The following is a 229,300-nucleotide window of genomic DNA, read 5'->3' on the forward strand; positions in this document are numbered from 1 at the left end:
TCCTCTGCTGCTGTATGCACAGAGGGATGTTCTGTTTGTCTACTGGATTTCTTACCTGGTGACTAACAGTGATGAAAAGTTTTTTTTTTTTTTTTTTTTTTTAAGATTTATTTATTTATTATATGTAAGTACACTGTAGCTGTCTTCAGACACACCAGAAGAGGGCGCCAGATCTCGTTGCGGATGGTTGTGAGCCACCATGTGGTTGCTGGGATTTGAACTCTGGACCTTCAGAAGAGCATTCGGGTGCCCTTACCCACTGAGCCATCTCACCAGCCCGAAAAGTTTAACCTAAAGTCATGTTCACAGCGGATCTTATTTTGAGAAATACATGTTGAATTGAAATAAGAAACAGTATTTTCCATTATTCATTTTAAAAAGTGAGTTTGGATTTTGACACTTAGGGACATCCTGTGATCTTGTGGATGCGGTATACACTGAAGGATATGAGCTGTCAGACAGTGGTCCCTGCAGGTCTGTTAACAGCACTGCTGTGTATCACTGTGCCCATCCTGACATGCTGATGCTGACGGCTGACTCGTAGTCACATCTGTGCTTATGTTCCACAGTTCATCACATCTGGGACACACTTTTTCTCTGTTCCCTTCCATTTTCCCTTAAGGAGGAATCCTTAAAGGGATCTGTGTTTCCATGTTAGTAAGCCATTTAGAGACGAGGGGCCGGTTAGTTTAAAATAACTCAGAATGGCTAAAGTTACTCTAGATCTTACTTAGATAGGTTTTTCAAGCATCATATTAAAAATGTATTTATAGTAGAACAATACAGTGTAAAATATTGGAGCTGTTTTTAATTTTTTAAAATAATTTTTAGGTAAACATACATTTTTTTACATATATTGTTTTTTACACTAGTAAGTTGTACTTTAATGATTAGGAAAATGAAATAGTTATATAAGAAGTTTTAGGTACATTTTATAAAATGATACGCGTGTTGCATTGATGGGTTTTTAAAACCTCATTTCAGATTCTTTCCCAGACTCGGGAGCTAGAGGCCCTCTGTGCTGCCACCACTCGCGTGTGCGTGCGTGCGCACGCGCGCACGCACACACACACACACACACACACACACACACACGCAAACGTGCACATGCCACCACTGACTCCGCCTACTGCTAAGACAGGATGATTCACTAATCCAAAGACTCCTGGAAACGTTTTCTCCCCTTCCCTGTGGATTCTGCATATACCACTTAGCTTTGTGATTTGCGTAGGACAAAGTCTCCATCCTCAGCATCCTCCCTAGCATGGTTGATGTTTTTGGAGGGAAAGTGGGAGCTGCCAGGGGGTGAGCGATGCAAGGAGTGCCGCACTGTGTTCCTCCCAGCTCGTCTTTCCTTTTTAGCTCGGTGTTTCTGGGCTTAATGTGACTTCCTGGTTTAGTGAAACATTCCTTATGCTAAAACCTATGTCGTCCCTCCCCCCTGGAGATTAGAAAAGAGCTCATTTTCTTATAGTGCTAGGATTATGCATTTCTATAAGGTCATTATAATATTACCTTCTCTTCATTAAAACAGTGCCCTCTGTACACACACACACACACACACGTCCTACCATGAAGATTTTATTTTTGAGTCCTAGTTATTTCAATACTTGCATTCCTCTTTGTTATTTATTTTTTATGGGCAGTGATTCTCAAAATAAGTGATGGCTGAAATAATTGTTCTGTTGGTGTGAGTAGGATCCAGGTGTTTGGGTCTAGGAGAAACGCAAAAGCACTGCCCTGATCTGGTCACAGGACTTCCAGCAGCATCCTTCCCTCCTATGTAGAAACTGGACCTCACGGGTGCACACACCCTTAAACATTTTACCCTAGGAGCTGGAGGGATAGCTGAGCTGTTCAGAGCACCAACTGTTCTTCCAGAGGTCCTGAGTTCAACTCCCAGCACCCAATGGTGGCTCCCAACCATCTGATCCACGAGACTGATGCCCTCTTCTGGTGTGCAAATGTACATACAGACAAAACACCCGTAGATGTAAAGTACATAAATAAATAAATAAATCTTTTTTTAAAGTTGCTTCTCTAGTACAAGAGCCATACATGCATCCTGGCTTTAGAGCATTTGAAAAAAATGAAGAAAGTGACAAATGGGGAAACAGAACAAGCCCTTCCTCCCCTCCCCTGGGGACACCACTGCTAGTGTTTTGCTGTGCCCGCTTCCTTCCATTCTTTTTGTATATGTTTCATGGAGTTAAGCAGTATTATGAACACACCTTCTCAAAATTCTATTTCCCCTCAAATCATACTGACCTGGTAGTTATAAAAGTTTATTACACATTTCAGTGTTACAGACAATACAAGCAAAAGAAGACAATACAAATTTCTCAGGTTTACCTTTTATCTTTTTTATTAAGGCCTGGCTTGTATTTTTCTAGAAAAACACACTTCTTCCTCTAAAACTGGGCAGGGGGATTGCTCCACACACGCTGCAGCTCTGCTCTACACAACCCTCCGTGGCTGTTTCCCTTGCTGTAACAAGCCCCACTTCTTTGGGCTTCTGAAGTATCCTGGAACTGGATGCCATCAAGCTAGAGTGGATGCACACTGCTGTGGTGAGCCCGCCTTACGTCTTTATTCTCAGTGCAGATGTGTTCAGAAGGACTCTACCACCACTGAATGTATGGGCAGCCATATTGTGCAATGGCGAAGGAACCACCAGCCAATGCTGGTTATATTTATATAAATATAAAAACGCTGGCTATATTTATATTTCTGACTATATGCAGCTATCATCAAATCTTATGTTCTTAGATTCTGATTTTCAAGTTTTTTTTTTTTTAATTAGAAATGATTTGCCAGCAAATAATATTGTTGCTAAATCTTGGGGTTCAAGGTTTTTGTTAGGAAAAATGTGCTGATTTGAAAGTTATGTGTGTGCTAAAAATAAAATAAAATGTTAACTTTTGGCTCTCTAGAAAGAATTTATCAATTTATAAATTCATCCGGAGTCCTAGCCAGCACTAGGAGTTCCCTTTTCCAAATTCTTACATTCCCGTAAGACTGGATAAGTAAGCAAGAGGTTTGGTGTGTAAGCATTCTGGTCTCCCTGTCTGTGGATTTGCTCAACTGAACCTCCCACCACCAGCGAGCTGTAAGGTAAAGACGTTTAACTGGATGATCTGTGATAATGAGATGCAAAGAAATGGTGGCCTCAAGGAGCCAGGTTGCTAATTTTATAGTAAGTAAAATTTGATCACTTTTGACAACAGGTTGTATTATCCATCACAAAGTGTGGCTTCTAAAATCTCAGTACTGAGGAGTCAGAGGCAGGTGGATCTCTGTGAGTTCAGTGCTAGCTTGGTCTACATAGCAAGTTCCAGAACAGCCAGGGCTACCTAGAGACCCCATCCAAAAAAAAAGTATAAAATAAAAGAAACTCGTATTTACTTGGAAAGACAGGATTCTGTTTTCTTGCTGTTGAGGACCTAGAAGAGATTACACTTAAGACTTTCTATTCACTCCTTAGTCCTTGTATCAAATCTATGACGTACTTGCTAATTGTCGCCATTTCTGTTGAAGATTAGGAAATTACAACAAGGTACCTGTGAGTAAGGGTGGTGAAGGTCTGAGGACGAGCAGGATCCAGATCCTCTGGCTTCTGTCCAGCCAGGGTGGCTTCTCTCCAGTTCTGAATTCCCTCTTAACCCTTCCGCCCTTCTGGTAACTTGTGCCCATCTTTAAAGACAGTGGACCTTAGGCAAAGGATCATTACTCAACAAAAAATTGCATTGTTTTTCCATTTCCCATTTCTTTTTGTTTGGTTGGTTTTTGTTTTTTTTTTTTTTCGAGACAGGGTTTCTCTGTGTAGCCCTGGCTGTCCTGGAACTCACTTTGTAGAGCAGGCTGGCCTCGAACTCAAAAATCCACCTGCCTCTGCCTCCCCAGTGCTGGGATTAAAGGTGTGTGCCACCACGCCCGGCTGTTTTTCCATTTCTTTTTTTTTTTTTCCATTTGGTAATCCTTTTTTTTTTTTATATTTTTTTATTACGTATTTTCCTCAATTACATTTCCAATGCTATCCCAAAAGTCTCCCATACTCCCCCCCCCCCCAATTCCCTACCCACCCATTCCCATTCTTTTGGCCCTGGCATTCCCCTGTATTGGGGCATATAAAGTTTGCAAGTCCAATGGGCCTCTCTTTCCAGTGATGGCCAACTAGGCCATCTTTCGATACATATGCAGCTAGAGACAAGAGCTCCGGGGTACTGGTTAGTTCATCATGTTGTTCCAACTATAGGGTTGTAGATCCCTTTAGCTCCTTGGGTACTTTCTCTAGCTTCTCCATTGGGAGCCCTGTGATCCATCCAATAGCTGACTGTGAGCATCCACTTCTGTGTTTGCTAGGCCCCAGCATAGTCTCACAAGAGACAGCTATATCTGGGTCCTTTCAGCAAAATCTTGCTAGTGTATGCAATGGTGTCAGCATTTGGAAGCTGATTATGGGATGGATCCCTGGATATGGCAGTCTCTAGATGGTCCATCCTTTCATCACAGCTCCAAACTTTGTCTCTGTAACTCCTTCCATGGGTGTTTTGTTCCCAATTCTAAGAAGGGGCATAGTGTCCACACTTTGGTCTTCATTCTTCCTGAGTTTCATGCGTTTAGCAAATTGTATCTTATATCTTGGGTATCCTAAGTTTTGGGCTAATATCCACTTATCAGTGAATACATATTGTGTGAGTTTCTTTGTGATTGTGTTACCTCACTCAAGATGATGCCCTCCAGGTCCATCCATTTGGCTAGGAATTTCATAAATTCATTCTTTTTAATAGCTGAGTAGTACTCCATTGTGTAGAGATGGCTCAGCAGTTAAGAGCACCAATTGCTCTTCCGGAGGTCCCGAGTTCAATTCCCGGCAACCACATGGTGGCTCACAACCATCTGTAATGGGATCCCATGCACTCTTCTGGTGTGTCTGAAGACAGCTATAGTGTTTTTCCATTTCTTAACCAAAGCTGTTTCAAATGGCAGGCACATTGCTGCTTCCTGTAGTGTGTGGGGTAAGTGGTCTTTGGCGTTTGTGTTTAGAGAAAGTTGAGGGCAAATTCTTAGTATTTACCAGGTTATTTATGCCCCTGTGAGGCTAACAGCTGCTTTCCCCTGGTGTGAGATAACCCATGACTTAGGTTTCCATCCTAAGACCTGAGGAGGCCGTCCAAGCTGCTGTCATGGATCTGATGAATTGAAGTCTGTTTTCAGGATCGAGCTGAACTTTGTGATTACTAAGTAAAAAATATAAGGTGCCACCTTCAAATGTGAAAAATGGCTAGGTTCCTGAGAGGGAGTGGGAATATGACCCTTGTGGAGATATGGCTGATGTCACACAAGTGTTTGCCGCAGCGAGGTAGAGCACGCTTCCCTCATTCCTCCCATCAGGAAGGGATTTGGTTTCAAACCTGTACCTGATGCTAGGTTTTGCCACTTCCTAGCTCCTATGCGAGGCAAAGAACTTCACCAAAGTTCTATCAGTGGCAGGTACGTATCTGTAGAAAGGTACCTACCTTATAGGCCATGATGAGTTATGTGAAGCACTGACCATAGAATGTGCACATTATCAAAGCCATCTCTCCTCTCCATTGGTACTTATGGCTCCCAATCTCTGCCTCTGACCTCTCCTTCTGTTGGGTCTATTCCAAGCTACATACAAGCAGCCATTTAGTGTGCACCCTGGGTGGGAATCGATGAAGCCACCAAAGTAGAGAGGTCAGAGAGTCTGGGACAAAGGCTGCCACTGGCAGCTAATTGTATGTAGTTTGGAACAAATAAAAGGGGAGGTCAGAGGCAGGGGATGGCCATACCCATGGCTAAGCTGCCGAGATGAGGTTCTTGCGCTTGTTGCTCTCTGGAGTTGTCCTGTTTGCTGCAGTGCCCTTACCACTCATGCTGAGAATCCCAAAGGAGCTGACTTATCTGAAACCGTCCACAGATAAGGGATATCCAGGGTAACTAAGATTTTTATGGGGCTCTCACAGGAAGCTGAGTATGTTTTCCAGGAGATCTAGTGGGAGAGTTTCCCTGTGAGAACTTCGGATTTGGGCTGGTGAGATGGCTCAGTGGTCAGAGTGCTTGCTGTGTAGACAGGGAAGACCTACATTTGAATCTCCTAGAAAAACTGGACTCGACTGCATGGGCCTGTGTCAGGGAATAGGGACAGGCAGATTCTTGGTGCTCCTATCCAGCCAGCCTACCTGAAATGTCAATAAATACGATAGAAAGTGCTAGAAGGTGACACCTGATGTCCTCCTCTGGCCTCTGCGTATTAGCTCCTGCACCCATCCCAGAGAGACAACCTGAGGCTGGCCCACACACACAAGTACTCTGTCCTTGAAGTAATGAGATGATTTGTTTCAAAAACTCTCCTTGTGATGAGGTGCTAACGTTTAACTTGGATTTCAGTTAGAAACCTGGTCATTTATGCTCAGAAACCAAAACGTGTGTGCCTTCCATCTATCAGAAGCTAGATCAGGGAAATGGCCACTCTCCTCTTGTTTATTCTGACAGTTCGTGTTCCTGGGCCTGTGCAGAGTTGAATGAATTCATGGGAATTGTATTTGGCATCTTCCTTGAGTTGATAGGTTAAAAGCCTAGGTGGCGGTCCCCCCAGGGACTGTGGATACAGAAGGTCCTATTGATTGGCTTTTGAGTATTTTTTGCGAGGGAAGGAGAATGTACCTGTGCTTCGTGAATGCTCTAAGGCACTTTGTCTCACAGCACTACTTGAAAATCAAGATGCTCCTAGTTATGTTGATAAATTCTCCAAGGAAGAAAACCTTACCTGCAAATTAAAGAAATTAAAGAGCCAACAGTAGAAAATGCCAAGATTTTTTTTTGTGCTATAGAGTAAGTTAACTTTTAAGTTTTGCATTTTTGATCAAATTATGTACATTATGTACACTGTATTGAAGCCAACAAACTTGAAAGAATGCGTTTGCAAAATTGGATTTAATTCAGATCTCAAGAGGGGAAGGGAGGACATTATGAATCCTTAAGTACAGAATCCTAATCAATGCTAGACAAACAATTGTATTAGTTTACATATAATAGGATAACCACACATCTGAAGGCTCCAAATGAGTCCATCAGCAATAAGTATAATTTTATATTTGGCTCAAGTGGCTATTGGACATCAAGTGGTGCCCAAGTTCCTTCCCAGCACCTAAGACCCTTCTGGCTATGGAAGAAGTCTCCCGCAGTCTCAGAAGCCCCCATTCATCCCTTGAGAGTCTTTGTTCCCCGAAACACAAATCCAGGCCTGGGATTGCCGGCAGCCACATGTTATTGCACGGAATGGTCTGTCCTAAGCCAGACGCTTACGGCTAAGAAGGTATAAGGCCAGCCCTTAGAGATAGTGGTCTAGCAGGAACACGGTCTATAAAAGCAGAGTAAAGAATAGCTGCTCACTCTGCAGCAGCTTCTAGTGTTCAGGCTGACAGAAGAGGCAACACACAGCTTCACATTTCACACGGAAGACCAGCACTGACTGGGCCTGGCTTGCTGGATCGACCCTCCCATAGACATAGTGATTGTTCTAGCTTAGACCCAGGAGAAAATTACTTCATACCAGTCTTTTCTTCACATAAGGTTTGTGTAGCACTAAAATTGTTACACTAATATGACTAGCCATGAAGGCAAAAATGTTTTTTAACTCTCCTTTGCCCCAAAAGAAACATCCCTGTTTTGATTCTTGTCCAGTTTCCCCAAAGAGAACATACATACACCTTGGTTATTGCACATCTATTAGACAAACTTGTATATGTGTAATATATATACTTAAATATGCTACACATAACAAAAAAGACTATGGCACTTTACAGAATACATGTTTGACAAAGGCCATTCGTTACACCACAGATACTTCAAAGACACAGTTACAATGTAACGTTGAATTAGCCCACAGGTTGAAAGAAGCCACAGACCCCCCAAGTGTTTGTGCTGTATATCAATGAGAAGCTGAGCACAGGTGCAGGCAGAATACTTTTCTGATCCTAGTGACAGTCCTATGTCAGAGAAACGGGTATCGGCCCAGGAAGTGGTCGTGAAGAGCCAGGAGAGAAGTCCCATTCTACGTTAGCACAATTGCAGATGGTCCATTCATTCCCTGGAAAGGTCTCTCTGCTATAAAATGCAATCTCGTCCTATCAAGTCAGGATGTAGGCAGTTTTCATGGTGCCCTTTGTGGTGGGGCCGTCTTCTCCAACATTTAATTTAATGAGAAACAGTTAAATTACAGTGTGGCAGAGAGGTCACGTCTTCATTTGTGACTGTTACCAGGTTGCTAGGAGTGCACTGCCCCTTGACCCCCCCAAAGAGCATGCGCACAGGATCTGCGGCTTAGGACTAGTCTGTGCAGAAGGGGCTAAGATTGTAAAGATGGAAAAGTTAATCTGGTAAATTCAAGGAAAACGAAGTGGTTTTGTCACAGTTTTCCTAATGAATAAAACTGTGTTTCGTGCAAAGTACTTAGCCCAGGTTGGCAACAGTGACTGTGCTGCCAGAGGACTTGCTTAGGGCAGCATCAGTACCCAGGGAAGATGAGAGCTTTCTCCACATGCTCTGTGGCACATGGACTTAGTGATCTGTTCCTGTGTCCTGAGTGTTCTTCGGGGTGTCGGGGTGCTTAGGGCGCCTCCCCCTTCTCCTCTAAAGAAGCCACAGGGTCTCTACTTGCTTATTTTGAATACTGGCTCAAAACTGAACTTAAGATCTGATTCATAACCTTCATCTGCACGAGAGAGAGGATGGTTTCTGATATTGGTCAAAGGGCAAATATACTATAATTAAACCCCAGTGGGCCTAGCCCATCTATATATAAGGGAGTTGTTCTGAACCAAGGCTTGGCTCTAAACCAACATAGCTTTTAAGTGATTCACTGGGACAAGGGTGTAAACTCTGAATCAGGGTTGTAAACCTGATGACCAAACACCTGCCAGTAGAAGGTGCATCACTATTTAAGACAAAGCCCTCAGCTGAACATCTCTCTAAAACCAAATCGGTCCACTCCACTTGCACCACTATGGAGGGTCTCTGTCTCTGCAAGGTACTTATGATGCCAGACTCAGGTGTTGCTTTGGTCAAATGGGTAACTTATGGAAACTGGATTAAAAGCCCTGAGTCCTCTTTAGTAGGCAAAAGTGGTTCTGTGCCCTGCGTAGGCAGGTGCAGTGAGCTTAGCCCCTGCTTTCACTCTAACCTGGGGATGGGATTCTTGATGCAGGGCAGTGAGCCAGCGTCAGCAAGCCTGCTCTGTGGACCAACACCAAAAGCTGGAGACGCTTCCAGGCCTAGCTCCTGCTTTCTCTGCGAGCAGTGCCAATGGGGCTGGAAAGTAGAGACAGGAAAATTCAGTCTGCAAACGCTGAGGTTCTGCTCACCCCTCCCTGTGAACATCTGCATGAACCACAGCTGGTCTGGAGGCTGAAGTCCTTGAAGGCAGGGAACACTGGTTTCCCTGAGCAGCCAAGCACAACCCCAACCCTAGAAAAACCGCCAGAGGAGACAGGGCTATCATAGGCACTAGGCCGGCTGCAGGGAGCAGGCAGCTATCTGCCTTACTGCCAGGGGCCTGTACTTTTATTCTTAAGTGATTGTCTGTCTTTACTCAAATCCTGAGGAGAGCTCCACTGATCCTCTCACCCTGGCACTCAAACTGGAGTAGGTCCACTGTGGGGTTCTGCACTGCCCCTGTTAAGCTCTTTGTGCAGTTAAGCAAAACCTGGTTACCTTGCTGTGACCTTCAGCATAGAACCTGTCATCAGTAAGTCTGTAATTTTCCTTTTAGTCTCCAAGTGAGACAACATGAGAGAACTAGGAAGAAGAGAAAGACCCCTCCTCCAGCTACCATTCTGAGATGCTCATAAGCACAAAGCTATGGACCAAATCCTGCCTCCAACTACCCCGAGGCTGGGTAAACCTCTTCTCTGCTGCCAGAGAGATCACCGCCTGCCTTGGTGAGTCAGGTCATCACTATCCTTCATTGAGCCCTGGGGACATGGAGTCTCCGACAGGACTCCCCAGGGGGCTATTCCATGTCCTTGTCTGGTCTCAATATCTGCACTGCAGCCAGCATGTCCAAGAGCGCTGCTTGGTGGGTGATGCCCCTCACTGGTCCCAGGAAGGCCCGGCTGGGGCTGTGGAAGATAGCTCCAGGAGGTCACGACTGGTTCTTCACTTGGTTCAAATGATGAAGACTGTGTCACTAGGCCATAAAGAAAGGTAACGGTGGCAGGAATGGCTTCCAGACTAAAGGAGGCAGACGAGGTTTTTCCCCTCTTCAATTTCTTCCTGGACTTTGTCACTGGAGGTTGCAATTTCTGCTTGTGCAGAGAAGACAGCACAGATAAAGGTGAGGACCGTGCCCCCGGTGGCAGTATAGAAGGCCCAGCCCAGGGAGCAGTCTCCAGGTTTGTAGGGGGACGCATGCCGTCCACAGTCTATGGCTTTCTGGCAGCCCCAGCCTGCAGGGTAGAGGATCAGGCCGAGGATGAGGAACAGACCTGAGGGACAGAAGAGGAAACAGGTGAAGCCTTTGGTGCCTAGGCAACCTGCAGCATCTGCAGTGCCCCGCTGGCTTTAGGCGGGGCCATCCACTCTACAATAGAAAAGTGTTGGTGTCTTGGATAGAAGCCTGACTTGAATAGCCAAGGTTACTTTACCAGGTACACTTTTAAGTATGGAGTCTAGATGAGGGGGAAGAGAACTTACCTAGTATTTCCAGCCAGTTTGTATATGGTGGAATGTGACTCCACCAGTGAGTTTGCTCCTGTTTCTTTGTGTTAAGGGGCTTACAAAGGCCAAATCTGGCTTTACAAAGGGTCTGAAGAGATGGCTCAGCAGGAAGAGTGCATAGTGCTCTTGTACAGCACATGGTTTGGTTCTAGCACCCAATGGTAGCTCACTACCGGTCCAGAGGACCTGACAGCCAGCCTCTTCTGACCTCCATAGGTACCAAGCATGCATATGGTATACATACATGTCAAACCCAATAATAACACATAATAAAGTTTTATTAGAACAGAGACATGCTTGCTTCTGAACACCTGTTCTGCAAAACACAAAATATGATCTAACTTTTGACAGAGCTTGCCAATCACTGGTATAAAGTAATTCACTCAGAACCTTGTGGCCTCAGCCTAGTTGTAGACAAAAGCCAGGAGCCTTAAAGAAGACTATATCTTAACCTACACCCACGGAAAGCATTGTTTGACCTGCATGCCAAGGGGAGAGGTGTATGTCTCTGCCTCTATAGAAACAAACTGCCTGTGTCATGGCACTTTGCTCTCTGAATGGCTTTCAGTGAGCTCCGCCCTGCACACACACCAGCGCACACGTGCCCCACTCGGCCAGCACCGTTCTGGCCCTCACTGCTGCATGTTCACAAGTCACAGGGTTTCAACAACTGAGAGGTAGTTTCCTGCCTGGTCTAACCTAGGTGAGGACTAGAGAAACAACTTTAGGTAGTGGCCTTACCCTAGGCCTGGCCACTCACCAGTACAAGCAGCTCTCGCAGAAGGGGAGGAAACGATGACTCCCTGTAGAATGTCAGCTGACAGCCCTGTGCTGTAAAAGAGGGTGGGCTTTAGTCTATGGCCAGACTAAGCTCTAGTGTGGTAGCTAAGGATATGGCAGCAGCAGCAGCAGCAGCAGCAGCAGCAGCAGCAACAATGACCGGGGATTGGGGCCTTTGTAAGTGAAAGGCTAACAGGGACAATGCAGTGTGTGTGGACGGCTGGGGACAGCAGTCTCATGCAGGGGCTGGAGTCAGTTCCAGAGCTCACAAGTGGATGGGTCATTTGTCATTCCAAGCCTTGCCTGAATCAAGACCTGCCTGATTCATCATTATAAAAGTGTACCAATCTTAAACCTAAAGGGTGGGTGTGGTTTGTAAAGTCTGTAAATAGTATTTCTGTAATAAAACAAGACCTACAAACTCTTAAACCAAACCAAAAGAAAAAAAAATAACAGCTGCAAGTGAAATTTAAGGGTCACTAGGAGATTGGAAAATCTAGAAGAGAAAAATAGCTCTCTTATGTCCAGTGAGACTTGACAGTCTCCCGACAAAAGGAGCCCATCACTGGGCCACTGTAGGGGTGAACTAACACTGCGCCCCTCAAACTATTGCACAAAGCATAGTGGGGACAACCACTACAGTTACAGTTTTAAAAGCCAGGAATGCTAACCCTAACCCTGATACCAAAACCAGATATGAGAACATGCCCAAGAACAAAAGCCACAGACCCACAGTTCTCAACACAGTCATACATCCAAGTCATTAACACCACGGCCATCTTGGTTTTAATTCCAGGGCTGCCAGGACAGTTCAACAAATGTAAACTACAACAGAGAAATAAGATGTAGGGACAAAAATCTACACTATCTCAGCCGATATGGAAAAGACCTTTGACAAACTTTAACATCCTTTCATGTTAAACTTCAAAGAACAACGCATCTGGGGCTGGAGAGATGGCTGAGAGGTTAAGAGCACTGACTGTTCTTCTAGAGGTCCTGAGTTCAATTCCCAGCAACCACATGGTGGCTCACAACCATCTGTAATGAGATCTGATGCCCTCTTGTGGTGTGTCTGAAGGCAGCTACAGTGTACTCATATAAAATAAATAAATCTTAAAAAAACCCAACAACAACGCATCTCTAAGGGTTTTTCCCTTAGAGGGAAATGGTATAAGGGGATGGTTTAAGTTGTTATGGTTTAAGGGTTATGAAAAACCTCTAGCGTGCACAGTAAATGGGGGAAAATTGCATCCAGAGTTAGGGGCTAGAGATAAAGGTCTACTACAATTTTAGTCAATATTGTATTTGAAGTCTTACCACAATAAGGCAATGGAAAGAAATGGTACAAACAGAAAATGGCTGAGAAGATAGGTGGACCCCAGAGCCTGCATCCCAGGATTGCTCTTGCTGCTGACGAGCCTTCTTATGCTTGCCATTGCTGTACTCATTGTTCTGACAGGGTGTGATTGGGCAAAGAAAGACCCTTTCTGCCTGTAGTCGGTTATGATTGATTCCTGGGTATTAGCCCACCCCATTGGGCAAATTTCCTGCAGATCCACTCTCATGGATTAATGCTGTTTAGATGAATTAATGATTTTATAGAATTCCTGATTTGATTCAGATAATTTTAGGAACTTATTAGAATAACTGATAGAAAGTATAAGGGGATGGTTTAAGTTGTTTTGCCAAAAAGATATAATAAAGTTAGAATCCAGACTAAAAAGTGTCCCCTCCTCATAGAATGTAAGTAAAGGCTGCTGAGGAGGAGACCAGTGAGCTTCCGTACGGTACAGGCACACACTGCATGAGGAAGAAAAATAAGCTGGGAACAAATTAATGACCAAAGACAGCATTCGCTCCAGGTCAGGCCCAAGGACCAGGCCACAGGTGGGCACCATGACAAAGCAAGGCATATATAACGGTCGCTTTGAACTTCTATGAGGTCATTTTTTTCTTACATAAGAGAACTTTTGTCTGAGAAGGTATAAAAGCTGGGAGCAAAAGTAAAGGCGCGTTGGGGCCCCTTTGTTTCATCCACTGATGTGTGGGGTTTTTCTTTTTCTTTCTCCATGGCCCACGTAATTAAGTTTTTCTAATCCCCTGCTGCTATCAGCAGGAGTCAATTGCTATCAGCTCTGGCCCAGAAGAGTAAAAGAGATTTAACTGCCAGAAGCCATTAGCTCTGGCCCCAAAGAGCCAAAGAGAGCCAGACTGGCAGGAGCTACCAGCTTCCCAAAAGCAGACTCTCCATCCACTAAACCCTGGTATCAAAGCTGGCTTAACAAAACCCCTAAGCCCTCTACCAGAAAATGCTCAGAACTGATGCTTGAGTCTCATCCACATTACAGTGGCATTCTTCATAGACTGAACAAAGAAATCCTAAAATCCAAATGAATGCACAACCGACCCCAACTAGCCCAGAACACCAGAAGGGAGAGCAGTGCTGGAGGGAGGCATCACAGCCCCGCCCCCACCTCCAGTCCTGCCTAGACCTGGATGGACAAAGACTAAGTAGGAGATGCAGGGACAGACCCCCACTGTAACACACACAGGAAACCGGGACACCCACATGTAAAAGAATGAAATACACCTCTACCGCTCATCTCCCCCTGTACAAGTTACTTCAGGGTGGACCAGAGACCTCAGCTTAAGACCTGAAACCGGAAGGGAAGAACACTTCAAGATACAGGCCCAAGTACAGACTTTTCTGAGCACTGGAGCAGCAAGAATTAATTAATTGGATTATCTGCAATTAAAAAGCTTTTGTGCAGCAAAAGAAAGCCTACAGAAGGGGGAGAATGTCTGCCTGTTATCGGTTAGAGAGAGGATCAATCCCACATCATAAGATTAAAAACTCAAAACTACCAAATAATGTCATTATTAAATGAGCAAATATTTCTCAAAAAAACAGGGGCTGGCCAGACAGCTCAGGGGCTAAAAGTGCTTGCTGCTTAAGCAGGAAGACCCAAGTCTGGATCCCAGCAACCACGCACGGAAAAAGCTAGGGCTGCTGCTGTGCCCTTGGAATTGCTTGCTGGCTGCCAGCCTCGCTCCAGGTTCCATGAGGAACCCTGAGCTAGAAAGTGACAGAGCAGGACACCCAAGGTCCTACCTCATACTTCTGCAAGTGTTCACTGTTGGCATTCCTTCTAGGCTCCGCCCCACAGTTACCTGGCAACAGCCAGGTGTGCCTGACTCACTATAAAGGGCTGCTCGCCCCCTCCTCCCTCTCTAGTTCTGTTCTCTTGTTCGCGCCCCTTACCCCCTTACCCCTTTACCCCCTCTCCCCATTCTCTCTCCACATGCTCATGGCAGCCTCTACCCGTCTACACACACACACACACACACACACACTCCCCACCCCCTACCCCGAAGCCCCGTCCCTCAACTCCCCTTCCCATGCCCTAAATAAACTCTATTCTGTACTATACCTTCCTGTAGCTGGTACTTCAGGGGAAAGGGATGCCTCAGCATGGGCCCACAGAGGCACCCCCTTCCCCCACACCATACCGCACCTTCAAACATATCCCTGGCTTCTCTTTCGTTCTTATAAAATAACGTGCACCTACACCACAGACAAAACACAAGGTCCAACATTCCAGATACCAAGGAAGCTCAATTCAAAGCTACTTTTCTCTCAATTCAGTCACATGGCTATCATTAAAAAACAAATGCTGGTTAGGACTGGGGGGAGGGGGGAGACTTTGGGTGAGAACTAAAGGACTGCAGACACCAAATCAGGATGCAAGTCTCCCAGAAGAACTGAAAACAGCTACATAAGACCCAGTTCCACTGCTGCAGTCAGCGGACAGCAGATACCTGTTGCCTCCATGTTTGCAGTGACATCGTATGACTGGATAAGAAAAGTGATGTGTATATAACAAGCAATGAAACGTGTCACTGTAGGGAAAGGGCTTGTACTGAGGATCAGATAAAGGGAAATACAAAGACCCCATTTTTTTCCACGTGGAATCTAGACTGTACTGGGGCAGACCTACACATGTCAGGAAAGGAGAAGGTGGGGGTAGGCCAAGAAAAGAAGGCAGGGTGTGGTGGCATGCGCCTTTAATCCTGGCACTCTGGAGGTGTCTGCATGAGTTCCAAGGCGACCAGGAATACACTGTGGGGTGGACAAGGTGGTGTGTGTGGGTGGGACGTGACTGAAGTATGATGTATATGCACGAAATGTTACAGTGAAGCCATGATTTAAGAAGAAAATGTCTATGTGACAAAATGGAGCCAAGACCAACAGGTGGCTGCCAGGGTAAAGCCATAAGCACAGCAGGGCCACCACCCGTCACAAAGGGTCACTTCCACAAGGTACAATAATGCCAAAAGGTACCAACCAAGAGGCTGGGATTTAGACCTTTAAAAGGATATGCTCCATCTGAGTAGACCTTTGCTTGTCACGGAGATCTAAAATGACTCACTTCGTTCTTAGACACACCTAAGGCCCCCCGAGAAACCCAGTCGTCCTGAAGAAACCCACCGTGTTCTTCACGAGCCTTCCACAGAGCACCTAAGTGGGCTTGATAGTTTCAAGACCTCCCTCCGGATCCCAAGTGGCGGCCATGAGAAACACTGCTGAACCTCTGATGGTCCACCAGCCAGATCACAGCACCGCCTCCTATGAGCCTACAAGGGCTCTGCTCTTCCCCTGGGAAGGCTGACGCGCTTCAACTAAACATCACTAGCGTGTCACTTAGCACCCAGCTCAAGGCTCAGACTCACGGAAAGCATCTAAGACACCTTAATGTGCCCGAGGGGGGTCCTGTTAGGAAAAGTTTAAAAAGATAGCCTTCCTTCAGTAGTGTAGCATCAAAGAAGAATATGTTCCCGTTCTTAGTGCAGGTCTGGTTCCTGGCACCACAGGCCACTTGAAAGCCCCGTGGTGCCTTCTGACTTAATTTACAAATAAAGTCCGCAGGGAATCTTATCACAGAAGGGTGTCTAAGCTTGACTCTATCAAAGCCTCAGCTAGGGTATAGGGTCAGAGAAAAGTCTACATGGAAAAGTGATAAACCGTTGCACTGTGGTATATCCACCCAGAGGATACAAAGTGCGCAGAGGCAACAGCTGCCCCTAATGACCTGAGCCTGGCAGCCAGTGAGTGGCATGGAAGTGCAAGACTTAGGTCTGCTTGAGGGACCCATGGTCCCTCACGTGACTCAACACACACACTTTCTCCCGTCTCTTCGCTCTCTCTCTCTCACACACACTCTTAAAATCTCAATTGTCCTTTATACCAAAAAATTCCAGAGTGTGTGTTGCTTCTGGTGGCCCGAGAGAGAGAGAGAGAGAGAGAGAGAGAGAGAGAGAGAGAGAGAGAGAGAGCATGCCCATGTGCTTGTAGCAGATGTCACTGAGTTTAATAGACTTTCAGCGCCTCCAAGTCAGAGACATTTCAAGAATTGGATCAGAATTTGAGGTTGCCAGCTCTGGATGCATATCCACCTAGAGATGTCCCTACCCTAGTCCTGTTAGAGTAACTTCTCCATTCTCCATTGCCTGAAGACCTTGTCTGGCCCGTTGTCACACTGCTATTTTTATCTAGTCAGCTGCTATATACAGCTACCAACTGTTCTTCATTTCTCTCAGCTCTGGGGAGAAGGTAGTCTCTTATGTGGGCCTCTAAGCTGCTTGGGCATATAAAAGTTTTATCCACTGTACAATCTTCCATATTGCACACATGTGACACATGCTCTTAAGTATCTGTTGGCTGACTCAATGTCCTAAGAAGGCATCATAATCTGGTTTTGATCATAAACACGTTGGACATGGCATCGTCAGCACTGAATAACCACTGTCGAGAGTTCATGATATTCCTGAGACCAAGGCAAGCACCAACTTGGAACACAGCAGACCATCTACCACCATCAGGCAGCCAGGCCCTTCCCAGGTACAGAAGCAGCACGGGAGTGTGGAGGGAAATCCACTCTGTGTGGTATTCTTGTAGTTAGTCTGTGACTCAAGAGATCTGGACTCGAGCCCTAACTTAAGCTTCAGGCCTGGTCTGTGTTGATTCAGCTCAGACCACTCTGGGTTCCTGCCCCAAATGACAATGCATTCCAGAACACAGCTCAGAGACTATCCTAAGCCTATGATAAGTGTTCGCACCAACCAGCAAGTTCAACAGACGCTGTCAGTGCCAATTAAAAGAACAAACCAAGACGGGGCTGGAATTTCCCACATGGAGCCTGAGCCATGTGCTGGTGTGTGCCAGGCCAGAGGTACCCAGGCTGTCCCTTTTCAGGACCCTGTGTTTCTACCCAGGCCTTGCTAGAACTCCTGTGCTGAAGGCCCAGGCTCCATCTTCTTCCTGATCGGATGTGGTCCTGCAGTTTTCAATACATCCGGTACTCCTGCCTCCAAACTGGGCTTACAGCTTTGCACACCCAGCTGTAGGTATGGGTGGATGTCTGACAGGAAACCTGGAACTCATGTCTGACCCTAAATTCTCATTCAGCTTAGCAACTGTGCAGGCTCAAGTTCGATTCTTATACCTGTTTGGCTCGGAAGCTTCCTGTCTTCATTTCTTTGTCACTCTTACCTCAGTGTCAGGAACACCTAATGACCTTTGTTTGGTTGACTGGAGTGCTCTGTTTCTGAATAGCCTCCTGGTCAATTTCTCTTTTCCTTCATCAAGGCATCAGAGAGTCTTCTCTCCTCAGTATTCCACCCGACGACCTAATAGGACCTATGCAGTTTTCCCATACTGCTCCAGGATACCTGGGCTAAATTATCCAAGCCACTTCTGTTTCCCCATGAGAGTCACCTCTGTTAGCATTCCACACAATTTACTTACAGCTTGAGTTCCAATCCCATGTGGGTAAAAGAATTGTCTGCAACCTTTGTGTCCCCGTTTTCCAGAACAATGTCTGACATATTGTCTGTGCTCGGTGAGTGTTTGCTCAATGGATGAATGAAAACTAGAGTCCCAAGATTTCACTGCATTGTTACATGAAGCCATCCTGAAAAGTTCTTGCTGAGTTCTTGAAATAGCTGGAGGAGGACCTTCAGTCGATAGCACTAACCTCAGAGGTTGGCGGTTTGTGCCAACAGGAAGCCTCTGTCAGGGCCAAACCACTGGCTGGCCTCTTCCTTGTGTACTGAAATCCTTTCCCTGACTACAGGAAAAGGCTCTCTGTTGAGAGGCATACACACACACTCACACACAAAAGCAGTTAACTAAATGTAATTGATTTTCAGGTATCCAGAGGCCAGTCTTATTTTAACCACAAAACTCAAACTTTCCAGCTGTGCCCAGCTGCCTGCAGAGGGAGGGAGGGGTGGGCAGCTACAGAGATGGCCTGGCTGCTCACAGGAGGGCCAGGGCACTTTAAGAGGAAGAAAGCTGTGGGGGGAAATGACAAGGCAGAAAGATGGTGGGGTCCCTAGGAATAGCATAAACTTGGAGTCAGAAAGTCCTCCTAGAGGAGCCAGACAATTGCAGAGAGTCACTTCTGCTCTGCTGCTGGAAAACAGTGCAATTCACAGGTGTGTGTGTGTGTGTGTGTGTGTATGTGTGTGTGTGTGTGTGTGTGTATACTCTCGTACAGTAGAGGAAGATCATGCTTAGTGACTGAACTCTTAGTTCAGCTGACTTAAGTTCACTGACTAAGAGTTCAATTCCTAAGCATAAGGGACCATATCTTGTTCATGTTGGTGTGAAGAGCATCCCTGAGCTGGGATTTACCTGTCTGCTTCCCTCTTTTAAATTTTCTCTTTCTCAAGTTCTCTTGTATGCCAGAAGCCACAAGTCATTTAGCAGTCCCCAAGAGCTATCTTTGGGTCAAGACCTATTGTCAGGAGGACCATTTTCTTGCATTAGTTCAAGGGTTGACATTACAAAGACTGACAAGGACACACCATAACTGGTCACCGCTGGCTCCCAAGCCACTCTTGGCCACCTAGATTGTTCATCCCACAGTCATGGGAACGGCCACGGAACATCCTTCAGTAAAGATGGAAGACAAGGCTGCAAGTAGGCTGTCACTGTTCTGCCTTGGAAAGAAGAGACAGACATGGAAGAATTTTTAAAGAAACTCAGAGGCAAAGGCTTTGAATACAAGTTATGAGCAAATGGTTAGCCAACAAGTAGGAGAACAATGTGTTTATTTTGCTAAAACGAGGACACTAGAAACACCACAGAAGGATGAAGGATATAATCTGAGACTAAAGGATTAGTCTTTTAGAATGAACAGATTCGAGTCCATGAAATCTCACCACACTGGCCTCAGCTTTCTGGGTTTGCTGGCAGGGATCTTTGCAGAGTACACTACACCTGTTCCCAGGCAGCAACTATGGGTTCACAGTCCTTTAGAGGATGTGCTAAGAAACCTGTGTAAGGTAGGGATGCCTGACGAGCCTGCGGATTTATGAGATAAGAGGGAAGGAGGCTGCTTTTGGGCTTTCTGTCTTCTTGCTGTCTAGCCACACACTCTCTATAGATGGGTCACTTCTGAAAACTGAGTTTATGGATAAAGCAGATGTTCCCAGACCAAACCAGGAGTCAGAGGTCATCTAAGGAAAAGGGTTGTCAGCTGATGGTTGGCATGTCTTTGTGGAACAATATTGTCTGCCTGTCAACTTGGTATATGATTAATAGTAATAACAGGAGGAGAGGAACTGGGTGGCACTTCAGATGTTAATAATTAAAAACAATACTAAAAGGGCTTGGCAGTAATGCGGACACCATCTCACCAGGTGTCCACAGGCTAGCTCTTTCTACTAACAGCACCGCCATGGCAGAGGAACTGGCAAGGAGACTGTGCTTCGGTGTCAGGCGTGGGGGTGGGAGGCTCGGCAGCCTAAATGGAATGAGTCCTTTGGATGACAATCAGATCTTAGTTAGGATAAAAGAACCTTACAGCCAAGGCCCTGAGAGAAGCTGCTGTTGTAGTTATTGAAAACTAATGGCTACCAATTAAGAATCCTCTGATGCCCAGAGAAGGGTGTCTTAGTCAGGGCTTCTATTCCTATATAAACATCATGACAAGAAGCAAGTAGGGAAGGAAATGATTTATGCAGCTTATACTTCCACACTTTTGTTCATCACCAAAGGAAATCAGGACTGGAACTCAAGCAGGTCAGGAAGCCAGAGCAGATGCAGAGGCTATGGAGGGATGTTACTTATTGGCTTGCTTTCTTATAAAACCCAGGACTACCAGCCCAGGGATGGTACCACCCACAGTGGGCCATCCCCACTTCATCACTAATTGAGAAAATGCCTTACAGCTGGATCTCATGGAGGTATTTCCTCAACTGAAGCTCCTTTCTCTGTGATAACTCCAGCTTGTGTCAAGTTGACACAACACCAGCCAATCCAGAAGGCATGGAGATACAGTCTGTAAGGGAGATGGGGTCTCTCCATTGTCCAAGCCTTTCTAGACACAGAACCAGCCAGCAGAGGGCATGGAGATACAGTCTGTAAGGAAGAGGGGTCTCTCCATTGTCCAAGCCTTTCTAGGTCTTTCCCAGCACAGACACAGACACAGCAGCAGCAGCAGCTTCCACTCCGTGCATCCCACACATGGTTTTGTTTATACCTTCCCAGTTATGGGAAATTATTTCCCATTCAGAGTGAGAACCTGCATATTAACTGTGGGTGGGTTACTAGGGGAACTTAATAAAGTACTTAATAAAGTACTCATCCGTCATGAAAGATAGTTCCTGTTTGGCAATTCAAGATAAGCTTGCACGGGACTGAAGAAGCCATTACAGCATGTGCTAAATTTGCTGAGGACTAAGTTTGCTTCCTAGCACCCACATCTGGCAGCTCACTGCAGCCTATAACTCCAGTCCCAGGGCAGCCAATTCCTCTTCTGACCTCTACATGCACATGGTCCACATATGTACATCCAGGCACATACACATACACATTAAAGGTCCTGCTAGAAAGATCTTTTCTTTTTAGTGCTGGGAATCAAACCTAAGACTTCATACATACTAAGCATGTACTTCCAGGAGTTACACCCCCAAGTGAGTGAAAAATAAAACAAAACAAACAAAACCCAAACCCTGAAGTGACGGGGAGTGAAATCTTCCAGAAATAAGTCAACTACTTGCCAGTGGATGTCCAAGTGCAAATGTTAAGTAATTCCTGCAGCACACCAGATGTCACTGCTCCATACTGGGCCACTGGGATTGTCCTCTGTGACTGAACATAGCCACTCAGATCTGAAACTAGAGTTGTGGGCACTGGCTTGCACTGTTTGTTTATAAAGCAAGCAGTGTTGAGGATGGAACCTTAATATACTAAACCAGCTTATTACCGCTGAGTCCTAGGCCCTGCCCTAGTTTTTTTTTAAGACATGATCAGACCTCATCACCTTTATTGATTGGCCTGGAACCTGTCATTCTCCGGCCTGAGTCCTAGGGTTACAAGTATGTGCAGTATTTTAATACTGGCTTTAAATTCTCAGTATGTGTATTTTTAGGGTGTGTATGTGTGTGTCTATTTACTAAAGTTACTTGAAAGAACATTATTAAATAACAAACTCATATTTGTACTATAACACAGAGATATAGTTTGGTTTTTTTAAAGTGACTTTACAGCTTTGGAAAATACTACTATTGCCTTAGCTCTTAAAACAGAGTGCCTACACCACTCAGGTAAATAAACATTCAGAGCCACGTCTAAGCCATTATCCCATGACTTGCTAATGTAGGTTGAACACAGAGCATCAGCCGCTTCACCATGGTTTATGTCTACAATCAAGTAGGTCTACAATCAAGTAGGTGCCGCGGCAGGCTGTTTTCACATTCTGTTTGCAAATCAGACACTGTATCTGAATTTTAAGAGCGTTTGCAATTTTCTTCAGGCCCTTACAACAGATTCTTCTTAAAAAATGCATCCCAGTCTCTGGATTCTTCACATTAATGGCTGCTTGGTCTATCTGTGGTTAAACACTAGTCTTTATTTCATGGTATGACTGGGCTCTTTATATATATATTTGGTTCCCTTTATACATACATGTGTGTGTATGTATGTATATATATATATATATATATATATATATATATATATATATACAGTTCCCTTTGAAGAGGCCGGAGGTATTGTATTCCCCTTGTAGCTGGAGTCACAGGTGATCGTGAACCACCCACTATGGGTTCTGGTGATGGAATTTGCATTTTCTAAGAGAGTGGCACGTGCCTCTTTACCATCTCTGCAGGCCCAACCTGTGACACTGTAAAACTGATTCAAACAGGAAACTGTTAACAGAGGTATTGTCTGTATAGAGAAACCAAGAGCCCCCCATCCTGGAAGCCAGAAGTCTCCTGTGCCTGGCTTTCACCAAAAGGGAGAGCTGGCTTGTCCTCACAATTCTCCTTAAGTCCCCTTTCCCTGGGGAGATCTAAAGTTGCTCACCAAGGTCACTCTGCCTTCTCAGGATAAGGCAGGTGACTTTCTCAGAGGTAAAATTATGCCTAGGCTCCTCTCCATCCTCAGACCCTGGTTTTGTTCCTCTCCCCTTTCTTAGTGAGTTCATCCTTCTGGTCTTGAATGAACGAACAGGGAGAGGAAAAGCATACAAGTAGGCTGAGACCCAGCTGGGCTATGCATGCCACTGGCTGCAGCTGCTGCTGCTGCTGCTGCTGCTTTCACACGATGGGAGAAGAGCAATGAACCCAGTTCCAGATGTCAGTCATGGTGGGCCTGCCCACTTGCCACTCAGACACCAGTTCAGGAAGGTCAGTTCTAGATGGAATGAGGGGTGTCTGACGTGCCCTCTATATCTTCACTCACACTCTGGTTCATGAGGGAAGACCAAGCCTGGCTGGCAATGGTGGTGTTTACGTGCCCACTCACCCCTCCGCACACTCACCTTCATGAACACAATGGCAGCTGGTGCCACACACAGCTGCTCACACTTAGATGCGGTGTCATGGTCATCAAAGCCCCCCAACGTCCTCTCACATTCTCTTACCACTTTTCCTTTGCACAAGTCTCTCCCACTTTCTCCCACTCTGCTCACTTCTAAGGAAACAGGATCATACACACCAGGCCCTTCATGCCAAGGCTGGGGTTCCCATGGCGACACCCTCCACTGCAGCAGACCTGCAGACCTGAGTGACAGCTGGCTGAGAATGCCCTGTGAGGCTGATCACACAGACAGAGGGCAGACTGGAGTAGAGAGTATGAGATCCAACAGACAGAAAGAAGCTTGTGAGGCAGGACTGCAGGCAGCCAGGCTCAGCAACCCGAATGGCAAAGCCCAGCAGAACCCATCCCTGCCAACACCACTGAGCCAAGTCCTGAGCTCATTTGAATGGCTTCTGTCCCAAACCTGAGTCACTGGGGATTCCGTGGACGTCTGTGTTCACACTGTATGCATTTCAAAAAACAAACTGCTTGATGCTGTCATGGAAAACCTGGATCTTTGCATTCTATAGTTTCAGTATGGATTACATCCAGGTCACAACCTACGGAAGACAGCTGGCAAAAGCCAGCCCTGCTGGCCAGCTACCCAGCTTTTGTAACGAGTCCCAGAGGGATTGGAACCCATGTGTGCTGCTGGCTCTGCCAAGTCCCAGACTTGCTCTCCTCTAGTGCACACCAGTCTGAGGTTTCTGCGGCCGGGGGAGTCTGAGCAGCCACCTGCAGTCAGACTCAAGTGTGGAAGCTGCCTCCAGGAAGAAAAAGTATAAGGACGTGTACGTGTGGGAAAGAGGAAGAGTATCTGCTCTTTTGTGCTTCTTGGAACCGTGATGGAAGACCCAACGGTCCAAGGCCTCAGGACGGCTCTGCACCTGTGCTGGACAGCCTCATCCCAGGCAGGCAGTCAAGGAACCAGAGAGCAGTACCAGGCAGAAAATACAGGACTTGAAGATAATACGGCCAACTACAATGGCTTATAAAAGGTATCCTACTCCTTAGAATGCAAAAACACCCTAAAGTTTAGCAAGAAAGCAGCAACATTTTCATGATCACCACAGAGCTAACACCATCTCCCAGACGCCAAACACCATGTTTGTCATGCTAATAAACTAACGTAACCCTCAAACACCTTTACCATGACTAGATTCCTTTACAAGTGGGCAGACTTGGAGCTTAGAGAAATGGGCCTAACTCATTAGTGTTTCTCAGGCCTTCTGAGGTAAGGCCTAACTAACTCCAGTGATGGCCAGAGGTGACTGCTTAACACCAAAGCTTCTGAGGGTAGAGATGTCCAGTTTCCTGGCTGCTGATAGGTCAGTCCTTGAAACAAATCCTGCTATTTCAGTTATCTGGACTTGATGCTTTAAAAGTTAACAGGTAAGAAATTTCTACTGAGGCGATAGTATCTTTCACATGTAACTCTAACGCCAAAATACCACTATTTAAAATGTTTTGTTTTGAGTGAGGGTCTTGATACATAGCCCAGGTTGGACGTGAACTTAAGATCCTTCTGCCTCCCTCTCCCAAATGCTCAGGTTACATACAGTTCAGTTTGTATTTCTATATAAGCCTGTGGGATGTTTATTTTTTTTAAATTAGGTATGCCTCAGGAATATGCTTATGTCATCTTGTAATTTTACATCCTGTCACTTTTTAAAGTGTCATTTTTCCATGGAGCAAGAAGCAATACTAACTACCCCAGTGTTAGTATTATACAGCTCTAGGAAGAGCGTCTTTGCATCCAGGTAAACAGACCACAGGGGGCGTAGTAGAGGAACACTCCAGGCAGCCACTCATGTGTTGAGGGTGGGACAGCCTCTAGCAAAGAAAAGGCCAGTCACCATCTCCACATTTTGTAGCCAAATGTTCCAGGCCTAGGCCTACAGGGGCTGAGGGCCTGGTGTGGACCTCCATCCTGGGAGAAGGAACTTAGTAGCCCTTTTAGCAGACATGGGCACATGGGAAGAGTAATGCCCTGATGTTTATCATCACCTCACTGAGGTGTGCTATGAGCCCAGCTGTGGACAAAGCAGCCAGCCTTTTCTGTATTGCAGAGCTTCACCTTAAACCCACAGCCTCTAGAGAGCGGACTTGGAGGCTGGAGGGCCGTCTGCCTCTTGCCAATTGAAAACTGAGTAACCTCAGAATTTCTGAAATGTGCCCAAGTCATAGGGATGGACAGAAAACTCAAATTTATTCCAATTTCTTTAGGAAGATCAGACTTTTGTAACTATCCTCTCTAGCAGGCTGCCCATGAGGTAGGTGTGTGTGTGTGTGTGTGTGTGTCCCCTCTTCAACTCTTCTCAAATGATCTATGAAGAGAGATAAGTCAGAAAAATTCACGGTCATGGATACACAATGAACTCTGCAAAAAAAAAAAAAAAAAAAAGTTTACTTGCCAGTTAGGAGAAGCAGCAAACAAAAGCATGACAAGATTCGTTGGGCTAACATCCTCAGGGATAGGGTTTGCTGGAATGGTCCTTGTTAAAAACCCATACACAAGCTGGATGTGACAGCCGAGTGCCTGTAATGCCAGCAACCTGGAAGCTGAGGCAGGAGGGTTCCCATGTGTCCATGGAAGAAAAAGAAACATAAAAACAAAAGAAGCTGCACCCCAACAGTCTTCAAAAATATAAAGACCAAAAGATAAAGGACGTCTCTACTTTGTATCCAAAGACTAGAAAAGATGTGCTGGAGCCAGACTGCTCCCCCCACTCCCCCCAACTGTTTTGTGTTTGCAAGAAGGTAGATGTTTCTGAGAACTTCTCCAGGAAGGAAGAGCTCCTAGAAAGACACACCAGGAGTCTCTGGCAGAGCAGCTTTCAAACAGGCTATTTAAAACACTTGGGTAACACTTGACAAATGTGTTAAGAAAGGCACTGGAGGCAATGTGTCAGAGGAGAAGAAAGCTGACCAAAAAAAAAAAAAAAAAAAAAAAAAAACCACAAAACAAAACAAAAAACCAACAACCCTCTGCCTTTAAGGATTCTGGGAGGTGAAACACCAAGGATCTAGGCTTCAGATTTCACAAGTGAATCTAAAGGACCAAGAGCTGCGCAGAATTAGAAGCCTAAGATGAAAACACACACAGAGGTGACATTACATTCCAGCCTCCCCATTCTGCACAGAGTGGTGGGATGGCACTCTGTCCCAAAGTGAACCTGCTAGTGTGCAGCAAAGCTAAAAGATGGACGCCTGGTCTAGCAGATTCTGTGAGTGTCTACATCTCCCTGGCCACTCTTGGCGCAGCTGATCCTCCCTGATAAATGAGTGCCCAAAGATTGTCACGTGGAGAATAACCCCATGGAGGCTGCAGGGCAGGGCGTGTCATTCATTCTCTCTCTCTCTCTCTCTCTCTCTCTCTCTCTCTCTCTCTCTCTCTCTCTCTCTCTCTCTCTCTCTCTCTCTCTCTCTCTCTCTGCCTTACCCCATCCTCAGTCACAGCATACAGTGCCCCCTAAGGTTGGAGGAACAGAAAAAAACAAAACAAAACAAAAAAGCTGATAGCTTATCAGCTGTTTGAGAAAAGCCTGTCATTTGATCTGTTTATTTGGAAGCAGCCCCCTCTGAGCTCACAACTTTGCTGGGAGGCTGTGCAGAGTCAGTTCACTTAAGCTCAGTGGCTTCCCACCTCCTGATAAGGGGGCTCAGCGGGTCTCCACTGAAGGGCCCAGGCCCTGCTTCTGCAGTGCTGAGAGGGAACCACCTGGGCTCTTCAGCAGGGCTGTGGGAGATTCCTGCTCCTCCCACTGTAGCAGAAACTAAGAGTGCCCTGTTTAGAATAGGAGTGCTCCCCCTGTTCAGTCTATCCCTGGGGGATGTGTTCTAACTCAACTGCACAGAGGCAGTCCCTTCAGCCTGGGCTAACTGCTGTTGTCTTGGGTCAGGGTCCACCTTTCAACCCTGTGGGGGAACCTAGGTAGTGAGGGTCCACAGACCTTTCCTTCAAGCCTTCCCTCCAGGATCACTGTAAAGCACTCAAGACTTTCCACTCACTTCCAACAAGCTCATTCGTGAGAAATACCCAAAGTGGTAGTTAGCTCTCATCTTCTGATCTGACTGCACAGAACATTCTGTCAGGCTCCAGGAGACAGTAAGTGGAGCATTATTAAACACAGGGCAGCTGATGCTAATCCCTTCCCGGGAGGCTGGAGCCCTCCCAGCCCAAAGCTGAACTCACCAAGGTGGGAGGGCAACCTCTCTGGCTCTAACCAAACACAAGCTCGAGGACAATGTCTTCCCGTGTTAACAGAGTTCTTGCTGCTCTAAGCAAACTCCTCAGATATATGTCCTAACCACACGCGCATGGGCGCTTGGTTGAAAGCACAGTTTTAAGGAGAAAAGCAAAAAGTAGTACAGTTACTCAAACAACTCAAACCCAGAGAAAAACGAGCAAGGAGGAGTGGTTTGCAATGCCAGATCTCAAGCCTGGGTCTTACTGTTGAGAACTTGCGGCCAGAGGAAAGGGATCTTGGCCAGCCCTCTTCAACAGATGCAAGCGTTAAGTGCCAGGAGTCCCGAGCTTCGGCTCCTCCGGCTCCTCCGGCTCCTCCGGCTCCTCGGCATACCCCAGCACTCACCTGCGATTCCCTGCAGGAGTCCGCAGACGTTGAAAATGCTTTTCCTCATGATGCTTTGCACGCACATGGTGAAGACGGACACCAAGGCCACTACGCAGAGAATGAAGATCCCCACGGCCAGGAAAATAGCGGTAGCCTGCCAGAAGCCGCTGGCTATCTCCCCGAAGCTCTTGGCGTAGGTCCCGCACAGTGTGTCCCGAGAGACTTGCTGCATGGCAGGGGTACGGATGCAGAGGATGCCCAGGTAGTGGGGCTCCGAGTCCATGCCTGCCTGCTCGTCGCCGCTGCGGGTCTTGGCTTTCCCAATCAGCCAGTCGGCGCTCATGAAGGCAACGAGCTCAGCAAAGGCCACCACGATACTCAGGAGGGTCCAGAGCATCGAGCGGCAGGTGACAATGACATGACACATATTGATGTTCACGGTGGGAAAGCGAGGCTGGAGTCCACGGGGTCAATCCAGAAAGACAGCTGTAAGTAGCGAGGAGGTCCGGGAAGGAAGTCTCGGCGAGGGTCGCTCAGTCTGGTCCGAGGCAGCAGAAGCAGTGAGGTCTGGATCCCGGGCTGACGGCATTCAGACGGAGTGCTGAGTCCCAGCGGCCAGCAGCCTCACCTAAGTCCAGAGAGGAGGAGGGTGAGCGGCTGGCCAGGCCACGCCCCGCCCCGCGCCACCCCCACCCGGGACGCCCGCCACCTTCCCGCCCACCTTCCCGCGCTCAGCTCCTAGCCAGATGGCCCCGGGCGCTTTCTGGATGCCATTGTTCCTCATTTTTTTGCGGCAGCACTGAGTGGCGGCCGGTGGGGAACCTTATCAGGCTCCCGCCAGCCCTCTGCTGAGACATTCGCTACCTGGGACACTACCCCAGCAGCCAACCGTTACGGAGAGATGCAGGCACGGCCCGCAGAGAACTTTGTCAATGCCCTGACTGCCTGCCCCCTGGAGAGTTTGTGAGGCAGTGGACACTGCTGTGCTTGCACATACGCCAAGTTGCTCTAAAACACCGACAGTTCTGGCTATTGAACAGGAGAGAGTAAAAAAAAAAATCTTGAACTGCCTGGAAATCAAATTACCAGCAAAGTATTTGGTTCCTAGCTGAGTAAAGGATGAGAGGGGAAATGATCTCGGGAGAAAGAATAAACAAGACATTGCTGTCCAAACGCATTTCCCATGTGCGCCTCACATTATTTTAGAGAAGTTAATTTATGTGAGTTAAAAACTTTTTAAAAAGCCTTAAGGAGGTCACGACTTGAGAGTATTATTCAAAATGGTACACTGAGGACCATTAACTAGGTGTCATTACAGCTGGGTCCACTTGTTGACAACATAAAGTTGTCCTTGAATGCATCTCTTGAATTGTCCCGATTCATCTCCAGTCCCTTGGCCCAAGCCTTCATTCACCCCAGGTCTGGGACTCAACATGCTCATTGTTTCCTAGTTCACAGAGAACTCTTTCTGCTCCTGAGGACACATGACTTCATGACCAGAGGACTCTGCCCCAGTGGCTCACCCCTCCTTCTTAGCCTGAACCCTTCTCCTCCCTCCATCAGGGGTTGGCACTGCGGGTCTGCGGCCTCAGCTCTCTGTCCCCTCTCCAAGGTCATTCAGGATCATGCAGCTCCTATCTGACATCTGGGCATATGGCCCTGCTCTGAATGATTCCATCTCATTAACCGAGGTCATGTCAATGCCATGGGAACTACAAAGAGCCCCTTGAAATGCTAGGCTTGGGTGAGGCAGGCGGGCAACTGTGGAAGAGGGAGGCAAATATGAAAATAGCAAAGTCCAGTATCAAAGCTTAAAATGGCGGTCGGTGTACCACACACCAGCACTCTGTCTGCTGGCTGACACTGCAGTGAGCGGTGACTGTACTCATCACATGAAACATGTATCTCAATTGCATCACAATAGTCACATGGGTTGTGATTGAGACACAGTCTGTATAATACTAATACCACATGTGTGTAGGCTGCCAGGCTGTGTTACACTTGGTTAAGGGGGTAAGCCATGTGTTCAGATTCCCTCAGATCTGGGTTCTAGAGCCAGGCAAGTCCACCACTGCCTGGATAAATAACTTCTCAGTGTATCTCCATCTACAACCTACAGAGACTGTCCCTCACGAGACAGTTGTTAAGAGAGAAACACAAGCCTGCTAAAGCACTGTGTACAGCACTGGTTTCAGCAGGTATAGTCGCATGTGGACCTCATTCTGCACTGTCTACACTCTACTTCCAAATCCAACTGGAGAGAAAAGATTAGCACTAAGCACAAACACAGGTGTCACTACCAAGCACCTCACAGCCAACAACTGCGAAACAGAAAAGCCTTCTGAGAAACAATCATTTCACAGGCATTGTTTATAATGTAATGGATCTGCTGGAAGAACCTGGGACGGAGGCAGGAGGGCTCCCTGGAGGCGGCAGCAGCCCTTTCTGATACAAGTAGAGAGACCTCTGGAGAGCCCTCCCCCAGCTGATTAAAAAACCAACTTGCTGTCCCTTCCAGCCCATGCCCTCCCTTGTCTCTCTTCTATTTAAAGTGGCTTTTCAGACTATATCTATTTGTCCCCTTGCTGATCTGCAGGGCTCTGTCATGCTCTTTCCCAGTGGCAATGCAGAGTGTCAGCTCTGCTCTCAGTGAGGAGTGTGATGAGGTTGTGGTCTCTGAAGAGAAAGAAAGGCTGTGAGAAACTTCAGGCCTTGGGGTTGGTAAATGCTCCACACCAAAAGCAAGGCAAGGTTATTTAGGGATCCGCATGCTTGATCTTACAAAATACGGCACTTTTCCCGTCTGGACCCAAAGAACACTTCCCTCCCCACAAACAAAGCCCTGTGTTCATAACAGAATGGTGAAACTGCCATAGTTTTGAACCGGGAGATAAGGCGCATGGTTTCCCAGCAAGTTCCTGCTACATCAGGGGACTGTCATGTTATTCTAGGCTGACTAACTAACAAGGCAGCTTCCCCAGATGGGAGCAAAGTCAGGGTAGCTGGACAAGGGAAAATCCTGGGGACGCAGCAGGGGGCTTGACTAGGCTGTGTTCTGAGAAGTGTCCCCATTTGGCTAAAGGCACTGAAAGGCAGGCACCTGCTGAGACAGCCTCCCAGTGTCAAAGGGGAAAGAGATCTTCATTATAGATCTGTTAACCACAGGGGCCCCGGGCTCAGCACTCCTCAGCAGGGACTCTCTCCTCTGTTAACTGCCATTTCAGCCCCCACACCCCCTCATAAACCACCTGGAAAAAAAAGCCAATAAATTCATCTCCAGTCAGGACACCTGACCTTACTGTCACAGGCACAGTGACTGTGGGTCACCTGGAGAGCCTGTTACAGAAAATGCTACAAAATTGTCATGAAGGCCCACATGAAAAGTTGCTGGGGAGAGGAAGGGAGACATAAAAAGAGAATGACACCAGATCACGGCCCCATCATCCAGACAGGGAGCAAGGAGGAGGTCACCCTTCACAATACCCTTCACAAGCTCTAACTGTGCAAGAGAGCTGTGCAGAGCTGGGGGTGTGTGTGCCTTAGAACAGAAGGCCTCCATCGTCTCCAAGTTCCTATTGTCAGAAGGGCACGAAGTGTACACAAAACCAGAATCAGGTGGGGCCTGCTGGCTGGATTTCTTAGATTACTGGAACTGATACCAGGAACAAAGTTCATCTCTACTCTGAAGGTAGAGCTGGAGGTGTCAATCAACACTGCCTCCCACCCTACCCTCCCAGCTTGGCAAAGAGGCTGACGAAAATGAGGCGAGGTCAGGGTCCTTACTCACCTTGCACCTTATTATTATATTACAATAATGTCAGACACGGATGTAAATAGTCAAGAATAGGCAAGGAACAGCTAGCTGTAAACCCAACACCAGATTCAACATTTTTTTTGCTAACATTCTCCCTTATTTTTTTCCTATCCTATGTATGTAAAGCATGCATACACTTATTTTTGAGCCATCTGCAAATGATGTGTCTAATAATTTATCCTTAAATGCTTTAGCACAGACCTCCTAAAATAAGGGCATTTCCTCGCATAGCTACAAGACAATCAATCCACTCAAGAAAACAGCCTACTCATATCCAACGCCTCGTCCATGCTTTGCCAAGCCTGCTCCATTTTTAGTTTGTTTTCCCTTCTTAAAGTTGTGACGCGATTGAGGCTCATGAATTGCATTTGGTTATTTTCTAGATAAGGTCTGTCTGTCTTTCCTCCCTAACTACCCACCCACTCCCATGTTCCCTGAAGCCGCTAGGACAGTCATCTTACTGAGTACCCAACCACCTGGGGTTTCTGACTCTTTCTTCTTGTCACTTACGTTTGTTTTCCATTGTCTGTGTCACAAAGATGGATGCTCACTGCAAGTTCAGTGTGAGCATTTCCCATGAGCATCTTTTGGAGGTGATGCGTTTAATCCCCGTTGCTTATCTGGGAGGGCATTACTCAGACCTCAGGACCAGCACAACTTTATGCATATCCATTTCACATAAACTCAGACACACACAAGCACACTGTGCCCAGGGTTCTCTCTAGCTGATATGGAACTCCAATCCATAAAAAGATGTGGGAGACGGCTCCCCGGGTTTGAGAGAGCCCTCACTTGGCGAGTCCTGTGCCTGAGGTTGGGAAGTTCTAGTCTAAGAGATGCCACTTTGAAGCTAGGAGGGAGGTGTCTTCTCAGCAATGAGTTCTGACTCTCCTTGTAACACAATCGTGTTTTGTTGATAACCTATACAAATTTAAAAAGATCAGCAGACTGAAGAAGGGAGATAAACTCCAAGTGGGGAATTTACTTGAATGGAGAAGACACGTGCTATACAGAGAAAGGCTTTCCTGCAACCAGGAAGGTCACAGTTTAACAGCAGCCTGGAGACCCCAGGCCATCCAGAGAATCTACCTGAAAAGGACAAACTTGGTGTCCTCTGACATTGCTCTCTGGCCCTCAGCAAGCAATACCACACCGGGAGAAGGGCATACATACCACATGACAGGGTGGTGCAGTGCTTTTCAAAGCTTCATACACAGACCTCAGACCAGCTCAGTTCTGCCAATCAAAAGCTGTGGTCTCAGACAGGCTGTTTGTATTTAGCCTCTGCATGTCTGGCTTCCTCATCCCCCAGAATAGAACAGTGCCCTGCTCCCCACGGCTGCAGGGAGGAATAAGATGTGGGCATCTGGACAATGACCAGCACGTCATCCAAGCCACAGAGCCAGCTATTACTCACTGCTACCATGGGATTAGCATAACGCTTGGGGCACAGGGAGTACTCACAAATAGCAGCTTGGGTGGGTAGCGATCCCTTTGTTCCACATCCTACTGAGGCTACAGGATTCCCCAGGATCCAGTTCTGTGATATGACCAGAGGATGATGAAAAGAAAAAACTCTAGAAAGTGTCAAAGGAAGGCGAGGACTGACAGATCACTGGGGCAAAAGGAAGTGGCCCCAGGTCAGAGCTCTGGTAAAATGGATGGCCCAGTCTTAGCTGAGGAACCTGCTTAGCCCAAACTCTGTAAGGATGCTCCCGGCTCCAGCTTTGGTCTTTGGACTGAAGATGGAAGGGTCCTATGACCTTTCGAGAGCTTTATAGAAAAGAAATACCATGTAGGTTTCAAAGCACAAAACTTAGGTCATTTACACTGAAAATACCAAAGCAGGGATGCTTTTCTGCTGGTGAACTCTAAGTATGGAAAAATAAAATATTAAATTAACAATATAAGCTCCAAATATCAGTAAATTTACTACCTTGATCTAGGGGGAGCACATCTAATGTACTTCGGACAAACTATTTGTTTCTTGGCCCATTTCTTCATTATTGCCATCTCCCCTAGACACAGGAACCCCCAAAAGGCTTAGCAAAATGGCCTTTATCCTCCAGGTCTTCTGTAAGCATGAGACAGTTGGATAAAACCAACTGCATGTGATTTTGCTTCTGAAAGTGAAGAAAGCTCTCCTCTACCTTGAAGGACAGTCCCTGGCTCCCTCTCCTAGTAGGGGACAAGAGCCTGTGCTCCTGCAGGGAGGTACTGGGGGGACCTGCATCTCTAACCAGCTCCCACATTCTGTCTTAGTTTATGAAGACAAAGGGGTGTGACCCAGTGTGATCAGGACACAGCCACCTGTTCTCTGTCCAACTCAGGATAGCTCCCAAGTTAATGGGAACAAGGGATTCCATCCGCAGAGCAGCTGTTCTCCAGCAAATCCTGGGACAGCGAGGGAGTTCCCTGATCCCTGGGGACCTTTCCCCACAAGCACAAGCACAGCCTTCAGCTCTAAGGCCAATGGCTGCTGTTGTCTGTAGATCTTAAAAGATACGACCAGAGGTGGCTTCTCAAGTTCTTGCTCTGATGGCCCCATAAAACATACAAGTTACAGAAAAACGGGTGTCCTGACTGTTAAAGGGTCAAATGCCCCAGCAAGTGCTGTGTTCTTTGAGCTGAGGGTGCTTAGCACCTACCTCCTTTGGGCCAATGAAGTTTTTCAGCCCCTAGGACAAGCATCTCTTCCTCAATCTCTGATCCTCTGGGAAGAAGCTGGGGTTCTCATCTTGCCTGGAGTGACTGTGCCCCACCCACCTACCGAAAGCAGTGATGTGTGCCAATGTCTAGATGCACTACTGCCTGTCACATCTTTTGTGAGAGAGGTGTATAGGCTACATGTTCTCAAGAACCACAGATGCTATTAGGTGTCTTACAAGGACAATAAAGAGTTGTCCTGTTCAGATGCCAGAGGTCTAGACCTAGAGAAGCCTCGCTTTAATAGCTTCCTACAATTTGACATGTATGGGTGCATTTAAAATAGATTTCTACCATCGCCATACTGCATGCCAGTGGTATCCCCTGTTCTACAACCTGGATAGACACAATGTGTTTTTAGTTGGGTTTCTGAGTTTTTTTAAAAGTCCCTGCTAGTCGGGCAGTGGTGGCACACGCCTTTAATCCCAGCACTTGGGAGGCAGAGGCAGGCGGATTTCTGAGTTCGAGGCCAGCCTGGTCTACAGAGTGAGTTCCAGGACAGCCAGGGCTACACAGAGAAACCCTGTCTCGAAAAAACAAAAACAACAACAACAAAAAAAAGTCCCTGCTAGTCTGTATGTTGTTTGAGAAACGGGTTTGCAAGAGGGTAGAAACCAGGCAGGACTGTCAAGGACCAGGGCTATGCACCCTGCTTCTGCTTTCCTTGGGTCACACACTAGAGTTAGCTTTTGTTTTCAGTAATCACTATTCTGCGAATGGAAAAAAATGGAGCTTCCCCCATGCCAAGCATGGGTCATTCTCCAATAATCCCAGCACTCAGGAGACTGAGACAGAAGATAATGAACCTGAGACCACTCCAGACATGGACAGACAGACAGACAGACAGACACACACACACAGAGAGAGAGAGAGAGAGAGAGAGAGAGAGAGAGAGAGAGAGGTGTTCCTAGATCTATCATGGAAGATCACCTGCATATTTTAAACTTCCTCTTCTCTTTTCTACATCTGCCCATTTAAACTCTTAAGACGGTAGCTCTTCCTCAGGGGTTTGGCTGCTGTGTCTGTCAGAGAGCAGAACTGACTTGAGCAAACCAGCCTTCCTGGCAGATATTTGGGCATGACTGAGCTAGGGGCCTCTGCGCTGCCTCTGTGGGTCCAAAGCTACTTTTGGTTTGTTAATGAAGTGAAAAGTTATTTCCCAGAGTTGCCTTTCGAATGCCCTCATTTTATATCATTTTAAACCATAGGTAGTTTTCTAACATAATGCATTCTGTGTCAGGTCTGGGTCCTAATGAGGGCCCAGGTGTCATTCCAGGATCAATAGGAAAGAAACCGGAAAAAAAAAAAAAAAAAAGGTCACAAGGACAGTGTACTGGCTATTTTTGTGTCAACTTGACACCGCTGGAGTTATCACAGAGAAAGGAGCTTCAGTTGAGGAAATGCCTCCATGAGATTCAACTGTAAGGCATTTTCTCAATTAGTGATCAAGGGGGAAAGGCCCCTTGTGGGTGGGACCATCCCTGGGCTGGTAGTCTTGGGGTCTATAAGAGAGTAGGCTGAGCAAGCCAGGAGAGGCAAGCCAGTAAAGAATATCCCTCCGTGGCCTCTGCTCAGCTCCTGCTTCCTGACCTGCTTGAGTTCCAGTCCTGACTTCCTTTGGTGATGAACAGCAATGTAGAAGAGTAAGCTGAATAAACCCTTTCCTCCCCAACTTGCTTCTTGGTCATCATGTTTGTGCAGGAATAGAAACCCTGACTAAGACAAATTGGTACCAGGAGTGGGGTATTCCTGTGACAACCTGACCATGTTTTGGGGAGGACTGTGGAAGGACTTTGGAACTTTGGGCTTGAAGATCTATTCATTAAGAGCTCTGTCAGATGTTGTGTAGGAGCTTGGAAGATAATGTTGAGAACAGTGCAGAAGATGGAGGTCTGGTTTGTGAAATTTCAGAGGGAAAATTAAAGACTCTTTTCAGGGCCATTGCTGTTTTGATTGTGAAGATTTTGTAGTTCTGGTTAGCTGGGGCTGAAGAATCAGCTGTGATTAACAAGATACCAGAACTACTAAAGCAAAAACTTTGCATTACTGGGACTATTGATGCTGGTTAGCTGGAGCTAAGAAATTAGCGGTGATTAAGAAGAGACCAGCATCGTTGAGGTGACATCTTCTGGGAAGTGTTTTCTGAAAGCACAAAGAGGCTGTGTTCCAGAGATAGGCAAGGTTGTACTCCTTCTGCAGCGGGACTTGGTAATGTGTAAGAGTCACCCAGGTGGTACTGGTTTTGAAGGCATGAAGGGGTCATGCAGAGCAGCTGAGGCTCGGCACTGTGAGAAGCCATGGAAGGCCATTGGTGAAGGTGCAGCCTCAGTTGTAATTGAAGGCCCAGGACTGACGGGGTCATGCAGTGTTTTGAAGATGCCAGTACCATGAGATGACCACCAAGAACAGCAGCAGCAGTGGAGTACAGGCATCTGGAGCCCAGAGGACGACGTGTGTGCTACAAAGGGCATGGCTGGAGAAGTGACCCAAGCCCTTGGAGGAGCCCAGAAGATCGTGAGTTGGATCCCAGACGATGGACGGTTGGAGATTGATTTTTGCTTTGATTGTGACTGTGCCCTGATATTTTCCCTCTTGAAGGAAGAAACTGTTTTAGTGGAGCCCACAGTTAAGAGACTTTTAATTGTAAAAAGACTTTGGATTTTAAAAGAGATGGATAGTTTAAAGAGACTGAAATTTTAAGAATATGTAAAGATTGTGGGACTTTTAAAGTTATTTAGATCTTGGGGATGAATAAGAATGTAAGGGTTGAGGCTTACTAGTGATGTGTTTGTGTGTCAAGTTGACAAGGGGTCAATTGTACTGGCTATTTTTGTGTCAACTTGACACCGCTGGAGTTATCACAGAGAAAGGAGCTTCAGTTGAGGAAATGCCTCCATGAGATTCAACTGTAAGGCATTTTCTCAATTAGTGATCAAGGGGGAAAGGCCCCTTGTGGGTGGGATCATCCCTGGGCTGGTAGTCTTGGGGTCTATAAGAGAGTAGGCTGAGCAAGCCAGGAGAGGCAAGCCAGTAAAGAATATCCCTCCGTGGCCTCTGCTCAGCTCCTGCTTCCTGACCTGCTTGAGTTCCAGTCCTGACTTCCTTTGGTGATGAACAGCAATGTAGAAGAGTAAGCTGAATAAACCCTTTCCTCCCCAACTTGCTTCTTGGTCATCATGTTTGTGCAGGAATAGAAACCCTGACTAAGACAGACAGGGAGAGCGAGAACTCAGGGATCAACTCTGGGGCACAGCAGAGGGGATGCTCCATGCACCCCATTCGAGCTGCTGCAGTCCAGAGCACATGATCCCAAGAGAGCAGACCAGTGGCTCATCTAAGGGACAGCGGGGCAGCTCTGTGCCCAGGGAACCCTGACATCATCTGCACAGCAACTGTAGGCTCTTCTGACCCCTGCTGTGTACAGGCAGAAAGAAATCCCACTTGCTCAGCCACAGTGCCATCAGCCAGGGCCCGCCCAGTCACTTCATAAGCCCCAAACCAGGTAAGCAGAGAGGACTGTGCCATCTGTTGTTGCCAAGACGCTCACACAATTGCCGAGACGCTCACACAACTCCAGCGAACAGCAGAAAATCTAAGGATCAACTAGAACAAGAGCCGTTCCCACAGAAGATGACATTGTTGTCTCATGAAGTCCCAAATCTCCTGGGCACTGCATTTTCCCACCCCACAGAATGACTGCAGGGCTTTGCCCTTCTAACTTGAGGCACCAATCACTCCCAGCTCTAGAGCTTACCAGCTTTCCCTTCCCTTTGCTGTGTCATCAGAGAGCCCTCCACTGCTGTGTCCCTTACAACTCAAGTCAAGGGAACAGCCACTCTCTATGAACTCTTGATGGTCACAAAACCAAACCTTGGCTGTACCCAGTGCTGAGATCTCAGGACCACAGCAAATGCCTTGACAGTCTGCCTGTCCTCCCATTCACCGTTCTTCTGAGAGCTATTATCATCAGTGGATCACAGTTATGGGTACCTCCTGGCCCTGTAGTCAGGGCTATGACTAAGAAGCTGGCTTCTCGAACTCACAGGTAGGGGGCGGTGTGCTGGTCTCAAGGGCAAGAACCCCTCCCCTAGAGCAGCTCCAAAGACATCTCGGGGACCCATCTGGTACCAGGTGTCAGCATGGAACAAAACTGTAGGGCGTCCCAGAGGCTAGTCTCCAACATGAGCAGGCCAAGTCTTTCTAAGTATTGGGGACAACTGGGACAACTAACCGGGGGAGGTAAGAAGCTATCAAGGGAAGCAGCAAAGACAACTTAGATTACACAATGGGGAGACAGCCATAGGGCAGCATTTGAGAGTGACAAGCTGAGCCTGGGTAGGGATTAACTATGGCCACATGCCCCACTTCTCTACCTCCATCATAAAATCCTATCACTCCCTCTGAGAGGACAGCATCTGAGAGGTGTCTTCCATAAGCTGACTTTCATCAGCTTACAAGGTTACTACACTGCCAACAACTTTAGTCTGGCCATTGTCTCCCCTTATACAGTCCTCTGTTTGCTTACGACAGTAATCTGATATAACTTTATCATCTTAACACGACTAATAGAGAAAATGTTAGTTTGGACGCAAGCACAGATCCTTAAAAATTCTTCTCTTCCATCATCACTGCCCGACACAGGACAAAAGCCAGCTGAAGTAGTTAATGTGCGGCACAGCGTTAGGGCCCAGGTCCCTGGTAGCCATGCAAGGGGTCACAGGCATGAAAGAAATAGGCAGAAGTCTCTCTCTAAAGTAGTAAAGAAGGCCAGTGGTTGAGGTACTCACCAGCCAGCACTTGGGAGACAGAGGCAGGTGGATCAAGGCCAGCCTGGTCTACAGAGCAAGTTCTAGAACAGCCAGGGCTACACAAAGAAACTCTGTCTTGAAAAACCAAAAGCAGAGTAAGGGGAAGGGAGAGTGGTAAAGAGGACAAACCCACAGCCATGACCCACAACTTCCAGTGGAAAGACCAGTTCACCCCAGCAGTTTCCTGGAAGGCAGAGGCAGCAGCAGCCTTCAACACAGCAGAGTCCTCAACCTGGACCCCAGTAAAGTGAACATGCCAAATGTACGCCAGTGCCACCAGCCTCACTGACTGAGGTCACTTACAAACCTGTGGGGGAGCACGTTTCTAATCATCAGCAAATAGGACCGGATGATGTAAGACACCTATATCCTTAAGGCCCCAGAGCTTAACAGATTTACTTAGGGACAATGCTAGCGGGCATTTACTTTTTCTTTAAAAAAAAAAAAAAAAAAAAACCAACCAACTTTTGATTCTCTGTCTGAGGTCACTTCTGTTTCTCACCAGAAGGACAGAGCAGTAGTATGACAAAGCCACAGGCTAACGTCTAGTCTCAGCTCAGTTCCTGCTTCTGAGCATATAGCTGAAATGTTGTCTCTCCTTTACTTCTCATTAATATGGGCACCAGCTTTTTATCTCCAACAACACAAACTCCAGCCTCAGATCTGAGAGTCCTGCCTCGTAAGTCTCCACTGCCAAGGTCCAGCAAGCTCTGCGAAGTTTTGAAAAGAGCCCGCATCTTATGTGCTGAACACACGTGCAATAAAGAACACCACACATAGGGAGGTGTTTACATCTAAGGCCCAGTGCTCTTAGTTATGTACTGAAAGTCTCCTCTCTGCTAGTTCATTTCTGTCAGAGATTTAACACCAATTAAAAAAAAATTCAGTGATCAGGTATAATGATATGGATGGAGATGCCATATTGGAATCTACGAGACATGCTCATTAAAATATATAGAAATATTCTAGGATGACAACTACATATATACAAATATTTGTGATGTACAGATGTATAAATATCATCCACACCTAGCTTATTAAACATGATATGTTTCAGTAGTGATCCAACCTATCTAGCACTGAGAGCTACTAATCAAGTCACCAACAAAGAAAGTTTAAATTTTCTTTATCAACTAAAACAGAATCCCAGGATGGCTAGGATTCAATGAATCTTTTAAGAACAGATGATCTTTAAGAACCCTGAAAGGAGACCCTCTTTTTGAGAGAACACTACATTACATTGGAAACATGGCTCAGAAGTCTCAGGTACTTGCTGACCCAGAGCAATCCTTAAGCTCACACATTATCCTTGGCCTCTAACACTGGCTGGCCTAAGGGGCAGCCTAGGTGAAGTCACTGGAGGCTTGGAGTTCAAGAGTATTGTGGGACAGTCAGCCCTCCCAGGCCCTCTTTGGAAACCTGCAATCCATGCACTTGTTCAGATGGCTCAGTATCCTCTTTGTGGGAATAGGGGCTTCTTATCACAGCCCCTAAGAACAATGAAGCATAGCAGGGGAAAGGTTTGCTGGGGAAGACGTGGGCAAAAGGGCCTTAGGCACAGTTCTCTAGGAGAGACACCTCCTGGTCCTGTCTCTTGGACACTGAACACTGGAAGGTCTGCAGAACAGGTAGGCAAAGAGGAAGTTAATCCCTTTGAAGTCACAGAGGTGGTACTGTGGACTCACGGGGTTCTAGCGGCCTCAACCATCCGCTTTCTAGCACAATCCAGGGCAGAATCGAGAGTACCCCAAGAAGTCATCTGCTTCCTATTCTGGTTAAAGTGCCTGCGTGTGTATGTGTGTGTGTATTCGTGCGTGTATGTGTGTGTTTTCTCATGCATGTGTGATCTTTTCACCAGCCAGGATCACCTGGGAAGAACAGATCAATGGAGAAAATGCCTCATCTGTTTAGGCAGGAGGTAAGTCAGTGGGGGTATTTTCTTGGCTGATGATTGATGGGGGGGAACCCAGCCAACTGTGGGCAGTACCACTGCTGGCCAGGTGGTCCTAAATTAAGTATTAAAAGGCAGTCTGAGCCGGGCAGTAGTGGCACACAGCTTTAATCCCAGCACTTGGGAGGCAGAGGCAGGAGGATTTCTGAGTCCGAGGCCAGCCTGGTCTACAGAGTGAGTTCCAGGACAGCCAGGGCTACCCTGTCTCGAAAAAACCAAACCAAACCAACCAATCAACCAACCAACCAACCAACCAAACAAACAAACAAGGCCGTCTGAGCAAGCCTTGGGGTTGAGCAAGCCTTCGCCTCTGCTTCAGTTCCTGTTCCTACTTCCCTCCATGATGGAGGGTGACCTAAGCATTGTGAGCTAAAGGAAACCTTTTCCCACCCAAGTGGCTTTTGGTCATGGTGTTTATCACAGCAATAGAAACCAAACCAAGACACTACACAGAGAGAAAGCTATAAGGAAAGGGAGCGCGGCGACAAGTTACACCCCATAAGAATCATTTCCTCATCCCCAAGGAAATAAGGATGAAGGGAGTAACCAGCTCACGTGGCCTGCAAACCCTGGGCAGGCCGAGCCTGGGATAACTGTCAGCAGTGCTCCACAGGAGGCATCAGCAAAGAAATGGGACTGTGTTCTAGTTACATGATGAGAAGGAACACAGGCTGGATGCTGTGCCCACCCATCACTGCAGCATCAGGACCAGACTCAGTCAGGAGTCAGACTGGACTCTCTAAGTGGTGTCCTTGGCCATGGTCATGCCCCTTTCCCTACTTCCGTGTTATAAAGTGTGGCAATGCTAGAACCTTTTAAACAGGGATGTTGTGAGGACTAACTATGGAACGAGTAACAAGCTTAGGACAGAACCCAGAACCCAGAGGCAAGTCCTCCTTATGGGAATCCTACCTTCTAGAATAAGAACCAGAAGCCTTGCCTCCACCTAGTATCTTGAAGTCTACTTCTGAATCGTGCCTAGGCATCCTTCTGTGGTGGGGCCGTTGGTCTGACGGTGCCTAACTTCATATTAAAAAACTAATTTCCCGGGTAAACAGAGTCATAGGACTCAAAGGGAATAGCATGGCGTCTAGCCCACACCCTATTAACTAGCTTGGTGTTTCCCAGCAATAAGCTTTACCTCAATAAGAATTATTTCCTCATCCCCAAGGAAATGAGGATGAAGGAAGTAACCAGCTCACATGACTTACAAATACTGGGCAGACCGAGACAGGGATAACTGTCAGCAGTGCTCCACAGGAGGAGTTAGCATTACATATTGGCCAACATTTATCTTCCAATGACTTATCTCCATGAGTCAAAAACCATCTTCTCTTATGAGCAATTGACGGAAGTTTGCCTTATGGCAAAATAGTTGGAGGAGAGGAATAGGCAGGACTACAGGGAGACGAGAGTCCAGTCCTAGGCTCCTAACTAACTGGCATGTGACCTTGTACTACTCCCTCAAGGAAGGGGATGATTTGACGGGACCCCACCCCCTACTTTCAACTTATGTCAAACTCATGACTACCTCTGACCACTTTTTCCAAGGGACACAGGCTCTCCTGGAGCAAAGGGCTCATAAAGGCAGGTTATGAGACATGCTAAGGTTGAAAAGAGCAGTACAGGTCACACCCAGACAGACAGGAGCCGAGCTGATAAAGTGCAGGGTGCTACACAGAAACTGCCCAAGAGCCGTGGCCTAATTCTAACTTTCACTCTTTCGAATAACAGTAGAACAGCCCATAGCCCAACCTCTGGGCTAATAGCTAAAGACAAGGTCCCTTTTGCACTAAGCATCAAAGACAAATTTGGCAGTTTCTCAGATCTGAAAAGCCTTGGTCCTAAAGGAGACCCTTCCTTCTTGATGTATCTTTGCTTACTAGTCCAGAAAACGAAATGCATGGAATTATGAAGAAGCTAAACAGTGCAGGGCAGGCAGGGCGGCATACAAAGGTCCCACCTTTTTTCCTTAAGTGTATTTTATCTCATCTTATGTCATAAAAGATACAGACTGATAAGTAAATACATATTAATAAGAGTCTCCATAAGAGAAATCAACAGCTAAGTGGGACTTCTCTTAGGCCCTGTAGTTCCCAGCAAGAGTCAAAGGTCATCTCTTTCTTATGTCACAGCAGTAACCATATGAAACTGTTAATGCTTACTGTTTGTTTCCGTTCCTTGGTGAATTATTAATATCAAGCAGCGTGATTCTCTCATAGGTTATGAATACTGAGGAAGGCTCATTTACATCCATCCAGTAGCAGACACTTTTAATTCTTTCTTACTGGTCATCTAATGGGACATCTTACTTTGTTATAACCAGGCAAATGACTCAAATGACTCTTACAGCCCGGCTGCCTGGTGATGGGAATATGGGTAGACTTGAAATTTTTGTTTTTAAACTTTTGGTCAAAGGCAGTATTTTACAAGCTTTGATAACATGGATCCTGTTAACATGTTGATCATGAATAGCAAAGGCCAAGAGATAAGAGGCTCTGGCAGGATCAGTTATTATGATCAGCTACATACACCGGCGGGGGCAGGGGACACATGCTTGGGCTGGGGAAATGAAGCTCTGTTCCCATCCCGTTGACTTTCACATCCCCGATCTTCCTGATCTTTGGTGTGGGTGGCACTTATAATGCCAAGAGCTGAGCCCTATTAGGGTTTATGACATCATGGGGTGGGGACGTGGAAATGGAGGCCTCTGGGGCTGCTAAGTATAGGGAGATGTAACTGATTCCACTTCTGCCTGAAGAATTGAGGTGCTAAGACTCCTTCAGGCAGGGCAGGCAGTGGGTGTCTGAGGCAAGGGACGAGACCACATTTACAGTGCAGAAGAACTCACCACGTCCCTTGTACTTGATCGTTTCCTCTCCTCATTACGTCCTGCCCTTCCTGAGAATCACACGCAATAAGCATCTCCTAGAACAAACTCATTTTAAAGGGAGACTCTTGGTGCAGTTCTCCCAAAGGGAGACTTCACAGTGCAGAGCCTTTGCTGATCTTTGTACTGTGATAGCCACAGCTTACTGAGCCACACCCTGAGGTTCTACAGAGGTGAAGCCTGGCAGGAGCCTAGACAACCTGAAATCCCGTGCATACTGGGATTGTTCAAAGTACGAAGAAGTGAGTGTGGGCAATGGGGCAAAGGGCAAGTGGGAGACAGACCTATTCTCCTTCTGCCCTGGAGGAAGCTGGCAGCCATCATGAGAGCCGCAATCAAGAATGTACCCAGGGTCTGAGCAGGCCATGGGGAACTCTGGGTGGTATGGAGAGAATCCCACGGAAAGCATGGGGAGGTTTAGCTAGGAACATGCTTGACTGGAAGTCAAGAGATGGCCAATTACAGAAAGGAAGTTACAGTTGGAGAAAGGGAGGGCGTTTTCCAACTCCTATTAAGCAACCCCGGAAGGCTGTGCAAACCCTTCCAAGGGGAAGCATAAGGGAAGTGTGGTGTATTCTGAAAGGAGGAGGCAGACTGGAATGAGGCAGGTGTGCTGCCATGGGTAGCAGAGACCAGAGGCCATCCCAACATCTGTGTCCTATAAAACAAAGCACTTTACCCTAAGAAGTGGTCAGTGGTGATGAGCAAGAATAGAAGCCAGCCTCACAGGGGCCTGGGACAGGCTTCAAAATGTCTTGTGCAGCATTTTAGCTTGACCCTCAATCTTTCACCTCCAAGTATTTAGCTAAAAAAGTCCCAAGGAGTGCTTTATCTGAGGTGCCATTCCAGTAAACAGGCATCGCAAGGTCAAAATGAGGAAGAATGTGAACGGACACAATGGTGCAGATACTGCTGGGGCTCAGAGGGCTGCGGGGAAGGAAGCCAGCAGCAGGACAATGCACAGGAGTTCAGACAAACAGGAAGACCTTCAACTTCTCCAACTGGGAAAGTTCAGTTTTGCCTGATGAGCAGAGGGGCCGAGCACATGACTGGAGCTCACAAACAGCAGGTTGTGATTAAAGCTGCTGAGAAATACTCACACACAACCTACATCCAGCCTCCTCTGCAGAAACCCATAAGCCCAGCTCCCCAGGGGCCAGGCCCTGCTCCTCATTATGCTCCTAAGCCTGGAGGCCTCACCCAGACTGTTCCTGGGGGCTGGGGAGAGCACACAGTCTGTAGAGCCCTAACAGTGACATCCACTCACAGGACGCAAACAAAGCCAAGACATCAAATTTCACAATTCTAAAATTTCCTGCTGACATCTAACAAGGACTTATGCATATGCAGCCTCTCTGTGGAAACTAAGAAATCACAGCTGGTGTAATTACCCAAATGGCATGCCCTTCCCAATACCTCTAACACAGCCAGAGGCAGCAGGACGGTTTGGACTTTTCAAAAACTAAGGGTTGCATCAAAGGTTTTCTAATTTCATACTTACATGTCTTTCCCCTGATAAGTAAATTTTCAAATATTTTTATGAGTATGCAAATATGGAGTATTTTTTGAGGTAATTAAAATTTCAGAGCATTGTGTGGATGGTGTGTCCCTTGACTATTAAGCGTTAATGCTCTGCTGAATTCTGTAGAACACTCTTCTCAACACTGCTTCTTTTACTACATGTGGCTGGGTAATCTCTGGCTGTGGAGCCTGGCCTGAACATGAACAGTGTTTAGCAGTATAACCTCCAGCTTTTTGCTACTAGTGCCCTCCCAGATGTGTAAAAAGAAAAAAAAAGTAAAAGTCTTTATAGACATTGCACTAAGCCCCTGGAAAACAGATCTGCTACAGAAGGCTCCACTTGAGATTAAGAAAGACGCAGACTCTGGGGTGAGCGGAGAGTCAAGACTCAGCGCTGTTTCTCACTAATGCGACAAAGGGGGCAAGTGCCTAACAGTTTCATGCCTGCATCTTTCTGGCTGTAAAATGGAGATGATACAGCTAACCTCATAGGGTGATCTGAAGATAAATATAAGGCACAGGCAAAGGCTTTGTAGTCAGCCTGGCACATAGTACATGGGAGTGATGAAATGGATTCAAGAAGAGAGTCCTAGATCTGTGTCCCTGGAAGAGCCTTTATCTAGTCAACCACAGTGCAAACAGCTTACCCAGTTCCTATCTCTAGAGTCTGCACCAGGGCTCATGCTTTAGATACATACACTTGCTATATTAAGTTTGATAGAAATCAAGTTGTTTTAATTCTTTGAAGGGGAAACGGGGGTAAAAGAAAAATAATACAGTGGAAAAAGTAGATATCTTGATGCAAAACAGAAAAGGTCCAATTTTACACTCTATAAAAAGTCCTTTCAGTTACTAGCTAAAATAACCAGGCTGAATCTGGAGAGCATCAAAAGGCAGTGAGCATCTGAAGAGCCAGAGGAGGATATTGTAAAGCCAGAAACTGCTCCTGAATTAGCATATACTAGATACAGTTAAGAGGGAAAACAAAGTAACCAAACATCAGAGGAGGAGGGGAATGGAGATTCTGGCCAACAGCTGCCTCTCTAGCTTCCTCTTGTCAACACAGCAGAATCTGCAGAAGTGGCAGATACCCAGAGTCCATCCCCCTTTAAGAATAAGGCTGAAAGCCTTTTTAGGCGCTCAATCTCCCTCCTTCCTCCCCTGCCATTCTCCCCTATTGCCTAGTTGGGAACTTAAAAGTCCCACCTCCTTGTCCCTCAGCAGCCCTAGGCCTCCACAGGACACCAGACAGTCCCCTCCTCAGCTCTGTTTCATCTGTAGGCCGGATGCAGACAGAATCATCAGAACATAGGAGCTGGGAATATTGGCACCCAAACATCAAGCTTGAAAGACATTCTGAGACTTTATCAACAACTTCAGCCAGCATCTAGAACTGTCCAACAACAACAACAACAACAACAACAACAACAACATCCATCTTGAATTTCTACCTTAATGCAATACTAAAGGAAATGATCACCCAAATAAACCTTTACAAAATATATCCAAACCTATAATTCAGTGGTTCTCAATCTATGAGTCTCAACCCTTTTTTTTGGGGGGGTCACATATCAGATATTTATATTTTGATTCTTAACAGTAAAAAATACAGAGTTATGAAGAGGCAATCAATAATATTATGGTTGGGGTCACCACAACATGAGGAACTGTATTAAAGGGTCTCAGTATTAGGAAGGTTGGGAACCACTGCTCTTAAATAGTTAGTGAAATATTATTCTCTTTACTGTTGTTTTTAAATAAGCTCTTATTATACACTTATGCATCACTAAATATGTTAAGGTATTTAGATGGCCCAAGTTTCTCTTTTCACATTAAGGTAAAATTAGTAACCCAGAATGACAGTGCCCAGGTTAAGACTCTACGTAGTACACGCAACCTATTTAGCTTTTATCTCCTGAGCCCAGGTTGTGCTTGCACAAAGTCCCACTGGAGGTGAGTGACTTTTTGCCCTAATTAACACTCATGTGATGTTGATTGTGTTCTAAAAACCAGAGGAGGAGAACAAGACAACCCTGTATTCTTTCCTCTCTGGGACCCCAACACTGAATCAAGGCTATCACTACCACGTGGACGCTCTGAGATAGTTTTCACGCTGAAACCCTCCCAGCACAACTTAAGAAAGTAAAGCATTTGGTGTAAAGAAATAGATAAATGTAAAAGCAACAAATTTAACAGGCGAAGAAGTTAGAAATCTGAAAAGCAAGACAGCATAGATGTCGCTAACTAGAAAGATCTCTTTAGCTGCTCTGAGAAACTCCAGAAGGCTGAATGTTAAACTCACTTTGTCAGAATCAATTTGGGATACACCAGCAGCCTTCTACACAGTGCATTCCCCAGACCTCTGCCAAGTCCTTGTTACCGTGGAGTTCACACCAGTGCTCAGTGTGAGTAACCAGTGCCTTCTCCCCCACCCTGGCTGGGAGGACTACCAGGGGCCCAGCCACCTCAGAGAGCAAAGCAAACAACAACAAACGGACCCAGTTACTCTGGGTTTTAACTCAGTTCTGCAGGTTTTGCTCTTCCTGCACTGCCCCCCCCCCAGCCCCCACCCCCCTCATCTCAGACATTCAAATGATAAGTCCCAGAGAGCCTAGGGAGAAAGGAGAATGGCAACATGACAGAATAGCCTGGTCTACACGTCCTGCTTGGGACCGTATTTAACTCAGAATGGTCAGAAATGGGGAGCACCTTCAGTCTCGCTTGGTCATGGCTCTTTTGTATTTAAACTTTTTGGGTTTTTTGGTAGGCCATGTCCTCTGCCTAGAAATGAGCAAACTAGGCAAGGTTCCTTGTTCATCTCCTGGGGCCCAGCCAGGAATGACGGCTTTTAGCTGTTACTTCATTCATACCAAAACAGTGAATGATTGCCAATTTTTCAAATTTTAACATTATGAGCCTCTAGTCTATCAAAAGGGAGACCACACTACCTCTGTTCCCCGCCCCCTAACCCAGCTTGGACATCAGTTACTCAGTAGCTCACTGAACTGCCCAGAGAACACAGCCCAAGGGATAGGCTCTGCAATGGTGGCCCATGGCATCCAAGACCATCCATCTCTGCCTTCTCAGCCCTGACAAGCCTCTCTTCTTTCTCGAACCTGAAGCTGCCAGAAGTTTCCATCTCTGAACCATATGGTTAGTCCAAAAGTGGGCAGCTCCTCGAGGTAACTGCACCCTTAGACACAGAGAACATTACTAAAATGTTTTTAAACCAATGTGTTTGCTATGAGCAATTAGCTATGAAACTCTACCCGCAGTGGGCTTCCCCTTTCCAAGGTAGAGTCCATTGGTTCAGCCCTCTTCCCACACTTCCAGTTTTCCAGACTGTCCTAAGTGCTAAACCCCTCACAGCCTCCAGCACCTGCTGTTATCATGTGTCAAAAATGGGGAGGCAAAGTGCCAGGCATATGAGTATATCAATAAATACTGGTCATTCTCTCCCAAGGCCCAAGATACAGCATCCCTTTCATAGATGCTGATAAATACTGACAACCAAGATACTCACATTTCAGTCAGTTCAGTGCTAACCAATGATGACACACTTCTCAAAAACTCATTCTCTGTCTGGTAGCAACCAAGCTCCCATTGGCTGGCAGAGGCCTGCATAGAGGCAAGCACCTCTGTTCTTTAAAATTAAGTGTTTGCCAGTATCAACACCTGGAATTCTGCAGCAGGTGTCTTCATAAAACTGAGAGAGGCCTTTACTGGTGACCTCATCCTATGGCACGGCACGCCTGTGACAGGCCGGAATAAATGTGAACTGCAGTACTGTTCCCTGAAGCAGAGAGCCACAGGCTGTCTCTGGAGGGCTCTCCCATCTCTGTGGCAATGGAGGTTAGGTCAGCATGAAGCTAGGCCATGCAGGAAAAGCTCTTGGAAAGAGAAGGCCCTAATGTGAAGACTCAGGTGGAAGAACTTGTGAGACAAATGGCTGAACTTTTGCAATGCTAGAGTCCCAGGAAGAGAGATCATCTGACAACATGAATCATGAATTTGCAAAACGCAAGGGTTTATAAAAGCATCGCGGTGTGAGTCATAGCCACAAAATATTGATCTCTGGACGTCTTTGCAAAACCCAACCTCGAGAATGTAGCAGCTCTTTCAAAACCTCTAGTCATTCATTTCAATGCTAGCTCACTGAACAATTTGATTTAAGACATTACAAAAGTTAGGCCAGACGAGGTGGGGGCACATCTTGAATCCCAGCACTCTAGAGGCAGAGGCAGAAGCAGGCAAGTTTCAGTGAGTTTCAGGCCAACTGGGACCACATAGTGATCTCCTTCCCAAAGTTAAAGAAAGTGTCAAAAATAAAAACAGACAAACAAAACACACAAAATTTACTAGTGAAGAAAAGAAAACACGTATAACTGATTCAAGTGAGAGTCACTTCCCCCAGATCAGCTTAAGTCATCGCACATACTATTTTTAATATACTATTTTAATATACTATTCAAGGGCAATCCAGCATAAAACTAAACACCATAGAGTACAAGGTTGCCTGCCAGGACTAGAAACAATTTTAGCAATAATTTCGAAATGTTTTAGAATTGTAAAACGTATGCTTCTCTGAATTAAAGGTTATGAAAAAAAATCCACACCCAGTCTCTAATAATCCTATTGGAGGCTGTTTTTGGAGTCTTTTGGTAGCTATTTTGGGTCTTCAAGTCAAGGCTGCCCATGACTGCCCATTCTAAGGAGTCCATGTGTGTGTGGCACCTCCCTGCCTACTCCATTTTCATGTTTATTCATTTCCTAACACGGCTCTCTGGAGTAGTTAGATTACCTGCTCTCAGTTCTACCACAACTAAGCAGGTGTCCTGAGGCAGGGTCCCCCTACAAGTTTCCTACTCCATGGCTACTGACCCTGAAGCTCCTATATCAGACTTCACTGTTACTTTTATAGCATGAACCTCAAACTGACCACAGGACTTAGACCACACAAACTCGCCCTTGGTCGCCGACAGCGCAGCATCTGCCTAGAATCCCATGGGCAAACATAGTCCTTTCCTTAGCATGGAGTTTGCTTTCAGTTAACTGTGGTCAATCATGGTCTGAAAGTCTTACGTGGAAAGTTCCAGAAAATAATCCCAAGTAGACGGAATGGTGTACCACTTTACTCTGCACCCACCAGGAAGTGGGTCTTCCTTTGTTTGGCATATATACACTGTATGTGGGGCCTTTCTGATATGTATACAATGTAATATTGAGAGAAAAAGAGACCGAACGCACACTCACGTGATTTTTCATTACAATGTCCCTCTAACTGTTCTATTTGATTATTCATCATTATTAGTAACTTTTCCCTGTACCTGATATGTAAAGTAAATACATCATATGTCTGTACACAGAAGAAAATACAGAGTTCATGTAGGTTTTGGTTCGATCTGAGCCTTCAGACATTCGTTTGGAACCTTGGGATATATTCCTCGTAGCTTTTGACGAGGGCCGTGTAAGAATGAAGTCTACTCTTGGAGGGCCGTGATTGTGTCTGACTGGTTCTTAAAAACAATGTCCTAAAGTTGGCAGCCTGCCAATGGTGTTCTCTCAGCCTTATGGTCACCCGTTTTACAACCAGCCATGAGTAAGGACTTGGTGACTCAAGGTGACACTTCTTGGCATAGACTTGTGGATTCTCATCTGATTATTCTCCCCTTCTTTGCCACAAGAACCTACGGCTAAGACTGCTAAGTGAATTAACTTAGTGGAGGTACAAATGTCAGGGGGTACAAAAAAATCATGAAAAACATCTCAAAATGCATTATTCCTAAAAATTAAAATTTCAACAATGAACAAAATGTCAACATTTTAAATCAAGACAGGGTTTCTCGCTCTCAATGTTTGCTTTTACCTCGGCCTCCAACATTTGTCCTGAAGACAACAAATGCTGGGGATTTCTGGTGCCCTTTGGATTTGAGGCCTTACTTTGTCTTGGCTTTCGTTTTAGGGAGATGTGGGGACAGGCCGACAGGCCCCGCTGAGCTCTCTGAAGTTGCTCTGCAGGTGGGCAGTCCATGGGACTTCAATGGAAGAGCTGAGAAAGGGCCTCTGGGAGATCTCAATGACATGAGTCAGTGCTGACACTGGCCTGTTCTTCCAGGGACCACAATGGCCCCACTGCCCATCTCAGACTCAGAAAATGAAAACCCTGTGCTTGCTATGGTGGGTATTTTAGAGATACAAGGCCTTGGTGACATTACAGAACTAAGGTCTTGGTCCAGATAATCAGGATTTCTGGTTAACTGAAAACAATACAACCTTAAATTGCTTAAAGCACTACATCCGGGTTTTAGTTAATAATTGATAAAGGCAGTTCTTAATGGATACGTAATTATCAAAAAGCAAAACACAATGATCAAACCCACCCCGTTAGTTAAATGGACTGTTCTAGAGCTAGTACTGTCTGTAATGCTTCTCTTACAATTTTACTGATGGAAACCAAGTCAATGTGTTACCACCAAGTTCATCTCATCTCCTTCCCAAACAGTGACAGGGACAAAACTCAAGGCAGGCCAGTGATTAGAAATGTCCCCTGGCCAGTGACAAGGAACACTAATGCCTGCTACATACAGACAGGTGGGCACATCACTTCTTGTCAAGGTACCAGCCATCCATCCTGGTGCAGACTGGATAGTGTGTCAGCTGATCACGGGGGCTTGCCTCTTGCATCTTCTTCAAGGCCCCTCAGAGCTGTACCCATGAGCAAAGTTGACTGAAGCCCTTTGCCTCCTCAGCACCTTAAGGCCCACATCTCTACCAGAGCAAGCACTTAGGTCTAAGTTGAGATAATGAAGCTAGGCGACATCTTTCCTATTCCTGATACTTTCCTGTACCAGAGGAACGGCTCAAGAGTAGGATCTTCATGGCAGTGAACACTGCCCTTTGCTGTGAAGCTCTGTTCTATTCCTTACCAGAGTAACTCAAACCATGGGTACCAAGTGCTGCCTGGTGCGCTTCCTGAGAACGCCTGTGACAAACACACATGAGACAAAATCATAAGCAACAAGCAGCAGGGTTTGCTCTGGGCTGAGGACTCTGGGGCTAAGGGGTGGGGCACAGGGTGTGAGGGAAAAGGTGAGCAAGCCAGGAGTCCCTGACATCTGTACACAGAAGGAGAGGGGCCCCTCTGTGACCAGGACAATGGCAGTGCTTTAACAGAGCCTCTGGAATCAAGGGCAGAGTCCCTTCTCCAGCAGAATGAAAGCAAGCATTGCCTGTCATTCTCTCTCTCTCACACGCAGGCTAAGTAGTAAACCACGGGGCCCAAACCGTAATCTGCAGGATCGTCTTTGAAAAGAGAGGAAGGACTCTGCCAAGCCCTTACTCCTGAAAATGTTTCTTTTCACTCCCAGAGCGCGAGCAGCCTTCTTGGAAGCTTAAGGCCTCGGGTCCATCACTTCTCCCCAGACCTTCTGATTTTAAAACACGGCTTTAAAAGAAAGAGCAAATGAAAGAGACTGAATCCATGTAGCTATCTGTCCCCTGGCCAGTGGAGATGGGTCAAGAAACACTCTAGCGGGGAGCCACAATGGCCTTCTGGGGAAGTCAGGAGAGTGGGGATCATTCTAAGGATGACAAGCTGGGAACTGTGGTCAACCCACTCATGGGATGAAGAACTGGGGTACAGGGACACATGCACATGGGTCCTTGGCCTAAAATGTATGAGTGGAGACAGATGCGTGACTCAAAGCACTCTGGGATCTATCACAGTCACCAAGGGCTGTCCGGTCAAAGGTTGTAGGGGCTAGTTTCCTCAGGGCTCAGCAGGAACTCCCTGGCTACCAATGGAAGCCAGAAGCATCCCGGAGAATAGCTATATATGGAGGAGGGAGGGCCAGACTAGAAACCCAGAGACTAGCGGGAGGTCCCCAGTCAGACTGCTCAGGGAGTTCCCCCATGGACCAGGAGGCCATCCATCAGAAAGGGCATTGTTGGGGCCTAACAGCTCTAACGGCCATGACTCTGTGATTCCATGCTCTGGAACCTCACCCCTCCACGGTGGTGACTCGCCCCACCTCTCGGTGACTGCTACTGTTTTCCTTTCCCGAGCACCCTTACCATTCAAGGCAAGCTAGAAATGGAAAGGCAGAACTCTAGATGAGGCCCTGTCTTCCCTATATTTTATGTCATTAAAATGGATTCAGATGTTCAGGGCAATCAATGGCCTAAGCGTTAGCCTCCAGATAGCTATCTGAGGCCTAGGGCCTCCTCTGCCCAGGCTGTGGGAGACTTCATGAGCAGTAAATGGTGCCATGAAGTACTTCCACTATCCACAAGGCAGAGCTGGGAACTCTCTCTATTCCTGTCACACAAGGGCAAGAGAAGAGTAGGGTAAGGCCCAAGGACAAACACTGTCAAAATCACAGAGGCCACACAGGTGACAATCTCCTGAGGCATCTATGTCACTGCAAGCTGAGCGAGTCTGTGAGACTATTAGAGTCCCCAGGGGGAGAACAGCCCACTGTGTCACGTCCCAGAGCAGTTACCATTCTCTTTCTATGGTTTGGATCTCACAAAAGGAAGTGAGGTTTCATCTGAACTCCAGGGACACAGCCCAGGGTTCAGACACAGGGGAGACACAGTAGGGAACGGCGGCCTGCCAAGATGCCATGGAGGCAGTCCCACACTGATATGCTGCCACATGTCACATTTGGCATGAGCCGCCGAGCCCCACCCTTCCACCTACTCATACCCCACACCGCTAACCATCGGAGAAAAAGACATGGCTGACTCTGGGAAACCCATTTGAACCTCCTTTCCCATCCCACTCCCTCCATCCTGTTTCTTCTTCACAGTGCCTCCCACAGGGAGCAGGGCACTGTCCCTGGTGGTCAAATGTAGGGGAAGGGGAAGAGGATGACCCTATAAGCCCTTTCCCAACTGCTGCCACACAGAACCAGCACAGCCAAGGCTGAGGAGAGGCACCAGACTGAATGGCAAGCCCACGATAGCAACTCCAGTTCTCACCCCCCCCCCCAGCTCTGCTCACCGGCTTTGAACCATAGTCTCCCTATTCTGCTGACACCTCCCAGGCCCCAGACCTTCCTTTCAAGTTTTGGAGGCTGTAGCCTTGCTCCTGTGCCAAGCTAGGAGCTTTAGTTGCGTCTGGATCTCTTGAGAACCAACTAGACTTATTGTTACTCTTGTGTTGATCGCGAGGCTGCATCTCTGCAGGAGCCCACACTTCAGGGCCAGGTTGTCTGCAAGTCCCTCCACATTCCCGATACTACATGTGCACATCCAAGTCTGACATAGTATGATAAATATCTCTGGTACAATTAGAATCACAGGCGGGAACCGTCTGGTGTCAGAGTGGTAAAATCAGGCTGGCTACTCACACCCTCAGAGACCTAAGCATTTCTCCCCAGAGGTGCAAGAGTCCTTTCAGGATGTCATAGATCTGCAAAAATGTAGCTGGCTGGGCTTCCTCTATGAGATCATCCAGACAGGGCGTCCACTCAAACTCAAGTTCATCAGAAACCCTTTCAGGCTTTGAAAACAGTCTGGAGACCATAGCTGACGACATGGAGGACAGAAAGAATCAAAATGTGCACGTGGGTTGGGGGTGGGGGTTGGGGGAAGGGGGAGAACTCAGTGGGAGAGGGGTGGCACGTCACAGTGGCGCTTTGCCAGGACACAGTGGCCAGCGGTCGCTATTACCATTCACACCGAGTCCTTCACTCAAAGGATAAAACATTTTCCTACCCCCACCACTGCCAGAGAAGCATCTTTCAGAGACGCTTTATCCCTGTAACCCTTGCCCCAGAATAACTTGCAAACATTTAAGCAGCACAAGAGCCAGAATCTCTGTCAACCAAGGGATCTTAGAACCCGACATGAACTCTAGCCTCCGGGGCGGGGCTTTGTCAATTCCCCAAGTAGCAAACTTTCTATATCCCCAAGAAAGCCTTAAAAACCATCAAAGGAAATTTCAATCTCATTGTTTTAATGTCTGGTCTGAGCGAATCCTTTGTTCTTAGAATTTTGGTAATGTCTACTCCATAATGTTACAAGATGTTACAAGAATGTCAGCTAGCCCAGGGCTGTGTTTTCTTTAGTTGGTTATTATACTTACAACGTTCAGATTCTGTCCAACTGAACAGTTTTGCCAATAATATATAGTATACAATACTCAACGTTATGAAAGTGTCATTACTGCCACACAGCGAAAACATCCTCAGAATGTTTCATAGAAGCAGAGAGCACTAACTCACAGATGTGGGCCCCTGGCCATTGCCTTGGACCAGACCTCAGCCAAGAACGGCTGAATCAGGATCTGGCCTTCACATTCACTGGACCATACTGTCCATGTCCCAATCATCTCCTACACATAGACCTTGGCCAGACTTGAGGTCACCCTCCGTTGGAGGTCATGTAGCTTTCTCATTCTGACTGCCATTACACCCACCTGGCTTTGCCTGGACCACTCGGCCTCCTTCCTTAACTTTCAAGGCCACGTTGGTCCAGGAGGGTTTAAAATGAGGAAGGATTTTTTAAAAACCCCACCCAAAATGTGTATTCATAAGAAAAATGACCTATTTTCGGGCATCAATTGCCAGCCCATCCTGGCTCCCAGGGTCCTTCTCCTCCTGCTTGCCCAGTTAGGAAGATCATATTGTTTCCTGGCACACGACGCCACGGGCTTCTGAGAGCGAGCAGGGGATGAGGAGCAGGGCTCTTAGGGAATGGAAACAAGATGATTTCTGCCCAAAGCATTGCCTCAGCACCCACCCTTCCCTCCACCACAGACCCCACGCTGAAGGGACGCCAAGGCTACGTGCAAGTAACAGAGCGCCAACATTTGCAACACACATTCTCAGCCCACAATACAGCTGAAAAAGGGACAGCCAATCAGTGAGCCGTCCCTTGATCCCACCCAAGTGGAAGGCCTAACAGTATAGACTCCATTTCCCAGGTGATGAGAGACTTTATATATCTGTGTTTGTCTTGTTTTGTTTTGTTTGTTTGTTTGTTTTTAAAATGTGAACACAGTGGAGGTAAAGTTTAAAGACTTGTCACCTTGCATTCTTGAATTCTGTGTGTTAAGGGGATCTCACCTCACCAACAGAGATGGTGGCACTAGAGGCTGTTTCTTTCCTTACGGTAGAGAGCACTACTCCATCACAGTACTTCCTCGCTGAGCTTCCAAGCTGCTGTAAGAATCCTGCAGTACACCAAACCCACCCCAAACTCCGGACTCAGGGTCCACATTTTCAAGCTATTGAGGCAATTCATTTGCACTGTGGACTGATGGGCCAGAGACATAAGCAGTCTATAAAGTACTCACTGGGTAAGCGTGAGGACCAGGCTTGATCCCTAGAACCCACCTGAAGTTAGCTGGCTAACCCACCTAACCTTACCTGTGAACACCTAGCCAATGAGAACCTACCTCAAAAACTCAACATGGATAGCACCTATGCATGAATAACTGGGGTTAATATCTTCTGCCGTCTGCATGCATATGGAGGCAAGTCCATGGTATACACACACACACACACACACACACACACACACACACACACGGGCTGCTGTAAAGGATGTGGCTCCATAAAGCAACATGCACCTGCTATCCTGGGCTACTGCTTGGAACTATCCAACCTTTATATCCCAGTGTCTACTTCAACTTCTCCAGAAGTTCTAGGTCAGAGGCTCCTACATCAGTGACCCACTAAAACAGCTTAAATTTGTAGCAAACATTCAAAACCAGGAGGCAATATGAAAATTCAGACTTCAGGGTGAAAAATAGCCTTCCACTTGCCATACCAAACCCACATTTGCATGGGACACTAGTGGCTCCATTGTGGACAGGGAATAGGCTCTCCAGTTTATTCCAGCTGCCCCCCAAACTTGTCTGCCTTATACAGCCTGTTCAACCTGGTTTGCCTGTGTATGGCTGCCTCACAGGAGACTATAGCTGCTCACCAAGCCACCATCACCTCCTCTCTCAGCAGCCATACCTGCCCTGGCAGAGTGACCCTTGCCTGCTTGAGGGGACACATTTGGGAAGAGGACGGCCTGTGGAGAAGCCATCTATTCTCCATACAGCCCCAACCTGAGACTTAGGATCTTCCCAAGCACACCTCAGCGAACATACTCCTTCAAAGTAGGAGCCACGCGCCCTAAGCCTGCTTCAGGTCTGTCTTCCTGCCACTCAGCCCCTTCCATGGTTTGAGTGATGACATCCCCTCCTAATTAATGGTGCAACCATCCCCAAGGCAACAGAAGCAAGAAGTAGGGCTGGTGCCTGCCTCAGCAGCACATGCACTAAGGCTGTCAGCATTCACTAAGACAATTAGCATGGCCCCTACACAGGGGTGACAGGCAGGTCTGTGAAGTGTTCCACAATGGAGAGAAAAACAGAACTGGTAGCTGGGGGGTGGGGGTGACCACACAGGACTCTGCCTTCAGATATGGATTAGTCCTGTTGTAAAATGGATCCAGGCAGACCTGAAGGGGACAGGGACTCCCCAGGAATACCAACAGAGTCAACTAACCTGGACCCTTGGGGGCTCCCAGAGGCTGAATCACCAACCAAAAAGTGAGCATGGGCTGGACCTACCTAGGCCCTCTGTGCATATGTAGCAGATGTGCAACTTGGTCTTTATAACGGTCCCCCAACAGCTGGAGTGGGGGCTGTCTCTGAATCTGTGGCCTGCCTGTGCCCCCCATTCCCCTAACTGAGCTGACTTGTCTGGCCTTGATGGGAGAGGATGGGCCTAGTCCTGCAGTGACCTGATGTGCCAGGGTGGGGTAATATCCAGGAGGGGGCCTCCCCTTTTCAGAGGAGAAAGGGAGGAGGGGGTGGGGGAGGGCCTCTGGAAGGATGGGGGAGGGGGGCTGTGATTAGGATGTAAGGGGAATAAATTAATGAAAAGAAAAAGAAAAAAGTAAAGGGCTCCAAGTGGGAAGGAGCTCTCTTCACCTCCATCTTCCACCAAACAAGGATACAACTGCAAGGCCCCATCTTGGAAGCAAGAAGCAGCCACAGGCAGGTATCCATGCTACCACCTAGCATGAACTTGCCAGCCTTCAGAGCTATGGAAACATTTTTATCGTTATGCAGACTAGCAACTTCGTTTATTTGTTCATTTGATTTATCTATCTTATTTTCTTCATTTGTTTGTTTGTTTCTTTCTTTCTTTTCAATGCTAGGGATTGAATCCAGAGCCTTGAAGTATGTTAGGTAAGTACCTGACCACTGAGCTACATCACCAGTCCTAGAGCACATTTTTATAGTAACAACAACAAAAGAGAGATGCCGCTGGGGAAAGGGCTCAGTGGGTAAAAGCACTAACGGCTCTTCCAAAGGTCCTGAGTTCAAATCCCAGCAACCCCATGGTGGCTCACAACCACCCATAATGAGGTCTGATGCCCTCTTCTGGTGTGTCTGAAGACAGCTACAGTGTACTTATTTATAATAATAAATCAATCTTTTTCAAGAGAGAGAGAGAGAGAGAGAGAGAGAGAGAGAGAGAGAGAGAGAGACCCCTGAAGCAGTTACTATTTCTTCACTGCCGTATGGTAGGAAATAGAAGGTAAGGGCTTAACACATGGCGAGTATGCAGAATGCCTCAGTGACGGTGAGGTACTCATTAACACAGTTGGCACTCGGAATATATTCGTTATCTGAGACACTTTTTTATCTCTTCTGACTACCACCCTCAACCTCTCTGGAAAAGGCCTGTCATATGTTCAACACTGGGTCAGATAATAAGGTACTTTAGCCGGTGGTGGGCTCGGGCCAGGCCATGAGCATCAGCACCTGAGATGGAGGCTGGAATAAGGTGTAAAACCACACAGCTGTCACATCTGTGCTCGGGGTTCTCTCCCACCCTCCACAGCCTCACCCCACTCACCAAGCTTCTGTAAGAACCGGCCAAACACATCACTGTTGTTATTTTTTTTTTTAAAGTTTTCGTCTGTCTCTCTTCAAAGTTAGTAAGTACTTTTCATTCTGTGTCAGCCCACGCAAACCTCCCCTTTCTCTGATTTCACAGGGCACTCGGTCGGGACCACACAGCTCAGTAGTGAATGATCTCCTAGTATGTCACACAGACTGTGTGACTCTCCAGAAAAGCTGAGTGGCTCAAAGCTGATTAAGACAGGTGGTCTTCAAAATGCACAGATAGCCCCCCCACACACACACAAAAACACTTTCTTTCCTTCTTTACCCTCCCTTCCCCATTTTGCATTCATTTTATACCAGCAAATGCTAAGCAACTGACAAGCATGACCCCCACTGCCTGTGTGCTAAGAGGCATGTTTTTACGTTAACTAAGCCATGGTATGGAAAGCTTCCAGTCATCTCTGGTACTATTTGGTCCATGCACAGTGTTATAAATGAAGAGGGACTAAACTGGGTCACTGTCTTGTTTGTTTCCTTAAAAAGGATCTAACTGGTGATCCTGAGGCTGCAGAATTTTATCTGCCAACACTGCAAAACGGACAGAAGAAACATGATGTGCCTTCCCGAGCTCGACAGCTTCCAACCAAGTTCCTCCTCTCCGCTCCAAAATATCAGTCACTGATTTCAACAAGCGACAGCTCTGGACTCAGTTGTCCCTCTCAAACTGCAGAGGGCCTGGTGGTCAGCAGCAGGAGCTGTTCAGAACTATGTCGTGTCTGGCATCTCTGAGCCGGGAGGTCTCTGGGAATGTTTTTATCTGTGGCATCTCTTTAAGCATTCACTCACTACTGTCACTTTGAAGTTTCAAAACTATTCCTAGTTAGCACACAGGCTCATGCCCCCAACCCCGCCTTCAGGGTTGTGCCAATGTGGAAACTCTCAGCTACTGCTCCAGTGCCCTGCCTGCCTGCCGCCCCTCTCCTGCCATAATGGACATGAATTCACCCTCTGAAACTGTGAGCAAGCCCTCATTTAAATGATTTCTTTTGTAAGTTACCTTGGTCATGGTCTCTAATCACAGCATTTAAAAAGTAAGCTACACCCCAAACAAGCTCTTCCTCTGTGGGCTGGACACGGCCTTATTAAAGGGGTTCTGCAGGGCTGACTCCCATGATGCACGGCAGGCCTGCCAGGCAGACTCCACCCTTTTACTCTGCATCTTTACCCCTTGGCAACAAGAAAGCTCCCACTGCCTATGATGCTCCCGCAGCCTTGGTAAGGAAGGAACAATGCTGACCTCTAGCAGTGGCAGACAGAGCTATCGAGGGATGCGTCTAGGCAGAGCCCGAGGTCCCCATGAAGGAAAACAGCACCAATCTTGGCAGGAAGAACAAAGGGACAGAAGACTCTTTGCCTCCCACTTAGAGGAAGCTGGGAGCCTGTCCCTTAATGACCTGCTTGATAAATCACCCTGAGTCTGCAATCTTGCCTCTCAGCCACCCCTGCATCCCCACTTCCATCTTATGTGTGCCAGTTCCCAGGACCTGCCTTGAAAAGGAGCAATCAGCAGAGTCTCTGGGTGGGAGTGGTGGGAAGCCTGAGGAAGAGCGCCTGGTGTGTGGCGGTGGGGGGAGTGGAGGGTGGGGGCTTGGGGGAGTGTATGGGGGAGGTAGCATTTTCCAAGTATTCCTTGATTACCGAACCAGAGCTAGGGCCAGGGCCCAATGGAGCCTCCATGGCCTCCCATTTCCAATGAAAGTCGCATTTGAGAAGCCATACCTTGTGCACTCTGCTGTGGCCTGTCAACTCTTTCTGAGGCTCCTTGCCACTCTAGGGACAAAGCTCTGGGAAGGAGGGGGAGTCCCTTAAGATACTCTTACAGTGAGGTTTGAAAGACCTGGTCCCTGATAAAGTTACTAAAACTAAAACGGGTCCCAAGCTGTCCAAGAGTGGGTGATCCAGTGACACAGGGAAGGGGAAATAGGAAATAAACACATGAATGACTAAGCAAAAAACCCATTAAAAACAAAACCAACACCTTTCATTGGCCGGGAACATGGCTCTCAGTAGTGCAGGGCTTGCCTTCCGTGCATGGAACCCTGGATTTGATCCTAGCACCCCTGCCCCCCAACAAAGAAAAGAAACCTTGGGAAGCAGGACCCAGGGCCATAGTCCCTCATACCTCCTGCCTGCCTAGCACACATGTGGGAAAAAAAATCAGACTACTGTGTGTGTGTGTGTGTGTTTTAAAGCACTTTTCTTTTTAAAAAATATATTCCTGTGTTGGAAAAAGAGGGGGGCCACCATGTAATCCCAGAATCTTGAAGTTGCAGAAAGTTAGTAACTCGGCCACTTTTGGAGTGTTTTAAACAACTACGTCATTAAGCTTGTGTCCAATTACTTGCAGTCCCTTCTGAAATAAATTCTGCTCTAAGGCGATGGCTCCAATGCAGCCTTAAGGGAGAAGGCAGCAGAGTCTAACAGGCTTCCCATTACCACCCCACCTCGGGGGGGGGGGTGAGGGGGGTTTTGCTTTCTCCAGGAGGCTCCTTGGGAGGCTTCCGTTTCTGAGTGGGAAATATGCTGTGGCTCTCAGGAACTGGGTCAGATACGTCCACTCCATTGCTACTTACAGACGTCCTGGTCTTCTCACCAAGCCACGGGCATTTCTGAGTTAGTTGCCGGGATGTACAGCGAGCCCTACGTGGCTCCTCTTGGCCATGCTACTCTGTGTGAGTCCTGCCCATACCAGATCCTACTTGCTGCTGCCCAGCAAAGCTCCAGGAGGCTGGGTCCATCCTCTGCTCATACGGGCACCTCTTCCAGCTCCATTTCCCCTGTTGAATTCCCTAACTGCCCTTTGAGATCTAGCTCACAGCCATGTCCATCAATATTACTGCTCTTCTGAAGAGGACCTGGTCTTTATCTAATACCACGGCTCCTTTACACAGTCCAGGGCACTTCAGAGCAGGCCTCTTCTCCCTCACCTCACAGCAGTGTACACACCCCTCAATGGTCAGTCCTCTGGTCTCTCTGGTCTCACCTACTATTTTCATGAGACCTATGAGCATCCAGTCTCCCTAGAGCTCTGAGCAGCCTGCACTGGGGGCGGGGGCGGGGGTGGGGGTGGGGAGTGGTGGAGCACTCTGAGGGTGTTCCTCTTTGAGGATGGAATTCGGTGGAAGAGATCTGCCCCAGCCCCACCCAGAGAACCAATCCTCAGACTCAGGAAGCAAAGGCCCCTGGGTGCAGGCACAGAGCTGGGATGTCCCCTGCAGCTACTGTGGGGGGACACGAGTTCCAGGAAACAGCGAGACCCAGGCAGTCTTCAATTAGTCGGGTCATCTTCAGGTACATACACCTGGAAGGTCAGGGTCACAATGAGAGGTGGCCATGGTGATAAAGACAAAAAGGCCAGGTCAAATGTACGGCCACCATCACATTACAACTGAAGGTGGCTGACAGCCTGGGAAGGAGCTGGAAGCAAGGGGGGCTGTGTGTGGCGGTCAGCACCTTTGTTTCTTACAATTCCAGGCTGAGATGGAAGAGGCTCAGAATGCTAGTTCTAGAGGACCAGGTGGGAGAAGCAGGCAGGGTGGACGAGTGGATGGGTAGACAGGTGGGCAGGTGGGCAGGTTGGCAGGCAGGCTCTTCTCTGCTTCTTGGGAAAAATGTTGAGGAGGGCACCAGACAACTGCTGACTGCTCTCTAGCACCTAGATAGGATAAAGAGGCCTGACTCACCAGCTCAGCCTCCCAGAGGCAGTGGATTCCTTTATTTTGGGTTCCAAGCTGTTGGCCCTCCACTGCTCAGGCAGCTATGGGCACTAAACTCACAAGGACAGCGATGGCATGGTCCTATTCTATACACCATATCCTTGTACAGCCATGAATGTGGCTGAATGGTAGGTGGGAGGGAAAAGAGTTCAGAGTTTTTATCTTGAAATATCACAAGCAGCCTATTTTAAACAGGATAGCACCAGCCTTACCCATTCCCGGGCTTACATAGTAGGGAACAGGGGAAAGTATATAAAGTTGGCGATTGTTTTAACAGGGACATGTGACACCACACACATCTGTTGCAGTTGCTATCGGGAGAAAAGCTTGGTGCCTTTGCTTGAGACCTCACGTGAGGGATCCACACAGACACAGCAGAAGTCCACAGCTCTGCTGACCACAGCAGTTTGGAAGCAGCCTGACAGCCAGTCTGATCACCTTAGCAGGAAAGCCAAGCCAGAGACAGAGAGGTACCCCAGTAAGTTCTGGGCTGTTTTCTTAAACACACATGTGCATGCGCTTTGCATGCACACACATACCAGAACTAAAAACAAAAAGCCACTAACTGACCATCTCAACAGACTGTGTGTCAGCCTGCTTTCCAGAAACTAGGTCAGTCACTTAGCCGCTCTTTCCTCTTGAAGAAAAAAAAATTCCCTAACGAAAATATGGAATTCATCTGCATTGCAATCCCAAGTGGAGAGAGGACTCATTTCCTCTCTGTGCATGGCTGCTCCCTCCCACTAACTCTCGTTTCTCAGGGACAATGAGTCAAACGTTCCCTGCTAGGAATTCCAAGTCTCTAGGAGAAAGAACTGACAGGCTGTTTGTCCTGGCGATGTGGGAGAAACATACAAACTCTCAGGCCTCTGGGTTTGTGACTGCCTGGAGGGAGGGAGGAAGAAAGAGAGAGGAAGGGAAGGAGTGAAAGGGAAATGGAGACAGAGACAGAGACAGGCAGACAGACAGACAGAGAACACACACGTGTTCACACATCCACGTGTGTACATCCATGTGCGTGTGTGATTTCCCTTCTATGAATCCAACGTAAATCCTTAGGCAGCTCTTGCCTAGCAACACTTCACAATGACTCCTTACCTACCACCCCAGCCAGCAGCTGCCCCGTCTACTACAGAATCAACAATGGCATTTCCTGTGCATGGGTTTCTCTGTGAACGTCCATATTGAAACGACTGACAAATCTTTCAATGAAAAGATCACTTGCAGGAGGTAAGACAGGCACTCGGGAAGGAAGAAGAACACTTTCAAGCCTCCAGGGCCCCGTTCATGACATTTCTGCCTGGCAAATAAGGTCCTTGTGGCTTAAAGAGTTGGTTATTAATACCACTTCCCAAGTACCCACGTTAGTTCACATTTCCCCAGGGCCTTCTCTCTCCCAAGAGAAATTCACTACATTACACATTTCCATCTTGTTTAAAAAATGGGGCCTGGTGTATGCTGGCTGATCACTGCAGCCACCTGGGTGTTCTGTGAAATAGTTTCTCAAACAGCCCCAACGTTTCCAAACACACCTATAAAAACAAACCCGACACCTGTTGAATTCACGACTTAGGAGACCTGCTTTGCTCCAGCAGAGGCAACGGACCAAGGAAATACAACTGCAGAAGGGAAGGGCCTCAAGTCGGTCAAGAGCAGACTCTGAAACACACATCAGTGCCTCCTGAGATCCGTGTGAGAGAATGAACCGGAGAAGCTGAAGTAGAGGTGGGAGAAAGGACACCCATGTTTCAAAACTTAAAACCTCTATTCAGGTTATGTTTATCTATCTTGACAATATCTGCTGCGGAGGCATCAAAAGGCCTCACTTCTACTGTGCCAGTGAAGGCGCCAGGAGGCTGAGGTCCCTCATGTCAGACACAGGCACGCACTCTCAGAGCTGCACACTGGTTGTTAGTCTATACTGCAATGCTAGCTGGCTGCCTCTCTCTCTCTCGTTCGCCCTTCTATCTGTGAAGACCATTTACACACAGAAGGGCATCTCAGCTCCTTATGAACAATCTCCGTGTGTATGGGGTATGGCAAGAAGGATACTTGTTTCAGACTTGATATTCTTAGGGGCTTATCAAAATCATAAGAGAAGGGGTGTATGTGTGTGTCCACGCTAAGAATGAGAGGTTAGAACAAATGTCAACATGGATAAGCAGCTATCTCTGCAGTAAGATGGCCTCCTTCTGGGTGCATGTACAGAAGTGGTAGAGCAAGATCTCGAGACTCCTGAAAGACTCCCCATGCCTCCAGCAGTGCATGGATGTCCCCATTCCTGCACCCTCCCTAGCCATGCTGCCACGTGTTTTGTTAATCTCTGCCATTTTGACTAAAGTGACACCTCAGAGAACTTTAAATTGCACTTCCCTGATGACTAAGGTTGTTGAACATTTTCTTAAAGTGTTTCTCGGCCATTTTCGTTTTACCTTTTGAGAACTCACTCACTGGGTTATTTTCTTGATGTTTCAGGTTTTTTTTAAATGCTTTCTATATTCTTGAGCAGTGGCTCTCAACCTCCCTAAAGCTGCAACCCTTCAATACAGTTCATGTTGTGATGACCTCTCACCATAAAGTTATTTCGTTGCTACTTCGTAACTATGATTTTGCTACCATTATGAATTCCAATGTAAATATCTGATAAGCAGGATATCTGCTACGTGACCCCCCCCTAAAGAATCATGGTCCACAGGTTGAGAACTGCTGTTCTAGCTGGTAACCCTCTCTACTTGGTAAAGATTGGCTATCAGCTGCTTTGCATGAATGATGGTGCCTTTTTCTGTACAAAGTTTTTCAACTTTATGAAATCCCATTTATTAATTGTTTATCTTACTGAGGATGCTACCAGTTCATGAAATCTTTCTCTCTGCTAATGGGTACTTAGTGTATAGCTCGGCCTTCACCCAAGGAGCTTCCTGCAGTAGAGAGTAATTACAGAGATCCAGAGCTGCACAGGAGAGACTTGGGTGCACTCAGTCCTACACGGGATATCTGTTATCAAACTCTCCCCGCAAGGCTCAGGGTCTGTGCAGAAGAACCAGAAATACCGTAAGGGCCACAGGTGGGAAGTAACTCCAGGGAAACGGTGTCGCCCAAGCACGGCAGGGCTGCTGCACATATGAATTCAGAGACCATGAATGCATGTGTAATGGCTCACAAGTTCAAGCCAGACAAAATCCCAACCCAGGAAAGGAGAAGTGGGCACAAAGGCCTACGCCTGGCCAAGAAGCCATCTGTAATTGATACCGCCTGGGAGAGGGAAAGTCAGTTTTCTCCAATGGGATAACACTGCGCATACCCACTCCACTCTAAGGCAGGCTGCCTCACGCTCTGGAGTAGTCGGCTAACTCAAAAGACTCCATGGTTTTGTTGTTGTTGTTGTTGTTGTTGTTGTTGTTGTTGTTGTTGTTTTGTGTTTTCTATGTTGTTTTGTTTTCTTGTTTCTTTTTACTTTTTGAGAGAGAAAGACATGAAGTTGGGTAAGTAAGGAGTTTGGGGAGGACGGAGAATATGATAAAAATATACTGTATGAAAAAATTTAAAAGTAATTAAAAAGCTAACATACAATGAATACATATGTATGTAGTGTTCAGTCACAAGTGCAGTGTTTCTAGCATGCCCCTCCCTCTCAAGGCTCCGGGACTACTGAGGAGGAAGGGAGGGGAAAATTTAAGAGCCAAAGCTTGGGGAGGACTGCAGTGCCTTCTGGGCACTGAGGGAGCACTCTACTTGAGACCCCGGAGTCCTGGCTGGCTACACAAGACCTGAGTAAGATCAAGTTGGTCAACACTCCAAGATGGAGCCGGGCGTGGGGGTGGGGTGTCTCACAAGCCCTACCTCCTAGCTGAGGACATACTAAGAAGAGTCAGTTTTCTCTAAGGGTATGGCACTTAGGTTGACCTTGTTCCAGTGGATGCCCACCCCCCCCCCCACCGCGGTCATATTATACTTAGTGAATTATTAAGAGAAAAAAAGAGAATACGAACTTGGGAGTGGGTGGGGCAGAAGGGGCAGACTGAGAGCATTTAGGGAGAAGGGTAAGATGGTGATGATATCAAAACACACGGTATACACATTATGAAATCATCAAAGGATGAATGGAAATGTTTTCTTAACATGAGAGCTAACAGATGCAATACAGTAGACCGTTTAAGGGGGAAAAGTCAAGCCAGAGAAACCCACGGTGAGCACTGTCGCTCTGTCATCTGCACAACCTCGGGAAAATCATTCAACCTGCCCGCCTGTCACAGAACCGTCATTTCCCAAGATACGCACGGCATCCAAGGCACAGCGCCCAGCACACAGACAGCTCAGCAAAGGGCACTGTCCATTACAAGACTTTCACACACCTCACACCACTGGGGTTTGCATAGGAACACAAGAGTCACCTGCACACACGGCCAGAACAGCCACCTCCTTTCTCCTGGCACTTAGAGGTGGCAGTCTGCATGTCCTGTTTACACTGGCTGAGAGGTTCCCAGTGACAGAGCCATTACACAGGAACATGTATTTGTTTAGTCCTTTGCATTCGCTGCTCCCAAATGTCTGCAGATTGATCTATGTGGATCTCAGGAACGCAATCGTTAGCTGCCGGGCTGAAGAGGTCTCTCTCTCTCTGTTTGTTTTTACTAGAAGTCAGGCCTCTGAACCTGTGGTTTGCTAACTTCCCTTCTAAGCACGGAACACTATTTATAAAACAGAATCTGACGAGCAAGTCTTGTTCTGTACATAAAAAGATGAAAGCAGAGCCGGACCGATTTAAAAGCAGGGGGGTTGCAAAGGGGCCTCTTTCCCCAAACTCATTTGCATGCACCCCTTAAACATGCCCCTGTGACCTGGAACATTCTGTAGAGCATGCTCAGAAAAACAGAGATTTCCATCTGTTATCCAACTTGAATCCCAGGGCCTAAAACTCCACCCAGCTTGCAATGGGAAGAGTCCCTGCTTCACTGGTCACACAGAGCCAGAGACCCACAAACCACAACACTCTACTTCCTAAACATTGTCAACATGGCTGAGCTGGGCAGATACACCAGTCTTCTCACTGACTACACACGGAGTTCTATCAAGGCCCAGCAAGTACCCTAGGATCCTAGGACCAGTATTTAATGGCTCTGCCACCTGTGTGTATGACGTAAAATGTCATGACTATTAGCTTCTTGAGGAGCCCAATTCTACTGGCTGTCCCTTGTCATCCTAAGTAATGGCATATAAGCCAGGGTCAACCCAATCTATCAAAAACTCACACTCACACACATACACACACACACACATACAAATGATATTCAATAAAAATGCATTTCCTGGTAGAATAGTCCCCCCTGTTATGATGCTGGTGATGTGTCTGCACAGCTTGGCCTCCACACATATAACGGAGACTGAAAATGAGACAGCAGTTCAGACCAGGGGACAGAGAGCTGCAGCAGCTGGAGAAAGTCATTGCTCCAGAAAACACCAGGCCAGGAAGCAGGCCCCCTGCTCCTCGCTTAATTGCGGCTCAGCGGAAGCATGACAGAGGTTTAAGTGTGGGAACCTAAGAGGTAGAGAGGGCTTGTTCAGGGTGGTCTGAGGGAGACCAGCCAGGAATGATGGGGCTGGAGCCAACAGACAAAATCTCCCAACCAATCCCGAGGCAAAGATTTCCTTCTCAGAAAGGGCTGCTCTTCCTCCCCAGGGACAGCTGGAAGCCTCCCAGCCTGAGTCACTTGGAAGCAGATTTTTACAAAGCGCTACAGGGGGGTCCCAGGAGAGATGGTCTGGCCATGACAGAAGACGTCGGTCCAAGACCAAGTGGGTCTTTTCCAGTTCCAACTGCCATGATTCCTGGATCTTGCTTGCTTCTTCCCAACTCACTCTAGACAAGCTTGGTCTGAGAACAACTCCTGTGGCCTGACTGCCTGGATGTAACTGTTATGGATCTCTGGCTGAGGAGACTCAGCTACAGCCTGACTTCCAAATTAGCCAGCTCCACCTGGCCCCAGAAAAACATCGAGAGGTCCTGACTGAGGACCTAGTGCTGCCGGCCCAGACCATCATTAGCCAGGCCTGCCTGCCCATCCTCGCCCTCTCTTACCTCTCCATCTCATTGGGTGCTTACTGGAAACAGCCCTCCTGGAGACATCTGCTAATCAGCTGTGCTCCTTAGGAGTCAGGACCAATGAAGCCTGCTCTCGATGGGAAACACTGGGAAAGTCTCATAGCCTACAGTTGGACAGCGGGTGGGTGGATGTCAGTGGGTCGGATGTCCATTGAAATCTGATTATTGAACTGTAGGATCAGCCGTAAGTGAGACTCGTCACCCTCACAGGTAGCTGTCAGTCTTGGGAAGTCCCCTCCTGCCTGCCCCAGGCAGTGTGAGCTCAGCATTGTCGGGTCACTCACTCTGAGTTTAAGCATCTTTTTTTTTTTTTTTTTTTTTTTTTTTTTGCACATGCCAAACATATTATGTTCTGGTTAACTATTCACTAGACTTAGATTTCTGGAAAACCCCTTGTCTAGAAATCTACTTTAAAACCAGAGAAGTCTAGAAAGTATCACATAAGATTTTTGAATTGTATTCTTTTTCCCTCCTGTCTGGTTTCAGAGCTGCTGGTGGGTGTTATTGCTTATGGTAGGGTATCCATTAACTACTGTGGTGTACCAAGGTACTTCCAGCCTCAGTGGCTTTAGATAGCAATGATTTATCATGATTCTCTGGGTTGGCTGCTGGTCTTATCTGGACTTGCTTGGCGTCTACCATCAGGTAGGCTCACCGTGCTAGCTTGGTCACAGAAGCCTCAATCCTGTATTCATGGGTGTTCTGTTCGTAGATATACCTCATTCTGAGGCTAGGCCAGCTTCTTTTTCAAGAGAAATGTAGGTCTCAGCTGCAGTTCAAGAGGGCAGAAGCAGAGGTCACCACTGCCATTAAGAGTGAGACTCTGGAGCCGGCCGTGGTGGCGCACACCTTTAATCCCAGCACTTGGGAGGCAGAGGCAGGCCGATTTCTGAGTTTGAGGCCAGCCTGGTCTACAAAGTGAGTGCCAGGACAGCCAGGGCTACACAGAAAAACCATGTCTTGAAAAAAAAAAAAAAAACAAAGAAAGAAAGAAAGAAAGAAACAACAACAAAAAAGAGTGAGAGTCTGAAATTCATACAACACTTGTGTCACATCGCATCCATGAAGTCACAAGGAGGACCCAGACTCAAGTGTGGGAGACGTAAGACGAACTAGTGGGAGGCAGCAAGAGCTGGAAAAGACTCTGTGGCCATTTTAAATCAATCCATGGCAGCATTCCCCAACTGTGTCCAAATGACATGAGTTACGGGGATGTGGTCAATGTCCCTCTGAGACCAAAGGGATCTCAGGACAAAAACTGAGTCCTGTATATTACCTTTAAAGAGCCACCACATACATGCTGAATTCTCTGCACAGTCCTGCAATTAAAAAAAAAAAAAAAAGCCTGCCACTCTGTTCAGTCATTAACAGATATGCTTATAGAAGCAGAGAAAACATCTCCCTGGAACACCATTTTGAAAAGCTTGGTCAGGAATTCTAGACTTTTAGAGCCGTTCTAATTTAGCTGACTTGGTCTTGCTCTCTTATGAAACATCTTCAAAATCACTCATGTATCTAAAGTACTTCTAGCTCAAGGAGGAGACCCAGAATCTGGCAATTCTTCAACTGGAATTCTCCACCCAGATCACCACGCAGCTCTCTTGGATACTCAGATAATGAAGAAAAATATTCCTAAATTTGAATCCACAAAGATTCAAGGCCTTTTCTTTTAGGTATAATATGTCAGAATACAGAGAGAAGTATTGGTTCTTAGGTAATGGATATTAAAATTCACTGTGGTTAAATTTCTAAGTTTAAAAATCCAGTGACAATCATACAACCAACAGCAGAACAGGAACCCAATGACAAAGTGGCTCGTCAGCCACTAGAGACCACTGGATTTCTTACCAGCCTGTTTTCTGCCAGCCTGGATCTTCCATACATTTTGCCTCCTAATATAAAAAAACAAAATTCTTGCCCATCCTCAGAACCAGGTTTCTCTACTGGTTCTTTTCAATAACCAACATGCTGTTGGAAGAAATAATGACCATGGTAGAGGACTACATCAAACCAAGATCTGGGGTCGTTATTACAAGAGCACTCAAGACCAGAACACTGAAGGGCAGTTACCTCAAATTCAAGGGCCATGTCCCTGTGCACGGAGGAGGCTGTCTGTACTCAGCCAAAAAGCACACTGAATTATTGGGTGCCAAACCCAAGGCTGAGGAAGTACCCTGTTTACCTTGGCGCTCACTCTTACATTGGAGAGAATGACTGAGAATGGTCCAGAGGAGGGACCTCGTCTCATCTGGCTGCTAGAGCAATTTATTACAATGAACTATTCTCATTCATTCAGTAACTGACAGTGATTCATTGAAGGACACAGGAGTCAGTGGTCACGTTACTCAACTGCTCAAGGCATTTTCTCATGTATTTATTCTTGGTGTAAAATATTAAGTCTTTTTATGTTGTGCAATCATTGTGGAAACATATCCCAAATTGCAATTTCAAAATCTGGAATAAAAGTGAATCTAGAGAGGAACGGGGAATTCCAGGGGGCGGGGTGGGGGGAAGGTGGTGCACTCTACAAATGCTACAAGGGGAAGCAGGGACTCCCGAGAGGGGAAGCCCTGAGTGTACTGGCCGGCCGGGGCTAGGAAATGAGCAAGGTGTCTCCTTGTTCCAGAGCAGCCTCTTGAGAGCCTTTGTGAGACTGGACAAAGGCAAAATCTTGTGTGCAGTGTTTTGTTTGTTGTGGTTCTCGGACAGAGCCTGGGGAGTAGCGTATGCTAAGCAAGCCCTCTGCCACTGGGCGAATTCCGCAGACTTTATGGGTGGTTTCAGCTGTGCGGCAGGAGTTCCATCAGCCCAAGTGTGGGATGATGGGACTTGATCTACCATCCTCAGAGGATCTGAAAAGAGATTGGGAAGTCCAACTCCTGCTCCTCATCATTCTGAGCAATGGCCCCACAGCCTGGACACCACACATCGAGTTTCTAACCCTAGCTATTTTGTCAGATATGGAAGGATGTGACGCTTGACGAAAGGGGCTCAGCTGTGCAGTGAAGTATGAGGAAGCTTGGATGTTGGTGTATGCTTCTGTTACTTCCCTCAGTCCATGCCTATGAGATTCTAAGAGCAGGCATGACCCACAAGCATGGCCAATGGCCCGACATCCAGCGTGAGTGAGAGGCAGCTACTGTCAAGGAATTAAGAAAAATCAGCAGTTAATCCTATGTGCTATTAAACATAGCTAAATGTGGGGCTGGAGAGATGGCTCTGCCATTAAAAGTACACAGTGCACTGCTCTTGCAGAGGACTCCAGTTCGGTTCCTAGCACCTGTATCAGGTGGTTCACGGCAGCTTGTAATTCCAGTCTCATGGGACCTAACAGCTTCCTCCATACCTTTATGCTTTGGTATGTATAAACTCATGCAAGGAGATATACATACACATGAATTTAAAAAAAAAAAGTAGATCTTTAAATATAGATGAATACTAACAAAATACCAAACAGCTGAGACTTGGAGAGACAGAAATCACACGGAAAATGGACACTATGATATTGACCACCTTCATGATCATGCCTTCAAGGAAGCACCCACAGCCACACAGATCACTCACCAACCCCCAGCTACAAAGCCTGAGTCTCACACCCAAAGCTTCCCCAGAAAGCCCACACGAACATGCTAAGCACCATCACCACCATGGACCTAAGCTGTCCCAACAGTAGTGGAATGTCTGCCAGAGACTTGTGCTATCAGTCAACATAAGCAGTTCAGGCATAAGCAGTACACATATTTACACAGACATGTGCACAGGGGAGAGGGTGGAGCAGGCACATGATACTCAGGACAGTCACAACTGACTTCACCTGCCTCACTACACCTCCTGTCCAAGTCTCTCCAAACCACTGCTTTCTGATCACACTCAGAGCTCCCACCCCTCTTCATCTGCCTATGCGTATCTCTGCCTGCCATCCTCTGGCAAAATCTCCACAGCCCAATTTGTCTGTCACAGGTCTGGGATGCCTTCCTCAGCTAGTGGGAGTTCATTCTCCCCTCCTACGTCTCCATGGTGATCGGTTTGCCACAGTGACACCCCAACTCACCAGCCCCGGGCTCAACCAGGAGGTCTTTAAGGACAAGGACATAGCCCCAGGGTCACACATCAGGCTAAAATGACTAGATATCTCTCTCCACCCTCAGTCTTACCTTTATCCTCTAAATGACAGGAAGGAATCAGCCAGACAGGCTACTGGGAGACACCGTCTACATTAAGATGCATCTGAAAAGCCTTCACATTAGTGTAACAGCAAGGAACAGGAAAAAATATGGCACAGAGGATCTCTTTGGAGTCTCGCTCACAGCACTGGACTCTACCTTCTCTGCTTCCCTAGGAAAGCCCCCAACTAATCAGGTCTGTGTTCAGACTTGGCCGGCCACACATTTCCGACAGATCTTTGTTTTCTTCCTGATCTGGGTACTTGGGAAAATGTTGTAATTTCCGTGTGGGTCTCATTAGATCTCTGAAGGCTGATTAGGACTGAGGAAACACCCAACCCCCAATGAACCTTGTCCCTCCAGAGGTTCTCTCTGTTCGTCTCTGCTGCGTCCCTTGTGCTACTGAGGCACAATCATTTGGGAATGGCTGAGTCTCCCTGCAGCGTCCTTCCTCACTTCAGGACAAGTAGACTTTGAATTAAGGAATTCAAGAAGGCACCCTAAAGGATGCCCACCCACTTTGAGGCACAGAAAATAGTCCCATTCATGGAAACTGCCATGCCATGTCCCCACACAGGGACCTTTCTGTGTCACTGTTACAATGATTCTGACAGCCTTGGGAAGAGAGCGGAGACGTCTCAAATCTCTGCGAATGAACTTGTTATGTGTGTTCTAAAACAGACTGAATTTCAGGGGCTGTTTCCAACTTCATGGTATTAAATTCCCGCTTACTCTTTCCATATTTCCATTAAGCCCTTTGAAAAAAATACAAAAAACCTTTACCCTGGGGAAGAATATCTTGCTATCTTAATAAAGTCTTCCAATCCTTAGGAGACAAGTCACCATATTTTCATTCTCAAAACAATTTTACTCCCTCAAAGAATCTTATGAAAATATTTGTATTTCTTGCCTGAGATCCCTGGGAGGTAAATTGAAAAAAACTAGCTAATAAGGGATAATTCCAATATGACCAAAACAATACATACTGGAATATGGAAATAATTAAGGCCCAAAGAAAAAATGTTAAGGCCTCAAGGCAAAAGCCCTAATCAGAAAATGCTGTGAGGGACTCTTTCCTCACTAATGTACACCAGATAGAATTCAGGGTGTTTTCTGTTTTAAACTAAGCAAGTTGCTTAAAAAAAAAATCAAGTTTCTATAAATGGTAAATTAGTGATTGAGGATTTGTTTTATATAAAGATTTTGTAAATTGGGCCCGGGGCAGGGTGATTCAGTCTCTGAAGTACTTGCCACTCAGCATGAAGACCTGAGTCTGAGCTGATCTGATTCCCAGGGCGCAAATATAAAGCTGGCTGTGTCATAGTGTGCCTATAAGCCTAGCAATGAGGAAACATAGACAGAGAACCCGTGAAGAGTATCAGTCATTACATGTACCCAAATCAGTGAGCTTAATGAGAAACCCTGTCTCAAAAAAAAAAAAAAAGTAGAAAAAGATTGGGGAGATACCCAACATCAAACTGTCTTCCATGTGCACATACACACACACGACAAATTCATAGATTCCACTGAAACAGCACACCTTGCAAATTTCCAACTTTGATGTGTTTTGACATCTGATTTACCCGTTTTGTTAGAATGCATTTAGTTAGGAAAACATACTTTCACACATTCACAGTGAAATGGAAATGAAGCAGGCTGGAGTAATGGGATTACAGGTAGAAAGGAGAAAGTGCATTTGAGGGCATGGGCATTAGAAGGGGCAGTGGGACACTGGGAGCACAGACAGACAGTTGGCTTTCTAGGTTTGGAGTCCAGAAGAGAGATTTGGTGTGGGAAGAGCCAGTCTGTAGGTGGCAGCCACAGGGTGGGCTACATCAGAGAGTGGAAGGGACCACAGAAAGAAGGGGACATAACTACCTAGAAACAATGAGTAAGGAAGGAGTAAGGGAATTAATTATCCAAGCAGACTGAAGATAGACATCCAGGGGAAAGCAGGTAAGTGCTTAGAGCGTCTATGAACACTTCCTTATAGAGAGATAACATGTTATATTTGTTCAGTTACATCCCATCTGCCCCAGAAACATAAGAAGCTATAAATATAGAGCAGATGACAGGGGGGTTGGGGTCTGTGAGATGGGACAGGACAAGGGTGCTTCCTGGGTCGGGCTGACCTTCCAAATGCTAGCAGCTACAACCAAGAACTTCTACTCTGGTCTCTTTATCCTGTCCACACAAGTGCTCCAAATATAGGATAATTTTTATATGCAATTAACAATTACTGAGCAGGTAACACAAGCCAAGCTATACGTTCTAGGAAAATGTGATGAGGTCATGTCACAGTTGTCACTATCATACATGACAACGGCACATGGCTGAAAAAACACCATTTACAAAAGAGAAGTTGTTAATCGTTCATGAAAAACAAACAAAACATCAACTTCATTAAAAATAATCGTTCATGAAAAACAATCAAAACATCAACTTCATAAAAAAAAGTTTGCAATAGGATGGAAACTGTAACCCAGGAAGCCAGGTGCAGGAAGGGAGCCACATTAATGGTGGCCACCATCTCTACTCTCCACCATCCCCCACCTCCCTTCCATCCGTTACCCAATGGGAGGTTGCTAAGTATGGCTTATGGGCCAGACCTAGCTGCTGCCTATTTAGAACACGGTTTATTGAAAACAGACACGTGCAAAAATTAAAACAAAATAACAGTCTCTCCTTCTATCCGATGTCTTATTGATTAGTGTATCCTAAAACAAACCCTATTTTATACTACTAAGGCCTAGCTTTCCTGGAAACATCTTTATAACTGAACAATTCTATTTTAAAAAGGATATTCAAAGTTTATAATTAAGGCTTATACAGGCAGAAGTGTTACACATGTCAAAATGAAGTTCAAATGATTTAAATCTATAGGATGGAATAGTAAACAAATATATTTTTTTAATTTTTTGTGTTTGTTTTGTTTTGCTTTGTTTTTTAATGAAGACCTTTTGTGATGGGAAGAAACAATGTAAAGAAAAAAGAAGTAACCAATTATATAGTTGTAGCAGACCAAAGGCTCAACGGTGTGGCTGCCTTAGTTAGGGTTATTATTGCTGTGATGAAACACTATGGCCAACAGCAACGTGGGGAGAAACAGGCTTGATTTGGCTTATTCTTCCACACTGTCGTCCATCACTGATGGGAGTCAGGACAGAAACTCCAACAGGGTAGGACCCTGGAGGCAGGATCTGAGACAGAGACTCTAGAGGAGCACTGCTTACTGGCTTGCTGTTCATGGCTTGCTCAGTCTGCTTTATATAGAACCCAGGACCACTAGCCCAGGGATAGCCCCACCCAGAGTGGGGGATCACCAATTAAGAGCATGCCCTCCAGCCTTGCCTACATCCTATGGAAGCGCTTTAACTGAGGTTCTCTCCTTCTCTGATGACTTGTGTCAGGCTGACAAAAAATTATCCAACACAGTTACAGAGAGACTGTTGAAAAAGAGACATCAGGAATGGAGAGGTGGCTTGGTAGTTAGGCGAGCTCTCTGCTCATCAGAGGACCTGAGTTTGGTCCCCTCACCCTCATACAAGTGCATGCAGCTGCAGCTCCAGGGACTCTGACATCCTCTTCTGTGGATCCCAGTGGGCACTGCCCTCGTGTGTACACTCCCACACACGTGTACACACAACTAAAAATCAAAACAAAACATTAAAAAGAAGAGACATGCTTAGGAACTCGGCTCTTGCTTTACCGCACGAGCACGGGTTATCTAGAAAGCCAGGAAGGGACACACACAAATATCTCCTGCCAGCCCCACAGCAATAGTAACAGTGTAAGGTTGCTGTTTGGCTTTAAGAGTGTACCTCAGTGTTCTGTGGCACCAAAGGACACTGACAGGTGACCCTCAGGCAAGTTAAGTCTATCTTTACCTTGAGATGTAGAAATGGTATAAAAAAAAATGCCACCACCCTACACAGAAAAATCACAGTAGCTAGAGAACAGTGCATGTGGGGGGGGGGGGGGCGGGGGGGAGGGTTGGCCATGTGATTTTCTCTGCAATACACCCTCCGCAAATGCTTGCTAATGTCCAAATGGAGCCTTCAAAATACCTCACAGAGGAGGTGAAGGACCCCAAACTGGTGAGTCTGATGCATTAGTGAGGAGCCTGTGAAACCATGGGAGCACCACCGCACAGCTTTTTTTAATCCACTGGCGCTCCGTAAATAAGACGGGGAAATGGACCGGACTTCACCCGAGTGGGCCAGCAACACAGGGTGAGGATAGACCATATCGATGAGTTCCACAAGCAGCAAGGGATCCAGCCCTTTCAGAGGAATCCTGCTGGATTCCTAACACGGAGAGCTGAGACAGCCTGAGCAGGGTTAATGTTAGACTGCAAGTGTTGGATGCCGGGCAGCCTTTGGCAGCAAGTAGAGTAACGTGCATTAAGATCAGATAAAACTAACAATGCACCCAAGACTGCCAATTGGCCTGAAGAGCTTTTCCTAGAGTGTCTGACACATGGTGAGTGGCTGGCCTGTGGCTTGGGGGACACTAGTGCTGGACATACCACTGAATGACTAGTGGTTTATCCAGCATAGAGCCCTAGGGAGCGAAAGATTATAAAAATGTTACCATGGTGATGGAACTGGCTCAAATGGAGATGCAGGTGAGATCAATACTTAATTCAGAAGAAGTCAATTTTACTTAGGAAATCATGACAAAATTTCAAAGAGCAGAGAGGGGAATCTATGGAGTGGGATCTGGGAACTTCAGACGCACGCTATTGCCCTCTGTAGTGGTGAGTGGGATTACTGTGGTTTGGTATAAAAAGATGATTTCTTTAAAGAAAAAGGAATAGAAGTGTATGCAGATCCTCCATCCTACACTGTGTCTTTCTAGTCCGTGGCCACAACATAAGAATCTGGCCACACAAATTCGTTTCCTATAAAGTATTCCTATGTTTTACAGTCACTATGAGGATGCTTCTAGACTGCCCCTGTGCATATTCATTCAGCTCAGTCTGGTTATTTCCTTCTGTTATGGTTTGGATCTGAAGTGCCCCTAACAGGCTCATGTGTGAGTGCCTGGTCCTCAACGGACAGCACCACCTGGACAGCCACAGGGTCATTAGGAGGTGGGACCGGGTGAAAGGACCTCACTAAGGCAGTCCTCTGAAGGACATGGCTGACCTGGGCTCCAGCCTGCCCTCTGTCTTGTTTTCTATGCTGTGGACCAGCTTCTGGGACATGAACACTGTCGAGTCCCCCACCCCCCCACCCCTGGCATACTGGACTGACATCAGGAGCCTTTGCTCCTGTAGGTTGGTCCTGTCCGTGGTTTGGTTAGAATGATGGGGAGTAACTAACATGGTTTCCCTTCACAGAGCAACTGGAAAAGCCCATCATCTACGACTGGATGTGCTAGTGCGTGATTGTAATTCTAGCACCTTGGGAGGCAGATGTGTGGCGGCAAAAGTATCATCTAAAGCCAAATTTGCATTTGCATACTGCAATACCTGCAGACAGTGATATGTATGTATACATATATATAAAATATATGAATCAATTCAGTATGTAACCGCAGTGAAACCATGCTTTGATGCCCTTTGTTAACATCCACAGCATCTCTGTAAATAAACCCATCGGGGGAGGCTAAAATTGCCTCAAGAACACTTTATCAGATGGAGACCCAGAGCACAGAGGATGGCTCAATAATGTCTGCAACTCCAGCTCTAGGGGAGCTGAGGCCCACTTCCACTCTCTCTGGGTACCAGGCACATGTACAATGTAGAGACCTACCCACAGGAAAAAAGAAAAGAAAAGAAAAGAAAGGATAAAATAAAAAATAAATTAAAAAAACATACATAAAAAATAATCAAAAGAAATAGAAATCAGAACTCTAAAACTTCCATGTATTTCATGATTTTGATGGTCTTCCTCAAACCATGAAGATGACTATAGTTATCATAAAAAATGATATATATATTTGGTTCAATTCACACTTAGTAAAGGAAGGAAGCTGTCACACTCAGCAAATAAACCCTTCTCTACTCCCTTTAACTCCTTCCAGATTGGTCATGGAAATGAGTCCTGCACTGAGAAGCTGAAAGTTTAGAACGCTGAGCATAGAACAGCAAAGGTACCCAAGGAGAAACCACCTTTCCAGCTAAGGAAACGTTCGTCATGAAGTTCACAGTTGAGAAGCCAGACCCACTCACCCAAGTTGTTCTAAAGGCACTGAAAGGTTTCCCAGTACGTGAACTCTCTGTGTTAGCTTTTTATTATTTATTTATTTATTTATTATTTATTTTTAAAGATTTATTTATTATTATATGTAAGTACACTGTAGCTGTCTTCAGACACCCCAGAAGAAGGCGTCAGATCTCATTATGGATGGTTGTGAACCACCATGTGGTTGCTGGGATTTGAACTCAGGACCCTCGGAAGAGCAGTCAGTGCTCTTACCCACTGAGTCATCTCTCCAGCCCCTGTGTTAGCTTTTTAAATGATGGAAATGGAATAGTTAAAAATTCAGTGCCTTTGTGGCACTGGCCATTTAAGAGCTCAGCCGCTGTGTCGGGGGTATGGCTACCACGCCAGCCAGCACCAGACTGAGCGCTTTCACTCAGCTGGTCCACTCTGTTCTAACCTAGAAGAAAACCCAGGAAGACCAAGCCTCCCTCTACCATCTCCAGGGACAGCGGTCCATGTGATTATTCTCCACCAATCCAGATTAACTTCCCTGGAGCAGGGGAGCACATCCTGGTACCACAGGCAGCACAGGAAGTCAGATTCATACTCAAGGGACTTTAAACTGTGGGCACTTTTCAGTAACGACACCTCTCCTTCCTGTGCTGTGTGGCAGTTATGAGCATAGCTCTTAAGAGTCACTACGTGTTAGTTCCCTATACCCCACGAGGCACACATACAGTTGTTCCACACTGCCTTCCTAGCAGCCTGAGACAACAGGGAAAGCCAGACAAGGTGTCAAAAACCTGGCCAAAGTTACACACCGAATTATAAGAAGGGATTCAAGCCCAAAAAGTCTTTTTTTTTTTTTTTTACTTTTTTCCTCAAGGGCTGCCAATCGAAGTCCGCTGAATGTTAACCACATACTTGAACTTGCCCTCTTTAAAGCCTTCCCACAATTCCCACAGGGCAGCAAAGCCGAGCAGGAACACCTTGCCTCTCTACCAAGGAGGTATGAGAGGTGAGACATTTGTTCAAAGAGTGTCTGTGAACGCCTGAGAGAATTGGTTCTCAGCCTGCACACCCAAGCAACCCTACACAGGACCTGGTGTCAGAGAGCCAGAAAGGGGTCAACCAGTGGCTGACTGTTTTGATACACATGACTCTGTCTTTATTTCCCTCAACTACCTAAACCAGAGAAGGAAGAAGCCATCCCCAGGAACAGAGGAGGTTCCAAAACCTGCCTCAGGCACGAAGCCGCATGGCCCCCAGCCCATGTGTGTCCCAATGCAGGAGACTTACGCTGAGGACAGTTGATGCCCAGAGTTGCCTCAAACTACAACTGTTCCTCCTTCTCAAGAGAAGCCTGCTACCGGGTAGAGAGAATGTAGGTAACAGGAAGTGGGACCACGCTCAATTCAGACATCCGTAGTTCCGTCTGACCTGATTGAGATGGCACTGCTGGTCTCAGATGAATCCATAACTAAAACTACCATGAAGGACCCAGAGAGAGCTGGCTTTATGGGGCTTTTCTAGGAGACCAATCACAAGGCCAAACATGACTTGGCTCTTCAAGGCACTGCAAAATGGAACTGGCTTCTCCCCAGAGCAGGCTTAAACAAGCCAGCCCGGCAGTGGTCCAGGGTGACATCCCACCACGGGGAAACTGAACCGTCAACAGAACACATGGAAAATGTGGGGCCCTTAGCCTGGGTTCTCACATGACTCCCTGCATGGTCGGCAGTGTGGTCTGGCTCCGGGTCCTGGGAACTTAAACAGATGGTTCCTCTGAAGAGAGTGAAAACCCTGGTTACTCACGGCACAGGGCTGAGTGTATCTTCCTGTTGAGTCTATCTTCCCCGGATGATATGAGCAAACACAGACCTCACTGTCAACCCCCACCAGACCCCATCACCTGGTTCACAGGCACCTGGCATCCCAGGTCTAAAATGGTATCACTAGCCAAATTCTAAGCAAGGTTTATAAACACGCAATTCAAAACATTCTGTGCCATAAGTCTCTTTTAACACACAGGAAAGGGTGCCAGACAAGGCGTCAAGAACTCAAAGTTACATGTTTAATTAAAAGCAGAGATTTAAGCCCAGAACATGTATACATGCATACATACATACATACACACACACATACATACATACACACACATGTGTGTATATGTATTTCATATGTATGCATATGTAACATTCATATGTACCTATGTCTGTATACTATACATATATGCACATACATATTTTTGAGACAGGCTCTTAAGTAGCCCAGGCTAACCTCTAACTCTGTAGTCAAGGATGACCTTGATCTTGTTATTTTTCCTGCCTCTACCTATGACTACAGGGATCTACTGTGTCTGGTTAAATATTTTTTATGAATAGAAAACTCAGCTTCACTAAATAAATATGGAACAAATACTTAAAGATTAGCAGTGTGATAAGGTGCAAACATATACCCTGCCCAGAACACCATCTGTTTCAAACCAGCCCTTGCCTTCCCATGAGAAGGTTGCTGCTCTAATCATTCATTTTATGACTCCCAAGTGTTTGTGATTCTCATTTAAAAAAGTTCAAGCCTCCCAACAGCGCTGTTGCTAGAGCCTAGTAATGCTCGAGTAGTCAGTAGCGCAAGACAGATCACAGGAAAAATACGTCCTTTCTCAAAACCTGTAAACCAAAACCATGGCTTTTCTATAGAGAGGATGGTATTTGTAGGAATGCCCTGCATAAACCCTCTGCATGCAGCAGGCCCTACTGGACAGTCTGGGCTGGACTAGAACCTACACTGGACCCTGGCTCACTGCCAGGGTGATCTAACACTCACAGGACCCTGAGAGGACAGAGGTGAACAGGCCTCTCTCTTTTGAGAAACAGAACGATCGATTTTTAGTGACATATTCAACTACCTATTGCCTTGCTTTTCCTAATGCATGCTGCAAGGGGCTATCCAACCCCTGCTGCTACTATTTTCCAAAGGTGACCTTTGTAAATTAAAATCGACTCAATCATTAATCACCTGTGACTGAATCGTTTCCAACTTTCTTTCTGGCAACCCCTCTGCAAGAGTGATCATCAAGCAATAAATCTGGGTTATTTAAATTGGCCACGTCTACTTCCCCATTCTGAGAGAAATGATATAGGACTTAAGATGGTCTACAGAGAGGCTAAAAGGGGGAGACTATTCTACAATGCAGAGCTCTGAAATTTTTCCTGAGCAGCAACAGAACAAAGTAGATCAGAACTGAAGAAAAACATTAGAGTAGTAAACTCAATGCCATTTATCCGACACTAGTATGAACTCTTTGCGGTAATAATTGATGTGACCCAATTGGTGGTACACTGAGTCTTGCAAACTATGGCTTACCACTGGCGTGGTGGTTTGAATGAAAATGGCCTCCATAAGTTCATATGTTTGAATGCTTGGTCCCCAGTTGGTGGAACTGTTTGGGAAGGATGAGGAGGGGTAGCCTTGTGTGTCACTATGGGCCAGCTTTGAGTTGTTAAAGCTCACACCAGGCCCAGTGTATCTATCTGCTTCCTACTTGTAGATGAGGATGTGAGCTCTCGGTTGCTGCTGCAGCTGTATCTTTACTGCACCATCATGGGCGCTAACTCTCTGAAACTGTAAACCAATTAAAATCTTTCTTTCATAAGTCACCTTGGTCGTGGTATTTTATCACAGCAATAGAACTGAAACTGAGATACAAGGCAAGGTCCCAAAATGTAAAAAGCTATCCTTTCTCAAAAATGTTCCCCACAATAACAACATCAAGCTGGACACAATGATCCCCACCTGTCATCCCCACATACAGAGAGCTGGGGCAAGAGAATTGCTGTGAGTTTCAAGCCTACACAGGCTATATAACAAGACCCTGCTTTGAAAAACTAAACAATCAAGACAAAGAGAGGCAAACAATGAGGACCTGTGATTGCTCTTACCTATTTATCTTGGCAGCAATGCTTAGAAGTTTCAATGAACAACTTCAGAAAAGCACCACCTAAAGGGAAAAACAGAATCAATTGAGCAAAACATTAGATATTTGCTTACAGGACCATGAAAACCATCACGTAAGTGTGTATCTCATTGAAGTGTGTGATGCTTCTTCAAATACTGATTTCCACATCAATGGTGCAATAGATCACAGATACTTACTTCATCCTAAGAAGAGTAAAGCATTAACCCAAGGTCCACCCCACATGTGGGGAGAGGGCAGTGCGGAACGAACGTGCGTCCACCGTGCACCGATTCACATCCCCCTTCCCTTCTCCTCACAAAGGGACCAACTTCAATATGCGTGTGCACAGAGGACCACTTTATAGATTAAGACAAGGAAATCCAGAAATAAACTGAGGATTATGAAATTGTGAGGTGCCTATCTTAACCAGCAAGCTAAATTCAAAAGTATATGTTTTAAAAATTAGAAAAATGGAAACATGAACACTAAAGCCATAACAACAAAAACCTTGGGAGGAATTATTCAGATTCAGAAACCAAGTATTTCTTCATTTCAATATCTTTTATGGAACCTTTGAAAAACGATGTGCTTAGAAATACACTCAGAACACACAGATCATCAGATAACTGTTTAGCAAGGATTGGAAACACTAAACATAAATGGAACAATTTTTTGAAATAAAGTATCATAGACCATATGCCTTGAAAGTGTATTATACCTCTTATACTGTTACCATATTACAACTTCCCAGCCTACTACGCCCATTAACAAATGAGGAGTCAGTTAAAGCAGAGAGCTTTCTTGCATCACACAGGCCCAGGGTTAAGGAATTTTGTCCTGGCATGTATGGTTTTATTCTTGAAAGTTTCCTTTTTACTTTGCAGAACACATGCATCCCTCGATAGAAACCTGACGTTTTTTCAATGCAAAATCCGGGAAAACCAAATGGCTAGCATATAACAGTAACCTCTTCTCTTTGCATATTTAAAAGTTATTTCTTCACGGAGAATTAAAAAAAGCTACGAAGGACTATAATATAGCATACAAATAAATATTTAAATATTTAAGAATTTAGAGTTCAAGAAGTATTTAATATATAGCTACTAGTGAAGAGATATACTAAATTCCATGTAAGATTCAAACAAAATAGTCAACAACCTCAATTGTATCGCTAAACAGGGAAAGAGGAAGTTCATATGCCCATATTCTATTATCAAACTTTCAAGTGGTGTTGACAATGAATATCTATACTAGTGAGCTATAAATACCCATGCTTATATCCTGACATAGACTGATAGCAGCAGAGCCCATGCTCACCCAAACTGTTCCTGAGACTGCAGAGCCAGCAGTAACTCAAAGGCCTTTTGCTCTTAAAAAGATAAAATCACTTTAGCAGGCTGGAAAACTGATTCAGTTGTGAAGTGCACTGGTTGCTCTTCTAGAGGATCACAGTTTGGTTCCCAGCACCCACAAGGCAGCTCACAGCTGGCTGTAACTCCTGTTCCAAAGGGTGCAGTGCCTTTGGAAGAGGCACCTACAGGCTTGCGGTGCACATCCATATGAGCCAAACAGTCACATGCACAAATTACAAACAAATCTTGTTTAACATGGAGATAAGCTAATTTTGGCTAAGAAATGAATTTGAAAATACAGAATAATCTCGGTTTCACATATTAAAACAATAAACACATAAAAGAATTTTGTATCGATAAAGACCTTAGCTGTAATAGGTTTATAGCTTTTTTTCTTTACTCAATGGCTCTTTGTAAGCTAATTGGCAGCTACATTCTAAGCATTCCCCGCCACTTTAATAGGGGAAGTCATGGTAAGCCATCGCTAGCACGTTTATCTGAATATGCCGTCTGTGAAATGAGCCACGAGGATTATTATGAATGGGCCTTTGATAAGTAGAGGTCTTCATCAACATTTTATACTCTTTAAAGTCTAAATGAGACACGGAGGTACGGCTATCTTAGAACCACTGAAAGTCAAATACATTGCTTGAATTCCTTCTTATATATATGAAACTAGCCAAGCTCTGGACAAAGTTTCAAGGCTACAACAGTACTAGAGAAGGCAAGCTAGAACCCTGATCCCACCCAGGGCTTGCTGAACTCACGGGGCTGCTAAAGACCATTTCTAGAATAAGTCCATTTGTCCCAAAGCTCAAGTCTTCAGAGTCATAACTAAACCTTCTTGATAAAGTCATATTGGTCTTTAAGACAGTCGGGAGGCTCAGAGGGATTAGTCAAGAGAATTAATTCTCTAGGTTTGCTTGGTAACTAAGATGCTGATCTTATTTAAAGAGTATGTGTAGTGTGCGTGTGTCTGTGAGTGTATGCCAAGTGATTATTTAATGGCTACATTTCTAAGTGAAGCTCTCCCTTTTAAAATTATTTTAAGCTATATGTATGTGTAAGTTTCTGTGCATTGAATGCACTGCGCCATGAAGCCAGAAGATGGCACTAGATCCCCTGAAGCTGGAGTTACAGGAGGCTGTGAGCCTGATGTGGGTGCTGGGAGCTAAACTCAGTTCCTCTGTGAGAGCAGCAGTACTTCTCACTGACAAGTCATTGCGTTAACCCCTTAAGGTACTATTTTTATATTTGAACAATATGTTCTTTAAAAAACTAAAAACAGAAAAACACACAGAACACTAAAAACAGACTGTCACATAGCCTTCAAAAAAATCACAAAAGGTAATGAGTAACTAGGCATTAACTGCCCGGCTGTTCTATGTCCTCCATGGGAATTCACTCCTGTGCTTCCCATAAGTGCCCAGCAAGAGGCACTAGTACAACCTCTATCTTCACGACCGGGAGTGGAATGGCAATGCTTCCAGAACCTTCCGAAAGCCACACGGCTCTGACGCAGCAGCATTAAGACTGAGCTCCAAACGTCTTAAGATATTTAATCCTAAGAATCTGCACAGGCAAGAGGAGGAAAGTTTAGCCTCCTTTTAAAGTGAAGGGAAATGCCATTCTGAGTAGTGCCGCCCAGTCCTCCAAGTCACACTGTGGACTGGCAACAAGTCAGGCAGCTGGCGGTGGCCGGGGCTGGCTCTCCAGAGGCTGACCTTTGGTACAGATTCTATGAATGAAGATGTAACTCCGTGTGGTGATTATTTGATACCTTTGCTCAGTGGGAAGACCCCCCTGAAGCCCTCACACCAATGAACACTCTGCTATGTCACCAAGTTTTTCACTGTCCCATATGCAACTGTCTTACACTTAATGGCTGTTAAACACACAGGTGCATTAAAAAAAAAAAAAAAGTGAAAATATCCGTCTTCATTAGTGACCATTCTTTCACCTACATTTTTACATGTTATTGGTCTGGTTGACCATTTAAACTATTTATAGCCCAATAAATGTAGGCACTGTTTATCCCAGAAGGCATCCTAAGTGCCATGAAAACCATGGCAGCTATTCTCATTAAGCAGTAAAAGGTTGGTCCTTCCATTCATCTCCATCCATGGCTCCCTGTTCTACTTCTGGGCATCAGGAGGGAGAAACAACAGCTGTCCTTTGTACCCATGCACAGCATTCCTGTGACAGGCACCGGTCTCACTGGCCGTAGTGAATAGTGAGAAACAGGAAACAGCCGTAAGACCCCTTTCTCAGTTACAGATTGCTAAAACTTGAAATGCCCCAATCTGAACTGTTTCACATTACTCTGTAAAGTAGAAGCAAAGAGTGAAAGCAGCCTGGGCAGTTAGTTACAAAGATACATTTCAGCCTAGTGAAAAAGGAACTCAGTAAGAAACAGAGCTGCCCACAGCAGTCTGGTGGTTTGTCTGGGAGGCGGTTAGGACCCAGCTGTTCATGATCACAAAAGCCACAGAGAGGGAGAGTCTGAGGAATTGTCCTTGAACAGGGAGCCTTTTCCTGAAACCTGAGCAAGTGTGGGCGGGTGCTCCCCAGGCGATCTTCAGAGCTAAGTCCAGTGCAGTTTCTCTTGGGTGGAGTCATACCTCATTTATTATTCTCACTTCTCGGGATAGGAAACTGAGCAGTTTAAACTGAGTCACATAATCATTACACACAACAATCTGTGCTTTGAAATAGTATATCCTCCTTACATTTAAATCTGTGTGTGTATGAGCATGTCTGTGTGTGTGTACATGTGTGACTCTGTGTGTACATGTGTGACTGTGTATGTGTACATTGTGTACATGTGTGCCTCTGTGTGTGTGTGTGTACATGTGTGACTGTATGTGTGTACATTATGTACATGTGTGCCTGTATGTGTTTGTATTTGTGTGTGCCTATTGTGTGTGCTTCTGCATGTGCCACAAGACCTGTGTGGAAGACCCAAAACAACTTCAGAGGTTGGTCCCCATCTTCCACTCTGACACAGCTCATGTCCACTAGCTGACCTGTACAATGTCTCCACCACCCATGTCCCAAAGGGATGCAGGATTATAGATGTGCACTGCCATGCCTGGCTTTCCATGGGTTCTAGGGGCATGAAGTCAGGTTCTCACACTGGCATGGCATGAGCTTTGCCCACTGACCCACCCCACTACCCGCCACCTCCCTCCCCCCTCATCTCCTTAACCCTCAATCTAGAACTTTAAGCCTAGACAATTTTAAGTCAGCTGATTCTTCAACACTCAGGATGTGATAACTTTGAACCCCCACACATGGTGGACCTAAAGCTGGAGGTGAATCTTAAATGAGTAGTTAACATGAACAGTGCTGCAGCACTCTAGGGACCTCCCTTCCTCCCTTACAAAGAAGGGCTCATTTTATTCCCAGTGGGACTGTTCTTTAAGGTTCTGTTTATACCAGTCAACTCCAGGGATAATTATCCAAGTCTACTTTACTGGGTTTTGTTGGTAAAACAAAGGCTTGGAGAGGTTTCTCCACGTTTTAAGGGCAACTCAGCAAAACAAACACAGAGAGCAGTGCCCCAGTTCTGCGTCCAAAGCATAAACTGTGGCTCACAGATCAGCCTGGTCGTTAGGAGAGTAGCAGGAGTCACCGGAGTCTGTTCTCTGCCTGTCTACAACAACCTGGCACTTGTGTTGGTAAGAAGCATTCAAAAACAGAAGAAGTGGGCCAGTCACTGGAGGGAGGGATGCTGAAACCTGCAGGATTTTCATGAAAAGACATCAAAGTGTCAAGTGTCAGGGACCTGTCCACCAAACCCAGCAGGTGGCAGGCTGCTGAGGGCTGGCTGTGCTCACTCAAGTGAGGTGAAATGCAGGAACTGGGAACCTCCACAGGGCTGGCTGCCCTGCTACTCAGGCTCAGCGCTGTGTGACTCAGTTTCTAGACCTCGTGGACTCCGGGTCAAATCTGAACATCAGAAACACTTCCTTTTATTCTTAGGGACTGGAAAACTCCTAGCTCCAACATGAAAATGTCAGCATGGAGTATGTCCGCCATTCCGTATCTGGATACCCCAGAACAGCCTGCCCCTGTGCCAGCACCGAGGGAGACTCAATTAAACTGTGGTGTACACATTAGGTTTGGGCATCACACCACAGTTGCTGTCATTTACCCATAGGTAAATCATGTGTATACACATGGCTGTGACTCCTTTCCTGGTATTTAGTTATAAATTCCTGAGAATAAAATAATTCTAACTCACATCTCTCTATCTCCCAAATACAAGACAGCACATGCAGGCAGAGCATTAAATTAAAACATTAATAAAAATATTTAAATTTGTGAACAAGAAACATGAATTTAAAAAAATTGACGACTACAGGAAGAATCCCTCGAGGCTTTCCACAGAGGAGCCAGCAGGGCAGGAGAAACAGCGGGTTATGAGGAGTGGAGAAAATGAGGAGGCCGAGATTGTAGAATGAAGAGAAAAAAAAAGGCGGAGGCAGTGGGAGTAGGGGTGAGGTTATATTGCATAATTCAAGGACAACCTTAAAATGGGTATGTTTCCAAAACACCAGTGTCCACCTGGACCAGCCTCCCTGAACTCCATCCTACAACAATTTTTAGTTTGGGTCAGGGCGGTAAGGGACAGGCAACTGTGTGGTGAGTAACGGGCCAGTGTGCACAGTAATTCTGAGAGCCTTCATCTAGAGATACTGACATGATAGTCTTGGCTCCTTTGTATCCTTGATATAAATATATAACTGTTTCACAAATGCAAAGTGTTGTGATTACTCTCCACCAACAACCAACAACAACAACTCAGACATCTCACCCAACACTCCCACTACTTGCTCCAAACAGGTGATTTCAACTGGACAGACACAAGTTGCAACAGGCTGACAGGTGACTGCTACACACCTGGAGAACAGACCAAGGCAGGCAGGTGGCCACAGTGAGTAACTCGGACTGTGAGTGCTCACAGGCTCACAGAGCTGAGTAGTAACAAGGCCTATGAGTGCTCACAGGCTAAAGAGTGCTCTCTCGGTTTAACATTCCCCCGGCAGGGCAGTCTGCATTCCAAACCTAGGCATAAGCTTTAAGTAAGTAATAACAAACCAGTGTTCCCTAAAACAGATGCCAAGAGTAAAAGTGGAAATAAGAGAATATTTACCCATTAAAACGATTTCCAAAACAAGGTACTTATGGACACACACACAGGCCAAGGCGTAGATTCCACAAGTAGAGATGCCGTGGGAGTCCAGGAAAAACCTATGTAATCTATGAACTGCATTACAGAGACCCTTGCACATCTGCAGGGCTCCTCCTGGAAGTCTGGTCAAGATCTTTCCCCAGGGGGAGCTCACTGCAGGGTATCACCACTGTGAGGAACCAAGAGACACACCAGCAGCTCACATTTGGGAAATGTCTTATACTTCATCTTCTAAAAATAAGGGAAAGAAACCAAAGAGGGATGGAGAGGTAGCCCAGTTGGTAAAGTACTTGCGATGCAAACATGAGGACCAGAGTTTGATTCACAGCACCCGTATAGAGTGGATGCCAAGCAAGCCTGTAATTCCAAAACTTCTAGGGCCTGCTGGCCAGCCAGTTAGAACGATCTGCCAAGCTCCCCATTCAAGGAGAGACTCTGTCTCAGAAATAAAGAAGACAACTGATGAAGACACTGAACATCAACCACCCACAGACACACAAAATAAAACAAGAGAAACACAAAGAACCAAAGAAAAGAAAAAACCCTAGGTGGTGTCTGTGGGGGGTGTTGGGGGTGGGATCACTACCCACTGGCCAGACTGGCTGTAATGGTGAAAAGGGTAGGCGTGTTTGTAAAGGACGGGTGCCTTTGGATTACCAGCCTTTATGGGGCTAAAGTTTTCATTATCTATTCCATTGTTTCATGTGTGTATCCTCCATATGCACACACGGATTCATCTGCCCATTAGTCTAAAAGTACCAACTGGGGAACACATTCCCTGCCAAACTCAAAGACATCGAGACAAGGCATTTTGCTCTACCCATGAAATGGCTTCTCTCTTAGTGCTCAGACCAACCATCCTCTATACTCTGTGGCCTTCTGTCCTGTCCTCTCTGAGGACCTCGTGGGGACAGAGAGGTGGTGGCTGCTCCTGCAGGGCACTGTCCAGAGGTCAATGCTGTCTCTTCCAGGTATATTTAGATGCTAAGTAGCCTACCCAACCCACAACTTCAAGCTTTTCTAAAACATTGACATAGATAAGCCGGTGATGGATGTGACATCACACTGGGGTGACTGCACTCTCTGAGAGGAGCAGCCTTCGCACGACCCTGCAGAGGAATGGACCCTGCAGAGGAACTGACCCCGCAGAGGAACGGACCCCTTGGCCCTCCACTTGCTCTTGAGCTCTAGGCAAATGCTTTCACCACTTTCAGAAGCAGGCGGCTCAGGAAATACACTCAGGTAGGGGCTCAGGGTCTGGCGCAAGGGCAGAGGACTTGCCTAGCACACACAAAGCCCTAGGTTTGGTCCCCAGCACCACATAAACAGTGCATGGCAACACAGAACTATAATCCCAGCACTCTGGAGGTCGAGGCGCAAGCATTAGGAGTTCAAGGTCATCCTTGCCTACAAAGAGAACAGAAGACTGCCCTATGATTCGTGAACCACTGTTGCCAACAAAAACCCTGCATCGTAACAGAAAAAAAAAAGGGCCTCTGAACCATTAAATAGTTGATAAAGCCTATGACGGTGCCTTTTATCCATAATGTTCAATAAGTATACTTTATTAATAAATCCTAAAAAAAAAGTCTCAGCCATGGAGCCCTTTCACTGGGGTCACTTCATGTAAAGGTACACCAGGGGCAACCAAGGCAGGGCCGTCACCCGTTAAAAAGACACAATGCAATGAGAACTTACTCGGAAAATCTCCTGGAACAACTTTGCCAGTCTAACCGAGAGTATCATGCCATAGAGTCAGATTTGTTATTTAAAACTAAAAACAACAACACATAACAGAATTGTCACCCATAAACCACTGTAATTATAGACTTCTATGGAAAAGTGGGTAGGATCATGTGTCAAATCAGAAAAAAAACGTAAGAATCAGGCTACAATCAAAACTATACCCAAGGGGCACATGGAAGTTGCCAGAACTTCTTGGAGAGTCAACTGTTGTGTGATAAAACTTTTCCTCGAAACATACACATCTCCTCACCCCAGATAAGTACCCCGTGAGAGACCAAAGTCTAGATGCCACCAAAGTCCAAACTGGTGAACCATGAGTTTTACTGGGGTTTCATATGGGTGAGGCGTTACTTACAGGAGCAGAAATGACTCTAACAATACACATGCATCACCAAGGCCCACCCTAGCCTGGGTGACAGCTCACAAAGCTGGGGAGCTGGACTGTACTGCCTTGCCTGAAGGCAGGTCACAGGTTGGAGACTGTCCTTTCTAGGTGCCTCAGCTGGTTTCTGCTTCTTCCAGGAAGTGGTTCTGGTCTGAGTCCTCTACAGCTTTTCCCCTCTGTGCTCTGAAGCTCAGCTCTTGGTCTCAGAAAGACTTCAGCTCATATTGTTTACTCTGTCAGGGAGGGGCCCAGTGAATCTGGTCAGCTTCAGGAACTTCCTGAAGTTATTTTGAATTATTTACCATCCTGCTTAAGGAACTTCCTGCAGGATGGAATGTCTCAATCTCGGAGGAAACTGTTACAAAACACCAATGTCTTCCCAATTGTAGTGACAAGCTCACCCTTAAGTCCCTAACCCTTCATTTAATGGAGGTGTAGCATGTCCTCCCACCCATTCTTCAAGGTTCCCCCATCTTTGTCTTAGGTCAGGAGCATAGGCTAAAAGTCAACTTCTCCCCTTCAAATGTTTAGGCCCCCTGGTCCCATCCCTTCCTGACAGTATAACAGGAGTCATGAGTAAGGGTGCGGTAAGTATGGGCAGAGTTGCCTAGCAACAACAACAGCATCAACCTTGCAGAATGTGGTCATTAAATGGGTGGGCACAGGTCAAGAATCTGCTCTGCTCTCATCTCTTCAAAGCTTAGCCAAATAACTCTACATATCCGGTATTCACAAACTGCTTCAGGACATACGAACACATCTCACTAGTGAGAAAGACCACTCTTAGTGCCACAGGATGAGTATTCAGGGACATTCATACATCCAAGGCTGTGGTCTTTTTTTGTAGAGCTCTGGGTTACTCTCATCCGTTCAAAACTTAAGAAATGCTTCAAGATTATTGACAGTATAAAAATCATCCAGTATTACTTTTAATTGCTTTGCGGAGAAATGAAAATAGGCAGAATTTGGTTTTTAAAATGGGCTTTTATAAAAACCAAAGTGCTCATTACTACAAGGTCCATGAACATGAATGTCTACCATTGACAGGAGCAGAAACTATCATTAGCAATTACAAATCAAGTCTGTGAGATGAAATGCTGAGACTGACAGGGGTTGACAGGTGTGGTCCTGGAACTAAAGTCAGAGGCTGAGCTGAACATACAGGTCAAAAGATGCAAGACAGAAAAGGCACTGGTTGACTGGGGTGGTCAGTGTTTAAATTTGCAACGAGCTATGTAGCTTGAAACATCAACACTGACCAAAACAGTCAACCTCAGTGATGAGAAACAGAAAACACAAGAGAAATCCCACTTACCATAGCCAAGCTGCTCAATGCCACTGCCAGAGCCCCTCCACCACCCCAGGCGCCCCACAGAGAGGGTCCTCCGTGGACAGCCGGAGTCTGAGAGGGAAGCAGAGCTGTTTCCAAGTGACAGCCAGGGCAGTTTTGCTTTTCTCTCTCCCACTCCCGGTATCAGTCTTCCATTTATAATTTTGAAGAAAATATTCACAGTTCAACACTTTGGAAGCCACTGCCTAGAACTCATTAATGCAATGAAATCCTGATTTTTGTGGTCAGTCTTACAATTGGCTGAGGTTGGTCTAGGAGATGGTTGGGGCAGGGGGAGGGGGTGGGAGGAAGGCTCAGGGGTGGGCAAGCTTTAGTTCTGTAACATTTGCGTTTTGTATAAAAGAAACCAATACTTTCCTCATTTAAAAAAAAAGTGCCTGAGATGGCTCATTTCAGGCTCCTTGTCTTTCTTATTTCTCACAGAAGAAAACATAATATAATACAATATAAATAACTGAATCCAGGTGACTCCTGTCCAGGGATGGAGCCCTGCTGAGGCCCCAGACAGTAATTACAGTTTCTGCTCAGAAGCAGGGAACTGCCCCGTGGTCAGCAGGAAAGTCTTGCTCACACCAAACCATTGTGTAAGGGATGTTTGGGCACTGCAATCTCACTTTTTGTGCTCCCTACAAAAAAAACCTTCATACAATTCCTGTGTGCTAGAGCTAGAGAGATGGCTCAGTGGTTAAACACACTGGCTGTCTTTCCAGAGGACCAGGGTTCATCTCCTACCACACACGTGGCAGCCCATAATTGTCTGTAACTCTAGTTCCAGGGGCTCAGATACCTATCTCTTCTGGCCTCCACAGACACCAGGAATGTATGGGACACAGACATATAGGCAGGCAAAACATTCATATGTATATAATAAGATAATTAATTAAAATATTTTTAAAAATTAAATATTGTATGCTGCTATCGGAAAAAAAAAAACCAGATGTTTCAAATTTTAATTATATAATGACATTTAACCATTGAGAAACTAGCTGGGCAGTGGTGGTGAACGCCTTTAATCCTAGCACTTGGGAGGCAGAGGCAGGCAGATTTCTGAGTTCAAGGCCAGCCTGGTCTACAGAGTGAGTTCCAGGACAGCCAGGGCTACACAGAGAAACCCTGTCTCAAAGAAAACAAAAACAAAAAAAACCAACCAAACAAACAAACAAAAAAAACAGTTGAGAAACTAGAACAACAAAACACAATGGAGTAAAATCAGAAGCAGGGTTTTCTTATTCTCTGCTCTCTCCTAATTCCCCACAGTGGGGGAGAGCTATGGAGACCTATGAAGTGCTAGTCACTGAAACTGTCGGCTCTGTTCAACTCAGAGGGTAAAGTTTCGCCTTCAAACTAAGGAGACCCAGTAACAGTGAGTATATTGGTGTCTAAGAGGTAGGTAGGGTTTCCCCTACACCAAGAGGAGAGGGCCACGCCCTCCTCCATTAGGAAAAAGGCCCTCCGTGGTCCCAGGAAGGAAAGCTAAGTCGGCCTAGTCTTCCATGCTCTCTCTAAGCACTCCCGAGACCAACCCATGGCACAGTAAGAAGTCATCAGTCAGGATTATGAGTACAGTCTGGCCACAGAGCTCCACCCAGCTGACTGGCCCACACACTGGCTGACCTCTGAGCTTGGCCTGATCATCTCCATTCTCAAATGCATTAGCGAGCTCCAAAGTCTTGAACGAGGGCTTAGATGCATTCCTCATCCAACAGTAATAACAAGATGGAATGATAGAAAGCAACTTTTAGTTTACTAATTAATAGCTAATGTCTTTGAGTAAATCCAGCTATAGTCAATGGTAGACAACAACCTACAACGGGTTTAGGCCTCTTTCTCTACAAGCTTCTTCAAGGCCAGAGGGCTGCAGATGCCTTGCTGAGGTCTCTGAACAATCTTTCCTCAAAGACCGTTCTGCTCACCTCAGTTTTTGCTCCGGAGCATTTGTTAAGGTGAAGCAAGGCCATTCACACTAGAACGGAACAATTCTTCCTACCACTGTCCTCAGCGACTACGTCACCTTGACACGGCTCAAACCTCAGCACGTTCTGTGTAACTCAAAACAACAACGCACTCAGCGAGCTGCTGCTGTGGACAGCATCCCTCAGAGAGCCAATTCCAGTCCAGGGAGAGGAGGTGACAAAAAAGCCTTCTGTGTGGGCCAGGTGTGATAGCATACATGCGCTATCCCAATATTAGAACAACTAAGGCAGAAACATCATGAATTCAAATCCAGCCTGGCCTCCTCAGTACAACTCTAGCTTAACAACCACCACATAATCTTGGCTGAGGCAGACAATAACCAAGTCCCTCGTAATTCTGTGTTTCTGGCATCATATTACAAAACAGGTTCCTCAAGGCCTGGGGGGCTCTGATGTGTCTTGGGAACTCTGGGGCATAAGGGACCTGATGACAAACCAACCAATGGTGCCACATCATTTGTGTCCTGTATTAGGATTACACATGAGATCAAGGGACTGTCATAAGTAAACAGACATCCTGAGAAGCCTTACTCCTGGCGGAACTAACTCCAAACAAAGGAAAGTTTCAAGGGGGAAGAACTAAACTCAAGGCTTCATTTTAATGAGTATGCTCCTTAAAGAGCTAAAAAGAAAGAAATCAGCACTAAAGCCAAATGGTGAAGCTTAAGAGTTCTCACAATGATGTCTACCTGCCCAAGTAAAAAGAAAAAGGCAAAGAACATGGGGTTCAGAGACACAGGCCCAAAGCCCCAGATACTCAAAGGCTGAACAGGAATGCTAAGACCAGAAGTTCAAGACCAGCCTTGGCAACATGCACAGGGAAAAAAAAAAAACCCAAGGAAAAAGGATTTGCGGATCCCTGAGGAAGTCCTACACGCACAGCGCCGATCAGGAGAGAGTGGCAGTAGACATTTAACCTAAGTTAAGTTCCTAAAATTCTGAGTGGACCTGTATACACCTGCAATCTCACCTCTGAAGAGCCTGAGGCAGGAGGACAGAAAGCCTCAGGCCAGCTTCAAGTACAAGAGAGCTAGTCTCAAAAATAATAAACAAGACTCAGGAGAGGTGGCTCAGTGGTTAAAGGCACTTGCTGCTCCTGCAGAGGACCAGAGTTCCACTCTCAGCACCCACACAGCAGCTCACAACCACCCATAGCATAGCTCCAATTCCAGGGGATCCAACACTCTCTTTTGATGTCTGTGGGCCTCAGACATATGTATGGTAGCATACATACCTTCACGCAAAACACTCGTGCACATAAAATAATTTTTTGAAAGAATTAAAAATAAACAAATAAAATTCCAAACCTTTACCCTAAAAATGGAATGTGGAAAAACTCATGAAGTTCTCAAAATTACCAACACACATAAAAATAAAAACTGGGGCTTCCACTGCTTGAATTCCTCTCTGCTAAGCACCTTCCACAGCTTTCTGTTTCCACGGCTAAGAAAACCTCCACGTTCTTTGGTGCGAGTGTTCACTAGCCCTGGAAGTTTGTCTCTTTTAAGGTCAGTGGAAGGCAGGCAGATGGGCCAGCCACTATGTGGTAGGAGGAAGATCTGGATGTAATTTGCAGAAGGAGAAGCCAATGGCTCCAGGCACAGGGGGAATTCAGCAAGTCACCAAAAACTATGTTCATTGTGGTTTGGCATTCCACAAAGAACCTTTTCTTTGACTTTTCAATTTTTATCATTCTAGGCTCATACTGGAGCCAGATGATTTTACTGGCTTCTTCCAGATAATCTGCTTAACTCTTTAGAGTCAAGAGTGTCCAGTAGCCCAGATCTAAATACCCTCGCGGTACAACAGTTGCGTGTGGATTGTGTTTCTACACCGAATCATGGCCATTTGGTGGCTTCTCTGGGCTTTAGCCAGCCAATTGCCTTCTTCACGCCATCCTCTGAAGAAAGCACATGCTGTTTTCTACAAGGAGAACTTCTCTGATTGTATCCCTCCCATTTACCCCTCAACCTGCAAACGCAGTACTACCACACAAGGCAGGAGTCACCACAGAGCTCAGCATTTAACATCAATGGCCGCAAACAAAGGACTGACTATTCTTCTGATCTCGTGAGATATGAGTACTAACCTAAGTGGTTAATAAATCTGGAACACTGCAAAAGACCATTTTGGTCACCCTCCAAGCAGACTTACTTAAGTGACCTAATTTTTATGTTCCACTTTGAAGATCTCCTTGACAGAAATTCCACAATTTCCACGAGTTGCTTAACTCATGGTTTCATTTCTTTTGGCGTCAGTGGGGACTGTTTCAGCTTCTTTTTAAAGTGAATGAGAAAGAGATTTCCAGATGGAGTTAGGTGGAATGGTGTCAGAAGCCACGCACCCGAAAGTCCCCTGGAAGGCGCTTTCCAGAGAAACAGGGCATCGCCTTAACCCCGGCTCTCTTGATAGACAGTCAGGAGGTAGCCTATGCCCTCAACAGCAGGTCCACAGAAGGTGCCTGGATTCCCAAGAGCACACATGCTGCTGGCTCCAAGACAGGTCTGCAGTGTATCTGCACTGAAAATCTAAGTTTAAAAACTCAATGACACCACAGCTGCTGGGGAGCAAGTGGCGAGTGTGCAATAATGACGTGTGTTCTGGTCACTAGAGACGATCTTCTCTGGGTCTTCCAAATTTCTTAAATAAAGAAAGAAACCTGGGGGTGGGGGGGGTGGGTTATATCCTTTTCTACTTTAATAGTTCCTGTTCCCTAAGAGGTATTATATTGCGTTTTCTGACATTCTTTTAAAGAAGAACTTCCCACCATGCTACAACCCTTCCGGAGACTTTGCCCTCGGCTTTCTGGAATTCTTCAATGAAACTCGAAAGCCATGTTTACCTGACCCCCAAATGCTACCCTAATGAAATCTCTGTTTTTCGTTCTTTGAACTCTTCTCCCCCCTCTTTCCTTGTCATGCCCTCTGGGAAGGAAAGACAAGTACAGGGGTTGGCTGGACCTCAACTGGTGAATACCAGCAAAACTGAGTTTGAACAGTTTCTCAGAACTTGAACAGAGTCACAGAGATATGAATTATGCTCCCTTCTCCGGCACGGCTGCTGCATTTCACCTGCAGAAAGAATCAATTAAAGATAGGACATGCCAGCACATTGATTTTATTTCTCTCTCACAAGCAAAACCAAGATATCAATCACAAGAAGAATAAGAACAAACAGATTCTGATTTTTTTTTTTTAATTTTTAAAGACAGAGCAGAAAGAACCATAACCTTAGGCTGCAGAGATAGCCCACTGGGTAAATACTTGGCTCATAAGCGTGAAGGACAGTGTTCAGATCCCTGGTATACACAGAAAGCCAGATGGGGCTTTCTCACACACACATACACACACATACACACACACACACACACACAGAAATATACTAGGGGTGGGGGTGTGTTCTAAGAAGCAAGGAGAAGCAAGGCTGGTTTTCTGCCAAGAGTCTGAGAGAGACTGGTTTAGGATTTTGCTGCCTGGGATCCTTGAGGAAGTTTAGTTGAAAATTTCCTTTCCTTGCCAGAGAGAATATTCTGTTGTGCGGAGTTTTAATTTGTTTTTCAGTTTCACTTAAAATGGTTGAATTGAACCACGTTTAGGAAGATCTGAGAGGGAGGAGTTGTGCAATAAGCATAGTTAAAAAAAATAAAAATCCCTTTTAGGCATGTAAAAATAGCTTAGTCTAGAATCCCACTACACCCAAGGCTGTACCTGATAATCAGAGCCTAGTGACATGAGCACTCAGGATAACCAGACAGAGTCTTAGAACCCCACTGGACAGTATATAAGCTGAGACCAAGAGCATCGCTCTGCTCTGCACATCTGGAGAGACACCACCTTGACCTGCCCTGCGGCTGGACAGTCTCCCCAGGATCCCGACTCTTGAACCAGAGACTTCTCTTACAGACTGGATCTGACCTTCAGCTAAGCTATGCCACATGGGTGAACAGCTTTGAGGAGATGGGCTTAGGATCGAGGTGAGGAATTTAGAGTGTGAAGCTTGTGTGCTGACCCTCCCCGTAATAAAATATAACCTTTCTTATACCATCTATATCTACCTTCTTGTTCCAGACAAGGTGTGAATGGGAGAAAGGGGGTGGGGCAGGGGAGACAGAGAGACAAACACACCAGTCTTATCTCAGTATCTCAAAAGGGCTTCTGACTGGGGACATGTGCTTGCCTCTGGCAAAAGATCAAGGAGAGAATCGTCCTGGAAGTGTCTGCCTAGAGTCTGAAAGTGTCTCCAGTTCCATTCCTCTCTATTTGAAAGTCTGGGTGCCCAGCAGCGGGCTTGCTCCCAAAAACCTGTCCTGTCACGCATGATCTACCAACACATGTGTGCACGTTGGGGGGGGGGGTGGCTCATGCCCCCAGCCCCTCTCCTTGCTCCTAGAAGCTATGGGGGGGGGCACATATTCATCAAGAAGATACTTCTGAGAAAGTATATTCTTACGGTTTTCAAATCTCATATAATTTCTTCCCCCTTTTGGAATCTGATTCTGCAAAAGAGACAGATGAAAACTGTCTTCCACCAAAGCAAGACGCCCTTCCACCCGTGGCCTAGAAAGTGAGACAAGTTTGGTAGTTTTGCTGTTTGCCATAGCTTTGTGCTTTTCCTGCGGTACGGCCTCTGGCTATGGTCAGGAACAATCAGAAAGTGATACACCTACTGTAGTGCCCACTACCAAATCCTGACTGAAAACCAACGTGGCATTAATCACCATACCAACCCCTTCCCTGCCCTCCTTGTCACCATCAAAGCCTTCTTGGTGATTACGTCGTGGCTGTTAGAAGCAGAGGTGGTACATGCTTTTAATCTCAGCACTTGGGAGTCAGAAGGAAGGGGATCTCTGAGCTCAAGGCCAGCCCTTCTTGAAAAACCTTATCTTAAAAACCAAAAAGACAACCAATTCAAAAAAGGAGTGACTTTGAAAATGTTGTCTTCATTGTGTGTTCATGCCCACATGATGAAAAGGACGTTTGGCACCATACACCATCAGAGGTCTTCATTGTGTGTTCATGCCCACATGATGAAAAGGACGTTTGGCACCGTACACCATCAGAGGTCAGAGCACCACACTGTGGAGCTGGTTTCTCTCCGTCCATCTTTATATGCATTCTAAAGACTGAACTCAGGTTGTCGCGGTCACACAGCAACATCATTTGCTGGGCAAAGGGTAATGATCTGTAAACAGGGTTTTGCTCCTAGATGATAAATATGTCTTTAATCTTAGTCCAGGATGAAATCATCTCGTATCAGTGTAGATATATTTCTAAATAATACTTCCAAACTCCAAACTCCAAATAGCAGTTGGGGAGAAGGGTTTGTGCTTTTCACAAATTCTCAATTAAAATGAAAAGAACAGAGGCCTCCTGTGGCTTCTGTCCAGCTTCCCATAGAAGGTACTGGAGAAAGAAAGTCAGCTACAAGGGAGTAACTTCTCAAGGGAGACCAAGGGGAACCGAGCACCAGCTTCGCTGGGAAGTCTATCCTACCCATGATCAAGTGAAGGATGAGCCTTCAGCACTGAGTACCCCGTGTGCCTTCCTCTCTCTCCCTGTTACAGGAAACACAGACAGATGCATCTGGCCAAGTGATACAGAGGGACCTAGGTACGTGGTTCCAGTACAGTTCAGTTGGCAGAGCACTTGCTTAGCATGGATGAAATCTGAGTTTCAATCGCTAGTATCATATAAATGGTCATGGCAAATACCTACAGTCCTAGCACTTGGGAGGTAGAGACAGGATGATCAGAAGTTCAAGGTCACCCCCTGCTATGTAATAAGTTTAAGCCATGAGATACAGGAGAGTTCCCCATCCCCACCCATCCACCACCGCCCCAAAAAAAGGAAAAAAAAAAGAAAAGAAAAAGTATTTGAGGTCAGTAAGATGGATTTGGTGGGTAAAGCGCTTGCCGCCTAACTTAACAACCTGAGTTGGCTTTCCAGGACTCATGCGGTAGAAAGAGAACTCCCACAAGTTGTCATCTGGTCTCCACAGGCTTGGCATGATACGTGCATCTACACACACACACACACACACACACACAATTTTAACACGTTGAAGTACTTGATTCTGCTGGGGATCTGCATATTTACATATCTTCAGATGCTGATTCACAGGGCTGTGGGATACGCTGACCTTCAGAAGCCACGGAGTCAGCGTGAGCCATAGGTCCAGCTGCTTCCAGTCTTGGAGGGGGTGGAATGACCTTGAAAGTTTAAACTGGAGTATGTGGAGCAAATAGGAAACAGATGATGAGCGAGGCCCAAAAGTTGCTGCTCTTCCTGGAAACTACTGCTCAGGAAGCTACAGAGCATGTGTGTAGCAGAAGAGGCTGTGTCCATTTGGGATGTCACTCACCCTTCCCAAGAGTTCAGGTGGACAGAAAATTCCATGTTTGAAAACTTCAAGGCCACTGAAAACCAACGTAGCATTAATCACCATACCAAGCCCTTCCCTGCCCTCCTTGTCACCATCACTGAGCACTGACAGAGCCCTTACTAGGTACCAGGCGCTGCACTAAGCACCTACAGCATTCTTTCTGTGGACCACGCACAGAAGTATTACAAGCAGGGCTATTTTATAGGTGGAGGCACTGTGGGCTGGAGAGTATTTTGGCCAAAGGCATACAGACAAGAAGCTTTATAGCTCACTCTCATGCTTAGACCTGGTGGTCTGAGGCCATGGAACCTCAGGGCTTAATGAGGAAGGAGAAATAAAGCCATGTTTTACCTTTTAAAAAGATTTGGGACTGAAGAACAGCATCAGTCCTGTAGTTCATATTCTTGGGTTTAAGCAACAAATTTTTCACTTTAATGTGTGAATATAATCACATGACCCTACTTAGATCAGCACCCAGGTCCCACACTGGATCAACAACCCCCCCCCACACACATACTTTCTTCCCTTGGGCAGGATTATTTTTGTCTTGTATAATAAGGGGATGGTCACTGGGCCACCTCACGGGGCAGCTCTAACATGTGATTTCACAGTGACACAGCAGTCTACACACGCTGATGACAGCTGCCACTTGACGCTATCCCACCAGAGTTGCGAGCTCTCTCGCCTTCGGAGAGCTGCCATCCAGAAGCACACAGACACAGTGAGGAGTGCTCAAGTCGAGGGGGACATGGTCACACACAGCTCACACTTCACAGACTTGTCCCTCCCTCTGCCCTTTGTTGCAGCTGTCAGTAAGTCTTGCCAACTCACAGCTGTGTCTGTGATGATGTGAGTGACCACTGGACATAGCACGAGTGTCCTACCGGTGCTTCTGGGGAAGGCTGGAACAAAGCCCTATTACATTTGGCCACACAGCATCAGCATCAGAAACTTTCATGTTTTATGGGGTGATCTCCCCCACTATTCAATTTAGGGTCTTCCTGCTTATTCACCTGGCATACATGGTACTTCCTAAACAAAGCTCTGGAAAAGGGTATCTCAATACAACAAGAACAGGAATGCTCTTTTTCTACAATACTAACACTTAGAATATTCTTTTAAATTCTTTTTTGCTGCCTAATGGGGGGCTGAATGGCTTTTAAACTCAATAAGGTCATTTCTATGTGGTGGGAAGGAAGCCACCAGCTGTCACTTCCGTAACAAGCAACGCTGGATGATCTCGACCACTCCGTTCAACTTTGACCTTCCTTATTAGCAATCAAAGGATCTCTAATAGTCATCGAAAGTTCTTGACATAGGAATTTTAAGAAGCACATATAAAACAAGACCAGCCTGAAAACCTTGAACTTTGTGAGCAATATACCAAATTAAAATAAATGGTCTTCTTCATGGTCGGTTAAAGTCGTCCACAAAGTCTTGCTTTCTTTCTTCTGCTGGTATGGTAATCCTTGTTGGCAAGGAAGTCAGTCAAATCCCTCTTAGTAAGTAGGTCAAACGATGCCAGCAAGCCCTTGGGAAATAATCCCATCATATTAAAGGGCCTATTGGCCAAGAATAAATGAAACAGAAAAATAGCAACAGAATAGACCAATACCTCTAAATATTTACTTCTGTCTGTGTGTCCCTTATCCCTAGTACTAAATGAGATCCACTCAGGCCCTCGTGAGTCCAAAACATCTCTCGCCCACAGGTAAGCCACCCTGCAGGTGACTGTGGGTATTTACCTCCACAGCTGCTCTGGAGCCTTCGGGGATTTCATTAATTCCTCTGACAGCTGTTTGCCAAGGGCATGGTCACAGGCATCCCCAGAGGCAGAACCACATTATCCCAGGAGGCCACTGGGCAATACTTTGCCTCTCATCTTGCTCAAACTCTAAAACTGTGCTGCTTCCAATGTCCAGGGAGCCAACTAGTGCTGGAAGAAGGTCTCTGACATTCCATCACAGGGGGCGGGACGGAATCCATTAATTTCCTCCCAGGTGTGACCTCCATGAACGCCTTGGCACCTCATGTTTTGCCTGGTGCTTCTAGACTCTCAGGGGAACTGCAACTCAAACCCCAGTTCCAAGGGGCCCAGAAAACAGACACCTCACTACATTTCCAGCTTGTGTGAAGCTCTCTGAAGTGAGCTATGTGGCTCCGGGCTAGATCTGCCCTTCTGACCAGAGTTCCTCTGGCAACGTGACTAACTTCCTTGTGTCTGTCCCACACTAACAAATTTTAGCAGAAACCATTTTTCAAAGGATTCTCGATCAGTGTAAACACAAAAGTCAAAGGGAGAAAAGTTTGAGTCCCAATCCGGCTACACACGAGTTAGTAACCCTGGGCAGGTATTGCTGTTCTGTGCTCACGTGACCTTTCTTCTCCAGTCTCAGCCATCTCCCGCCTTTTCTCCTGAGGACTGGGTTCTTCCAGAGATGGAGGCCTGCAGAGATCTGAGGTGCCATTGCTGACATCCTAGTATATAATAAGAGCTGTGGAGCCAGGTGAATGAGACTACAGCCTCAGAGCGCCCAACTCTCAGGTGAGGATGAAATACTAACCCAGTTTGTATGAGCGACCAAATGGCAAGAAAGCACTTAAAATAACGCTGGCTCTATTAACAAACGGTGCCTTCATGTCATCCCGACTAACCCCGTCTTCCTGCTTTATCAAGCATCTTTCATTCCTTGACATTCACCTTTGGAGGGCGGGGTGGAAAAATGTGGTTACATATCTCACTTATTCCTGTCAGCCACATGTGGAAGAGCTTATTATCTTTTTGATGTAATGGCTCGGGAAGGTCAAGTGGATGTTAGGTGGCCCCCAGGACTCAAAGTCAGTCTGAGTGACCCAGATCTGGCTTTCCACCGCACCCAGCTCCTAGTTAGAAAGCGGAGGATTTAAAGCTTCATTATAAAGTTAGAAAGTCACATATAGGGACATGGATCCAAACAGACATGGACTGAATCAATCCTGGCTCAGCTCAGATGCTGCCCAACTCTTGACCTCTCTGCCCTGCCTCGTCCCAACCTGGCGTGAACAGATGGGTAGGCTCTTCTCTGTCCCCAGCCCTGCAGTCTCTGAGCAGCTCTGGCCTACTTCCACCAACACACCATGCGCTGTGCCCCTGGCAGGACACACAAAACTGTGAGCACAACTGCCTCACGATAGCTGCTGGCAGAGCCTTCCTGTTGCTCCTAGGGCTGGCTCATCTGATGATTACCACAAGTTAAAGGCGCCCAGAATGCCATCAGGATACTGAAGAGTGTGGCAGAGTATGATCTACAGCATAGGCAAGATCACAGCTTAGAAAAAGCACTTCATTACCGGGTGTCATTAGAAAGCTATTTAACTAGAATATACTGGGATCACTGTGAGACCGCTTGTCACATCCACAACGATGACGTGCTCTTGCATCACACCCACTATGGGCTCTTGCATCATTATGCAAATGCTCACAGTTTCACTCACGTGGCTTCAGGACAGCTAACTGGCTCATTCTGACTCTTTGTGCTTTCTCTATCTTCCCCTAGTCCAGCAAGACCCAGCCAGTAACCAGAAGAAGGGGGGCGGGGAGAGTTATGTCGCAATGAAAGTGACTTTTGGATCTTTGTGTTTCCTGTTTGACAAGCATTCTAACAAAGTCTGGAAGCAGTGGCATCAAACACACTGGCACATTTAGCCTTAGCAAAATGATGTAGAGCAACATAAAATCCTACTAGTGCTAAGAGGCTTTGTGCAGGTGGATGATACAGGTTCTGCCTATGTAACTACGGCTAGACAGTTCCGACGGGCAGGAGCCTCTGATTCTATTTAGCCACCACTGACCCTTTACATCTGATAAAAGCAAGCTGCACTCGTTGCCAACCTCGGGATACTTGGAGGAGGAAAGGGAAAGCTGCCAGTTATTTTTGGGAAATCTCATCCAAGGCTTCTGCCTATGCAGAAAGAAACTCAGGAAATGAAGCATCCATGAATGGTACATTAGTTTAGAAGAGAAAGACAGAGATCACCCCTGAGACCAATCTGTCTGTTCCCATGAGCAAACACTAAATGAGATTGAAAGAACAGGGGTGAGCAGTTGACCTCAAATGCCCCAACATTTTTTCCTCTGCAGCTTTTAAAACCAGTTACAGTTTCTTTATCTTTATTAGGACATTTTCCTCATCAAACTAATGAGTCACCAAACTGAAGGTTTCCTAAGATGTTTACATTTGGGAATAAACTGTCTATTAAGGTCCTAGTAGAGACTCAACCACAATTTGCCATTGCCTTTCAATAAAATCATCTGCCAAGGCAAGGCAAGGCAGTGTGGCTGGGGTAGAAATAGGGTGACAAAGGAAAAGGCAATGCAGTTGTGGACCCTAAGGCCAGGCAAGGCAAGTATTCGAAATCCTATCTGCACCACGCCCCAAACATTGCCACTGCTGCCTTCCTGGTTTCTCGGAGGAACGGTTTTCTGGTGATTATTAAATAAGATGTGCCTTTGAAATAATTAAGCTTATTCAAACCAAGTATTGGGCAAGATAAGAAGCCAATGGAAGCCTTGCATCCAGGGACATGGAATGAAAAGGAAAGTGGTTCGTTGAGGCTGCATAGGCAGAACAGTTAAGTTAGGAGGCAGCATGCAGGCATTGCATCTTCCGACAGTTCTGTTGGGCACACACAACTGGCATGAAGTATGGCTGGTGGGTCAAGAGCTGACTCCTAAGTGAACCCAAGACTGAGAGCCCAAACAAGACAGCTGTGAAGGGCACACCAGCACAGCATCTGGAAAATATCTGAGAAGGAAGGCAAGCTTCCCTTCAGATCACTGCCATCTGCTGATCTTTTCCCAGTGGTCAAGCAGCCTTAGTATTAAATTAGCCAGTAATACAGTATTCTTTTCAACAAGCAACACCAACCTGCAGCAATAGACCAAAGGAAGGAAGAGTCTAGACATGGCAAGGCATCCTGCCACTACAGCTCAGGTAGAGCAGACTGGACCTCCCTCGGAGACACAGAAGGAGGATGCTCTGTAGATCCACACACAGAGCTGCTGAGGAATCTCTCCCTCATGAAGACACACTGGGCATGCCACAAGTCAGTGCCAACCCAGGCTGGCCTCTTGTGTGATGACTGTGGCTTAGCATAAACTGCTTAAAGTCTCCATCTCATGGGGGAAGCAGAAGATCCCCGATGGTGTACTCAGGAGCTCTTTCTAAGCACTGCCTGATTTCTTCACTTGACTTTAACTTACAATGAGTTCAAATGTTAGAATGCTCCATTGAGTGTCATGAGGAGAGGAGAGGAGAGGAGAGGAGAGGAGAGGAGAGGAGAGGAGAGGAGAGGAGAGGGGAGGGGAGGGGAGGGGAGGGGAGGGGAGGGGAGGGGAGGGGAGGGGAGAAAGAAGAAGAAGAAGAAGAAGAAGAAGAAGAAGAAGAAGAAGAAGAAGAAGAAGAAGAAGAAGAAGAAGAAGAAGAAGAAGCAGCAGCAGCAGCAGCAGCAGCAGCAGCCGCCGCCGCCGCCATGGTCGCCGCCACCACCACAGGGTAGGTGAATGGTGAGCACATGACCATGAGGGCCAGCCTGCTGGAGTAAGAGGAACAGGTGGAACTCGGCAAGTTCTATCTCAGGGTTACTGACAGGGAAGTAGACAGATAGCATAGAGTTGACATCTGCCCAGCTCAAGTGTTGCTAAGACTTATTATAAACATACAGGTTTTGTCTTTTACCTGGGAGCTAAATGATCCAAGGAGAGGTAGAAACCCCCAATTAATTTTAACTACAACAGTTGTCAGTTGGGAAGCATCATTCTACAGCCATCCTGGGCCACTGCCAGGCTGACACAGTCACATGGGCACTGATGGGGGTGGGGTGGGGTGCTGTTCCTCACAACAAGTCCTCTGAGGGGAGTGTGGTGATTCTCAAGGAGGCTGAATTTGCTTGTCTTCCTCATGGCAATTAAACAAACAAACTAACAAACACTAATAACAAAACCACCAAACCAAGCAAACAAACAAAAAACAAAAAGCAAAAACCAAAACCAAAACCAAAACAAAACAAAACACCCCAATCTACTAGCTTGAAGTATAACAAGGAGCCAGACTTCCAGGGCCCCAGAATTCATGGAAGAAAAGCATGATGGGTAAGCCAAGCCCCTCAAGATCCTCGGGCCTGTTTTTCTACCCATACTTTTAAGACTGAGGCTGAGGCATGAAAGGCACCAGCTATTTTCCTCAGGCACCCTTAATGCACACAACCTAACGTTCATGATTAAAAGTGCCTTGAAAACAATACTCTACAGGCTTGGTCCATTATGATTCATAATGTGCCAGGGTGCTCACACCCGTTCAGACGGATGGATAACAAACAGTCTTGGATAGTAAGTTAATGTTTGTATGAGCAGTGTGGTCTTTATGGCATGCGTGGTAGAGGTGAAGACATCAGAGGGAGGGTCAACCTGCAGAAGCACAAGGACCAGAGATGAGCACACAAGTGTGTGGGGTAGAAACCAGGAGGTCCATGCACAGCTCAAAGTAGAAGGACTAGGCCAGGGTTCACCCTCGCATACTGGAAACAGCCGGGTCCTGGTCCTTCTCTTTCCACAGGCAGAATGAGTGCATCTGGCTGGCCCAAGGAAGCAAGACAATAAGAGTGATCTCATTCCTATTGCTTTCCAAAAAACAGTATACAAAAGCAGCAGACTCTTGCAAATAGTTTTTCACGAGCCACCTAATAACATGGCAGAGCTAGGAACTCACCCAATCACGGGCACGTTTCTACCCACTGAGGAGATGACCAGACATAAAATGGTTAAATAAAGTTGCCCAGCATTTCAGAGTGAGTCAGCATGAAAGCCAGACACTTGTCCTGCTCCTAGCAATTGTGCAACCCTAGTTCTCTGAGAGAAAGGATATTTATATATCACCAGACATGTACAGGGCTATTACCCTATACATGTAAAGGCTATACCTTTAGCACTACAGAGAAGTTTAACCTGCTCCCCTAAGGAGGGGCAGTCTATGGAGATATCCTTCAAGTCTTAACTCAGGTTAAACTGGCCACTTAATAACTACAAGGCCATTAGATTAAGTATTAGCTCTCCACTGTATCGTGTGTGTCTGTGTGTGTGTCCTGTGTTTAGTGTGTTTGTGAAAATGAAATACAACCAGAGGATGCAGAATGGCTGGGTAAAGTGTGACATTGTGAGGACCCAAATCAATCCCCAGCACCCACAGAAGGGGCGGCTGCTGTGGAGTGCACTTCAAGCCAGCTTGTCGGAAGGCAGGAATTGGAGGACCACTGCGATTCATGTGCCAGCCAGTCTTGCTGGATCAGTAACCTCCAGGTTTAGAGAGAGACCCTGCCTCACAAAATAAGGTAAAAGACCGAGGAAGAACTCTGATGTCTACACATGCACGCATGCACATAGAGACATACACATACACACAAATATGTGCATATACACAAGTGCATACACACACACAAATGCACACAGGAGCACATATGCATATACTACGTGTGTGTGTGTGTGTGTGTGTGTGTACAGGAACACAACAAACCCCTTCCTGCCACCTGCCACATGCACATAAATAGACACTATTATTCACCCAGGAATCTGGTGCATAATCACCATCTAACAAATTAGCCAAACTTCTATAACAACACAGTAAAAGCGATAGGTTGAAACACGATGTCGGAGTTCAGAGAGACCCAGCAAATCCTGAAGTCTTTCTCTTCACTCTTTGGGAAGGGATTCCATAGTCTACGTGTTCTCCTAGTATATGTAAGAACGAGACCCCCAAAAGACAAAGGGGGGCATATTTACAAGTTAGTAGAATATTTCACCTAAAATACAGTATAAAAGTCAAAGACAATTTTAAAAAGCCTGACATTTACAAGAGTCCATTTGATTCGAAAGCCAAACATTCCAAAATTACTAAATCACATATAGAATGGGCAGCCTCCAAAGAAAGAATATAAATTGCATGTCACATCTCAACTGCAGAGAAAAGCCAGCCGATGACGTCAGCCTGCTGAGCAGGGTCTAGCTCTGGGCTTTTTCCTGTCCCTCAGCATGGAGTGGGGTGGAAGGCCCTCTTAGCCTCTCCCCCTCGCCAACCATTCTCTCTCAAACACCAGAGAACAAACTTTCTACCAGGTTTCTTATGAATTCACATTCAACATATACAAATAATCAGCAAAGCCATCTCAATACAGATGGTGGACATTTTCCAGATGCACTTCAAACAGGTTCTCAGGCAGAAGGAAGAAAAGGAAAAGCCATGAACAGACACCCAGCCTCTCGTCAAGCCTCAGGGATTCTCCTTCCTGGCATGGACTGTATGTTTACCACAGACTTTTCTATTTTCCTCACAGAACGCTTCAACTCCAACATGAACCAAGCATCTGAAACAGTGAGCCACCTATGACTTGCCCCCAAAGCACCCGGTCAAATGCAGCAGACACCACATCAGCATGTGAAGCAACTCCCACAGGATGAGTGGGCAGGTTTCTGCCACCAGGAACCTGCTAGCCCTCGTCATCTTGGAGGAAGAGGTCCCCAAGACAGGCAACAAGACAAACACACATTCCCAGCTGCCCAGGATGGCACCAGAGGAAATCTATGTCATTCTTTCTTTGCTAGCCTCTCTATGGAGGAAATGCTGGAGAAGGAAAGGCCAAGAAGAAGGCAAACTGTGAGCACTTCTGGCAAAGAAGGGTCTGGGAGGAAGGGGTTCGAGGCGACAGTAGTGACAGTGAGCAATATTTCTTTTATTTTTAGATTTAAAGTAAATGTGTTCCGGATTGTATCAGACACACAAGTCAAAGCATTCTTTCATCAGTTACAAACACAGAAAAAGCCATCTGCTGTGGCTGTTTCAAACTGAAGAAATGGATTGTGGGAATTACAATAAATGACCAATGACATCGAACCATGTGCCTCTCCTTCCAAAACATCATTAGGACTCCAGTAAAAGCCAGTCAGGAGTCATCTGAAACTGAATTTGGAATCCATGCAGCTATAGATTACTTCTCAAGAAAGATGCAGAAGGCTCTGATTCTGAAAGACAGGGCTTGCAGGAAACATGAGCTCATCTAACACGGGCCATCTCAGGAGGGAAAGAAATCACTCACAAATACTTAGGATGTCAACCAAGTGAGACCTGAATTCCCCAAATTATAACTCCAGCTCTATGTAAAAGTATCACATACCAGTGAAAAACTTTCCAAAGAGCCCCACTCCCTCCCATAATTCCTGGACCTATGTAGCAATTCAGCAGCTGAAACTCTTAGAGGATAAATGTGGGTGGGGCAGGGGCCAGCACCCCCATTCTGATGCTGGGTGGGCATCATCTGTAAGACCCAAGGCCCAACAACTGAGTCCTTCCTCTTATGACAATGCTGACGGTTCTGCCCTCCAAGTTGGTTGTCCTCTTGTTAAACTACAAGAATTACATGAGCCTAACCGTGGTCCACAGCCTGTCACCTCATACGAAGCAAATTTAAACATGTACAAGAATTTAATTCGTACCCATTAGCTAAATAAACCACAAATGAATTTTTTGACCAACCATAATTTTGGGAATAAGCTGCCAACCTGAGTTCTCAGCCACTGTTTGCATGTGGCAATCACCACAGAATTTGGGAAACTCACAGATGATCCGGTGCCCACCCCAGAGATCAAAGATAAATGGGACCAAGGTGACAGCAGGCAGGGAGAATTAACCCTGACCCCAGTGTGGCCTCACACTACCCAGACAATCTCAGGATGCCATATCTCTTCCCTGTTTCCTTCCTGGGAACTTGAGAATGGCAGTATGATATTGGATAAAAGTTGGATTCTTGTCTTTTTCTTTCAGTCCCCAGTCCCCCCCCCCCACCCGGAAATTCAATCTCTCTCTCTCTAGTACTGAAGCAGAAAAGGAAGAAAGAAAAAAGAACCCCCCCCAAACCAGACACAATGGATCCAAGTGTGTTGTCAAGTGGAATGACTTCACAGTACTCAAGGTTTGCAATGGGTCAGGGGAGGCAGGGGCAAGCAGCTTTGGAAAGAAGAGGCCTCTAGAAACGTTTCCTCCTCCTTCACCTCTCCTGTCCTAAAAGCAGAGAACAAAGGAGAAGTTGGGAAGGGGACAGGAGAGCAAGGGCCACGCATACACTGGCCGTTTGGCAAATGTGCATTATGGTATGTCAGATGGGAAGGGTTTTATGTAAACAGTAGCATGGGCCCTGAACTCTAGAGATATGTGAAGGAATTAATTCACTGGCTCTATGTTTTAGAGGTATCTGTATCACCAGACCCCTATATCCCACCCCCCTCATCCCAAACACAATGAATCAACTTCCAGGATGCCCGGCTTACTGCTGAGTTAGTCACTAGAACTTGCCAACTAAACAAGCTAAACAATGGAAGCCACCGTCTGAATGACACAGACAAATATATGGGTCCCTTGAGGTAATCCTGACTTAGTTATACAAACAAGTATCATCTGAGACCAGGGATCTTATACCATGTGCCCAGAGATTATAGTAATACACATGCGCATGTAATCTCAGCTATTCAAGAAGCTGAGGCAGGAGGATTACTGGAGACTCAAGAGTTTGGGACCAGCTTCTGCAACATAGTGAAATACCATCTCAAAAAGAAAATAAAAGCCAGGGAAAACTTTATCATAAAAAGACTACCAGGTCTCTTAATGTGCCCTCCCTGCAAGTTCAAAGACTGAATGAAGAGCAAGCATGGAGCTACCCAGGCCAGCCTTGGGACTTTGCCTGGTGGTGGCCTGGCACAGGAAATGACATATAAGACAAAAGTGGCCTCAATGGAACACAACTGTGTGCACATGTAACTACTTCAGCCATTACAAAAGTTTCCTGTCCCCTAAGATCTATGGCTTTTCAAACTGTCTACTAATTATTGGTGACTTCAAGAGTTCTCTTTTGACAACGAGAAGAGACAAGCTGAAGTAATAATTGTCTTGAGAGGAACTTTTGTCTGAAAGAAATCTTTCAGTGACCCTGGAAACCATAAGCTGTGGCCTTTGCCCCTCCACCCTTCTCATAGATGAATAAGATGCAAACTTACTCAATCTCTTCCAAGTGCCACCCCAGGGCACCAGTGACAGCACCCACTTCCTTGGGAAAGTTCCGTGAATGACTCAAGTTGACAGTGTGGTACCGGAGAAACTCCTAAACCATCTTCCACCTTGAATCTTTTAAATACAGACAAAAAACAAAAACAAAAACAAAACAAAACAAAACGAAAAAACCTACCACACATTCTTGTTAACCGATCTAACTGGCCGTCCCTTGTAACAGCTCTGGCAATCCTTCCAGTGCACAGCCAAGGCACAGCTTTGGAGGAAGGGACCGTCACAAGCTCTCCATGAGGCTGAGGCAGGGAATAACCTGGGTCAAAATATAATTCCTGCACTTTCCGTTTTCAGGCTTCAGATGCTAAGGTTCTCAAGGAGACAAACAACTACCCCTTGCTCCCAGTGCTCCCACCCTGCCCTCAGGGAGGATCCTAGTGTAGGGAGCTGCTAACTAACGCACGCACGGGCTCTGACTGAGAAAAAACGCTTTCCACAATGGAACAAAAATAGCAGATGAGCAGGCCAAGGTTTTATTTTGGTCTGTATTAAAAAAAAAAAAAAAAAAAAGCCAACTCTGAAAACACTAGAAAGTAAAAGAATCACACTTAAACCGGCCCCACACTCAGAGCCATTTGCTCCGAGCTGACCCTGCGGGCCAAGAGGGCACGAGAGTTGAGAGGTCAGCAGCTGGGAAGCCTCAGAGGAGAAAGTGTGAAAACACAGTTAAATGAAGCAACCCCACCATTTGGCCCATGGAAGAGAGGGGAAATGAGTGTCTTGGAGAATGACTAAAACCTGGAACCCCGACTTCTCGGGATGGGAAGGAGACAGAACCAACACCTTTGCTTCGGGAGGTGATCTGGCTTGTCTCGAGATGTACTGAGCCGAGTGACTCTACCATGTTCACAAAAATCACAGATGAACAGGCAGGTCTCAGGGCAGATGGGAGACCAGGGTAGGTCTTCACTAACAATGTCATCTCATGATGCTGAAAGGTTCCTACATATATTAAGCTTCACGGTAAACAAGCACAGACTAAATCCAGTACGACCACCAAACACATTTACACGGCAAATCTGCACAACGCCCGGGGTTCAAGAGCAGCAGAAGAGGAGAAGCCCCTTCCACCCCTCCATGCACATCAGCAGGGCAGGATTCATCACAAGAAATTTCATGTTGGCCACACTGGAATCAAGCCAACAGCTAACAGGCTGGGATGGGCCAGAAACTTGAGGAGCTGGGGCGGTGGGGGTGGGGGCACGGAGGATTCGAAGGGGCGCTCACTCCAGCCTTTCCATCTTCTCACAGGAAAGTCATTTCCTTCGGATCACAAGTTCACCCATCATCAGGAACTCAGCTATCGTCTCAAACATCATTCAACAATCAACACCATGTACCGAAAAAGGGACATGGAGAAACTTTCCTTAAAGCCAAAACGTTAATGTTACTATCGAGGCTTGATCAATGGATGGGCAGCTAGAACATCGGTTACCCTTGCAGATGACTGGGAACCCCCATGATGGCTCAACACCTGCACCTCCAGCTCCAGGAGTTCCCACGCCCTCTTCTGGCCAAATAGACTCAGGGAATACATGTGGTGCACTTTCACATAGGCAGGCAAACATCACACATGAAATAAAAATAAATATTATATTCATGAACACAGGAAAAACCAAGACATAACTTTAGGCTTTTCACTCCCAGATGCTTATGAAATAGGACACTATTGGGCTGGAGAGATGGCTCAGCGGTTAAGAGCAATAACTGCTCTTCCAGGGGTCCTGAGTTCGATTCCAAGCAACCACATGGTGGTGCACAACCACCTGTAATGAGATCTGATGTCCTTTTCTGATATGTCAGAAGATAGCTACAGTGTACTTATATACAATAAATAAATCTTAAAAAAAAAAAAAAAAAGAAAGAAATAGGATGCTACGTTTAAGAAGGCCCAATGAAGTTTCCAGAAGAGGACAGGACATCTGACATCTATTCAGGAGTGACAGAGCCCTGACGTAGGCACACACCTACAGTTAAACAGGAGAACACAGGCACTGAGGAAAGGAGAGGACTCACCGAACTATCCGGTCCTTAGATTTCTGCTCCTGTTACAGGGCAAGCAAAAGCTGCAAGCATTTGCAAAGCCCATGCCACCGAAGAGCCACGCCCCCTCCTACTGTAGAAACCTCTTTTAGATTTTTTTTTTATTTCATGTTTTTATTTCATGTATCTGTGTGAGCATAAAACCACATGCATGTAGGTACTCCCTGGAGGCCAGAAGAGGTTTCAGATCTGCCTGGAATTACAGGCAGTTATAGGGCCACCTAACTGGGTGTGGGAACCGACCTCGGGTCCTCTGGAAGCCTCTGAAACCCTGAGACAGCTTCCCAGCTCCTCCAGAAACATTTTCTTCAGGCTAAGGGGGGAATAAGGTTGAAATAATCACAAGTCTCTCAAGCCTCTTTTTTGTTTTTACCCAAATAAAACAACCTAGTGTCAGGGGAATGTGCCTAATGTTTGCTCCATGAACCTGGTTGACACTTCCTAGATGAAGCCATCCTTGTTTCTTTGTCCTTAAAGGAAAAGTGCTTCTCTGTAGGGGAGTCTGCCTAGCTCACAAAGTCCCTTCACCACCAGTATTAATTCACACACAAGCCTGAGAACTTGTCCTGGGCAGAGCAACTCAGACCCCAAATTCAGTAGACATACAGGGAAGACTCAAAGAGGCCAGCATTATGAAGAATGGCCACAAGGAACTGATATGCCAATCCTATATGAAGCCAAATTCTGAGGTCTAATGCCATGGGCTCCGAGCCAGAACAAATCTCTTAGCTCCAATTTATGAGCTCTGCTTATGAGCTGGGCTCTGTGCCAATCAATCGATTCCTTTAGAGTTCATTGTCTTATTTAAACCTCAGCACCACCCGCAGAACAAGGCAGCACATGTATCTAACCACGGCGGCAACCAAGGCTCAGGGGCATTTAGTGATGGATTTGATCTCTACAGCCTGTGCTCTTAACCACCACACCGAACTGAATACATTATTGATTAGCTCACAGCAAACAAAATCGTGATTCTGCACTCTAAAACCCCCCTCTTTCTTTGTAGTAAAAGGTCGCAAGCCTCAAAGATAATCTCTTTTCCTTTCAGATATTTTTTTTCTTGCTTTTCTATCTCCTTAGAGCACTCTTGAAGCAAATGGGAGGCAGCAATAAGAAACAAAAGCTACAGAGTCCATGTATTTTATCAGGTCCCTCTATGGAGAAATACATTCCCAGGAAAGGGTCCCCAAAGAGGGAGTGTATAGATGTTATGACAACTTCAATCTGCAAAGAATTCTGAATTGGGGCAGGGCTTAAGCACACAATGACACATAAAATATGAGACAGTAAATAAGTTGTTCAAAATGAGCAGAATATGGTTAATGCAGATGTATGGCATGTCAGATTACAATGGTGGCTAGTATTTTAAATGCGGTAGTTCTCACTCACCATTTAAGACGATACGGCATTCATTCCCACAGAGATACAGCATTGAAACCAATGATGGGCGTGACCACACCCACTGTTGCTGGAGTTGTGATCCTCCAACAGAAAAACAACTGGATGTAAAGTCGGAAGAGACTATACATGGGTTTCTGTGAGATCAGGGTCAGTCACACTCAAGACAACTCAACACCCACACTCCAGCAGAAGACTGGCATGATGCCTGCTGGTCTGCGCTGCGAGGAGTCTGGCTTTAAAGTAAAGGTTGCTGCTTCCAGGAAGAGAAGACAGTGCACACTCACATCAGCTGCGCTCAGGAGGCATTCCCGTCCTCCTTCACTTAGGTCCTATGCCCTCTAACCTAAACCATGTCACCAAACCACTCGGATTATACATGTGACTCAGGGCTGGGGAGATGGCTCAGTGGTTAAGAGCACTGGCTGTTCCTCCAGAGGGCCAGGATTCAATTCCCAGCACCCACATGGTAGTTCATAACTATATGGGATCTGACATCCTCACAAAGAGATGAATGCAGGCAAAAACACCAATGGAATAAAATTAAATAAAAATTAATTAAAAAAAAAAAAAGATGTGGTGACTTTCCTACTGGGTTGAACTTAGCTTCATGTCTGAGAAACTGTCTTGCAGTTTGACACCATACTAAATTAACCTGTATGCAGACCCCTGTATGTAACAGACCCCTTGCTAGCCATCTAGGCTGGCAGAAGCAGTGGGCTCCAGGGACAGAGGGGGTCCCTGCCTCCAAAGAGTAAGATGGAAAGACACTAAGGAAAATTCCTGATGTCATATGGTGGCCTTGTATGCACACGCGCGCGCACACACACACTAAATGTACCTGGAAATTCATTTGTTAAATTTGCTTTATAAAATAAAATTTTATTTTATTTAATTTGTTTTTAGAAAACAAGGAGATATTCCCCTTTCTTCCATAAGGAGAGGTTGTCCAGCCCTACTTAAGACCGTGTATGTTGTGCGAGCTCCTAAATCTAGACATTTAAATCATGATATCAGGTATAAACTATATTTCTAACATAAGCAAAAGCAGTTATATGAAAAGCTAAGTAGCAAGCACTCTACAGGACCACTCTGGTGTAATCAGCCTAAAGCTATTGGGCATCAGGAGTGAGGCAGGTACAGACTCACGGCCCATGCTGAACTGGATGCCCACGTCTTAGGAAAGGATGGCCTGGCAGGTGCCTTAGCAGCCCAGGGGACTCCCCTCAAACATGGGCTGTCAACTCCTCCTTCATAATTCTTCAAGATATACCAGGAGGTTTAGGATACTGTCGTCATCATGGTCATTCCCACGGTCACTATATGCCCTGAACTGGATGGAATTCCAGCAAGTCTTTTCCAACAGACCTGGTAACATGGCAGAGAAGGCAGGCTTCTAAAGCTTCAGTTTAAAATAAATCATTCTTAGCAATGCATGGTCTCTTTCATCTGTCACAACGGTTCACTCCGTAAAGAAGACACCACAAGCGGCAGAATGGTTACCTCTGAGTTAACCGTCTCTGTATCTTGAAACCCCTCAGAACTTCATATAATCCAAAGATGAGTCATGGCTCCGTACAATCTAGTCCAGAGTTCTTCTGCAGCTCTGAGCTACACTGCCGTCTAATCCCCACAATCCCAACATACGGTAAAGCATCTTCAGTGGCCACACGTGGTAACACATTGACAGAATTAGCATCTCTAGGACAAGGACTTATGGAACAGTGACAAAATTACTATCTGTCAACAGCAAGAACTCTGGCCTGAAGTACAGAGATCAGTTCAAGCGCTGCCTAATGAGTGCCCAGGCACCTGCAAAGTGTACCTGAGTTAGGTTTCTTAAGGGAAATAAAACTTGACAAAATGAAGTCAATAACTCTATGCCAGTCTATGGGCGTTTTGTTAAACTGCTCTATGAAACTGAAAGTCTAGGGGCCCTGATCTCAGATTAAATTGTACCTTTACTCTACCAATGAGTAAGTGGTGGCCATCTGGTCTCCCAGGCACATCTCTATAAGAAGCATTAACGTATTTATGCCACTGGGGACCAGGCAGTGAGTTATTGCTCAGTGCTATTTAATGTACAAGAGTGAAATTTATTAAATGACAATGAAGCAGTAATTACTAAATGGTTCCCTGGTGGTTCGAAAAGTCAGTAATTAAATACCACTTACTGCACCACGATTGTTAGTTATTAAACAGCACTAATGGAACAGTTCATTAAATGGTACCTTGGTGTCCTGAAGGGGTATTTCCATGTGGCCTGCCATACGCGAACACAGACCCTGGGGAAATCTGGCTGTTGCAGGGAACGTGAATCATAAGAGTGCAGGCCACTCCAGAACGGTGCTGGCTATGCAGCTGAGCCAACACCTCAACAGCCTCCCTTGGAAGTGGCTGACGTCCCAGTTCACCAGGCTGCTCAGCTACAAGGTGTAACAAGGTGTAACAGTCCCACCAAAGTTTGTCCCAGGGCTGTCTCAAGTGTCCATCACACCCAAAGTTCCAGGGCATCCCCTCTCAGAAGTTTCTTTTTGACATTCTGATATATGAACAAAAGACATTTAAAAGTAAGTCACAATCTAGTTAAAAGCTAGGTATCACTGAACACATCCATATTACTAGAATTTCCTGTGGTATGCAACATGCAAAGACACACACCCGAATGCACACACACAGAGATTAAAATCTGCCATGTCTCTGTTGTGTCTTTGATTCTTTCCATTTGATTGGTTTCTGCCTCTTGTTTTTGTTTTATCCTAGAATGTCACACACACACACACACACACACACACAAACACACACACACACACCACACACACACACACAGAGAATAAAATCTTTCAGATATCTTGATTGTGTCTTTGATTCTCTCCATTTGACTGGTTTCTGACTTTTGTTCTAGTTTTATCCCAGATGCCCTCTTCACTAGTCAGCTTCTCCCTTCACTCCACACAGCACAGCAAGCCCAGCCACGACAATCAAAATTCACTAAGAAAAATCCACCTCCCAAGATGGCTATACCTGATGAGGCTAAATAACGAAAAACTCCACAACTACTTTAAACCCATTGCTTCACATTCCGTCTAAGCTTACAGTGGAAACAAGTCAGTAGTGGTTTTTCTTCCAGGCACCTCAATCTTACCTGTTGTGACAATCTTAACCAGCAGACTCCACGCAGGGCCCATCTGTGTAACTCCCAGACAAAGGCAGCACGTAGTGAATGTTAATATGAAATCACTCTGGGCAGTAAATGAGCACACGGCCAAGAAGCTTTTAAAGGAGATATGTGATATCCTTCTCGTTAGATGAAAGTGTCAAAGAGTTAAGCACTGAGCCAGTGAACTGGCGGAAAGTGTCAGGTGACACAGAGGATGGACAAATGAGATCAAAGAGATAAAGTTCAAAGAGGGGGACAACGGGCCATTAATCACAAGGATGGGGCAGACTCTCCCAGCCTGAAATGCCTGGAGAGAACATTCTAGAAGAAACCAGAGAGGGCCATGCAAGCAAGCAGTATCTGCTTATAAGTGCTAGAAAACACACCTACACAGAAATCTCTTGTAAGAACTCAGCAGTGGGTTTTACTATTCCCATCCACGTACAGAGAACTATTGGCTACTTTTAACATTCAAAGTTCTCTTAAGTAAAGTCTAGAAATAACATGAAAATATGGAGTTCCAAAGGCTATCCAAAGCAGAGACTGAAAGAGGACACTGCTTTAGTTATATAAACTTCATGGGACAATTAGTTAAAGTCAAAGTCAAAAGAAGGTAACTGCATGCCAGGATAACATGAAGAGAATGAATTCTGGAGAGACAGTTTCGGTTATTAATTATTGGAGTTATAAAACTATCAAAACTTTTCCCTAATCTGAACTCTCTTTGAAAGGGATAAAAGTAATACCCAAGAGATTTGGGATACTTGATGGGGGAGGGGGAGGGAGTGCCAGTGTGAGTGCATGTGACAGATGATGAGGGTATGTGTGCCGGTGCAAGTGGACATGATGCTGTGTGTGTGTGTGTGTCAGTGCAAGTGGACATGATGGTGTATGTGTGTGTCAGTGCAAGTGGACATGATGGTGTATGTGTGTGTCAGTGCAAGTGGACATGATGGTGTATGTGTGTGTCAGTGCAAGTGAACGTGATGGGTGTGTGTGTGTGTGTCAGTGCAAGTGGACATGATGGTGTATATGTGTGTGTCAGTGCAAGTGGACATGATGGTGTATGTGTGTGTCAGTGCAAGTGAACGTGATGGGTGTGTGTGTGTGTGTGTGTCAGTGCAAGTGGACATGATGGTGTATGTGTGTGTCAGTGCAAGTGGACATGATGGTGTATGTGTGTGTCAGTGCAAGTGAACGTAATGGGTGTGTGTGTGTGTCAGTGCAAGTGGACATGATGGTGTATGTGTGTGTCAGTGCAAGTGGACATGATGGTGTATGTGTGTGTCAGTGCAAGTGGACATGATGGTGTATGTGTATGTCAGTGCAAGTGGACATGATGGTGTATGTGTGTGTCAGTGCAAGTGAACGTGATGGGTGTGTGTGTGTGTCAGTGCAAGTGGACATGATGGTGTATGTGTGTGTCAGTGCAAGTGGACATGATGGTGTATGTGTGTGTCAGTGCAAGTGAACGTGATGGGTGTGTGTGTGTGTGTGTCAGTGCAAGTGGACATGATGGTGTATGTGTGTGTCAGTGCAAGTGGACATGATAGTGTGTGTGTGTGTCAGTGCAAGTGGACATGATGGTGTATGTGTGTGTCAGTGCAAGTTGACATGATGGTGTATGTGTGTATCAGTGCAAGTGGACATGATGGTGTATGTGTGTGTCAATGCAAGTGGACGTGATGGGGGGTGTCAGTGCAAGTGGACATGATGGGTGGGTGAGCATGTCAGTGAAGTGTACATGATGATGGGTGTGTGTGCCAGTGATAGTGTGCCAATGTACATGTGGGGGGTGCCAGCACAAGTGTACATTATGTGTGAGTGTGTATGTGTATACATGATGGGGGGGTTACAGATGGGGTGTGTGTGTATTACATGATGGGAGTGGCGTGCACTACAGCACATGTGTGAAGGTGAGAGGACAACTGGTACAACTGGTTCTATCCAGCCAACTTTTCACGAGTTTCTGGGCCTGTGCATCCAATTCCCTTAGCTGCTGAGCTGTCTTTCTGGCCCATCAATGGTCATTCTTTCTTTAAGAAATGAAACAGTCACTACTGTCCAAGTCACTACTGTTCTTTGGAGACTCCCAAATGGAAGCAGGCTGACCTTTTGTCAAGCACCTCTGACCATCCCTAACATGGCCAGAGTCATCTACCTAACCAGCTTGTAGTGGACAGGCAGATCAGAGAGAGCAATATCCAGCTATGTCTTACCTGCACCCACTGGACATCAGCCTCTGCCTGCTTCCCAACCTCATACGAAGTGTTCTTGTAATGAGCACTGGGGTTCTATGAAGCCTGGATAGGACATCATGGCTCTACCTCAAGCCCTCTTGGCCCTCTGAGCTCAACACAGGGCCCTGAGTAGACAATGGTCATCAAATGAAACATCACAGAAAGGGGAGAGGACACAAAGTCCAAGATACCCTGGCCTCTGCACTCTTCTATAGATTTAGCCAGCAGGCAGTTAAAAAAGGCTGTCTGGACACAGCGCCCATGCCCACCAAATACTGGGAGAATAGCAAAGGCGTTGCAGATCCAGAACAGTGGTCTACACTAAAGGTTGTAGGGAGGAGCCTTCCCTGTTTACCTGTCACCAACTCCAAGAACAAGGGGAATTTACAAATAAGACACGGAGCAAATGGGTCTATTAATCTAAACACAAACACACTGCAGACACAGTGCACCATCAACAGACCCTGTAACATATACTAGCCTCAAAGCCAGTCTCCAGTCAAGCAGCAAAGAAAAGCACTATCATGACCTCCTCCCACAGCAGCCCCTCCCCCTTCCCATCCCCATCCCTCTGCTTTCCCACCCCATGCATTCCTAAATAATTCTTTATCCATGATGAAAATGTGGTTTTAAGCCACATAAAGAGACTGCACATATATCCTAGCAAACATATAGTGAAGAAAAGATAGGTTTAGTCCACAAGTAGACAGGCATACTGTGTGTACATGTGGTGGTTTGAATATGCTTGGCCCATAAGGAGTGGTACTGTTAGGAGGTGGGGCCTGTTGGAAGAAGGGAGTCACTGTGGGGTTGGGCTTTGAGGTCTCCTCCTATGCTCAGGCTCCACCCATTGTGGAAGAGAGCATCCTCCTAGCTGCCTGAGGAAGACAGTCTTTTCCTGCTTGCCTTCAGAACAAGATGCTGAACTCTCAGCTTTTCCAGCGCCATGCCCACCTGGATGCTGCCATGCTTCTTGCCTTGATGATAATAGGCTGAACCTCAGAACCTGTAAGTTAACCCCAAGTAAATGTCCTTATAAGAGCTGCCTTGGTCATAGTGTCTCTTCACAGCAATGGAAACCCTAAGGCAGAAGTTGGTATCAGGGACTGGGGTAATGCTGTAATAGGCCTGACCATGTTTTTGCTTAAAGGACTGTGGATTGGGGGACTTTAGATTTGGAAAGCCATGGCATGCTTTCAGTGGAACGTAACTGGGCCATCCTCATAGGAATATGGAAGACATTGGTGCTAAGAGTGATTTGAACTCTGGAGATCATTCTTATGATATTTTGGTGAAGAATGCTGCTTATTGCCCTTGTATGAAGAGTCTGCCTGAGACCAAGGTAAGGAGATTTATATTTATTGCATTGGCAGAGGAAGTCTCAAAAAAGCCAAGCATAGACTTTGTCCTCTGGTTTACTCTTATGAGGAGCATTTTAATCAAAAATAACAAGCTTAGAAAAGGAAAATACAAAATGTATGGTTCAAAGAGTAAAGGGGGCCCAGAAAATGGAATGAAGCTAAATCCTGTCTGTGTTCAAGGATATTCAGATCTCAGAGTTCAAGGCCAGCCTGGGACTGTGCAAGCTCTAAGGAAAGAACAGCTTAGGTGGCACACACCTTTAATCTGGCCCATACCATTTGCTGGAGGAGCTGAGGAGAGTTCTACATCTTATTATGAAGGCAACCAAGAGAAGACTGTCTTCCCTAGACAGCTAAGAGGAAGTTCTCTCACTCAATGGGTGGAGCCTGAGCATAGAAGATACTAATCTAAAATCAAACATAATCCAGAGCTCTCTTAGCAAGTATCTGTCTTGCCTTCCAAGACCAGAGCCCACTAGCCCAAGGCACCACATTTGAACAGAGCTGTGAACTGTGTGGAGGGGCTATACTGACAGAGCAGAGCAGGCAAGATCCACACAGGTTAAAGGGAGGGAGAAAAGGATTGTTGACACAGAAAGTCACTGGGACCTCAACTCTATCCACGTCACCCTCTGACCATGGCCCATGAGCATTCCTGGCTACTCTCTCCATAACCAACTTGCCGGAGTACTAGCATGCGATCTCAACTCTTCTCACACCCTCCCAGACGCCTGCCTGAGCACCAGGAAAACAGACAGCTGGGAATGCCCCGAGAGGCAAGAACATGGTGTCCAAGGACCTGTAAAGAAGCCTCAAGGCTGAAAGAGAAGAACAGAAATGGTTTCAGATAAGGTTGGGGAAGCTGACAAAACCAGATCCCCCCATGTGAGTGTGTCGTGACAGTGAATTTGGACTTGATCCTAACGTAAGGGGAGAAACTGCAAGATCTTAAAGAAGTCAATACAGCATGATTCATGCTCTAACTTACCTGCTAATAAAGTTGACAGTTGCTGTGTATTCAAGGGATCTCGGAGAGCCCAAACTCTAAGTGCCACTGAAAACCCACAGCAACAGCTCAGGATAATACCTGCGAGAGCCAGAAAGAGAGTCCTTCTAATTCCATTTTCCCACACGCACTAAAGCCAAGCTTACAGAACAAACACAGGGGAGCAATGGGCCTCACTCACTAAAAGTCCGCAGTCCACGGTACGGTGGGCCTTTTTCTGGGAAGTGATTTGCTTTCCAGAGCAAAAAAGTAACTCTGACTTTTCTGTGTTTGTTTTTTCCCTCCAAAGACAAAAGACAACAGATAAAAAAAAAAAATATATATATATATAATAATAGACTGGCTAGTTGTGATGGTGCACACCAGTAAAGATGTTGAAGATGCTGAGGCAGGAGAATAAGGAGTTTGCTGCCGGCCTGAGCGATGCATAGTCTGTAAGAGGATGCAACAGGTATAGACACTTACTGCCAAGCCTGAGTTCAGTCTGGAGTTTGATTCAGGCAACTCATGTGGTGGAAGAAAAGAACTGAATCTCCAGTTTGACCTCTGACTTCCATGTATATACCATGCCACATACACACCCACACATGTATATGTGTACATGTATATTATGTATATGTATATACATATATATACACAAATAAATTAAACTATTTTGAAGTGAGACCATGCAGTATTTGACTTAAAAAATAACAATAACGTTCTATTACTAACGTAAGCAAAGTTGGCTCTTGATTCACAGGAGTGAATTTCCAATCAAATTTATTACTATTTGAACTTCATTACTGTGAAGATGTTTATTCACACAGTTGTGTAATGTTATGAAAACAAAGCAGGAAACTACGGACCACAGCAAATCGCCGCAGCAGACTGTGATTGGCATCTTTCACGTGTGGCATGCCCCTGTGTAATCAGTCCTCTAGAACTCTGAAAATATGACTGCTATTTATGCAGATGGAGCCTTCCTCTCCACAGTTACAGAGCTTTACAAATATCCTCCTCCTAATAACCCCATAAAGAGGGGTGAGTTTGCTATAAAAGTTCATTGGGCATGAAAAGTTGGCACACTTATCCAGCAGCTTGTTCCAAAGCCAATTATTAAAATTAATTTTTAACAGCAACAAAAATAATTTGACCGAAAGAGTAAGCTAATAAGCAGTGAGCTACCTCCCTGTGGCACATCCCTGCCACACAAAGGCTGCCTCTCTGCACCCAGAATTACTCCTGGGAAAATGGCCCCAGGAAAGAATGGGAGCCCAGAGTCTGGTGCCTGCAGCTGTCTGGAAAGCACTGAACTTGAAGGTGTTTAAGGAGCCCTAAGGCTATAGTCTAATGAAAGAAAGCTAGAGGAGGGCCATCCTTCAGAATGCTCAGAGTAGACTAGGAGCCCGAGGGCAGACTCACTGACTGGTCTCAGTGACCTCCATGCATGTCTGCAGACAAGAAGCAACAGACGACAAAGGCCTCCATGGTCAGGCAGCTGGACTCGAAGATAACATCTGTACTTAAGCCCTTTCCCCGGTACACCCAAGGGGCAGTGGTCATGCCTCCTTTTCCCACCTTCTACTTCTGTTGTGGGCTTCCTTCTGTCTCTCTTAAGCCACTGAGAACTGTGGATAAAAGATGCCTAAAGCGGGCCCAGTAAGAGCTTCCAGGCTTGGTGAATGTGCTCACTTCTCCTGGTTCGGAGGTCCAGGATTATCCCATGCACCCTCGCAATAACTAGAAGTGGCCAGGCCAGGCCAGGCCAGGTGGCCTTTCCAGCCTTTCCACAGTACAGCTTCACATCTCTGCTCTGCCATCTGCTAGGTCTATTACTTACACAGCGACGTAGACTCACAGAACCTCTGCTATCTCTGTAGAAAGGTTCCAGTACCCGCTAGGGTGGATGGGAGATTATTCACGATAATGAACGTCCTGTGCACAGCATAAAGCAGATGCTGCGAATGGTCGCTGTTTTCAGTTTGCCCGCTTTCATCCCTCTGTATTAGTCTCAGATTCAAACATTAAAGTCAGCTCAAACCGGGCCATCCATCCCAGTCCATATTCAGGGAAAGGCCAGCCAGGCCAGTGACATAAACAGGCTTTCAACCAGGCAGAGCTGTGATCCAAGTAGTTCACAATCTTGGGAAAGTTCTCCCACCAATGACTCAGATTTATAAGGTAGAAAATGGGTTGGGGTGGAGGCTGGCTAACATCTCCATCAAAGGACACTGGGAAGACAATAGGAAGCAGTAGGTAACTTATCTTTTTTAAACACTCCAATAGTTCACACTTCAGAGTACTTCCTCTCTTGGTCTCCAGAGAAAGCTCCAAAGTGCAGAGCCTTAGAAATCACGTTTAATTTGAGTGCCAGTGTTGTCAGTGGATGGCAGGGCTTAGCTCCGCGTTTTATTACTTTTCTAAAACTTATCTTGTGTGCATGCATATGCATGTATGTGTGTTCTCCACATGTGGGAAGCCGCATGTGCCATTGCAGAGTGGCGCAGGCTTCTGCTGGCCACCACGCATAAGTTTGAGCAAATGACCAATGCTTACTTATGCAGTAAAGTTTTTCACCAAAACACTGCCTGGCCTGGGCATGATAATGAGGCTCTACAAAGTACTAAGAGAATAACCAATCAGATGTGAGACATGCAAAAGAGGTATGCTAATAAGGTACTGTGAGATACTGAGAGAAAGTAGCCAATCAGATGAGGAACATGCAAATGAGGCGTAGTGCATAACCAATCCGGGTGTGAGACACGCCTCTCCTAGGCCTATATAAGCAGCACCAGTTCTGGGCTCGGGGTCTATTCGCCTCTACAATCAAGTTCTCCCAATAAACGTGTGCAGAAGGATCCTGTTGCAGGTCGTTCTTGCTGGTCGAGTCGGACGCGCGCAAGATCCACACACATGTGACAGCCGGAGGGTGGCTTGGAGCAATCGGTCTGCTCTTCTCACCATGTGGGTTCTGAGGATTGAACTCGGAACCTCAGCCTTGGAGGCACATGGCTTTACCCTCTGAGCCATCTCACCTCCCTGCCTCTAAGTTTAAAAGGCTTCATTTACCTGCACACCGCTGGCCTTGAACCTACGGCAGTCATCCTCAACACCCTGGGGGAAGCCTGACTGTGTCTGCTCTGCCTGAAAACTTGCAAACAGATTACGATAATCTTCAGGTGGTCTCTTAAGAAGCAGCCCTAGACATGGAGCCACTCCATCCACCTTCCCCGGCCTCCACTGGGTGTCAGGAAAGTGGGAAGATGTCACCTACACTAAGCATATGAGCATTTGGGCAAACTCGCTCATTTTGAAGAAAGGGATCCTCTTCCAAGCTTCGTGTCTGAAATTGGAAAGGCACCCTAAGGCAGGCGTGAGGATTCCTGGCAGTGTGTGGCCTGCAAACGAGCCATCCATCACCATGGACATACAAAGTAATGCTACCAGTTCCCTTATGAGTCATCAAATGCAAAGTGACATTGCTCTATATGAACGTAAGATTATAGGGTCCATGCTGACTCCACAAATACGGGCATCACTGTAGCTCATGCCGAGAAAAAGAAAAGTAATGAAAAGATTTGAAACAGGGAGAGAACAAAGAACAGACACCATTTAGGGTGGTGTCTGGCCAAAAAGAAGCAAGCACTAAAACACCAGAGACATCCCTAGTATGGTCTTCACAGAAACCCATCAAGCACAGTAAGCCTTCAAGTTACTGGGAAGGGGACCAAAGCAAGGAGACTTCACATAACCTCCCAGAGATCTCTCAGCTGATAAACATTACAGCAGTCTGGCTCCTAAGCCTGGGATTTCAGCTACTTGATCCCACCAACTTGTTTTATCTCAGCCAGTCACAGTTTATAAATCAAGATCAAGGCTGCCTCCAGCATATGTTGCAGAAACATTTTGTCATAACCTCCACTGCCAGTTTGTAGCATGAACCTTGCAGGGCCAATGTGTGTGTAGGGAGTCAGGGTTCCTGGACCCCTGTCTCTACAGGTCTGCAGAACAGTCCCCTTCTATATCCCCAAACCCTGGGGGATGACACAGGAAGAGAGGAAAGACAGCCCTCATCCCAACCACCAGAGCAAATAGAAAAGGAGAGCCAAAGAACATCAAGATATTTAAGGTTCCTAATTATGGGCCAAGGATATGCTGATCTCCTAATACATCGAAACGCCAGGTTCTGTCTACAGCATTGTATAAACCTGGCATGGTGGTGCAGCCCTGAAATCCCAGTACTTGAAAAGTAGAGGCAAGAAGATCAGAAATTCAGTCATCTTCAGCCATATAGAGAGTTCAAGGAACCTGGGCTTGACCTGGAAGGGAAGGAGGGAGGGAGGGAAGGAGGGAGGGAGGGAGGGAGGGAGGGAGGGAGGGAGGGAAAGAGGGAGGAAGGGAGGGATGGAAGGAGGGAAATAAGAGTTCTCTGGTTACAAGCCAAAGAAAAAGCAAAGATACAAGATTCCTTCACTTTTCCTGCAGCAAACCCTGCATCACCAAATGGGTTATGAAACTAACACAACCCAGTTCTTGGGAAAGCCCTCAGGATCCAGCAACTCACAGAAAATTGTATTCTTAAAAAAACCAGATTCATATACAGTAGGAATTCATGGTTCTCACCCTGGAAAGCTGGTGTGCTATCCTTCCCTCTCAAGGACTAACTCATGCAGCAATATCTGCAGACACTTCCCGTGGTCCTGCCTGCGGATGGAGTAGAGGCCAGGATACAGCTAAACATCCTGAAGGACACCCACAACAAAGAATGACCCAATGCCAAATGTCAACAGAATCAGCCCTGAAAAATCCCCACTTCAAGACACACACCACTAAGCCAAGCAGGGCCACTCGGGTTTCTTCGTGATTTCTCCATTTTTGAACTCTACACTCACAGACAGTGTTCTGAGTTAACTGCGATCTGCTTTGGCTTTACAGAAATACTTCACTTTAAAGAGTCCCCAATTCCCACGGTAGAGCCATTCATTCTTCCATGCAAGAACTCTAATTTAGGTGGCCATCATCAGTAATACTAAACACACACACACACACACACACACACACACACACACACACATCTTTAAAGGCTGCTCCCATGGCCTGGCCCTTTGTCTCTTAAAACAATGAACGGAGATGCTTATGCATGTAAGTGGGCAAACCCAGAGTTACAGATTAACAGCAACTTTCCCAAGCAGGCTCTCCCACCTGTCATCTCCCAGCAGGGGAACAATAGCAGCCACAACACAGACATGGCCTCATCTGACCAAACAGTGCCCAGCCTTCTGCCACATGTCCTTAAGAAGACACAGGTGCCACCTGTATAGCTATGTGATTACTATCTTCCCAACAGTAGCCCTATCTGACACCCACTGCTCTGCAGCAGTCATACATGGGCTAAGGCTTACACGTCAAGGCTGTAAGGCTCCCAGACAGAAAACACCATTTATAAACTTACATTCACCTTCGGGGAATGCCGGAACCTCATTTTTATTGGGTCTCTTCCACCACAAATTTGTAAAGCTATTTCCTATTTCCAAACATTAATTGCTATTTTCCTCTTAAAACAAGGTTTCAGTGACACTGATACACAGCACATAAAACCACATTTCCCCGAGGGACATAAATTACATTACTAGGCTAGTACACGCTGCCATGAGCAGGCCAGGCCTGTAAACGACACGTGGTATGTTGGTTCTCCCAGGACAAATGTAAACACTTCTTATCCAGGTTTAGGGCTTCATTTCACCCTTTCCAACTTACACGTTAGACCAGGAAGTAAGCCCACAAACTCTGCTGATCACCCAGAGGCAATTTTCCCAAGAAACACATACTCTCTAATAAATCGGACCACAGGGAAAATTTAATCTGTTAAGAGGCCACTAATCTTAATTCACAGGAACGTACACACTCCAGAAGTCTCTTGATCTCAAAGGCAAAGGAAGGCCTGGGAAATGCCAGTTTCCAGAATCCCTGTCTGTTCTGGAGCCAGAATAAACACAAGGGTGGTAAGACACTGACTGCCCAGTGGCAGACACTGCCCAGCAAAGGACACTGCCTAGGGGCGATCTCCACTCTGAGGAGGACAGGCAATTCAGGACAGTAGGTAAACACAGTATATCCTACATGCCTGAAAACAGCCCCAGCTGACATGCAACCTGAGGCCTGAGCAGAGAGGGAACAGTCAGGGAAACTTCCGGGAAGGTCTGACCACTCAAGGCTTCAACTCTTACCCATAAACCTCTGCTTCACTGAATTCTCCTGGGGTCCTGTGGAGCGAACATGACTGGCTGCACCTTCCAGATCATGGAGCTGAGCTTTCCTGCCTGAGGTCTGGGACGGAAGAGAGCGTGAGCCACACCAGGCCTCACTGGCTGTAAAATTAGAGGTAGAGGCGGGCATGCAAACAGGTGTCACCTCTGCTTGGTTCCTGCCTTCTCTACAGAAGTCCTCTCTGGGCAACTTGGACTTGCCATGGGAAGTAATTAACTGACTACTTGCTTTGTATAAGGACTCTGTTAAAAACCAATCTCTTAACATTCATTTTTTTCATGAATCCTGAGAGCCCTGTCACACCTGCAGCATTTAATTATGTCGTTTGATATAAATCCTCATTCACTCTTTTGTGGTTACAGACCCCCAAAGAGCATGGGGCAAGGGACAGGTTTGTGCTAAAAGCCCACATACAATAAGTAACTAAATAAAGAAAAAGTGCTGTCAGAGAGTATGCTTTCTATCATACAGTGCCCTCCATTTAAGCCTGGAATAGTGTGTGAGGAATCTGGGAACACCCTTCTGGCTTTTGTTAAGGCTTTAGGAACCCTGAGGAAAAGAATCAAATTTTCTCTCCACAAGTGAATGGATGCGTGAAAGGTTTCCCAAGTCAACTTTCTATTGACATACATGATTTCTCAAGTTGTTTCTAATTTGCCTCAAGACTATTCGGAGATCAAGTAAGCAGTTATATCCTCTTGGGAAACACGGGTGTTACTGTAACACAGCAGGAGTAGATCCCCTAGGCAACTATACCTCAGTGCCAAGGGCAGACCCCATACGGAGTCCAAGTCTAAACCTCAGGCCATGAGGATGGGGGCACCACAAAAGCCAAATCACTTCCCAAGGCCTGGTCTTAACCAAAAAGAAGCTAGCACTGAATGAGCGAGATGAAGTCTGTTCTCAATGTTCAAATTCTAATAACCCAGAAAGCATTAATGACCCCTTCTCATGGCTCCTTCTCTCTCAGATCCACCTCAGGGGGCTGCAGCAAGCCTGCTACCTTCATAGCAAGGAGCCCTGTGATCTACAGTATAGAACAGCCTGGTCTGTAGTGGTCAATGTGAGCTGACTGCAACTGGGCTGTCTGCTTGCTTCAACACCTGTCCTGGAGAGAAGGAAGAGGGCAGGTGTGCAAAGGCAACACGGGCCTCAGTTAGAGAGCAGAAAGAGCTGAGTGCTCCCCCTAGAGGTGACACAGAAACGCCACATGTGCATGGTCAGCTGCTGGCATCAACTTTCCGTTACTTTAACAATATCTGAGGTAGGGCACTAGGCGAGAGGATTTATTTCGGCTCACGGCTTTAGAGGTGTCAATGTACTGCCATTAGCCCCATTGCTTTTGGCAAGGCAGCGGTGCTGGGAGTAGCAGGTGATGGACCAAACTGTCACCTTGTAACCAACATGAGAGAGGTAAGTGGGGATGGGCTGGAGTCAGCAGCCAAAGCTTCATTTACAACCATTGTTCCCCTGAAAATACAAAATGAGCACCTCACATACACCAGGGACAAAGGCAATAAGGGGAGAAAGCAAGACAGATAACCACCGCTGCCCCCATGGGCTTCTGCCAAGGCATCTGGTATCTTTTTGCTTCCTTGAATACATGCCATTTTAACTCCACATCCATACAGCTCGGGCTGCAGCCATGTGACTTACCTCCATCCTGCCAACCAGTAACCTGTCTTCATCCTGGAGTTTATCAGACAGAACAGCGCCCTGGCCTGGAAGACATGTCAGGCCTCTTGGCACAGGGACCTTTTCCATGCAGGAAGCCTGGTTCCTTCGGGTCACAGCTAGAGAGAAGCAGGGACAGGGCTGCCAGGTTTCCTCACACGCTGCCCGGATCTGTTTACTTCACCACCATCTCCCATCATTTATGACGCTCCAATTCAACTTCCTGAACACAGTCAGAGAGAAAGCTTTCAAGGGCCCCTAACCTACATCCAACCTCTGATTAGACACAGTCATGCAGGGAGAACATAACACACACACGGACGAAGCAAGCGGGCGCTCACCTCCTAGGACTGCAGAGCAAATGTGCATGATCAGGATTCATGAGACAAAAGGAAGGTTTGCCTGCTCTCCCTCCACCCCAGCAGACCCGTCACGTCATCAACTGTGTCCACAGGTCTGTGTGGTTTCTATTAGTTATGTTATGGTTCTATTATTGCACTACTTATTCTCTTAGAGTTGACCCCATAATAATGAACAGAAGTGGCCACAGTTGAGGAGGACACCCTAAAAACAACAGGATCCGAGACAGCAAGAATGTACCTGAGGCGAGAGGGCCAGTGGTGGTTGCTGTCCACTCTGACCACAGACACAGCCCCTAGGAGATAGATGTCTATCACTTTGCTTAGAAGAATATCAGACAGACATACTGACAGCCTTTTCTGCCACCCCTAGCTCATCTCCTTGCCCCTCTCCCTGCCCCTTGGTCACTGTGAACCTCCTCAGAAGAAAGAGAGCTGCCTTGGGGAAGGGTGCCAGCTGATGGCTGGCACAGAGAACTGCCCACTTACCAACCCCCACCCCTTTGAAGAATTCATAACCCTCCCTCCTCTTCTCTGTTTCTTCTCCTGATCATTCGGAGGAACAACCTCAAGTCAGAAGCCTGTGGAATAAATAACACACTTTTCTCTGAAGCAACAGATAAGACGATGTACTGTAAACACACTGGCCCTCATCAGACAGAAAACTCTACACTCACCACTCCTGCAAGGCCACACCATGTGGGTTAAGACTTCAAACATGCTTAGTTGAAAGGTCTGTGCTAGGTAACCAATGTGCTCTGGACAGATCAAATCCACTTAGAGGTAAAGGACACGCCTGCAGGGTTTAGTCTCAGCTCCTGCCATGTTCCGGCTGTCATCCATTAGGATGACAGCCTGTATTAGCCTCTAACTGACATTTCTTCCCACCATGCCCTGACTGGTCTGGTAGTTTCCAAGGCCTCCACGACTCTATGGGGACCCAGCTCTAGATTCACAGAAGAGAAATGGCAGTCTTGGGAGGCTCTGTGTCCTCCTCAAATGCCATCTTGCTATGATAGAGATCTCAAAGGGCCTAATGAAATTACCTCTCTTTTTATTCTTCAGTAATAGCCACAAAATTAGATGAAATGACCCCTGCTTCTCTCCCTTAAGCCTTCTTTATTGCTTTTGACCCTGATTCTCTATCCTTTCCACGGATCTGAGACCCTGAAGACCCACAGGCCAATGGGATTAGTAACTGATGGCTTCGTCCTCTCAGTGGCTCTCCAGGGGGAGGGTGGGGTCACCACCAGTTCAATCTTCATGCTTCAGAGACATCCCCTTTGAACAATATCAAATGCTTCTCTACCCGGCCTGGTATTCTGCCCACCAGCACTGCAGCCCCTTCTCACACACAACATTGGTGTTAACTCAGCCAGAAAGGCCAAGGCACGGAGGGTCAGTGTGGTTAATTGTCCACCAGGCAAAAACACAGCCCCTCTAGAGGCAGCACCTCAAGAGGGCTAATCACCCCCATAAAATTCAAGTGTACTTTGAATCCGGGGACCAGGAGAAAGAGAAACATTATCTCCAGCCTGCTGGGCTGAGATGGGAGTTTCAACTCTCCATTCTTTCTCTTCCTCAGATTGTAGCCACAAAGGGAAGGGACCTTGTTAGTGGGCGTGGACAGCAGAGTGGTCCACAGGGAAACCAAGGGAAGGAGCCACAAGTATCAGCAAGGTTCCTGGGACAGCCCAAGGCTTCTCTGCTTTGAAGAACCATCCAAGACCATCCCAGGGCTACACAAAACCACACAATAGAAAAATGACCTGCTCTACACGGAAAAAGAAGTCTACAAAATGCAAGGAATTTACTCCTTATCATTGAGGAAGACAGGGAGAAAGCTATTATTTCAGGATAGGGTTGGGGGCGGGGGAAGTACTCTGTAACCCAGTCATCCTTAAACTTTTCATGCCTCCAGATAAAAATTATCCAAAGGGTCTTCTTTCCAACTCAGGCCCACAATCTTAAAAGACCCTAAAGGAAAGGGAAGAACCGTTTCCTAACTGAAAGAGGCCATAAAGGCAACGAGAGCAATATCCCTAAGTCTTCTCTAAAGCAAACTGCTTAACACAGTCCACTGGAAATCGACCTTTCCTGGAAACAAGTATCTGCAAATCTTTCAAATCAACAACCCAACCCAACAATGGGCAAGGCAGCCCAGCCAAAAATTACAGCTGACAAGCTACCTGATCCAACAAGAAGTGCTCCTAAATTATGCATGGATGGTTATCTGGAAATGGAGGCAAATAGAGGCTTTCCAGAGATATCAATCAGTGAGCCAGCTCTGCCCTGCTTCTTGAAAGGCTATTTGGGAGCTTCCTCTGTATGGAAAGATGTCTTAAAAAAAAAAAGCTAAGGAGGGGCCAGCAAGATGACTCAGCAAGTTAAGGCACTTGGTTCCATACCTGACCTTCTGAGCTTGATTTCCAAGACCCAGATGGTAGAAAGAAAGACTGTAGACTTCTAAAGGTTCATGCCCCCGCCCCCCACCTCTCTCTCTCCCAATGTAAAAAACAATAAAAACAACTGTGAAGCCCAATTGTGTAAAGGGATACAGTTTAGATAGGTATACACATATGTTTGCATGAATGTATGTTTTGGTACCTCTCAGACATCCTTTCAGCATTACATGAAACGGTCAATCACAGCCCATACATTAGCAACGGTGCAGCCCAAGACTAGTAGGCTAGATGTTGGATCCACTAGCTACAGTGGCTTTGATGCTTCCAAACTCCTCTCCCAGAAGGGGTCCACACTACAGTGCCCTTGAATCAGTGCTCAGGGAGGAACAGCTGTTACTAGTAACACAGAGACCCAGTGTGTTTAACTGGCTTAGCACCACAGATCCACTTTTAGAAGGTTTTCACTGAATGAAAGAACAGTATCATCTCCCAGACAAGACCAAATCACACAGGACAAGCTCAGAAACGCCAAGGAAACTAAGAAACTAGGTATATTACTTGAACTTTCTAATTAGGATAATGTGAGGTGGTCAAAATTCAACTAGTGATGTCTATTAAGTGACCAGGTCACTATGTGACCAGCCCTGTGAGAAAGGGACCCCAATTATGTGAGGGTGAGACCTATCTTGGTGTTTTTAAGGTTTTAATTTTTTTAATCATATATATGGGGGGGGGGAGTGCACACAAGCTCACTGCCTGCACACAAGCTCACCGCCTGCACACGAGCTCACCGCCTGCACACGAGCTCACCGCCTGCACACGAGCTCACCGCCTGCACACGAGCTCACCGCCTGCACACGAGCTCACTGCCTGCACACGAGCTCACTGCCTGCAGAGGTCAGAAGAGTATCAGGTTCCCGGGAGGCAAAGTTACAGGCAGTTGTGAGTTGCTTAGTGTAGGGGCTGGGAACCTGACGTCAGTCCTCTGCAAGAACAGAACACACTCTTAGCTCCTGGGCCATCTCTCCCGCCTTGGTTGGTTGGTTTGTTTGTTGTTTCCCTGGCTTGCTAAGAGTCTTAATGAACAAAACAAGATTCTCTGAGAGCCGGGCCCTCATAGATGCTTTCTGCTCATTATGGCGCTCCTCATATAGAGACAAGGCCCCACAAAGGTCCCACACATAGCTTCTTTGGGGACATCACAGCACAGATACTTAAATTCTCAAGTTCTAAAGATGTCCAAAACCCACTCAAACAACACCTGGACCTTCTCATCTCAATTTATTTTCTGGATATATTTTCAAATGTAATAGATAAATACCGTATGGAGACTGGAAATTTCCAGGCAACGATGAAATCCTTATTCTCTTCAGAGCCTAGAAAACATTAGGACCATGAAGAGGGGAGCTGGAAGTCAAATTTTGTTACTGCCACGTCTTTCACCAACTTCTCTTTGGGGTGAGGCCATGGGGACAGGAGTGCTCTGTTATAGCAGCCACCCAGTGGCCAGGCAGGTAGCTCAGCAGGCTGGGAAAGGCAGCACCCATGTAGCACACACCCAGCACAGCAACTGGAAAAGCTGGACAGCCAGCTGAGCTCCTGTAGGAGCAGGATGAGAGGACAGGATGAACATGGCAACAGCCTTTGATTACATTTAAGCACCACTCCCATGATTCAGTGTGAAAATGGTATCCACAGCATAAACACTCAGAGCAACCTGACCATAAGGAGAACAGAGCTGATACTCAGCTTCCAGGGAACGGCCCCACCCATCAGGGCCACTTGGATGACAGACCTGAAGGACCTCACTGTGGGCCACAGATCCACGGGTGCTGTACGAATACAGTGGGGATAACCAGAGCACACAAAGGAGTACTGCTAAAACCCAGACCCATGCCCATGGAACCTTTGCAGAGTGCAGCTCAGAGGTCTGGTCCCGCCCTGTACTGCCCACTCTTCCTGCAACATCCATTCCCATCTCACCACACCAACCAGCTCCCACTGCACGTTTCCCAGGCTGACGTGGCCCTTAGGGTGCAGTTAAGATGCATCCTGCATCTGTAGAAGTGGAGGCAGGCTGGATTGTTCTAATGATAGGCAAAGCTGCTGCCTTAATCATCCAACTCTCTTAAATCAAATCCCAGCCCGTCCATGAAGGGTGGGGGTCCTTTGATGTCCATTTCTGTCCACCTATTACTTCAGATGGAGTTGCTCATTATCTCGAGGGTCTGAGCCAAAGCAGGGGCGGGAGTGGGGAAACTCATCAATGAGACAGCCTTAAAAGCCTGCAGAGGCCCAAAGCTGCTCACAACTAGTTACCTCCAGAATGATCCTCACCCCCATCCCAGGAAGCACTTTGTAACCAGAAGCTATTCCTTAATGTTCCTAAAGGCTTTGGGGAAGTGACTTCTAACACGACTGACAAAGAGCTCTCTGATTTGGTGCCATTACATTTATCAGCCTCTTCATAAGGACAAGTGTTTTAAAAGAAAAACAAAAAGCAGACCCACCAGGACAGGACAGCTCTTCACATCCCAGTGGGGAAGCAGTTGAAACTGGCTCAATCTATACTCACGCCAATACCCGGCCAATATCACAGGCTCCGCCTGATTCTAAAAGCCATTTAGAAGTTTTGTTTACAAGCCGAGGATTCTCAGGATCTAATCCAAAACTACAGGTCAGACACACACACACACACACACACACACACACACAAACACACACACCGCCAGGGGACGGCGGGGAGGGGGTGGCCTGGGAATGCAAATACCTAGCCAAGCACCCAGCAGAGAACCCAGCAAGCTTCAGAAAAAAACCTCTGGAGAAACAATTGGCAATGCTTTGTAACAATTAAATGCTTTGTAAGCAACAAACCTCAAAGGGTGGGTCAGGGAAAACTCAGGTTTAATTGTAGGAAGTTAGTCTTCTTTATCTGAGGTTGTGGCACAAACAGCATACAATGCTAAGGATTTAGCCAGAACCAAGCCACCCCCCACCCCCCACACAGCCATATTATACCACAAAGATCCCATAACTCCCCTACCCTACGTTAAGAACAATTCCCACACAGCTGTTCCTGGCAGCCCCCAGGGCCCCAAAGAAAGCTTCCAGGCCCTCAATCCCATGCCCGTAAAAGCCAGCTTTAAGAGCAGGCAGTTTCCAGCCAGACTCCACAGGCTCCTGGCAGGCAAGGTTCAGCCTTCGAGGGTTTCTTCTTAGCCCCACCAGGTACGCAACAGCAGCAGCACCAAGAAAGCTTGCTAGAAACGGAGAAAATCGGGCTGGAGAGATGGCTCAGTGGTTAAGAACACTTTCCAGAGGTCCTGAGTTCAATTCCCAGCAACCACATGGCTCACAGCCATCTGTAATGGGCATCCGATGTCTGGTGTGTCTGAAGACAGCGACAGTACACCCACATACATGAAATGAAAAAAAAAATTAAAAAGAAAGAAAGAAATGCAGAATATCTCAGGCCCCACTGTGCCTCCTCGACCACGGTATATTGCAAGCCTCCAAGTGACCCCAAGAAGGGTCTCTTGAAGGGAATTACACGCCCCAGCTCTCCCACTCTCGCCCCTGTGGAATCTCAGCCCATGCAGCTCTCCCAGTTCTTCCAGGCCTCTACTAATCCTCTGGTCTTCTCTAAGGCTAGTCAGACCAGCTATGTCTGGAGCCAAATCACCATCCGCAGGGCCCAAAGATGAGATGGCACTCCAGAGACTGTTGGGGAGATAAAAGGAGTCAGGAAGTGCCGCCGGTCAGTCCCACTTGCATCTGCCTCGCTGAGGAGGCACCAATACAGGCCCATGTCCATAAATCAGCAGAGACAATCCTAAGTCAAACAATGCCGTGGAATGCTGGGTCTTGAGCCGAGCACAATGTTAACGAGGTTGAGGTCACTGGTATGATTAGCTTCCTCTGTATCTTGGCAGAGACTTCAGCCCTCTGCCCTCAGGCTGCCTGCGCGGGAAGGCTGATGTCCCCTGGGTCACTAAGAGAACTTCAGTGGAATGACAAGAACAGCTAGGCAGCACCAGTGAAGGCCTCAAAAGACCAATGAGCAAAACTCACCAAGGAAAAACACACACAAGCCCGAGGGAAGAAAGACTTGAAAGATGACCAGGTCAGACCAATTATCAGCACAGGCTGGACAAGCCAAACTGAGAGAACTGAAGATTTACAAGACGAAATGGAAAGTCTCACGGCCAAGATTTTTAAAACTTCACTTTATTATTATTTTTTTTTTGGCAATTTCATACCATGAATACAGTGCATTTAGGTCATAACCCACTGGCGGGGATTTTTAAAAATGAAATATATGTATCTAAACTGAAAGGAAGCTAACTTGGTGAAAATTCAAAATGTGTCCCTTAATGCTTTCATTCAGAGAAACTTCACTGATACGTTAATAATGGTGCCCAGTGATGAGACCAGCATTTTCTTAGAGCCCATGCGTCTCCTTGCCAAAGCTGTCCTGCCACAGTAGTGTGGCTCAGCTGTCCTAATCAGCGCTGGCCCGCCAGGCACACAAGGTATACACAGAACCTGTCACTGCTTCCCGCTATCACAAGCATTTGCATTATTATTTAATAACTGTGGCCTCTTTGTCCCTATGGTCCGCACCAACAGTTCTTCTTGGCTATGTATCACAGATTAAGTATTCCACACACCAGTTTTGTTTCTTCTGACGAAGCCCTTCCTCCACCAACTGAGAGAAAAAGGATGGACCTATGGGTAAAGTGGGAAAACCCACATGAACAGACCAGCCACCCCAGGCATACCTACTTAATCAATAAGGTCTGGATGAAAACTGACTTACAGAGCCCTAGTAAGTATGTCTGTCATGCCCACCACAGTGCAGATCCACATAGCCAGTAAACGAGGAGCCCACTTCAGGGGAAGCCTGCAAGGAAGGATGAGGTTATGAGCATCCTCAGATGGGCCTCTCTGGGTGGAGTCATCTTCCAGGACGGACTGTTTGTTGGCCCGGTCCAATGGAAAGGCCACGATTTGAAATGATTTTCAAAGTCAGGAGCCATGTTCCTCCAGAGTGCGTGGTGTGTTTAGTATACAGACAGCAGGTATTTTATATAAATACAAAACATTGCTCTCCGACCCAACTGATGATTGTTCAGCTCCTAAATCTTGATCACGATGGGCCAGAGGGTGGGAAAACCCAACTTTTTAAGAAGTTGTTTTGGCCTCACTGATCCGCAGATAAAGGAGGCTACTGCCCAGGCAGTCGGGGCCTTCCTCAATCACCTGGCTCGCTGCTGCCCCTGTAGTGCTGGGAAACAATTGCACACTCAGCCCAATGCGGCCTGCCCCGCAAAAAAGGAAGCCTGAACTCCAGGTGCCCCTGACAGGCCAGCTCCGCAGGAAAGAAAGAAAACACTGAACAATACAATCAGCAGAGGAAAAGGAACCCCTCTAAACTTTCCAGGCATGTGGGAAGCTTGTTGCGAAAGCTATTTAAGAACCCTCTGCTGAAAACTGCAATTCCAACTCACCCCCACTCCCCACCCCCAAATCCCTAACTTGCCCCCAAAAGTACTTACGGCAGGGCTTTTTGTCAATTAGACAGAAATACCACGATAGCCAGTTAAAAACTCCAGTCTCTATCCTACCAACCCAGTGGGGCGAGGGGAGGCGAGGGAGGTGAGGTGCCAAACTGGTTACACAGACAGACAATGATTCATCAAGCCCGCTGAACTCAGCTTAACTCCAGAGCACTGAGGGCAGCCACATTTGTGCCCAAGTCACACGGCATGCCTGAGATCCAGCAAGCAGTCATGGGGTCAACTTGGCACACTTTCAAAGATTCCACAAACGAAGGAGATTTATATTAACAGCAAAACCCTCCTACCCACACCTCCTCCCAAGGCCAGAAAGCAACACCACCCCACATGGGGGTGGGGCATGTGGATGAGGGGCGGGGCGTGTGGGTGAGGGGCGGGGCATGTGGGTGAGGGGGCAGGGCGTTGATAAGTGTGTTCCCCTCCACAGCACAAGACATGAAGAACCCTGGCACTGCCGGTAAGGAAAGCAGAAAATGTGGAGGAGAACAGGTGTGCAGAACAGGCGGGGCTGAGGCACTCACGCACACACATCTGCAACAGGTGCCTACACATCTGCAACAGGTGCCTACACATCTGCAACAGGTGCCTGCGGCAATCCACAGCCAGCCCACTAACAGAGGACTGGGGCACACGACTTCCACGTATTAGCCAATCCACGAAGCTGCAGCCTGGTTATGCCTAGCTGAAATTCTCCTTAGGAACAAAGTATAAGAACTGTATGTATGTGCTGCTACCGTTACCTCAATAATGTTGAATATTATTCCTCAGGAGTGGTATAAAATACCCAATGCTCTTCATTTAACTGTTATTACCATAACCCAAGGTTCAGCCTATATTACTTTATAAACCACATGAAGCTTTTTTAAAGTCTTGTTAAACCTCACAAGTTCACCCCTAAGTAAACAGCTCTAAAAATCCTCTTTAAGTTTCACAGAAACATTTGATCAGTGTCAATAAAAACAACCTAGTCAATAAGATGTGGTATTCAATCAAAGTCAGAACAAACCCACATGCAGAATAGTAAAAACACAGAAAGGGTCACCTTTCTGGCCAGCCAAACCACAAAGCAGAACCTGGGTATTTCCCTTGACCCCATGGTTTAAGGTTAAACTAAGAAAACATACAGATAACACACCTTCTAAATTATGTTCAGGGTAGTGTAGACATGCACAAAACTAACTCACACTCTTAGCTAGTGAAGGTCAGTAGGTCAGTATGCACACACTGTGTGTGTGTGTGTGTGTGTGTGTGTGTGTGTAAGACTGTCAGGCTGCTATTAACAAATACTATAGACTAGGTGCTCTAAAGAAATACACACGATTTCCTCATTGTGTCCTCAGAATAAAAGAGACGAGCTCTCATAAGGTTATTTACTAACCTCAGAGCAGGACCCTCACTCAGGACCTCAATGAAACCCTTCTTCAAGGGTGTGTGGCTTCAACATCCGAATACAGGAAAATGCAAACATCTACAACACGCGTGTGCAGACTCAGAGTCCATTCCGTTAGTTATACATCCTCTCTCCCACACATGCTCAAAGCCATTCTGTGTATCACACGGATTCCAGTTCAAAGTAACAGATTCTATCAAGTCTGCCGGATAGCATCAGTATGAGCTTGGCCGCTGAGGTCAAGGGTCAGAGGCTTAATTATTCCCACTTGGGCCTGTTGAAAGGAGAGAAAATTTCAAAAGCTTCAGTCACAAGGACACAAATGACCTGCAGCACTACAAAGATATTACCTGAAGGACGGAATGGATGGATAGATGGATGGATGGATGAATGAGTTGACATACAACCACAATTAGAAGAAGCAACACAGGGTGCAGTTACCTGATCAAGAACTTTGTTTTGTTAAGCAAGTCTTTGCTCACTTTGCTCTAACTGGCCAGGCAAGGGAGGGAGGTTGTAGCCCGTAGCCACGTGACACTATTGTGTCACACACTCTTTTGGCATCTCTCTAGAAATCCAACTTCTCTTCCCGTCTCTGCAGCCAAATCCTAGGCTGCACATCTCTCTGGAAGGCCAAAATTCAATTTTCATTCCAGAACTCAACTCAAAAACTGCCTTTTGTCATCTGTCTCCAAATGGGGTCCTCACAAGTGCTCCCTCCCAGAGGGTCCCCAGTCCCCAAGGATTCTATGCAGGGAAAGCCCACCTGGGAGATAGACAGGTAGCGGGATTGTCATCTCCCAGGTTCTCTTCGCCCCACTCCTGTGCTGCCGGGATGCTTGCACTATATGGCACTGGCTGGCTGCTTCGTCCCCCTGCCTACCCTGGCGCCATGGAACTCTGAAATAGCAATGTGACTGACTTCAGAGCCTGTCCCACAAGAGAAGCTTTAAAGACATCTGCTGAATGACGGGATACATGAGTGGGCAGATGAGTAAGCTGGCACTGTAACATACACACACACACACACACACACACACACACTCACACGGGGGAGGGGGGGAGAAGGAGCCCACAGGTACAGTTCCTCTGTTCACTGTTTAGTTAGGGATGTCTGTTCACTTTGTCCTCTGGTGTCTATACATCTGAATAAAGGTGTACTTTAAGGCTGATATTTTTTGTTTGTTTGTTTATTTGTTTGTTTGTTTTATGGAATGAATTCTGGAATTACGCACTTAACAGTTTACTTGTATCTTTCTAAGACTAGTGAGCTTTGACTCTAACATTGACTTGAGCATTCTTGGGCAGTGTGTATCATGTCGACCATTAAAAGGTTTTTAAGAGTGGGAACTTCTAGATGTCGACTGTCAGAGGCAAGGCTCAACTCAGACACTCAGTGGGAGACTCAGTTACTCTTGAGTCCCTTTTACCCTGGGAACTTAAGAGTGCTGGCAATCCTTAATGTTTTCTGAGCATTTCGTGTGGGGGGGGAACCATGCCAAATCCGAACAAAGACACCAGTTAACCTTCCAGAGACGCTCACGTGAACCCTCACAACCATTTTCAATTTTTAAAAAGTATTTTATTATTAATTTTATTTTTAATTTTGTGTACACTTGTTCAGTGTATGGGTTCCTGAATGTGAGTGCAGTGCCAGATAAGGCCAGAAGAGGGCATCTGATCCCAAAGAGCCTGAGTTGCAGGCAATTATGATCTACCCAACAGGGGTGGTGGCAATCAAACTCCAGTCTCCCCAGAACAATAGTAAGCACTATCGACTGCAGAGCAACCTCCGAGATTTAATTTTATTATTTGTGTGTATGTGACTAAGTGTAGGCACACATGCATGCACAAGTGCCTGAGAAGGCCAGAAGAGAGCATGGGATCCCTCAGAGCTGGAGTCCCAGGCATTTGTGAACCATCTGATATGGATGCTGGGCTTAGAACCCCAGTCCTCATGAGAGAGCAACAACAGCTCGTAACACCAGAGCCACAGTTCCAGCCCCCACTACCGTTAGGTAGACACAGAGACCACAGTGGAGAGCTAGAACGGAGCTTGCTGACATTCACATAGGTTTTACACAATGGGGACCCAACAGACTAAATCTGAGTCTCCTGAAAAGCTTTTTAAGATTTATTTTTAATTATGTCTAGTTGTGTGCTTGCATCTGGGTATGTCCGCAGTGCAAACGCCTGTGGAAGCCAGAGGCACTGATCCAGTTGGGAGCTGTCTGATTTGGGTCATGGGACCTCAGCAAGTGCTCTTAACCACTGAGTCATCTCTCCAGCCCCAGGACTCTCCTACATTTTAATCCTCCTGTGTTGGCAATTCTTTGCAGTAAAGATATATAGAAAATGAACACTTTTTTTTTTTTTTTTTTTTTTGCAGTGTGTGTACACACACACCTGAAGTTTTCCATCCATTCTTTTGTAACTATCTCCTGCCATGGACTTTTCTCCCTGCCTTGTTCAACCCTTGCTTGCAGCCAAATCTCTAAGCCCATGTCTCTGTTGTTAGCAGGTGCTGTCAATTCTGAGTAGCGCACATGGATAAACAATATGCTTATTTTTCCCCCATAAGGCACTGCTTCGCTCTCATCTACAAAGATCCTTTTTTCCCTTCAGACAAATGGCTGGTTCATGTATTATGACTCAAATTATATTCACAAATGTTCATTTGCAGTGTAATCACTCTTCCTAACTAGACTGGTTCAAGACAAATGAGCAGCCCCCTTCCCCACCCTTTTCTCTTTAAGCTTACAGTGCTCCACCTCCCGTTATAAAATGCTGTCACAGACCACACTGCTCTGTATGACCTACTGCAGGTCACTCTATTATTAAAAAAAAAAAAAATGATGTCGTCTGGTATTGCTTTAAACTTTTCAAATATTATTTCATCAGAATCAGATGTTCCAACATAGGCTAGCCCTATTAGCCTGATTGCAGAGATCTTCATCTTCCCTGTCTTTAAAATATTTAACCATCGCATGCGTGTTCTCTATTTCTTAACTTGAAAGGGAGTTTAAAAAAATTATTAGAAGAGCATCAGAAAGAGCAAGATAAATTATTCCTTATCCCATCCTCTCTTTGAGCTGGACAGGAAGAGTGTTCAGAGAATTAAAGTCCCTTCGAAGGAACTCTGACTTAGCCCCCCACACCTTGCCGCCCTCTGGCTCCAACATACACTCGCCGGCAGTGGTTCCACTTCCATATAGGTCACCAGCTGTAATCTACAAGCACAAAAACAATCACGGCACAGAGTACAGGAAACTGCCCAGGCAGGAGTGAGGTAGGGGGCGAGGATGAGTCTTTTGCCCTTACTTCCATACAAACTCCCGAACCTCCTGAATTAACAGAAAAGTTGAGCCGACTTGGAGAAAAACTCTTTTCGCTTTTCTCAGTTCAGAGAGCACGCGACCGCGAATAGACGGAGAGAGAAGCGCGGCCGGGTGGGGGTAGGGACTGCATACAAACCCATCTCCCTGAGTCCTTCATCCACCCCAGATGTGGTGTTCCCCAACTCCCCGCCCACCTCCTCTCCAGCCCTCACCCCCTCTGCACTGGCCACAAAAATGCAGCTCAGGTCTGAGATGCAGCTGAGGTCTGTGGCCGGTGAGACCCACGCGGTACGGACCGGGGCTGGAGGGGACCACTACAGCTCCCCGGGAAAAAGCGCTTCCAGGCTCAACTTCTTCCACGTCTGCGGCCGGCCGGCGCTGCAGCGGCTCCTTCCTGCCCCGGCACCCGCCGCCCGTCCCTCCGCGCCCCCGTGCACTGTCGGGGATCGGCCCCCTCCCGGGCTCCCGGCGCAGCACCTACCTGGCCGGGGCAGCCGGCTCCTAACGCCCCACTCTGGCCCGGGCGCGTGCAGCCTTCCCCAGCCGGGCTCTCTGTGCCGCCTCCTCGCTGCAGCCTCGATCTGGCCCCGGCGGACCCGCAGGGGCGAGGGCGGGAGCAGACGAGGGTCGGCGGCGCCGGGGCGGAGGCCGAGGGGCGGGCGCAGCGGGAGGAGGTGGCCGAACCTCGCAGCCCAGGCCGGCCGCTGCCACTCAGCATCCCCGCCTCCGGCCGCCGCTCGGGGAGGGGTCGGCGAAGCCCGGCCTCCGGGGGGAGGGTCCTGCAGGGCCCGGGAGAGTGTGGGTGACGCGTGCGATCCCCGAAAAGGGGTCCCGGAGCCCTGCGGGGTTCTCTCCTCACGCTGTCCGAGCGCCTATCGTGGACTGGAGCTGGCGGGGCGGACGGGAAGAAAGTCGGTCCGTGGCCCAGGAAAACCGCAGGGTGGAGAGTGGTCTGCGGTGCTTTTTAAAGCAGAGGCTGGAGGCACAAGTTTATAGGTCCTGATGTCTACTTCGGGAAACTGCAAACTTTCACTGAGCTTGGATGCTTGGGTCCAGACACATCCCCCAGGCACTGAAGATACACTTTCCAATAGATACCATGGGTATCAAAGGCGGTTTAGCCAGCGGGAAAGGGATCCAGAGAGGAGACCCACCAACTCCTCTCACCACCGCCCCGCCCCCAGGGCCAGAGCAAAGGACAGAGTCAAATAGCCAGGGGCTGAATTGTCTGAATTCATTGTGTTAGGACCGAACCCAGCTAAGATCACCTTCCTTTGTCTCCAACCCCCACCCCCTGTCAAATTTGCTTCAGCCTCCAGATTCTCAGACATTTGTCTATCCACCGATGCACAAACCCAGTCAATCTGGGTTCCCCCCATCCTCCCCCAACCCCTGTCCCCTCCCTCCCTGCCTTCCCTAGCAGCTTGCATGTGCTCTTTGCTCTTGAAGCCTTTGCACTTGACCCACTATTTCCAAATCCATTTGGGTTTGTCAGTTTCAATGGCCCCCTCCTGCTTTTGAAATCCGTGGGCACGGCACGGCACCTATCTGCACGGCCTTACAAGGTTAATGGCTCTAGAACACCACTTCCTGGGTGAGAGGGTATCTGAGGCATTTTGCCAGGAAAAAAAAATCTTGATTTCTTTGCAACTCCACTATTGAAAACCATATCCCACAGCAGGATTGTAGATAGCATAAGTCATCTGTGACTGCTGGTCTGTGGAGAAAACATACAAATTAAATGGCAGTTGGGATGCTTCACATGCAATTGGGATTCTTCACCAATTAACAATAGCTGCAAACACAAATACATCACCATGCTGGTCCTCATCCAGATGGCGTCCTAGAAGGACCCATGCCTGTATCCACGCTGAAGCTGTTGATGCTGTTCCCAGGACTCTCCCACGGTTGAATCCTACTGGGGGGGGGGGAAGCTTTCCGGAAACACATTCTACAAGAGTGTTAAGTGTTCTCTCTATTTGGCAAAATCACGTGCTAGAAATTACAAGAGGGCTTATGAGGTTAAGAATAAATTTAAAAATCTACATAGCATTGCAATCAGAGAATTAAAAACAGCAACCATTCAAAAGAACATACTAACAGAGTTTATAAACTGTGCTAAATTCCTAATAAATATTACAGTGAATACAAGACTTTACCTTTATAAAAAAGATGGAGGTAAGCCGGGCGTGGTGGCACAAGCCTTTAATCCCAGCACTCGGGAGGTAGAGGCAGGCGGATTTCTGAGTTCGAGGCCAGCCTGGTCTACAAAGTGAGTTCCAGGACAGCCAAGGCTACACAGAGAAACCCTGTCTCGAAAAACAAAAAAAAACAAAAAAAAAAAACAAAAAAAAAAAGATGGAGGTAATTATGGGAGAATTGTTTGAGATCAATGAATTGAGAAGAAAGCCAAAACAAATTTTAGAAACAGAAACCTTTGCCTTGTACCCTCTTCCTATGAACTCTCCTGGGTTATAGCTCATGACTGAACCAATCAAAGAACACAGAACAGATATGCACCATTCTGTGTATTCACAACGCCTTCCAACCCCACCCTGCCTAGGCTGTTGTCCATTGGTGATAGCAAATGTGCCAGGAACATTTGAATATGAAGCAGCATACCATACTGGTCCCTCCATTTCATCAGAAGCCCTCCCTATGTAGAAGCAGTCACGAATGGGGTCATTTGTTATGCTTTGCTGAGACATCCTTGTGAGTTCACAATGGCCCTATGCATACGGAGTAGATAGCACTGTGCTCCACACCTCTGTTGAACTGTTATCTATGTCAGAGGCCATTGTAAGCATCAGTGAACAAGAAGTGGTGCAAACATGGCTTCCCTTGTGAATTGTGGGTACATCACTAGTTGTTTCATGTCGTTTGGTGGTATTATATGTTTCGAATGTATTTAGCTTGAGTTGGTGCCTCATCTCTGTCTCAGTTTCTTTGAAGGGCACAGTCTGTAGCTTATAGACACTGTGCTTTTACATCTCCCACAATGCTGGCACAGTACATACCCATCGGGACATAAAAATTAAGGTGTCTATGCCCAGTTGACTGGGCTATGGTTCAACTCTATGCTGAATTCATAGAAGAACCGCCTGGGAAATAAAATATTGTTTTATTTTTGTTCTTGTTTGTTTGCTTGCTTGCTTGCTTGTTTTCTCTCACAACCATGTGTGCAGCTCCTTGGGCTAACATCAAAGCCAGTATTTGCAGATAGAATAATATGGGTCTGAAGGTCAGATAAAATTACACTTAATGGGAAACTAAGGGAGTGACCACACAGTACGGACAACACAAAGTGCCCATTAAAGCGGTGGAAAGGAAACAGCAGAGGAAGCCAGCTGAGTGGAGGAGCCCTAGGATGGGTCGGGGTTGCTCCTGTCACATGCTTGGGTCAAATTTTAAAAAGAAAAAAGGAAGAAACACTAGAAGGTATGAGTAAATTAAAGAGTATCTACAAAGTCAAACAACAAGGAGGCCTTGGAGGAAGATTAGTGTAAGCCACTTGTCTAGGTCATAAGGTAGATTACAGTGGTGCTGGTTAAAGAGAATGATTGCAAACTGCCTTGCCTGTCCAGATGTCTCCGCTCTGAACATCTGGACACGACACCCCATCGGCAAGGCTAGAGAGTCTTTCATGTGTGAACTCTCTGCATCGTATTCTTTCAGGGCGATCAGGATGGTATCTAAAGAAAGAACACAATTATCTCAGGAAGATGGTCTCGTTTCCTGATCACCAGTGTATTGGATATCGATCAACTTCAATTTCCCTGATCATTATAAGAATGGACTTCTTAAATTAACCCCAAACACACACACACATCTGTGAAAGATTGATATTTCCCAAAATTATATAGAGGCACAAATTTGTAATCTATCCCTTTTGAAGATTTTTTTCCCTAAATATAAAATAATTTAATAGGTTTGAGGCAACACCCCTTATTTATGGAAGGTAAAACATTCCTAATTAAGTCCGATCCTACCTTGAGAAAGAGAGAGCAGTGATAGCAGGGATACAACCAGAATTGTTGCTTTAAAAAAAAAAAAGATCATACCCACTGCATGACAAATCAGTTTTACTTAAACCAGGACTGCCCAACAAAAACATTGTTAGCCATTCTTGATCTGAATTTGGTGTGTGAATTAAATTATAGTATACATTAAAAGCTATGAGACATTTGTTTTGTAATAAATAAGGCAGTGGAATTACTCATTAGTACCCTTTTTAAATTAAGCTATTAGGTCTGCCCTGACTCCCTTCTTAATTCCAGCAAAGATTACTTTTGTTCCAGGGATGGACTTTTTGGGATTCTCCAAATATCAGGGTATCCTCTCCCCCCCAGGTGATGCCTTTCTTCCCTCCCCCCCCCGCCCCGCCCCCCCCCCCCACAGGGTTTCTCTGTATAGCCCTGGCTGTCCTGGAACTCACTTTGTAGACCAGTCTGGCCTCGAACTCAGAAATCTGCCTGCCTCTGCCTCCCAAGTGCTGGGATTAAAGGCTTGCGCCACCACGCCCGGCGATGCCTTTCTTCTTGTTGGCATCTGTGTAAGAGAATCCAGCAGCCTGACCTGTCTTCCATCCAAACAGACCATGGGTATTTGGTCTAGTCTTATGCTTGCCTTCCTTTTCCACAGTGTGGCACTGGGAACACTTCTGAACAAAAACTTCTTGCCTTTTTCAACATCACCCATTTTTAATTGGCTCCGGACTGGTCAACACCATGAACATTCGGATTCAAAGACAGAGAGGCCCATTGGACTTGCCAACTTTATATGCCCCAGTACAGGGGAATGCCAGGGCCAAGGAGTGGGGGTGGGTGGGTGGGGGACTGGGGGGGGAGTGTATTGGGGACTTTTTGGATAGCATTGGAAATGTAATTGAGGAAAATACCTAATTTAAAAAAAAAAGTGTAAAAAAAAAAAAAAAAAAGAAGTGCCGCTCTCTAGCCCAGGGTCTCGCTGGCTCGCGCCTATGTACCGGTGTCAGTGCAATCACACTTTCCTTTTGAAGATCTTGAACGGAGGAACTCAGTGGATTTAGGCTTCAAATCCTTTCCAAGAATCAGGCAGAGTTACTGGTCTGCTGTGGGCTCTGCAAGGAGCCACGGCTGAAAACTGATCATTCTGCTCTTTCGTCTCATGGATGTAATTATATAAATAAGCTATCTGAAATTTTACACATCTATCATTTTCTTCTACCAATAAGCATTGAGAAAAGGCAAGTTTGAACACCAAGACTTAAAGAGCCCTACTTTGGTTTAAAAATAAAAAGTCAGCACTTCGTGAGACAGAGGCCACCTTTGTGACCATGGAAAGAGCACATTCAGAGTCACAGAGAGACTTGGAAATACCACATCTGAACTTCAGTCCTGGTGTGGCAGGTTTGAAGACAATGATAAAAGTTAAGTGTATATACATACAAAAGGAACTTCTCTTTTTTTTCTAGAATTCCATTATCAAGGTATGCAGCTGCTGGTTAAAGAGAGCCAACAAAAATGTCTCCAGTAGGCAACAAACATCACAAGTTTGGATGGGCACATCAAAGTCAGGAAAACAGAGGTACACCAAACAGGAAGGGCCATGGGCTCCTTGGGAAAAAAAAAAAAAAAAACTCAATGGAGACTGAAGTCTCTGTGACAGACTCCTTTATTCCTCATGAATGTGCTAAGGACACTGTCCACACTCCAGCAAGAAAAACCCAAACTTTGGGCATTTACATTCTTCCTGGAAGAAATGAAGGCTAGTGGGTACACTCCCATTCATTTTTTCCTGAACACAAAATAATTCTCACTTGCTGCTTCGCTCTTCCTAATAGGAGTCTGTGCTGCTGGCGCCACTTTCAAAGTGAGACTACAGGTCACTGACAAAACGACCCTAGAAGGGTCTCTATTCACTTCCTCCCAATAAAGTCACCACTGCGTAAACACATCCACCTGGCCTTCAGCCAGCTAAGGTGACCCCAGAAATTAGGTGGAAATACCCACAACATGTGAGCTCCTCCCCCATGCCCCACCGCCGCAGTAATGCACTGTAACTTACACAAAAGCCTGTAGTAGGATTCATAACTGCTCAATAACAGATAACTAGCAAGATCCATTAACCAACTCTTTAGTCAGTCCTAATCTTCACCATCAGAGATTCTCCTAGATTGCAACACCTTTCTCAGAAGAGTACAAAAATATAAGAAGCCTGCGGGGATTAGCTATTCTAACAGTGCTCAGGACAGGCACAAAGCCACCCGGAGAAGCAGGTTCTCGCCGCTATAACCACACTGTGAGTGTCTGGTCTGTGACTTGTGCTTCAGCACTTCATCTCGACCATTCTGAAGCATGCGCTACTTTCAAAACTTCTACAAGGGAAAGTTTGGCACTTTCCTCACTGGCACCTACAGTAAAATTTGGCTAAGTAATCATACTTAGCATGATTCGGTAGCAAGGCTAAAAATGAGACATTGGTAAAAACTAATGCTTCACTTGGCCCAGATTGAATATGAATATATATGTATATCTATAATATACATATGTATATCTATAATATACATATATGTATATCTATAATATATATTATAGATATACTCACATATACAATGTGTGTGTGTGTTTGTGTGTGTCACCTTTTGTAAGAACTAATAAGGATTGCATGGTAACTGCGTTATTTCCTTCAGAGGCCAATCTCTCCAGTGATTTGATTACTTCTTACCAGGTACCATTATCTTTCACACTGCCACACTGGGCTCCAAGCTCCCAACACACTCATCTTTAGGGTACATGTTTAAGCCATCTCCAAATCAGAGCCCCAGAGGTACATTTGTGTGGTTCCTGTCTCTAGGGGAAAAAATGGAAAGGAGAGTAAAACAAATGCTCTCTGTAGATAAGATTTTCAAATTAGAGATTAGCCACATGCATATATATGTAATAGGCAGGATGTGTGTGTGTGTGTGTGTGACTGTGTGTATGTGTGTGTGACTGTGTGTGTGTGTGACTGTGTGTATGTGTGTGTGACTGTGTGTGTGTGACTGTGTGTGTGACTGTGTGTGTGTGCATGACTGTGTGTGTGTGTGTGTGACTGTGTGTGTGTGTGTGACTGTGTGTGTGTGTGCACTTTTCTTGAAAGAAATGGGGGTTGGGAGGTACATCCAGCCACAGTTTCTACCATGTTACAAAGGAGAAATCCACAAAATTTCTCTCTGCTTTAACTTCCTGCCTCAACAACTTATCTGTCCTTTAATACTCTAGGACTATATTGCCACCTTCCAGGTAACCCAGCCATGGAGACCCACTGCAGAGGTGAGCATAGGTCACATACTTCTCTTGAGCCTATATGCCCATGCTAGGCAACTGTTCTACCTCTAAACTATACCCCCAGGGTTATTTTTACTTTTTATTCTGAGACATTGCCGAGACTGGCATTGACAGTCTATATTGTCTCAGTCTATAGCCAGACAAGCCTTGACCTTGTGACCTCAGTCCTCAGTCTCCACAGTAGAGGGAATAAAGGCCTGTGCCCCAGACCCAATGAAATCAGGCTTTTAGACCCCCAAACCTGTGAGTTAAATAAATATTTTTGAAACTTTTTATTGATTCTTTGTGGCTTTCACATCCTGTACCCCAAACCCACTCATCTCACTGTCCATTCATATCTGCCCTCCACCCTTGCAACCTCCCCCCACAAAGGACAAAAATAAAACTAGAATTTAAAAAAAGAGAGAAAAAGAAAAAAAAAACCCACCTTGCCTTGAAAGCTGTGGTGTGTCACAGTGTGTCACACAGTGCACCCTTTTGCCTTGGAAGCTGTGGTGTGTCACAGTGTGTCACACAGTGCACCCTTTTGCCTTGGAAGCTGTGGTGTGTCACAGTGTGTCACACAGGACACCCTTTTGCCTTGGAAGCTGTGGTGGGTCACAGTGTGTCACACAGGACACCCTTTTGCCTTGGAAGCTGTGGTGGGTCACAGTGTGTCACACAGGACACCCTTTTGTCTTGGAAGCTGTGGTGTGTCACAGTGTGTCACACAGTACACCCTTTTGCCTTGGGAGCTGTGGTCACACAGTGTCACCCTTTTGCAGAAACAGCTTTACTTTCAAAAGTTTGTTGCAATGAGTTATTTTTTAAAAAGTGTCCAGCCTTGGGTATGTTGTTATAGCAACAAAAGCAGACTTATATATCTGTAAAATAGGCTGATACTTTTGTAGCAATTACTGGTCTAAACAGTTTAGTTAGGGCTGGAAATATATCAGTTTCTGTTAATAAGAAATATACTGAGTATTGCAGATCACTGTGTGCATTTTGCATATTTCCAAATGGACCCAGGTAATCTCCCTCTTCCTGGAAACAGCAGAAGAGCATAAGGGTTCTCCTGCTAGCGTTCTGGTTTACCATAGCCAAACATTAGATGTCGGGCTAGGTTTTCCAGACTTAACCCAAGTACAGTATACAACCAACAAGGTAGTCTCAGGGTCCTGTGAACAGTGCTGGCTGTTCCTAGGGTCAGACAAACTTTTCTTAGTGCTGCTTTCTAAAAGGAGTTGAATCATGGAAATCCTCACATCAGAGAACTGGACAATCTAAACACACAGATGCAGAACCTTTAGTCAGAGAAAGCAACAGACTCTTCCTCCTAGAAGTGAAAGTAGAAATTAGCCGGGATGACAGAATGGTCTAGACTGCCTTTCTGACCTGGCTGAAAAAGCTGAAGTTACATCATCTAAACTTAACTTCCAGCCAGACTCTGGTGTCCTCAGAGAAGAAAACAATAATGATGGACGAGTCTTGCGTTGTGCAATTATACAAAATGGTGCTCTTATTCATTTACTTCACACACGAAGTCCAGGTTTTCAATCTACAATTACTCCAGGATCTCAGTCACCAAGCATGACCTATGGCCACTTCAGAACGACCTTGGGAGGTGGCAATAAAAGCAAGAACTAAGGTAGAGGCTGGGGTTAGTTCTAGTCTTTTGCCCAAAAGCATGTGTTCAGGGAATTATACCAGATAATGTTCAGTCTCTTTGCAGTCCTATAAATGAAACCATGGAATTAAGATCTGGAAAACCAGTGAAAGTCAGGTACCATCAAAAAAACAAAACTAAGTCTATTGTTGGGATGTTTCCTTTAAATGTCATGTGAAATCTGTTTGGCCAATTAAAAAAAAAGTTATAAATGTCTTCCCTATTTTCTAAAGTGTCATAAATTCAAGCCACAGATGCTTTCTAAATGTGTATTCTAGATGGGCAGAAAGAAAACACCATTTATAAGAAAAAAGCATGGAATTTGGAGTATTGGGGAAGAATATTAAAAAAAAAATGGCACTTCCTCCACCAGTTACCAAATGATTTCATGTTCATTGGTTAACCTCTCCAAACCTCGGTTTCCTTGCCTTGGATTTGTTTTGAGATACGGTCTCACAGACCAAGCTGCCCTTGAACTCACAGAGATCTGTTTGCCTCTGTCTCTGAGTATTGGAATTAAAGGTGTGTGCCACCATGCCCAGAAGTTTCCTAGCTTTTAAATAAGGATAATGTTACTTTCTCCATGGTATTATTCTCTTGTTATTATTCCAACGCATATCAATGAGCCTATTATGAGCCTAACACACTTTAGATTTTCTCCCCTGAGAGATGTAATTAATGACTCTATACAGTATGACTCTTCTATACAGTCTACCAAAGCTCAACCTGGGGAACCAAAGAGTTTATTAGGCTTACTTATAATGAATTAGTGAGAAGGTATGGACAGGGGTTGGGTGACTCTTGCATAGGTGACAGCTTCCTCAGGGCTATATAGACAGAGTTTTAAATTCCAGCCGTTCCAGGGATCATCCCCATCCAATCATACAAAGGGCTAGAAGAACTATTATTCAGGTGAGAGTCCTCAGACCTGCCCCCCCAACCTTCTGTCTGAGAGGGAATATAATGTCATGAGCCCACAAACGCTATGGCAACTTACTAGGAAGTGCAGCCAATCATAAAGAGGAGGCAGCTTCGTTTAGAGGACAACTAGGTGCTCTCCCTTTGACACCCCAAGTCTCTCCATACTCAGGGTTCAAGCAGTCATCCTTCCCGTCTGGCCAGTCTCATGACTTTATGATTGGGCTTTTAAAAGGAGACGATACTGAAGGCATAGATCTATGCCATAGATAATACAAACAGACCCTCAAGCCATTGAGAGAGAGTTGAGAGTCCAGAAATAGATTCTCACATTTATGGTCAATGGTTTATTAAGAAGGGTATTAAGGTGTATTGGAGGGTAAGAGATAACTTATCCATAAGTGGAACTCACGTACTTGACAGATACATGCTGTATTAGTCAGCATAAGTCACAGAACTTATGGAATGTTTCTGTATATTAAGGGAATTTATTGTGATGACTTACAGCCTGTAGTTCAACTAACCTAACAATGGGCAGCTGTGGGTGGGAAGTCTAAGAATCCAGTAGTTGCTCAGTCCCACAAGGCCCGTTGTTTAAGCTGGTCTTCTGTAGAAGCAGGTTGCGATAGATGTGCTGGCAGGGAAGTGCAAGCAGTCAAGGAAGAGTCTTCCTTCTCCCAATGTCCTTATGCGGGCTCCAGCAGAAGGTGTGGCCCAGATTAAAGCCACGTTCCACCACACCTGGATCTGGGACTTGCTTTGTCCCAGGCTGACCTTGGACTCAGAGGACTCCTTGCCCCAGTCTCCTGGGATTAAAGGCAGGTACTACCTTGCCTGGGCCTAAGCTTTTCATGGCCACTCTGCCTCAAGATCTCCATGCCAAGATCCAGGTCAGAAACTTGTGTCTTCCAGCCTCAAGATCTGGATCACAGGTGAGCCCTCTAATTCTGGATTGTAGTTCCTTCCAGATATACTCAAGTTGACAACCAGTAATGGCCATTAAAATCCATCCCTTGTGAACTTGACACAAATATTATCTCTTGTCCAAATGGAACAACAAGGTCCTGAATATGCCTAACATGATATAACTATTCCTCGCACAATTGCAAATGCATCTGTAAATTTACAATGGGCTTTTAGTATCTCAACTTAAATGCTGATTGATGTTAAAGAAATTGGAAGAAAGCACATCTATACAAGAATATCTATACAAATGTGTTCTTAACAAAATAAAACATTAGTATTCATATTACTTTATAATCCTCATTTCTACAACTGGCCACAAGGCCTTAGATGGTATTTACCTTCCTCTACTACCCAATCTGTATTTCCTCCACTCTCTGCAAGCATCTCAGCAGGTCTTGGCTCTTTTCCTGGAGTGACCCATGCCTTCCTTCCTGATGGGTCTGTACCCTTTGCCATCCTACTTGGATTAGGCTGTTGTAGTTTCCCATTAATCACAAGACATGTTAGTACCTAGACACTCCCTAAAGGATCTTCTACACTCCAGACATAATCTTGCTTACCACCATTGTGAAGAGGTAATCCAATTTCCCCATGGTAATCTGGATCTATCACCCCTCCTAACACTGTTATTCCTTTCTTAGCCTGTTGGTTTAAGGACATTAGAAGCCCAAAATGGCCAGGGGGAAGTCTGAGCTTCCAGTTCAATGGAATATTTGTTGTGGCTCCTGGTAGGTGCACTCCCCTCTCTGGAACCAAAACTTCGAGGCCAGCAGAACCTAGGGTTGTGGGGACAGAAAGTAAAAATCTTTCCTAGAGGGTCACTAGGAGTGATAGTGAGTGGAACTATTTCCTTTTCCACCCCTTGATTCCTGGACCCATGGATCCTGGCTATGGGAAAAACTGTACCATGTATTGAACACTGATTCAAAGCATATACTGCTTTCTGAAGTACTCTGCCCCAGTCCTTCATGCTGCTGCCACCTAATTGGTGCTGTAACTGTGTCTTCAAAAGGCCATTCCATCTTTCTATCGGACCAGCTGCTTCAGGATGATGGAGAACATGGTAAGATCAGTGGATTCCATGATCCTGGGTCCACTGTTGTACTTCTCTGGTTGTGAAATGAGTTCCTTGGTCAGAAGCAATACTGTGTGGAATGCCATGACGATAGATAAGGTATCCTGTGAGTCCACGGGTGGTGGTTTTGGCAGAAGCATTACATGCAGGAAAGGCAAATCCATAACCAGAATAAGTATCTACTCCAGTAAAAACAAAATGTTGTCCTTTCCAAGGACAAAGTAGTCCAATGTAGTCAACCTGCTACCAGGTTGCTGGCTGGTCACCTCGAGAAATGGTGCCATATCTGGGGCTCAGTGTTGGTCTCTGCTGTTGGCAAATCTGGCATTCAGCAGCAGCTGTAGCCAGGTCAGCCTTGGTGAGTGGAAGTCCATATTGTTGAGTCCAAGCATAACTCCCATCTCGGTCACCATGGCCACTTTGCTTATGTGCTCATTGAGCAATGACAGGGATGGTTGGGGAGAGAGGCTGACTGTCCACAGAACGGGTCATCTTATCCACTTGATTACTGAACTCCTCCTCAGTTGAAGTCACCTTTGGTGAGCATTTACATGGGACACAAATATCTTTACATCCTTTGCCCATTTGGAGAGATCTATCCACATACTTCTTCCCCAGATGTCTTTCTCACCAATTTTCCAATCGTGATCTTTCCAAGTCCCTGACCATCTAGCCAATCCATTGGCTACAGCCCATGAGTCAGTGAATAATCATACATCTGGCCATTTCTTCTTACAAACAAACTGTAATACCATGTGTACTGCCTGAAGTTTTGCCCACTGGGAAGATTTTCCTTCACCTGTGTCTTTCAGGGTTGTCCCAGAAAGGGGGTGTAATGCTGCTGCTGTCCACTTTTGGGTGGTGCCTGCATAACGTGCAGAGCCATCAGTAAACCAGGTCCTAGTCTTCTCCTCTTCGGTCAGCCAATCATAGGGAACACCCCATGAGGCTATAGGCGCTTGCTTGGCAGCAGATGGCATTGTAACAGGAATAGAAGCCATAGGCATTTGAGCATCTTTTTCATGTAACTTGATTGTGCCTTCAGGACCACCTTGGGCCCAGTTGTGTATATACCACTTCTATTTGATAATAGACTGCTGCTGTGCATATCCTACTTTATGACTGGGAGGGTCTGACAACCAGCTCATGATAGGCAGTTCAGGTTGCATAGTAACTTGGTGTCCTATTGTCAAACATTCAGTTTCCCCAAAGGCCCAATAGCAGGCCAAGAGCTATTTTTCAAAGGGAAAATAGTTGTCTGCAGATGATGGTAGAGCTTTGCTCCAAAATCCCAAAGGTCTCTTTTGTGATTCACCTTCATGGGCCTGCCAGAGGCTCCAAACAGCATCTCAAGTACCATCAAGTCTGCAGGATCATATTGTCCAAGTGGTAGAGCAGCCTGCACAGCAGCCTGGACCTGTTGAAAAGCCTTCCCCTGTTCCAGGTCCCCACAAAGCTAGCACCTTTCCAAGTCACTTGGTAAATGGGCCTGAGTAACACACTCAAGTGAGAAATGTGCTGTCTCCAGAATCCAAATAGACCCACTAAATTTTGTGCTTCTTTCTTGGTGGTGGAAGGAGCCAGGTGTAATAACTCATCTTTAACCTTAGAAGGAATATCTCTACATACCCCGCCCCACTGGACTCCTAAGAATTTCACTGAGGTAGACAGTCCTCGAAGTTTGGTTGGATTTATTTCCCATCCATATATATATATATATATATATATATATATATATATATATATATATATATAACCAATGAGTCCAAAGTGGTTGCTACTTCCTTCTCACTTGGTCCAATCAGCATGTCATCAATAGAGTGCACCAATATGATATTTTGTGGAAGAGACAGGCGATCAAGATCCCTTCTAACTAAGTTATGACACAGGGCAGGAGAGTTAATATATCCTTGAGGCAAAACTATGAAAGTATTCTGCTGGCCTTGCCAACTGAAAGCAAATTGCTTCTGGGGTTCCATATGGATAGGCACTGAGAAGAAGGCATTTCCTAGATCAATAGCGACATACCAAGTAATGAAGCTGCAATTGGAGTTACTACCTGATTTAGTTTTCGATAGTCAACTGTCATTCTCCACGATCCATCTATCTTCTGCACTGGCCAGGTAGAAGAGTTAAAGGGAGATGTGGTGGGAACCACCACCCCTGCATCTTTCAAGTCCTTGATAGTGGCAGTAATTTCTGCAATTCCTCCAGGAATACAATATAGTTTTTGATTCACTATTTTCTTTGGCAGAGGCAACTCTAAAGGCTTCCATTTAGCCTTTCCAACCATAATAGCCCTCACTCCACAGGCCAGGAAACCAATGTGAGAATTTTGCCAACTTCTAAGTATATCTATCCCAATTATATATTCTGGAACTGGGGAAATGACCACAGAATGTGTTCAGAGACCTACTGGACCTACTGTAAGTCAGACATCAGTCAAAACTCCATTAATCACCTGTCCTTCATAAGCCCCTACTTTAACTAGAAGGCCACAGTGCTTCTTAGGATGGCATCAATTCAGAACCAGTATCCAATTGACCCCGGAAGCTCTGATCATTTCCTTTCCCCCAGTAGACAGTTATCCTTGTAAAATGCTGTTGGTCCCTCTGGGGAAGAACCGGAGAAAGGCTAACAGCAAAACTTTTAGGTGTCTTTTCAAGATTCTTCCTCAGGGGAACCTGGCCACCCTGTCATCCAAGGGGTTTTGGGTCTGCGAACTGGCTCAAGTCTGGAAATTGATTCACTGGCCAAGATTGCCTTTTGCCACAATCCAATATAGCCTTTCTTTCATTTGTTTGGGAATTTTTCAGCTTATACAGATCAAACAGATATGCAGAAGGCTTCCTATCTATTTTGTGCCTGGAAAGACCATGACTGATTAGTCAGTCCCAAAGGTCCGTACAAGTCACGCTATTATAAATTTCACCTCTCCTGTGCTGACCATTATGGGGTATGTCATCATGAACATTATTTTCTCTACACTGCCTATTATAATAACTAGGATCACCTTGTCTCTGGTGAGTCAATGCTGCCTCCTGGCCCCTGCTACCTCGGGGCCCAATTAAACCCACTGCATTTAATTCAACCAATTGAGCAGCATCACCTCCAACGCTAAGGTCTGGCACAAGGAAAAGGGCAAGAACAAACTCTTCAAATGTGCTGGTGCCCCTTTCACCAGTTTGTGTCTTATAGGATTTGTGAAGGGCATCTTCTGAGCCTTCCCATTGTGGAGGATTAGGTTGTACACAACATATCCACTCTAGCATTGCAATTTCCCTGAGCCTTAAAACCCCTTCATCAACACTAAGCCAAAAGATATCAGGCATCTCCAACTCTTTTTCAGTAGGCTATCTTTTGATGAACGAGTCAGCCAACCATTCAAATAATCTTCTGACACCTTTTAAAACTGTGCAAGCTTCCATATTAAGCCTAGAATCTCCACTCAGAGGGCCCATATCAATAAACTCAGCCTGCTCTAGTTTTCTGTTCCTTCCACCATTCCCCCACACCCTTAAAATCCATTCCCACACATATTCCTTGGACTTCTGCTTGAACGAATTAGCAAACTCATTAAGCTCCTTAGTAGTGTAGCGAATTTCCTCATGGACTATACTTTCTACCTCCCCTCTAGGGGCCTGTTTTGCCTTGAGTCTGGTTATAGGTCTGGAAGAAACTCTTGGTGGGCCTTGAGGAACCTCAGTATTGTCTTGTCTGGCATTTTCTTCAGCGAAGTCACCGCTGGTTTATCAGACTCTGAAGGATTAATTTCCTCGTGTCAAAGGGGTATTATTTCAAGGGGTGGGGCTGAGGGTAGTACTTCTTCAGGTAAGACAAACCCTGAGTATCTGAGGATTCAAAGTTCTCAGCTTCTGTCGGGTCCTCCCACACATCCCCATCCCAAGTTATAGGATCCCATTCTTTGCCAATTAATGTCCTTACTTTAACTGCTGAGGCTGAGACTTGAATTTTGCTATAATTCGGCCAACCTTATAATGAGGGCTTCAGTTTGATTTTCTGTAACTTGAGCTCTTTGGCTGCTGGAGAGAAGATTCTCTTCGAGGGCACACTTAGCAACCCGTACATTGTTTACATGCATCTGGAGCTGGTCAATTTTATCATACAGCCCATTCTTTTCACTCATCAATTTGTCCAGAGATACTAAGAGCAACAAGCCAGCAAAATCATTTTTCTCCCCCGACCCCAAATTGTAGAAACTTTAGTATACCAGATTCCCAAATTCATTACCTGTTACAATTGATGGATCAAGATAATCAAAGGTATTAGCTTCTTTAAGTTTGAAATATAGTGTCCACCAGGGGCCTTCAATATTCTCCGTGCTCCCAGTTGAGAGAGTATCTGGAGAGGTTTCAGTAGCTGAAAATGCTGGTGAATTAGAAGGTGCTGGAAAATTATTACGCCTATTCCAGATTCTTAAAAGATTCATCCCTATACTTCTGCTCCTCTAGAACCACTCCCGGTACCAACTTCTGTATTAGTTGGGGTTCTCTAGAGTCACAGACTTTATGGAATGTCTCTCTATATTAAGGGAATTTATTGTGATGACTTACAGCCTGTAGTTCAACTAACCTAACAATGGGCAGCTGTGGGTGGGAAGTCTAAGAATCCAGTAGTTGCTCAGTCCCACAAGGCCCGTTGTTTAAGCTGGTCTTCTGTAGAAGCAGGTTGCGACAGATGTGCTGGCAGGGAAGTGCAAGCAGTCAAGGAAGAGTCTTCCTTCTCCCAATGTCCTTATGCGGGCTCCAGCAGAAGGTGTGGCCCAGATTAAAGCCACGTTCCACCACACCTGGATCTGGGACTTGCTTTGTCCCAGGCTGACCTTGGACTCAGAGGACTCCTTGCCCCAGTCTCCTGGGATTAAAGGCAGGTACTACCTTGCCTGGGCCTAAGCTTTTCATGGCCACTCTGCCTCAAGATCTCCATGCCAAGATCCAGGTCAGAAACTTGTGTCTTCCAGCCTCAAGATCTGGATCACAGGTGAGCCCTCTAATTCTGGATTGTAGTTCCTTCCAGATATACTCAAGTTGACAACCAGGAATAGCCATTACACATGCCAAGGGAAGAATATGAACCCCATCTCTTACTCCATACCCAGTTAACTCAAATGCATCTCAGCCCTGAAACAACTACAAAAGTCACAGAAGAACACACAAAAGCAAACATGCGTGCCTTGGATTAAGCCTTAATTTCTTAGATACATGGCCAAAAGAATAAATACCCAAAGGGGAGAAAAGATACAGAAGCCTATTCAAACCTATGCAAAACTGAAACCAAGTTTATTCAAAACTAAAAATTTTATAGAAGTCCATCAAGAAATCGAAAAGAGGGTTGGTGAGATGGCTCAGTGGGTAAGAGCACCCGACTGCTCTTCCAAAGGTCCAGAGTTCAAATCCCAGAAACCACATGGTGGCTCACAACCACCCGAAATGAGATCTGATGCCCTCTTCTGGTGTGTCTGAAGACAGCTACAGTGTACTTACATATAGTAAATAAATAAATCTTAAAAAAAAAAAAAAAAAAAAGAAATCGAAAAGAACCTACTGGTTGAGTGTCAATATTTTTTTTTAACTATTTCTCTGCAAAGGACTTGAAACCAGAATAGAGAAAATACTCTTACAAATCTATACTAAAAAGACAAGTCAGGCTGGAGAGATGGCTCAGTGGTTAAGAGCACTGACTGCTCTTCCGAAGGTCCTGAGTTCAAATCCCAGCAACCACATGGTGGCTCACAACCATCCGTAATGAGATCTGATGCCCTCTTCTGGTGTGTCTGAGGACAGCTACAGTGTACTTACATATAATAAATAAATATGCATTTAAAAAAAGAGAGAGACAAGGTCATAAGATAGAGGATGAGGGAGAAGGGGAAGGGGACAGAAGAGAGGGGAGAAAGGAGGTAAGGGAGAGGGATAAGAGGTATTTGTCCCAAAAGGGAATGGGACAAAGGATTGACTCTGAATAGAGAGGAGACAGAAGTGAACCACACGCAAATGGTGGTTTATAAAGGTAAAAGGGGAAACTCTGTGTTAGGATAAGATATTTCATTTCAATTATTTTCATGTTAATGAGTCAAAGTGGGCTTTTGATTGCTGGGCTTCAATACTTTGATAGCTGTATCTTGGTAGTTAGTCTCAGAGGGAAGTAGCCAAATAATGGAATAGACCTTGGTGGCTAGCTTTAGGAATATACTCTACCAGTTTTTAGCGTGGCAGAGGGAATGGGGGACAAATTCTCCTTACCCTAGTCTATCCGTTCATCAGATTTCAAATCTACTAGAGACTGCTTCAGCAACTCCAGTGCCAGCCCCAGCTGTCTCCTTGGAATCTGCACCCTGATCAGCCTTATAGGCTACACTTCCTTAGCCTCTGATGGTCCCGAAGAACCTGGACATCAACTGACACAGCCTGTTCTTCCCAGCCTTGACCAACTAACCAGCTTTCTTGAGTTCCCCAATGACAACATCCCAGTGTCAACAGAAGTCAGCCAGAGGAAAAAAAAACACCCATTTACCCAACACCCAGGGACCCAATAATCAAACAAAAAGGTGGAAATGAAGGGACTCTAGCCAGCTTGAGGGCCTTGCCTTTCTCCCCAATTCCCTCTGTCTTGCTAAAAGAAATATTAGATTACGTTCCTAACACTAGACCCAAGGGCTGTTTGGACGATCCCTCCTCCTGAGACTGATCACCAAGGCCCAACTATCAAAACATCAAGGCCCAGGAATCAAAAGTCATTTTTTTGAGTAACCTAATTAAAATACCCAATCAGAACTTACCAACATGAACCAGCTCATTTTAACAGACCTCCCTGAAAACTAACACTCGCAGAGCTAACCACTGCTGTTTCTGCCCACTTCAGATTCAGCATCTTGTCTCTCTGTCTTGCTTAATAATTGCTCTCTTTGCATTTGGTGTGTGCTTTGAAATTGATGTCTGGGTGTGGTCTGTGTCTAATCTGGGTCCAGAGGGGAGCACCCCACACAATATGTGTTTCCCCCTTCCGGAATGATTTGAGCTTATGCCCTGGCTGCTCTGAGAGAGAAAGATGGGAGAGAAGACAAGGGATAGAGAGGCCTCTTTTCCTGAAGCGTGGGGTGAGGCCAAACTGACCAGTGGTGACAATATATCTGGGTGAGTGTGTAGTGGGGGAAATGTCCAGGGTCTTAGCCTCAGGTTTTCTTTTCTTTTTTTTTTTTTTTTTTTTTTTTTTTTTTTTTGGTTTTTTGAGACAGGGTTTCTCTGTATAGCCCTGGCTGTCCTGGAACTCACTTTGTAGACCAGGCTGGCCTCGAACTCAGAAATCCGCCTGCCTCTGCCTCCCGAGTGCTGGGATTAAAGGCGTGTGCCACCACACCCGGCTCAGCCTCAGGTTTTCAGACCAAGCAATGCATGCATAGCAGGCTGCATCAGCTATGGGGACAGTAGACATGGACAATGACCCATGGAGTCTTGATGATTGGTACCTAGCTGTCCCCTAAGTGGACACTAGAACAGGTTATAGGCCCTGGGATACCCAGAACTGAAGCTGGGAATTCCAGCATCAGGTACCCCTCTTTTTGCTCTCCTTGCTATCCATGCCAAGGACAAGCCTTCAGTACTGGAAGAAACCAATCAGAATCCCAGCCTGCAGTGATGTCAGTCATGTGGTACTGGTATAGCTTACTGAATGCTTTATGGTCATGTGAAGAATGTCAGGTAATCAAATGAAGGGTAATGTTCTCTCAGAGGACATCAAAATCCAAGCTCTGACAGAAGCTAGGAGACTTCAGAAATCACTCCAGGTTGGGCTGACTCAAGTTTCATGGCCAAGCGTTATGGAGATACACACAGGTGGGGTCTAAATCTACCCTCCTGGCACACACCACCTCGGTCAGCTCTAGAGCCAGTAACAGACAGACAGACAGACAGACAGAAATAAAGAAACCCTATCCTTCTCCTTTTAAACGATTCTCTCTCTCTCTCTCTCTCTCTCTCTCTCTCTCTCTCTCTCTCTCTCTTTCTCTCTCTCTCTCTGGTTTTTTGAGACAGGGTTTCTCTGTTTCTCTGTATAGCCCTGGCTGTCCTGGACCTCACTCTGTAGACCAGGCTAGCCTCGAACTCAGAAATCTGCCTGCCTCTGCCTCCCAAGTGCTGGGATTAAAGGCATGCCCGGCAATGATTCTCTTTTTACAGATGTGATTTTTGTGTGTGTACATCATTTGCCTGCATGTACGCATGTGTCTGGTGCCTGTGGCATTCTGAAGTGGGCTTTGGTGTTCCTAGACCTGTAGTTATATATGGTTATGAGCTGCTACATGGGTGCTGGACATGAAACCCTAGTCTTCTACTCTTATCATAGCTCCAGGCTCCCGAATGACTCTTTTATTGTTGTTACTTTTGAGACAGAGTCTCACTATGTAGCTTTGGCTCTCCTGGAATTCACTCACTGTGAAGAACAGGCTGGTCTCAGATTCACAGAGATCCACCTGCCCCTGCCTCTTGAGTGCTGGAATGAAAGGCGTGCATATACCACCATGCCTGACTTGAATTAGTCTTTTAAAGCTATGTAAAACACCACTTTAAATTTTTTTTTGGGGGGGGGGTTGGTTCGAGACAGGGTTTCTCTGTGTAGCCCTGGCTGTCCTGGAACTCACTCTGTTAACCAGGCTGGCCTTGAACTCAGAAATCCGCCTGCCTCTGCTTCCAGAGTGCTGGGATTAAAGGTGTGTGCCACCACGCCCGGCTTAAATTTTTATTTTACAATTATTTACTCGTTTGTAGGTGTATACATGGGCACTTGTACGAGGTGTGTATGTGTGTGTGTGTGTGTGTGTGTGTGTGTGTGTCTGTCTGAAGACAACTTAGGAGAGCTGGCTTTCTCCTCCCACCACCTGTGTCTGGGGAATGGAAGTCAGGTCACCAGGCTTGGCCACAAGTATCTTTACCTGATGATCCCACTCACTGGCCCCAAGGTACTTTAGAAATCTTTGTAGCTTTATAAGTGAGAAAGAGCCATCAAACCCTAATAGAAGTACTGGTTTCTGTGCCAACTGAAAGTTTTAATGCATTTGTAGATTGCTGATGAGGTAAAATTCAGATTAAAAAATAATCAATAAACATACCCTAAAAATAAAGTCCTTTCAGAAACCATCGCTGACTTCTGATGCGGGATTCCGTGTGTTCAGAGCCCCCTTAGAAGCCTGAACTTTCTTTGACCTGATGGAAAGCAGGCACTTCAGCCTGGGATGAAAAACAGTATGATACGCTGTTCAAAAATAAACAGTTGTTGAAAGTGCCTTTCTACCCCAGAGACCTCACGAGAGAAAGCAGCTTGGTGTTTGCTGATAACACAAGAGGAATTCAGGGGAAATACTGCAAACACGGAAAACAACTTGCTCAATCTTTTTTTGTTGTTCATTGTGTGACTGTGGCAGTGACCCAGGAGTGTAGCTTCTTTCTCTCAGTCCAGAACACTTTCCAAAGCTCCCAGGCTCCCAGAACTGCCAACGAGGAAGCTTGTCTGTGCTTTTTGGTAACAATGGCAGCATCCGGCTAACACTATGAAGGAAGAGACAGTCAGTAAACTCTGTTGTATTTTTCAAGGAATACAGGCTCATGAAGTGACTTAGAGAGAATGTGTTAATTCCCTTCACTTCCCTATAGAACAAAATGAAGCCATGCAATAGTGCTTGTGAATGCTAATGAATTCAGTGTTATGCATATTCGTTTTATGCATATGAGTTTAATTAATTCAGCTTTATTATATCTCACAATCTTTGCAAAACTAACTAGCAACGGTTTATAGCATTTGGGGAAAGTACAAGCAGGGGTTCTGCTATGGCCTTGAGCCATGAAATCATGAGGCAGAGGGAAAAGCACAGATTTCTTACCTCACAGGCTATTGGTTCTGCTCTGACCAGGATCATGACTTAATGGTAAGCCATTGTTCTAAGAAAGTAACTTTGCCAAGTATTCCATGTGCGTGCCAAGTATGTCAAGAAAGTATTTTTAAAGGGGTTGTTTTAAAAAGGTAAGAAAATAGCTTGGTTGATAATGTGATGTCCTGCAAACAGAAAGACCTGAGTTTGAGCCCCAGAAGCTATGAAAAAGAGCCAGATGTGAGGAGCTGTAATCCCTGTGCCTGGAAGGCAGACACAAGCAGACCTCCAGGACTTGAGTAAAGCATCTGAACCAAGTATTGTTCAATATCAGTATTGATATTGATAGTCAATACCTCATGATTAGACTTGAAAAAGTTTCTAAAGATGAAGAGTAAGTTGGATCTGTGTAAAATACCATGTAAAAAGTGAACGAAAGCCAGGTATGGTGGCGGATGCCCGAATTCTGGGGGCAGAAGAGGCTGGGTCTCTGTGAGTTCAAGGCCATCCTAGACAACATAGCAAACTTCAGGAGTGTCTGATGTGGTGCCTTGAATGATAATAGCCACCTAGGATGACAGGCTTGAATGTTTGGTCCCAGTTAGAACTGTTTGGAATTGGGAGGTGTGGCCTTGTTGGAGGAGGTGTCACTGGGGGTGGGCTTTGAGGTTCCAAAGGTCCATTGCATTCTTAGTTAGCTCTCTCTCTCTCTCTCTCTCTCTCTCTCTCTCTCTCTCTCTCTCTCTCTCTCTGCCTCATGCCTGTAGTTCAGGATGTATATTCTCAGCTACTGTGCCAACACCATGGCTGCCTTCCTGATGGCAGTGTCAGTATCCTTACCACAACAGTCATGGACTCTGACCGGCTGCAATATGAACTCCAATAAGCTCTTTCTGTTACAAGTTGGTTATGTTGCTTCCTCATAGTAACAGAAAAGCAGCTAAAGAGCCAGCCACACCTGGCCACAGCTGTGTGAGGATCATTTTGGTTTATTTTGTATTTTGAGATAGTGTCTTGCTATATAGCCCAGGCTAGCATGGAACTTATGATGTAGCCCATGCTGGCTTGAATTTGGGCTACTCTTCCTGCCTGTCTCCATAGTGCTGGGATTATCACAAGTATACATTTCCACCCACGGCCTGTGTCAGTTTTATATGGCATGTCTAGAATGAGCAGATCTATAGAGACAGAAAGCAAATTACTGGTTAGTGGAGCTGGGGCTGAATGGGTGTGAGATTTTTATTTGGATACTAAAATAGTCTGAACTTAGATAGTGGTAATGATGACATAGCCCTGTGAGTGTCCCAGAAGCCACAGAATTATAAACTAAAATATGGGTAGGCCAGGACTGGTGGTACAGGCCTATAGTTTCAGCTATTAGGGAGGCTGAGACAGGAGGCTTGTAAATTCAAAGTCAGCCTAAACTAGAGTGAGTTTATGGTTAGCCTGGGAGAATTAGCAAGAGCTTGTGTCTCCGAATACAAAGCAAAGTAAATAACAAATATGTAAGAGATTAGGAATGTAATTCAATGTCAGAGAACTTGCCTAACAGAAGCAAGACTCTAGAGTCAATCTTTAGTTCTGAGAAATATAATAAATTAATTCATTAGTCATTTAAGATATGGTTAAATTGTGAATTTTATGTTGTGTGAATTTTAATCTCAAGAAAAAGCATTTTTCAGCCCTGGTTGTACAGGCTGTAATTTTGTCACTCTGAAGACTGGATAAGGAACATTCATTCATTATACAGTAACGTCAAGGCCAGCCTGGGCTTCAGAATGAGACGCTGTCGCTGTCTTATAATTACATACTCACACACACACACACACACACACACACACACACACACACACATACACACGAAGCTGGTATTCCGTTTTGGCTGTACTAGGGATGGAAACTAGGACCTCATACACAATATTCTACCACTGATTTAAATCCTCCATCCTGACATATCTCCCACCCTCGTGTGTGTATGCAGGTAAGCTTAGCCATGTGTACACATACATGTAAAGGTCAGAGGCCAACATTGGTGTCTTCTCCTATTGCTCTTCATCTTAGTTTTTGAAACAGAGTTTCTCTCATTAAACGTGGAGCTGGCTATTTTGGCTATGCTGGCTAGCCTGCAAGCCCTTCCAATCTGCCTACCCCATTCTCATGTTACCAGGCCTGGATTGCTAAGTAGTCGGTGGGCTCAAACCCCAGGTCCTTATACCTGCACAGTAAGCACTTCACTCATGGAGCTATGACTCGAGCCCCACCCTGAAAGCCCTTTAAAAATATGTAAACAAAAGAAATATAGCAAAATGAAGCCTGGAACAGTGGTGCACACCTTTGATTCCAACATCAGGGAGCCAGAGAGAGGCGGATCTCTGGGAGTTTGAGGCCAGCCTGATCTACAGAGAGAGTTCCAGGATAGCCAGGGTTACACAGAGAAAGCTTGTCTTGATTTTATATATATATATATATATATATATATATATATATATATATATATATCTCACACACACAAATGTGAGTATACAGAACTTCATCCACATAAGTTGCAAGAAAGAAAGCTTCTTCAACAAATGGTGCTGGGAAAACTGGATGTCCACATGCAGAAGAATGAAATTAGACCTTTGCACAAAAACTAATTTCAAATGACATAAATGTGAAACCCAAACCATTGAAACTGCAGGAAGCAACATGGTCAGCTTCCTATAGAAAAGGGCGTTTTGAATAGGACTTCATCTTCCCCTGAATTAAGGTCAACAGCTGACAAGATATTGATCCTCCTTTCTCTGGGTTTTGATTCCTATCACCTACTTAGCAAGTCAGGCATGGTGGCATGGGACAGGAACGTCATAAAACTGAAATGCTTCTACACAGCTTTGTAAACAATCAGCCTACAGAATGGGAGGGAATCTTTTCTAGCTACACATCTGTCCTGGCTAGCTTTATATTAACTCGACACAAGTTAGAGACATCTGAGAGGAGGGAGCTCTAACTTAGAAAAGCCTTCATAAGGTCAGGCTGTAGGGAGGCAAGCCTCAGGGGCATTTTCTTAGTGATTTCTGGGAAAAAGCCTAGCCCATTGTAAGTGAGGATACCTCTGAGCTGGTGGTCCTGAGTTCTATAAGAAATCAGGCTACACAACCACAGAGAACAAACCAATAAGCAGCACTCCTTCATGGTCTCTGCATCAGCTCCTACCTCCAGGTTCCTGCCTTAACCTCTTTTGATGATGAACTGTTACATAGAAGTGTGATATAAGGGGCTGGAGAGATGGCTCAGCGGTTAAGAGCACTGACTGCTCCTCTGAAGGTCCTGAGTTCAAATCCCAGCAACCACATGGTGGCTCACAACCATCCGTAATGAGATCTGATGCCCTCTTATCAAGTGTCTGAAGACAGCTACAGTGTACACTGTAAATAAATAAATTTTAAAAAAAGTGTGATATAAGCCCTTTCTTCCCCAATTTGTTTTTGGTCCTTGTATTTTGCCACAGCAGTAAAAACCCTAACTAAGACAACATCTGACAGAGGAATAATAGTCAGAGTATCGAGAAATAAAGAATAAACACACACACACACACACACAAGTAACCCACTTAAAAAATGGACCCAGGACCATTGTTTTTTAGAAGTCTCAAAAGAAGAAAAACAAATGTCTAAGAACAGCCAACTACACATTCTGGAGGGCGTATCAGAAAAAGGGACCCCTCGTTCACTGTTGGTGGGATTGTAAACGCTCTAGCCAATATGAAAATCATTGTAGAGTGTTCTCAAAAGCTAAAAATAAATCTACCGTGTGATCCAGCTACACCACTCCTTGGCATTTATATGCCCAAAGGATTCAGCATCCTAATCCACCATTCTTGTTCAGCCATGGTCATTGCTGCCTGCAGCCAGGAAAAAGAAACAGCATAATGACCTTCAACCAATGAATGGTCGACCAATACAAATGTGGTGCACATACACTGCAGAATATCCAGATGTAAAGAAATCATGAACTTTATAGGGAATTAGATGGAACAGAAAACAATTTGTTGAGCCAGGTAACTCAGACCCAGAAAGACAAATGCCACATTAGAGGCCCCTAGATCTGGATCTTCAAATGTGAGCACATATTCTGGAGTAACTGCAGAACAAGTACGTAAAAAGGGAGCATTGCTGGGGTGCAGAACAATAGAGCAGGGAAGAGTGAGCTGGTGGGGAGATAGAGGAGCCCCGGTTAGGGAGAAGGAGGGAGACACATACTGAAGAAAGGAGGGTGAAATAACAGGAAGGCTGTCTGGAAGAGTCATTATTCTTAACTACCTGCCTGTCTTAGTCAGGGTTTCTATTCCTGCTCATGACATTATGACCAAGAAGCAAGTTAGGGAGGAAAGGGTTTATTTGGCTTACACTTCCACATTGCTGTTCATCACCAAAGGGAGTCAGATCAGAAACTCACACAGGGCAGGAACTTGGAAGCAGGAGCTGATGCAGAGGCCATGGAGGGATGCTGCTTACTGGCTTGCTTCCCCTGGCTTGCTCAGCTTGCTTTCTTATAGAACCCAAGACTCCCAGCCCAGGGATGGTACCCCCCTCCTGCCCTTGATCATTAATTGAGAAAATGCCTTACAGCAGGATCTCATGGAGGCATTTCCTCAAGGGAGGCTCAGCTTGTGTCAAGTTGACACACAAAACCAGCCAGTACACTGCCTAAAAAAAACAACACTATACATAAGTCTGTGTATAAGTATGCATAAATGGTTTAAATAAAAATTTCTCACCCAAGCTAAGCAATTCTCCCTTCAAGAGCCCAAGATTATCTAACATAAACCTCAACATTAGGCATGGAGAGCTCTCTTGTGAGCTGTTGCTTAAGGTTGTCCATGAGACTGCCAAAACATTACAGACTATTGCTATGACCTTGGTCTCCCAAGAAGTGGAAAGGTAAGGGCCTATTGCTTAAGACGCCATGCACTTCAGACCCAGGGCTTAGAGGTTCCTTGAGCTGGAACTGACCTGAATATCTCCTTCCTGAGAACTAGCTTTCATGGCACCAGAAGGTGCCATGCACACTTCCAAATGATGGAAGCCATGAACAATCCTACCCAGCTATAATACCTATGAACCAAAACACTGACCAGCATGGCATGATAACCTAAGGGTGCAGTAGTGGCATGCATACTTCGGCAGTAACCAAGGGCTCTCTAATTGGACTTAAGACCCACTCAACAAGAGGGAAATGATGCCTGGTACTAGAAACCTAGCCAACCACCCAGGCCTACGAAGTCATGGATCTTGTAGGACATCCTACAACCACAACTGTATTAAACCAGCATAATCCATGGCATAATGATTATTTATCCTTATGCCCACAGATAAGTACAGTCCTCACCCCTCATCAAGGAAACTTCTCTTTGCAACAGATGGAGATCATTATCGAAAACCACACCCAATCAAACGTCAGAGTTTCGGAACCAAGTCCCAATGGCTGCATCTACAACACGACTTCTGCACCTAAGCTTGGGGAATGTTGAGGAAGAGGTGGCAGAAAGATTTTAAGAGCCAGAGGATCTGGGAGTTTGCTGGGAGATTGCGTCTCCTAGTAATGGCAGAAGTATACCCACAAAGTCTCACAACCTGATTGTGCAGACATGAGCTGAATGAGTGAGGAAGACAGCAATGGACATGCTAACATGGAAGGAGAAAAGGCCACAAGACTTGAGGTCTACACAAGGAGCTACAGGCAACCAAGGATGCTGAGAGCAGGAGAAATAGTCTCTAGGGAAGAGCACACCAGTTGTTATCTAAGACCAAATGGTCGGCCCTGAAAACATACACACAAATATCACCATACAGACTGAGCAATGCAAATAACACTATACAGACTGAGCAGGTTATACTTAGGAATATATGTGTGTTTCTGTGTGTGTGTTTATGTAACAATTAATGAAAAAAAGAAGGCCAAAATTTGAAAGAGAGCAAGAAGGGGTATATGGGAGGGTTTAGAGAGAGAAAAGGGAAAGGGAGAAATGTGATAATTTATATCATAATCTCAAAAAACCAAAAGTAATGAAATAGTAAAATTCTAAAAATTGAAAGACACATATGAGAAGAGTAGATCTCTCTCTCTCTCTCTCTCTCTCACACACACACACACACAAACACACAAAACTCTTTGACTCTTTGACTGTGTACCCCAGATGGTCTCTCACTCTCTGTCTTCCTGCCCTAGCCTTGTCTGGTTTGCTATATAACTTTGCAAACTTCATGTATGACTTAGTGGTTGAGAGCAGTGTGCTCATGGCTGCTGCTTGAGTGTTGTCCACTTGAAGTACACCATGAAAATTTTGCAGCACCCAGTTTTAAGCTTGGAGAGGGAATCTAATATTCTCTCTAGATAAACTCAGACACTGTTCGTGGTAGTTTTTAGAGGCTGGCTGCAGTATAGACTAGGAAGCCAACCCAATCGTGACATATGAGACTGAAAGGTGACCAAGCTTTGTGTGTGTACAGTACACAAACGTGGGAAAGGCCAGGTGTCCCAGCATTAGCACATGGGTAGCAATAGAATTGTTCACCTTACACAGGATGGGGTTTGGCCCAATGAAGGCATAGGATGCCACGAGGAGACCATGGGGGTGTACAAAGCACAGCCCTCAGTCTGCTTCAAACATTTACCAGTCAGGGCTGTGTTTGGGTGGCTATTCCTGGACTGTGCTGGTGGAATAGAGGAGACTTCACAATAGCCACCAACAGAATACAGACTTCAAAGGACAATGCTAGAACTCCCATGTCACTGAATTCCCAGCATGGGAGATGCCTGAAAATTGTCTTTGGAGGCTGAAAATGTAAAGTGTTGCTCAGCATGAAGCCTTGGTTTGATCCCCCAGCATCCTCTAAACTGGGCATGGTGACACACACCTACAATCCCAGTATTTGGGAGGTAGAAGCAGGAGGATTGGAGGTTCGAGGTGTGCTACAAAGAAGTTTTAAGTGGCCTGAGCTAAAGAGTGTCTTGAAACAAAAGCAAAATCAAACTTCGAACTATGCTAAATTGCATGAGTGTGAGGGATTTTCTTTGTTACCTGACTTTAGCCTTTTAAGAGGGGACTGTGGAGCTGGCTCAGCCACTAAAGTGCTGCATCCTGAGTGGTGAGACCTGAGTTCAAGCCCCGAAGCCTCAGAAGAAAGGGTGGCAGGGCGACACACACTTGTAATTCCAGCAGGAGGGAGGCAGAGACAGGGGCATCCTCTGGATTCACGGTCAAGAGGGACTAGCTCAGCGCTCTCCCCTCCCTAATGCTGCAACACTTAAAACCATAAAATTGTTTCATTGCTACTTCATAACTGTAATTTGCTTCTGTTATGAATCATAATGTAAAGATTCATGTTGTGCAATGGTCTTAGGCAACCCCGTTAAAGGGTCATTTGGCCTCCAAAGGGGTCATGGCCCATAGGTTAACTGCTGGTCTAGAGTCATCAGTCTCTAAGCCTATAATAGAGTCTCAAAATAACAAAACCAAAAGAAAAAAGGTAGATAGCTACTGAGTAACAACATTCAAGGATGGCCTTGGGCCTCCACACGTACGGGTACACACATGCACCCCTTACAGTACATGAACACACACACAAATGCACACATGCTAATTTTGAAAAAAAAAATTAAAAGCCCTTTCCAAAGCCTGCAATTTCACTTCTTTCATCTTTTCTGCTTCTTTTTCAATCAGTGACCTCATATGCAGATAATAATGCAAGCCTGGCCTTGAAACATTTCCACCTGTTAGCAAAAGTCTGTCTGCTCCACAATCCATATCTTTACCTGGTAGAGAGGAACACAGGACAGGGTTACCACAGTGATCCTGCTGTCCGTGCATTTCAAAAGTCCAGTGATCCTACAAGGATGTTAAAATATTTCAGTTTGCATTTCGACATATGTCCCATCTTGCAACCAAGCACTTTCGTTGCCACCACCTTGGGAAAAGCAAGACACACTGCGTAGAGAGTGGAGAAGCCTGGGGATTCGTGACCCCAGCTCCACAACCATCGTGGAAGAGAGAGCCTCGCAACACTAAGAAACACTCGCCGACACCCCAAGTCAGATCCCAGAACATTCCATGTTCTGAATCACAGCCTTTCATTCCACACATGAAGTTCTCTGCTCTCATAGAAACATACTGGTTTAATTAAAGAAAGCAGAGCCAGTCTTTTCCTGTCATGCTTCCTTACTGTGGACCAAATTAGCATAGCTTTGGAGTGCACTGTGTTTGAATGTTTGATTTTTAAAAATTACTGTCTGAACTGCTGAACTGAGTTCCACGAAAAATCTTGCAATGAGTTTTGGCCTGAATTTGCATCATTTTCTGAAAGGGCCTTAAACATGCTTTGGTTGTTTTGTCTTATATACTTCTGAGAAGTGGAATTGACAAGGTTGACCATTTTCAAGTCAAAATATCAGTCAAGTGTGAGGGCCTGGGAGGATAGCTCAGTCAGTAAAGTGCTTGCGAGGGAAGCTCAAGGAGCTGCATTCACCCCCAGTTATACATGGGATAGCCAAGCACAGCGGCACACGCCTGTAATCCCTGCACCGGGGAGGGGCAGGCAGAGGAGCCTTGGGGGATGGGGGGCGTGTCAAACCTAGTGATCTCCAGGCCACTGAGAAACTGAATCTCAGAAAAAAAAACAGACTGACAAATGACATTTGACATTGACCTCTGGCTTCCAGAGACACATGCACACATGTCCACATGCATGTCCACACATGCATTCTTGGCTTCTAATCCATCCACGTCACATTGAACTGTAATCTCAGAGAAAGTACTTCATCCCTTTACCTCAGCTTTCTCATCCGCAAGACGAGCCGCTCGTCTCACCCTGGAGGACTGACTGTGGTGGATACATGCGAAGAACCTCTTAACAATGTTTGGCTCACAGTAAGCGCTCAACATCTGTTAGCGGTTATTGATTAAAATCAAACACCCTTGGATGGAAAGCCCTAGTTTTCTCTTTGCCCCTGAGTGTTAGTGCGCCCCTCGCTTACTCTTCCTGCTTCCCCCATTTCACATTGTCATGGCATCTGTCTCCCGAGGTTGCAGTAAGGATTGGCTTTTCTTCTTTATCCCGTGTTGAACTCAGGGCATGAGTATGCCAGGCTAGAGACTTACCATGGTGCCGTGTTCCCAGCTGGAGTTTTATTTTTGTTTTTTTGTTTTTGTTTTTGTTTTTGTTTTTGTTTTTGCTTTTGTTTTGTCTTTAGTTTTTCAAGACAGGGTTTTTCCGTGTAACCATGGCTGTCCTGGAACTCATTCTGTAGAAGACCAGGCTGGCCTTGAACTCACAGAGGCCTGACTGCATCTGCCTCCCAAGTGCTGGGATTAAAAGTGTGCACCAACGCCGATGGACTCCTTGTTTTTGTTTTCGAGACAGTCTTGCTCTGCATCTCCCACTAGGCCCAAGTTTGTAAACCGCCTCTAAAGCTCCCCAAGTGCTAGGCTGACCATCACACGTCACCGTGCCCAGCAAGGACTGCTTCTGAATGGGCTCTGAGCAGAGTAACTTTAGGGTTTGCTTACCACCATACACAGGTGTTGCATCTTAGAGTCCTCTTATGAGTCCAAGCTTGACCTCACAGAGTAACTGTTCAGTTCATTAAAAGGAAAGAGCTGGGGGAGATTGAACGTGTTCAGGAAAGGAAGGAGAGCCAGGTGTTGGGATTTCTATGGCTTCTTTCTCAGGGTTCTGGATCCACTGAGTAGAGAGGCTTCCAGGACACACCTAGTACCCTAAGACCCAACAGGAAGAAAGGGACCACACCAGCCAGCAGGATGTTAGAATGCTCAGCTTCTTCATTTGTTTCCAATCAAATGTTCTGCCTGGAGGATTCTTCCTGCTGCGGTAGGGTGGGAACGTTTCAGTGAATGTTGTATCCGAGAGATCTGGTTCCTCTGTTTGCAAAATATTTATCACAGAAACCTGAGTGCTGCGGATGGAACAGGCACCCCAGGTGGCTCCTTTATAGAGTTTTCCTTAGTGATTCCTGCCTGGGCAGCCCTAACTCAGCCCTGAAAGTCTGGGACTTGGAGACCAGATGAGATGCGGGCAGTGAGCCCTACTCCTGCTCTTTTCCTTACAGAGAAGCATGTAACATGAGCCTTGTGAAGTGCCTAGTGCCTTGGGAATTCAGTGAGGGTTAGAGGTAATCAATTAATGCAAGCCTGTCTCCTCTCCATCCCCCTGACCCCTCAATCAACATCATCTTGGACAGCTCCAACCCTTTATTTTTTATTTTTGCCTGCTTCTGGTACAGGGTCTATGCCTGGAGACTCTTCTTGAGTGTTCTCAGTCCCTAGAAATTAGACTTAATGCCTGAACAAAGGAGCAGCTTCTTTTGTGGTCAAAGCAATGCCATCAAAAGCTCTTGCAGTGCAGTTGAGTGTCGTGGTCCCAGTAAGTGTGTAAGCATGCAGAGTTGGCCACTACTGTCAGGAAAAAGCTACAACTAACACAAAACAACAATGACTTCATGGTTTAAATACCAAAACCTTTCCATTTGCATAAGGCCAGGCATTAATCTGCTTTTGATGTTATTCAAGACTGGATAAAATTTGGGCTCTGGAAATTGCTGATGAAAATGACCCATTTTCCTTTTAAGTCTACTAGCCCTAATGAGTATGTTTTCATATATACATATAATCATATTTATAGAATATATGATCTCCCACAACTCCTGAAAAGTAAAAATCTTTTTGAGTCATATATATAAATATATATGTCATATATATATATAATATATGTCAGATATATATGTCAGATATGTGTGTGTATACACACATAATATTGTCAACTTGACAGGATGTAGACTTACCTAGGCCTCTGAGCATGTCTGTGAAGGACTTGCTAGGTTGGGTTAGCTGGGTTGGGAAGACATAGACCTGTAACATTGGTTCTGCCCTCATGCAGCTCCGCTTTGCTGGCAGTGCTACAGTATCTCAGAAGTCACTGTTGTCCTCAGATCCTCCCATGGATGGTCAGGGGTTTTCTTTCATCCGCCACACGTTTCACACCCACCTTAGGTCAGACTTGCCTCTCCAGCTTGGAGTTGCGAATTGATAAATGTTTATGATGATTATTGTGGGCAAGATGTTGAGCTGGTGACCAAGTCTGGCTTCATCTTCCATGAGCATCTAAGCTAGAACAGAACCATAGCAGGATGTACTATAGACCACTGAGAGGATCAGAATGGCATCCAAGAAGGCTGTTCTGTACTGGCATAGTCAGACAAGACTTCCTGGAAGAGGTGGGGCTTGAATCAAACATTAAAGGCAGGCCAGGAGCCAACAGCTCAGTTGGAAGAAATGCATGCTACCTAGCCTAGGATGGGGAGTGGTTAGAGAACGTTTTCTCCCCTTTTTCTCTTTCTCCTTTTTTAGTATCATGGATGACTGAGTTGAGTTACCTGATTAGACGTTCTGGTCTGGGTGAGGCAGAGAGAAGAAAGACATTTCAGGAACAGCTACAACCTTGAAAGAAAAGCAGGGAAGCAAAGAGCTTTACTTTGAGGACATCAAGGAAACAGCGTAGTTTTCTGTCATGTAGATTCACACTTGAAAGGTAGGCCCACAGCTTACCTGTGTACTTCCTACAATGAGAAGCACTGATGGCTTTTTGAGGAGGGTAGAAGTTCTGTGAGATATAAAAGGTTTTCCATAGCAGATACTAGCTAGCTCTCTCTCTTCTGGTTAGGGGAAGGACATTGTTTTCCTGTCTAAATTGCTGGTAAAATGCAAAGTTTAGGCCACGTTTGAATCCTGTCCCAGAATGGCTGGCAGTGACTACCCCAGTGTTGAGCCCAAAACCTCCAGAACTATCACAGAGTTAGTCTGATATCAATGGAGAAGGACTTTTCATAGATCTACATACACTATTGTTGGAGCAGAAAGAAGGGAGATACAGCAAAGGAAAACAATGTAGAAAGTTTTGCTCACTTGGATCAAGAAACAAGCAGCCAGAAGTATGTAAGGAATCCTTGCTTTTTCTATTCTTTATCGTTTTAAAATAACATTTGAGTGATAGGCTTAACTATGGCACTTCATACATATACATTATAGCTTGTTCTTATATACTCTCTTTCCACACTACCCTCTCCCATCTACCCTATCCCTAATCCTTGGGTTTTGATCTACTAATTGGTGGAAGAGGTGCTTTCAAAGACTCAGAGGGTAAAAGCACCAGGATTATTGCCCATATTGGTATTCTTCCTCAAGAAGTGAGGGGAGATGGGTATTCAGGCCGGTCATGGAGGTGAAGTCACAATGTGGGAGGAGTCCCAGTAAGCAGAGTTGAGCCTTGGCAATGAGTTATCATCATCAACTCAGAACACAACAGCAGCACAACCCAAGCAATGACACCTTTCATTTGTATAAAGTCAGACACTGACCTGATTTTGAAGTTGGTCAAGACTGACCTTCTTCAGCCTAGTCATCCCAATATGTTTCCCCAAAATACATAAATGTCATTTGTAATTTTCATTCTACACTGAGATATTGAATGATGGAAATGGAAAAACACCCTTCAGGTCCTTTCCCTAATTATTTAAGGTATATGCAGATGCTTCATTCAGCAAGGAACTCTCCTGGAGATGTTTAGCGGTATCCAGTAGACACAGAGGGACTCTTGAAACATAAACCCTTTAGGCTATAAATGGCTTAATGGGAAAATAGGATAGCTCAACTGGGTATCTGTCCACTAAGATACATGCAGAGTTCTTGTCAGGAAAATGCCAAGCAGAAGGCCGTCTTTATTGCTGAGAATAAGAGGAAACAATCCTATGAATGTCAGAAACCCCTGAGAAGATGTATTAGAATATTTTCTATGGACATCTGAGGATAATGCAAACCTCTATTTGAAGATTATGCCCAACTGGACTTATGCTATGCATTAGTTATATGTTCTGTTACTCACACTACTTGATGGAAGCAACTTAAGGAAGGAAGGAAGGAAGGAAGGAAGGAAGGAAGGAAGGGAGGGAGGGAGGGAGGGAGGGAGGGAGGAAGGAAGGAAGGAAGGAAGGAAGGAAGGAAGGAAGGAAGGAAGGAAGGTTGGTTTTGTTTTGGCTCAGAGTCAAGAGTTCAAGGATGCCATCCATTCTGGTGGCAGCAAAAGTTTGAGGAAGCTGGTCACATTGTATCTGTAGGAGCAGGGCCTGGTAGGAGAGAGAGGGAGAAAGAAAGGGAGACTGAGAGGGAGAGGGAAAGAGAGGGGAAGAAGGGGAGAGATAGAGCAGGTGGTCACATTTTATTTATAGCAGCATAGCTGTAGGAGAGGGAGAGGGAGAGGGAGAGGGAGAGGGAGAGGGAGAGGGAGAGGGAGAGGGAGAGGGAGAGGGAGAGGGAGAGGGAGAGGGAGAGGGAGAGGGAGAGGGAGAGGGAGAGGGAGAGGGAGAGGGAGAGGGAGAGGGAGAGGGAGAGGGAGAGGGAGAGGGAGAGGGAGAGGGAGAGGGAGAGAGGTGAGGGAGAGGGAGAGAGGTGAGGGAGAGGGAGAGGGAAAGGGAGAGAGGTGAGGGAGAGGGAGAGAGGTGAGGGAGAGGGAGAGGGAGAGAGGTGAGGGAGAGGGAGAGGGAGAGGGAAAGGGAGAGAGGTGAGGAAGAGGGAGAGGGAGAGAGGTGAGGGAGAGGGAAAGGGAGAGAGGTGAGGGAGAGGAAGAGGGAGAGAGGTGAGGGCTCAGCTTCTGTTTGGGTTTCTACTGCTGTGAAGAGACATCATGACCATGGTAACTCTTATAAAGGAAAACATTTAATTGACACTTGCTTACAGTTTTAGAGGCAGGAAGCATGGCAGCATGCAAGCAGACATGGTGCTGGAGGAGCTAAGAGTCCTACATCTTGATGCAAAGGCAGCAAGGAGGAGACTGAGAGCCACATTGGGCATAGCTTGAGGTTATGAGACTTTAAAACCCACATACACAGTGACATACTTCCTCCAACAAGGCTACACCTCCTAATAGTTCCACTCACTATGGGCCAAGCATTCAAACACAAGAATCTATGGAGGCCATTCCTATTCTAACCACCACAGCTTCTTTTCACCTTTTGATTCAGTCCAGGACCCAAGCCAATGACAGGTATTGCCTACGCTCATGATAGGTCTTCCCAATTGTGCTTAATCAGAAGATCTTTCAGAGACATGTCTCGTGATTTGTTTCCATGGTGATTTTTAATTCTGCTAAGTCAACAATCAACTCAATCATCACCCTCTACAATCAGCACACTGCTGTTTTGTTTTGAGACAGGGACTCACTATATAGCTATGGTTGATCGTAAGTTCTCATTATCCTGCCTCTGCCTCCCAAGTCCTGGGACTGTGGGTGCCACTGAGCCGGGCTGGTTAGTAGTAGTTAGTTAGCTGTCTTGAGGAAACATCTACTAGACAGTTAGGACTCTGGTGGTGGCCATTATTGGATATCTAGGATCAAGCCCAATGCCTGCTTTGCTGTAGGCATTCATCCAGACTTTGATTAAAGGAAAGATAGATAGCTTCCATTCCCCACTGCCTGAGAGTATTGCATAGTTGATATCTTATTTATGAAAGTGAAGTAGCCAGAAAGAGAGACCACCAGCACTGCCAGGCTCCCCACACAGCAAACAGCTTAAAGAATAAAGAATCTCAGATAACAATTAAGAGTTATGAGGACTGATCACTAGAAATCAAATATGTAGACTTGGAAATGAACCAGAAGTGTTCAGGCAGATCCTGAGCTCAGTCTGTAGAAGATTAGAGGCAGAAATTGAGTTTAGGTTCCAGGTCTCATTGAAATGAGCCACAAATGGGAATCTGTGATAAGTGGACTTTCAGCTTCACATAAACTCTGTCCTTCCATAAGGAACCCTCTACAAATGGCCTCAGGGTTACAGGGTCTTCAAGCTTTTAACACCATCACTCTAAGATATTTTGACATTTTGTAATGGTGTGAGGGAGCATATCCAAAAGCAAGCCAAGCAGATGCTGTGTGGGTGAGAGTGTGTGTGTATGTTTGCATACATGTGTGTGCATGTGTTGATGTGTGTCTGTGTTTGTGTGTATACATGGATGCATGTGTGTGTGTATGTGTACACATGCATGTATGCGTGTGTGTTGAGTGTGTGTGTGTGTACACATGCATGTGTGCATGTGTGTTGGGTGTGTGTGTGTGGGTGCACATGCATGTGTGTGTGTGTGTTGGGTGTGTGTGTGTGTTCACATGCACGTGTGCGTGTGTTGGGTGTGTGGGTGTAGGTGTGTAGGTCAGAGGATAACTTTGCAGAATCAGTTCTCTCCTCCCACCCTTACATGTGCTCTGGGAATTGGAGCAGGGTCTCCATGGTTTGCAAGGAAAGAGCTTTCTTTCCTGAGCCAACCTCTGGCCCAGATGCTATGGTTAATTGGAACAGCAGTTCTCAAGCTGTGGGTTGAAACCTCTATCTCCAAAAATATTTGCATTACAATTCATAACAGTAGCAAAATTACAGTTATGACGTAGCAACAAAAATAATTGTATGGTTGGGGGTCACCACAGCATGAGGAACTGGATTAAAGAGTCATAACAATTGGAAGGGTGAGAACCACTGGGTTAGAAGTATTCACTCCCTTCTTGAGCCAACAAGGTAACTGAGTGCAGGATAAAAGTCTGGAATCTGTGCCTTGTCTGTCTGTCTCCTGTACAGTGAGTGGCCTCCTCTCACTTTAGCACGTAGGCATGTTGGTTGCTCAGGAAGTGCCTGTCTAAATCTACTTTGTCCCCACTCAGAGGCTGCGGGCACAGAGACAACTCCTGGTCTAAGACTCCCCAGCCCCCTTGGATTTGCGACAGCAGAACCTTGAAAATCAGCCTCTCCCCACCACACAAGGGCAAGGCTACACCCCAGAGCAGAAGTAATCGTCCCCTGAGATCGGTTCCCTCAAGTCATAGCATTGGCTAGGGCCTCTACCAGAACCAGAAGCAAGATGTCTGACCAGAGCAGACCATGACCAGGATGCTGAGTCACTCCAACCTTTTGCCATGACCCAGTTCTTTCTCCCTGTAAACCTCAATCTTGTCCATTATCCCAGGGCAGCACTGGGGTAACTGGGCTCCTCCATTTGTTACCTTCCCCAGTATGACCACACGGAAGACATCTCTGCTTCTCACCATCTACTCATTTCCTTAAACAGAATTCGGAGCCTGTGACAGGGCCTACCCTGAAGGAGCTCCTGGAACCAGTCATTTGCTCTAGAATCTTCAGTAATAAACGGATCGTTGAAGTGTGTGTGTGTGTGTGTGTGTGTGTGTGTGTGTGTGTGTGTGTGTCTGTAGTGACTCACTGTTGTAATCACAACACTGGGAGGCAGAGGCAGGCAGGTCTCAGAGTCTGAAGCCAGACTGGTTGATAAGTTCTAGGCTAGGTGGGACTGTACAGTGAGACTGTTTCAATCAAACAAACAAATGTAAAGCTCTCTCACACCCACATCTTAGAAGGACAGGGTGACATCCAGTTTATATTGTCACAAAGATCTGGCTTCCCTGTGAGTCTTTCCTTCTTTGGGGAAATACTCTATCCAATTGCCTGTGCCAAAGAAAGCTGTGTATAGGTGAACTCTTGGCCACAGCCAAGTCTGTCACCTGACTCAATCGAAACCCCATGACTGTCATCTCCTCCGTCTCATCTTACACATGGGTCTTTTTTCACCACTTACAGGACACGGAAAGGTATCTTCAGTGACTTATTTTCATGTGACCTTTTGAGAACTCCTAAGACACGTGCATCAGCCACCTGAACAATGGGAGCTGCCCAGAGAGGAGAGTTCCTCCAGGGAACTGAAGGATGACAGCCGGCTCACTGCCCCAGCCAGGCGTTTGCTGAAGTACACATGGTTGTCTCTTCCATTTGGTTTTTCAGTGTTATATAAATACGAGGGCACTAATTTCCAACAATTATTTATCACCTACACTTTTATATTCCATTTGCACTTTACACGAAATACCCATCCTGAGAGTTGGTCATGGCACACAGACGGAACCTGGTAACATCGTGACCTCCTCTCCAAGCCCCCAGGGACTAAGTCTTTGTCTTGGACCTGGGTTCTTGAGGTGTGGCTCAGTGTGCCCTCTTTGCTCACATTTCCAAGACCTTTCTCAGTGTCTGGACAGATTTCTGGCAATCCCACAGCAAGTCTGCCATGCCTTTTCCTTCTCTGAAGCCAGAGTCCTGATCCAAAGTTCCATCTTCGTCCACACAGCTGAGTAGATTGCCCGGAAAGGGGGCTTGTGGGTGGGGAGGAAGCAACAGCCTTCTTCCTACAATTCCTCATCAAGCTCCTGTCTGTAGGAACCTACACAGGCGATGGGCAGATTCTAATCACAATAATTAACAATTAATGAATGAATGTCTACCAAACTATTGAGCTGATTCTGTGAGCATTAACTGGCTAATTTTTTCCAGACTCTAGTTGTTCATTCTATAAAATAACCTGCTCTGGGGACAGATTGTTAGTTCTTTCTGGTTAACACAGAGCCCGGACCTTGATATAAAGACCACAATAAGTCCTTGCAGTCAAGTTCTCTGTGCAGTTCTCAGTTGAGTCACAGAGCAAAGCACAGCAGGCAAGGTCTGTGTGGCCCTTTGTGGACCCTACTTGTACTCCCGGTAAGGCATCACGACTTCCACTTGCAACTGTATTACAGCTTACCTGTATTTTGACATGAATGGACAAAAACCTCAAGGAAAAGTTTTTCTAGTTGAAATCACTGGGGCTTCTTCAACAAACAGTTAGGAAGTTGAGACGAAGTGCCAGGTGCAAACCACACTGGTGATCTCTCTTCCTGGAGGAGACCAGGAAACACCGTGTAAACAGCACAGGCTTTAAAGAGCTCATAAAAAGTCACTGGTGGCTGAGGGAGAGCTCTCTGCAGGAGGAGGCATCTGATTTTTATAGGATCAGCTCTGCAGATAAAGGGAGCGACAGGAAAGACATTCTGACCTCCCAGCCGAGTTTTATTTGGAGGTTTTTGGGTTGTATTTTGTTTTGTGTTTTGTTTGTTGCTTCCTGCTTCTTCTACTCCCTGAGATGGGAAAAATGGACTCTTAGGTGTGAAGGCTTCTTGGTAGTCAATTTGGCTATGTCCAGATTTAACTAAAACCCAAATAACTAAAACACCATCTTTTTTCTTTTTTTCTTTTCTTAATTAAATCATTTGATGTGGAGGACCCACTTCTAATCTAGATCTTTGAGGGGTGAAGATCTACCCTTAATCCAGATCTTTTGAAATGGGAACATCCACCTTTATTCTGGGCCACATCATCTGCTGGCACCCTGTAGAAAGGACATGGAGAAGGTCTATTCGCCTGCTTGCCCTCACTCTGGATGGCAAGCCTTCACTGATGTTAGAGCCTACTCTAGGATTCTGGCCCTTATTGAAGATCGGCTGAGACGTCCAGCTTCATGGACTGAACAACTGTATCTTTGGACCTTTTGTTTGTAGACAGCCATTGTTGGACTAGCTGGACCCCAGCCTGTAATAAAGCCTTCATGTATATATGTGTGTGCGTGTGCATGTGCACATGCATGTGTGTGTTCTATAAGTTCTGTTCCCCTAGAGAACCCTGATTGTACACCAGAAATGCAAAGACAGTTAATTACCCAGGGTAGTCCACGGAGCTCCAGAAGTTTCCCCAAGACTAGTTCAGTGTCTCCAAGGTGTTATCAATTATTTTCGCCTTCGATTTCATTTGCTCTCAGTTGGGCGTGGTAGAAAATTTAAATTATTTTGAGGGAAGACACACATCACTTTTGCTCATGCTTACAGCTTCTTCTTCTAAAAAAAAAAATCTGGGGTAGCAAAATGGGTGAGATAAGTGTAAAATAAAATTGTAACTCTGTTCCTAGAAATAGAACAGAACTGCTTTCTTATGTGGACTGAGTGGTGGCCAGGGGTCTGCAGGCTGCCCTGGATCCAGGCCTAGGAAGTGACTCAGTTGTGGCAAAGAAACCAGGCCATGGAAGAGCATCCCAGGGTTGGGTGTGGGAATGGGACACACGGGATGCTATAAATTCTGCTCTTGTGCACATATTGTTTTGCAAAATCCAGGGATGAGATCATTTGGCCTGGATGTTGTCTCTGAGGGTTTCTCACAGACAAATGCAGTTATCCGAATTGAGTTAGAACAGGAGAAAGGCATTCGGGGGGATTATCTGATTGTACATGGGGACAGTTATGCACATCATCTCTGTTGGGCCAAATGGTTTTCTGTTTGTTCCCTAGAGGAACATGAATATGTGATTGTATCACTCTTTCCTGCCAAGTTCCAGAAAAGAGCTTGAGATTCTTTCTCTAAACTGTAGCCAGGAAGCTCAGTGGGTATTGCTCTCCTTTCAGGCTGGTGTTGATAGTCCTCATGATCAGTCAAAGCCTCTGCCACAGGGGTAACAGGAGGCTTCTGTCAGTGAAAACGCCTCTTTCTAGAATGGGTGGGCTTGATGATGTCACATGTTTAAAGTGTTTCTGATCACTTGCATGGGAATGTCCCCAGGAAAACCAATTAATTGTGGATGTTTCAACCATACTCCTGTCAGCCTTGGTCTTTGGTCTGTGGTTAGGTCAGGAATCTTTGGGTTTTCTGTGCCCACACCATTTTCCATCTGCAGGACTTTGGTCAGAGCTCCTCATTCTGTCAACTGTCACTTGATTCTGCTTAAAATTGTCTCCTTAACAGAATGGTTCCCTAAGCTGCAAGTGCTATACCTCAACAGAAAAGTAGGAGGAATTATGGCCTCTTCTCTCGGAGATACTGAAGTGCCAGAAGGAACCTGGAGTCTACAGGACATGGAGTCTCTCCGGGGGGGGGGGTAGGGAAGATGGAGGGAGGAAGAAAGGGAGGGAGGAGAGTGTGGTGGCTGAGGTTGTCCTTCAGGCTGGGGTAGTAGGCTCACACACACAATGTGGAGATCCACCCAGCACAAGGCAGCCTATGGGAGAGTGCAGGAGAACATGGTTGAGCCTTTTTCTCCCCTACAACCTGTGAAGGGTCAGCTTCTGCCATCCAAAGGCTGGCTGAGGAGGACAGAATGTGACAGACCCAGAAATCAAACACCCTCAATTAAGGAGACTGCTGATATGAAATGTTATGAAATCTGCAGTTGTGGGAGGGTGAGTTGTATAGCCTACCGCTGGCATTCAAAAATGCTGAAGTTTGAAAGATGTTTTAGGTATATGGAGAACAGAGTAATTACTGAATAGAACATCTAGTCACAAACTTAAAGGTCTTCTCATGAAGTCAAGACATTAAGAAATCTAAATATCACAGATCTGTTTACTTGGTGAGAAAGGTGGTGACATCTAGGGCTCATGCCTCACTGGAGGTAGATTTCCTAGGAAGAGAATAGATTATTCCAGCCATTTTCCTGGAGTTCAGAGATCAAAATGTACTACTCAAGATTTACCATGTCTAAATTCCTTGATGTATATAGCTGTGTGTCAGAAACCCTGGGTTACTGTAGGATCCGAATTTCAATTATTTTCCCCTGTTCTATACATGTGATTTTGTTTTGTTATGTTTTTTGTTTTGGTTTTTTCAAGACAGGGTTTCTCTGTGTAGCCCTGGCTGTCCTGAACTCACTCTTTAGACCAGGCTGGCCTCAAACTCAGAATTCCACCTGCCTCTGACTCCCAAGTGCTGGGATTAAAGGTGTGTGCCACCACTGCCCGGCTCATACATGTGAAAAACGTTGGTTGGATAAGGTATTTTATCATTCTGGGATTTGGTTTTTCCATCCATATTTATACATGGATATATGTATATATGTTTATGTGTATATATCACATATATCATATAGTATATAGTCATTTATTATAGATATACTTACCATACATATAGTATATACAGGAGATGTATACATTCCTATTTGGGCATATGTGTAAGAACTATATGTATATTTATGATATATTACATACATCATATGTATATTTAAGATTAAATATGTACATGTATATCTGTCATTACCAAGAGAAGATTGAGTTATTGCCTTGAAGCCATTAAATTATCGTAGTGGCTTTGGCCTCTTGATCTAGCACAGCATGTGAGTTGGATCTCTGTTTTGTTTTGTGTGTGGTCCTGGTGTCCTGTCCTAGCCTCTTGATCCTCTTGTCCTAGCCTAGGCACAGGTTCCACTGAGCTACAGGCCAGCTCTAGGCAACGTATCCACTCTGGGGTTACATGAATGCTCGCTTGGGGTCTATGTCACAGCTTGAGCTTCTTGGTTCTAACATCTGTTCTTTTAATTACATTCTATATGCACCAAGATATAATCTATAAGCTCATGCTTTTACATGACAATGAAAGTGGCATGTAGCTGTGCTTGTGAAAGTGGACGTCCTGGAGTGGCACACCACAAGCGTTCTGCACGGTGTCATCCTAGGCTGGATCCTGTAGTGATTCAAGCTCTGTATATGTGTCCACATGTGGTGATTTCAATCACACAGTAATTATCAGGATATCTATGCTAAAAATACATGGAAAAAAAAGGATGGATGCACAGATCCATCAGCAAATGAAAAGCACGACTTGATCTAGGTCTTAGAAAAAATTTATAGCCAATCCTTAGTCACTGTCCAGTAGAAAAGTGATTTCCTGGTTGAGGCATGCTAAGTACCTACTTGGACATCTGCATCAGTTGGGTAAGTTGGTAGACAGCTGGGTCAGAGGCCCTTCCATTGCCTCCCCTTTCCTTGAGGGATGAGGTAGACTTGAGTTGGACCAAGTGCTGACATGCCAGGTCTCAAGAAGGAGGAATGAAGTAGATGCTTAGGCTGACTGCCTGGCATGGCGCATACATTATGGATGGCACAATTAAATCTTTTGCATTTAGAGTATACAAACTCTCTCTGTTTCCAAATGTAACTTTAGATTTCATATTTTGTTCTCCCACATGACTGTGGTGGAGGTTAAATAATTTACATGTATATTAAGCCTTTCCTGGTATGGCCAAAACATCTTCTGAAAATATAATTATTAGGGTCTCAAAAAGAATTTCAAGGGTTGAGACAGTAGGTCTGTGGAGAGAGCCTACCTACTGTGCCCAAGACCCTGGATTTGATTCCCAGTAGTCTAAGGGGAAGGAGGGTTAAGGGAAGAGAGGAAAAGAGGGGAGGGGAAGAGAGCAGAGGGGAGCAGAGGAGAGCAGAGGAGTTCCAAACAGTATGTTGAAACTGTGTCATCTAGGAAACTAAATGCAGATGTTTGGATGAGGCATTCTTCTGTGCCACTAAACTACTGTGTCAGACTCAACATGTGGACGTGCCCTGTGTCCCCTTTGCACAGACTTGAGATCCATGTGTAGCTCAGTGTTCGTGGTGTCTGTCATCTGTTTCCTGTTAGTAATAACACAATAGGGTAGATGGGAGAAATAGGAAAGGAAAGAGGAAAGTTGAGGCTTGTGGTTCTGGTCCCAGGTTAGATGGCTACACTCGATGGAGGCCTTCCTGCAGCTGAGTCCTGAGGCAGAGCAGGACATCATATGATGAGACTGGAAGTGTAGAAGAGATCTAGCCAAATTGGCTTTTAGGGTAGATCCTCAATGAAGATAACCTATCAGCTTATGAGTTCATTGATCACAAGGATGGATCAGTCCATTCATGAGGGCAGAGCCCTAATCTCCTCTTAAAAGCATTACTTCTCACTATCACATAATGGGGTGAAAGGGAACTTAATAGTTTAATCATCCATTGTGGACAAGGCAAACCACATGCAAGCAGAATCCATTTCTTACAACTTTTATTTTCATAGAAAAATTGCAACTTGCTCCTGCTATTAGATTCTCCCCCCCCCCCCAGGGAGCAAGCTCTTATAATTTCTAACTAACTCATATATAAGGAAAATCATCTTCGTTAAAACTTTTTACTGGCGATGAGCATTTATATAGCATTGTGCATTTAGATGCTCAGTGTTGACCTCTGTGGGAGAGACAGGATGCAATTAATTTGTTTTACAAGTTAGGATACAGGCCAGACAGTTTGGAGAGGATTTAAAGCAACTTTATCCTTGTTCATTTAGATAACTACAGACACCTTCTTGTTATGATAACCATCCTTCAGCTCTCTGTGGCTCATCATCCTAACGGAGCAGAGTCCAGTCAGTGCGAGGGTGTACATCTGTAATCCCAGCACTCAAGAAGCAGAGGCAGGGGGATGGCTCTAAATTTGAGGCTGGCTTAGTCTACAGAGCAAGTTCCAGGTGAGCTAGGGCCATCTTCTGTCAAGACTCAGTCTTTGGAGAGTTAGCTCAGCCATTCGGAGTGCTTGTTGCTCTGCCAGAGAACTGGAGTTTGGGTCCCCGCACCCAGGAGGCTCACAACCACCTGTAACTCCAGCATCAACAGATTTATTGTCTTCTCCTGGCTTCTTTGGGTGTCTATATTCACGTCTACATGTACATACACACACACACACACACACACACACACACACACAGAGAGAGAGAGAGAGAGAGAGAGAGAGAGAGAGAAACTATACTTAAAAATGTAGCGTCCATGGTTTATGTTCTTATACAAACTCTGATGTTGCCAGGAACGCTATTCTAATGAGAGGAATTAGCAGGAGTGACTCGCGCTGACCGTCAGTTATGTACCATGTGCTATTTTAAATGCTTCATGTGTTTGGTCTCCTTGGATCCCCGTGACAGCCCTAAAAAGAGAGGTTCAGTTTTCACCTCTATGTTATATATGAGACAGGTGCAGGTGGGCTTGGCAAAATATACAACCTGTCCAAAGCTGTGGGAGCAAGTTTGCTAACTCCAGTAATTGACTTCTGGTTCCAGACTTATTCTTTCTCTTTTCCCCCATTTCTTGCCCTCTTCTTCCCTCCTCACGCCATCTCTCTTGTGAGAAAGGGACCTTCTATTCAGCCCATGGAGGTCTAAAACTTGTGATCCTCCTGCCTCAGCATTCTAAGTGCTAGAATTGCAGACACACGCCACCACCCAGCTCCCAGCTCTTAAAGGACATGCTTTACACAAAACTAACCCTATGTTTGTGCCAATGGCACAAATAAGAGCATTTGTAGAGTCTCTCTACAATAGGTTATTTTTCTTTTCTTTTTTTTTTTTTTATGGGAGGAGCCAGTGCAATGGCTAGTCTTTATTAGAGATAAGTTTTTCTTTACATTCTGAAAAGATAACACAGGGGCTCAGTGGGCCATTTGGTGGGGCACCAGCTTGTAATGGGTTCCACAGTTGGGGCATCACTGACTCTCGCCTTTGTGCAGCCAAAACCAGATGACAGTACAGTTGTCCTCTTCACAGATGCAGCCCACTATTCTCTTGTTGCTGATGGACGGGACTAGATTAGGGTCTTCCTTAGTGCCCGAAGCTGCCTTTGGAGGTAGCATATTGTATGGGTCCAGTCCCTTCTGTGCTGCTATCATGATCTCCCTCTCCAGCCCAGTAGCCTGCTCCTCATCAGTAGGGACACCACCTCCAGAAGCCATGGAGCGGGTCACGGCCGCGCCACGGGGGCCGTGGGCCCTCAGGGCCTGCGCCGCCAAAGCGCCCACTCCGCGAAGTAACTTTGAAGCCATCTCGCCCGAGACAAGCCAGTTATTTTTCTAAAAGAAACCACCAGTGATGTGTTGCTGATACAAATAAAAAGGGCCTGGGCACTTAGAAAAACAACTGGCCAATTTCTCACCAAGGTGACCATAGGCCTCATACATGCTTATCATATACCATAGCAATCCCACTCCTGAATATTCACCAGAGAGAAATAGAAACATATGCCCATGCCAAAGCCTGAGTGGAACCATGTGTAGCACCTCTATACACAATACCCACCAAGGGGAAACAGTCCAACTGTCTAAATGGTGAACAGATCGGCTGATCTATCCATACCACATACAGATACTCTGTAACGTGGAAGAAAACCACCAACCCGAGCAAACCAGAGTAGGTGAACCTCAAACGTGCTGCGCCGAGGAAAAGACACCACATACAAAAAGCTGCACTCAGTGTGATTCCACTTACTGGACCACTGAAGGATTGAAAGCTTCACGGAGCCATCAGAAAGCAGGCCTGAGGCTAGAGCAGTAGCCAAGAGGGAGCTGACTGAAGCAGGAGTTTCAGGGCAAAGGAGACAGTCTTCATCTTAATTACTGGATGGCTTTGCAAGAATACTAAGTGTACACATTTGATCTTATCTATTAAAGATTCTTAAAAATATTTTAAATCATGCCGGGCGTGGTGGCGCACGCCTTTAATCCCAGCACTCGGGAGGCAGAGGCAGGCGGATTTCTGAGTTCGAGGCCAGCCTGGTCTACAAAGTGAGTGCCAGGACAGCCAGGGCTACACAGAGAAACCCTGTCTCGAAAAACCAAAAAAAAATATATATATATATATTTTAAATCATGTGACTGTATGTGTTTATAAATGGAATAGATAGATAGATAGATAGATAGATAGATAGATAGATAGATAGATAAGGGCACCAGACCCTCTGGAACTGGAGTTACAGGTAGGTACTGGGAACTGAACTCAGGTTCTCTGTGAGAGTAATATACATTATTCTTACCTGTTGGACCATCTCTCCTATTCCATACATGTGACCTTAAAGGGTGAATGATCAGCCAGGTGCAGTGGTTCCTGACCATAATCAAAACCCTCAGGAGGCTGCAACAGAAGGATTGTCACTTGTTTTAGAGCAGCCTGGGTCACAAGTGTGAGATCCTATCTCAAGAGTCCAAAGACAAAACAGAGATCTATCATGTGTAAATGATAGCTTACAAACAGGTCCTGGGAGGCCGCTGATAGCATTGTAATAGAATGAATACCTGTTCATCACGAGCAAGGCCCCAAGTTCAATTTCTATCAGAAAAAGAGAAGGGAAGGGAAGAGAAAAGAAAGAGGAGGGGAAGAAGGAAAGAGGAAGGGAGGAGAGTAGTGAGGTCTTAGTCCTTGCCCCTCCAGCTTGTTAGGAGCATTTCCTGTACTTTTGGTTGTGAGCTTAGCCTTCAATGGTTGAGCCATCTCTCTAGGCCAGGAGTATTTCCTTATAGGCCACTGACTCCAAGAAGTTAAGACCTGGTTGTCTCTGTCCTTTTGTTGATTCGTAAAGCAACATTTACCCTTCCACTTCTCTTCCCCCTCACCAGGTGACTACTGACCCTCTTCACTTCTCTTCACAGATGTTCTACCCTCTCCCTTCTGTGACACTGCTGTTTCAAAACCGGATCTCCAAACAGCAGCCAGAAACCAAAGAGAAAGTAGCTCCAAGACGATGGTTCTTAATCTTCCTAATGTTGCTTTGATGAACTCGAGTTGTGATGATTCCCCAGCCATAAAATTAGTTTTGCTGCTCCTTCATAACTGTAATTTTGCTACCATTATCAATCATAGGTGACTCTTGTGAAAAGATTTTTAGACCTTCAAAGGGGTCTCAACTGAGCTGAGAACTGCCAGCATAGAGTTTCTTTGCTACCTGGAGAAAGGCAAGACCTCTACCCCGACCAGCAGGCTCAAGGTCAAAGGCTGGAGGCAGAACTCAATCTTGCTGAGGGGAGGACAATAGTTTTATTCTTCTCTGGCTTCTGATAAGGCTCCGCCCCTGAATGATAAAGGGCTACCTGCCTTAGATGGCTCACCAATCTAAATGTCAGTCCAAATACCTCCACAGAAAGCCCCAGGATAGTCTTTGACTGCATATCTGGACAGCATGGCCCATATAAACACAGCCACTGTGGTCCTCACTAGGCCCTCTTCTTCTTCCCTTTCCTTAGGGAGTAGGAGGTTGGAGGAGTTGGGGTGTGGGGTGGTGGTGGTGGTGGTATACACCGCTAAGTCCAGTACTAGAGGGGTAGAGAGAGCAGGATTAGGTAAACTAAGGGCAGCCTAAACTTCATCATAAGACTTTTGTCAAAAAACCAAACCAAACCTCAAAAGATAATACCCGTTAGAGACCGGAACCTCAGGCAAGGGGTTCCTCAAAGTGGTGCTTACCAAACAGGAGATGATGTGACTTTTTAGGTTCATGGAAGACCTCTCTCCCTCTCCTTGGATATTCTGACATAGTAGGAAAGGCCTTGATGGAGTTCAGGGCTCTGTAGTTTATATAAACTCCCCTGGGAGTCAGTCACATCCAGGAAGATTCAAGCAACGGTACAGAAAACAGAGCTCCTTGTAACCGAGGAACTGGCTAGCTCTTAAGATGTATGTGACAGTGACTTTAAGTCAATCCATGATTGGAAGTTGCTTCCACAAATTTTATTTAAATCTCCTTTTCTTGGCTGGGGGTGGTAGTGTCTGCCTGTAAGTCCAGCACTGGAGAGGCAGAGAGGGGAAGGGTGGGTGATCTAGAACCAGCCTGAGCGTCATGGTGAGACCTGGTCAAAACAAAACAAAACAAAACAACAACCCTGAAAAACAATTTCTGTTGGCAATTGCTGTGGCCTTGACTGTGCAGCTGGGGCTCCTCCTGATGGAATTCCATTAGCAATGGGGCGATGTATTGGCTGTGCTCAGGGAAGGTCAAAGAGGAGTAGTGTTGGGTAGAGGGGAGGGTCACTGCAAATCCCCACAGCAGGTTCCTGCCTCAGCTCCTGCATGTCCTTCTAGAAGGCTGACTGAGCTTTGAATGGGAGGCGAGCTTAGAAACCAGAGGAGGTGTACGCCCAATGCTACCGAAGCAGATATCCATACTCAGTACCTTTCCCCCTCCAAGAAAGCTTTAGCCTAGGCTAGAATGAACATCAGAGAAATGCCTTGAAAGAGTTGAAGAGTGATCACGTGGAAAAGAAGTTTGACTTTTTCCTCCATGTTCCCAAAGGACAGAAATGGCCTTAAGGGGTGGGGATTATAGAAGGGAGGTGGGGGTGACAGGATGGGCAAGAAGGTAAACAGAGGGAGAAGGAGGAGTCAGACCCAAAGCAAGTATCGCCCAGCTGCTGGCCCTGCATCCCACTGGCCAGAGGGCTTTGGCAAGGCATGTTGCTCTCTGAGCTTTCTCCACTGGAGATGAGTACATAGCTTCCAGGGCTGTGCTGAGCACGGGTCACCACGGCTGTGAGGCTTTAGCAGAGAGCTCCTCATTGTCAATATTCAATAAGCTATGAGCAGGACAGCGGGAAGATGGCTCTTGCTCCCAAGGGTGAGCAAGCACAGCTCACCCTCTGTGGGGGATGGTGGGGGTGGGGGCTCTGAGTGTCCTGGGGATGGGGGGATCCTTTCTCCCCCAGGATCTTGCTGTGCTCAGGAGGCCCCAGCACCCTGCACTTATGAAAGACTGTTCTTTTGTTCTCAGTGAAAACATTTTCTCTCTCTAGGCAGCCAACCCCCAGCCTCAGAGTGGAAAAATCTTGAGAGCTTAGGATCTGGCTTTCTGCTGGGAAGTTATGACATTACACAATGCTCACCATATTCTACTCTTAATATCAAAGCTTGGGATATGAATCACAAAATGAAGTTGTGAAAAAATGCAGACAAGATGCAAAGAAAATAACCAAGCAGGTTTCATGGACATATTCATTCATAAAGAACACTCTGGCCGGGTGGTGGTGGCGCACGCCTTTGATCCGAGCACTCGGGAGGCAGAGGCAGGCGGATTTCTGAGTTCGAGGCCAGCCTGGTCTACAAAGTGAGTTCCAGGACAGCCAGGGCTACACAGAGAAACCCTGTCTCGAAAAACCAAAAAAAAAAAAAAAAAAAAAAAGAGAGAGAGAGAACACTCTGTCGCATTGGGGACAAGTAAGAAAACACCACCACCAGAGCACCATGGGATGCATTTTCCCAAGACATGTCACAAGAATGCCCAAATAGTCATAAGAACTGGGATAAAGCCAAAAAGAAAATGCTACTGTCTTCTCATAAGCCCATCAGAAACTTGTGTCAGGGTTTCAACCAAACATGCTCCATTAAATACATGCATTTACATATTTTGTCTCTGAAAAGCCAGTGAGAAAATGTAAATATAACAAACACACATAAAAACAAGTACACCTCCCCCCCACATACTCACACATGCCCACAAACACATACACACATATACACAGATACACACAAACTCTTACACACACATACACACATATAAACATATACATTGGCACTCATGCATTCACACATGCACATATAACCCACATACAGATATACTCAAACACATTCATATATACACATACACAGATGCACACACACATATATACATACACATATACACATACATGCACACACATATACACATACATGCATACACATATATCATACACATATGTACAACATATTTTGAGCATATTTTGGCACACAAAAATTCACATACTGAGAGCTTAATAAAAGATGGTAGGATCATCATGGAGTGGGGCCTAGTGTAAAGTGATTAAATTGTGAAACCCAACCTCCAAGAGGACTAATTCTTGCGCGCGCCCAACTGGCCAGGAAGAACGATGCTGCAACAGGATCCCTCCGCACACGTTTATTGGGAGAGCTTGATTGCAGAGGCGGTGACCCCAAGCCCAGAACTGGTGCTGCTTATATAGGCCTAGGAGAGGCGTTCTCTCTCATCTGATTGGTTAACTTGTCTCTCATCTGATTGGTTAATTTTGGTTAATTCTCAAAACCTCATCTTGGCAAAAGAACCTTTACTGCCTATGTATGTGTGGTGGCCAGCAGTAGCCAACTGCCACTCTGCAACGGCTTCCCACAACTAATAAGTGTTTTACAGGAATGGGTGAGGTCTCTCTCCACTCCCTCTATCTTGATGTTCATGTATATGAGGGTGCATGTGCATAGAGACAAGAGGTTAACCTTGAGTGCCCTTTGAGCCTATCAACCTTGATCTGGGGCTCCCTAGGCTAGGCTGACTATCCAGTAAATCCCAGTAATGCCTCTACCTTTCTCTGTCTCTACAATTCTAATTGCTGAAATTACAAGCAATCAATACGATACATGCTTTTTTCATGGGTGATGGGAATCAAACTCTGGTCCCCATGCTTGTGGAGCTAACACTTTACCAACAAATCTGTCTCCTCTGCCCTCTGGGTCACACTTCTTGGTGCTAGGTTTCATACTTTGAGAATGGATGTTATAAAGTGAGTGTGTCCTCCTTGGCTTCTCTATGGTTTCCTCCCTCTGTGTCACCCCTATACACATCTTCTGTAATTTTTCATATATCCTTGTCATATAATCCACACATAATGTGCCATGATACTTTTACCAGAAATCAATACTTTGGGACTTCCAAAACTGTTTAAGCTACATAAATGTCATTGCCTAGGACACACAGTGGATCACTTGATGTGCTTGGAGCAGGCCTACAGTTTAATACCTTTACACTAGGCTCCATCCGAACAGTACGTTTTGCTCTTAAACCTTGTAAGAAGATTAAAGAAACACCAGCTGTCTAAAGGAAACCTCCAACACGAGAGCAAGGGGACAAATCATACAAGGAAAAAATCTTAAAGAACATGGAGGAAATAATAACTCAGAACCGGGGCAATAGTAACAACCCTGTAATGTCCTCAAAGAAATTAGAAGCTGTAGGATGTCTAACAAATAGGAACAGGATAACGTGGAAGAATGATTAAAAACTAAAGAAAATGTCCATGTTGGGACACATGCTTGTAATTTCAGCATTTAGAAGGTGGAAACAGAAAGGTCAGAAGTTCATGGATTGGCTACTTACTGAGTTTGAGGACTGACCTGAGCTACACAAGACTCTGCCTTTCAAAAAAAAAAAAATTAAAGAAAATATACCCTTGAAAACATAAACTATGACAGCTCATAACTGTGTTTTATGACAGACATAAAATGTAAACAGCTCAAATTAAAGAATCAAAGAGACAAAGATAAAATATCTCTCAGATTTGATGAAAAAGATAAGCAATGAGTAGATCAAAGATAAAAATTGTAAGACAGCCAATCTTGACATTCCTGCATCTGAATAAGTTCAAGGATGAGAGATCATAAAACCCTAAGTGAAGATAATCATCAAACAAATAAGGTATTTCTCAGTATATAATGGCTATCCGAATGATCAGATCATTCTGAACCGTCAGTGCCTGGTCTAATAAATAAAAGAGACTATCATATCACATCAATTCTATTACAGTGGCTGTTTTGCTAGCAAGAAAGAGAACAGGTTTTAAGTTTCCAGAAAGAGAGGAGAAAGGACCAACAAAGAAGAAAATTGAGAATCTGAGGAGTGGGAATAGAACGTCCTCAGACTGACCAATGGCAGTGTCAGGATCTAGAAGGCAAGATCAGCAACAAGACCATGTCAGAGGGGCAACATCCAGGCTTAAAAACAAAACCAAGGAGATAATCTGGTAGGCTCCAGCATGTGAAAAACAGTTCCAAGGTAAATGATACAAGGCTGGGGGACCATCTAGAAAAACACAGGGGTGAGTACAGGCAAAGCTAAGAAAACAGAGGGGCAAATAGTAACTGCAGACAGAACAGAAGGTTGTAAAGAAAAAAAAATGGAAATATAATCACATCATACCTCTTGGCTGGCCTAATATAAAATTGTACAAATAAACATCAACTTAATTTCTTTTTTTCAAAAAGTTCCTGGATTCAGGGAGGCAGCGAAAACTAAATTCCCACTCCATGGTAGGCTAGAAAGTCAAGAGGAGATATCCAAAATCGGTACATCTGTCACAGAAGTAAAACTGTAATGAATAGCAGAAAACTGAAGGGGCTCCATTCTTGTTTCTGAGGTGCAGGAGGGAAGTGTCAGGTGGAGGAATGCTGTCCCCAGCCACGGAGATACAGTTTACAGAGAGAGGAGGAGTATGGAGGAAGGACAACCTCATCAGCAGATATTGGTTCCCAGGAGGAAGAAATTCTGAAGGCAGAATGGCGGGAGGGCCGGGTGCTCAGAGTCTGAAATGGTCTTAGTACCACAGGTACCGTGCTCTAAGAGGATTCGGGGCTGTAGGCTTTCTCTACCCAGAAGCCAGGATTCTGAATGTGCTGCCCCTCGATGCCCTGACTTGGAAATTCGCTATGACATGTTTTATCAAAACTGGGATTTCCTGGTCAGCTCAAGAAATGCTACTAGGCTCACTGAAACTGAACCACCAACCAAAGAACATGCAGGGCCTGGACCTAGGCCCCCTACACACTGGTAGCAAATGTGCAGCATGGTCTTCATGTGGGTCCTCTCATAATTGGAGATTACTAACTGGCTGTCTCTCATTGGATGCTCTTCCCCTAGCTGGACTGCCTGGTTGGACCTCAGTGGGAGAGGTGGTACCCAACAGGGGGTTCCCCTTCTCCTCAGGTAATTCAGGAGGGATTTATAAAGGTAGGGCTGGGAGGAGAGGAGGGAGGTGGGGCTGCTACTGGGATGTAAAGTAACCCACCCACATACCAAGAAATGATATTGATTCTGGATAGAATTCATTTATTGGAAAGAAAAAAAGAAAAGGGTCCAAGAGGAAGTATGGAAGGAAAGGGGAGCGAGGAGGAGAGGCGACAAGACAGGAGGAGAGGAAAAGGGGAGGGGAGGGGAGGAGAGGGAAGAGGAGAGGGGAGAAAGGAGAGGAGCAGAGTAAATTCAACATGTCTAAATATAATAATACAAGACAAAGAAGAGACACATCAAGTCCCAATGCAAAGTTCCTTCCTTCCCTCTCCCTTCCCCTCCCCTCCTCTCTCTTCCTCTCCTCTTCTCTCTTCTCTCCCCTCTCTCTCCTCCTCTCCCTTCTCTCCCCTCCCACACCTCCTTTCCTGCCCAGCTTTTCCCACACAGTATGTTAAATTGTTGCCCAGGGTTGGGTTTGGTGACAACAGGCACCCTGTCAGGCTTGGACAGAGATTTAGACGCAGAGGAAAGTTCCAGCAGGTCACAACCCGAGGAGAAGCAGGCTTAGGTCCTATGTGGAGGAACAGACTGTGATAGAAAGATTAGATGCCAGACTCCTGGTAAGGCACAAAGAATGAGCCAAAAAGTTCCAAGAACAAGGCAGACTGGTAGGGAATTCCCAAGAAAAGGTGCAAGGCCTCAGGTGGAGATTCTCAGAAGAAACAAGATCCTCATGTCAGGAGGGGCGGAGGCTGAGGGGTATGAGGGTGATGCAGAACAGCCAGACCATGTGGCTATGACCTTATATAACAAACATGGCAGGTGAGACTGCAGTGAGGGTGTCAAGTTGAGAAAACCAGCCCTGATTACACATTTGGGCCCCAAGTGAAACTACAAGTGCCTTAGTAAAGTGAAATGGAGAGATATGTGACATGGAAGGAGACCACAGAGGGAGGAGGCCAAGGGGACCACAGAGGGGAGAGGACAGGGGGACCACAGAGGGAGGAGGCCAAGGAGACCACAGAGGTCAGAGACCAAGAAAAGGCAAGAAATTCTTGAGGCCTCTAGAGAAAACACACCACCATGAAGTTTACCTGGTAAAACTAGTTTTTACCCGCTGGCCTCTCAAAACAGAGAGAATAGTTATCTTTTGTTTTAAACCACCAGGTTTGTGATCATCTGTTGTAGGAGTCACACAGAAAACTGAGATAGACACAGCGTTAAATACATACTGCTAAAATATCTATCTATCTATCTATCTATCTATCTATCTATCTATCTATCTATCTATCTATCTATCTAGTTCATTTATTGGACTTAATCTTTCCCAAATAATTAAACATGTACATAGATTCTAGGATTGATCTTTTTCACTTAACGTTATGTCTAAGGTGTTCCGTTTTATTTCATGTAACTGTAGTTCACTCTTGTTTCTAAAAACTACTCTATTGTGGTTATCCATTCTCAGCAAGATTTCCATAGCTGCCCTTCATTAAATTAGAGAAGACTGGTTTTTTCCTAACCCAAGGTTGTCCCCAGGATGCCACATTTTTGTGCTCTTTCACTTGAATTAGATGAGATAAAAAAAAAAATCCCACAAATGGGATTCCAAAAACTCTGCCAAGAGTGACCATGAATCACTCACTCTCTAGCAGGGAGACAGAGGGAATGGTGTCAGGCAGTGTGATACAGTCAGCCCGATGTATTCAATCTCAGCAGAGGGATTGTTCTTCAGCCCCCATCTCCCAGTCCAGAGGAGCAGGAGGAGTCAGGACCCACAGCACCAGAAGAGTCTAGAGGGCTATCCTAGGACACAGTGACCCACCAGTGTGAGCATAGCACAGGAGATAAAAATTAAATGTAAGGTGACTTTAAAATGTTGATTGGTTAGTTAAACAAAGCTAACTCGCCTCTCCATATAGCCTGGAAGATCGGAGCCCTGGATATCTTGAAATTCACCCTGGATGATTCAGCCTGGCATAGAACGGGTGTCCATGAGACATTGTGCCCCCCTCCTGGGGGAGGGCTTGTCTCGGGCAGTCTTGCCCAGTTGCAGGTGAGTCAGCTCACAGACCTGTGACTCATCACTCTGGCCCTCGCTGGTTAGCCACCCGTTTTATTACAGCCATCCATTTTCCAAATACACCCTCACTGCATGCAAAGATGCTTTCTGGGGGGGGGGGAAGCATGGAAGGGGTGTCCCCAAGAAAATGAAACCACATTTTCACATGGATTCTCTATCTGGTAATTGTTGAGTCGAAGGGCAGTATCTTCCTTGATCACTCTCTACCTTATTTTTCGAGACAAGGTCTCTCACCAAACCTATATCTCACTGATGAAGGAGTTTGTCTACCTCTGCCTCCTGACTCCTACCACCGGGTTACAAATGTATGCTGTCCCGCCTGGAGATTTGAACTTAGCTCCTCCTGCTTGCATGGCAGCGACTTTACCGAGTGAGCTACCTCCCAGCCCAGTTATACTTCTCAGTTTAGTATTTTGCCTTTCCTAGGAATCCCACGTGCTGTTGCCCATAAGTTTGTGAGTGCTTGTCATGGAGGAACACCCCCTCCCTATTCAGCCGCTAGCAGAGCTGCTAGAGGCTGTGGTCGTAAGAAGGGAGGCACCTGGCTGAACCCACAACATGGAAGGCTCCAGGTGAGTCTTCAGCTAGCACCTGAGACACCTAGACAAAGGCTTCCCTGTGGTCCTCTTCATGACATAATCCCTGGGACTGAATCTGCTTATCTTATCTCTCCCTATCATCCCTTCTGTATATTCTTAGACAACCTTCAACTGTTGAGTGTCTACTTGCCCAGGTGGCAGATAGCTTACATGTTTTCCATCACTCTTTTCCACAGTTTGTCCTTTGGCTACTTAATTTCTTTAGGTCTAATCTGGGGGAAAACCAGGGAATAATTGAGAAAGGCAAAGAGTGAGATATCTTCACTGTCCACATTAGCCCCAGTCATTCACGAACCATCTAGAATGGGCTGTATTCTATCATTTCCTCTTCATGGCTTACTCACGTGTCTTTCCAGAGACTCAGGAGGAATTCTGCCCATCTATATTGAAGTGCATTTGGGCCTCCTGGCTCTCTCACAAGCTTCTCTTCCCACGACACCATATCCTAGTATTTGGTGACCATGAAGCCAAACACATGCTCTCAGTGGTTCGGCGGGACATTTGACAGGTCACTCCTGGCTCTTATTGTCATGAGTAGACAGATGACAACTCTGAAGGTCTTTGCCAACAGCTGTCAGCAGTCTTTATTTTCACAGTTAAAGACTGAGACGGTAAACCTATCTCACGGCTGGTCTCATGCCTTCAGTAGCCACACTCAGATTGGCTATGTGTCCAAATGCTCCTGACATTTCCAGATCATTTTGAAGCCAATGACTCTCTGCAAAGGGCAGAGGCGAACACCGTAACCATCCAAAATCAATATAGAAGAGTGATAGATGGGGAAATAAGCCTGGGTAGCACAAAGCAAAAGAAATAACAGAGCCAAAGGTCACGGAGCAATTGCTTTCTAATTTGTCTTTATAAAAAGGAGAAGGAATCGAAGGGGAAATTGGCAAGTCCAAGTGAGACTGTCAGAAACACTTAATGCTCTGAGGCTGTGCCACTAACTGTCTTGCACAATGTCAGAGGAAGTGAAGTTGAAATTGAGAATATTTTCACAAGTCTGGGCCAGCCAGGAAGCTGGGGGAAAATACTCTCAAATTTAGGAAAATTACAGGCTTGCTATTTGACATTAGTTGGAGAAAAACACCAAACCTCAGACCTTATGCGGAGAACTTGAATCAGAGAAGGTATTTTAAACTCCTTGCTTGGCCCAGGAGGGTCAGAAACCCTGTTAGTAGGAGCTACAGGAAGACACTGACCTTGGGAAATGGGGAAGGAGGCCTCACATCTTGCTTACCTTATTAACTGTTCAGGCAAGGGCTTAGAGAATCTGACCTGGAGGAATGGGCCCAGGGAGAAGTCTTGAGCAACGCTAGAGACCCTATGGGAGGCCTAACCCCAGCATCACAGGGGAGTGACAAACAACAAATCTACCTAATGCCTTCAAAAAAATGAGAGAGACGAGGGAGCACGCAGTCTCACATGATAAAAAACATTATCAGAATCTAATGAGCGGTCAGAGGGGCAGCCATTGAGTTTTAGAAAACAGACCCAAAGGCCCTTTAGTACAATCAAATTTATCCAGACATATATACAAATAGAACCGGTGGGTAATTCAAAGCACTTGGGTACATGGCTCATTTTAAAAACTGATATTGGGACAATTGGATAGTCATCGAAACAAGGATAAATTCTAGGGAGTTGAAGACCTAGAAAGAACTATATAGTCACTAGAAGATGGGAGATTTAAACGGCTAATTTTGTAGTAGTGGTAGTAGTAGTGGTAGTGGTAGTCGTCGTCATCTAGAAGTATGATTATTTTGTATAAGGCTCAAGACAGACAATTTTGATTGTAGGAAAGCAAAACTATTTCTGCACAGGAGCCCTTTGCACAAGTGAAGTCTAAGGAAATATGTCATAACAAGGGAGTTGAGTAAGGGAACAGTGCATACTTGATGCAGAAGAAGCAATCCTTTAACAGATGAAAAGTCTGGGCTTTTGTTCCTGTATCTGTGGTAAGAGAAAAGCAACTTACTACGTAAAAAGGGTGTATTTGTCTTAGGACTCGAGGTTACAACCCTCCCTTGTGAGGAAACCAAGGCAGCATTGGAGCAGCTAGCTCTATTCCTTCCATAGTCAAGAGCAGAGAGCAAGGAACGAATGCAGGCGTTAGAGCTCTCCTCTCCCCTTTCTGCAATTTTTCAGTCCAGCTTTCCCCTGCATAGGGGCGGCTCTCACAGCAGGTGAATCTTCCCACTAATTAAGATGATTCCCCCGTAGATATGCCCATGGGTCAGCTTAACCCAGACAAGCCCTCTGGACTCCCTTTCCAGGTAATTCTTGGTTGTGTCAAGTTTACAATTAACACCAACCAAAATGAAAGACCAGTAATTCATGGGCAGCCTTATCCATGAGAACTATGACAAGAACTATGTTGCTTTTACCTGATAGATAGATCCTGGGGTGGGCGGAAGGGGAGGAGCCTCTTGGGGAAACAGCCACTGTCAAGTTGGTTGGCGATGGTGGCTTGATTCCTTTAATTTTCTGGGAAAAGTCTTGGGAAAGATCTATTAGGATTTTATTCACATCATGAACATGTGGTCCTGGAAATTCTCTCTGGGAATGTGATGCACAGATCCTGTTGTGCAATTGTGAAGTGAGGTGTGTGTGTGTGTAAGAGAGAGAGAGACAGAGAGACAGAGAGAGAGAGAGAGAGAGAGAGAGAGAGAGAGAGAGAGAGAGCTCTGTGTGACGTTATTTATACCCATAGATCTTTTGTTTCAAATTCTTGAGGCAAAAAAAGTGTTTCATATTTCTATCTTTTTAAAGTTTGTGGATATTTGCACATCTTTGATTAATTAAGCATTCCTAATCCAAGGACTGATTGTTTATTTGTTTGTTTGTTTGTTTGTTTAATGACGTTACCACTTGAAAGGTCTCCTCGGGGACTTTGGAGTTAGTGATATTCACTGTTCTTCAGGCTGAGGAAAAGACTAACCATTGTCCAGTGTGGAGAACAGAGAGAAATGCCTTGTAATCTATCAAATGACAGGCTAAGGATATGGCTTGGTGGCAAAGTGCTTGCTTAGCATGTATGTGAGCCTGGGCTCGATCCACAGCACTACAAAGCAATGCGTGAGGCAGAGAGCAAGTTCATAGAAATCCTTCAAGACAGTGTTTTCAATGTTAATAAATGTAATCATATCCAACCAAATTATTAAATGTTTATTTTCTATATAGAGCAAGATTGAATTTTTTTTAAACTGGATAAGAAAGTAAATAGACAAATTAGATTTCCTCTCTTCCTTTTGAAAGACGACACAAGATATTATAGTAGTTTTAAAGGAAAAGAACAAAAACTGTAATCCTCTAGGATGGTGTGTGCCCAGCTCTTTCACTCATCAGCTGGAGATTTTGAGTGAGTACCTGAACTCTCTGAGCCTGACATCAAATTCAGGCTGAGCATTTAATCTGAAAAGTCTAAGTGCTCCAAGATTCAGACCTTTTAAACACACCACTTATACAAGGAGAAAATACACCCCTGACCTCACGTGACTCTGGCAGTTTAAACCCAGAAGCAGAAGTATGTTTGTGTAATCACCTTCAGGCTCTGCGTAGGGGTAAATAACACAAAGCTGAATTAGCCTCTAGACTGGGGTCCCCTCCCACGGTATCTTATGGAGAATATACAGATATCCCAGCGTTTAAAGCATCCAAAGCCCAAAGCACTTCTGCTGTCACGTATTTTGGATAGAAGCTAACCTGTAACAGAACCTCAAGGTGTGTAGCTTTTCTGATACACCAATTTTACTTAATAATATGCTTAAGTTTCCCTCCCCATGTCGTTTTATGTTTGAAAACCTCATTTCTTTTTTTAAAAATATTTTTATTAGGTACTTTCCTCATTTACATTTCCAATGCTATCCCCAAAGTCCCCCAGACCCTCCCCCGCACTCCCCTACCCCCTCCCCCTTTTTCTTATTGTGACATACGAAATGTTCACCAGCTGGATGTGGCCTTGGTCACTCCCAAGTTTTGGTAATTATCAATACAGCTGCTATCAACATCGATGAACTATTTGTCTATACTATAGACTATACATAGGACAATTACTATGGACCTAAGTTTAGCACCACATTCTGTGCTAGTTTAGCACCACAACAGATCTGTGTAATCCCTGCCACAGTCCGGGTGGAGACTCAGTCACCTCTGCAGGACTCCTGTCTTCTGTCTCACTCTCACCCTCCCTTCTACCCTTCCCCCTCCCCCCAACACACAGAGCATTCCTGCCCACTGCCAGCCACTAGTATAGTCTCTATCATACGGGTTTATTTTTTTCAAAACTGTTATATAATTGGGATGCAAGTTGAGATTACATTAAGATATAATGTACTCGAGCAAGGCAGAAGCACTAGAATTGCATTGGCCTAATAGAGACAACATGGTCAGCACGCTCAGATCGCAGGGATGTTTGAGCAAGTTTCTCATCTAGGACAATAGGTGCTACTGGAGTGCTACATCCCTTGGCAGGCAGAGGGACATTCTCTGTACAAGGGAGACACTGACATCTTTAGAAGTCTGATGAGAGCTGCTCTTGGCAGAAGACGCTGTTATGGAAAAGGCTCCCCAGTGTCAACAGGAATGGTACAAACACTTGAAATTATATTTAGGGACACATGACAGCTAATGCCTGGAAAGACATGAAGACATGGGCAACAATGATCTCCTAACACTGGCCCCACAAAGCTAAACAAACAAAAACCAAGTTAGGGGCCATACACTTTGTTGTAAACACTCAACAGAGAGCTTTCTGGTGACCTTTTATGGGGGTGAAGATCTAGCTTTGTGGGTGGTAGGCCATCACTATGTTGGAGTTGCTGTCAGGGCGGTTTATCTGCTCATGGGTGCAGCCAGCACTGGCTGGAGCCAGATGAGGGTGGCATTACATCGCTCCTGCATCCAGTGGTCTTGGCCAAGGCACCCGAGTTTCTTTCATGAAGAAGAGGTCCACCTTCCTAATCCTTGAATCTGGCCTTGGCCATGTGACTCTGCACTTCTGTTAGTGGAATGTTACCAGAGCACCGGGTTGGATCAGATGGTGGCTGGTATGATTTCACTCACACTTTCTACCCTTCTAAGAAACATGCCCAGGCAAGATGCAGGCTGCTGAGCCCAGTCATCCAGCTTGCATCCAGCTGACTCAGCTGCCCGGTCCAGCTACTGACCCACAAGCCAATGGCCTGCAATTCTGTGGTTATATATAGCGTGGAATTCATGTGACAAGAGGGGTAAACTGTGAGACAGAGATGTGAGGAGGAGAGTGACCTAATGAAAGAAAGGCTTATGTAAGGAGCCAGGTGTTCTCTTTGCTTCAGCACACTACCAGTTAGAACTAAAACAAAAACAAAAACAAAAAAACAACAAAAAAGGGCATATTGACAAGAACAAAGAACATGGAAATCATACATATGGGCTGGTATAAGCTTGCATATGTGTGCGCTCAACCCCTTGTGTCAAGCTCTGTATTAGTGACTATTGTACCACAGTGACCAAATACCTGTGACATGCACCTTAAAGGAGGAAGGATTCATTTTGGCTCACAGTTTTGGAGGGTTCAGCTCATTGTCTCTGGGTCCATGTGCTTAGTCAGGCCATTTTTTTTTTTTTCTGAGACAGAGTTTCTCTGTATAGCCCTGGCTGTCCTGGAACTCACTTTGTAGACCAGGCTGGCCTCGAACTCAGAAATCTGCCTGCCTCTGCCTCCCGAATGCTGGGATTAAAGGCCTGCACCACTACGCCCAGCTTAGACAGGCCATCTTGGCAGCAGGAGAGAGGGAGAGTGGAGGTGTTGGGGGGGATTCCACTTCATGGTAGACAGGAACAGAGAAAGACAGAAAGTGGGGTACAAGTAAGACCTTCAAAGGCACACCCCAAGTCTTTTAAAGTTCCCTCAAGCCTTCCCAAACAGTGCCAAGAGCCAGGAACCAAGCATTCAGATGCATGCTTGCGAGGGGCATGTCAGATTCAAAGCATCGCAAGCAATTCTCAGGAGTGGCTTCCAATACCTGATACTTTAGTAGCCGTGAAAGGTGAGTCTACGATTGTTCTGTGATCATGCACAGTGTTAACTGTTTGCAGTTTCTCAATCACCTGGGGCTCACCAATTAGATTAGGTTAGGCCCTGGGATCCTCCTGTCTCTGCCTCCCTGAGCTGGGATTACACACATGCACCCTGTGCCTCATATTCTTTTTTTTTTTTTTTTTTTTTTGGTTTTTCGAGACAGGGTTTCTCTGTGTAGCCCTGGCTGTCCTGGAACTCACTCTGTAGACCAGGCTGGCCTCGAATTCAGAAATTCGCCTGCCTCTGCCTCCCAAGTGCTGGGATTAAAGGCGTGCACCACCACGCCCGGCTGTGCCTCGCATTCTTAGGGAGTTCTGGGAATTGAACTCAGGTCATCCTGTTTTCGAGGTAAGCATGTTCCCAACTGAGATATCTTTTCCGAGCTAACTCTAGAGCAGCACAGAGCGTTCTATAGGATCAGTCCAGGGAGAGGCTCACCACCACAGCAGCTGCCTGCTGGGCCTCCTGCTTCCATAAGCTCCTTCCTCATCTTCCTTCCCACTGTCAGAGAGGAAGGGCCGGGAGTCTCAGATCAGTAAACATTTCTGTAAAATCCACAATACTTGCTGCCCTGCTGAGAGGGGGAAACCTGCTTCAAAGGAAGACTTCGTAGAGTTCCTGCCCTGGATGGCTCCACCTCCTGACAGTTGTACTAGTGTGGACTCAGTGTTGACCTTGGAGGCTGCCAATCACTAGCCTGTCTCCTGCCTGTGCCTCGGTTTCCTCCTTTGTAAAGCAAGGGTGACAATGGCCACCTTACACCTGTGGGATGAGTGAAGGGCACGTAAGGCCTTGCCAGGGTCAGAAAGGCATTCTGAGGTGGAATTGGGGTAGGAAGTCACAAAAGTCAAGCATTGACAGGGCCAGGGTATGAGCTTTTGGGCTGTAGCAAGACCTGTCACCTAAGAAATGACTGTATGGATAGTGGGTGGCTGGCGTAGTGCCCCATAACAGCAAGAGGTATATGAAGAGGAGGGAGAACCTAGTCTGACAGTGAATACTCAGGGAGGGAGGGATTGGCCTCTTCCTGGGACAGATGGTAGTGGAGGTGGTAGGTGTGGTTGGTGCTGCTGGTGGTGGTGGGGGTGGTGGTTTTGGTTTCTGCACTGGTTCGAACCCCAGGGCTTCCTCCTTTCCTTGTGATGAGAAATGCATTCTTTTCTTACTTAGGCTTACTCCTTCTGGTCACATGAGCAGGCCCCATCTGGTTCTTTGTGAACTAGAAACTCCCCACCCTTGGGCCCTGTCCTGTGTCAGAGTACCCGCGATGTCTGTTCTGGGCCCTCCAGGGCTCTTTGAGTACACACCCATGAAGTGAGGAATTCAGGCTCAGTCCCACCCATCACTTCCGGCTGGGGCAGGAGGTCCTTCGATTGGAGTCACTCCTGGCTGCTAAACAGCACAGATTGCAGGGCTGGCTCTACAGGGGGACCATGTGACAAGGGCCAGAGCTGGGAAGCTGCCCAGGACTAGAACTTTCTTGGCTTTTGCAGACCTGTGATTGGTATCAGTCTCTGGCACAATGAGATCATGATCCCCTCCCTAGATCTCCGACTTAGAGGAGATCCTGGACAATCAAACTTCCTATAAAAACCAAATCTGTCTGGTTGTCACAACAGGAACAGATTTTTTTTTTTAAACAACACATACCAGGGCTTGTCTTTTCTCTTGCTAGCACAAGGGTGCCTTCAGAGTCACAGTGGCTCTGCTGAGGCTGTGAGTGTGGTGCACGCTATAGGCAGGGCCACATCTGTCTCCAGGCATGACCACATCTGTCTCCAGGCATGACTGGGTGTCTTCTCACAGAGCCAGGGCAGGTGAGCAGTTTCTCTCAGTCCCACGCTTAGCTTCTCCATGAGCACCGGGTTGGTGCCGCTCTCTGGGTACACAGGACCCCTAAAAGCTCTGAGGCCCACCCTTCACACAGGAACAGCTTAACAAGCCTGCGGTAAAGCACACAGAACCAGAAGAGGAAACGTCCCCAGAGGGGTGCTGCATTAACGGGGTTGCCTGTCCATAGGACTCAGCCTCTAACCTGAGTGATCTGTTCAGATGACCAGACTTCTAAAGAGCGGCACCAAGTTGTTAGGGGGGGAGGGGGGGAGGGACGGCGGGGAGGAGGGAGGGGGAAGGGAAGGGAAAAGAATGCTGTGAAAACTCAAGGAGTTAGAACACTACAGTTAAGAAGGTGTGCATATGTGTGTGCACCGGTGAGCAGATGTGCACGTGCACACTTGTAAATAACAAAAGCAGACATTCATCTTTCCCAGCAAGTGCTATCCCCATTCAGGAAGGGCAAAGGAGCTATTATTAGTAGGGGATTTCCCAGGGCCCAACCAACAACTGACACTGCAGGAAAAGGATCAGGGACACTAGACAGGGCTGGAAGGTGACACAGGCGATAGGAAACACCTTATTTTCTCAAGCTGGCTTAGCTGGAAATCTCACCTAGGTTCCTCACGTTACTGGCTTGGAAAAAAATCTGGCACATTTTCTGCCTTATTCCCATGTGAAGCAAGAGGAGATTGGAAGCAGCTCAGGAGTAGAGCACTTGTCTAGCGTGTGTGTGAAGGCCTGGGTTGGATTCCCAGCAGTGACACACACACACACACACACACTTACGTACACGCACAGGCAGGCACACACACACTCACCACATAAGTACAGTCAGTCATTCCCCCATGCACACACATGTACACATAAACACATATACATGTACACACGTGCCACTCCATAAAATAGTTGAATCTATCAGTTTTTGAAAAAAAAAAACCCACACATTTAAAAAATCTGAAATGTGGATTGTGGAGTTTCATTCATTCTTTTCTTTCTTTTTCTTTCTTTTGTTTGTTTTTTTTTTGTATTTATTTATTTATTTATTTATTCATTCATTCATTCATTCATTCATTCATTCATTTATTTTTGAAACAGAGTTTCTTCATGTAGCCCTGGCTGCCTGGAACTTGCTCATAGACCTGACAGGCTGGCTATGAACTCAGAGATCCACCTGCTTCTGCCTCTCTGTTTCTCTGTCTCTCCTCTCCCTCTGCCTCTGTGCCTCTGCCCCTCTGCCCCCCTGCCCCTCTGCCCCTTTGCTTCTTCAGTGCTGGGCTTAAAGGCTTGTGCCACCACACTCTTTCTAATGCTGGCTTTAATAATAAGTTAGAAACCTTTCCAGGGTGTGGGTGGGGGTGCTTACTCTTTCAGGCCACAGCAATTGAAGTTGCACAAACAATGAGGCTTTTGGTTTTGCAGGAGGGAACCCAGGCCCTCATGCCTGCCCGGTCAGCCCTTTGCACTAAGTCATATTCCCATCCTTAATAATGGTTACTCTTGTTTTCTTCAAACACTTTAAAGAATTGGATACCTAATTAATTTTTTTTTCTGAGATGTGATCTCACTTCATAATCCAAGCTATCCTGGAATTTTTGATCCTCCTGTCTCAGCCTCTCAAGTGCTGGGATAACAGGCAAGGGCTACCTAGTTTGGGAAGGAACTCTCTCATGGCATTTGCAGTGTGCCAAACACTAGACTCAATGGCTTGTGTTTTAACTCAATTACACCAATTGTATATTGTAGCTGTTGTTGTTGTTGCTATTTCCTCTTTAGATGTGGAAAACCAAAGCACACAAATGAAGTTCAAGGACACATAACTCGTGAGTGATGAGGTTGGGATTTGATCCGTGGAGTCTGTGCAGTCCAGACTTCTGAACAGTAAATTACACTGCTAACAAGAACACTTCGAACCACACAGAAGAAATTGTACCTATTGATAGATGAATGGCTGTTTTATTGCCTGTCAGCTATCTTATTGGAACCGTGGAGGTGTTACTGTTGGGTACTGTTGTTACTGTTGGTTACTATGTATGTTGGGTTTCTAAGCAGACATGTGCCTGAGATGCTCGACATCCGAGTTCTCTCAGCATCTTTCAGTCCCGACCTGTTACACGATGTGGCTGGCATATTGCCCTGAACTTTCCAGACCAGGCGCTAGGCTTCCCCCTCCCCAGAGGCTCATCCCTATATAATTCAAACATTTTGGGCTCTCTTCATGGTGATTTCCCTGGCCTCCTTCCTTGGGACTAGTGAACCCATCCCAAAGCCCCAAAATAGACCTGCTTCCCCCCCCCCCCCCCGCTTTCTCTCAATTCGGCTTGAGTTGGCTCATTTTGTTGGCAGAGAAAATCTATTCGTTATCGTTATAGAAAACTAAGTCAGAGTTTGGGATAGAAGATGTCTGACTCCTAAAATTGCAAAGCACAGGCACTGATCTTTGTGATCTTCTCCTCAGTTGGGTTTTAAAGTATTCAAAGAACATGTCCTAGACCAAAGGCAGTCTTGCTATGACGGATCAAGTGAGCTCGTGGCCCTGCCCTATGAGCTTCTGAATGCCTCCATCTCCTAGGAGATGCTCCCTACCCAACAGCCCAACTGGAAGCAGGAATCTCAAGCAACCATCTTAAAACCAATGTCATATGAACATCTCCGTCCGATAATCAGAAAGCCAGCAGCGGAATCAGACGTTTGTATGATCTCCATCAAGTTAGGCAGAAACAGTTTCTCATGACAGCCTCGTCCACAGAGTCATGGGAAAGAGAACTTAGAGTTTTCAAAACATTGAGATGCTTACTGGGAAATAACCATTGGTTCCAAATATAATTCAGACTTCTTCTTTCCCTAAATCCTATAACTATAGCCTGAGCTCTCTAGGTGGTAATTTTACATTTGTGGATGACTTTGATCAGCGCTCAAGAGCTCTCGAACACCTGAAAGGCGATCATAGTTGAATGTGATTATGTGTTAAGAAGCAGTTTTTAAGTCTTCAGGAACCCCCATGTTCTGGGCTTGGGCTCTCCTGAGAAACCTTGACAGTCTTGGGGGAAAGAGGCTCCTGCTGTGGTTCCTTTCAGTTCTTTTAAATACCTCAGGTGTTAATGATGCTTTGTGGATACTTGTTTTGTTGTTGTTGTTGTTTGGTTGTTTGTTTTGTTTTGTTCTGTTCATGTGGGGCAGTGGTAGATGTTTTCTTTCTCTTGGAGGGCATAAACTCCAAAATCTGTTACAGAGAGCATTTCTCTACTGCATATTTGCCTACCACATTTTCTGACAATACTTATTAGGTTGACTAAAGAACCTCTCTGTTCGGCAGCTGACATGGAAAAGCTGATAAATTGGTCGTTGTGGGGTGCAGTTTCTAAGTGGTGGTGTTGTTGTTGTCGTCGTTTTTTTTTTTTTTTGGTTTTTCGAGACAGGGTTTCTCTGTGTAGCCCTGGCTGTCCTGGCACTCACTTTGTAGACCAGGCTGGCCTCGAACTCAGAAATCCGCCTGCCTCTGCCTCCCGAGTGCTGGGATTAAAGGCGTGCGCCACGTTTTTTTTTAAGTCAAGTTGTATTCTCTCACAATGCCAGGAAGGCCCATTAAGAGAAAAGCTGCTGCCTGCTAGAATGGAATCTGGCCCCAGGGGAAGACAAGGTGCTCCGTTGTCCCTTAAGGGTTAATAATCCAGTTAGGCCAGCCAATGACCTGTCCAAAGGACTGACCCTGGGGAGGCAGGTTCACCTTAAGCTATAAAGCGATAGGAGGAATACTTACCCCTTTAATTACATAATATACTTTTCCCCCCAAAGCCCCCGGTGGTCTAGTGCCGTCTCTGAGCTTCCTGGAGCTTCTGGTTCTTAGGGCATTTTTCCTCTTTCTTTAAAGCTTCCCTCTCTGCTTACACGCCATCTGGCTGACCTCCATGTTGGCTTAACTCGAACAGCACAGCCTTTTCTCTTTCTCCATCCCATCCTCCTCCTCCAGGCAGCTGCCAAGATTTACGGCTAACCTGCTCAAAATACAGAAACATTGCACTAACTCATAACCTTATTTCCCAGGAAAGCACCGATATTGCCCCTCCCCGTCCTATCTACGCAGGCCACGCTGTGCGACAGACTGCTGCTTTTCTGGGAAGCATGGGCCTACACTCTTCTCCAAGGATCAAGGCTAAACCCCTATCACGCCACTACCTCATTCCGACTCTTCCCTTTGGCATTCTAGTTTGAATCTGAAAAGTCCCTCATGGGTTTGTGTAATTGAGGTGTTGCAATTAGCCTGGTAGAAATGAGTGTATTCGAACGAAACACCTATGTCCCTTAATCTGACTATCAGACGTTTAAACGACGACGGACCCCGAGAAGCTGGAATTCCCCTTAGGGAGCTCATGTTGGGAAAGAAAAGGCTGAAGCCTGGTGCCAGCCAGAGGGAAACTGTCTCCCAGAGAAGAGATTCCACGCAGTTCTAACAACTTACCAGACCACCCTGCAGGGTAAGCGGGGAAACTAAGCGGGGAAACCCAGCCAAGGATGGATGAGTCAGTGGTGGGCGGGGCCGCACCTTGACCAGGAATGCTTAGTTATGCTTGCCTTTGGCCCCCTGTTTAAACTCTAATGTCACTTTGGGAACCTAAAGATGGAGTGGAGGGAGTGACTGGCTTTCTTGTCCCTCTCCCAATGTGGCCACATTGAAGGAATCTCCCCCACCCCCCGCCCCACCCCTGCCACATACACTTTTTACTTATTCGTCTCTTTCAGTTTGACTTCTCCAGGACAGGTAGCCAAACTTGGCTTCTCAGTGTACAGACTGTGACCCCAAGATTGATAAAAAGTGGCACTATCTGGGGAAGTAGTGGAAACTTTGGATGGAGGGGCCTCCCGAGGGGAGTAGGTTTTGGGGACCTGCCTTTGAAGGCTGTGCTCCGCACTTCTAGTCTCTTTCTGCCTCTTGTGTACCAGGAATTGAATTATCTCCTTTGTCACACACTCTTGCCACCAGGATGGCCTGTCTAGCCACATGGGGGCAAGCAAACAAAGAACAAACCCTCTGAAAGCATGAGCCAAAATTCGTCTTTTCTCCTGGAAAGCTGTTTTAGCAAGGACCTGAATCCCATTGACTCACGGTCATAACTGCTGAGTTCACATTTGCCCCTCGCTGACTGTGCCAGCCCTCATTAAACAGACTTCTAATGAGCAAGCCCCAGCCATCCCGGGAAAGCCTTTCTGGAGGTGCCCTTGGGCCATCCTTCTATGTTCCCACATTCCTGAGAATAAATATAACAGAAACACAGCAGAGGCTTTCTGGTGTTAGAAAAGTGGCCATGGAGAGTGACATCATGGAGGGGAAGTGACACCATGGTCCTGGATAGCTCTAGGGAAAAGGGTGGGGAGGGGAGGGTGTGGGGACACAGATGACAGCCTTCCTTGAGAAGCTTCTGATTGGTACCATTTTTTTTATTTCTTTTTCTGTCTTTTTTTGGTTTTTTTTTTTTTTTTTTTTTTGGTTTTTTGAGACATGGTTTCTCTGTGTAGCCCTGGATGTCCTGGAACTCAATCTGTAGACAAGGCTGGCCTCAAACTCAGAAATCCACCTGCCTCTCTGCCTCTGCCTCTGCCTCTGCCTCTGCCTCTGCCTCTGCCTCTGCCTCTGCCTCTGCCTCTGCCTCTGCCTCTGCCTCTGCCTCTGCCTCTGCCTCTGCCTCTGCCTCTGCCTCTGCCTCTGCCTCTGCCTCTGCCTCTGCCTCTGCCTCTGCCTCTGCCTCTGCCTCTGCCTCTGCCTCCCGAGTGCCAGGATTAAAAGCATATGCCACCACTGCTTTGTTTGATACAACTTTCTTGTCAAGATAGTTGTAAGAGGAAGCACTGAGGGCCAGCAGAGTTGGTGACAATCTTGTCACCACAAGGTGCTGTATTTCTCAGAGACTGCCCTCTTGCCTCTTTGAGTATTGGCTGTTGTGGTCTTTCTACTGATTCCACATAAGTAGATATTTGTTGGGATGAACAAACCTAGCTTCAGTGGTTGTCCTACTGTGGTGGCTCAGTATCTGAACTGTGGACCAGACAGCAAACTGGATGTTGATTCAGCTTTAGTGGGATGTGCTGAGAACTGCTGGCCTCTTAGCTTGAAGAATTATCTGGTTTCTGTTATTTTTGGGAGAGCTGGTATGTGGAATGGACAGAAAGATGGCTGGTTTGGGCTTTTTCTTCTACCAAACAAACCCACACTCATAATATTTGATTTGATGGACAGAGACTGCTTAACCAGTAGAATGAGAGCCCTGGCCTCCCTCAGCCTTTCTCTTGGCCTATGTATGTAGGGGTGGGTAAGAGAGGAATAGTGGATTGGAGTAGGGAGATACTAAACATAAAAGAAGAAAATAGGCAATTACTTGAAATAGAACATGCCCATTCAGGTATCACATGACACATATAACTGGTATTTACAGATCTAAAATCAAGTATGCTGGGATGTGTTTGTTTTGTTGTTTTGTTTTGTTTTGTTTTCTTTGCATTGCGTGGAATTGAAGCCAGCATCTTGTCCATGCAGGGCAAAAACCCTTCCACTCAGGCACACCTCCAGTCTGCTTGTATTTTATTTAAAGGTTTTTGAGATAGGGTTTACTAAACCACCAGGTAGCCTTTGAACTGTTGATTTTCATGTCCCTTAGCCGCTTCAGTAGCTGGGATTGAAAGCCTGTGACATTTTGAAGGTTCAAATGGTGAATGCCTTTGGCTTATTTTAATAAGCGCAACTGCAGTTTCATAAGAAGAGCAAGTCAAGGAGCATTAAACCCCTCAGAAGAGCCTGAGAATCCAGAGGACCCAGCGGGACTTGACATCACAGGCCATGTCTGCTCTTCAGGTAGGGTGACATCTTCTCAAAATCACTGCCTTGCCCCCTTTAAAAGTGCCTCTTTTATGAAGAACATCTAAGCCCCAATTATCTGCCTCCTCTAGGTGTGTGTATATGTATTAAGATTGGAATATAAATACATAATTTCCCCCTTCTTTTTCTTTCCCTCAACCCCTCCCATATATCTAACTTGCTCTCTTTTATGGACTTTAGTTGGTGGTGGTGGTGCAGGTGTGTGTGTGTGTGTGTGTGTGTGTGTGTGTGTGTGTGTGTGTGGGTGGGTGCGTGCATGTCTCTCTCTGTGTGTCTATGTGTGTTTGTAAATATATGAATATAGTCTACTAAGCCGACTAAGTACATATAATGTCACTTATATGTATATATTCTCAGGGTTGACCATTTGGTATCAGATATGTCTGTGTGCCTCCCTCCCCCTCCTTGTAAGATTCATACCCTATGTGGCCCCCAGGTACGTGTGCACACTTACAGTTATTTCTTGTTTTTTGTTTGTTTTTGTTTTTTGTTTGTTTGTTTTGTTTTGTTTTGTTTTTGAGACAGGGTTTCTCTGTATAGTCCTGGCTGTCCTAGAACTCACTTTGTAGACCAGGCTGGCCTCGGACTCAGAAATCTGCCTGCCTCTGCCTCCCGAGTACTGGGATCAAAGGCGTGCGCCACCACGCCTGGCTTTACAGTTATTTCTATGCCTTCTCTCCTTCTAACCTATTTCCAATTTACTTCATTAGACCTAGCATGCAATGCTTAGGGGAAACTTGAAGTTCTGTGTGCTTAGGATTGAAAGCATTTGGTGACATCACTCAGGCCAGTGTCACAGATGGCCATCCAACATAGAGGCACAGGGCTGCATGGTTAGAAAGCTTTGTGTGCGGCTCAGCATTCCACGATTGCCACCTTGAAATCCCCGTGAGTTTAAACAATGTCTCTCTTGTTTTCATTTTTCACCAGGCTCTATAATTATGGACTAGCTTGGCTCACATTTGATCATTGTAAAATAACTTTTGTGATAGTTAACCTTTAAAAGATTTCTAAATTTACATTTATTTATATTTATCTAGTATCTCTGAGCATGTGCCATAGCATGCTAGGGTCAGAAGACAACCTATAGGAGTGGGTTCCTTCCATGTTGATGTCAGGACTTGAACTCAGGTAGTTGAACTTGGGGGCTAGCATCTTTACTGGTTGAGCATTCCCAAAGGCCAAGTAGTTAATTTTGGTTATCAGTGTGACAAGATCTGGAATCAACTAGTGGACACACCTCTGGGCTGGCCTGTGAAGGCAGCTTTAGAAAAGATTAATTGAGGGGAAGGACCCTCCCGGTAGAATGGGTGGTCCCTTGTACAGCACCCAGATATGAAGAAATCTGAACGGAATGGAATGCTGCTTACATGCCTTTGCTCTTGCTAGTGAATGTGCCTACATCTTGGCAGCTGCTATATTACATCAGATTCCAATTTCGTGGTCTTTAAATGTAGTCTGAAGACCAGAGACTCCCCAAGATACTTCTAGGCCTTCAATAGCAGGTGGGAAGTGTGGAAGTATCCAATTCTCTGGGCTGAACATCTAGATAGCCATTGTTGGTCTACCCAGTCCAGATAGGTTTCAGGCCACTGTGAGAACTCTTCTTATGTGATACAATTGCATTTCATCAGTCCTGTTCCCCTGGAGACCCTGTCTCACACATCTTTCTTCCTCCAAATCCTGTTTCCATGGTTCCCCTTCACCTGTAACCTTTAGTTTAGCCTGTTTGCTGGTGAGACTTTTGCTCCAACAGCTCACAGAATCCAGTGCTTCTGAAGGAGAGGTGGAGGAGGAAAGCCCCAGAGGCTGGAATGTGGAAGAAGAACAAAATCATCCTCCACTTAGGCCAGTTCCAAAGATGCCACAGAGAGGAAACCCTTTTGCCAAAAGCCCTTTCCTGCTACTTTAAAAATAAGAAGATTCCTGGAGCAGGGAAACACTCTTATTATTGGTTTCTCTCATGCTGTGAACAAATTCATGTTCAGCAGTAGAGGCCTTGGCATAGGAGAACATGTGAAGCAACGAGAGAACTCCTTTGGGTCTTGAAGGGGAGAAGCTTCTAGAAGAGTAGTTTAGGATTGTTTTATATAATTTGTATATTTAACTTATATAATTAAACTGTATTTAAATAGGGCAGTTGGAATAGCGGGGAGCTGAGGCAGGAGACTACCAAGGAAGCTTTTCTTTGGCCTCACAGTTTCCCTAGACTCAGAGGACAAGAGCTGACTGCCTCTCCATGGTAGGTTTGTATTCATTTCCTCTGAGGACCATAGCAAATGACCACAAGCTGAGTGAACCCCCTGAACAATAAGCCTTTGTCCTGACAGCTCTGTAGGTTGGCCATCTGAAATATATACCCTGTCAAAGGCTTGGTCCCTTCTCAAAGCCTCTAAGAAAGACACATTCCATGCCTGTCTTTATCTGGTGGTAGTTTTCTGGCAACTTGTAATGTCCCTTGTCTTGTAGACATGTCACTTCAGTGTCTGCAGCTCTGACATCTCTGTGAGTGATATCTTCCTCTCTGAATACAGACCTGCTTCACTGGACTGATGGCTCACTCTAAGTGTGAGATGGTCTCAGCTCCAGAGCCTACCTAGGTGACAACTGTGATGTTTGCTCTATGTTGTTAACTTGGGAATGAGACGTGCCTAGTGGGTAGTAAAGCAAGCACATTGTATCTGAGAGGACGGGCACGTGGGACAGCAACAGAGGGAGGGAACTCTGCCCTGACTGTGTGTGGCACCAGTCAATTAGCTGAGGGCCCAAATGGAATAAAATTGGTGAAAGAGAAAGCCCACGGCCTGGGGAGCTGGGTCAGACAGATGACGCACAGTCTTGCAGAGCTGAGTTCTATTACCAGAGAAACCCTGTCTTGAAAAATGAATGAGGTAGATAGTGATAAGGAAGAGCATCCCGGGTTGTCCTCTGACCTATTGACCTACTAATGCACGCACACACATGCACAGTCCCAATATGTGCACTTACACACACACACACACACACACACACACACACCACACACACCATCAGCTTTATTCTTCCTGAGCAAGTATATCTGCTGCTTCTGCTGAAGCAGAGATGTAGACTCCAGAGTCTCCATCTTCCAGTGTAGACTCACATCAGTCATTCTCCAGGGAGCATCTGCGTCTCTAGCATTGGGCTGGCATTACATCATCTGTCTTTCTTGTTCTGAGACCTCTAGCTTCTTGGACTAAGAATAGCATGTAATAAGCTATTGTTGAACTATATAACCTCTTATGGCTTTATATGTGTGTGTGTATATATATATATATGTATATGTTATATATAAACTTAATCCCATAAAACACACACACACACACACACACACACACACACTTACGTTAGTTGCTTCTGTTCTGTTCATCTGGAGAACCCTGACTAATATAACAACTGCAAAGGAAAACAAGGTACTGGGGGCTGGAACCTAGAGCATCATTTTGGGGTCACAGTTCAATCCATCCCAGGGTCTTCACATGTTCAATTACTGTTTGGCTTTCGACCTTGTTGACCTTGATCTTTTAAGCTGTGGGTTTCCCCTTGATGGAATTCCTCAAGTCTTGAAGCTCATTATTAAATGCATAATTGCAAATCCAAGGAATTCTACAAGTCTGTCCCACGGGAGGTGGTAGAACTGGTGAGCATCCCCAGAGAGTGGGAAAGGAACAAAAGCAAATGCCTTTGATCTCTCAGCTACAAAGCAGCAGTGAGAGCCAGGTCCTGTGCTCTTGTATCCTCTGCCCCTTAGTCACAGCCTAGAAATGTGCTCCTTGGCTGGGAGCGGAAGTGGAATTGCAACAGAAAGGTGGCATTGGAAACTTTGCATCAGATCCAATGGCTTGTTGAAAATTTGGGAGAAAAAAATCTAACAATATTGGTGAATAAAGTCTGTAATGATGAATCTCATTCAACTTCTTAAGTTTTTTTGGGGGGGTGGGGAAGGAGTAGAGAGAGGCATGGCAAATTATATAAAAATAACACCACGGGTCAAACAAGCAAAGTTCATAGGACTCCTGGTCACTAAAGAAGCTACCCTGGGATACTTGGCATTAGATTTGTTTTCAGTGCTGGAGAAGGAACCAGGACCTTGCATGTTCTTTGCCAAGGTGGGTCATTCCCGTCAAGTAACGGCCGTGACCTGGCATAGTCAGCAGACTGAGATTGACGTATCTCTCCAGTGGCAGGCTTCTTTGTAGGATGCCAGGCCACCTCCCATTTCCTCCTTTTATGTTCAGAAAAATCCAAGCCGCCCAGTGAAGCTCATTTACCTCAGTGGCATCTCAGGACCAGTGTTAGCAGCATGCTATGAGTGTGAAGCTGTGCTCATGGGAAATACAGAAGGGTAGCCACAAAATGATGAAGACAGTCACCTACCAGATGGTGTGTCACAAGGCTATGATTCTGTGCCACCATCACACTGAGAGCACACGCATGCACTGGGTACAGACACCAACCCTGAGAACTTCACCTGAAAAAGTCCACATTTCTAATCATCTGGATAGTCAATGGAGAAAAGGACCCTTGAATCCCTACCCCACACTTTGGGATAAAATTAATACTAAATATATTAAAGACAAAAAATTTTAAAGTCAAAGAACACACACACATGCTTTAAAAATCATGAGAAAATTAATCTGTCCCCAAATATTTTTTCATGAAGAAATTATCATTAGTAAATTCAAAAGGCAAATAATAAACTGGAAAAAAATGTAACTCACATTAAGGCAGAAAATTAATTTTGCACCCCCCCCCACCAGTTCTTATAGAAAAGTAGCTGCAAACCAATAGAACTATAGGTAAGACTTGAGGACACAACGAATCCCAGAGGAGTACACACACAAGGGATGCTCACTGAATGCTCAGAGAAATGCAATAGTAAAAACACAATTCCATTATACTTTTTAAAGAAGCTCATTTTTGAAAGTCATTAAAGCATCATGCTTTACTCCTGGGGTTAGAGAGGTAAGAAAACGGGGGGGGTATTTCATACAGGAAGGCTGACTGTTAGGGGAACTGTCTTCCCTTGCACCCCAGGATCTCATAACCTTCTTGATAGAGTGTGTACTGTGGTTCAGGGGGCTCAGAGCCCGAGCTCATTCTCAGTATCTCACAGGCGCTGGTTACTAAGAAATGCTCAGGACTTGCCTTTTATTCTGGTGTGCTGCCCCAGGGCGGAAAGACCTCCTGAGGTCAAACAAAGGAACAATTCAAAATACTGGCATTGGCCTTGAGAAAGTAAGCAACATGAAAAGTGGGGAAGTGAACCTTCCAAGTCTAATTAGAGCTTGCACTTGTAATTCCCCAGCTTTGGCGTCCAAGATGAGAAAAGGACTTACTGGGTTTCTGTTTTTGAAAATGTTACTGGGCTTGTAACGTTATATAATTGCCCATTCCCCAACAAGCCAGGTGCAGCCACCTGTCCTCAATAAACCAACTAAAAGAACCAACAGAATAGTGGAGAGCAGAAAAGAGTGATTTATTCAATGTGGCACACTGAGAGGCAAAGAGACCCAGTGTCACCCCCACATCACCCCCAGTCTATCTTCAGGGTCCTAACATGAGGGTGAGGTTTAAATAGAAGATAAAACAGACAGATAGTTAAGCAGTCTGACTGGCCACTGAGCAGCCCTGACCATCACTGTCTAACCTCCAAGTTGAGATATAAATTTTCTCCTCTGCCACACAAGTTCACCCTCTTGCAGACAAGTTCCGCTTTCAGACACCCCAGTGCACTTTAGACGGCTCTTCTCTCAGTAGAGCCTTGAGGGGATTTGTGAAGTCTACTGGCTCAGAGAGCCAAAGAGAGAGCTACAGATGTCATTTTAGACTGCCTTAATTCTTCCCAGACAAGTAGATTACAGTAATAGACCCCTGGGTCTGTTTTGTTTTTTTAATGTGTAATAGGACTTCTTAGGGAAACCTTTCAATTCTGCTTGCTTACTACATATTGCTGAGTATTGCTAAGATTAAAAATAAGCGGATGGACTGGATGTGGTCAGTTGTACAAAGTGACTAACCGTCCGTTCTTAACGGCTGAAACAGACACACATCTTTCCAAGAGGCACATTCCTGAGAAATTTTTACCTTTATATTTAATATATAACAAAAAAAATCTGTTTATTTTCATTAGTATACGTATGACCGTTTGTCTGCATGTGTGTACATGTATACATCTGCATGCTCATGACCCTGAAGGCCAGAAGAGGGTGTCAAATCCCTGGCTGGAGTTACAGATGTGAGCTGCCATGTGGGTGCTGAGAACTGAACCTGGGTTCTGCAAGGGTAGCCGCAGTGCTCTTCACTGCAGAACGGTCTCACCCACCCTGACTCCCTTCTGTGTGATGATAAGAGTTGGTGAGACCACTTGTGCTGGCAACTCCGTCTGAACGATTTCTATCATTGAGCTTAACAGTCACAAGAAATTATAATCTGTTTACATACTGTCGTGACAAAGAATGACAAAGTGATTTAGAAATAAAAAAGGTGTTCCGGCACTTGGATTTGTTACACCAGACGTAATAAATATTCCTGTGGGGAAGGGGGATGGGTTCTACAGGCAACACGTGTAAAGTTGCCTTGTGCTGGAGAGTATCTTGTTGGTGCAGTATAAAGTGGTAATAGCCGATGTAGAATGGCTACTTGAGTACATTTTTAATGATGTAAGAAGATCAGTAAAAGGATGTGATGAGCTTTAAAAATGTCTACTTATAACATGCTGGAAAATATACATTTTGTTGAAGTAACTTTTTTTTTTTTTTTTTTTTTTGGTTTTTCGAGACAGGGTTTCTCTGTGTACCCCTGGCTGTCCTGGCACTCACTTTGTAGACCAGGCTGGCCTCGAACTCAGAAATCCGCCTGCCTCTGCCTCCTGAGTGCTGGGATTAAAGGCGTGCGCCACCACGCCCGGCATGAAGTAACTTTTTATAGCTACAAAGAGAAAGGGCTGATTTTCAGTTCCTTGGAGGACTCGACAACTAGGTAATTTGAACTATTACCCTCAGGAACAGCTGACCAGAAATCTTAGCAGGTGAAAACCTCATCCATCAAGGTATGAGCACGTTATCAATGACAGGGAGAAACAGAAAGCAGCAAGCCCTTGTCTGCCTTCTGGGTCTAGGTAGGGATGTCCAATCCAGGCAGGCTGCCTGGAGGGAGTGAGTCACTATAGACCTTGGCAGAAGTAGTGTACCAATAAAGAACGCAGCCTAGCCTCTCAGGAATGCAAGAAAAACCCCATGCCATGAAACACTCCCTGCCACGTCCTCTGGGGTGGCACAGCCTTCTGACATCTCCCTCTGCCTTCCCACCAAATCTCCCGCTTTCAAACGCCCCTCTGACTGTCTCTTGACAACTTGCCTAGTCTCTGCTGTCTGAGATGTCAGTGAGTACTGTTCAGGTTTGGTGCAGGAGCATGCCACTGTATAAAGGTTCCTTTGCCCTGACAGCTTGGAAACCTTTTCTTTTTTCGTGTGCTATACCTGCTTCCTAGCTTGGTGGAGACACGTTGAGCCCCAGGTAGGCTTACCCTAAAACCTGTGTTCTCAGTTAGCACATGTTAAAGACAAAGGGATGTCATTTAGTAGTTACACCCGGCCAACCGGGGAAACCAGGATTTCCCTGGTCATCCAAGCTACGGGCTTCCTATTAAGAAGGAAGGAAGAAGAAAACAGCTCAAAATATTAGATTTATGGGAAGGGCCATGTCAGAGCAGCAATTAAACCCGTGAGATCTGGGCCCAGTTGATAGAATGCTTGCCTTGCATGCATGAAGCCCTGAGTGTCATTAATCCCCAGTACTGCATAAACAAGGGACAGTGATTCACATCTATAATCCCTGTACTTGAAGATAGTGTGACAAGATAACCAGAAGTTCCATGTTCTCCTCAGCTCCATAGTGAGTTCCAGGCTGTCCTGGGATACATGAGACCATGTTTCCAAACACCACCAGCCCTGGGAGACCTGGACTAGAAATAGCCCTTGGCACCATTGACCTGTATGAGAGGGATGCGCACTGAGAATGGATGGCTGTTGTGTTGATACTATGGCGGCACCAGACACCACTGGGGGTAGAAGAACAGCTAGTGACCTACTGTGATTAGGGAGTACAGAAAACTCCAGGTGGATAGATGGGCTTGGTGGGGACATAATACATTGCCTTTTTTCTTTCTAAGTAACCTGAGAACACAGGTCACAGGACAGGTCCATTTGAAGTAGGGACCAGGGATGGTATAGGAAAATGTCTAAGCAGACAGTATTGAACCGGGTTTGCTGAGATGAGGGATCCTTTGTGGGCCACCACTGCTAGGCCGGGTACTCAGTACTCAGTGTGGGACAGTCCCACATGCATCTCCCTTTCAGCTTTCACCAAGAACATATGGCATGATTTCCTATGCTTCATCCAGTATGGAATGTCCTGTTGGCCGGTTGTCTGTCTGGATTGTCTTTTTGCTTTTGAGGTTACAATTACACTGTTTCCTCCACCCCTTTACTCTCTATAAGCCCTCCCATAAACCCTCTATGCCTTGCTCTCTTTCAAATTTGTAGCCTCCTTTCTCATTGGTTGAAATCTTTTTTAAAGGATATCACAGGGTTAGGAATGCAGCCTAGTAATAGAGCATGTGCTTAGCACCAAAGAGGCCCTGGGTTCAATTCCCAGTGCAGGAAAAAAAGAAGGGGTGGGAGGGTGGGTCATTACAGGACATAGGCAAACCCAGAGATAAAAAAAGGATAACTCTGCTCTTAACGCAGTTCTTGTGTAGACCAGGGTCTTCACACACATCATTTTACCCATGTCTGCACAGAGTCTGGCATGGTCCATTTCCCATAACATCCCTGAACATCCTGACCAGGCTACTGAAGTCTGTACAGTTTATAAGAGACCAATCTGACAATTTCCCCCAGTTGCATGGAGAGAATTATTAGATTGTTCCAGTCACACATACCAGGAAAATATTCCATTCCAAGATTGGCTTAGAACCTTTACCAAACTCTCCAGTATTCCTGTCTCTAGAATCCCAATTCCATACACTCTACCAGCCTCTTCTCCCATTCCTTCCTGTTATAGATACTAGCATGGTCTATTCTGTGTGTTTAAAAATATTATTAATATTCCATCAATATATTATTCTATATTATAATATAATGTATCTAACATAATACTATTCTACTAATATATTAATATAATGCCAAACCCTTTCCCATCAGTGGCTCCCTTTGACTGGACTTCTTTCCCTTGGCTCATTGGCTCATTCTTCTCTCTGAGGCCAAGAGTGATGTCTGTGGGGACTCTGCTTAACTCCCCATGTAAAGTGGCCCTGCATATTTCTCTATAGCACAGCATCCTGCTTATTTCTTGGGTAACACAGCCCAACCTGTAATCATCTTGTTCTTGATATACTTTTGTATGCTTATGTATAATTTTACATACTCACTGTACCTTTTACTCTATAATCATGCCTACTTTGCTGTGATGTAATCCCATAGGTACCAGATCTACCTTTCCACTGCTGCTATCCGAATGTGTGGTGCATCAGAGGTACTCAGCAAACGTTGCTTAGTGACTGCAACGGGGAAGCAGCTCTTACTGGGACTGCTTGGTCTGTGACTGTGGCCAACTACCCAGGAAGACTAAAAAATAAATGGTTTTGCCACTGAAGAAGTCAATCCTCAATTCCTTTTCTATTCTGTGCTTATAAAATTATTGTGCTGGCTGGTTTTATCTCAACATGACAAAAGCTAGAGTTATATGAAAGGAGGGAACCATTATTGAGAAAATGCCTCCATAGGATCCAGCTGTAAGACATTTTTTCTTTGTGATTGACGTGGGAAGGCCCAGCCGGCTGTAGATGAGGGCATTCCTGGGCTGGAGGCCCTGAGTTCTAAAAGAAAGCAGGCTGAGGAAGTTGTGAGGAGGAGCAAGCCAGTAAGCAGCACCCCATCATGGCCTCTGCATCAGCTCCTGTCTCCAGGTTCCTGCCCTGTTTGAGTTCCTATCTTAACTTCCTTCAGTGATGAACAGTGACCCAGAGTAGTAGTAACTCTACTGAGGACAATTATTATGCTTTGATTCCAAGACTTTATTCCTGAAGTTATAGTTACCAAACCACTTACTTGCCTAGCTGGAGGTACCTATATGAGGAAAAAGGACCACCATCCACTTGGAAGGAGTTTCTGATTCCTACCCTTAAGCTCACAGGGGTACATAGTCTGTAGTGGGTAAACTGCTCAGACCCACGTCCTCCAAACTATACCAAAAATGTGGTGATTGACTTTCTCAAGAGAAGACCTCACGTGCTTTGACCCAACTCTAGTGGTGCAGTTGTGAAGAAGTACAGTATACATGGTTACTTAATTAGAGAATATGTCAAGCAGGAAGCACTCTTAAATATGCTCTGGCAAGATGCTGAGTTCACCAAATGTCCACTCTCTAGAGACTTCAGAGGCTCCAGTAAGTGCCAATCCCAGGAATGATCCACTTTTATCTGCCTTCTGACACAATGTTGGCCCCTTTAAAGTAGGAATTTCTGGGTGTTCTGCTACAAGATAGTGGTCAAAAGAAATGAGCAAAATGTTCCATGGGAAGATAGAGGAGACTTCTTAGATGCACAGAATAGAAAAGAAAGTTGAAATTTTTAACAGCAAAACTATTTTCAGTGTTTTCTTAAAGTGATAAAGGTCAATCCTCAAATTACTCAACTCTATGGCAATATATTTTTTTCTTGTAAGAGTATTTCTAAACTAAGGAAGGGAAAGAGGGGAGACAGTAAGGAAAGAAGGGAGGAAGGTGTAGTGTGCAGCTTTTGCTACCCCACTAAGCTCTGGATGGACTGTGCTATGAGCCCCCACCTAAATTCCCTTAGATCCACAGATGAAACACACCACACACACACACACACACACACACACACATTGCCCAATTTCAACCTGCCTTATTGGCTTAATTGCTGTGCACTCTTAATCTCCCACCACTAGCATGCCCTTCCCGATACTCTTAGCTCATCATTTCTCAACTTGCCTTAGCTCCAGCTACTCAGTTACCTTTAGTCCCAGCTCAAACCCCAACCTCCCACCTGGAGAAGCAGTGTATTGCCACTCCACTGGAGATCTCACATGAGTGGTTAGCTTTTCTCTCTCCAAAGCATGGTGAAAAACTCCTTTCTTCTCCTCCTGTATCTCCTAGCTGGCCTGTGGGGACCCAGAAGTTCCATCTATTTCACCCAGCAATTAGCCACTAGCATCTTTATTAATAGATCAAGAACCAGTTGGGGAACAGGACCTTAGCATCAGAACCACTCCTACATCTCACCTTTTTTTTTTTTTTTGTCTAATTTCAAAAACAAAACAAAACAAAACAAAAATCTTCTCCTAGATATAAGTTGAACAAAACTATAACAATCATGTAAATTACAAAGTTTTGGGGGTCATAAAACATGGAGAAATCAAACTTGTACTGACATGGAAGGATGCTAATTCCTTCTGGCTAGCTGAAAGATTCTATGTATATTTCTAGGGAAGGGCAGTGATCATCAGTCTTCTACAGCTACAGACTCTGGGAGATGCAGTACTCACTGGCCTGGCAAGGCATGCCCACTGTACAATGGTGGCACAAATGTTATGTGAATAACCAATGACTTTCTGAGACTGCCTGTGCTCCAGTAGTTAGCTCTGAACTATAAGCAGCATGGAATGAACTCAGTAGATTGGAGGAAAAAAGAGCATATGAAGTTAGGAGGGGAAAGTGGGGAGAGAGAGGAAGAATTGAAGGGGAGGTATAGGTCTGACCATGCACACATATGGGGAAATAAATCATTCAACAGATGGGCTTCACAATAGGTTTGATGTTGATGGGGAAAGAACTTTTCAAAACTCAAGATGGCTCACAAGAAATAATTTAGAATGAATCGTCGAGGTAAGTTGATGTAAGATCATCTATGAGCAAAGGTGAATAAGAGATGGTAGAGAGGACACTGCACACTGAGAGACAGGATGAACCAACGGTGACACCGGGAGAAATGATTGTGCCATATCCCCACACTGATAAAGTCTTAACAAACTGTCCATCCCTAGCAAATCCTGATTTTATATTTTATTAATTAAATTATTTTAAAGCATGCTTCTGTGTGTGTGTGTGTGTGTGTTTCGCCTGCTCAGGAAGTGTTCACAAAGCCCAAAAGACCACCAAGGAGATGAGTGTATATTTATTTATGGGATGGGGGTTGAACCCAGAACCATACGCATATTACATAAGCATCCTATTACTGAACTCCATCCAGAGTCCTTACTTGTATTCATTGTTTTCTGACAGGGTTTTGCTAAGTTGCACAGGTTGGCTTTGAACTTTCTAAATCTCCTACACTGCATCTTCCCAAGTAGCTGGGATTCTAAA

The 229,300-nt window shown here is 45.7% G+C and overlaps 1 protein-coding gene and 2 pseudogenes across 2 annotated transcripts; all 3 read right to left on the reverse strand.

Moving 5' to 3' along the window:
* Nucleotides 1–6,945: 6,945 nt before the first annotated feature.
* Lhfpl2 (LHFPL tetraspan subfamily member 2) lies at nucleotides 6,946–146,035 on the reverse strand. 2 transcript variants are annotated; one of them, XM_021180344.3, is made up of 4 exons: nucleotides 145,879–146,035; nucleotides 83,653–83,711; nucleotides 27,988–28,597; nucleotides 6,946–10,511 (listed from the first exon to the last, which is right to left on the reverse strand). In XM_021180344.3, the coding sequence occupies exons 3-4, from the start codon at nucleotides 28,394–28,396 to the stop codon at nucleotides 10,258–10,260; spliced, it is 663 nt and encodes a 220-aa protein (XP_021036003.1). In that variant the 5' UTR covers nucleotides 28,397–28,597; nucleotides 83,653–83,711; nucleotides 145,879–146,035; the 3' UTR covers nucleotides 6,946–10,257. The 2 variants fall into 2 exon arrangements, with proteins under 2 accessions (XP_021036003.1, XP_029324454.1); XM_029468594.2 differs by lacking the exons at nucleotides 83,653–83,711; nucleotides 145,879–146,035 and adding an exon at nucleotides 28,691–28,780.
* Nucleotides 146,036–149,609: 3,574 nt separating this feature from the next.
* LOC147000872 (cytochrome c, somatic-like) lies at nucleotides 149,610–150,095 on the reverse strand (annotated as a pseudogene).
* Nucleotides 150,096–191,337: 41,242 nt separating this feature from the next.
* LOC110308407 (cytochrome c oxidase subunit 5B, mitochondrial pseudogene) lies at nucleotides 191,338–191,752 on the reverse strand (annotated as a pseudogene).
* Nucleotides 191,753–229,300: the final 37,548 nt, after the last annotated feature.

Source organism: Mus caroli, unplaced genomic scaffold, assembly GCF_978045245.1.
Source record: "Mus caroli unplaced genomic scaffold, Mus_caroli_1 scaffold_15, whole genome shotgun sequence".
Classification (NCBI taxonomy): Eukaryota; Metazoa; Chordata; class Mammalia; order Rodentia; family Muridae; genus Mus; species Mus caroli.

Coding starts and splice junctions, on each gene's coding strand:
- Lhfpl2 (XM_021180344.3), bottom strand. CDS start 28,396: ATGTGTCATGTCATTGTCACCTGCCGCTCGATGCTCTGGACCCTCCTG. Junction 10,512..27,987: donor ACTCCTGCAGGGAATCGCAG/GTGAGTGCTGGG, acceptor TCTGTCCCTCAG/GTCTGTTCCTCATCCTCGGC.